This window comes from Callionymus lyra, chromosome 12 (assembly GCF_982586985.1).
Source record: "Callionymus lyra chromosome 12, fCalLyr1.hap1.1, whole genome shotgun sequence".
NCBI classification, from domain to species: Eukaryota; Metazoa; Chordata; class Actinopteri; order Syngnathiformes; family Callionymidae; genus Callionymus; species Callionymus lyra.
The window spans coordinates 27,743,006-28,031,363 of NC_141829.1; the positions used below are offsets into that span (position 1 = coordinate 27,743,006).

The 288,358-nt window shown below is 37.1% G+C and overlaps 9 protein-coding genes and 1 long non-coding RNA gene across 18 annotated transcripts; 3 read left to right on the forward strand and 7 right to left on the reverse strand.

Moving 5' to 3' along the window:
- Window positions 1–60: 60 nt before the first annotated feature.
- On the reverse strand, window positions 61–2,673 carry cdk5r2b (cyclin dependent kinase 5, regulatory subunit 2b (p39)). The gene is made up of 2 exons (XM_087804674.1): window positions 2,594–2,673; window positions 61–2,496 (listed from the first exon to the last, which is right to left on the reverse strand). The coding sequence occupies exon 2, from the start codon at window positions 2,492–2,494 to the stop codon at window positions 1,646–1,648; it is 849 nt and encodes a 282-aa protein (XP_087660800.1). The 5' UTR covers window positions 2,495–2,496; window positions 2,594–2,673; the 3' UTR covers window positions 61–1,645.
- An 8,950-nt stretch (window positions 2,674–11,623) lies between these two features.
- On the reverse strand, window positions 11,624–33,320 carry LOC148068845 (adenylate kinase 7-like). 2 transcript variants are annotated; one of them, XM_087804191.1, is made up of 14 exons: window positions 33,238–33,320; window positions 24,252–24,440; window positions 24,064–24,172; window positions 23,819–23,913; window positions 23,006–23,116; window positions 22,856–22,939; window positions 22,606–22,691; window positions 22,441–22,531; window positions 21,289–21,366; window positions 20,243–20,395; window positions 18,862–18,958; window positions 18,318–18,502; window positions 11,899–12,057; window positions 11,624–11,817 (listed from the first exon to the last, which is right to left on the reverse strand). In XM_087804191.1, the coding sequence occupies exons 1-14, from the start codon at window positions 33,313–33,315 to the stop codon at window positions 11,779–11,781; spliced, it is 1,554 nt and encodes a 517-aa protein (XP_087660317.1). In that variant the 5' UTR covers window positions 33,316–33,320; the 3' UTR covers window positions 11,624–11,778. The 2 variants fall into 2 exon arrangements, with proteins under 2 accessions (XP_087660317.1, XP_087660318.1); XM_087804192.1 differs by having other exon boundaries at window positions 24,252–24,325; window positions 33,238–33,294.
- Window positions 33,321–33,695: 375 nt separating this feature from the next.
- On the forward strand, window positions 33,696–58,061 carry lmln (leishmanolysin-like (metallopeptidase M8 family)). 7 transcript variants are annotated; one of them, XR_015713176.1, is made up of 17 exons: window positions 33,696–34,039; window positions 36,651–36,751; window positions 38,116–38,146; window positions 38,651–38,733; window positions 44,292–44,409; window positions 44,528–44,706; window positions 44,813–44,918; window positions 47,867–47,961; window positions 48,187–48,304; window positions 48,498–48,605; window positions 48,682–48,869; window positions 51,304–51,436; window positions 51,754–51,913; window positions 52,268–52,339; window positions 54,064–54,128; window positions 54,216–54,382; window positions 55,773–55,905. XR_015713176.1 is itself a non-coding variant. In XM_087804029.1 (16 exons), exons 1-16 carry the CDS (start codon window positions 33,920–33,922, stop codon window positions 54,223–54,225), a joined length of 1,746 nt encoding a protein of 581 aa, XP_087660155.1. In that variant the 5' UTR covers window positions 33,698–33,919; the 3' UTR covers window positions 54,226–54,280. The 7 variants fall into 7 exon arrangements, 2 of the variants coding, with proteins under 2 accessions (XP_087660155.1, XP_087660154.1); XR_015713177.1 differs by having other exon boundaries at window positions 54,216–54,404; window positions 55,773–55,880; XR_015713180.1 differs by lacking the exon at window positions 54,064–54,128 and having other exon boundaries at window positions 33,697–34,039.
- Window positions 58,062–58,461: 400 nt separating this feature from the next.
- On the forward strand, window positions 58,462–71,958 carry itgb2 (integrin, beta 2). The gene is made up of 16 exons (XM_087803582.1): window positions 58,462–58,526; window positions 59,909–59,960; window positions 60,167–60,264; window positions 60,971–61,172; window positions 61,235–61,405; window positions 62,063–62,304; window positions 62,380–62,538; window positions 62,822–62,917; window positions 63,000–63,089; window positions 63,165–63,302; window positions 64,099–64,289; window positions 69,392–69,624; window positions 69,782–70,001; window positions 70,070–70,284; window positions 70,958–71,124; window positions 71,651–71,958. The coding sequence occupies exons 2-16, from the start codon at window positions 59,912–59,914 to the stop codon at window positions 71,714–71,716; spliced, it is 2,337 nt and encodes a 778-aa protein (XP_087659708.1). The 5' UTR covers window positions 58,462–58,526; window positions 59,909–59,911; the 3' UTR covers window positions 71,717–71,958.
- Window positions 71,959–85,220: 13,262 nt separating this feature from the next.
- On the reverse strand, window positions 85,221–105,905 carry rab3gap1 (RAB3 GTPase activating protein subunit 1). 2 transcript variants are annotated; one of them, XM_087803782.1, is made up of 24 exons: window positions 105,683–105,905; window positions 105,520–105,575; window positions 103,944–104,022; window positions 103,733–103,862; window positions 101,251–101,329; window positions 100,948–101,067; window positions 100,696–100,861; window positions 100,134–100,233; window positions 99,908–99,989; window positions 99,757–99,825; window positions 99,403–99,476; window positions 98,832–98,924; window positions 98,105–98,277; window positions 96,458–96,559; window positions 96,200–96,372; window positions 96,043–96,097; window positions 93,973–94,278; window positions 92,708–92,845; window positions 92,301–92,528; window positions 92,136–92,232; window positions 91,400–91,503; window positions 91,183–91,316; window positions 90,145–90,247; window positions 85,221–87,213 (listed from the first exon to the last, which is right to left on the reverse strand). In XM_087803782.1, the coding sequence occupies exons 1-24, from the start codon at window positions 105,755–105,757 to the stop codon at window positions 86,986–86,988; spliced, it is 2,964 nt and encodes a 987-aa protein (XP_087659908.1). In that variant the 5' UTR covers window positions 105,758–105,905; the 3' UTR covers window positions 85,221–86,985. The 2 variants fall into 2 exon arrangements, with proteins under 2 accessions (XP_087659908.1, XP_087659907.1); XM_087803781.1 differs by having other exon boundaries at window positions 99,403–99,479.
- Window positions 105,906–109,439: 3,534 nt separating this feature from the next.
- Window positions 109,440–144,164, reverse strand: itgav (integrin, alpha V). The gene is made up of 32 exons (XM_087804163.1): window positions 143,794–144,164; window positions 143,095–143,225; window positions 138,564–138,655; window positions 136,490–136,604; window positions 136,112–136,173; window positions 134,327–134,375; window positions 131,706–131,828; window positions 130,204–130,248; window positions 130,089–130,132; window positions 129,934–129,990; window positions 127,726–127,778; window positions 126,231–126,306; window positions 125,903–126,032; window positions 125,708–125,805; window positions 125,455–125,548; window positions 125,313–125,358; window positions 124,693–124,800; window positions 124,424–124,479; window positions 124,182–124,336; window positions 121,982–122,119; window positions 121,839–121,906; window positions 121,593–121,737; window positions 120,948–121,040; window positions 120,227–120,306; window positions 116,936–117,016; window positions 116,587–116,692; window positions 114,502–114,660; window positions 113,693–113,821; window positions 112,478–112,591; window positions 111,471–111,578; window positions 110,268–110,387; window positions 109,440–110,132 (listed from the first exon to the last, which is right to left on the reverse strand). Exons 1-32 carry the CDS (start codon window positions 143,958–143,960, stop codon window positions 110,052–110,054), a joined length of 3,123 nt encoding a protein of 1,040 aa, XP_087660289.1. The 5' UTR covers window positions 143,961–144,164; the 3' UTR covers window positions 109,440–110,051.
- Window positions 144,165–144,979: 815 nt separating this feature from the next.
- ubxn4 (UBX domain protein 4) lies at window positions 144,980–163,291 on the reverse strand. Its single transcript, XM_087804164.1, has 13 exons — window positions 163,140–163,291; window positions 162,788–162,890; window positions 162,460–162,488; window positions 162,204–162,322; window positions 161,924–162,068; window positions 159,000–159,090; window positions 158,218–158,266; window positions 157,496–157,660; window positions 157,239–157,366; window positions 147,144–147,246; window positions 146,506–146,637; window positions 146,178–146,392; window positions 144,980–145,485 (listed from the first exon to the last, which is right to left on the reverse strand). Exons 1-13 carry the CDS (start codon window positions 163,219–163,221, stop codon window positions 145,347–145,349), a joined length of 1,500 nt encoding a protein of 499 aa, XP_087660290.1. The 5' UTR covers window positions 163,222–163,291; the 3' UTR covers window positions 144,980–145,346.
- A 92-nt stretch (window positions 163,292–163,383) lies between these two features.
- nmi (N-myc (and STAT) interactor) lies at window positions 163,384–183,081 on the forward strand. Its single transcript, XM_087804165.1, has 8 exons — window positions 163,384–163,581; window positions 164,731–164,889; window positions 164,949–165,065; window positions 166,144–166,306; window positions 166,684–166,790; window positions 167,511–167,697; window positions 168,270–168,373; window positions 182,692–183,081. The coding sequence occupies exons 1-8, from the start codon at window positions 163,507–163,509 to the stop codon at window positions 182,866–182,868; spliced, it is 1,089 nt and encodes a 362-aa protein (XP_087660291.1). The 5' UTR covers window positions 163,384–163,506; the 3' UTR covers window positions 182,869–183,081.
- Window positions 183,082–203,199: 20,118 nt separating this feature from the next.
- mmadhcb (metabolism of cobalamin associated Db) lies at window positions 203,200–208,926 on the reverse strand. The gene is made up of 8 exons (XM_087803924.1): window positions 207,680–208,926; window positions 207,263–207,320; window positions 206,737–206,881; window positions 206,366–206,577; window positions 206,023–206,134; window positions 205,795–205,925; window positions 205,647–205,733; window positions 203,200–203,471 (listed from the first exon to the last, which is right to left on the reverse strand). The coding sequence occupies exons 2-8, from the start codon at window positions 207,263–207,265 to the stop codon at window positions 203,247–203,249; spliced, it is 915 nt and encodes a 304-aa protein (XP_087660050.1). The 5' UTR covers window positions 207,266–207,320; window positions 207,680–208,926; the 3' UTR covers window positions 203,200–203,246.
- Window positions 208,927–213,774: 4,848 nt separating this feature from the next.
- LOC148068853 (uncharacterized) lies at window positions 213,775–217,377 on the reverse strand. The gene is made up of 2 exons (XR_015713183.1): window positions 217,234–217,377; window positions 213,775–214,859 (listed from the first exon to the last, which is right to left on the reverse strand). It is a non-coding gene; the product is annotated as an uncharacterized LOC148068853 (long non-coding RNA).
- Between the last annotated feature and the right edge of the window lie 70,981 nt (window positions 217,378–288,358).

Here is a 288,358-nt window from a genome sequence, read left to right on the forward strand (position 1 = left end):
AATCAATCAGATGCTAGAAAATAACATTTGTTGCGACTATGGCAAGCAAGAAAGAAGATGTTTTTATGTTTTAAACATTTATTTCACCTTGCTCACCACAACCAATGAGCCAATTTATTGATATGTATACACAAAACTGTGTGGTATCACTTGGTCCTGATCACACACTAGTTGTACTTGAACATGAAGAAAAAGTGTACAAAAGGTGGACATGTAGAAAAACAATTTTAACAATGAATGCAAACTGAAGCGCTGTTGAACATAACCAGTACATGTCCATTATTGTAAACCTCTGTGCAGAAATATCAACAGTTTGTTCACATGTGCAAAATAAGCAGTTTTACATTCCACTCAAAGCATGGGTTCACGACACAACACAGCCAAAAAACTGATAAGGCCCTATAAGCTTGATTCAATTCAAATAAAAATAAATTTAATCACATGCTCATGTAAACGGTATTACAATAGGCCAAAAAAACCCTGCAATTGTTGGCACTTTAAAGTTTTTCCGAATACTTAATTTAGTAAATGTATATTTCCACAGTACAATGAGTAACAAAGGTTACATTGATATTTGTATTAAGCTTTACATATTTACAACTGAAAGGAATCATTGCGTACGTCACAATAAAGTTCAAATCTAACATATATTGAGCATTAATGAGTGCATTGAATCTCACTGCAAAGCTTAATTAAAAATTCAGAAATTCTGTTAAAATTCATTAGCATTATATTAAAGTCTACTTCTTCCACATATGCAGCTGTGCTGAAATGACCGAGGGTCATATGATGACCACTGTCTTGATCCTTTGAAGTCAATGTGACATTGAATTGTTAAAACATTCCTCAGTGCGTGACAAATTAATGTCAGTTGCATCAATATTGTTATATTTTACCGTAGACTTCAAGTGTGATGCATTTTCCCAACAACTTTAATGGGAAGTCTTCATGTATTTTTCTCTCATATATTTCTAAATTCTACTCTTTTAGACATCGAAAATATATTTATTCTTGTGGCATTGAACATGTGCTTCATTTATTGAAACAAAAATGTATTTATTTGTATAAGCATGAAAAAGCTTTCTTGTTTATTTCTCCATTTTTGTAAAGTGAAGTCACTCATGCTTTACCCCTGCATTCCCCATTCATCTTAAAAGTAGTTATACTTTAACGCGTTCACTTTTTTTGCAATACATAAATAACCGATTGTTCTCTTGTTGTATAATACGTAAGTGTCTCATTTATTTCCAAATGTAATACATGTATATGATGCTTCCTTTAGAAAGCCAAATAATAGAACTTTAAATATAGTGTTCCAAATCCTCATATACGTCTTTGTTTTCCAAATACTGCATTTTAATTAGTAGGTAAGAAACTGGAACAGCAGGCCCAATAGAAAATGGGAGAAATCCACTTCTGTGACGTCGATACACGCTGCATCGGTCAGTACCTTGGATAGCTCCCACACCGCGCACACACTCGCACCATGACTGAAAAGAGGACAATGAATCATCTGCATGCACTTGTGAAATCTCAAGCCGCCCAATTGTTTCTCACAGACACCCTGTTTGGCCTCGTACATTCTGATAAAACACCGTTTGGTGCTTGAAATGACATTTTAAAAGAGCCCACGCTGCCGTAGTGGTCAGCGGTCCAGGTTGTTCTCGCTGGTGTCTCGCTGGTTCTTCAGGTCCTGAAAGACCTCGGTGAAAAAATGCGGGTCTGCATTCAGCTGCAGCATCTTGGTACTCATCCTGCTGATGATGCCGAGGGACGTCTCCCAAAACACCTCCTTGTTCGCCTCGATCATAAAGGGTTTGAGGGGATAGGAGATCTCGTTGCCCATGTAAGAGTACGCCAGGTACAGACAGGTCTGGAAGGTTCCCTGGAGCTCTGCAGAACTGCCGATGCTCTCTTCTATCGTGTCCTCACACAGCAGGTACACGAAGACGACGTTGGCTGGTGTGATGAATCCCTGATCCTGCCAGCCCTGCAGCAGAAGAGTCCGGTCGATGTTCCGGAACCACAGGATGACCTCCCCGCTGTTGAGCTCCTTCAGTTTACAGCACCTGCGACATATGAAATCCCCCAAACACCGCAGCAGCTCCCCGGTGGACGCCTGGATCACGATACGTCGGGGAGACACCAGAGACACGCTGCTCGACTGTTTCTGCACGGAGGACAGACGGGTCTTCTGGGTCGGCACCGTGGGCACCGGGACCGGAATGGGGGCCTTTGGGAGCTTTTTCTCCTCGGTCTTCCTGACGTTCTCATGGTTTAGATGATCCACCTGGCTGGACGGCAGGCTGGGCAGGGGGTTCGGGGTCACCTTTTTGGCGTTCTTTTTGGCCGAACTAGCCACCAGCTTCTTCCAGGAGAGAGACACGAACATAGAATGTCGTTTGAGGCTCTTGTCGTTTTTGGGTGCGCATCCCGCCACCTCCGCCTCTATCGCCTTCTTTGTCGCAGGAGAGATGGAGAGGACGGTGCCCATGTCTGCAGAGGAAAGGGTATCGAACTCAGATGTGATGTAAAAGAAAAAAAGATCTCATTTACGCAGTGGCCACCAGACGCGAAGGAGGACGAGGCTGACCTGTATTCCTGCAGACGCGCTGGCTGGATGCAGTCTCGAAGATTAATGTTGCTGTAAATCCCTTCTCTGAGCGAACCAGCCTGTGACCGACATCCTGTCTGACCAACGAGAGGAGATGGCAGGGATCCAATCAGTAGGCTTCGATTTCGTCAGTCATTGATAACGCGGACCGTAAGGCCCGCCCACATTCCGTTAAACCCCGCTCATTTCTCAGATACTTTGGTACCTGCTGCGGGCTTACCTTCCTTCCCTCTGGGAAAGTTAAGTTACGTAAATCTAGGCCAATAATAACCAACCGACCAGACAAAGCCTTATCCTGTGATAAAAGAGATACTTCACGCACAAACTGTTCAACTACATTTAACTATTAACGTCTTGCCCTTTTCACCTTACTGAGACACTTGGACATGCTTTACTCATACTGTGTAAACACACACACACACACACACACACACACACATATATATATATATATATATATATACACACACATATATATATACATATATATATATTGATTTCATCCCTCTGGACAAGAAATTAGGTAATCTTTTTTTTTTTTTTAAAGGGAAATTTGACTGCATTTGTGACCATGTTACAACAATTCAAGCATGCAAGTGCTTGCATGTAAGAGGGAGCTGGTGTAGTGATCCAATTACCTTCAGATGACCTGGAGCCCTTGTTACACGACAACTATTAACAGGCATGACCCAGTTGGCGCTTTTTGTGGCAATGAATATGCACTTTCGATGGTTAGACAATTTGCTGTCTTGTGAGAAGAGAACAATATAATTGGTATAACATTTTATAGAAATCGAAGGCAAGTGAGCAGACACACAGGAATTGGTGTTTATTCACAGTGTTAAATGTTCCTGGAAATGTTTTTAAATATTTTTTCTTTTTTAAAGTATCATATTTGCACTTTTCTTCCTTATTTCACCACCTTTTTACATACTTTAAAAAAAACAACAAATTACAGTACATGCATCCAACCACTCATCCACAAAAAACAATTTATCTTTTCCAACCTATTTTTAACCCTGAGTGTTATACAGAGGAGGAAATTGGCGTATATGTGGTAAATAGTACCGTACTGTAAATACTGTTGGCATGTCAGAAACAGGAAAATGAATGTCTTATGGCCGCTTCTATTGAAATTCTTTGATTTCCCAAGAGCCTTTTTGATCAGCAGACTGTGATTAGGAGTGTGATCAAATGATTCAAATCTTTTGATCCCAATCAAATATAATTCAGAGGAAATGGTTATTTAAAGGACACCCTTTTGTCAGATAAGAATTCACAATATCAATGACTCACCAGTTTGCATATATATATATATATATATATATATATATATAAACATATATATATATGTTTATTTAATGGGTATTTGTGTAAATATAGCTATCATTGAAGGTATTGTAAAAAAATAAAATAATTGTGGGACAGATATTATACCCCAAGTGGGGACTTTGGCTGTACGAAACTAAAAAGTAATTTGTTTGAAAATCTTTTTTTCATTAATGAGCTTTATTTGTATTCAGCAGTTACTTTAATTAACATTAAATGACGTACGAAATACTACGCTTTAGCAACATTGACATTCACGTTTTGATTTCCATTCTTTAAAAGTAATGCAATTTAAAAACAAACACTCTTGTATCATACGAATGACAGTTGAGTGTTGTTTATTTTGATGTGAACCAAGACAGTACTTTTTTCACAGAAGTTTTTTTTAATTCATTTATTTGTTTGGTGCGTTTTAGTGAATGAATGTGATATGGCAGAGTTGTGTTCTACATACTGTTGGTCCTCGAGTTCATGTCTGCGTAAGCTTATTGTAGTACATTGGTAAAAAGCTTACTATAATATTGAGTCTACAACAATGTTATTTCATGTGTACAATGATGGGTTTTGTGATACCGAAATTCCACCAGATGGCAGTCATGTATTAAAAAAAAATGAAAATGAGCGTTGATAAAGCTTAATATTTCATCATCATCTGCTATTTTTCTAATTGCCAAATAGAAGTTCCCATTAATGAAAAAATTAATTTCAAACAAATTACTAATATAATGTTAATGTCTTTGTTATGTCTCGTGTGTCTTTCCCGGTGTTTCCTGTTTTTATATTGAAACCTGCTCCCTTCTGTGTCTGTGTGACTTTCTTTTCCGGTCCCTTCCCCTGCTGATTAGTTATTGTCTCCACCTGTCTTGTGTTCTCCTGCTCCGTAGAGCGTCTGACTCCGTTGAAATTGTTCAAATCAGGGTGTGGCACAGAGAGAGAACCGTCGAAGAGAGGGGTCAAAGTGAGGCTGTGGTTAAAATAGGAAGACAGGGAGAGGCACTTGGGGGGTGGAACTAGAGGACACAAACAACCCACTTCAGAAATCTGAACCCCTTGTCTTTAATCAAAGAGACTCTCTCAAAATCCTGCCCTCCCCAACTGGTTTCCCCATTTTTAAAAAAAAATTGAAGCAACGCCATTTTGATATTGAAGCGACACCATTTTGAAATAGAAGTGAATTTTAAAGGAAATGAAGAATTTATTGATAACTTCAAACTACTTTAAAACAAGAACCCGAGCAGTCTATTAATTATTTAATAAGAATTGTATAAAGAAGTAAAGCTAATTTGGTAAATCAGCATGAAAATAAGATGAGTGTAACAACTGTTGACATGGTGAGTAGTCCTGTTCAGTTAAAGGTCATTTATAAATTATCAGAGAAATGGGAAAAACAAACAAAAACAATCTGGATCAAAGCTGGCCAAAAGAAGTTTTGATCCAAATATGTGTCAGATCATGGAACTCAGAATTAAGGATCACAAACCTAAAGATCATAGCAGGAAAAATGAACAAAAAAGAGGACTTGAGTTGAACGAAATTATTAAAGAATGAAGAATTAATTACAGAAAGAATATGAGATGGTTGCATTCAAACAAAGGGAAAATGTGAAAATATTAAAAACGGTGACAAAGCAGGATTGTTGGATCGGTAAACATTAATGGTGATCTTTAAGTCAACGAGGAACATTTTGAAAACAAATCCAACTTGGACCAATTCCCACCTGGAAGGGGGAGGGTCCTGATTCCAATACATGAGCCTATAGCCCATAATCTAGATTTAACAGACATTTCAAATAATAACTTGATTAACTGATAATCTTTCATATTTAATTCATATGAAATAATCATTGCCTTGCATTAAAATCCATGTGCTCAGCTATTCTTCAGGCCAGGTCAAGCCTACACTGAGAAAGACAAAACAATCTCTTGATGGTGCCAGCTAGTCTCTGGTCCCAAGGTCAGACATAAGTCAACTGATAAAGAGATTTTCTATAGAAGACATCGACTGCGGTAACTTTCTACAACCACCATGGCCATCTTAGAAGACAATTGTTTAGAGTAGCCAACCTATCATACAAGCGGAAATGACCAGAGGCGTTAACCTGAATATTCATATTGTTGTATTGTACACATTCATTTTGTTAGAACTTTGGCTTGGCACTCAAAGACGTAGCTCGGATAGATCTCTGCTTTGCCAAGGCCCATGATCATGTAAGTTGTGTCTCTGATTTTTGCATATTTCACTAAATGAGCATTTTCCCTAAAACTCATTCCTGTGTCTGTGTCCTTCTTTACCACCACCACGTATCGATGCCGGGGAGGGGTGGGTTCATCGAAACAAAACCCTAACACTACGCTGAATGAAATAAAATCGAAAAAAACAAAAACGTTGGCAACTCACGGCAGTTTAAATCCTGGCCAATATCCAATCTTGATTTAGGGAAATAAGTGTCACTATATTTCATGGCAGACACTCAGTGATGTCCATGAAGAAGCAAGCAAGTGGATAAGGAGTTTTTAAGAAGATCGATCAATATTTACTCATGCTTCAAAAAAGGAGGAAATGAGAAGAAGTTTACAGAATTATGTCATCAAAAACTATAATTCAAGTGTTCTGATTTTACGTGACAAATTACATTTTTTTTCATTCATACATGATTTATCCATGTTTGGTTTGGTTATTCATCTACGTTTTTACACAGTTCTTATTCGGGTTATATTCACAACAAATTAAGGGTATTACAAATTATATATGTATACAAGTGTTGTGAGGTCATTGTACTGTTGACGTTCTTTGTGGATCTCTGTGTGATATTATCTGGTGGGCCTAGTCTCCCAGTTAATAAATCCCAACATCCCAGTGACCTGTTGTGGCCTCACTTCTTTCCAAGTCGACAAACTCCTGCACAACAACCGGAGGGGCGGCTGGAGGCAAACAGCTTCAAAAGGTTACCCCTTTGGATGAAGAATGGTAAGTCCACGTATAAAACAAATGTAATTGTGTAGGGGTGATTTATTCTCACCAAAGAGTCAGTTGTTTCACACTTCCGCTTCCGGTGAGCCTTTGATCGGCTGCTTGAACGTAAGCTCCTGCAATAATTGCCAAAAACAGTCGTTTTAACGACTACTTGTCCGGATTTTATGCTCATATAACTTAAGATATGTATCAAGCATCTCGGATCTATGATCGTGATGCTCTTTTCAACATCAGACAGTCGATGGAGGACTTCACTCGCGACAGTTAACAACGTCCGGTGAACGTGTTTCCGGCTCCGCTTCTCATCGACTCGGACTCTGTGGAATATCGTTTGATCTCTCGGGTACCGGGCGATTTCCACAAGCGATCGAGTCGGGCTGGAGTACAGGTCAGGATGAGACGCGCAGTCGCGATCGCTTGGAACAACTGTGACGTCATCGAACGTCATCGATTCTGTCCAGACCTCAACGAAAGGTGGTAAGATTTTTTCATTTCCTCTCTTTAATTCGGCTTTTACTACCGAGTTGAACTTCAGTGACAGCTGGTACCCACGTGACCGCTGTTCGCTTCAAAAGATCCCGCTCTGCGCGCCTGTCAGTGACGCGGCGTCGTCAGTGACGTCATCGGTGCTGAATGTGGGACTTCTTAATGTTCGCTCCATTACTAATAAATCCTTTATTCTTAATGATCTTTTCACAAGAGTTAATTTGGATTTATTATGTCTTTATGAGACTTGGCAGAGAGAGGAAGAGTTTATTCATCTGAACGAACTCTGTCCAGTAGGGAGCGCTGTCCTGGGGAAGCCTCGCCTCTCTGGTCGTGGAGGAGGTCTTGCTACTGTTTTTAGGGAGAGTTGTTCTTGCAAAGTGATTCAGACACAGGAATTCACTTCTTTTGAATCTCAGATGATCTTGGTTGGTTCTACAAGACCTTTCTATTGTGTGTCAATGTACCGCCCGCCTGGTCCTGCGGCGGTGTTCTTGAAAGACTTTAGTGACTTCTTATCTTCCATTATTCAAATGGAATCTGTTCTTATTCTTGGAGACTTTAATCTTCATGTTGATGACGTCACATCTTGTTCTGCTAAAGAACTTTTAACTTTAACTGAAGCCTTTAATTTTGAGCAACATGTTTCTGAACCCACTCATCAAAAAGGCCACATTTTAGACTTAGTTTTTACTCTTGGCCTGGCCATTTCTAATGTATCTGTACATGATGTCCATCTGAGTGATCATTCTCTTGTCTTGTTTAACCTGGACTTCATCCCTGAACCTAAGCCTTTGAAAGTTAGGTCTCAGAGGCGTGTCATCTCAGCCGATACTGCAGACAGTTTTTCTGCTATGTTTGACGCTCTTTCCTTTGATGACTGCACAGACGTGGACAGTTTGATTCACTGTTTCACTGGTCATTGTGTTGAAATACTGGATCAAGTGGCACCTGTTAAATCGAACTTGAAAATTCAGAAAAAACGGTGCCCTTGGACAAATGAAGATCTCCTGAGTCTGAAGAGACTTTGTCGAAAGACTGAGCGTCTCTGGAAGTCTACTAAGGTAAGGTAAGGTAAGGTAAAACTTTATTGATCCCTCAGGAGGTCTCCTTTGGGAAATTGTTTTTTTACAACTTGAGGTGCACAGACTTCACCTCAGGGATCTGTTGACTTCTTACAATGAGATGGTAGAAACTGCTAGATCTGATTACATCAGAAAACTGGTAGCAGCAAATAGGAAAAACCCCAAAGTTTTGTTTGACACGATTAATTCTCTTGTGTCTCCTGCTCCTCAAATCACGCCTGTCTTCTGTGAAGCTGACAGCAATGCATTGTTGAGATTTTTCATTGACAAAATTAAATTGATCAAAGAGAAAATCTCTCCCCCTTTGTTTGGAACCCCTACTGTCTCTGAGCCCTTCTCCTCCTCTTGGTCCTCCTTCACTGCTGTATCTTTGGGTGATATTTCAGCACTAGTGAACAAGATGAAACCATCCTCTTGCTCAGATGACGTCCTTCCTTGTAGGCTTTTTATCAAAGTATTTGATGTAATTGGCCCCTGGCTTACCAATATGGTGAACCCCTCCCAATGAATTTAAACATGCCATTGTGGAGCCTCTGCTCAAAAAACCAGGCTTAGACGCAACTGACCTCAGTAATTTCAGGCCTATTTCTAAGCTCCCTTTCTTGTCCAAGATCTTGGAGAAGGTTCCTGGATCAGAGCGACATCCATGAGAAGTTTCAGTCTGGCTTCCGTAAACATCACTCTACGGAGACAGCTTTATTGAAAGTGTCCAGTGACATCATGATGTCGGCTGACTCGGGTAAATTCACTGTTCTGGTGCTCTTGGATCTGTCCTCAGCCTTTGACACAGTTGATCACCAGATCCTGCTGAGAAGACTAAGGGATGAAGTGGGACTGTCTGGGTCTGTGTTAGAATGGTTCTCATCTTACCTTTCTGGGCGCAGTTTTAGTGTATCTGCCAATCAAATGAGGTCTGAATTGGCAGATCTGTTGTGTGGAGTCCCTCAAGGTTCTGTTCTGGGTCCTTTATTGTTTTTGCTGTACTTGATTCCCCTCGGTAAAATCATTCAGAGATTTCCAGATGTTTCTTATCACATTTTTGCTGATGACATCCAGCTCTACTGCTCTTTTGACCCAACTGAGCCCCAAAGGCTGAACAGCTTATTCAATTGTTTGCTAGAAATCGAACAATGGCTGAGTGAAAACACTTTACAGCTAAATGTTGACAAAACTGAAACACTGGTGATTGCTCCTGATGATAAGATTCCAGGGTTGAGTCAGTACTTGGGTGACTTAGGTCAGTCTGTCAAACTGAGCCTGAGAAACCTGGGTGTTGTATTTGATAAAGACATGTCTCTTGTTCGACACTGCAGAAAACTGACCAGAAACTGTTTCCTTCAACTGAGAAAAATCTCTAAACTTAGGAAAATGTTGTCGGAACATGATCTGGAGCTTGTAATCCATGCGTTTGTTTCTTCTCGTCTGGACTATTGTAACAGTTTGTTTTCATGTCTTAACAAGAAGGAGCTGTCTCGTCTGCAGTTGATTCAGAACTCTGCAGCGAGAACTCACATTTCTCCGATCCTTAAAACTCTTCACTGGCTTCCAGTTTCTTTCAGGATCAACTTTAAAATTCTGGTTCTTACTTTCAGAGATATTCATGGTCAGGCCCCTCCTTACATCACTGATCTGATCCAGCCTTACACCCCAGCTCGGGCTCTGAGGTCTGTGGATCAGAATCTACTTATGGTTCCACGCACACGGCTCAGGACCAGAGGAGAGAAATCTTTTCAGGCTGTTGCTCCTAAGCTTTGGAACGATCTTCCTCTCTCTTTGCGCTTGATGGAGTTTACTGACTCCTTTAAGAAACACCTTAAGACGTTTCTATTTGTTCAGGCTTTTCCTTGAATTTCTCGAACTCCTGTGTTGTTCTCAGTATTATCTTGATCTTTAAAGTATGTACTTTTTTGAGTATTGTTTTGATTGTCTAAGTGCTTTGTGACCCTGGTCTCGAAAAGCGCTATATAAATAAATATTACTTACTTACTTACTTACTTACTGTCCATCCTCCAAACACATGCCAACAGAACTATTGCACAGGATAAATGCGTCTTACAAACAAAAGGATTACACACACACCATAATATTTAACCATATCACATTCAGCATGGATAGTCCCATTTTATGATCTAATGGTAGAAATATGTTTATTATTTATTGAAGTCCCTAATGTAGATGTGAAAAAGGGTAATCCAAGTGTCAGTATAGTGTGACTACAATAACCTAAATGCGGAAGTTCACCACCACAATTATCTGCTTGTAGATTTGATCTATCATACTAAAGGTATCTGTTATTAATATGAATTGTGTTTTTATAAAAATGTGTTATATTCTTTCCTTTGTGAAATTGAAAAACATTTCATATATCTATGGCATTTGTTTTTTAATAGTTTCTGATACCTTACTATATCATTCTCAGACAAAGTATGTCACTAGAAGATTTTACTAAAAATTTTCTAAAAATCAAAACCCCTGAAGAGGTATTAATGCTTTGTTTGTTGTAAGTGGATTCTGATCTCACTGTATCTAATTAAATAAATGTAGCATATCTGAACATACCATATTCATTTCATTGTAACGTTGGTTCATATTTTTTCCGGATTAACCCCCTTAATTGAGGATTTTATTAGGAACATGTTTTTTTGAGGACAGGGATTGGATATTCGGATTAAAATAAAAAACAAATACTAAAAGATTATATTGATGGATTTTAATTTAACTTAATGTTACGTGTTCATTTTTTTTGGAATGTAGCCAGCAGCCACTAAACTATTCATACTCCTACTTATGACTATCTCACAACCATCATGAAACACAAAGAATATTATTTTTTAATTACCTCTGGTGTGAATTTCCCTCTTGACTGGTGAGGAAACATAAAAGTTGCTGTATGAGATCACGACTCCAAAAGTCAAAACCACTGACTTCTTAAAACCAGGTCTTAACTGCTTTAATTGGTCAGTGTTCCAGCCAATAATCTTAATTGGTTAGATCTGATTATTTTTAACTTTTGAAACGATCAAGACTAGTTTTGGGGCAAAATAATTACATATATTTGGTTTTTTTATGTCAGTATACCTTCATGTTAAAATTGTGGCAACACAGTTGAATCCATCAACAAGAGATTCTATTTACAGCATATTGTAGATGTTTAATATTTCGTTGAAATTCTAAATAAGTAACAGTTTATATTGCTTCGGATATTTCCTCATTTAATAAACAGACTTACACAGCTATGCAGAAATCATCATCAAAATTTGATCTTCAATACTGTTTCTTCTTTTTCGTTTTTCAGTCTGTTACAGGACTATTCTTGATCAGGTACTCTGCCTGTGAAGACAAATAGGTCAAATGTGAACTCATCTCTTAAACTACTTTCTATTTAATGGCTTCTGTGTGAGCAAATTTTACCAGGAAGTCCACTGAATCCACAGGTTGGATGAAAGCACACTCGATCAACCCTTTAGCCAACGTTGGCATCACGTGACGTATTAGGTAATCCTTCAATTGGAAATATTCTGCCTCCAGGAATTCTTCCTCATGTTGTTTGACGGTCCTCAAGGATGTAGTCTGACACACACACACACACACACACACACACACACACACACACACACACACACACACACACACACACACACACACACACACACACACACACACACACACACACACACACACACACACACAGATTAATCTTTTTTATAAAAAGATGCCAGACCATTTAAAGTTTTCAACACAAAATCCACCCACAGAAGAGTCTGAAAAAGTATTTTTCTATCTATAGGACTAGTTCAACTTATGGTTGCCATAACAGATAATACAAATGTAGATATTCAATGCAATTCCCTTTAATTTAAACCTTTCATTCAAGACACATTAAGTGAGACTATATTCTTTTAGGATCAACTTTAAAATTCTGGTTCTTATTTTCAGATCTATTCATGGTCAGGCTCCTCCTTACATCACTGATCTGATCCAGCCTTACACCCCAGCTCGGGCTCTGAGGTCTGTGGATCAGAATCTACTGATGGTTCCTCGCACACGGTTCAGGACCAGAGGAGAGAAATCTTTTCAGGCTGTTGCTCCTAAGCTTTTGGAACGATCTTCCTCTCTCTTTGCGCTTAAAGGAGTCTACTGACTCCTTTAAGAAACATCTTAAGACGTTTCTATTTGTTCGGGCTTTTCCTTGATTTTCTGGAACTCCTGTTGTGTTATCAGTTTTATCTTGATCTTTAAAATATATACTTTATTGAATATTGTTTTGATTGTTTAAGCGCTTTGTGACCCTGGTCTGGAAAAGCACTATACAAATAAAAATGACTTTCTTACTTACTTACTATATAGGAGAAAAGAATAATAGGTCCCAGCAAATCAACAATGAGTAAATCAAAGTGTGAGAGTGGCAAGGAAAAACTTCCCTTAAACAGGCAGAAACCAAAAACAGAACCGGCCTCGGTGTTGATGGAAGGTGGCGACGGAGCCAATATGCGGTAGAATGTAGACTCATCAAATACACATCCAGTGTATAGTTGTAGTCAGAACACAAGCTGCAGAATTCAGAATGAGCTAAAGAGACTTTTGAGAGTCTACTGACCGATTTTTAGGATACACAAAGACCCTTTACAAAAAGGATGAAACACACACACAAACACACACAAAAAGGGTGAAACAAAAACGTACAGAAAAAAAACGAGACTGGCAGGTGCTTTTTGAATAGTGATTTGAATGTCTGGAGTGAGTCGGAGTTCCTGATACGTTTGAGGAAGTGAGTTCAAGCGTTTGGGGGCGGCAGCTGAGAAGGCTCGGTCTCCCAGGGTTCAGCGCTTTGTCGTCAGGAAAGTGAGGAAGTTAGCATAGGAGGATCTAAGGTGGCGGGTGGAACAGTTGAAGTGGAGGAGGTTAGTGAAATATGAGGCGGCCAGATTACTGAGGGACCTGTAGGTGATCAGGAGAACCTTGTTTTGTATGTAATAGGTGTAATAGGTAGCCAGTTTTATATAAATTAAGATGTTGGAACTTCATTTTTAGAAACTCTGTTTGTCTATCAATATATAATTTTATTAATCCCTTTGGAAAATTCCTTTAAATACAAATTAGTCTTCTTTAGGTTAATTAGTCTTCATTTTTGTTGTTTGATTTCCTGTAAGCGACAGTGTCTCGCAGTGTCTCTCTCCCTCGGAGCTGAGCAATCGTTTCTCTTTTTTGTAGGCAGTGCACAGCCATATATCTTAGCAGTAAGTTCTCCTCCAGCAATTCCTGAGCAGCCGGGAAACCAGGGTCGGTGGGTGACTGTTCGTGGGAGGAATAGTTCCAGGCCAAAGCCAACGGAGCATCACCAACCCCTAAGCGTTTTCTGTTTATAGGCGATTCGATACTTCGAAAGGTTAAACTAGCGAAGCCAGCGACGGTAGTCTGTATTCCTGGGGCCAGAGCGGGCGACATTGAATCAAATTTAAAGCTGATGGCTAAAGCTGAATATAAATACAGTAAGAAAATTATTGATGTTGCCAGCATTGACATCCGATTACGCCGTTCGGAGGTCACCAAGATAAATTTTCAGTCGGTGAGTGCATACGCGAAAAAAATGTCGACCTGCTTAGTGTTCTCTGGACCCCTACCCAACATGGCCAATGATGATATGTTTAGTCACTATTCATCATTTAATCGCTCGCTGTCGATGTGTTGCCCCGCAAATGGTGTCGACTTTGTTAACAACTGGAAGACTTTATGGGGAAAACATGGTCTGATTAGGAGCACAGACAAGGAGGCAGAACAGTATAAGAGTTGTTGTAAAATCCAATTCAAATAAATACTTCCACTACTATTGTGCAGGACAGGAGGATTAAGTGTGGATTGTTGAGTATCCAATCCCTGTCCTCAAAAGCTGCACTAATTAATTAACTTATCAGATAAAACCTTTGACTTATTCTGCTTAACCGAAACCTGGCTGTCTATAGATGATTACTTATCTTTAAATGAATCAACACCACCCAGCCACACTAACTTAAATGCCCCTCGACGCTCTGGTTGAGGAGGTGGAGTCGAAACGATCATCAACTCATGTCTGTCAACCTTTACTAGACCACAATCTGATTTCAGCTCTTTTGAAAGTATTATACTTAGCATATCTAATACAACCTTGAGATCAAGTCAGTCACTTATCTTTGCTGGACTCTATCGTCCTCCTGGACAATATTCTGAATTCTTGTCTGAGTTCCCGGAGTTCCGTACCAGTTGTTGGTGACTTTAACATCCATGTGGATATGGTCCATGATAGCTTGGCTAACAGGTTTAACTCTATCCTGGAGTCATTTGGCTTCTCTCAGTATGTACATGAACTGACTCACTCTTTTAAGCACACATTAGATCTTGTCCTAGCATACGGACTTGAAATTAAAAATGTTATTGTCTCTCCTTAGAATTCAGTTCTTTTTGACCTTCAATTAATAACCTTTGATTTTATCTTAAATATCCCAAGTCTACAGAACAGGAGCACTCTCAAAAGATGTCTGTGTGAAAGAGCCATAACCAAGTTTATGGAAAAAATTCCCTCAATGCTTAGTAAAATGCCTAGCCTCAGTGTGTCTCTAAAAGTGAAACTCTACATAACACACTTGACTTAATTGCACCACTAACTCATAAGTCTGTTAACAGAAGTATTCTTGCTCCCTGGTATACTCAGAAAACACATAAATGAAAACAGGATTCTAGACGACTAGAGAAGAAATGGCGTTCATCAAAAAATAATGAATTCTACCTGGACTGGCAAGATAAGTTAAAAATATACAAGGCAGCTCTTCGGAAAGCCAAAGACAGCTATTACTCATCACTTATAAAAGCAAATAAGAATAACCCCAAGTTCTTATTTAGCACTGTAGCCAGGCTGACACAGAGTCATCAGTCCATTGAGCAGTCCATCCCTCCTCATCTCAGTAGCAGTGATTTCATGAACTTTTCTAATGAAAAAATCGTAACTATTAGAAGAAAGATTCAAAACTACTAGATTCTTCTAATACAACCGTTGCAGCTTCACAGGACACAGACACTAAAACTGATATATATTTTGACTCCTTTTTACCAGTGAGTCCTCGACAACTGTACCTGATTGTTTCCTCCTCAAAGTCCACAACATGTCTTCTGGATCCTATTCCCAGATGGCTTCTTAAAAAAGTGTTCCCCTTACTTAGCACTTTCATACTTGCCATTATTAACTTGTCAATGACATCAGGCAATGTGCCTCAGATTTTTAAAGTTGCAGTAATTAAACCTCTGCTCAAAAAACTCTTGATCCAGAGGTTCTCACTAACTATAGGCCTATCTCTAATCATGTATTCATTTAAAAAATTCTGGAGAAAGTGGTAACAAGTCAGCTCTGTGATTATCTCCATGACAATAATCAATTTGAGGTGTTTCAGTCTGGTTTTAGGGAACACCACAGCACAGAGACCGACCAGGTAAAAGTAAGTACCAACCTGCTAATGGCTTCTGATCAGGGCCATGTTTCAGTTCCTGTTCTTCTAGATCTCCGTGCTGCATGTGACACTTTTGTCCACCAAATTCTTCTACAGAGGTTAGAAAACCATATAGGCATACGTGGAGGCATTAACTGCTCTAAACTGGATTACATCCTACCTGTGCACTATGTTCATGTCAACCACCTCTCATCAAAACACTCTAAGGTCAGCTATGGTGTCCCACAAGGTTCTGTTCTTCAATCCTATTCACAATCTATATGCTCCCACTAGGGGACTTGATCAGAAGAAACTCTATAAACTTTCAATGTTATGCTGATGACACCCAACTCTACTTGTCAATGAAGCCAGATGAAAGAAATTAGCTAACACAACTACAGTCCTGTATTACAGATATCAAGTCCTGGATGACCAAAAACTTCCTTTTACTGAACTCGGAAAAAAATGAGGTTCTACTAGTTGGTCCGCAACATCTCAGACAATCATTAACTAATGACTTAGCTTTACATAATGGACTTGCCCCTGCTACTAGCACCACTGTAAAGAATCTGGGTGTCTGCTTTGACGAAGAGTTAAAGATCATTTAACTCGCACATAAAACAAATCATACGGACTGCCTACTTCCACCTTCGTAAAATTTAAAAAATCAGGCTCTAAAGGAAGGATCCTTTAGATGCTGCTGAGAAGCTCATCCATGCTTTTGTTAACTCCAGGTTGGACTATTGTAACTCTCTTCTGTCAGGATGTTCTAAGAAGTCTCTCAGAACTCTTCAGTTTATTCAGAACTCTGCAGCTCGTGTCCTGACTAAGACTAAGAGGCGCAAGCACATTTAAAATATAAAGCCTTACATGGCCTAGCACCAACATACATTAAAGATCTAATCCAAAAGTATCAACCCTCTAGGACCTTACGATCCCTAAACTCAGATATATTAGTTATACCACAAATCTCTAAATGTAGATTTTGAGCCAGAGCTTTCAGTTTTGAAGCCCCTGTGCTGTGGAACCAACTACCGGTTTCAGTCTAGAGGGCAGACACCCTTTGTATGTTTAAAAACAATCTTTAAACCTTACTTTTTGATAATACCTAAAATTTGGACTGACTTGGGCTTTGCCTGAATTTGCCCTTTCTGTTTATCTTAGCTGCTATAGGCTTAGAATGCTGGAGAAGTTTTAGACACCAAGCTCTGTATAGCCTTCTTTTCTGCATTTCATTCATCACCTGTGCAGTTTAAACCCACACTTTTTATTTCTCTCCCGGAGTCCCAGTTCTCCACCTCCAGAGCTGCTGCTTATCCAGGATCTGAATCACGTCATTCTTTCTTACCCGGGAGGCTGTCAACATTGAATCTGGTTCTGCTAGAGGTTTCTGCCTTCTAAAAGGATGTTTTCCTTCGCAAACGCCACAATGTGATTTACTCATTGTTGAATTGCTGGGATCTATTTTTTCTTTCTCAACTTTAGTCTTACTTCAACTGTAAAGTGTCTTGAGATTTAATTGAATTCAGACAGAGGATGAAGACATGCTGGAGCGGTAAAAAAGCATAGGTTTTAGGCACCTTTTCTGAGCCTTCCGTCTCCGGCTTGTATTTGACCTCCTTGGGCATTACTGATATGAAGGCCTCTCTCCAGGAAGGAGGAAGCAAACACTTTTTCAATGTGTGGTTAAATTAGTTTGTAAGAAAAGGAAGTAACTGCATCGATTACCCAATTTCCCCAAGGAGATCTCCAGTGGTAATAAAGTCAATCGACCCGTTCCCAGTAGCATGTCCCAGGCTATATCTTTTGCCCCATCCTCTGAGCTTTCTACACAAGTTTGTGTCTCTGTTGGCCCTTAGGGTAGTGAAACGCTAAAGGTCCATGTTAGCGTCCGGTATCAGTCACTTTTCCATCGATAGATAAATAAGCCACTCTCTCTATAAATCTGCTTGTTGTTGTGCAGACAGCTTGTAAATCTTTTTAGGAGCAGATTAACGTTTCCCATTGTGATCGTGGGGATAAATCGTTTAAATCAGGTCCATTTGTCTATTAGCTTAGCCATTAGTTTAGCACCAGCTTTAAATCTTTAGTATCGCTTCCATCGGAATGTTGTTTCTCTATACAGCCATATCTATTGCCTTTAAGAAAAATATTCCCTCTCTTGAATAAACGTTTCAATTTTTAAAGTGTCCATCTTATTTATTTATAATAATTAAATTTAGAAGTAAAGATGTGGTTCTGCGAAGCCTAGGGAGAGCCTAATGTTTTCTACAGCACATTTGATGATGGTTTTGAGAGTATCAACTACAATTTCATGACTCTGTCAAACTTGCTGGTCAACAACAATAAAGCTCAATTGAGATTGTTTTCACCCACCCTCTGCTCCCAGTTTGATGCCCTCTGGAAGTTATTCCCAGCCTCCATTTGGCCTTCATCTGCTCTCTGTTGACTCTCTTCCCTCTTTTTCTCCTCAGTCTTCTCAAACTTCTCTCCCTCCACTTCCTGGGTGTTGAGGTCATAATTTCCTGGCTCCCCCACTACTTTACTGCCACTGTTGATTTCTAGACAGACAGAAGGAAACCGAGTAAGACAGTCAATGATATTGTCCCCCATCAGAGTGAATCCTTTTATTATTATTATATTTCTCCTCCATATACACATGCCACACAACATTCTGACTCTAGTGGAGAGTTGTTCTACAGTAGATTTGGCGGAAACCAATACTCACAGAAAGTCTGAAAAATAATTAAATAATGTCAAAATGTAACAGTGTGCTGTTGTTAAGTGTCTGTGAAACAATATTTATTGTTAAAAAAAATAAAAATATATTTCTGTGTCTCCATAAACTACAATGAATTACATATGGATGTAGACAGTAACAATGCTTGGTTGTCATTGTCAGCTGTCATGAAACACACACCTCCATTCTGCTCCATATCTTCCTTTAAGTCATTTATAAGCTTTTTATCCACCAGTGCAGCATCATCATCTGATTCAGCATTTTGCACCACATCCTCCTGCAAAGGTACAGTCTCATGTTAACAGCATTGACACGTTCCTTCTTTTGGAGCTGATTTAGTCATTGTATACAAATGTGAAAACTTCACTTCAGTTATCAGAACACTACTTTAAGTTTGGGTTTTTTAGATGGGGAACATACTCTGTGTTTCCCAGTTTGTACTGATCATTCTATAACTTACCTTTTTATGCAATTTTGTATTTTATTAAGGAAAGAAATACAAATGTATGAATACTCATCAATTCAAGAACTTACAGAAAGCACATTACTGCTCGTTCATGAATTAGGAAACTATGCAGGAATCCTGTTCATGGACTACAGCTCTGCCTTTAACACCATCCTCACCTCTCTGCTCCAAGACAGGCTCTACAAGCTTAATGTGTCTCAAATTTAGGAGGTACAGCCCCACCATCGACCCTCACCCTGGCAGACTCCACCACCGTACATCGTGGACTCCTTCCATTTCCTAGGCAACACCATCACTGAGGACCTCAAGTGGGAGCAAACGTTCAGCTCCCTCATCAAGAAGGCCCAGCAGAGGATGTTCCTACAGCAGTGGCATGCCAGCAAGAATAGACTGCGGCGTATCATGCATGCTGCTAAGAAGGTGATCGGCTACAAGACAGGGACAGGCTCACATCTGATCCTTCTTGTCATGGTAACATCATTTTTACACCTCTCCCCTTGGGCAGGAGACTACGGTTAACTGCCCAAGTTTTTTCAAAGTGTTTTCCCTTTGCAATAAATCTGTGTCTAATTGCCAACTTTCCACACTTTCAAGTTTAAATCCGCACTATGTAAATTGTGAAATATTGGTGGCACCCTTCACTGATAATGGCAACAACAATAATTCTGATTCTGATTTTACCTTTTTTTTTGCATTTTAAAGCATGTATTTTAGCTTTATATTGTTTTTGTTTGTTAAAGCGCTTTGTGACCCTGGTCTAGAAAGGCGCTTTACAAATAACCTTTACATTACTTACTTACTTTACTTTTTTGTGCAAGGTGTTTAATGCAGTGAGGTGGGTGGGACACGGTTTATTGCTAGCCTATTTAACTTGTGTCTATCTTAACTCATCTCACAATCAAATGTAAAAAGGGTCAGCCAAATGATTACATTTCATGTGCTACATACAAACTGAAAAATTTGATTCATGACCAGCCCTCCAAGAGCCTCAGAGTTGGTCTCTGTAACTGTAACCTGATGTAGCCCGTATTATTCAGAGATCTGTTTGTGAATTCCACTAGTAGAATACAGAGATGAACACTGACTTGCACTTACCAGAAACTGTCGGGTCTGTCGATACTCCTCCACAACAAACTCTATGTTCTTCACCAGACCAGAGCTGCACGACCACTGTGCACTGTTGAACGAATCTCTGAGCTCAACAGCTTCCATACGCAAGTTGACCTGTAGGGAGTCAATTTCCATCATCTGCAGAAAGAGTATGAAATCATGCCATTAAAATTGACTGTTCAAACCAGTACAAAAGAGAGAGAGAAATAGGGAGAGATAATTTTGAACTGCCGGGGATCTCTTCGGACCCTAGATATAGATAATAGACTTTAAAGTCACGATTTGGGCATCTGAGTAGTACATTGTTGTTGAGTTGCCTTTCAGCGCAAAGCTTATGATGGAGAGAGTATAACTTAATGATTTTAAGTAGTTTACAGTACAGTGGCAAAACTGAATACGGAAGTACTTAAAATGTTAACAATATTAAACTATGTAAGTTGGATTCAGGCAGTACCGCAGTCCACAGGAATTCTGTTTCACTCTGCCCCCGAGCTCTCTCTGTGTTTGGTGGTTAAAGCGTGCAAAGCAATTTGAGCCAGGTGAACTATGCAGTGTAGTTCACCTCTTAAGGACATCCGAACAGACATATAATATTCATATTTTCTATACATTTTATATTAGGACGTCAAAATTATTTGAATTTAATTGAATTTTTATTAGGTCAATGAAAAATAGTCTGCTATATATTATTTGTAACCTCTGGTTGAACAGCATACAGAAAAGATTTGCATACACTTGTTAATGTAACATTTCGTAATCTAATTGGCCCGAGCCTAAGAAGTGGGGCTTTTATTAATTTAATTAACTGAGCTTTTTTATCAATGATGACAAATGATTGAAGACCCTGATGTACGTACGACACCAAAATATACCCCTAACCAGGGAAACATCACTCCGGCAATTTAAATAAGTCACCTTTATAAAATTAACTAAGACTATATTTATCTATGCCTCTTCAGATTTTGATGCAAATCTCCCCAGGAAGAACCATTTGACCAAAACAATGATAAAATATAACAAGTAGTATGTACAGTCAAGTCTTGGTGCAGGTAAATGTCCTCAAAGGGCTTTTGAGTGATGCGCCCAGGTCCAAGTACAGATGCAACCGCCTGTTACAGAGAACAAATACAGGAAAGGTTACACTTCTAGATCCCTAATATTAATCACAAATTATAGGGTCTGTGACAAATATTGAAGTCTTCCTATCCAAGATTCAGCAAGTCCTTCATCATGACAATGTTTTGTATTTATTACTTTATAAAGTTCTCCCTCGTCTAAAATTTTGAGAAACGACAGGTTACTTGAGGGAAGGCACTTAAATCAACACATTAGTTGCCCTTTAAATGAAATACTATGACATTTTGTTTTCTACGTGTTACTGTTCCTTTAAGCCAATGACAGGTAATGAAGGAGAAATTGTTGATGTTGTTGTGCTCTTATTAGGCAAGGTTATGTAAGTAAGTAAGTAAGTAATTTATGTTTATAGAGCGCTTTACCAGACCAGGGTCACAAAGCTCTTAAACAATCAAAACAATACTCAATAAAATATATAATTAAAAGATCAAGATAAAACCGAGAACAACACAGGAGTTCCAGAAAATAAAGGAAAAGCCTGCACGAATAAAAATGTATTAAGATGTTTCTTGAAGGAGTCAGTAGACTCGATCAAACGCAGAGGGAGAGGAAGATCGTTCCAAAGCTTAAGAGCAACAGCCTGGAAGGATTTCTCTCCTCTGGTCCTGATCCTTGTGCGAGGAACCATCAGTAGATTCTGATCCACAGAACTCAGAGCCCGAGCTGGGGTGTAAGGCTGGATCTTCTGCTAGAGCTTTTAAGGTGACAGGGGCAAGGAATTTTGATATTTTTGATTTGCTGAGAACGGTTTTCCTATTCTCTTATAAAGGGTATTTTAAACTATTAAATGTGAAATAACTCAAATGACACGAAAATAAAGTGGAATTTATTCAAATTAGAACATTAAGCTGTTCTTTTCTGATATGTAAGCTGAACTAATGACAACGCATTAAATAGTCAAATGGACTTTCATTGTGGTGCATCTCTATATACTTACAAGTTCATATGAAATTTGTATATAATATGTATTCATAGTTCCAACATAGTGTCACAGACCATATAAGGAAGTTTTTGAAGACATGACTTTATCATATTCAGAATGCAAAAACCTTCAGAATCTGTTCCATTGTGTTGTTGGCAGAGTCCACAGCAAGCAAATAATACTTATGGTGTGGATAAACAATTAGGTTATGGATCACACTGAAAGACAAAAATCGGTCACACCAGTGGTAAAGAACTGTTCATTGTGAAATAGTAACAGTCATATTTCTTACCCTGCCAGAGCATTAATGTGGATCGTGGGCACTATGTTTTTTCCTTCACCAAAGACAGGGATTACTTTTGCTCCTTGCCATGACACCTAACGTTAAAATAAGATGCAACTAGTAAGAAATGACGAACTTGACATACATTTTCTTTAAAAAAAATTACACTTATCATTAAATTAAAAATCATTAAATCTCCACCTATTTCAATAGTCACTTGAAATGATTATGAGTGACATTAAAAAACTTGAACACTGACCTTGAAGAACATATGGAAGATCTGTTCTCCCATCCCGTATTGAAGACCAGATGCCACAACATAGGTTGAAAACATGATTTTATTCTAAAAGAGAATAAAAAGCATCAGTTTCATTTATAATAAAAGAACAATCAAGAATATTTTCCTTGCCGTTTTGCCCAATTTCAACACTTTCTTCTCCAGATGAATGTGTTTCGTAAAGTTAGGATGTGCTCTTCTTGTCCGGAAATTGGCATCAGTAAAAGGAAGGTCCTCATTCTCCTGTTAAAGTAAAAGAGACAACTCAATTTCTATGATAAAATGTGATTTGAAAAGGATTCACTGAAGTAAAACAATCTGTCTGTTTTATTATGTAAATGAATGGTTAGATTCTTCACATTTTCTGAATCCAGTCATGTTGACAACATGTCAGATTAGGGGGTCTAGTTTTTTTGGCAAAGCAAATCTTCCCAGACGCAAGCTTCCCGTCTCCCTCCACATGCATCCCCCTTTTCATGTATCTCTTCTGAAGCCAGTCATCAACAGCCACCTCGGACTCCGACCCCAATGGGCCACCAACACCTTCACTCATCATTGAAGACCTTACTGCATTTCTAGATCTGTGAAATCCTGGACAGTCAGTCTGTCATTCATCGTGGGTCCTCTCCTTATCCAGGACTGTCCAAGACTTGCACAAGAAGTACCCTGATAGACTAATAATGGCACCTGAAGGTGCATCTTATTTAAAAAACAATATTATGTGCTTTGCATGCCATCAAGCATGAAAAAACAGGACTTTCAGTTACTATGCTTAGTTGATTGGGTAGTAGAGAATATTTTCCAAAAATTGCACAAGCCTTTATCCAAGTGAGTTATAAATACAATTTCTAAAAAATTCCCCTGTGGAAGCAATAAAGGAAATTAAATCTATGCACATTTAGAAACTTGGTACTTTTTATAGTAATATCCTGAAGCCACACTTACATGTCTGTCTGAGTTGCTATTAGCCCAGGTCATCACCGTAGAGATGAGAATATACATCTTTGGTTTGACAAAGGCAGCCATGTTGTGATGAAGAGCTACAACCAAATTATTTGACAAGAGCATTATTTTCTTTCTTTTTTTTTTTTTTTTTCAGTTCTTTTTTTGTTCAACTTTATAAAAACTTCAGTCAAATCAAAACTGAATAGGTCAACATTTTTGACTTTGCATGACAAAGTCATTCTCACCTCTAAGAGCCCAGGAAGCGTCATCAACCTCTTGGCAATGCTGAGTGATATTGTAGATGATGATGTCACTTTTCATCAGATTATCAAGAAGTTGCTCCCTGCTCAGTTGCTGCACAAATATACATTTGAAAATAAATGATGAGTACCTTTTTGACAAGGTTCCCTTTTTGACAAAGACTGTTACTTACATAGTACTGCTCCTTCACCCATGTGTTGTCCCCTAACTGGTCACTCACAGTACCAGCAACGTGGTAAGTTTCTGCTGCATCATTGGAAAAACATAGGCTCTCATCATCATCTGTTTCTTCTTTGTTGTTCTTTTCCTCTTCTTCTCCACCATAGTCAGAATTATCTCTCATCACAAGCCCGGAAAGAAACTAGATCAAACGGAGTGATCAAAGACATGGCAGAAAAATATTAAACTACATTCACACATACAACACAAACAAGTTTGATTGCATTTAATTGTGCATAGAGTCAATAAAATTTAGAAAAAATCTTTTGATCTCTACTGTTAACACAATATTGTTTTTACAATCCGCGCTTTCTACAGTTGCAGGTAAATCATTGATTTTGTGACCAGCTGGCCAACCCATTAAACATATTTGAATACTTCAGTGATGGATCCAGCACATCACAAACTATTCAAAAATAACTAAAATTCCAAAAGAAAACATAGCAGTGTATTACTAATAATAACACACTCTTTAGACCAGGGGGTCCACATTTTACTCTGTGGTCCAGTTTAAAGCTAGCATTATATTCAAGGACCAACCTTTGGCTAAAAACAGTAGAAATTAAATGCAGTAAGTCTCTCATCATGACAATGTTTTAAAGTAATTACTTTACAGTACTTCCCTTTCTGAAATCTAGAAAAATTAGAGGTTACAAGAGCTGCCCATTATGATGTAATAATAGCTTCACTCCTCCTGATGCCCCGCTTTGTTTATACAATGAGTCCCAAGGAGGTGGAGACTTCTGGGATTGATAATGCCAGTGATGCATGATCAATCGGAGCAGAGTGGGTGTGGTTATGGCAAATGAGATTGAATCTCCAGAAAAAATGTTTTCAGTGGGCAGGGCTTAGGCACATTTTCCTACGTAAATATTTTAATTAAAATAGAGTTTTGTCAAAACAGACACATACTGATGAGTACAATAGAGCTCCAAGATCAATTCAGCACATGAATTGCCCTTTAAGAGATGTGTTTTACTGATTTTTCCATGACTACTTCTTGACTGAATCATAAAGTGTAACTGGCCAATGTTGCATTGGAGAACATCTGATCTATTTTCAAAAGTATTAATCAATAATAACTGAAATATAAATAATTTACTGTCTGTGCGGCCCGACCGAGGGTTGGTGACCACTGATCTGTACTATAGCTTGCTCACGTACATCACTGTTCTGGTACTTCATTGAAGGTCTTGTGTTTATTGCATTATAAGCATGTTCATACCATATTATAATGCATGCGTAAGGCTTAATGACATTTGACATGACAGGCTTAATGTTAATGGTGAAAGCACAAAATATCAGAATTTATTCTGGCTCCTAACCCCAGCTCATTTAGGCATTCATCTTCATAGAACTCTAGTTAAGGGACCGTCCTCCAATAGATGGATAGTGAAAAAGTCTTGAGTTCTTTTGATATGTCTTTATAACTCCTTAACTTTAAGTCATATTGTCATGATATTTATGTGACTAATGAAGGACCTCCATATTATGTTACTACACTCATTACCTTTTTAAATTCACCTTTGAAATCTTTAAAATGATTATTTTCATGAAATGTTTCATAAACATTTTATAATAACTTTGTAATTACAACTCTGATGGTCACTTATGAAAGACCTTCATATCATGTTACTACACCCATTACTTTTTCAATTTCGACTTTCATTTCTTTTGAATCTAAAAGGAAACTGTTCAGCCACCTCTGAAGGGGACGAAGCGACAACAGTCCTTAAGGGACCACGGTCGCGTCAGCCGTCAGTTTGCCTAGGAGTTGTAGAAACTCCACGTAATGCAACCACCTGTCCCCCCGAAAGAGGGGAAGGAGGCAGAGGATGTCATCCACCGGCTGTGGCGACGGACAGACCTTCGTCCAGATATGGCAGGATCTTCATGCTCTGTGACTGCAGGGGCGAAAGGTCTGCAATAACACACCTGGTGAATACCTGGGGGAAAGGGAGAGGCAGATCGGGAGCACTGAACTAGAAATGTGAACCCCAGAAAGTGTCTGTGGTGTGGTGCTATGGGAACATGAAAGTAAGCATCCTTCAGGTCTATTGATGTAAACCACTGCCCTCTGGCAACCATGCGCAGAACCTCTGCAGGGCTGAGCATATGGAATTTCCGGACCTTCAGGAACCTGTTGAGTCCCCTCAAGTCAAGGATAGGGTAGAGTCAGCCATCTTTATTTGTTACTAGAAAGTAAGTCGAGTAGACCCCCCTGGTTGTAACACGGGATCTACAAGCTCGATTGCACATTTGTCCAGGAGGATGGACAACTCCTGGTTAAGGCCTTGGGCTTTTGCCGGGTCGTCAAAGGCTGAGGGCCAGCATCGGAGCTGAAGTTTGTACCCGTGGGTCAAGGTGGCGAGCACCCAAGGGTCCCTGGTGGAAGCAGCCCAATAGCTGAGCTTCTGCTGGGAAAAACAGCTGTCAGCCGGGTCCCCTGGCCTCAAGAGGCTTTGGGGTTACAGCAGATAGCATGTGAGGCCTGATGTTTCCCAGAGGGCAGCCACTTAGGGGCTGGAAAAAAATCAGTGCCACCTGCTGAGCAGGCTGTGGACGTGGGCGCTGAGACCTGAGGTAGCCACTGGGGTAAGCCTGTAGATGAGAGCGACGCCCGGGGCTACTGAAGAACCCCTGCCAGGAGGAGGCACAGTCCTGCAAAGCCCGGACAACTGCTGTCGAGTCTGTCTGGCTTGGACTGTGCGCTCAAGTGCCTCTAGTTCTGCAGGTCCAAACAGCTCCCTCAGTTCCACTGGAACACTGCGGAGGGTTCTCCTGCACGCAGTGAGCCTGGCTGAGAGTGGACATCAACCACCCCAGCGCTCTAGACATCAGTGCGAATGCGTGCAGGGAAGCATCACGGAAATTATGGACAGGAGCATCTAGTGAAGCCTCTTGTAGAGATGCTGATAAAGCAAGCATCAAGTGGGACATAGAATTGCCTGTGCGTCCCATGCGTGCCGCTGCGTCATAGGCTTTGGAGAGCAGATGATCTGTTACCCGACACTAGGGACGAGGACACCTCACAACCGGTCTCAGAGCCTCATCAAGTGAAACAATTAGCGCAGCTATTGTCGGCTCAATCGCTGGTATGCGGCCCAAGCCAAACTGGGGAGCATCCTGCATGGCTGCCAGGGTCCGGCCATCTGATGTTGCATGAGAGAGGGCTCTAGAGTCCCTCCAGCATGCATGCAACCACCCTCAAATATTCATCAGATGGAGGCACAGTAAAGTTGGTGGGAGGCTACACAATGTGGCACCACATCCTCTCCATATTCAGCGAACTCAGTGGCTGACGTTGCCATGGAGATTACATCTTCCTTCGGCTCAAATATGGCTGCCGAAGGAGTAGGATCACGATAACCCTCAGACCCATGATGCAAAACATAAAGTAAACAATTGAAAGGACATTAAATTAGAAATTGAAAAAATAAATAAAAATAAATAATCAACAAAATGAAATAAATCATCTACAAAATGAAATAATCAAATATTAAACTGTTTATCAACAAAAAACAAAGAACAAAGTTAAGGCACAGGTACTGCAAGCGGAGGTAAGAGTGATGGTGGGCAGGGAGGGAGTTGGGTCTCCTGATGCCTGGTGGAAGAAGCTGTCCTTTAACCTGCTGGTTCTGGCCTGAAGAATGTGCAGTCTCCTCCTTGATGGCAGCAGGCTGAAGAGGCTGTGGGATGGGTGAGTGGGGTCACCAGCAATCCTGATGTCCTTAGTGGTGATGATGTGGTGATGATGTTATAAATGTCCAGGGGGCAGACACCAATGATCCTCTCAGCTGCTCTCAGGATGCGCTGCAGTTTCTTGCGGCAGGACACCGTACCACACGGTGATGCAGCTTGACAAAAGTTCTCGATGATGTTAGCAACAGCACTGTGAGCGAGAGCACTGCCTTCACTAGCAAAGGGTAGGTGCTATGCTACACATAAAAACTGGGACAACTGAGAAGGCATCAATCAATGTAAACAATAGTATGCCGGCCAAAAACGCAGACAAAAGGTGTCAAACTAAGGCGAACAGAGCTTTGTGTTGCATACACAAATTAACTAATATGTACCCAAGTCGGGAGTGGGAGCACACACACTGCCTTCACCAACAAAGTACAACGAGAGGCGGATACACAATGGTGCACCGCAGGGCCGGGTCTGGGCAGGGGCAAGAGGGGGCCTGGCCCCCTCAAATAAATGTTGTGCCCCCTCAAACTAAATCCCCCAAAACATATTAAATTTCATATATTTTTTATTATCTCATGCTTCTCTCCTCCACTCCACTTCTTAATGTCTTAATGTCTTGCTTGCCCCCTCAAATATAAAATATATCAAGTTGTTTCTCATGTCATGTTTCTCACCTCCGCTCCATCTCCCCTTTTCGCTCTGCTCAGTGTATCGGCCTGCTGCCGGTTCACTGTGAGGTATAGCTGTCTGCCCAACTTACAATCACCCTTTAGTATGCAAATGAGCTAGTGTCAGGTTTCTAATAGCAGCTTGCAGCAGTAAACTGAAGCAAAGGAGCTCTGTTAAATTCGGTCATAGTGTTTTGTGTAGTGACATACTTAATTGCTAATAACATAATAAAAACAATAGTTCATATTTTTCTTGAAAATCTTTATTTGCTCAGTCAACAACAACAACCAAAACCACATAACCAAATTCTTGTAGTAGCTAAGCTGTAGCCTATTCTCCTAGATCAGGGTGTGTGGGCCCACAGTCCCTGTCATGTGTCACAGCACGGGGAGAGAGCACTGTCCGCTCCCTGCCACAGACTGAGCACAAATGATCTGTGCGTGCAGACCCCTAAAGAAAGCCCCGCCCCCACCCAACTTCTGCAATCTGGCTGCTATTTTACAATCCCATCTTCACTTTTCCACTCCTGTAAAACTTTCAGCAGACTTGTCCTAACCTTGTGTATCTCATTCTCCTCAGGGACTCAGCCTTGTAAACAAGTGACATACAACACTAGTGTAGAGATTGCTTGCATTCCATTCTGCTGATCATTCTGAGGTTACATATACAATGCATCCGTTTTTCAGAGCTTTTAAAAAACATACTCCTCCTGCCCCTACCAATGGAGATCATGGTGGCAATGCTCTAGCTAGCACCTCAGCAGCTAGCGCTGCACCTACCCCTACCAGTGTTGTAGCTAGCAGCGCATCAGCTAACGTTAGTAGTGGTTCTGCTGCCTGCATCACTCCAGCAGTAGCTAGCATAACACCAGCAAGCACTACTTTTACTCTACCTCCTCCTTTCCCAGCTGTTCTTACAGTTAACCCCAAACTTCCCATTTTACCCAGTGACTTAACCACCATTGCACCATCTCAGCTATTATTAAGTAGCTACCCAAAACGTGCATTTAGCAAAAAACTGAGGTCGTTCAATCCTGCCTGGTACAGCACACGACCATGGCTTGAATACTCTGCTGAACGGGATGCATGTTTCTGCTTTCCCTGTCGCAAATACAGTACTGTGAATGAGAGGGATGTTGTGTTCACTCTGACTGGTTTCAACAACTGGAAAGTTGCACTGGAAAGTGACAAAGAGCTGCAGAGGCATGTGTCCTCCCACAACCATGTGCATGCTTCTACTCTCTGGGCTGAGCACCAGAAGAGAGAGGCTAGTGGGGGAAATGTTGACACATTATTGGTTGGCAAGACACAGGTAGAGAAAAACCGGTACTATGTTAAGAGTGTGGGCAACGCTGTGAAGTTCCTCTGTGTCAATGAGTTGAGTCTACGTGGAACAACGGAACACAGGCGTGATGCTGCTGGTCATGATGATGATGATATTGCTTCTGGGCTTTTTCTTAAGTTAATGGAATATACCCTTGAGAAAGATAAAAAACTAGCCAGCATCGCCAAGGGTATCCCAAGGAATGCATCATATACATCAAATCACATACAAAATGAAATTATTGACACACTGGCAAACATGGTGCTCGGAGAGATAAAAAAAATAAATGAAAATGCTGATGCTGTGGGTTTTTGCCCCAAGAGTGATGGGAGCAGGGACAGGTGTAATGTCGAAAACCTGTCAGTTATGATTAGGTTTGTCAGTGCTTCCCTACCCGAGGAGCATCTCATTGGGTTGCTTGACCTCGACCAACTAGATGCACAGTACATAACCTCTGAGATCCTGAAGTGCCTCTCTGATGCTGGTTACAGTGCTGACAACATTCTGAGCCAGTGTTATGATGGAGCTTCAGTGATGAGTGGGGTGAGAGGAGGTGTTCAAGCTCTGCTCCAACAGAAGCTGGGAAAGTATATACCCTACATTCACTGCTACAACCACCAACTGCACCTGGTAGTTGGGCATGCCATGCAGAGCGAACAATGTAATAAAATATTTTTTGATCCGTCTTCTTCCTTGTACAACTTTTTTCAGCACCACTACATCACTAGAAAATATGATGCTCCTAATCTTAGGAGGCTAATTCAAATCCGATGGACTAGCCACTATGAGGTGACACGTTGCATTACTGAGAATGAAGATCAAATAATCACTGTTCTGTCTGAGGTGGCAACGGATGATGATGCTGCAGTGGATCTGTGCACTGAAGCATCAGGCCTGCTCTGCCAGATTAAGAGGCAGCACTTCTTTAAAATTGGCAAGTTTCTGGTGCAAGTGCTTGGTCTACTGAAACCAGCAAATCCCATACTACAGTCTCAGTCTGTGGATATGTGCAGAGCCTCAAACGAGGTTGGTACAGCACTGGATTCTTTGAGGGCCATGAGGGATCACAGCGATGAGTTGTGACTCAGCTGCCAACGTTGTTTGTTTTTTCTAGGCTAATAGCCTTTGTTTTATTTCTTTAATTTTTATTTAAAAAACTAAACAAAAACATCCTCCTAAGGGTGTTATAAAATAAAAAAATACAAAAAAATACAAAAAAAATACAAAAACATCCTCCTGAGGGATTGCCACCTTATCGTGGTCAGGAGGTTTAGTAAGGCAAGCGGTCATAATGGTAACCGCTAATGCATGTAGTGAAGATATAATCTATCCGGGGTCATCAGGGGTCACAGGTGACTTTGTTGGTATAAACACTCGACCAGCATATGCACAAGATGGATACATTCAGTGCTTGAAGCACCGCCTCTGGCGGTCAATAACAATGAAATAGAACTATAATTTCAAGCAATATTTCATAAAAATGTTGTAATAACTTCATATTTACAACTCTGATGGTCACCAACATCATGTTACTTGAAGGGCCTTCATATCATGTTACTACACTGGTTACCTTTTCAAAATTTCCACTAAACATTTTGTAATAGATAGATAAAGAAACTTTATTGATCCCTTTTGGGGTCTCCTTTAGGAAATTGTTTTCCAGCATACAGAAAGAGAGCCGATAGATTAATAAAACCATAACAAGAACAAGGTGCAATAAAAAGAAAGTGCAAGATGACAAAATCTAAATATAAAGACAAAGAACATAGATCTAAGAAAAAAAAACACAAAGATTAAAGATACAAAGATAGACTTAGAATATAATCATCTTTTCAATCCACTGCCCCCAAACTCAGAATTATACAATCTAATAGCCCGAGGAATGAATGAGTCCCTGAGTCTATTAGAGCTCCATCTGGGGAGGAGCATTCGTGCACTCCTTCTGCTTCTCTGCTCACTGATGATGGTGTTCAGAGGATGACTGTCATTATCCACGATGGACAGTATTTTGTCCAGAGATCTCCTCTTTGCAACCGTCACCAGTGAGTCCAGCTTCATTCATGCCAACCCTCGTGATCAACCTGTCCAACCTGTTGACACTTCTCCTGTTTTTGGTGACAATGTAATACAAAGGTATTACAAAATGTATAGGAAAAATTGCATGAGAAGATTTCTATAAAAGATTTTAGAGACGATTTTTATAAAAACTAATTAGTTTAGTAACATGATATGAAGGTCCTCCATTAGTGACATAAATGTGGTGATCATCAGAGTTGTAATTAAAAAGTAATTATAAAATGTTTATGAAAATTGGCATTAAAATATTGATTAAAAGATTTAAAAGTAATGAGTGTAGTAACATGATATGAAGGGACTCCATAAGTGACATACATTTTGTGACCATCGGAGTTATAATTACAAAGTTATCACAAAACGTTTACGAGAAATGGCATGAAGATATTGATTTCCAAGATTTCAAAGAGAAATTTGAAAAAGTAGGGAGTGTAGTAATATGATATGAAGGTACTCTATAAGTGACATTGATTTGGTGGCCATCGAAGTTGTAATGACGAAGTTATTACACAATGTTCAGGAAAAATTGCAAGTAAATATTGATATAAAAGAATTTAGAGGAAGATTTTAGAAACATATGAGTTTAATAAATGATATAGATGATTGTTGAAAGTGACCTAAATGTGTTGCCCATCAGAGTTGTAACTAGTAGGAGTTATTACAAAATGGGTGATGAATATTGCATGAAAGTATTTCAAATAACTAACAGAAATACACTAAAATGTTAAACGATTGGAGTGACGATATATGAAGGTTAGTTATTTGTGAAATAATTACGTTTGAAACAATTGTTCTAGGTAAAATCAGTCAAGATTTTTCAATATTAATTTTTTTTCATTGTAAGTAATATTGTAGACGCTCCCTAATTTGATGTCGCGGCCGTGGAGGCTCTTTGACACTATTTTTGGTGTTTACGTGAGATCAACACATTTTTCAATACGGTGCAATAACGGTCTTTGTTATTTTCTATTACTCTAATACAAATGTATTAGAGCGCAAAGATCGAATCTGTCAATACCGAACCAACTTAACTTAAGTACCCAACTTTCACGTTGCTTGGTAGCATGCCATGTAAAATGTGATATCTGGCTTCATCGATACTTTTTTGTAAAAAACATACTGAAAATAATATAATATTTTACCCTAAAAAGCTGCCAAAATAAAGGTCGTAATTATTTTACCTTAGAGATGTATTTAGATGAATAGGAATCCACATTGTTTATGAATACTCGTTTTTGTGAATTCCGTTCGTTCCTCATCGTGTTTTTCGAATTGTTTGAATCTTGTTGTCCTGGAAACGAAGAGAACGTTCACAGTGCACAGGCGCAGATTCAATTTTATTTACAAAATGTGGTTCTCATTATTTTTGTGCAATAAAATATAAGCGACAAGATGTAAACCGTTACTCAATTGATATCAAAATAACTCACCTTCTTTTTAACAGGTGTGTTGAATGTTTAGTGTTACAAAGAAATTGATATACGTTAACAATATGACTGCAATATGTACACTTTACATTACATGTTCTAAGTATACGCCAACATGAACGAACAAATGCAAAATATATATTATTTTAATATACAGCATATATATATTTTAATATATATATATATATAGATAGATAGATATAATGCCACTCCAAACCAGTAGGGGGCAGTACCACACAAGGAAGTGATGTCCGACTGCCATGACAACCAAAAAAAGAACATGGCGCTGGGATTTCACCTGGGCCGTGACAGTCTTTAGTTTCGCTCGCTGAGGCACAGGACTGTCCATCTTGCTTGTCATGTCTTAATACCTGCAGCAAGCGATGAATGACCGAAAGCTGAGCAGACCGGCGGTGGTGAAGTTGCCGGCGGGAGAATGGAGGTGCGGCTGAAGAGGAACATCTCGCCCCTGTTGACCTGCTTCATTGTCCTTATCTGGGCTCAGTCAGCGGGTTGCCATGAGACTTGCAAGCATCGTGTTCCTTCCGATGAAGAGGTTAGCCTGGAGATTATGTTATCAGATTGAAGAATAATCATTCATCATCTTTTACAAACATATGCTGTGGAAGCCTGAGGACCCGGTTATGAACGTCGTCTGTCTTCTTGTGATGAAATAAAAGGTTTACATCCGGGGCTTTATAGTAATCCTAATATGACAGCTCACTGGCATGCTGCTACTGTAATTGTTATCGAATTTACAACGTACCATATTAGTTTATAAAAGACATTACAGCCATAGTAGTTTTTAAGAGATGTTTTGATCACGTAAAGATGATGATTCAAGTTTGAAATATCTCATCATCATTGAATAAATGCTGCGCGACACAGTGTCTGTCAATACTAATGTTTTCATTGAGTGTTCCATGCATTAAAACATGTATTTAAAACTGCAATCATGAATGGAAGTCGAACAAAACCGGCTCTGAGCTGGTGTCTGCATTTGTCTGCAGCAGTCCCACACACAAAGACGAAATATTGTTACATTTTTTCAGCTTGTTTAAGTACTTTTTAACATATTGTTGCAATGCATGTTGCAACAATACCACAATAATGATGATAACTGTGATCATTTTGGACACAATAACACATTGCATTCCTATACCGTATTTTTAAACCACAAAAGTGTTCATTTAATTTGGTTCTGTATTGTTTGGTTCACTTAATGTGTTTGAAACCTGCAGGGTTGTCGCCCTTTGTTTTTAATAGTCAATTGTTATACAGGTACTTCATTTTTTACAGCTTACAGGGTATGTTTTCTTGTTTGCTTCTTCTTTTGAATTACAAAATTTATTTTTAAAAAGTGTTTAACTGTTAACCAAAACCAGCATTTTATAATATTTGTTGCCTTCTATTTAAAGCATGACCGGTGCTGTGCAATGATCTGAAACGTTGGACCATTCTTATAAGGAAGGACCGTGAAATATGATTTAGTAAATGTAATTTTATACCTGAACGTACTGTTTCAGTTATGAATGGTATGTAAGTAAGTAAGTAAGTAATATTTTTTTATATAGCGCTTTTCGAGACCAGGGTCACAAAGCGCTTAGACAATCAAAACAATACTCAAAAAAGTACATACTTTAAAGATCAAGATAATACTGAGAACAACACAGGAATTCGAGAAATTCAAGGAAAAGCCTGAACAAATAGAAAGGTCTTAAGATGTTTCTTAAAGGAGACAGTAGACTCCATCAAGCGCAAAGAGAGAGGAAGATCGTTCCAAAGCTTAGGAGCAACAGCCTGAAAATAAAGTAATACAAGTTCTGTCAAAAGTTGACCTGATTAGTTCCACAATATATTTGAAATTTAAATTTGAACAGTCAGTTTAAACTATGCAAAAATGAATGTGACGCTGTTGGATAATATTGTAAATAATATAATGAACAGCAGCTGGTTTCTGCTAATGAAAACTGTAATGGAGGCTATTTTATAGTGAAAATGTATAGTTGGTCTACTTTACTGGAACTAATTGATTAATGTAACGTGAAGAAACAACGTGTTTAAAAGCCATCGAAATTACTATATAATCTGTACATAGATGCAAAGTTACTTACCTGGAGGTTTCCTGAGTCGACAGAGTGATCAATAAGTTGCTTAAGGCAGCAACACCAAACTGAAGTTAAGTAGGAAGGCAACGGTAGTAGTGCGCTGCCTACCAGATGGTTACCTGTGCTCAATGATCAGGAAACATCTCGCACAGAATAAAGATTTTCAATTAACAAATTAACGATCGATAAATGGACCAGAAAACTGGGCCTTTTTATGCTGAATTCAAGATTTTCAAAATAAGACAGACACACTAAACAAGGACACATCAGCTACTATAGGCATGTGTCTAGCTGCAAATATTAAATAAAAATATTTAGATCTCACTGATCTGTGTTAAAGAAACATTTTCAGTATGACCAGAAATGTTGTGATTATTTTTTATACGTCTGTCTGTCTTTCTGTACAACCAAGATACAATAAAGTTGCAGGACTAACAGTTATTATTTGGTTCATGGAGCTGCAAGAAATACTTTACCTACAGAAAAACAAATATAAACGTACCTCTGGACAGTCAAAAAACATAACTCTTCACATTTCAACATTTTTCCTAATTAAAATAGTTGAATTACAGAATCCACACACCAGCAGAAATTCCCAGTGAGTCACTGGACAGATCCAATACACAGCACAGCAGTTCCCTGCCTGAAATAAAAAAAAAAATGCCTATAGTATCCCTATAGTTTTGATAGGCAACCTTTATAAAATTGATTAAAGAACAAGAATTTTAAGTTTAGAAAATAATATAGAATCTGAATTATAGTCAAAATTAAACATGCTAAACACATGCCTTTACTTTATTTTTTAGGTTCTTTTCACCTCTTACAATTGTAGGTCAGCCATGAACCTCATTTATTGTATGTACAATTGTTAAAATATTCCTACTTAGAGAGTCCAAAACTCTGAAGGGTCAGTTATTAACTGGGTTTGAATCGGCCCTTCTATGTTAATGCTGCATTGCTTTGTAAACTAGCAGCATCTAATGCTTTGTTAGGACTAACTACAGTATATATTTTTAACTGTGTTGATTTGTTGTCACCTCTCTTTGATATTTCCATTAGGTTGTCCATCAGGTGTATATAAAGTCTGATCATTTGACCAAAAGAAGCACCGATGAGCAACATCTGAATATTGCGATCATTTACGACTACAGCGTGGATCAGTAAGTATTGTCACAATGGAATACATTTTGAAGCTTTTCTGAATGCTCTTCCAGAAGCTGTGTGTTAAATAATGTGCCAAATAGTAAGGCAAGCTATACTGCAAAAATCTACATGTGACATATAACCCATAAAACTGCTAGACATTTTTTTAACTCATTGTTTGTTATGTTGATCTGAGACAAAACCTTCAGCAACAACTTTAATCAATTAGAAAAAGTTCAAGCTAATAACATTGCATACACTGTTCAATAGATTATTTTAGCATGCCTGGATGAATGAACCTCAAGCACCCTGTCTGGGATGTTCTCACACAGCCAGAGATGTAAACCTGATATTCACCTATCTTTAATATGACTCACAAGAAATAGTATTGACACCAGGGCCGGGTCTAGACAGGCATGTATGAGGGGGCAGCCACAAATCTTGAGGGGGCATTGTGCTGTTACTTACTTACTTACATGTAAGTTTGAGGGGGCACAACATTTATTTGAGGGGGCCAGGCCCCCTCTTGCCCCTGCCTAGACCCGGCCCTGATTGACACACAAAATGAGCAATAAAAAAAGAACTAAGCACCAAGGCAGCCATCTTTGGCTCCATCTTCAATTCCACGTTTAAAAGCTGCTTACTTCAACATTAACAATGATGATGATTTTAGAGGTTTGCTGCAACATTTTTATACCATCGTCATCATTTGAATGGCAGTGAAGGTTTTTCCTACAACTGCCCACCAGTCACTGTGATTTTCTTCTCAAGTTATTATATGCTTTCATTATTTACATAACATAAGACCTCCTGAGGGATCAATCAAGTTCTACCTAACCTAACCTATTTAAACATTATTTAAACTTTACTTTGTGTCAGGGTGCGTGTGATGCAGCATGCTCTGTCATGTTCTTTTGCATGACACTGAAACAAAAAGCTTTTGATTTTTTTCAACTGTTGTATTGAAATTAATTAAAAATCTTTGGTAGAATAGACTCACTGATTATTAGTTTGTTTCTTCAGCACTACTATGATGTGAAGTTTAGTGACTTTTTTCTACTTTGTTTTCATCTTCAGACCCAATTTAAAGCTCTATTTCATATTCATATTTTTTTTTATTTCAATTCCTTGATGGTTAATAAGTACACTTTCAAATTATTTTGTCGCATTTCTGTGTCTATGCTTAATGTATACTGCAGACATTGTTTTAATTTTCATTACAAGTGAAATACAGCAAAAATCCTAAAACAAATGTTCAATTTAATTTTTTTCCATTTTTGTGACCTCAATGTCCCAAAAATGTCTTATACTAAAAGCTTGAATTACATACTTATTGACCATCCAGTCCAAGGATTATTTAAATTATGTTCTTTGTCTTCAGGCTTTCTGCTGTTAAAAGACGACTTGTGAAGGTGAGAAGATTTATTTATTTACTAATCTAGAAATTACAGTTTTCTACTATATATATATATATATATATATATATATATATATATATATATATATATATACAGTATATGAAAAAACTGAAAACATGTCTAGATTCTTTAAAGTAGCAAAAGTCAAAATTAAGTATTAAAATGGTCAGCAAACTTAACGACATGTAATTATACAACAACTCTTGTGTTGCTCCACGCAGCTTGAAATAATCATCAACTTGAATACATTTTTGTTTTTTAGGTTGTGTTTGTGTATTTTGTGTACCAATGGATATTATTGGTTCTGTGTTATTATGCTTGCAGTAAGATGGTAATTACCATTAAATAAAGAAAGAAAGAGTGACCTACTGATCAATATGTTCCCTGAGTTTTAAAACAGCCATATAAACTCTATTCGCCATTCTAAAATGATGTCATAACATCATATTCTGATTTTATTATTTAAAATCATGGTTTGTGATTTTGTTTTTGTCTTAGGACCAGCTGTTTCCTCAGGCCATTGATTTCCTCCAAAAAGCTTTGAGTGTGAGGCGGAGAGTGGGCCCAATATTGCTCAGCAGGTACGTTAAACCTGAACTTTGGGACTCGAACTTAAAGCCCAGAATGATATTCCAAATCCCACATTTGCGGTGCAAGTATAGTATGCGAGAAATCATTGTACACTGTCAAATGGCTAATTAATGAATATAGTTACTTTACCAAATGTTCGGATTATATACTAGATGCATCCACGATATTCACTTAACTTCTACTGCTTATCAGAGGTTGAGTCAGGTGTGCTCTGCCACGTACTTAAAATGTGTACTCACCAAAAAGTGGTGTATCTATATTTCTTATTACTGTAAATTTAACAATCAGAATCAGAATCCCTTTATAGTCCCGCGTGGGGAAATTTGTTTTAACAACAGCAAGAGCAATATACCAGAAAAAAAATAAAACACCCAGAAATAAAATATTAAAAAGAAAAGAAAAAATCTAAATAGAATAGAAAATAAATCTGCACTATATTATATACACAATCATATTTACAAAAATAACTAGAAAGGTGCAGTTAGATAATTATCTGGCTGTGTTCTTGTTGTGGAGTCTGATGGCAGTAGGGAGGAAGGACCTGCGGTACCTCTCCCTCACACACCGGGGATGGAGCATCCTATCACTGATGGAGCTCCTCAATGCCCTCAGTGTGTGCTGGAGAGGGTGAGACAAGTTCCTCCTCATGGAGCCCAGCTTGCTCCGTATCCTCCTCCCAGTCACTTCCTCACAGGATCCAGGGGGCGCCCTAGGACTTAACCGGCCTTCTTAATAAGGCTGTCCAGTTTAGCCCTATCCTTTGCTGTCATGCTGCTCCCCCAGCAGACCACACCGTTGAAGATGGCAGAGGCCACTACTGAGTCATAGAATGACTTCAGGAGTGGCCCCCGGACACCAAACGACCTCAACCTCCGGAGCAGGTAGAGTCTACTCCGCCCTTTTTTAAAAAGAGCAGCAGTGTTATCCACCCAGTCCAGGCGGTTGTTTAGGTGAACACCCAGGAACTTGTAAGACGTGACAATCTCAATGTCCTGTCCCTGGATGTTCAGTGGTGAGGGGGAGATGGAGGGACACCGCCGGAAATCCACAATCAACTCCTTAGTTTTGTTGGAGTTGATCTGGAGGTGGTTTTCCAGGCACCAGTCAACAAAGTCCTGGACAAGTCCCCGGTACGACCCATCATCCCCGTCCTTAATGAGGCCGACGATGGCGGAGTCGTCCGAGAACTTTTGCAGGTGACTGGTGGGAGACAGGTGTTGGAAGTCTGCAGTGTACAGTGAAAAGAGGAACGGTGCCAACACCGTTCCCTGGGGGACCCCTACACTGCACAGTACAGTCTTCGAAACACCATCCCGGGTCCTCACGAACTGTGGACGGTTGGTGAGGTAGTCCACAATCCAGTCCGTGAGGTGAGTGTCCGCTCCAGACAGCTCCAGCTTGTCCCTCAGGATGTTCGACCTGATGGTATTGAAAGCACTGCTTAGATCCAGGAAAAGGATCCTCACAGTGCTTCCAGGCGACTCCAGGTGAGAAAGTGCTCGGTGGAGAAGGAAGATGATGGCGTCCTCCACGCCGATGTCAGGTTGGTAGGCAAACTGCAACGGATCCATGGAGGAGCGCACCAGAGGACTCAGGTAACTAAGGACCAGCCGCTCCAGAGCCTTCATAAGGTGGGATGTCAAGGCCACAGGTCTGGAGCAGCTGGGATCCTTAGGGTGCTGAGTCTTCGGCACCGGTACCACACAGGACGTCTTCCACAGTAGTGGAACTCTTCCCAGGGTCAAGCTCATGTTGAACAGAAGTCCAACAATTTCACTTAACTGGTCAGAGCACGTCCTGAGTACTTTGCCACCGATGCCGTCTGGTCCAGGGGCCTTTGTTGTCCTGGTTCTCCTGAGCTGATTTCTCACCTGGAGAGGTGTGAGGGACAGGCTGGGGTGGGGGGGCATTGTCCCCTGTGGAGTCAGCGGGGGGGCCGAAACAATACAAGCTCGGGGGGGAGGAGAAGGTAAATGAAGAGGTGTGAATGGTGTAGAAGACGGGGGGGGGGGGGGGGAGCCGACACCTCAAACCTTGAAAAATAACCGTTTAAGTTGTCAGCCCAATTCTGATCCCCCGCCGCTACAGAGAGCCTGGTCTGACATCTCTGGTGTTGTTATTGGCCAGACTCTCTTCCATCTTCCTCTTGTACCTCTCCTTTCCCTCCCTGATCTTTATTCTCAGCTCCTTCTGGACTGCCATCAGATCCTCTTTGTTTCCTGACCTAAAGACTCTCCTCTTCTCCTTTAAGAGAGCCTTTATATCAGGCGACATAGCTCAGATGGTAGAGTGGTTGCCTGCAGTCCAAAAGGTTGCAGGTTCAATCCCAGCTCCAGACAAGCTTGTGTCGTTGTGTCCCTGAGCAAGACACTTCACCCTGATTGCTCCTGATGGTGAACTTGGCGCAAGTGTGCATGCCTACTCCCATCAGTATGTGTGAATGGTTGAATTTCCCCTCGCGGGACTAATAAGGGATTCTAAAAAAAAAAAAAATAATAATAATCCAGGGTTTGTTGTTGGAGAAGCATCGTACAGTTTTGGTTGGTACAATGCTCTCCACACAGAAGTTGATGTAGTCCGTGACACATGTAGTTAGACTGTCAATATCCTCCTTGTGGGACTCACTGAAGATGCTCCAGTCCGTGGTCTCAAAGCAGACCTTCAGATCTTCCTCAGCTTCTTCAGACCACTTCTTGACCAAGCGAGTCACTGCTGGTTGCCTGCTCACAAGTGGCTTGTAAACAGGTAGGAGATGGACCAGACAGTGTCAGCTCGTCCCAAAGGAGGAAGGGGGGATGATAAATAAGCGTCTTTAGTGTTCGCATAAAAAAGGTCCAGTGTGTTATTGTCCCTGGTGGCACAAGTGACATACTGCGTGAATTTGGGTAGACAGGAAGAGAGAGATGCGTGATTAAAATCACCGGAGATGATAAAGAGGGCCTGAGGGCTCTGAGTCTGTAACCCGTTCACTACTCCAGTGATGACGTCACATGCTGCCTCCGCGCTCGCCGACGGTGGAATGTACACAAGCACCGCGACAACATGTGAAAACTCCCGTGGCAAGTAGAAGGGTCTCAGACTCAGCGCCAAAAGTTCAATGTCAGGAGAGCAGTGTTGATCCTTTAGAGTGACGTGCCTGGAAAGGCACCACTTCTCATTAACGAACACCGCCAGTCCTCCGCCCTTTCTCTTCCCGCTCATCTCCGTCCGGTCCGCGCGCAATAAACAGAATCCATCCAGCGCAGCAATCGCGTCCGTGTGGTTCTGGTTCAGCCACGTCTCCGTGAGCAAAGATGAAGAGGCAGCGTGCCGTTAACAGACAGCAGAATGAATGAGTTTACAGTAACGTTCATGAGGCATCAATATACTGTAGCTCATATTCCGCTCACGTTCACCTAAAATATGAACTAATTCATGATTTGTGAGGCATTCGACAGTCTTATGAAAGGGAATTCCCAGCATGTCAGAAAGTTGGATCACATTGTTGATAAAACATTTAAAAATGTTACTGCAGATTGTAGCATGAGCTGGTTTCAATCATGTGATTGGATTCTGAAACACCCATTTCTCTTAAAAAAACATGAGTAGTATGTGCCTTCGAACAGAAAAAAAAACTTTTATTCAATCCCTGTATTATGAATACGTGTGTGTGTTGCACCCCAAATGATGTCTTCACATTGTCATTACGATTTAGTGTTTAACGTTACTGATTTACAGTTTTAATTTTTGTTAAACTTCATCTTCAGATGTCTCTAATAAGCCCCTGATTGTCTCTGTATATATTCACACTGTGTTAATAACCCTAATTAGAAAATATGAACATTGACCAGAGCACATCTTCCCTAATTTGTGTGCAGGTGTTCTTGGTGTGTGATCCATAAGACACTAAATCTATTTTGTATTATTATAAGAAAATCTAGATCTATTTTTTATTTTCGGGAATTTGGAAGTTGTGGCTCATGTAAATATGATTTATATATTGAAATGAACGTATGGGAAGGGAAGGGCCAGGTAAAGTATGTAAACATCTTCATTCAATTGCATGTTGATTGGGTTGTATAATGGAAATGTGCTTTGCTTTTTGCTTACACACAGTCTATGTACACTAGTGATAGTGTGCAAGGGATGGCTGGCATCATATATGATGGCAAGTAGTTTGTCCAAGGATCACCCACTCCACCCACAGCAGCTCCAGGGCCTCCTCCTTTCTTCTATGGAACCAAGAAGTAGGCTGCTTCTTACGGTCTTCCACTATCTCAACTTTGAGATAGTGGGAGACCAGCTGGAGACTGGGGAAAGAAATTAAGAAATGCTGGAGCAGTTCCACTAGTTTAGCTGCATAGGTAACTGGTGGAACACCTAGTCTGGGCCTGCCGCTTTCGCATCTGTGGAACGATACAAATATGTAAGATGCAGCTGCATCGGTAGAACCAAGGTGCATCTGATTTAATTTGCTGGAGATTTCACGATGCATCGGCTCTTGTCTTTTTTTTATCAGCAAATGCAATGGTAACATTGATTCCCGAGGCCCCCTAAACGCTGATCAAATCAAATTTGTGGAATTATTTAGTTTTTCAGCATGCAGGCCAACCTGATATGACTTCAAACAATGCCATGAATCAAATATGTTGGCAGCACGACGAACCTGGCCACTCACATGGCATGGATACCTCTGACCCCTTCAGATTAAATCAGTTAATATTTCTGAATAAAACTTGACACTAAGTCACATCAAATAGATCATGCTGTGAAGTAGGCGTGGGAGGAAATAAGTATTGTTTAATTGATCTTCAATTGCAAGTTATTTTGTATTAATACTGTAAGAAGTTTTAAAAGTTTTACATTTACATGTTCGATTTCCAATATTCTTATTTATCTAATATAATTCCAATGTTTCTACTTTAAATTAATTGCATCGTTTCATAGAGTAAAATATAATTGTGCCTTATAATTGCATTGGAAAATCACATATCCAACCCAATTTCCCTTTAATTAAGTCATAATGTGTGCAAATCGTTTTTGAATCGCATCATAATGTGAAGAAAAGCAATTTGTATCGTATCGTCAGGAAATGTCAGTGTATCGCATCGTATCGTCCAGGGATTTTAGTGTATCATATTTTATTGCATCGCTGGCAGTGTATCGAGATGGTATCGAAGCAGCCTTAGTGGTGGAGATATACATCCCTACTCCAAACCTGGATTGAGGAGGGAAGGTTCTTGAGGGAGCAGGAGACAGGGATGCAGTAAGGTTAAGGTGACCTGGTCAAATCTGTTAAAAGTTGAGCTGAACATCTTACCAGAGAGGCGTCTGGGATGCATCCAGGTCAGATGCCCTAACAACCTCATCCGACTTCTGTCAACACAGTGGAGCAGCTGTACTCCGTTTCTATTTTGTATGACCCCCTTATCTGTGAGATTTTGGATAAAATATTGGTTGATTTGCCTTGTTTTAATTATTTAATTTGTTTTCAGATATGCTGTTTCCCATTTTGTATAGTAATGCTTAATGCATTCATTTTATAAAATGTGCCTATGTGTCCTTTCAGGCAATGTGCTACCAACCAGTATTTAAAAAAGAGAGATGATCCTTATCGTTACTGCCAGGAAGGATGCGCAGAAGTCACTCGCTGCGGCCCTGTCACTGTGCCTCAACATCATCTACAGGTCAGTTCTAGGTTTTCACTCTGAAATTGTTTATTTTTCTATGTTATTCATTGCTAAAGATAAAGGTAAATGTTATTACTTAGTCACAAGCGTATTGTTCTTTCCTCTTCCCACTTAGCAATGTAGGATCTGCAAGGAGTCTGGAAAGTCATGTGGGCCCTCTGGCCCGCCAGATGGACCTGGTGTGAAGGGTTCTGACTTTGTGCTTTATGTAAGTGGTATCACCACAGAGCGGTGTGGACAAGAGAACATTGTGGCTTATGCAGCATACTGCCAGTTGGAGGCAGAGCTGGACAGGTAAAGTTGGAAGTCCTTTTTCAATACCCTGACTAAAACAACCTTGAAATTAATTTGTTCAATCCAAGTCTAGTGATGTAAACCATTTTTGTCTATTTTCTTTTAGGCCAATAGCAGGATATGCCAACCTGTGTCCTGCCATGATCACTTCACAACCTCAGGAATTTGATGGGATGCTCTCGACTGTGAAGCATGAGATAATCCATGCTCTGGTTTGTTTCTTTTTGTTTCTTGATAATAATACATTACAATACTATAATACGCAGCAAGACTCACACACAACCTGGGGAGTTGTAAGGCTAGTCTTACCCAAGGTAGTAGATATACCTGGTGCCCTAACTAGAAGCTGCAGTGTTTGACACTGGCACTAAAATAAGATAAGATAAACTTTATCTTTGAATTCTCAAGATGGCGCCACAGATGGCAGCCTCAGCACGACACTCCGTAGGAATTTAGTTTCTTTTGTGCTTTTTCTTTGCTTTTTGCTGTGCAAACCTCGTCACCTTCAGCAGAGATGAACCGGTGAATCAGTGAGTCATCCTCAGACATTTTATCAACGTTCTACACTAATCCTGAAGGTGGAGCGGCCGCTCTGTATGGATCATAGAGGAGACACACGCTGGAGAGCTGGTGAAGGTGGAGCAGCCGCTCTGTATGGATCATAGAGGAGACACACGCTGGAGAGCTGGTGAAGTTACGCCACCGTGGTCACCTGGTGAACGTTCGCTCTCTGCCCAATGAAATGGACAAACTGATCCTTCTCCATGGAAAAAACTCTGACTCTTTACACTCTGCTGCCCTGTGCTTCACTGAAACCTGGCTCAGTGACGCGATCCCGGACTCTTCATCTGCCTGGCTTCTCGCTCACGCACGCAGACCGCAATACAGAGATTCTGGGGAAAGCAAGGGGCGGCTGAGTGTGTTTTTACATTAACGAGGGTACGTGCACATCTGTCACAGTTTTGTCACAACACTGCAGTCCGAACCTGGTCCACATCATCCCGTCCTACAGGCAGAAGCTCATCAAGGCCAAACCTGTAATGAAAACAGTCAGGAAGTACTTCGAGAATGCACGGACTGTTGACTTGAGTGTTTTTGAAGCTGCTAACTTCTGCCAACCCAGACCCACAGGACATACAACAACGACAAGCCTTGGTACTCCACCAAGCTGCGGCCAGCTCCGCAGGATTAAGGAGGATGTGTTCAGGAGTGGGGACCGGTAACACTACAATTAGGCCAGGAACACACTGAACAGAGAAATCCGAGCAGTCAAGAAGCGCTACTCTGTGAAGTTGGAGAACAAATTTGCATCCAACGACCCTGCTTCAGTGTGTAAAGGCCTCAGAGACCTGACCAACTTCAGGAAGTCCACCCCCCACACTAATGCCAACAAAGACCTGGCCAACGTTCCCAGGAAACCCTCCCTCACTGAAATTAATGACTACAGACCGGTGGCCCTGACGTCTGTGGTTGTGAAGTCCTTCAAGAGACTTGTATTGAACCACCTGATGACAGCAACAGGACCCCTGCTGGACCCCCTGCAGTTCACCTATCTTGCCAACAGGTCAGTGTATGACAACCTCACACTGCACCACGTCCTGCAGCACCTTGACAGCCCAGGAAACTATGCCAGGATCCTGTTTGTGGACGTTTGTTTGGCGTTCAACAGCATCATACACGGCATCCTCTCTCACAAACTCTCCCAGCTGAACGTGAACGATTCAATCTGTCAGTGGATCACCAGCTTCCTGACAGGCAGGAGCCAGCAGGTGAAACTGAGAGAAGCCTCCTCCACCAAACTGACAATCAGCACGACCGTCATTGGCCTGATCCAGGACGGCGACGAGTCTGCATATGGTCTTGAGGTCAAGGCGCTGGTTCGGTGGTACAGCACATACAATCTGGAGCTGAACACACTTAAGACTGGATGGAGGCATCCTTCTACCCTATGCCCCCTCACCATCAACAGCAGCCGTGGACTCCTTCAAGTTCCTGGGAACAACAATCTCCCGGGACCTGAAGTGTGAGGCTTACATCACCTGCATTAGAGGATGTTCTTCTTGCTTCAGCTGAGGAGACTTGGCCTGTCGAAGCATCTGTTGATTAACTTCTACAGTGCAGTCAGCCAGTCGGTGCTTTCCTCCTCCATCACTGTGTGGTTCGCAGCGGCCACAAAGCAGGACATGACGAGACCTCACCGGACTGTGAAGACTGCAGAGCGGATCATTGGTGCCCCCCTGCCCTCCGTCCAGGAACTGTACAAGTCCATGAACAGGAAGAGAGCAGGGAACATCATCAAAGACCAGACTCACCCCGGATCCTCCCTCTTCTGCCCCCTCTCCTCAGGCAGGTGCTACAGAGCCCTAAGGACATGACCACCCGCCACAAGAACACTTTCCTCCCCTCATTCATGAACGGTTAATCCCCACCATGCCATTTCATTGCACTGTCGACGTTTGCACTGTTTATTAATATTATTATTATTTGTCCTGTATATTTTTCACATGTTGTTTTGGCCTATTCTAATTTTTCTTACAAATTCCGGAGTCGTCCACAACCACAAAAAATGTCCTGTATGTATACCAATATGTAATGCCAAATAAAACTGCTCTTGGATCTTGAATCTTAAAATATAAACATATAACCATGAGCACAAAATATCCAAAAGGCAAGGCTGATGCTCTGCAACGTACCCAATCCCCTTTAAGCCCATGCATACTGAATGCAACCAGTGCTGGGTAATGCATGAAAAATGGGTGGCATGCCTCAAAAAAATTCAATGATTTCATACATAAGAAAAAGTAGTTACATGATAGGACAACATTAAAAATAATTTCTTAAAAATGATAACTTATTGCGTCAGTATCAACAACACCAATAACAACAAAAACAATAACATAAATTGAGTAGGCAGTTGAATCACTTTGAATATCTTGTTTGATAGCAAGACAAATGTTCAAAAAATGCAAAAAAACATTGTGTATGATTTTATACAAATTACACATTAACTGTAATAGGGTGTATACTGAAATAAATAATAATCAATAATATGAATTCATTTTTAAAATGTATTGCAATGTTTCTGGCATTGTTTTGTTTCTCTATGGTTCACAATGTTACAATGTTTAAAATTTTATGTTGTGTATTCTATCTTATCCAGGGATTTTCAGCAGGTCTGTTTGCCTTCTACCATGATGATGAGGGTAATCCCAGGACACCCCGCTCTGCCAGTGGTCTTCCTTCGTACAATGAAAGGTATAGAACCTCTGCTCTAAAACCTTTCCCAGAAATTTCTTCCCTCCTCCTTTCAAAGTTGTAATACATTTTAGAGAGATCTTGTAACTTGCAAATATCTGTGCTATGTGAGGTGAAATAGACTTCTTCTTTATCCGTTGAAGGGGTTTTTATGTCGGATTGTGTATATATTTTTTAATAGACTTGGATCAATCTTTCGTTTAAAAATGTGTCCATCTCTTTTAGTCTTGGTCTGTACCAGTGGAGTGAGGCGGTCATTCAGCGGGTCAACAGACTGTGGAACATCAGAGGTGGGGTTATGGTGCGACATACAGTCCATGTTCTCGTCACACCACGTGTTGTGGTAGGAAGTCTGTTTTTTTCTCATGTTTTTATTATTTTTCTCTGTCAGTAATGTGTTCAATTCAGAGAACCACTTCAAAGTCATTAATAAACCACTGGGGCCTACCTCTGATTGAAACTTCCTTCAAAAGTCAAATTGTGGAATTAGTTAAATTTTTTTAAATCTTTTCGGTAATTTTTTGACTTGATGACAGGAAGAAGCCAGGAAACATTTCAATTGTCCAATTTTGGAGGGAATGGAATTAGAAAACCAAGGGGGATCAGGAACTGAACTCAACCACTGGGAGAAGAGACTACTTGAGGTTTGCCCAAACTTGTTGACTTTAAACATCAAAGAGTCTTAATTTAATCGTTTCACATTTTGCTGTTCTGCCACAGAATGAAGCCATGACAGGCTCTCACACACAGAATAGAGTGTTTTCTCGTCTGACACTGGCTATTATGGAGGATACTGGCTGGTACCGAGCCAACTACAGCCTTGCCCAAAGGCTGAACTGGGGCAGTGGTCTTGGCTGTGACTTTGTCATGAAGAGCTGCAAATTTTGGATGGATATTCAGAGAGAAAGGTGGGAGCAATGGCATACTGTTTAGCTGTCATATTAAAGAGCTGTGAATGGAAGCAGGATCCGCCCAAGATGACCTTTGTTCCTCTAGACATGTAAGACAAAATTCACCTTTGCCACAATTTTTCATCTAAGACCACGATCAGTGAAACACGAGACATACAAGCACAGATAAAAGATATGGGACCATTTGACTGTATTGGTACTTACATTGTTTTAAACTAATTACTGACGTAAATTAATGTTCTAAGTTCACGTGACTTGTTTCTTTTAAATGAATTGTTTCTTTTAAACTCAGATGTATGCGGTATACTAGATGCTTGAAAGTATGTAGGTTACTAAAGATTGTTTTGGTAAGTTAGCAAAAACATTTAATGAAGATTTGGCACATTACATACTTTATGTACCAAGCATCGTTTTTTTACCTTTCAAAAACTCAGTCCAGCACTGTCAGTTAACCAACACTAATGTACAGTAATGCAAAAGACAACAATTAAATGAAATAACGATCACAGAAAAAATGTACAAAAAAACAAGTCAAGTTACATTAATATTACATGTGTACGTCTTTTCAACAAAAAGCCAAATTGGCTCCCAATTCTTGAAATTTGTATATCTAATTTTCTCCAGTGCTAGATGTTTAATCGGATCCCCAATCCATTGTTTAAAGTTTAAAGATCAAAACTTTCTATTTTATCAAAATAATAATCATGGGCATAATAATAATCAAAAAGAAGTCCCGTCAGTAATGTAGAAAACTTTAAAATAATTTTGGTTGATTTTTTTTTATTGCGTTGCTTCTGTGAGCAAACACCAAATCGAGAATTTTATCTGTGTTCCCAGTGCCTTGGACTAAAACAAAAACTGATTTTAAACTTTAGCAGAACCAAAAAATGTGAAACAACGTGGCCGTGGTTTGCCTGCATTAGTCGCATGTGGGGTTGATTTCAGGTTTAAACATTGATCATTTGTATTTTGACCAGATTAAACTAGATTACAAACTTTCTTTAATAAATAGATGAGTGAACATTATATATAAAAAAATATATCCTTTGAGTTTTCATTAAATTGACCATACAGATCAGCTTTGCATTTAAACATTAAGTGGTTCTGTGTTGTGCGTATTAATTTGCGAGAGTATATCTTTTCAAATGTTTTTTTTCTGTAATCCAGATATCCTAAAAATGTAGCTGATTCTTGGGTAGTAGGGAGGGGAAGCATGTATATGTTGTGGATACTAAATTGTGCAGTTGTAAAAAATCTGAAAAAAATGATTGTTTGCAACATTTTATTTCTTTGAAAATGCTGAAAAGACATATGGTTGTTATTCTCAAACAAGTTCTTGACACATTTTATGCTTATTTATTTTCTGAAACTTGAAAAGATCCGTTAGTTCACTTTTTTCAAGGTTACTAGATGAATGTTGCAGCACCTCATTTTCCCCTCCATATCCAGATTATTTTCTTTTAGGTGTGTGACCTCCTACTCATTTTACACATCTTCACTTATAATGAGTTTAGGTCGTCGTCTTCATCTTCTCCACTTCGGTGCAGATACCCGGGGTGTTGTTGGCTAGCTCTCTTTAGACGACATGTAGCTCCGAACTTATTCTGTCAAACTTCTCTCCGAGTATGGCCCTCATCTCCGACAAAATAATAATTTGGCTCAGTTGCCACCGCTCCTCCATTGAATTTATCTTTCCTCAAGTTGTTCGCCATTTTGGTATGGTAGTAGGAGTAGATATTTTATTCTGTATTCCACTTTGTCCTTTTCTTACACAAATTGAGTGCCAGTTAATATATTTTTAAGTCTTTTTTTGGCTGGAGCTCAAAAAACACGACCTTCTCCATTGCTTGACAGCGCCCATTAAAAAGATTTTTAGTAACATTAAAATCAGAAGCACAGATAAATAATCAGCTTAATAAAGTCCTGACATTGTAGCAACACCTAGAATGTTGTGATGCTTTAAAACAGAGAGCATTGTACCCTTTAACGCACACACCTGAGTGCCTGCCACAAAATAAGAAAATGAAAAAAGTGTAGGTAAAAAAACAAGATTTCAAAAGACAACACAGATTTAAATTATAATGAAATGTGTAACTATTGAAAATAACCAATTTTAACTTGCAAATAAGGGAAAAAATATTCGAACATGTATTATTGGTCACAATCCTGTTTTTCCTTTAAGCTTCAGTGTGGTGATGAAGGTAGTTTTTTCCTTTTAAATTCATCATGAAGGCCTGGGAACCTGGACACATCTTTCAGATCGCATCAAAGTCAAAGATCTCTCTTTGGAATTAAAAGATTAAATTCAAATGAAAATAATACAAAATTAAATAGTCAGGTGGTAGAAAGACCCAGGTCATTATTTTGTAATGACCTCTCTGATAGCAAAATTCTAGCGATGATGATGAAGTTAACTTTTCATGTGTTTAAGGAAACATCCTATGTCTCCGTTCTGCAATACGATCCAAGCCTCACCTTTGCAGCTGACATGCAGGCAGGACCAGCTTGCAGTGGCTGTTTGTAACCTGCAGAAACACACGCAAGAACTCCCTGCAGAGTACCAGGTATCCTTCAAACAGTTAAAGGACATGTCTATTTAAATTCAGTCTCATTGTCACAGACAATTGCAATATCAACTGGAATGTGTGTAGGTCTTTATTTCAATGGAGTGCTTTTTTAGAGATGATTACATTTTTATATATATATATTTATACACTTTTGAGTCCTCTAAGGGCAAGCTAGCTATTCCACACTTTGAAAACCACTGCTCATTGCGTTTTCCCAAAGGAGATAGATGTATGAATAGATGGATAGCTGGATGGATCGGTGTAATAAATGAAATTAATTAACATGGTGAAAGTAAAACTTGTGTGTTTGACAGTATTTTGAGAAGATACCTGGTGTATCAGAGGACCAGCTGGTGTTCTTCGGTGGAGCTGTAGAGATCGCTGACTACTGTCCATTCAGCCAGGAGTTCAGCTGGCACCTAAGTGGTGAATACCAGAGAAACTCCTACTGCCGGGTGTCTGAGAACCAACCAGGTGAGATTTCTCTTTAAAGATGAGGATTTTGTGAAAATGTGTGTAAAAAAGGCCCCCAAAAAACTTTGTACGAGTTCTGAGTGGAGCTGGGTATATGAGCAGTGGTTAGTAATCATTAAAGTGAATGAAGATGCCTTTAAAACTTTCCCTAATTCAGGGAATACATAATAATATATTCAATTACCTAATTCTTGTTTCCTTATCAATGTTTCCTTGTTGGTTGTTGCTTTGGGGTATTTTTAAACATGTATCAAATTCTAAAAAATTACTTTTGCCACTCTGTATTTTTAATAAGATTCGTGGAGGAATTACGGAGCAGAACAGTATGGACCAGATTCTGTGTGTCTCCAACAGAAGTCAGCATTTGTTATGGAGCAGTGCACCAGGAAAATGACGTACCCAGACTGGGGCTCTGGCTGCTACAAGGTGATCTCTTATTCCTTTTTTACTTTTACTTTACTTGTTCAGTGCAATATGATGTAATCCTATGAGTCTGTGCAAATTTTCATTTGTCCGGGTCAAATGAGTATGCTACTGAGGTAAAAAATGATAAGAAACATACAAAAATAATAAAAAATGTAATCATAAAAATGGAACGCTATTCTTTGTTACTGTGTAGAGTTTCTGGTTTTTGTTTTTTGCAGAATAATAATAAGCCAGCGGGGCTTTCAGATGTATGTGGTGTGTCCACCTTAACACTAGAGATGCTAGTAGTGCACTAGATGGAGCTGATGTATAGCGAGAGAGTAGAAGACAAGAGCATAGTAGAAGAAGAGTGTCTCAGTACATGATTGGAACACAGAGAGAAAGCTCATTAGGCCTACAGGATTGCGGCTGCGCATGCACGGGATTTGCTAGAAAACGTTTTGAAACTCTTTACCGTGGAGAGTCAAAGTAATTCAACAATGATTTAAAACATATTTACTCGCTGTAACGAAGTTATCACTTCATGACTATCAAAACGTTGATAACTTAATTTTTATTTTCAAATAGATAAACTACTACTTTCACTCCAATCCTGCCCCAAAACTATTCGTTTTGCATCTGGGTAGGAGCATTCGTCCACTCCATCTGCTTCTCTGCTCACTGATGACAGTGTTCAGAGGATGACTGTCATCATCCATGATGGACAGTAGTTTGTTCAGTGATCTCCTCTCAGCAACTGTCACCAGTGAGTCCAGCTTCATGCCAACCACAGAGCCAGCCCTCCTGATCAGGCTGTCCAACCTGTTGACACTCCTCTTGTACACATTCCCAGAAAATATTCCCAGAAAAGTACAATGTGTTATTGGTTTTAATAATAATAATAATAATTGTTATTATATCGTCAAACATAATGAATACATGAAAAGAGACTTCAAGTGGTGACTTTGACTAAAGGTTCGGTATTAACTAGTAATTTGTTTTATATGAAATGATTAATTCATGTGACTTTATTTATATAGTTAAACTAAAACTAAAATGTAGTGTATGATTGACTTAAATTTATAAATAAGATTATGTCTTTATTCATTACTACTCAATTACTATTTCAGTTAGTAGATTAATGTAAATTACATATTACAGTATGACGTTTAGGAGATTTATCTCTCGTGAATTGTTTGCTCTTGCTATGTCCCTTTTTTTGGGAACCTGAGATAACTTGATTAAGCATTGGAGTTACCTGTTCCCAACTTAACATGGAATATAATTGGCAAATTGTCTTTATTATCACGGCTAACACACTAGAACCAAGACAGTTGTTTATTTACAGAAGTTGTTTTATTTATTAATATTGTGTGTTAATATAAATGTTATTGTGTTCTTGTACACACTGAATATGTCTGTTTTTATGTCTGCATACAGTAATTGTACTGTAGTTGGAATATTCTGTATTACTAAATCTACAACAATTTAATTTATTTAGAATAATTGATGTAGTTATACTAAAAGGCCACTAGATGGTAGAAATGTGTATAAAACATGAACTTAAATGAAAATGAATGAACTACGAGCGTTGATAAAACTTAATATTATATACATCATCAAATGCTACATTAGAAATTACTGAATACTAATGAAGCTAATTATAGGATCCATTTTTTTTTCAAAGGAATTACTTATAGCACAGTTAGTCAAAGTTTATATTTAATTATTCTCTGTCCAAACAGTTATCTATGATACGTTTAATAATTGCGGATCGGATCTTCGCCGCTTGTTTACTTCATTACAGCACGTAAGTATGTTTTAAATCATTGTTGGATTACTTTGACTCTCCACAGTAAAGCGTTTCAAAACTCTGAACAAGCTTTGTCTCTGTTAGAGAACCGTAGTGACGTCAACAAGTTTGCGACGTCACCGCACATGCGCAGCCGCGATACTGTAGGCTGAACAAGCTTTCTGTGTGAGACCCGAAGTGACGTCATCAAGTTTGCGACGTCACCGCACATGCGCAGCCGGGATACTGTAGGCTGCCCCGATCCTGTACTGGTAAAGTGAAGTGATGCTACATGTAATGCTACCTACTAAGTCCTGCCTTTTGATCCTTTATATTCAATAAAGTGAATTAAGTAATCTTACGGCTACTTCTTTATACTACACAACTACATTGCAGATATGATAAACCGATTCATAACTTTGTAATTGAGCCATCGTACGGTTTGGGGTAAATTTGGATCTGTCCAGGGGCTGGTGTAGCGATACACTCACATATTTTAAATCAAAACCGATTTCCGATTCATATGGGTTATTTGTTTCACCCCCAATGCTCTCCCTCTTTTAACTTATAAAAGACAATAAACTAAGTGTTAATTTAATTTAAATCCATGTATTCTTGTTTATGCTGCCTGTGATCACCCAGCGGTTTTTTTGGGGGGGGCAAAGTTATTAAAATTAGTTCCCATTACATATTGTGAATAACATAACAAATATGATATGACAAATTTAGTGTAGTAAAATTACTTCAGCTGGTGTAATGTGTGTGCTTGTTGCTTGTGAAATCAGTTCTTTGCAGTTTCTGCAGCTCACTGTCAAGTTGTGGCTTTGTTTCTGTAGTGCTCCAAGCTTGTGGTGCTGCAATCATTTAAAGGGGACCTTTTAATATGGATGTCTGATGTTTGTTTTACCTATATATCCAAATTATGTTTTTCATTTTTCCTTTTGACTTCATTATAGAGTTTAAGTTAAAGGGGTATTAGGAAGTACAGTACAATGTTCTGGACCCTTCCCCATAGACAGTCCAGGATTATTTAACTTCTATACACAGTAAAATAACTCACTTGCATACAATAAATACAAATACAATACAATAAAGATTTTTTGTTATTGCCACCTAAGAAAAGATGATCTAAGCCCTAATCCCTAGTCCTAAAATTCATAATGTTTCCAGATGAATAGTGATGTACTGTATAAGAATCCCGTGTTTGTTAATTGATCCATTTATTGTTATGAACAGTCTTGAACCGATGCAGTTCTAGTCATTTACATTATGCTTTATTTGAGTCTTGTCCCAGGTGTTGCCTCCTGTGTTCTTTTTAAATTATTGGAAAATTTAAATCAAACATCAGGTGTATATATAAAGTGTTGTCAAAAGACAACACTTTATATTTATTTAACATTTATAGAACATTTATTATTATTATTATTTATTTAAACAATTTCCCAAAGGAGACCTCCTGAGGGATCAATAAAGTTTTACCTTACCTTATTTATTTATATATTTAAATGACTACCTTTGTTCATGTAAAGACAATTGTAAGTGAAGTGTATTTATTGTAAAATGCTGACAGTGGCATTGTTTATTTTATTTTCTGAACCCTTATCCTCCTGAGATCTGTATATCTGAATACCTTTGTCTTCCATTTGTGATGGAATCCTGCAGGTGTTGTGCACTACCATGGGCTTGATGGTCTACGTTCAGAATCAAACCTACTACTGCACACGCCAGGGTCAAGTCCTAAGCGTGAGTGTACAGGTCAATGACTGGGTTTATAACGGAGTGCTGATCTGCCCCGACTGCACCGACTTGTGCAATGACTGTTCACCTCCATATCAGCTACCCCCTTTGAACACTTCCAAAGGTTATACTATAGGTGAGTATTTATAGTCCATGCAGAGCTTTACACACGCTTGTGAAATAAGAAATCGATTATACCAGCGGTAATTAAGAAGTCTGAGGCACTCAAAGGCTGAGGTCCCAGAGGGCCCCAAGTGTCAAGAACCTGAAAAAAGGGTCAACGTCTACAACATTTAGAGTTTTATGAATGTAATCAAATACACAAATGTAATACAATATAAAAATACAATTTAAACAAACATAGAAATTAAATATATCTTCAAATTATATGTTAAGTTCGACAATTTTAAAGATGTGGAAAAGTGTTAAAATACACAAATTTTATTGTTGTCTTTTTGAAAATCCAGTTTGGTGAAAATAAGTTACTCAAGACACAAAAAGAACATGGTAGACAAACATGGTCTTAAGCAGTATTTGTGTTTGTGAGTGGAAAATCTCATGTACTGATCATATGTGTCAATATATTTGTGGCTCATACATTTGTTTTGTTTGACAGACCCCTGTTCTGGTTGTCGTGGTCAGGCCTCTTCATGGCTTCCAGTAATGGCTGCACTGTTGCTGTTTTATCATAGCTAACATCAAGCTGCTCTGACACCATCCACTTGGATTTTATAAAAGAAGTCCACATCTTTTACAACACAATGAACATATCATGAAGATCAAATCAAGAACTGCGATGAAACCTCTGTATATTTCCTTGGAACCAAACCTAATTTATTTCATCATGCTTTTCATCTGTCCACATGTGATTAATGAATGTTCTTTTACAGTTCAACTTTCAATTCTGCTTTTAGTATATACATTTGTATGCAAAAGTTTGGGCACACCTCTAACATTTCATGATAATTTGCTCTAACTTTATAAAAGAAGATCACAGAAATAAGATTTGATTTCCCACATAGATTTTTTTTATTATGATAAAATTAAATGTAACAAATGGTATGTGCAAAAGTTTGGGCACCCTTTTAATCACATTTCATTTCAAGACCTTTAGGGATTTATAGCTGAGGTCGCAGCACAAAATTTCTTTGAATAGCTTGTGAGACCTTCAATTACAAAGACAGTTTCCAATTATGAAAAAGTACAAAATTAAAAACAGTAAAAACTACAAGAACACCTGGCTACTGATAGTGTAGTTGTTCATCGTTCCACAATCCAGCGTACTTTGCACCAGGAAAAGCTGATTGAACGGGTGATGCGCAAAAAGCCTTTTTTGAGTGTTGTCACAAGGAGAGTCGCATTAGGTATGCAAAAGTACATCTGGAGAAGCCAGAAGCATTTTAGAAAAATATACTGTTGTCAGATGAGACTAAGAGTTATTTGGTCAGAACAAAAGGAGGTATGCATTGCGGAAAAAAATCCATGAGAAGAACTTATTGCCTAGTGTAAAATTTTGTGGAGGGTCCATCATGTTGTGGGTAATACAGGGACTGGAAACCTTGTTAAAGTTGAGGGCCAAATGAAATCATCTCTGTATCAGCAGATTCTTGACAAGAATGTTCAAGAATCTGTCACAAAGTTAAAGCTACGTCAGGGTTGTATTTTTTAGCAGGACAATGATCCTAAGCACTGTTCCAAATTCACTAATGAATTCATCCATAAGCACAAGTACAATCTGGAATGGCCATCCCAGTCCCCAGACCTTAACATCATTGATAATGTATGGATTGATTTGAAGCAGGCTGTCTGCGCAAGCCAAGAAACCTGACTGAGCTGGAGGCGTTTTGTTTGGAGGAATGGCCCAAAATCACATCTGCCTGACTTCAGGGACTTGTCTATGGCTATAGGAGGCGTCTACAGGCGGCTCTTGCAGCAAAAGGAGGCTCTACTAAATATTAATGGAATAATTTCTTTGGGGTGCCCAAATGTATGCACATACCTATTTTTGCTTAAATGCACATAAAATGTTTCTGTTGGACCAATAAAAATGGTTTCACTACTGAGATGTTTATTTTTCCATAAGGTTAACATCCCCAAGGATGCCCAAACTTTTGCATACCACTCTATTTGCTCTATGTTAATGCTTTTGATGTATTACACTTTTTAATGACAAAAGAACCTTATAGCAAGTTTGACTAAGAAGTGAAAATAAAAGGAAAAATGTGACTAAAGTGTGTTTGTAATGGTTTTTAAATATTGTTAATAGCTAGTTGCGTTTTCAGTGTGTGTTTGTGCTTTCCAAGTCAATTAATTAATTATGTGCTTAGATTCATGAAAACTTGTAGTAATGCTTTTCACTTGATTGTTAAAGTCTCAAATTACTGAATGTTATTTTTTCTCTTTTGATAGCAAAGGAGAGAACTATAACATTGGGAACTGGAGTGAAAGGTTGCTTCTTTGGGTTAATAATTTCTGGACACCCATATAGCTTAATGCATTCACACCTACCTTTAATTTTCAGTTGCCAACCTATCAGAATGAGTGTTTTTGGACAAAACCTAAAATGGGATGTGTGACACTCTTGAACTTCCTGTCTTGTGGTTTGGGTTTCATCACCCTGATCAAGAATACGTTGAACACTCTACACGGAGACAGGAGCTGCACCGTCTCCTCACTCTTGTAAGCATGTTCTTTATCAGCTTTATTTTGTATTTGTTTTCTTCTCTCAATGGTTTCTATGATGATCTTTTTTTTTTTTTATGAAGACAAATGTTGGGTCTCATGTTGAATCTTTGTATGAAGGAAAAGCTTTTTGCTTCCTTAAAGGGAAATCAACTGAAGTGTATCAGCGACACTATGGCTTGGACTGTTGGTAACACAACCAATGATTCACTCAAACTACTAGCCTATTCACTTATGCATTTGCTTACTATTTGTGTCTTCAACATGACTTGTCTACTGCTACTATTAACTTAACCCCGTTTAACCAGAAGTAACAACATGTTCGTCTTCCGCATATGATCAGCCATTTTCATTGCATGAGTAGAGACATTTTGAGGTCAGTCAACTTGCCCAATGATGATAGCCTTAAGATATAAATGAATCCGAATGTTCTGCTCACAAAATATATTACAATAAATACTCAGAAGTGCAAATCATTAGCTTCACAAAGTGCTCCTGGAGTTGCAACATATACTGAAGAGAGAAAAATAAGATCTTCACTTCTGGTTCTGGACCAGTTGAATGTACCTAATGTACAGTACAGATCTTTACGAACATTGATTCCAAAAATTCACATCATCGGTTGCCTGGTTGACGACAATAGCGACTTGACGGTGTTGTGCAAGAAAAAAAAAATTGCCTTAAAAGAGAGTAAATATCTGGTTACCTAACTACACATGAAAGGCACCTTTGGATAGTTTTTTTTAGGTGGATTTTTAGTAGCTAGTAGCTGAAGTGAAAGTTAACCAGGAAGAATTGTTCTTGCTAAAATCCAGGTGAGCAAAATAATGTGTTGATATTGACAATATTTGATAATTTTCTTCACAGCATTATTTATGCACATTGTTAAGAAGGCAGGGTTGGCCATGATGTACATTGATGATAAGAGTGTCTGACTGACATTGATCTTTTCTTTGTTAACAATTATTCGATATTACAAATTGTTTAAATAGAATGAATATGCTTGATATTTTTATGGCTTCTTAAAGATATTGAAATTTGAAGACAATTGTTAAAAAATGATGTAAAAAAACTTACACAGAACGTATACAGAAAACATACATTTAAAAATCTTAAAAACCTACATGTTAAAACACAAAATATGTTATGTTTTGTATGTTAATACACATATTTTGAAATATATATTAAATAATGTATTAATAACAGATGTTCAAATGTGTATTTAAAATTGGTTAAAAACATAAACATATGTTGAAAAACATTTTATTACTATCACACACTTTGTCAGAACTATCTACCACAGCAGTTCATTGTTGGATGGCTTTTGCTGGTGGTTTTGTTTGGATTGAGGCTAAATAAATTGTCTTCCCTTTTTTTAGGAAATGTATCCACAATGTTTATTCATCCTTGTTCTCCTGGCAGCAAAAAGAGGTAATATCAAATTCAGGGATAAGTAAATGGAAAAATTGGACAATTATTTAAAATATTTAATATGTTATTTTGTCCATTGCATTTTATATATTTTACTTTATATTCCATACTGTCACATCACCTTTCTCAGGCACTTCATCTCATCAATGAAGGGTCTTCACACATCTTCTTTGTCTGTTGTTGCATTTTTTTTTTTACCTTGTCAGGACTGTGTGAACCAGAGAAGGGCTGCATTAAATCTGTCATCAACTCCTGTGATGACTGTGTCATATCTGGTCCATACTGCATGTGGTGCCAGCAGCTGGTAAAAAAAACATTATTTACCAGAAAGCATTTCAACATTTCCAAATTAAAAGTTTAAACATTGCATTTTGTTGCTTCAATCAAAGTTGCTATTCAATAACAACAATAATCTGTGTCAGGACCTATCTCTGGCAACTGAAACGCACGTACACACATACACACACACATGAACGCACACATAAGTGTGAGGTTAAAACACAGCAACTCACAAAAGAGTCTAACTTGGGCAAAAACGAAATGGAAAGATCATAAAACCAAAAAGCAGGTTTGTACTAACAGACTCGTATTGTCTCTAGCAGTTCTGAAACCACCGCACAATCATCTCAGCTGTGCACACCTGCCTCACTCTGGCAAGGTACACAAGAACAAAGAATAAGGGAGACGACTAACAAAATTAAACATGATTCACGGAAAACCATTAATTAAATTAAATAAAACCAACAATTCTCCTTCTTTGAGAGCATGGTTTTTAATTTCAGGATGAACTTTACATACACGAGCAACATCAGTGACTAGAACAAACATTCATTACAATTTCAAATTTAAAAATCAACCAAATGTTGTTGGCTTCGACTTCAACACCACAACTATTGTTTACAACCATATAAGGGCATTACAGCGTTAAAGACACATCAATAATCCTTCAATGTATCAAATTACAATTTTGACTCCTGTTGGGTCACAATCATGCTATCTGCTGTGTCCAGAATTTCACTAAGGCCGGTGAGAAGGAAGCTGTTCGCTGTGACACCCTGAGCGAACTGATCAAAAAAGGTTGTAGAAAAGATGAGATTATTTCCCCAAAAAACAGCATCACCATTGAACAGGAGGACCAATTATCGACATCATTTGATAAGCAAGAGCCAGTCCAGCTGAGTCCACAGAGGATTAACCTCAAACTGCGACCTGGTGAGTTTCATTGAAGAGCATGGTAGGTTACCAGCATTTCAAGTATTTAATTATGTTTGCAGGACTTCCTACTACCTTCACTGTCTCCTTCAAAAGAGTTGAGGGATATCCAGTAGACCTATATTACCTCATGGATCTCTCTTACTCGATGAAGGATGACCTGGAAAATGTAAAAAAATTAGGAAAGGATCTTTTTGCAGCCTTGAAGAGCATCACTGAGTATGGACAGATAGGTATGGTGGTCTCAATCAAACTAACACGTTCACCATTTAGTTAAAATCATTCATCCTTGTGGCTGAATAAAATACCGAATGATAAAGCTATTCTCTGTTTTTGCAACTCTGGTATTTAAGTCTTCTTGAAATATATGAGTAACGATTTTCTTCACCAAAATATTATTTAAAATATTTATGATGATACTGACCACACAATGGCCATCTGATAGCAATGAAGGAAAGGTTGGTTGGAATTTTCTTTTGTACTAAAACGGTTGCTATGAGGTTTTTGTGCACATTAGAATAGGAAATGAATGCTTTTGCACATTTAAATTTAGATTTAAACAATCTCAGATTTTAAAACGGAATTGCAAAGGAACATGTTGTGTTTTTTTTATTATTCAACAACCTCATGGACAGTGAAAAACTGAAGCCAAAATCAATGTACTGCTCAGTCTACTATCTAGCAAAATAAGAATGCAATGAATTTTAAAGCCTTTTCACAAAATCACTATAGCCACTTAACAAGGACAGCTACATATTACATGTTAGTTTGTTTGTAATTTCATGGCCAGTCTGATTTTTATTTTATGTAAATAGCAGATTCATACCATTCTTAGCAAACCTGTTCTGCCAAACACGGGCAATGTGACAATATTTTCTTTAAATATTTAGGTTTCGGTGCATTTGTGGACAAAACAGTCCTCCCTTACACAAACACCAATAAGAAGAAGTTGCAGAAACCGTGCGATGAGAATGATCAAGAGTGCCAGTCAGCTTTTGGCTACCGACATGTCCTGAGCATGACGGGACAAGCGGAGAAGTTCAGCAAAAAGGTGACAGAGCAGTTTATCTCTGGAAACCTGGACCCTCCTGAGGGAAGTCTTGATGCCATGATGCAGGCCACTGTGTGCTGGGTAAGGAACAGTGTTCTAATGCAAACCAGTCATGCATTTAAAGACACCTAATATGTAAGCACCTTTACTGTGAAGGACAAGATTGGCTGGAGGAATAGCAGCACACGGCTGATTGTTCTGACCACTGATGCTGGATTTCACATGGCTGGAGATGGAAAACTGGCGGGCATTCTTGAGCCAAACGATGACCAATGCCACATGGAAAACAACCTTTATGCCAAGAGCAGTGACTTTGTGAGTATAGCAACAAATGGTGGGCTTCAAAAAATCCAGTTCCTGTAAAAAGAGAGATGAAAAACAAACCAGTCTGCCAGAACAGTTAAGTCATCTGCTTTTAATACTACAGAGAGGTTTTGCTGGAAGTATTATGGGCTTCCAATTGGTGAAAGGATTGTAAATTTCATGGGGGTCTTCTGTCCCCCTTTGCTCCCCCTCGCTAATTACAAAATGAGCTGAATTTAATAATATATTATATGATATTAATTATTCATATTATTAATTAGCTGTTTCAATGCAGGACTACCCATCAGTTGGACAGTTGGCTATGCAGATGGAAAAGAGCAACATTCTGCCAATATTTGCAGTGACAAAGGATGTTGAATATGTATACAAGGTAAAATGAAGGACTTTGTAATAATCTAAAAGATAAAAGAAAAAGATAATGTAATTTTCATGAATTTTCTCTCATTTTCCAGGAACTTTCAAAAATGATTCCTAAATCAGAGGTGGGAGTTCTGACCTCAGATTCTGATAACGTTGTCCAGCTGATCACTAATGCCTACAATGTAGGTTCAAAATTATATTTTTATTTGGTTCTTATTTCATGTATATTCTAATTGCATATCAATACATCACCACAGAGATTGTCCTCCAAAGTAACTTTGACCCATGATAATCTACCCAGCCATGTGAGAGTCACATACACCCCAAAATGTCAAGTTGCAGGTTCTAAAGGTGACACGAAAGGGGTTTGCAAAAATGTTCGTGTTGGAGAGAAGGTAAGTTAAGGATGAGAAGTATCTCTTTGTTCTTTTTCCTTAACAATGCTGTCTTCTTAATAAAAGAGTGACTATTTATTTAAACTCAGGAAAAATATGACCATTATTTGCACCTAAAGTCCACACCGAAAAAAGGGGTTGACCTAAACTTAAGCCACATCAACTAAATTTAAAAAGACTTGTTACATATATGTAACATTAAAAAAAAAAGAAAAAATATGTTTTTTTCCAAAAAATGCTTGATATAATGCAGTAAGAGTTGCCTAAAAGCATTTTAATATATTCCCAAAAAGATAGTTAACATTTGGTGTATTCAAACACTGTAAAACACTAATCTTTTAAAAATCCAGTGATTATTTTTTATACTTTTATACATTATTTTGTGATTATCATTCTACAACAGCATACATGTGATTTGTCAAAAGAAAATGCATAAAGGCAACAAGAAGAATAGACTTTATCAAGTGCGTAGTTTATAGCTCTAATTCTCATGTGATTGGAACACCCACTCTGCTTCCCCTATTTTGAAATGAGGAACCTCCATTAGAGACTATGATATACACATTATTTTGAACAATTATGTCAACCAAGATAGCCCAGCAACATCCTCAACCTGTAGCTACAACAAGCCTTTCTCATAAACATCATCCTGCTTTGAATAAATATCTAATGTTTGAGGTCTAAAGTTAATGTTCTATTTGCCATTTTAATGTGATCACTAGAACTTCTATGGAACACATCATCTATTAATAACCGATCATTTGCTGACGCTTATGTGAGTAAATTTCATCCTCAGATTTCCTTTGAGGTTACAGTGACAGCCGACAAGTGTATGGGGCCAACTTCATTCGTTATTAAACCACTTGGTATCCGAGACACTCTAACTGTGACACTGTCTACAAACTGTGAGTGTCAGTGTAACAATACCAGTGAAAATAATCACCCATCTTGTAAAGACAAGGGACGAGTGACGTGTGGGGTTTGCAGGTAGGTTTGCCGTTTGACTGCTTTTTTTTTATCTTGGTAAGTGATTAATGCTTTTAATGCTTTAAGATAAAACTGAAGGGTGAACAAGAAAAATTAATATTAAAGTGTTTGAGGTAATGAATCAAAAGCATTGCTTTCAGCCACCTTTACACAAGAAGAAAAAATAACAATTTTTACTTTTCTTTAGTTTTATTTGTATCTTAAACATTACAATTATAGTACATAGTGCACCTTGTAAGTTAAAAGGTGATCGATTCGGCTGTTGAAGAAAGAAATAGGAGGCTGCACATACAATTTTAAAAGTATCAAATACAAATTTAACAATTGTTTCTCTTTGGGCTGAGCCCACATATGTACATATCATTTATTCTTATTAAATTTAGTTGGTTCGGCTTATATTATGGTACACTCGATAGTCAGAAAATATGATATTTAAAATAGTTTACATAGTCGTATAGTCTGTGACTATTCTCATGGTACACAATAGAAGAGGAAGTGATGCAGGATTTAGATAAAGAACTTCTTGTAATTTGGACAATCCCCGAGAATTATGCAATGAGGCTATTTGTTTTGGCTTTGTCCTTAAAAGGACATCTTCGATCTTACACTGAATTGGTTTTGTGTATGACTGTGTTTTAGTTCCTTTAGTTCCAGATGACATACTTTATTTTGAACCTCAAGGGCAACTGATGTGTTGATTTAAGTGTCTTTTAAATAGATATTGGGCCACATTGTACTCATCAGTATGAGTCTGTTTGACAAAAGTCTCTTTTAATTGAATATTTACATTAGAAAATGTGCCTAAGCCCTGTCCACTGGAAACGCTTTGTCTCTTGTTTCCCAAGGATTCAGACGGGGGAGAACTTTATAAAGTCATAATTTAAAAAAATGATCATGACATTTGATAGATCAATAGATAAACTTTATTGATCCCTCTGGAGGTCTCCTTTGGGAAATAGTTTTTCCAGCCAGCACATGGCAACAAAGACAATAGATTAATAAAACAAGAACAAGAACATAGTGAAATAAAGAGAAAGTGGAAGATAACACAATCTAAGTTTCAAGATAAAGAACATAGATAAAAGAAAAATAACAAAGACAAAGGATACAAAGATTTACATGGAATATCATATTTTTACTCCACTCCTGCCCCCAAACCCAGAATTAAACAGCCTAGTAGCACAATGAATGAATGAGTCCCTGAGTCTATTAGTGTTGCATCTGGGAAAGAGCATTCGTGTACTCTATCTGCTTCTCTGCTCATTGATGAAAGTGTTTAGAGGATGACTGTCATCATCCATGATAGACAGTAGTTTCTCCAGAAATGTCCTCTCTGCAACTGTCACCAGTGAGTAAAACTTCATGCCAACCACAGAACCAGACTTTCTGATCAACTTGTCCAACCTGTTGACACTCCTCTTGGACACATTCCCACCCCAACACACCACAGCATAGAACAGGACACTGGCCACCACAGACTGATAGATCATGCAGAGAAGTTTCCTGCAGATGTTAAATGATCTGAGCCTCCTCAGAAAGTACAGTCTACTCTGAACTTTCTTACTGTATATACAAAAATAAGCATGGTCTCTAAAAGTTGTGTATAAGTATTTGAATTTTTATCAGGATATAATGTAATATCTAATTTCTAGTCTAAAAAACTCGAAAACAAATACTAAGGTAGTCGATTATTCAGATTAAACTTCAGAATACTGCTATAACCCTGAGCTGAGTCTTGCCACTGTTGGATGCATCAGGGAAAACATCGAGGAGGAGTACAGGAGTCTGATACGTGACTTTGTAGACTGAAGTGATTTGTGGACTGAAGTGAGAGGAACCACTAACATCTGAACCAACACAGTCCCAATCCTAAGGCATAATATATTGAGTTTTTTTAGGTGGCCTTGGTGTCTCATCTTGACGCCACGGTTGTCCATTAGCATCGTATTATTACGACACCAGCATCTCCTACCTCTCTCCCTCTGTGCATCTATGTGACGTGCTGGGCAGCACATCTGCAGTCTCTACTGTACTGGTCATACCGGTCACTAATGTAAATGGGTTCTGGTTCATCAGCCCCAATAAATAGCTTAGTTAACACAAAATGAACCCCTTTATTAACTGTTTTTTTTCTTTTTATTTGGCTGCAATTATGAGCGATCTACGTGACATTTGTCAACACTAAACGCGAACCTGCAGAGTAGACCTCCCACACGCTAATAAAAAAGGAGTTCAGGGTGTAAAAGCAAAAAAGTCATGATCCAGTTCTTCATTCAACGTTCACTTATTTAACTTAATGCATTTATATTTCCTTTGTGCCCTCAACATGTACAGGGGAGAGATCTTTGCCTTTCCCCTGTACCTGCAAAAGAAGCACTAGTATGTTTTTGTTGTTTTTTTGCATGGAAGTGACCTGCAAGAACTGCCCAGAACTCCAGACCTGCTTGACATGAAACTCTGTGTTTCATGCCAAAGCCCATGACTTCAAATGTGAAGTAAGCACAGTTCTTGCAGGTCACTTCCATGCAAAAAAACAACAAAAAACATACTAGTGCTTCTTTTGCAGGTACAGGGGATAGGCAAAGATCTCTCCCCTGTACATGTTAAGGGCACAAAGGAGCACTCCATTCCAATCTCTCCTCATCCAGCTTGCTTGCTGATCTATGGGAGGTCTCTCTGGCTGCAGACTAAAATTATGATGTTCAGATTATGATTACTTTTAAATATAAATGAAGATTTTCATTACCTCCTTGCAAAATAACAAACAACATACATGTGTGTGTTGCATTATAATTTAAAAAGCTATTCAGTGTTTCGCCAACTATCTCTCGTGTTAATACACCACAGAAAGTTACATTACAGGTGAAACATTATTTCTGAGTCGACTTAAAACAATATCGTACCTCAATAGACGAGTGACTCTCACCAGTAATGACGTAACACGAAATCAGCTACATGCATGTTTTGATGCTGTGCTGCAATTATGATTATTAATTATGATGACCTTTAATGGGAGTTGTTGTTTCAGAATGTCCTAAAAATCAAAGTTATTTTTATTTTGAAAGAGTAGTGTTGTGTTGAGCACAGCTGTTATGTGGCAAATTAAATGCATTAAGTTAGGTAAATTGAATGTGTGACAAAGAACTGGATCATGACTCAATGTTTGTTTTTACAACCTTAACTCCTTTTTTATTAGCGTGTGTGATGTCACCTCTAGAGTTTCTCATTAGTGTTGACAAATCTTACGTAGATCGCTCGTAATCGCAGCCAAGTAAAAATAAAACACAGTTAATAAAGGGGTTTATTGTGTTGTTATCTGATCTATTTATTGGGGATGGTGAACCAGAATCCACTCATATTAGTGACCGGTATGACCAGTACAGGAGAGGCTGCAGATGTGCTAGCACATCACATAGATGCACAGAGGGAGAGAGGTAGGCGATGCCAGTGTCGTAATAATACGATGCTAATGGACAGCCGTGGCGTAAACATGAGACGCTGAGGGCCACCCAAAAAATGTCAATATATTACGACTTGGGAGTGAGACTGTGGTCTGAACACCTCAAAGACCAAGGAGCTGGTTGGACTTTGGGAGGTCACGGACAAGGTCATGTCCAGTGTCCATCAGAGGTGACAAGGTAGAGATTGTTGACAACTACAAGTACCTTGGTGTGTGGCTGGACAGTAGACTGGAATGGTCCTGCAACACGAACCATTTGTATAAGAAAGTTCAGAGTGGGCTGTACTTTCTGAGGAGGCTCCAATCATTTCACATTTGCAGGAAACTCCTCTGCATGTTTTATCAGTCTGTGGTGGCCAGTGTCCTGTTTTATGCTGTGGTGTGTTGGGGTGGGAATGTGTCCAAGAGGAGTGTGAACAGGTTGGACAGGTTGATCAGAAGGGCTGACTCTGTGGTTGGCATGAAGCTGAACTCACTGGTGACAGTTGCAGAGAGGAGATCTCTGTAAGTAAGAAAGTAAGTAAGTAATGGTTATTTTTAAAGCGCTTTTCCAGACCAGGGTCACAAAGTGCTTTAACAATAAAATACAATACACAGTAAAATATATACTTTAAAAGGCCAAGACAACATAAGACAAACACAGGAGTCCCAGAAAATCAAGGAAAGGCCTGCACAAATAAGAATGTCTTAAGATGTTTCTTGAAGGAGTCAGTAGACCTAACTGCAGAGGAAGAGGAAGATCGTTCCAAAGCTTAGGAAGGATTTCTCTCCTCTTGTCCGGTAGTGTGTGTTCAGGAACCATCAGTAGATTCTCCATAGTAGCTCTGAAAGTCTAGAAATCTATCCATCTATCTATCTATCTATCTATCTATCTATCTATCTATCTATCTATCTATCTATCTATCTATCTATCTATCTATCTATCTATCTATCTATCTATCCATCCATCTATCCATCCATCCATCTATCCATCCATCCATCCATCTAGCCATCTATCTAGCCATCTATCTAGCCATCTATCGTCTAGAATCAAGGATGTAAGAATATAAATATTGTCTAAACAAACGAAAAAAAGTTATTCCTCAAATTTATTTTTTATTATGGCTAATGCCAAAATACATAAATAATAATAATAATAATAATAAATCTTATTGACTTTCATAGGAAATAAACCAAAAATCCTATGTTTTACTTTTTATAGGATAACCCTTGTGCGGCCTCTCAGTCAACAACCAACAATAATATTGGAATAATACAACTTTAACAGTGTGGGTCAAGTGAGAGTCCTGTTTTGTCTTTGCTGTGTAGCTACTTTAAACATTTTATCTATGTTATTAGGTGCGGCTTTTCAGAACATCAGTGGTCTGTGTCATGTGAAGGGTTTAGTTTGACTGACAGCAGTTGTGTTTTGTTATGAGCAATTGGCTAGCAGACAAAAAAAGGAATGTGTTGGTCAAGAATATATCGACTCAAATAGTAATTTAGTTTGATAGGTGATGTCCATGAAGCCTTCGTTTTGCACTAACGGACATCATGTTAACGTCTGTTATCCTGATGGTCCTTGAAAAATCACCTGTATTAGTAGTAGTAGTGTAGTAGTAGTTGACAATTTTATAATAACATGTTATTTATCCCTTGACAGCTGTGGCGAAGGCTTCATTGGCCAATTCTGTGAGTGTTCTGTTGGAAATAAAGATGCAAACTCATTGAGGGCCTTATGTCGGAGAAATAATGGAACAGAGTGCGAAGGTCGTGGGGATTGTGTTTGTGGAAGATGCCAGTGCCACACAACCAGAAATGGTATGAGTTACCATGGGGATTTCTGCGAGTGTGACGATGAACAGTGTGAAAAGTTCCAGAATCAATTATGTGGAGGTATGTGGCCAAGTGCTATGCATTTGCTTGATGTTACTGTTATGCATATTGTATGTCTTACACGTTGGACCTCTAGGAAGAAATCTATAGTTTGCTTACTGTTCAAGTAATGAAAGAACATATCTTAAAATGTATATTCCTGCTATGTCCACTGCAGGAAATGGAAAATGCAACTGCGGCAATTGTGAATGTAACTCTGGCTATGAGGGCTCAGCCTGTCAGTGTGTGGTTTCAAACGATGCCTGTCAGACAGCCGATGGGACTGTGTGCAATGGAAGAGGAAAATGCAAGTGTAACCGTTGTGATTGCTTGCCTGGATACCAGCGTCCCCGCTGCGAGGAGTGTCCAGGCTGCCCTGACACTTGTCAGTCTAAAATGTGAGGAAACCATATTAGTAATGCAAAGTCCTCCATAAAAACGCTAATCAACCTTTGCTTGTCCTCAGGCACTGTATACAATGCCTGGGCTTTGGCTCTGGTCCCTTCCAGAAAAACTGCAGCACAGCATGTACACCATACATTGGCCATCAGATGGTTACGCAGTTTAGCCTTCCAAACAAGCTCTGTCTCCAGAAGGACACAGACAGCTGCTGGATCAGCTTTAAGCTCAAACAGCTAGTTGGAGTGGATAACTACAGGGCTGAAATCTTGGAAATCAGAGGTGAGTTTTAGGCCCTAGTAAGGTATTCTCTTAAATCATTTCCAACCCCTTTAATAAAAGTGCACACGTCATTGTTTTTTCAAATAAAATGAATTTTTGCAGATTTTAAGTCAAGTGTGCCTTAACACATGGGTTACGTTTTCATCCAGAGTCACTCATTTTCTGTCCTAGTAAATAGGAATAATGGAAAATCTAATGGTGTGCGGTGGGCTGGCCCACATTTGAGTCAATGCAATCAGAACATTTAATGGATTTATTCCATCAGGAGCGGTTTTAATAGACAGCTGGCTGATCCATTACAATCTTTTGACTCAACTCTGACAAAGAAAGCAAAGAAGGCCCAATGTATAATTTTCTAACTAGTAGAGGGCTGCCTGATGTGTACAGAGGCTCATCCAACTTTGGTAGTGTAGTTAAGATGGAACAGATTTGGTAAGTAAAATTACAAGTACATTAGACCAAAATAAAACCAAATTCACAAGGAATACACGCAAATGTGAATGCATCTTTAAACAACAAAATCTAAATCAAATATGTAAAAGTACTTCTAAAATACCCCTGGTTTGTGGCCCCAACTCTCCCAGGTAAGTTTGAGACCCCTGGTTTAAACCAAATTAAAGCAGCTTATTATCTCTCCCCACACGTGCTTTTTTATTCTTTTGTCTTTTTTCAGATTGTCCAGAACCGCCTAATGTGGGAGCAATTATCGGAGGCTCGGTAGCAGCAGTTGCTGTTATTGGCATTCTGCTGCTCCTGCTCATCAAATTACTTATTCATTTGAATGACATGAAAGAGTTCCGGAAATTTGAGAACGAAAAGAAGAAATCTAGATGGGCTGAGGTAAGAAGAGCTATTATAATATACAGTACTTTTTGGATTGCCCAGTTTTAAAGGAGCAGTCTGCAGGTTGTAACGACATATAAAGCCTGGCTGAAAAAAAAATCATATTGAAACATGGAATGTGAATGGATTAATACTGTATAAAAAAAAAGATGGGGATGAAACCATGATAGAGAGAACAGTGTAAAGCTTAAAATATATTGAAACCAGCTATGTGACAATCACGCTATCAAGGGTACAAGTTTTTCTATGCATCAAATTCTTTACCAAAGGCAAGGGTCAACAGTTTAGAAAAATATTTCTTTTTGGCCCCTTTATTGTAAAATTATCAATAGCAGCCATATCCAGATTACCAAAATAGCTTTTTCCCCAATTTCTATAGTTTCTATGATATTTTGTCAATAATTAATTTGTGCTTTTATCTATCCTGTAACTGTAGCCGTAAACTGTTCTACTCTAGACAAAAGCTATAATCTTGTGTCTAGTTTCCTGTTTAGTTTCCAATAATTTAAATTCTCTCCAACAGGCAGATAACCCACTCTTTCAAAACGCCACCACGACCATAACCAACCCAACCTTTACTGGAGAATAAGTGCTTCTGCAGGACCTTTTATCCACACTGCTTACGCTTGCATTATTTTAAGTGATAGAATGTAATGGCCACACTTCTTTGATGATGGAATATGTATTCGATGGACTTCAATTCAAGTCAAATGCTGAGAGCACAAGAGAGCACATGCTATTCATACAAGGTGGATACAGTATATGAAAGTACCCTTTTTGCTGGCTGAATATACTCAACATTTGTGTTTTTCAATAAATTCCTCAACAACATCTATTGTTTTTCACTTGTACATTGTCTCAATATTAGGTTATATTAACTTGTATTCATTTAAGCCCACCAGCTGCAAAGTTTTAAATAAGCTTTATATATGAAAAAGGATCCACCAAGTGGCAAAAGACACTACCTCTCTCACTCGCTCCACCTGCACGATAAGCCATGCCCACTAAGATCCAGACTCGCAACGCAGCCTCAGTTCGCTGCCAGCCTCCGGTAGAGAGTAGACGTTATCAGCATATCGACAGACTGAACCTATATTTATTGATGTTGTGGCTTTTTCCTGTGTGCCCAGTTAAACTTTGCCTGTTTAAGTCTATCATAATTGTGAGGATGTTTCTGCCCGGGGTATGTCAGGACATACAGGACAAAAAGTTTAGCGAGTGAGAGAGAACCCTCTATCTCAAAAATGGTCCTTCGAGCATGATAGAATATCTATAGCAGGAAGATGTCTGAACCCACTGGAAAGGAGTCTGGTGCACGAGTCAGGAGGAACTCATCCCTCCCCGTATACCTCAAAGACTACATCTTTCCTGAGATCTCAGGAAAGGCTGCTCTACCAAGGACTGTGTCACGTGTCCAAAGCAGAGGATGACCGCAGCAACACAGACGATAGATTCATAAAAAAAAAATGCAATAAAAAGAAAGTACAAGATTAGTCTAAAGATAAATAACATAGATCAAAGAAAAATAACAAAGACAAAAGATACAAAGATTAACATGGAATGGAATATCATCTTCTCACTCCACTCCTGCCCCAAAATCAGGAATGAACAGCCTTATAGCACGAGAAATGAATGAGTCTCTGAGTCTATTAGTGTTGCTTGTGGGAAGGAGCATTCGTTCACTCTATCTGCTTCTCTGCTCACTGATGACAGTGTTCAGAGGATGACTGTCATCATCCATGATGGACAGTAGTTTGTCGAGTGATCTCCTCTCTGCAACTGTCACCAGTGAGTCCAGATTCATGCCAACCACACTGCCAGCCCTTGTGATCAACCTATCCAACCTGTTGACACTCCTCTTGGATCCAACACACCACAGCATAAAACAGGACACTGGCCACCACAGACTGGTAGAACGTAAATTTCTCAGAGAGGAAAAGGAGCATCTGCTGCAAATAACGTCACAGCTCAGAGTCCAGAACAACGAGCTCAGAGCACAGAAGGAGGAAATTGGAGCAAAAAGGGAGCATCATAAGTCACATTATGGGTATGATGACAGCTCACTATACAGATACCACCACACCTCCTACTCCCCCCACACTGGAATGCCAGCTCGAGCTTCCAAGGGTGAGCAAAAGGCAGTGCTAGATGCACTACTTGGGTATTCAGGCAGCAGACACCACTCACCAGAGACTGGATATAATGCCCACACCACACATTCTCCCGAAAGACAGCTCTATGCAGATGATCACCACCCCAGACAGCCAACTTCAACCCACTCAGGGACCAAGAGCGTACCTACCAGGGACCTATTCCATCAATCCCAGACTTCCTTCACGCCAGCCTGAGGGAGTTTGCTAGGCTGAGGATTGCCCTGGAGAACATTCTCCCCCAAGACGCCACTGAGCGTTTCAAGTATCAGATCTTGACCGATCACTTGAAGCTGAGGAAGCCCTGCTGATCGCAGATTCCTACTGCAACTTGCAGCAGCCTTACACTGACACCATGGCAGCGTTGAACCAGCAGTATGGACTGAGCTGATGGCCCCAGCATAATCAGTGATGACATCAAGGCGTTCAGGGGGTTCGCACTGACAGTCCGGTCATTAGTGAGCATGTTGGGACAGCTTGTGGCCGCGTGGAGCTTGACTGTGGCTCACATGTAGCTCATCGGCTGGCAAAGCTGCCACATAAGCTAATATACATGCAAAAAAAACACTCTGCTTGACAAGTACAGGGAGTGCGGAAATATTAGGCAAGTTGTATTTTTGAGGATTAATTTTATTATTGAACAACAACCATGCTCTTAATTAACCCAAAACACTCATTAATATCAAAGGTGAATATTTTTGGAAGTTGGAGCAGGGCTTTTTTAGTTTTAGCTATTTTAGGAAGATATCTGTGTGTGCAGGTGACTTTTACTGTGCATAATTATTAGGCAACTTAACAAAAAACAAATATATACCCATTATAATTATTTATTTTCACCAGGGAAACCAATATAACAGTTCAACAATCACAAATATACATTTCTGACATTCAAAAACAAAACAAAAACAAATCAGTGACCAATATAGCCACCTTTCTTTGCAAGGACACTCAAAAGCCTGCCATCCATGGATTCTGTCAGTGTTTTGATCTGTTCACGATCAACATTGCGTGCAGCAGCAACCACAGCCTCCCAGACACGGTTCAGAGAGGTTTACTGTTTTCCCTCCTTGTAAATCTGACATTTGATGAGGGACCACAGGTTCTCTATGGGGTTCAGATCAGGTGAACAAGGAGGCCATGTCATTAGTTTTTCTTCTTTTAGACCCTTTCTTGCCAGCAATGATGGAGCATTGTCCTGCATGAAAATCATGTTTTTCTTGAAGGATGCCGACTTCTTCCTGTACCACTGCTTGAAGAAGGTGTCTTCCAGAAACTGGCAGTAGGACTGGGAGTTGAGCTTGACTCCATCCTCAACCCGAAAAGGCCCCACAAGCTCATCTTTGATGATACCAGCCCATACCAGTACCCCACCTCCACCTTGCTGGCGTCTGAGTCGGACTGGAGCTCTCTGCCCTTTACCGATCCAGCCACGGGCCCATCCATCTGGCCCATCAAGACTCACTCTCATTTCATCAGTCCATAAAACCTTAGAAAAATCAGTCTTGAGATATTTCTTGGCCCAGTCTAAAAGTAGACGTTTCTGCTTGTGTGTCTTGTTCAGTGGTGGTCGTTTTTCAGCCTTTCTTACCTTGGCCATGTCTCTGAGTATTGCACACCTTGTGCTTTTTGGCACTCCAGTGATGTTGCAGCTCTGAAATATGGCAAAACTGGTGGCAAGTGGCATCTTGGCAGCTGCATGCTTGACTTTTCTCAGTTCATGGGCAGTTATTTTGCGCCTTGGTTTTTCCACACGCTTTTTGCGACCCTGTTGACTATTTTGAATGAAACGCTTGATTGTTCGATGATCACGCTTCAGAAGCTTGGCAATTTTAAGAGTGCTGCATCCCTCTGCAAGATATCTCACTATTTTTGACTTTTCGGAGCCTGTCAAGTCCCTCTTCTGACCCATTTTGCCAAAGGAAAGGAAGTTGCCTAATAATTATGCACACCTGATATAGGGTGTTGATGTCATTAGACCACACCCCTTCTCATTACAGAGATGCACATCACGTGATATGCGTAATTGGGAGTAGGCTTTCGAGCCTATACAACTTGGAGTAAGACAACATGCATAAAGAGCATGATGTGGTCAAAATACTCATTTGCCTAATAATTCTGCACTCCCTGTATACAAAGAAGGGACGCTAGACCCTCTAGGAAAACCTCTGTGCTGATGGTTGAGACAGGGAGTGCAAAAGAAACTACCAGAGCTGAACCTACCCGGAGCCAGTCCTCAAAGAGGTTCTGCCCATTCTGCGAGAATTACAAATACTCCCTTAATAACTGTACAAACTGAAACGTAACTGGATCCAGGCGAACCACTGCTGCTGGCTCTGTGGAAGAGGTCATCGTTCATCCGAGTGTGACCTGAAGATGCACTGTAAAGAATGTAATAGTCGCCATCTCCTTGCACTGCAAAACGTCAGCTAGAGACGGATATTGAGCCGCCAGAGAGCAGACCAGGTGAGCCCAGATCCAGCCCAGTTTTCACCTGAAAGGACGGGAGAAGAGGTCCTGTATGTAATCGGATGGTTATTTTTAGTTTGTTATTGAGATGATTGTTTACATTCTCTTGGTTAAAGCCCGCCCTCTCATTAACTAATTGGCCTCACCTGCTTATGGAGTTGAGACTATAAAGGGATGTGTCACTCAGTCTTCCCCTCTCCTGTGTCGTGACGGTCGGCTGGTCTGGTTCCTAAGTCGGGCGGACGGCGTTCTGGGACGTGCGCGGTCCTGTTCCCTGCTATTTGGTATGTAATTCCATTCACTCATAAAGTAAGGCACAGCGACCTAAATTAGTTATTGTTTTCTCTTTTCTTCACAATTTGGTTCTTTCTTTTGTTTTAGGGATGTGCAGAAACTATGCCCTGCCTTGCTTCTTTGTGTTTAGTTTGGTTTAGTGATTCTGTTCGCCATAAAGTTATTTAGGTAGTTTTGGTTTGGTTCAACTTTGGTGAGACTTGTATATTGTGTTAATATTGTGTTTATTTCCTGTGGTTCTTTTGTTTAGGTTTAACACTTTGTTTTAGTTTTTCACAGCAGCGATTTTGTTTTCAACTGAAGTAGTGTCTATAATTATTATTTCTGTTACGTCAATGTGTGGTTTTGTTGAGAGTACTAATGTTTTCCCTTTCTGTTATTTTTACTAACTGTGTTGTCGATTTCAATTATGATTATTTATAGACTACGTCAGCTGTAAGTGATTCGCTGCATTGTCTGGCTAATCAATAAATTATATTTTCTGGTACTTGTTTGTGTCTGTATTCATTTGCTGGAGGTTTCTACGCGCAGGGTCGTGGGTTTACATCTTTAGGTGCAAGGCCTAAAGTGGCGTTGTTGGGAACCGATTAACACCAGTCCACATTACTCCCCGGGCCAGTGTTTAGGATTGGTTACATGTACATAGGAAGGCCACCTCAGGGTCAATGGGTTTTTCTTAAGGTTAGGAAAGTAGTTCTCAAACATGGAACTTGATGTCTGGAGGCCTATGCTGTACTGGATGATGGTTCAGAGCGCACCTTGGTGGCACAACTTGGTCACCGCTGTTTTCGCGCGAAAAGTTGTTTCCACTTGCGGCATAGCCTGTGATGGGCTTCTCCTCAAGTCAGCTCCTGCTTTTGGTTTAAAAACTGTTTATGCTGGGGGTTTTTTTTCATTTCACTATGGATATGCTTTAGGCCATACAGATCTAGAATCGTGACTCTCTGATTAGCATCAGAAAGTCGATGGAGGATTTTTACACACGGGACAGTTATGATCCAGCGCTTTCCGCAATATGGGCTGCTCTGTCTGATTATTTTAAGATGCACAATGGGTGCCTGTTTTGAAGGGTCTTCAGAGCATTTCAGGAGCAAAGCAGCATGATGTCACTCTAACCATGACTTCGACCAGAAACTACTACACACAAGTCTTCGCTGAGGATGAGACCATCAATGTTGTGCAGATTCACTCTGACGGTTACTGACTCGTGACATTTGTCGATCTGTGAACAATTGTTTGATATGAAACCTGTAATGAAGCACAATTTGATTTCATTTTGAATAATGGTCCCATAATATTGACCTTCAGTGCAGGTAATGTGTCGTAAAAATGACTTGACTATTTAGAATTTGTAAAAAGTTCTGTTTACCCTAGTTTGAGATCAACAGAGTTCAACATGAACAAAGGCAAAGCATGTTAATGAATCATGAAAGACAAACAAAACCAATAACATCGGTCAAACAACGTAATCAACAATATTTACCCAAAATGTCAAAAGTGAGTAGGATGAATTACTTCTCCACTAAACTATTAACCATCAACACCCAAAGTACAAGTCAACAAAATACAAAAATAAACAAACATTCAGCAAAACACAATGGGGATATTTAAGATATGTGGAGACAAACCACTGCATTCTTGAAATCACCACTCTTGCAAAACTTTTAACTAAACAATTTCCCAAAGGAGACCTGAGGGATCAATAAAGTTCTATTTATCTAACTTTGCATTATAACTTTGGTCAAAACTCATTCACTAATATCTCAACAAAATAGTTGTACAACTAATCTATTGTTGATGAACATGTTTGTTTTTTAAAACCGAACCATCATCATTGTTTAAAGTAGCAACTGAAGAGCTATTTTGTAAGTTAGACTCAAACTATGAAATAAAAGACAACATATCTAAAAGTTGTGACACCCACATTACAGGTTTGAACTTTAAAATATACATGTTATCGATAGGTGACTCAAGACTGCTGTTATACTATCAGAAAACTACACACACCAACAACGAATCCTGAACGACTAACAAGGTTCATAAAATGATTGTTTGTAGTGGCCTGTGCTACATTAAAGGGTTAACTGTCTAACTTCAAGAGGCTGGCCTGAAGGCCCTTGTAAAGCTAGCAGGCTGATATTTATGATACATACATGATACAGTCTCCTGCTATCGGTGTGAGACGTTTGGTGTCCATCGGTGCTAAAATGAGGGAGAGGTTGTCATTCTTCTAACCTAACCTTAGTCGGTCTCTGAGTGTAACTGAATAACAAGACTTGATCTTCCAGAAATGGACATAAGCAACTTGTTTTCTACTTGGACCTCATAGCTGATATTTGAATGTTTGTCAGGATGCGGAAGGAAACCCAGGAGCAGAAAGTGTCTGATTGTCAAACTTGACTGATTTATTTGGAGCAGGCAGAGGGATCGTCACAGGTAGTCCAGGAATAAACAGCAAACTGGTACGATATCCAGAAAAACAGGTCAAGGGCACAGGCAGGCAGAAAAACGAGAAAACGTACCAGGGTCAAAACCGGGAAGGCAAAACAATCTCGAATTGGAAGTTTGAAACGTGAAACACGAACTAGACGAATACGGGACAACAAGTGTGACGAACCGACAAAGACTGAGGGAGAGTAAGCAGAATATGAAGGCTGCCAGCAATCACTGGCAGCTGCAGAACACAAGACAGGTGGAGAGAATAACAATCAGCAGGGGGAGGGACCGGAAAGGAAACTCACAGACACAGAAGGGAGCAGGTTTCAAAATAAAAACAGGAAACACCAAGAAAGAAACACGAGACATAACAATGTTATTCTAGACTCCATTTCGAACTGAACTGTGGTGTTTCATGTTCTACGACCTTTCTGAGCACCATGGCAGCATGGGAAAAGTAGAGAAATCTTGAAGTTGACGCTCCATAACTCGACCATTATCGTTTTAAATTATCTGAAACTTTTGGAGGTTCTTCAGATTTCATCAATACACAATTGTTTATGAGGGTGTTTCTCTAGATGCCTCCGGAAACTACTTCTAGTTTGGGAGGGGCTATTATTATGGTTCCACCAGCAAATGATTTTAGAGAGGAAGTGTATTCATCTTAATGAACTCTGTCCTGCTGGGTGCTCTGTTGAAGGGAAGCCCCGTCCCTGTCATGGGGGTGGTTTAGCTGTTGTTTATCAGAATCAGCATCAGAATCCTTTATTTGTCCCACGAGGGGAAATTCGGTTTAAACAACAGCAGAGCAATATACAACAAATAAAAAACCCAGAAATAAAATAATAAAATGAAAAAAATCTAAATAGAATAAAATAGAAATCTGCACCATATTATATATACACAACATATTTACAAAAATAACAAGAAGAGGTGCTGTTAAATATTTATCTTGCTATGTTCTTGTTGTGGATTCTGATGGCAGGAGGGAGGAAGGACCTGCGGTACCTCTCCCTCACACACCTGGGATGGAGCATCCTATCACTGATGGAGCTCCTCAATGCCCTCAGTGTGTGCTGGAGAGGGTGAGATAAGTTCTTCCTCATGGAGGCCAGCTTGCTCTGTATCCTCCTCCCAGACACTTCCCCCACAGGATCCAGGGGGCGCCCTAGGACGTAACTGGCATTCTTAATAAGGCTGTCCAGTTTAGCCCTATCCTTAGCTGTCATGCTGCTCCCCCAGCAGACCACACCGTTGAAGATGGCAGAGGCCACTACTGAGTCATAGAATGACTTCAGGAGCGGCCCCTGGACACCAAATGACCTCAACCTCCGGAGCAGGTAGAGTCTACTCCGCCCTTTTTTATAAAAAGCAGCAGTGCTATCCACCCAGTCCAGGCGGTTGTTGAGGTGAACACCCAGGAACTTGTAAGACGTGACAATCTCAATGTCCTGTCCCCGGATGTTCAGTGGTGAGGGGGAGATGGAGGGACACCGCCGGAAATCCACAATCAACTCCTTAGTTTTGCTGGAGTTGATCTGGAGGTGGTTTTCCAGGCACCAGTCAACAAAGTCCTGGACAAGTCCCCTGTACGACCCGTCATCCCCGTCCTTAATGAGGCCGACGATGGCGGAGTCGTCCGAGAACTTTTGCAGGTGACTGGTGGGAGACAGGTGTTGGAAGTCTGCAGTGTACAGTGAAAAGAGGAACGGTGCCAACACTGTTCCCTGGGGGACCCCTACACTGCACAGTACAGTCTTCGAAACACCATCCCGGGTCCTCACGAACTGTGGACGGTTGGTGAGGTAGTCCACAATCCAGACAGCTCCAGCTTTTCCCTCAGGATGTCTGACCTGATGGTATTGAAAACACTGCTTAGATCCAGGAAAATAATCCTCACAGTGCTTCCAGGGGACTCCAGGTGAGAAAGTGCTTGGTGGAGAAGGAAGATGATGGCGTCCTCCACGCCGATGTCAGCTTGGTAGGCAAACTGCAACGGATCCATGGAGGAGCGCACCAGAGGACTCAGGTAACTAAGGACCAGCCGTTCCAGAGCCTTCATAAGGTGGGATGTCAAGGCCACAGGTCTGTAGCAGCTGGGATCCTTAGGGTGCTGAGTCTTCGGCACCGGTACCACACAGGACGTCTTCCACAGTAGTGGAACTCTTCCCAGGGTCAAGTTCATGTTGAACAGAAGTCCAACAATGTGTGTGAATGGTGGAGGAGCAGGGGGGAGGGCAGACACATCAAACCTTGGAAAAATTACTGTTTAAGTTGTCAGCCCAATTTTGATCCCCCGCCGCTACAGAGAGCCTGGTCTGATGTCCGGATATGGATTTTAAACCTCTCCAGACATCTCTGGTTTTGTTATTGGCCAGACTCTCTTCCATCTTATTCCTGTACCACTCCTTTCCCTCCCTGATCTTTCTTCTCACCTCCTTCTGAACTGCCCTCAGATCCTCTTTGTTTCCTGACCTAAAGACTCTCTTCTTCTCCTTTAAGAGAGCCTTTATATCAGGATTAATCCAGGGTTTGTTGTTGGAGAAGCATCGTACAGTTCTGGTTGGCACAATGCTCTCCACACAGAAGTTAATGTAGTCCGTGACACATGTGGTTAGACCGTCAATATCCTCCTTGTGGGACTCACTGAAAATGCTCCAGTCTGTTGTCTCAAAGCAGACCTTCAGAGCTTCCTCAGCTTCTTCAGACCACTTCTTGACCGAGCGAGTCACTGCTGGTTGCCTGCTCACAAGTGGCTTGTAAACAGGTAGGAGATGGACCAGACAGTGGTCAGCTCGTCCCAAAGGAGGAAGGGGGGATGATAAATAAGCGTATTTTGTGTTCGCATAAAAAAACGTCCAGTGTGTTATTGTCCCTGGTGGCTCAAGTGACGAACTGCATGAATTTGGGCAGACAGGAAGAAAAAGATGCGTGATTAAAATTACCGGAGATGATAAAGAGGGCCTGAGGGCTCTGAGTCTGTAATCCGTTCACTACTCCAGTGATGACGTCACATGCTGCCTCCGCGCTCGCCGACGGTGGGATGTACACAAGCACCGTGACAACATGTGAAAACTCCCGTGGCAAGTAGAAGGGTCTCAGACTCAGCGCCAAAAGTTCAATGTCAGGAGAGCAGTGTTGATCCTTTAGAGTGACGTGCCTGGGAAGGCACCACTTCTCGTTAACGAACACCGCCAGTCCTCCGCCCTTTCTCTTCCCGCTCATCTCCGTCCGGTCCGCGCGTAATAAACAGAATCCATCCAGCGCAGCAATCGCGTGGTTCTGGTTCAGCCACGTCTCCGTAAGCATCCGCATACTGCACCGTCGATATTGCGGGTCGTATCTGGCGCGTAATAAACAGAATCCATCCAGCGCAGCAATCGTGTGGTTCTGGTTCAGCCACGTCTCCGTAAGCATCAGCATACTGCACCGTCGATATTGCGGGTCGTACCTGGTCGCCGCCGCGAGTTCGTCCATCTTGTTTGGGAGAGATCTTACGTTGCCCATGACGACGGACGGGAGCGCCGGTCGATAAGCTCTCCTCAGGTCCCGGCGTTTAACTCCGGCGCGGCATCCCCGGCTCCTCTTCATAATATCCCGGGGGATGATGGGTCGCTCCTCCGGCCGCACCGCAGAGAAACGCAGAGAAACGCAGCGCCAGCAGCTGATCCCGACTGTAGACAATGGCCATTATGCGCGCAGGACACCCGTTGCGCACCAGAAAAAGCGATGAAAAACTTTCCTTTTTCACTTTAACTTTCCAATTCTTGTAGAAAACTGTCCGCGAGTCTTAAAGAGACAGTGTGATGAAAAGAAAAGTTTGAAAAGACGGAGGCAATCCTCGGAGAAAAGTGAATAAACCCAAAAAAGCACTCAGAGCTGCTGTTAAGGCTGCCGTCCTGTCGGCGCCATCATGTAGAAGATAGGGATATGATATATAGAGATAGTTGTTCATGCAAAGTGATTAAGAACCAGGAATTTACATCTTTCGAGTCTCAGATGATCTTGGTCGGTTGTACAAGACCTTTCTATTGTGTTTCTACCGTCTCTTCTGTCCACCTGGTCCTGTGGCAATGTTCTCAAAGGACTTTAGTGACTTTTTATCTTCCATTATTCAAATAGAATCTGTTCTTATTCATGGAGACTTTAATCTTTATGTTGATGAAATCACATCTTGCTCTGCTAAAGAGCTTTTAACCATGACTGAAGCCTTACATTTTGAGCATCATGATTCTGAACCCACTCACCAAAAAGGCCACATTTTAGACTTAGTTTTTACTCTTGGCTTGGACATTTCTAATGTATCTGAACATGATGTCCATCTGAGGGATCATTCTCTTGTTTTGTTTAACCTGGACTTCATCCCTGAACCTAAACCTTTGAAAGTTAGGTAAAGTCACGTGTTATCTCTGCCGAAACTGCAGTATAGACAGTTTTTCTGCTATGTTTGACCCTTGTTCCTTCGATGACCGACTTAACGTGGACAGTTTGACTCACTGTTTTACTAATCATTGTGTTGAAATTCTGGATCAAGTGGCAACATTTGAATTTGGTTTGTTTTATTCAATTATTTATTTTATTTGTCATGTGCTATGCGCCTCAATCGACCGTGAAGTGGTGTTAGTGGGCAGCAGTTGACATTTTTAAACGGCAACGGCCAGGGCGGGGACACTCTGTCAGGCGTCTGATTGGGCAGCTGAGTAGGGGTCCTAAACAGTTCCAAAGATCGGCGCGTTGAGTGTGTGCTTAGAAATTTCTTCTGTTGTTACAAGTGAGTAACTGTAGAGTAAAAGGGGTGCATTGAGAGTGAAAATGCAGATGTTGAATGTGTGCGCTTTGTGAAAGCGCAAAGAAAGTGTGCAGTTGTTAATCATAACATTCTATCACTCTGTGTAGTGCTCCCGCCTGCCTGCACCTGGTTCTCCTGAGCGCAAAGACAGCGCATGGTTGTCAATCATATCGTTCTATCGATCTGTGTAGCAGTTCCGCCTGCCCGTCACACCGGCTTGCCTACCGCATCCGCCAGTCCTCCGCACCCACCGGTTCTCCACACCCAACATTTGAATATTATTTATTTTATTTTTCATGTGTGAAGCTCCTCGATAGACCGTGAAGCGGTGTTAGTGGGCAGCAGTTTACTTTTTTTTTTGGGCAATGGCCGGGCAGTGACACTATGGCAGGCTTCTGATTGGGCAGGTGAGTCGGGGTCCTGATCAGTTCCAAGGTTCGGCTACAAGTGTTTACTGAGGAATGTCTAGTGCGTGCGTATTGACGAGCACATGATGGAAACTCGTGCCCGCAAGTGAGAGAGAGCCACCTTAAGAGAGTGAGAGTTGCCGTCTACATGACGTGTTGAGTTTGTAAATGAAAACAAGTGTGGATCAGTTCTAAAGATCGATGCTGAAAAACGTCTTCTGTTATCACAGAATAAAGTTATGAAACTACCACTCAGACTCATCTTTGTGTGCAACATATTGTTCTATCAATCTGTGTAGTCCTTCTCAAGAACAATTACATCGATACTTCAGTGCAGAAGGGGGGAGTGCCCGGAGTTCCCGGCTGCCTGGAGCACAACGGTGTATTCACACAGCTCATCAGGGATGCCCATAAAAGTAGAGAAGTTTCTGTGTTGTGGCTGGACCTCACTAACGCCTACAGGTCCATCCCACACAAGCTAGTGGAGCTTGCACACCATGTTCCCAGCAAGATCAAGGACTTTATCCTAGATTATTATGATAATTTCAGGCTTAGGGTCACTTCTAGGTCGGTAACCTCAGACTGGCATCTCCTTGAGAAAGGGATAATAACAGGATGTACCATCTCCGTTGCCCTGTTTGCTCTGGCAATGAACATGGTGGTGAAGTCTGCCGATGTGGAATGCAAAGGGCCTTTATCCAGATCAGGTGTTCGACAGCCCCCTATTAGAGCCTACGTGGACGACTCATACCAAGGAGGTCCGGAGGGCTGACCCCACTGTGTCCTGTATAAAGTCAATGTGAATCCTGTAAAATGATGATGATGCTGATGATCGTAAGGATTGCTTTGTGAATTACCTGCTGGGCTTCGACCCACAGTTAATAAAATCCCTCATCCCGTTGAACTGGTCTGGGATCACTAATTTCCAGTCGACAACCCCTTGGTTCCTTCTTCTATACCGACAACTAAGCGTGTTGGCTTAACAGGCCCCCAGCCTCATCCTCTGTATGATGGTCCATTTAGGGTGTTAGAGACAGGTGCTAAGACTTGACTCGACTATGGTGGGCACAGGGAACGGGTTTCCTTGGACCGACTGAAGTCAGCTTTGTTGGCTGACGAGGTCAAGTTCCCAGTCTGGGTCGTCCCCCTTAGAAGCTTTCTTTTGTAAGTTCTTCTCCAGTGCCTTCTGTTAATGATGTCCCCTCTTCCTGTCACACTCTCAGACCGAGTTTTGAATAGCCGTTGTGGCAGATGGGTTAAGCCTCCAAGGAGGTATTTGTGTCACCTAAGTATATATAAATTTCATGTTTAGAGCATTTGTGCTTGCTCTGTTCTGGCCCCCCAAAAAAACTGTGAACCGTTCCTCGTCAGGCAGTATCACAGATTCAGCAACGATGAATGACAACTCCAGTCTGGTCCACAGATCCTTCTGTCAGCACAACGCAGACCGGGTCATGGCACCAGTGTAACCATGTGACTCTTTGCAGATACGGGCTAGTCCAAATACAGATTGAACTCTGCGTTGTGTTATATTTATTGTACACCAGAGGGTCTTTGGAATGTTTTCTTTATTCCTGCTCATGGAAATATAAAACTTCAGGACAGGAAGTAGTTCCTCCGCAGCACACCTCTACACAATACTACAATACAATAATTAACATTTAATGTGTTTTAACATTTAGAACACAGATTTGTAAAGAGAATAGTCCCACCTTTCAAACGTTGTGTGTCGTCTGACGACAACATGCAAAAGCTTCTTATAAAGGGCCTCTCTATAGAGGGCACTCGAACACAAACATAATAAAGGTGGGAAATGTTGTTAGAGTCGAATACAATACATCATTGTATCTGTTATAGAGACATATTCTTCTTCTATCTCGAACATGTTCACATCGGGGTCACCCAGAGGAGGAAAGAGTTGTGAGTTGATTAACCGTTTATTTACAGGCTGCTGCATCAGAGAGCACATGTCATACACAGCACAAACATTTACAACATTCAGTGGGCAACTGCCCATCATCCACTAGGTGGGACACCACACCCCCATGTACCCGCTTCAATATCCACATTTATACCAATACTTTTGAATTTGAAAAAAACTCATCCGCAGTGGGCCGCATCAGAGGGCGGAAAGAGCCGCATGCAGCTCCAGAGCCGCGGGTTGCCGACCCCTGACATACACGTTCAGATCATCTTTACCTCATCATAACTATTTAGCGCTTTAAATAATTGAATGCAGTTATATTCTCGTTAAACTTCATCTTAAAAGAAGCAACTAAAAGTGTTTATTTTACGTGTCTCTCAAAATGATCTTGGACCTCTATTGTGTGTATATTTTCACAAAACTCTCTTAATTAAATATTTACTTTATAAAATATGCTTAAGCCCCACGCACTGAATACGCATTATTTTCTCAAGACGAAATCTCGTTTACCAAAAAGACACCTAATCTGCCGATATCTGTCAAATGTAGGTTTGTCAGCGCACTTCATTAATCCCTAAAGTCTCCACCTCTAAGAGACTTGTGTTATAAACACCTCATCTCTCGTTAGCTGGGATTTCAGACGGGGGAAACTTAATAAAGTAATAATGGAGCATTGTCATAATACAGAACTTACTGCATCTTGGAAAGAAAGAGTTCAACATTTAAAACTTGTAACTCAAGAAAGTTGGGCTTTGACATTAGTTTCCCTTTAAGATCTTTCCAACATGCCTTATTCTGCAAGTCAAATATTTGTGTTAATAGAACCATTTATAAAATAGTTTTAAAAATATTCACCATAGCATTTCTGAACTAATTTACAAGTTACTAATGCAAAAGTTTCTTAGAGGTCAATTTAAGGGTTCTTCAAAATACTTAATTTAATACTATGGATTGTGGCCCTCAATTAAAGTACCTCACCTGCCATAAGAATAAAAAGTGGGCTTAGGTGTAGGGATGAGTAGTGAAAGAAAATCGTTTTCAGTTATTAAAATTGTAAATCTGAATGTAGAGGAGCTGGTGCCTAACCCGCCATGAACGTCACCACGTTACAGTAAAGTGTCCACTTGTGTGCCACACTCAACTTCTCAAACACATGCTCTAAATGAGGTTGGCCATTTATTTTAATAAAAGATCATGAACACACAAAACATTATTAAATTAACTTCAGTTCCATATAGAATTCCATGGTAGGTCAATTCCACGACTGTCTTCTAGTCCGGTATCTGTAAGGTTTACCGGTGAAAGAAAACAGGTGTAGGATTAAATGGTTTCAATAGAATAACTTCTGGAGAATAGAACGCATACCACCGAGTCCATGTTAACATAAGCGTTTTAAAAGAAGCATGTATCTGAGGAGAAGGCTCCTACAAGGCGAAATTCATCCCTAAGCAACACACAAAAGAGTCTCTGTGGGAGAGCTTTGGAGTATGGTGCTGGTCGAGGGACACACATACGCAGCAGGAATTCTCTCCCTGTGGGAGGAGGGAAATCAGGAATGCTATCGTTTCCTCCACTCAGCTTTTCTTCTGTATCTCGATCTGTTGGTGCCAGTAGTGCAGCCTGGGGGGAGTAAAACATAATTAGAGTAATGTTTTCAGCTTAGAGGTACAGGATCATCTGGATCATCAAGAGTAAGAGAGCCAACAATACCACTCCTTTGCTAAATTTTTTTATCATCTTGATTTTTTGAATATACAATATTAATCATTTAGCACTATAGTCTTTAAAAGTAATTGCCTACACTCGCTAGTGTTGGTCGGATTGTTACTTCAGATAACACCTTTGATAACAGTATTTCCATTAAGATCCTAATTCTTAACAGCATTTGATGTGAAAATGCTGAGATATTATTATTTTATCATACATTTATAACCACTATTATTATAATTGGATCCCAGCTGGTGTTTTTATTTATGTCAGAGATGGGAAAGGAATGTGGGGAGATGAAATGACTCTGCATAGTTATTGTACACTCACATTTTTAAAATTTGCCGTTCAAAGGCCCTAGCCAAGATGTGCTCGCCAGATTCGTGTCCATTCTAATCACCTCCGTCCTGCTTTGTTTGTTTGACTAACAACACATGTGTTGGGAGGCTTGATCAATAAAGAAGAGGATTCAAAGAAGATCGACTAATTCAGGATGATTTCCATACCGAGTACTGAGTGTAAAAGAAAAGTTCTCCAGTGTTGTAGCAAGGCTGTCTGAATTCCTTGCCAATAACAACTACATAGACACATCATTGAAGAAAGGAGGGATATCCAGGCCTTATGTACAAAGAACTTTGATGAACTTCTACTCAATACGGTCGGACACTCGAAAAGAGACACTAGAAAAGCAGGCACATACAAAAATACACAGATGTATGAATCTGTATGCACAAATAAAAGCTCTTTTACTTTGTACATCACAATCAACGTAGAATTTATAGCAGCCTGTTCATCCCTTTTCCACACCCTCATTTACATATTTAAATCATATTTAAATAGTAAGTAAGTAAATACTTAATAGGTCAAGACAAACACAAGAATCTCAGAAAATCAAGGAAAAGACTGCAGAAATTATAATGTCTTAAGATGTTTCTTAAAGGAGTCAGTAGACTCCATCAAGCGCAAAGAGAGAGGAAGATCATTCCAAAGCTTAGGAGCAACAGCCTGAAAAGATTTCTCTCCTCTGGTCCTGAACCGTGTGTGTGGAACCATCAGTAGGTTCTGATCCACAGATGTTAGAGCCCGAGCTGGGGTGTAAGGCTGGATCAGATCAGTGATGTAAAGGTGGAGTCTCACCTTGAATAGTTCTGAAAGTAAGAATCAGAATTTTAAAGTTGATCCTGAAGGAAACACATTTCTCCGGTTCTTAAATCTCTTCACTGACTGCCAGAGTTCTGTATCAACTGCAGGTGAGAAAGCTCCTTCTTGTTAAGACATGAAAACAAACTGTGGCAATAATCCACACTAGAAGACACAAATGCATGGATTACAAGCTCCAGATCATGCTGTGACAACACTCACCTAAGATGAGAGATTTTTCTCAGTTGAAGGAAACAGTTTCCGGTCAGTTTTCTGCAGTGTTGTACTAGAGACATGTCTTTTTCTCGGTGTCTCGGGCTCAGTTTTAGCAGAAAAAATGTCCGCAGTATAGGCTGAGATGACACGCCTCCGAGACACACAAATTAACTAATCATGTGACGGTGTATTATACAAGTGTGTTTTTCAAGGAGATCGCTCCGATCACGTGATCATGAGGGAATCTTTAGCTGCTTTCATTCCAAATAAATACGTTTGAGAATAATTTAATAGCCACTCGTGTAACTGCAACACTTGTGTGTGACACTTTTTGATCAATATCGATCATTAATGTTACTCTGATGTGAACATCTCAAGGTGACTAGTGAGCAGCTGATCCGTACTTATGCGACCTACAAACGTGTCGGGAATTCCAACCTTTTTAACACCCTTTTCCTTAGTGATACATATGGACTTTGTAGTGGAAAGGTAGGTCTCCGCGGTTTCAGGTGCGAATGCCCCAGGAGTGCCTGGGATGTCTAGCACAAGCTGGAGTGTTGACCCAGCTTATCAGGGAATCCCAGGAGAACAAGGGTGACCTAACAGTCCTGTGACCTAGCCAAACGCATATGGTGCCATCCCCCACAAGCTGGTAGAGACCACCATACAGACCAGAACTCCTGGATAATTATGACCAGTTCAGGTTGAGGGTCTTAGCAGGAGCCATAACATCCGATTGGCATACGCTGAAGGTAGGAAAAATAACAAGCCTTTACGGATGACCCGACAGTCCCCACAAGTAGCAGCAGGGCCCTATGGATTTACAGTTGCCCTTGAAATTTCTGTAAAAATAGTTAAAAGTCAAACAGACACGAGGTGCTGATGAACAGAGACACAACAGACCCAAAGGTTGACTCAGAGTCAACTAGAGTCAGACTAGAGTGATGGTGAAGACAGGAAAGTAGTGGAGCGACAAGGCTGCTGTTTTCAATGCGTAGTCCAGGCAGTGGAAACAATATCTAGTGTGCATGCTGGCTAATGGCAGAGAAGGCTTGGGGATGGTTCCAACACTTTGGAACAGAGGTTGTAAGTGAAAAGACAGGAAAAGGATAGCAATTGATGAGGAAAGAACAAGCATAGATGTTGGTCTGAGGCAACAAGTGGCCTGGACAAGGTGGGAGCAGGCAATTGAATGTACAATGTCCTGCCTAGCAGGGAAAACCTCTTCATCAGGGGAAAAGTAAACCCCGAAACCCACGATGTGCAGCAAGATGGAGCAGATCCTGAGCTCTGCCACAACCAGGTGTTGATGGCTGGCTCTTTGGTTGGCATGAAGCTGGACTAACTGGTGGTATCCATCTATCCATCCACCAATCTATCTCATATTCAGCTGCAGTCTAGCACGGAAGTTTTGACCACTGTAGTTTTTCCTTTGAATGTGCAAAGAATTGTGTAAATTGCAAATGTGACATGACACTTGATTCATACCGTCTGAGCATTAACAAAGAGGTTGTGGATGATGCAGCCAACTCGTCCTTGACCACCACCAACAACGACCACTTCAGGTTCTTCAAGCAAACAGCTTACAAACCTGGGGGTGCATATAGGAATAAAGACTTAATGAAAATAAGTCAAGTTATTGATTTCCACAAAACATGTTAAAAGGCTCAATTGCCTCAAACTTTGAATCATATTACTTACCGTATTTTCCACACTATAAGGCGCACTTAAAAGACTTTAATTTTCTCAAAAAACATCAGTGCGCCTTATAATCCGGAGCTCTTTATATATGAACATTACCTGGTGGGTGACTTGTTTACAAACACTTTCATGACTCTGCGGCAACTGAGCCGACACGTCGTGGGTGGGATTACGTCATTGAGTCATCACAGGTTGGGATTTACGACCCAAGTCACATCATGGCGGACGGCTATGGCGTGACATTACTGCCACCGCTTTCAACATGTCATACACGCGTGCTCTAGCTCTCATACACATGCTCAACTTCACTGCTGCTCGCCTAACATTTTTCTGCTCACAACAGTCGTCTCGCTCGCTAGCTGCTGCTTGAAGTTCTTTAAACATTATTTGAACATCGTTACCGTGGGAGTGAACGGAGTTGTCAGAATGCTTAATAAAGTTTGACTTTATCTGACTGTTTTGTTGACATTCCCTTTAGCACAGCTTTTATCTAGTGGATGCATAACGCAGCTCCAGTCAAACGTTTGACTGTATCTTTTATTCTATGCACCTTATAATCCGGTGCCCCCTATTTATGAAAACTGCTCTAAAATAGGCCATTCATTGAGGGTGAGCCTTATAATCCGATGCGCCTAATAGTGCAGAAAAGAACACATTCCTCTGCTGAATTAATTAACAAGACTCTTTTCACAATCTTTGGATGGCCAAATCAGTAGCAACTGCTTTTGGGTGTGACATCACAATGCATCAGCCACCAAACCTGACTGCTTTTAGCCCAAGTCCTGGGTTATTCTAGCAGTGATTAAGGTAATGTGGGAGACTTACTTCTTAACCTGTAAAGTGTCTTCGCTCTCCTTGTCCTCTTCACCTGATCCACTCTCTGCAAGACCAAATTTTGTCTTGAGAGACCGGGATCTGGTAATGATCGTCTCCATGGTAATCAATTGATTAAGGCACTCCTATTAGAAGAGAAAATGTTTTTGTGTCTTGTCTGAAGTAATTAACATGCATTTCTTATGGTCATCAAACTGATGCTACTGACCTCAAGCTTTTTAATATCATAAGTATGATGATGTAGAATTTTGCTTGCTTGTGAGATAGTTTGCTGAAGGCTCTTTTTCACGGAGGGGATATCTTCTACTGCCTCTGCAAACAGACCAACATTAAATTAAGAAACAAAAGGTGCAGAAATATCCATTTCTACTGACGATTCACACCAAAGTTGTATGTGAGCAATTGATGAATGATTGAACACTTTAGGACAAATTAGGTCAATGAATCCAACATAAAAGAATAATGCAATTCCCACACAAGCTACATGTTATAGAATGAGATTGGGTTGACACCATTTTTACCACTAGGCAGAGGGAGAGGCTTGGAAGTGGTCCTCTGTAGTTTCAGTTCCAGAGGGGTTTTTTCTACGATGTCTACCCAAGTAGCGCTTACTAAAAAACTATGTGATCTGCATTCACAATTAACCCCTTTCATAGATTATTACAAAACTCTCACTGGTGGCATGTAGTTATGCGGTCTGTAGAGGCATTTAGCAAGTAGCATTCATTGTAACCATAATCGATGATAAGCTATCATGGACGATTGGCTTCATTGATCGGCAGCATCAAAAGTGATCAAAGCATTCCTAACTTTAACAAGTGTTTTTTTTTTAATAGGGGTACGAAATATTTTCAAAAGAGACTGAATAGGGCCAATTTAACACTGTAAGATATAAGGGTGTACATTTTTGAAAACATATGTCAAACCCACACATGCACACTTACCTTCTTCTGTCACTAAATGAATTGATGCCTGGAGGAGACAAGGAAGAAGGTGCACTGCAAGGTCTGAAGGTTTCTGAATAGCCAAATAGTGCAAAACCTGAAAAGATATCAAGTTTAGTTCTGCCCATCAAAATTTACCAGGTTTATTTGAAGAAAATAACTTGCCTTTTCTGCCTCTTTAGTGTCATCGAATAGTCTTCTTTGGCGGTGAGCAGGGGTAGTCCTCGCAGTCTCCCACGTTTCCACCCACATGTTGCCCGGGATTTTCATTCTGGCACTGAGCTTTCCTCTCAATATTGTAATACCATTCTCATCCAACACCTCCTCTTCTACATAGTCTCTCGGGGAATACCAGTGTACAAAGTCCTCTAAAACACTTCCAGGATTTGCTGCCTAAGAGTAAAAGAGTTGAGAAATCTCATACATGACAGAATAGAAATCGATCAATATACATTTTGATTTGTTAAATAGGCAGAAAACATAAATCTCTAAGCTTAGGTATGCAATTTGAAATTCAATTGTATAATTAACTTTATGGTGTGTATGGTGGTGGTAAGCTGTGAATAACAGACCTTGAAAGACTCCATATCAGAGAGCAAAGATGCGCTTTGCATCCGAGCACGGAGGTGGGCTCCTTCAGCACTTGTGCCCAGTTTAGCAAGTACCTCTGACTGTTCTTCCAAAATGTCCTCTGTCACTGGTGCTGGTTCCTGAAACCATGTTATGTTAAGCACATTGACATGATTGGTCTACAACAATGATCAAATCAGTGTTGGTCGTTTGAACATTTGAATCATATTTTTACTTATAGAGCCGAGATACCATTTTGGCACAAACATCATGCTGTAAATATGCACACATTGAGTTATCAACAAAATTGTTAAAAAATAAGTTTTCAAATGGCTAAAAAAAAGAAAAGATAATGAAATGAAGGTTCAGGTGCGAATGTCAGCTTTAATAGGCTTGAGTAGGTTTGCATTTAATACTTAAATGTTTCAGATCACACTCATTTATATTAGTCAACCACAACACAAGTGGAACACAATTATTGTTTATTAAGGTTTTAATGTTAAGTGGAAAAAAACCCCATTAGGTTTTGCGCTCTAAATCTTATTCCAGTTTCCCACGCACAGTAACACTATTCATAAAGTTAATGTATTCAGCAAAGTCCTTTGATAAGATATTGAATCCTGGCGTCACTACTGGTTATTTTTAACAATTGAACCTGCAGCTTTTGGTGAGGTGCACTTAGCAGCCTGGAAATTAGGGAAATCTTGTTTTTCTTCAGCCATTGAGGTCACGAAAAGATGGGTGACATTCTCCTTGAGTATTGTTCGGTAGACAGCAGAATTCGTGGTTTTATATATGAAGCAGCAAATTTTGTGCATTTTGTGTTCACTTATGTCGTCTTTGACTTGTATTCAAATGTGTTTTTAGATCTAAAACTTTTAAGCGCAACCAACAGAAATCAGGAAGGGAAAACAACTTTTTAGATCATTTTATGTTAAAATAGTTTCTCTTTTTAATGCCATGTATTCCGGAAATGTTTAGAATGTGATATGTTTGGCTCATGATTCATCTGACAATCTCTCAATCTCTAACTAAATAATTCTGCAGATGAAATTGATTATAAAATGTGACATGGAAATCTAACAAAAGGTACATTCGGTGCCAAGCTTTGATTTAAGCAATTTACATTATGAAGCAGGCAGTAAAATGTCTCCTACATCATTTCCTAATGTTGCAAAGCCCCAGTCGTATTGTTATTGTTTGAGTTGATATCTCAACATGGTCTACAAAGGTAACATTTGCATACTTGTAATTAAGTCAAGCTTACCTGTGTCAGAGGAACATAGATAGGCTCGTTCTTCTTTAGTAATGTGGCATTGTTGAAAGGATGCATTCGTCCCTCTGGTTTTATTCTAATACTGTCTCTCCCCCTCTCAGAGGGCAGAGTATCACCGTCGCCCTGATCACTTAGACACTCATAGAACTCCTCCTCACTGTCACTGACTGACTCCCAAGACTTAACTGGTGACTCTCTGGTTAACCTAGATGTTACACCATCTTTCTCTAGGCTTCCATCAGGCAGCTTCTGCACTTCATTCCTGGCTCTTTTCCTCTCAATGCAGCAGTTGAGCATCTGCAGAGAAAAAATTAGCTGGGGTTTAAAAAAAAGAACACAACAACTAATCTTAAAACAAAACAAACAAGAGCAGACTCTTAGCTTTATTTAATATATGTGGCTGCCACTTTTTAAGGAACCGAAAGTATTGGGAAACATCATCAAGAATTAATCAAACTTTCACTCTTTAATATTTGTAATACCCTTTGCAGTTGATTAAAATCTGATGTCTGGAAAACATCACAAAATGCTTGATTTCATCCCTGGCTCTTATTGTCATTTGTCTTTAGTTCCTGCAGGTCAGGTGAATGATCTATTCTAGCCAACGCAAAATTATTCAAATTGTTTTCCTTCTTAAAAACTATTTTCCTTGGCAAATCATGCGATACGAAGGATTTTTGGCAGAATATGAGCAGGCACTATGGCTCAAAACACTTAAGAATTCATCAAGCCACTTTTCTCAAAAGTTTGCATTCTGCGTTGAATTCTGTTTTTCACTATAAGGACTTCTTCACTTGATTGATCATTGGTTTGCCAGAGCTCACCAATCTGTTCTTACTTTTAATAATGTTGTAATTAGTTAATTTGGCTAGAATGTTTTCACTTTCTCATTGATGGGTTTGTTTTGATTTTCCAGTCTAATAATGGTCTGCTTCACTAATGATGGTCAGGTTTCCCAGATTCATTACGAACCTTTTAAAGGGATTGTTCACCCAAAATTCAAATTTCAGTCATTTTCTACTTATCCTCGTATACTAAGGGTCGTAAATTATTTTAAGAGTAATCTGTACTTCTTTCGGGCTCAAGAAGAGCTTTCACCAAGAAGGAATTGTAAGATGACCCACTCTTAAAATACTTCTTAGTGACAAAATGCTCCATCTTTTCAAATAATAAACATAATGCTCAATGAAGACTAAGATGGAATCTGCTTCAATATAAAAGTAAGTTTTTGTTTAATACTGGTTGAATAAAGGCTAACAGTTCTGTGTGTCAGGTCAGTGGATGCTAAAATTTCAGGCCGATCAATGATTACACAAAAATACATTTAGTTAAGTTATAACACCATTAAACGCTGTACTTACTTTTAAATCGTGTTGATCACAGATCAAATTATGATCTAAGTTTGAGGATCGTGACCATCATCATCAATATAAATCCAGCACACCACAATATATGTCAATATCAATGTAATTATTGGTTGTTTGCTGTGTCAGAATTGTGTTTAAAACCACGATCATGAACAAACGTTCTCCAGACCTCCTCTGTGCCCTCAGGTTCCTCAGAAGTACATATGCACCCTTTGTGAATGAGATTTATACTCTGTTATTGGATTCGTTAACATATTTGACATGTTCTAATATAAGATTTTATTTGATGTGCTTCCTTAATTAACATGTATTCACAAAAGCTTAATAGTTTTGAAGATAGATTTCATTCGACTAGTTTATTTTACAAAAGTGTTTCAAGATTAAGAAATAAGAAATTGTTCCAATATTAATGGACTCGACAGACTGGATTAAATACAAAGGGTGTTTGTGAGTTTTCCTTTATGTATTTTACAAAAAAAATTCAGGCAATTATGGAGGAGACAAGACCAAAATAAAACACTGTACAGACCTAAAATAAAAGATGCAATGTGTTTTTTACTGTGGGATAACAAAGGTAGAAACTGAATAAATGTGTTGTAACTTATGGATAAACAGTGTACTTTGTAACCATTCATTCTCTTAAAATTATGTTTTCACATTTATATTCCCATATCAAAAAGTACAGATGGCTTACCTGAAATTTCTGGTGCAATAGACAACAGCGGAGATCAGGGGGTCCACTCTTCAGTCTGACGAAGACACATTTTCATTGTTCAACATCTTTGCATCCACAGGAGTCTAATTTTGCACCATTTAGTTATTCATACTTTTTGGCTTATTGGCTCACTCACCCAGTTATTAAGGAATTGTTTTCCCACCGGTAGCGCAGCTCTAGGACAAATTCCTGCCAGATGTGGGCAACAGCCCTTAACCCACCATGGTAGAAGTTGACTGTTGCTAAACAAAGGGCTAGACGATAGGTCAGGCTGTCATTAGGTGCTGATTTTAACAGCAAGCAAAAGTCCTAATCAAAACAGAGAAAAGAAGCAATAAGGGATAATCGTTTCCTGTGATGGTTATACATTCACAATTAGGACAGACAAGCATACTTCAGAATTATTTTCTGCGGTCCCTCCTTCAGCATCCATGTCTTGGGGAACATTTGTTTTGGTCACATCAGAATACTTTTCCTCATTATCTGGGAAGAGAAACTAAAACACATACAAGGAAATTAAATAAAAAAATATTTCATACATCATTGAATCGATTGAATAACATTTTTTGGCATTGAAAACTACACTTCAAACGCCCAATCCTGCATTTAATATTTTTTATACATGTTGGAACACATACAAATAAGAATTGAATCCAAAAATGCTGCTCTGCCGTGAAACTAATTCCAAAGGGCATACACTCTCTCTATTAAGGAGTAGTCTTAAAAATGTTATTTAAAGCCATTAGTGTACTGAGGTCGTAACACCTGGGTGAATGAGATTCTTCATGGACAGATGGCATGGATACCTCTGCCCCACTTCGGGCATAATAGATGCGTTAGGAAATGAATATTGTTTAATTTTTCTTAAATTGAAAGTGTTTTTAAGTTATTTTGTTTATACTGTGAGAAGTTTTAAAAGGTTTGAAAATGTTTACATTGACATGTTCGATTTCCAATTTTCTTATACAATTTCATTGTTTCTTCGGTAGATAAATTTAAGAACTCTGTCTTAGCTAAAATATGTTTTATTTTTTTATTTGATTATTATTATTTGTTTTGCTCTATTGAAAACAACCATTCAGGGAACCGTGGATACATGCCTCAAATTGTTACAGAGAACAAAACAGAATTTTGCTTTTAAGGTAAGCAAGCCGACTATCAAACCTTAAATAATTGTATTGAATAATAATAACCCAATTTCCCTTTAATTAAGTCATATTGAGAGCAAATAGTTCTTAAATCGCATCGCATTGTAAAGAGGTGCGGTTTGTATCGCATGCCATCATCCAGGATTTCAGTGTATCGTATAGTATCATATCACTGGAAGTGTTTCGAGATGCGCATCGAATTGGCCTTAGTGGTGGAGATATACATCCCTACACAAAACTGATCCCTCCCAGTCTCTCCAACCCCCTCTTCTTTCTTTTACATTGCAGCTGGTCAGTGTAGCAGTCTGGTTCTGCCCAAGCTTTCTTCCTGTTAAGGGAGTTTTTAATCAGCACTGTCCCTCATTGGGAATCACTGCGAACCATTTTATCTTCTCTCCGATTTAGTATTCTTTAAATTGTGTTCTCATGAGTTGACTCTGTTATAATTTGACAATTTAAATAAAATGTAATTTAATTTTTCTCTTGATAGACATGATATTTAAGTGCCGAATAAAGATCCATCGTGAGTTGTTTTTTTCTGCTATTGTTTGATATAAGAGCCCTCACAGGACCATTTTTTAAATGTCAAAGCCTCCAAATTTGATTAGCGTCATCTTTAAAAACAATTCTTGAGAAAATCACATACGTGTTATGCTGTGATTACCTGCACGACCTTAATATATAATTTTAATGGTACAGTTTATCATGAAATAACTGTAATTAAAAAAAATGTTGTTAGAAATGGCCATGTAAATAAATTATTTAACCTCCCAAAAAATTAAATTATTTACTGCCTCAGCATAGTGGATATGAATAGAGTAGGTTCAACATTTCGGATAATGTTTAAAGATCTACAACAAATATTTGCAATTCAAACAAACATGTAATTCTACCAAAAGAATGGAGTTGAGCATATCAGAGTTGAGTGGCGATTCATCAATATGGCGATGGCGTCTGATGCGTTTTCGAGCACTGTGCACCATGTTTGACACAGACAGTTTGGAGATCGGCACAGTTGTTGCTGGCTCTGTCAACTTTGACAAAGCTGAGCTGAGATCACTGTTTTCTGAAAAGAAAAGAGAAGAACATGCTTTATACTATAAACCTTAGAGAAGGGTCTGTTATGTTTTGTGGTTGTATGGGGTTGTCCTTGAAAAAAGGAGGAAGCACACATGGATTCAGCTTAATATCAACAGATTCTAGAGGAAAATAGGAGGATTAGAATGGAATGATGAGTAGACATGCTACTTTAGGGGCTTTGTGGCAAAATCATAAAGCTATTAAAAAAATCTGAAATCAAAAGGCAGGTCTAACAGACAGGAAATTAAAGAATTTGACAGTGTTAAGAACAGCCTCGGACACGGGGTGCAATATGATAAGACCCTATTAAGTTAGGTTGCACAACTCACCGCTATCAAGGATTCTGACATAACTAACTCAGTCACCCATCTCAACCCTATCAAAGTCACTCTCAATAAACCCAATTCTTTTTGTACATGTTGGAACATATAAACACTCTTTTTACATGCATTATCAGAATCAGAAACTTTTATTGCCAGTGATGTAAACCCAATTTAGGATTGCAACTGCAATATAGCTATGGCTATCAAAAATTCTCACCTTTACCCTCTTCGTCCATAACTCCCCTTCCAAGGATCTCATCTGTGGAATCTTTTCTGCTGCTGAGTTTAAAAAACTCGGTAAGAAAATCCCCTGTTGGAAAGAAATGACATCCTTTTACACCTCTGTGCATCTCTGGAAAAGAATACTTTTCCTTTTTATCTCAAGTACAATGTCCTAATATGATTTGCAATTTAAGAAATTAAACGTTATCCAAAATCCAATATAATAAGTTTTCACACTGCAGACAATACATCAATATATGGCTGTATGTTACATTTAAGACATAACAACACAACTATTTTCCCTTAAAACAAAGCTGTATTCCTGATTATGAAATAGGGAAAGTTATACAACAATCATGTGTTTATTGTCATTGCCAATATTTCAATTGCTTGATAATTCATTGTATGTGACTTAAATAAAAAATAACGAAAATATATTTGCCAGCCATGTTTGGGATTTCTTACAACAGAAATCTTTTGAATTTCCAAAAAGGATGCAAACCTAGTCAAACAGTTGTTTAACAGTTAATTTGTTAAGGAATTGAATACAAAGAATGCAATCATACCCATTAAACACTGTGGGTTCTCCACTATTCGAACTCGGGCTGTCCAGTGAGGAGCTCGAAGAGGGTCAAGATCACTGCTAGGTCAAAGACAAATTCCACCGATTATGACACTTTCAACATTTTTAAATGGTTGATAAAAAAGAAAATAGAAGCATTTATAGAATGTGCTGCAAGATCTGAATAAGATTGGAATGGGCAAAAAAGCTCTTGTCTGCAGCAAGGACTTCAATGTAAAATTAACTAAACAGCGTGTTTCGCTGATGTCCTCTGATACATCAATAATAAAAAACGAGTAAAAGCTGTCAACATCATGACTTAATTGAGCAAACTGAAAATTTAAAAAAAGACCCTTACCTGTAGACATCATTATCCACAATGATTCCTTCTGTCAGGTGTGGCCAGGTAGTTGCGAGATGAAGCTCACTATATTAATCAGAATAATTAAAACTCGTAAAGAGAGACATTCAGGTATTGAACATGAGCCAAAGCAGATTGGCAAGTTAACCTGACGGTTTCTTCACAGGCTCCAAATGGAAGTTTTCCAAACTCAACCCCTCCAATTTCCCCACCAAGTAGGGCATCAAAGTCTAAAAAAGAAATCAACTCTTTAAATCAGCTTAATACATTTTTAATTTTTTTGGAACTTCGCAAATAAATATGGATATTAAATAAAATAATGTTAAAATAAACTACATATGCCCAATATGAAAATATATCTTGAACAACCAAACCTGGAGGTTGCTGTGGCCAAGTGTACTGCTGCCAGTCCTGGAGAATGTAGGTAAAACGGATGGCTATATTGATCATAGGAAAAGAAGAGAGGTTGCACCCCTGGAAGGAAGCAAAAACAAATTTTCGAAACAGTTTCAATGTTCTTTATCATTGTGCATATAATTGTAGTCATTTGTCAGGCTCCAGCTCCTTTTTCCATCGGATGGTCTGATGCACCTCATCATTAGTTCTATTTGTCAAGAAAAAATGTCAACCTATCTTCGATACAATCCAAATGCTCCAAGACTAAAAAAACAAGTATCAAGATATAAAACAAAGAGAACTCTATTGCTAAATAAAAAATATTATCACTTAAGGACACAAATGTTCATCTCTATTCTATTTTGACTAAGCTACTCATTTATTATCATACGTTTTAACTTTCCGATTATGATACATTGAATTGAAACCTTTTCTTGTGTATAAAATTATGGATTATATCAGCATCCAAATTAATACTATTACGTGTTAAATCAATCAACAAATGTTTAAGCAGTTTCGCCACAGTTTCACAATGCTTACAGTTTTGGATTTAAAGATATCCAGCAGGCCTGAAAGATGGTTGTACTGGCTTGGCACCTTACGGAGGTGTACCATCTCAAAATCTGTGCGTACCCCAGGTCCTTGGCACTCGCCAGCATATATCCTCCTCCACTTTTGCTGGGTTTGCACAAAAATTGGTACCTGACTGTATGAATGAAAAATAGATTTAGGATAAGAACCTATGCATTTAAGAATGTTTGTGCAGAATATTGTTTGATGGCAACGTCTTACCAGCCACTGTTGGACAAAGCAACGGAGACAGAGCTCAGAAGAATGTTACATTTTGACTCACTGATGACTGCCTCACAGCTTGTCCCCGGTGATATGACCAAAAATCTTCTTAAACCATACCTGATGGGAAACGTACAATTGTTTAGAATGTTATATTACTGTTAAAAGTTGAAAATTATATGATTTTATGTAAATGGTGCATAACAAAACTAAATTGTATGATGAAGCTATGCTTTCTTTGCATAAAAGTCAGGTCACATGTAATGTGTGACTATCCGGTAGTATGAAATCTCGGAAACTTACCATCTCACCAGACAATGTGCTCGTGGAGGAAAGTCATTGTTGGTGCAAAGGAGATCCTGCATTGCCGGTGGAAATGAATCTATAAGAAAAAAAAAAATTGGAAGAGATTTGTCATTCTGTTTTATAAATTTTTTTTTATATAAAGGTGAGGGTTTATAGGAAATAAGGATGTTAGGACAAAGGGACATAGAAATAGTTACATGCAAAGTAAATTGGAACGTTGAGTTAGCTATCGGCAGTGATGTTTCTTGAGGTCATTCTGCGATTTAGGTCTCACTAACATTAGATATAGAATTTGGAGTTATGTGAAAAAATGTAGCCCCTCCATTTGCACATCGAAAACACTGAGGGGCGTCAGGCTTCAATGGGTGACCCAGTCCCTTACTGTAGACAGTATAGTATTTAAACATGCCGTTATAAAGAGCAGAAGACTCTCGAAAGGCTACGGATTTCTCTGCTACCCATTATATTATTCCATGAAAACAGGGTGTGTGTAACCTTGCAGTTCAGTTACAGTTCTTAGGATCATTTGTACGCCACAAGGTAAAATCTTGCATGGAGAACCAGGTCGAGGGAGTTTGTCATGTTTTGTATTTATTTAATTCTCTATTGCTCCAACAGTTTCTCTTTTCAACAAGCTCTAGGTTGGGGGGACAATACCAGAGGTCAGGGAGGAGTTGGTGGCGTCAGTGATGAGTGGTGCGAGACAGGTGTTAGAGGCTTTGACGAGTTGAGAGGAGATGGGGTCAGGGAGGCAGTGGTGGATTTAATGGTGGAGAGTATTTTGAAGAGGTCAGGTGCGGATATGGGGTAGACGATGGAGAGCCAATGGTCACAGGTTGTAGGAAGTGTGGGTTTAGGGACTCGGGTGAAGGGAGAGGAGGTTGCCAGCCGGTTGTGGGTGTTTTCTATCTTGGATGAAATGAGGTTGTTGCCCTTTTCCGAGTTTATGGTATTTTATGGTAGAAAAAAGGGTGCGTCGGTTGGAGGATCTGAAGTGAATGATGCCAGAGTAGTAGACAGAACGGAATTGGTTTAGTGCTTATTTGTAGAGGTGTATGTGTTTTTTGTATGCAAGGGCATATAATGTTGTGAAAAGTGATTGTGCGCTCCGGTTTGGGTTTGGAGGCTGAAGTATCAACGACAAGTCTGATGGCCAGGTGGTCAGATATAGAAAGGTGGATGCTGGAGATATTGTGGATGTGGAGGCCAGTTGGGCAAACCAGGGCTAAGATTTTCCCACATCCTAAGGAAAGTGGATGTGTAAGGTCGAGCAAGTCTGTGGCATTTTTAGTTTGGGGAGTCATTTGGACATTGAAATTACAGAGGAGTAAAACAGATGGTTAGATTAAGTTGAAATAATGGGTTGGGTTTGGGGGGGTTGATAAATACAATGATGAGAGGTTAAGGTCTGGGTAATTTAAAAGCCAGGTGGTCAAACGATGGACCAGCAGGGATGGAGAGTGGGCGAGGCTAGGAGGTCTTGTTGGTAGATGGCATAAATGCCCCTCCTCTACCCTCCGGGCATGGGTTTTCCAGGTAGGAATATCCAGCAGGGGAGGTTTGGTTAGGTTAAAAGTAATCCAGAGGTCTTTGTCATGTTTCATTAAGGCATGGAAGGTAAAGCTTTGAAGGTTGATGTTGAATTCATTGAGAATGAGACCTTTTTTCCTGAAGGATCTTGTTGAGGGTGATTTTTAGGTTATTTGTTTTTAAATTGATGGAGTGGAAATAGGAATTTAACAGAGGATGAAGGTCTTCACTCTCGGATGAGTGTCGATGACATGTGTTGTTTTGATCACGCGGACAGGAAGTGTGGGAGCCGGTGGGTTAGCTGCGGTCAGACCACAAGGCTCAGTTAACCTTTTTTTTGGTGGATCTGTACAAAAACGCTGGAGGTATTTGGAGGTTTTTTAGTGCATCATTTTGTAAGAAGATTAAGATTAACTAAAAAAAATTACCCTTAAAAGACATGTAGGTGAGTAGGAAATGATTGAAATTGAAATTTGGGTTAACTATCACTTAAAGGACTTCAGAAGTATCTTCAAAAGGGTTTCGGCTCAGAAGGAGTGCTAAGATATTGGTGTTTCCAAAAAAAGCTCTTAAACTCTAAGTTGGAGCTGTCTGATTACCCACCTCTTTATTAACCAATAAGTCACACACAGCGCACATGCAAACTTTGACGCATTTATAGAGAGTAGTAGTTGCAAACTCTCCATGTTCAACTTCATCTGTTTCATTGATTTCTATAAAATGACACAGGGTTGTTGATGTTTTTATATGAAGCGCAGATAATTTGCTTAAATTATTGATTTGCTTTTCTCCCCACCAATCATATGTTGTTTGAGTGTGTAAGCCAATCATAGCCCCAGATGACGAAGGGGGGACTTTTGTATGCCGTCACTCAAGTGAAGAGTTTCTGTGACACGGCTTGATCACCGAGATTAAGAGTGGGTGAACTCGATCCTTCATTTCTTCCTACCTTCCTCATGCTCCACAGTCCCATGTTCCTTGGAATCTTGCTGAAGGAAGTGATGTGTAATGCAAAACTTAAAGTCAGCAAAATTGATCTCCTCTGTCACCTCTTCCCATCTGCCACTGGTGTATTCACCCTGCATTGACACAAAACTAGTAGTTACAAGCAGAAGCATATTCTGTGTAAATATTCAAAATAACATTTATAAGCAGAACACCTTCTCCACTGTCCAACTTTCTGTTGAGGGACCTGTTAATTTCCAGTCATTCAGCACCTCTTCCACTCTGGAGATAAACCTTTGAAAAGAATGATCAACAAATATCTAAATTAAATCATTTTTATTAAAAAAAAATTATGACACACATGTAACAAATTTTAAATTTAAGTAATAAAAAAACTTTAATCTCACTCGTGCAAATGACATTATTAAAGGGTTACTAATGTGCTAATTTGATCGACCTTAATTAATCTTGGACTTCTATTGTACTCATCAATATGTGTTTGATGCACAAACCGTCTTAAGTGAAATATTTGCAGTAGAAAATGTGTTTAAGCCCCACCGACTGAAAACACAGTTTTTCTAGAGATAAAATCTTGTTTACTATAACTAATCTGCTGTGATTGGTCAAGCATGGTTGTCAGCAGCATCATCAATCATGGATGTCTCCACCTGCAAGGGAATGTGTATAAAGAAATAAACAGGGCGTTCTTCACTGCTACAGGAGGAGCTCAGCCCATTATAACTTCATAATGGGATCAGTTCTTGTAACCTCTTGTTACCTGGGATTTTTACAGAGGAGAACTTTATAAACTAATAACTTCACAACGGAGCATCGTCATGGTGACAGACTTACTGCTTCAACATTTGAAATTGTGAGTTAGGCAGGAGAGTTGGGTTTGAGTTTTCACATTAGTTGCCTTTAGGTTCCCTGAAAATTATAAGATATAATGCACAAGATCCGTTTGCAGGGAGGTAAATAACATTAATGCAAATCATAAGAGCACCCACATGAAGTCTGTCTTATCATTTCCAGGAATACAATGCTACATTGCTAATATGAAATAGAATCGAGTTCTGAGTAAGTAAGTAAGTTATTTATATTTGTAGAGCACTTTCCCAGACCATTGTCAAGACAATACCGAGACAAACACAGGAGTCTCAAAAAATCAAAGAAAAGCCTGCCCGAATAAAATGTCTTAAGCTGTTTCTTGAAGGAGTCAGTAGACTCTATTAAACACACAGAGAGAGAGGAATATATACCAGAACTCGCCGTCAAGTTACAGTTGAGAGGATATTTCATGTCTTATCAGTCAAAAGTTTGGGGATTTGGGATCTTTGCTTAAACAGCCTATAATAAGGTTTTTGTTTAATGTGTGATTATTTTTGATTCTCCAGTTGTGTTGTCATACTGATGCCATTATCAGGTGTATTTTAAGTATGATAACACTAGCAGGGCTGAAATGCAAGACCCGCAAGTGGATTATATCAATTATATAACAAATAAACTACATAACAGGTTGTACAGAAATACCTGGATGTGTCAAAATTACACAAAGCTGCGGGCAACATACACCATTGGATCATACAAATCATTTTGACAACATTACAGCATTGTTATCATTAAGATTTGAATTTGGAAATGCAAACACTTAAATGCAAATAAAATACATTTGACATACATACATTACATTTTGTTGAATAGATTATGATTTAATTATTTTGATCATAATGAGTAGTGGTAGTTAGACTGCGTAACTTTGATGATTGTGGCCAACTAGCGGAGCTAGCTTACCTTTCCCACTCTGAGGCGGTGGTGAAGTCCGTGATTTCGAACACTTCCAATTCAGGCTGAAATGAAAAATCTATTAATATTCCACCGCATTGCATGTTCTACATACGGCCTCTTTTGCTGCTGTTAAATTGATGGACAAATAGATTTTTTGGGAAAAACTCACATCACTGTCTGCCATGTTTGTTGTGTCTTCTTCAACTTCTTCTACTTCTTCAACGCCTGTTTGCTTACGCAACATCAAGATCAGCGCCCCCGTCTGGAGAGTATTTAGTAAGTTAGAAATAAAATTATAAAATGTATATTTATACAGCGCTTTTCTAGACCAGGGTCACAAAGCGCTTAAAAGATCAAGATAACGCCGAGAAAAACACGACGTTGTTTTTGTATTGATGACGCGCTTCACAGCCACGTAGCACTTTGGATCTCAACGGTAGAGATGTTGTTCTGGTCTTCAACACACATTTGAGCCGAACTAAAAACTAGAGTGCTCATTCTCGCTTAACTTTACTGTAAAATCCCCAATGTTACTCAGAAGTGGCAAATAAAAGTTCGGCTTTCAAAATAAGAGACGCACATCAGCGTCATATTCGCGACTGTTTAAAAGGCACATTTTTTAATGAATGAATAATTACTATTACTTTTTTCTTGTTGGTCATTATTTTGTTAAAACAAATTGAGATGTTAACCTTTTTAAATGGGGTTCAGATCATTTATTAGGATTGCATTGTCAAATATGACAGCTTTGATAGAACGTAAATCAAATAAAACCCAAGTTCCAATCAAGATGTCTTTTAGACTCTATTGTTCCAGTTGTGGTAGGAGTCAATGAGTTAAAATGGGTCATGTTCTGTGCCTCAATTGTTTAGGCAGCTGATTGGAGCTGTCACATTAAAAACTGACATTAATTAATTCCTTATTAACTTTAATTCAACAAAACAGGAGTTGTGGCTGTAAAGTGACCAGTCCTGGTGGTAATCCCAGAACGCAGTGGTGGACCCCAATGGTGAAGGTTTCTGTCTAGCTGAAGAAGACATATCGGGCATTTTTGGCTTGTGGGTCTCTTGAAGAGCCTGGCAGCCTAAGTGTGCTGCAGCTTTGGCGGTAGCTGAGGCAAAAACATGCTCAGGGCAGGGCCGGGTCTAGACAGGCATGTATGAGGGGGCAGCCACAAATCTTGAGGGGGCATTGTGCTGTTACTTACTTACTTACATGTAAGTTTGAGGGGGCACAACATTTATTTGAGGGGGCCAGGCCCCCTCTTGCCCCTGCCTAGACCCGGCCCTGGCTCAGGGTGTGGAAGGGGTTTGGTGAGGCCATGAAGAATAACTGTCAACACTGTTAATTAGCGATGGCAGGCTGCTGACCTCTTCTCGCAATGTTGTTGATCGTTGGAAAGAATACTTCGATGGTCTCCTTATTCCCACCAAAATGTTTTCCAAAGAGGAATGGTCAGGGGATTCTGACGTGGGCTTCTCCATCTCTGTGGTGAAGGTTGCAGAGGTGGTTAGAAAGCTCCTTGGTGGCAAGGCCGTGGGAGTGGATGAGATCAGCGCAGAGTTTCTCAAGGCCTTGGATGTGACGGATTGTCTTGGCTGATACACTTCTGCAACATCTCAATGCTGTCTGGATTGGCAGACTTGGGTGTTGGTTCCTCTTTTTAAGAAGGAGGATCGGAGGGTGTGTTCTAACTACAGAGGGGATCCTACTCCTTAGCCTTTCTGGCAAGGTCTATTCAGGGGCCCTAGAAAGGAGGGTCCATCGGAGAGTCCAGCCTCGTATTCAGGAGGAGCAAGTTGGTTTATGTGCAGGTTGTGGAACTGTGGATCAGCACTACACCCGCCACAAGATTCTTAAGGGTGCATGGGAGTTTGCCCAAATCTTTCCACATGTGTTTTGTGGATCTGAAGGGCATTCAACCCTATCCCTCACAGCCAGGACGTTGAGGAAGTCCTGTTTGGTGGCCTTGGGATTGGGTCACTACTTTTCGTGGATGACATGGTCTTGATGGCCTCATCAGACTTTCTGCTCTCACTGGAAAGGTTAGCTACAGTGTATGAAGCAGCAGGGATGACATACAGAACCTCCAAATCCAAGTCCATGGTTCTCAGTTGGAACAAGATAGGGATACTTATCTGGGCTGTGGATGAGATCCTGTCCCAAGGGGAGGAATTTTAGTTTCTTGGGGTCTCCTTGGGCAGATTCGAGTGCGAGATTGACAGACGGATTGGGGCGGCAGCTGCATCTATGCAAACAATTTTGATATTTTATACGATAGTAATCTACATCCCTTAGAAGACATCTATTGCAGTCATTGATTGGAACCATGATTATTTGAATATATCTTTACATTTACACATTCAAATACACACATTAAAATGTCCAGATAAAAAAATTATAGAATAGTAGTCCTAGTCTTTAAGAAGACATACAGTTTATGGTAATCGTTGACTGGAACTGTATTTATTCATTGATTTTCAGCCCATCAAACCTGTCATACCTGTCCTCGTACATTACCTGAACCCTAATAAACGGTTAACATCTAAATCTGTTTTAAACAATCAGTACTTATGTTACAAAATAATGACCAACAATAAAAAAGCAATAGTAATTCATTCATTCATAACAAACTTGCCTTTTAAACGGTACTGTATATGACCGTGAAGGATTAGAAGGCAAACGAGGCGCTGATGCGCTGATCCTATTTTGAAAGACGGAGGTTAGTTTCTTGCTTTTGAACGGCCTTAAAGTTTGCGAGAAGGGACACTTCAGTTTTAAGAGCGGTTCATTTGACAGCAGTCAGGCGTAACATTATTGTACAATACTGGTAGAACTGTAACCATTGCTTAAGTTTTATTGGATTGCTGTGGTTGTAGACGTTGACTGTTTAGTTTTCACTCGTTTTAGCTTTTTTGCATTCATTTATATATTAGGGAAGGAAAATCTCATAATACATTAATATACAAGACAATCTCTTTTATTGATGTTTTGAAGGCTCTTCAATAACTGCAAGCATTCTCAAGGCGTTTTAAAAATAACCATTACTTACTTACTTACTTTCTTGCCTCTCACATTTCTTCCACGTACAATCAACATTTTTGCGTGTACGCTTCATGAAACATCTCATGACCAAATAAGGCCATAACTGAAATGCATAACTGCGCTGACCCCTTCTTCCAGCCTGCTCCATTACACATCCAGAGAAACTTTTTGGTTTTAGCACTCCACATACACCGTCAGTCATTCATAGCTTTTATATTTAGTAATTTGGTGCTTAACGTAGATATATAGTCATAACAAAATATTTTATTTTAGTTAAATGACACAATCCAAATGTACCTTACAAAGTATAAGTTACATATTCATGTACAATGGCCCACTTTCCCAGATTGGTTAAGAATCTCTTGAGTGCTACCATCTTCCTAAAGGCCACCTTAAGAATGGTTCCTAGATTCACTTTTAGCTTAAGAATATATTTTCCTAAGAAGAAAATCAATTGACCCACTCTTAACTCTTCACTCTTCTTAGCCATCAAATGCTCAGTGATCAAGCCGCATCAGGGTAATGTACTTGTAAAAGCTGATCATGCAACGTGTAACTCATTAAAACGTTTCTTTCTTCAGTGAATATTAATTTATAATTTGGAAAAAAAAAAAAATTTTGGAAGATATACATTTCCTTGTGGTCTCTTGATCACTGAGATTTTACCTAATTCAAAGAAGCAAAATAAAGGCAATAAAAAAACAATAGCAGTAAAACTTTTTTATTTAAAGAAGCTAAGGTCCAACATTTAATCAGAGAAAGTAATTCCTTAGTTGTCAAGCAAGTGGCAGGAATTAAAGCCCAGGTTAACCCAAATTAATTGCATTTGTCTAAGACGTTTAAGCTTCAGCCCTGATACAAAAATCCACATTGATGACAGATGAATGTTAAGAAAACTATGGTTTATTGTTTTAATTGCTAATAAGATTAACAAATAAAATTCGGAAGATCAATACATCACAAGTGAGTGATACAAAGTTAAGTCATTAGAGCATTTATAGTAGTACACAGTGAAGGGTTATTTATGTTGGACATACAAAAGTTTAATTATACATAATTATACAGATAGACTAATACAACCAAATCAAACCATTGTAATGCACTCTTTAGAAAGTAAGACAAGGCCAAATTGAAAGATGTAACAAATTATGAAAAAAATTATGAAAAACATCTTCAAATCATAGTGGTAAATATTTCATATTGTCCTTTTCAATTCCTCCTTAAAATATACGCTCTGCAATACACAAAACACTGTACAGACAGCAGTTTATTAACCATACAGTGCATGTTTTTTTTTTTAACCCTATTCAACATTAAAAAAAACAAAAACAATTTAAATATTTGTTTAACTTAATAATCAACTTGTTACTGGATTAACTAGTAAAATCTATAAATTGGTTTTGGCACAAAAAAAGTTCTCTTTACTCAAAATAGGTACTTTTGCAAACAGCCCGTTCAATCCATTTTCACTGCTAAACAGCAGGACAATAAACTCAAGCATTCTCCTCTGGCTGAAGTTGCTCCTTCTCAGTACAGTCTTCTTGAGGGGGGCGCACACGATTGAAAAACCCCAACTGAGAAAGAAAAATCCAGTTAGCTTTCCCCATTTCTCATGACAAAATTCATCCAGCCTTTTTTTTTTTTTAAATTGAATAATGTGTAAACTGATACCGAATATGGACGAAAATATTGTGTGTCTATTGTGTCACCTTGTACATGACGAGGATGAGCAGAGCTAGCAGCAACAGTCCTGCAAGGACAGCAAGGGCAATAACCCAACCTGGTATAGGCGGAGGAAATTCGTCCACCCACAGCACAGACACACTCACCTAAAATCACATTTCAGTAAACATGAAACACTGATATTTGGTTACATTTCAGGAAATCTTTCATTATTTTGATGATGATTTTGACCAATGTGTTAACTTGCAAGTAGTAGCATCATATTTATAATATCTAAATACCATTATTTGTACTGTGTTTTATCATATATAACCCGTAAGTACTGTAGATGCACTTGAGTGCGACATCATACAAGAATCAAAGTGAATCTGACTTTTCTGGTAGTTTTAGACTCTCCAGACAGCTTAAATTTGGGGTGGTGATTTAGGAAAACGACTTGAACAAACAAGCTCAATTTTGAATCAAATACCATAGTTAAAAACAATATCTACAGAATCTCCATTAAAAATCTTTGTATTAGGTAAGGAAAAACTTGATCAAAAGAAAATGCTTGATCAAAAATATTCTTCTCTTTTATGTCACTATTTATCATAAATTGTAAGTTAGACACCTGTGGTTTAAATGCATGATCTAATTATTAGTAGCAGTGCTTAGTAAGAATAGCTTAGGGTTCAGAGTGGGATGGGTTGCAACAAATGGCCATTAGATACCATAGCCTCATCACCATACTATCATTTTATGAATGGGTTACGCTTTAGTTAATTGGAATAAAATTTCAAAATATATGAAATTGTGTTTAGTACGAACTAATAATTTATGCCAACATCTGGCCATTATTCCTTTTTTGTTTCTTTGCCTTTGTTAAATGTGTTAATTTCATTCAATGAGGTGATTTTTAATCTGTAACTCACAAAAATGTATTAAAACATCCACACCCTCAGCAGTGATCAATTAATTGACTCACGAAAAAAGATTTACTTCACACAAACAGCATGTGAATAAAAACCTAAATGCCTGCTACTGGGAAACTGTTTTAATCTAAAATATAGTTAAATCAGACCACCACTGTATGGATGCTTTGACAAAAGTGGGCATGTGTGGTAGATATCAAGGTTTATTTCTAGCAAATGTTAAACACGATTCTGAATTTGAATGGTTCTAAATACCACAAAAAGTCAGTAAATATCTGACAATATTATGAAAAACTGATATATATATTGGTTTCTTACTGATGTGTTGTTCGATGGCAGTTCATATACTAGGTTCTTGTATGGCATCTCAATGACACTAACAGCTGCCGAAGAGTGAACCACATATGAGCGGTTTTGGTTCTCCGCCTGAAAGAAAACACATTATTAACAGTTCAATCACTTCAAATGATTGTGTGCTTTAATGAGAAAAAAAAAACATGACTGAAATTAGACTTCGAACAGCTCATATAAATAGATAATGACTAGATTGACTAACTGATAAATTAAATGACCACTCAATTTTACTGATAGGTATTGTATAGGTTTTATCTGATACTGGTTCTGAATCTGTACATTTGAACCACTAACTTTCTGGAATAAGGGAATATTAGGTGGAAAATGAATGAATAAACTTTAATAATATTGATCTTCCAAAAAAGTTGCTTTGCTGGGTTGTGCCGTCAGAACCAGTGCAATTATGGCATCAGCACCAATCCCTATTTATTTATCATAACCAGCATAACGATCTTGTTGTATATAAGGTAAGGTAAAAGGTAAGGTAAAACTTTATTGATCCCTCAGGAGGTCTCCTTCGGGAAATTGTTTTTTTTCCAATAGCCACAGAAAATACAGCAATTTTTCATTAAAAAAAAAAAAATAAATAAAAATAATCAAAATAAAAAAATAGATAATAAAAAATAATAATAATAAAAAAAAAAAAAAAATGTTATAATAATAATAATAATAATAATAATAATAATAATGTTTATGGACATAACAGAATAAATATAAAGTAAATTAGTAGAAGCTGGCCAGAATACACGCATATATAAATGAGTAGGTTGCGCGATGAAGAACTAAGTTGTAATAGTTCCTGAATAACAATAGATGCAATTATAAGTGGTAAATTATTTAGTACTGGACAGAGATCAAAACTTGATATCAACTTAAAACAAGGATGGCAGAAGTGTTTATACTAAATTACAGGGCGATTTAAAATGTATTCTTTATGCAGTAGTTGAAAAAATATGAAATGACCAGGTTACCTTTAGGAAACTGTTGACAACCAGTCTTGAGAAGATGAAAAGAATTGCATTCTTGTTCCTCTCCAGTCGACCAACCTGACATTTGAACTGTAAACACTCAGCTGTACTGCAGTCCTACATGCACGCACGCACACACGCACACGCACACGCACACACACACACACACACACACACACACACACACACACACACACACACACACACACACACACACACACACACACACACACACACACACACACACACACACACACGCACACGCACAGATGTTAAGGTCAAACCTTTTATATTTTAAATCATCTTTCACTGGTTGAGTGTTTGAGAGGACTATCGTTTTCATTTGCAACTACTTTTTGCAACTACTTTTTACTCATCAACTGATATTCGGTTATCAGCTTTGAAGTAAATAGTGTATTGTGTTGTATACAATCATTTCATAAAACATGAACAAACAGATCTATTTTAATTCTTAGTCTTCTCATATCCCACTTCTGATAGACCAATAATCGGTCGGACCGATTATCGGCGGTGATATTCAGCGTTTTGATGCATATCGGCATCGGCCTTTTTGATAATTCGGCGGGCGATACAAGATCAATTTATAACTGGTTTATTTTGGCTAAGATGCAGCGGTGCCTCTCTGACTCGGTCTCTAACTTTGCCACATGCCTCTATAATGTTTAATAAAAATATGCTTAAAGTAGGGCTGCATGATTAATCGTTAAACAATCACAATCTCATTTCCAAGTGACGACGATTATTAAAAAAAAAAATTGTACTGCATTTTGATCAGGGACGTCACCTGCATAAAAACAAGCGCTCCCTTTTCTCCCTCAACAAGTTATATCGGCGGAGATAACGAGAGCAGTTGAGAGTGTGAAGAGAAATGAAGGAGAAAAGTTGTGTAATTTACTTTAAACACATTTACTTCCTGAAATAGGTTCGTAAATTGAATTGAGGAGCAGGTCTGCTGGAGTGTCCGCGTGCGCGCGCATCTGGCGTCTCGGCATGTGCGTGTTGCTTGCATATTTGTGTGTGTGTTATGTCAAAGTTTGTTATCATTACCAATCATATTATTCTAATAGTATAAATGAAAATATATTGATGTGTATGACAGAGGATGCACAGATGACAGAGTAACAAGTAATAATCTAAAAAAACATCGGTCTATATCTACATCAAACCCTATTTTTCTTTCAAGACAATGCAACTTACTAGGACATGTAGGTCATTTTGTAAGTCTCGGGTCTCCAGGTCTCTCTTCCTTACATGGTTTTGGTTTCTTCCTTCAATTTCTCTGTCGCTGGGTGACATACCAGTCAAGTTTTTTCCTAAAGTAAGAAGCTTAGGCACAAAAAGGGAATTGGTGTGAAAACAGTGTGTATATATACCCAAATGATTAAATTAATACTGTATTAATGGAATCTTAAATAATTTCATGTAAAGAAGCTTGCCATAATACATGGAAGTTGGTGGGCTTGTTACCTTTTTTTTGGATCGATTATTTTTGTGAATGCACAAATACAAATCTGAGGAGGATCATTTATCTTAATAATGATCTTAAGTCCTTCAGTTCCAAACAAAATGACAACTAATTGATTTGTTTGGATATAATATTGTTTACTATATACAATTTTGCTTATATACAGTAACAATATACAACTAAAAACTTAATTGTATCTAACAAAACTTGCCTAAACGGTGTTAATATTTTACAGTGCTCTTGACGTCATCCTATAATGTAGCATAATTTCATTTCTGAATCCAAACTAAATAATAACGACATTAAGTTATTACATTTTTAAAAAAGAAAATGAAGTATTTAACTTTCTTTTACACTTTTGTCACTTGATGCATGTTGGATTTACAAATTTAAATTACCGCCAAAATATTGTTTTAGTATATTAAAACTTTATTATAAAAATAATATTCAAACAATTTTCCAAATACCTATGGTTGACAGAGTTACATCCAAATAACTTTCATGTTTAATGCAGGTTTAGTTTAGTTAAAAGAAATCTCACCGAAATGTTGAGTGGGTTGATCTCCACATCTGTACTGCAATTGACAGGTCCCTCTGTCTCAAAACTGGTTACATAGAGCAGAGAGTTGTTGCCCAACTGGTACGGCAATTTTACTTCAAGTGCCGCCTTACTGAAGGTACTGGGCCCACTGTTCAGGAGCTAGCGAAAAGTGTCATAGTTAAGCTCATATAGAATAACCAATCATCTGCCCCAAAAACCTGTTTTGTAAAATGATTTGGCAAAGATATGACAGTGGCAATTTAATAAACCACAAAATAGTATTCCAAAATGAAGTTGCAATGCAGGATACAGCAGACAGTGTTCCTATCCAGGTCAACATAGAAAACATCACAAAATGTATGTTGGTTATTTTTGAGTCAATTTCCACTTCTCGTTTTCACACTTCCTCTTTCCACTGATTTGGAATAGCCTCATAAGGAGAAAACAGACGGATACTTAACCGTCCCTTTGCCCTTCATTTACTGCGATACCACAGTTTCTTTGCGTCGGGTCAAAATTGACCATGCAGAGTACGGGAGTGCCCCACCACTGAATATGTATTTATTACAGCCAGGGAGGTCGTTCACCTTGACACAGAGGCAACACAAGGGATAACTCAAACAGTTGTTTTGGGCCACCGGGTCAGCAACACTAAAGTTAAAATATTCGAGGCTGTAACTGCTGTAAAAGACACAGTCACTGGATATCAGTAATGAAAGCTTTTGTTTAATACTTTGTGATCTCTCGCCATAATGCAGTTCATCTTTTGTGACTGCTGTTTTGAAGATTTATTTTGCGTACTTAAATATATTTTAATCCTACATCTATGATTGTATGCCTAACCTACCATTTGAATCCCCTAGTTTTGTAAAAATCAGAGCGCTGTATTTTGTGTATCGATTGCCCAAAGGGACTGCATTGTATTAAAAAGGAGGAAAATTATTTTCTTTTGTGTTGGCCAAGGAGATTTGAGTTTTGAGTTTTTAGAAACATCTCACACCCAGAATCTCTATAGAAGGCAATGGAATTAACAACATCTTTATAAATACTTGTTTTAATCAACAACATTGCCCCTTTTTCTCTTCTCAAAGGTGAATGGCTATGGGATACAGACCAAGCCTGAAATTAATTTATGCATAAGGTCTTTACCTAGGTTTTTCCATAAAGTATTTGAGAGTGGAACATATTCAGAATAGAAATAGTACTTACAATGGATGGATATCGTTTGAGCTTTTTTTCACACAAGTGTGAAATTATACTATTGATAATACAAAGTTTTTGTTTTTGCGAAATAAAAGTGACAGTTCTACAATTTAGACATACAACATTGTGCATTGAACTGTTCCTTCAGTGGCAGGCTCAGGCACCCCCAGTGTAGGACGGAGCGTTATAGAAGGTCCTTCATCCCAACTGGTGTCAGGATATTTAACTCTCTACTTTAAATATCCTGATGCTAATCCGTAGTGTGTTTTTCTTCTCGTGTTTTTTTTTTTTTTTCTCCGTTTTTATTTCTATTTTATTTTATTTTTATTCTATTTTATTTTGTTAATAGTGTTAAATTTCTAATTTTTGTAAATAATTGTATATTCTTAAGATCGTTTTTATTTTATTTTGTATTATCGCTTTTATTATTTCTTTTTCCTTGCACTTTATTTTTTTAAACTGCGCTGTTGTGAAAGTGTGTTTCCCCTCTGGGGATGAATAAAGCTTTTCTATTCTATTCTATTCTATTCTATTGATTACAATAGAGGGAGTGGGTGCTGATTTTGATTCAGACACATTTATATTATTATTTATATAATTGTATTTTTAAAATACATCTTTAATGTTTTGTAAACAACCAGTTAGCTAATGTAAATAGGAATAAATATGTACGGGCTTTCCCCCTATTCAGCTTGAGTAGAAGGACTTTGTCTAAATCAAAACGCAAAAGAGACAACTGCTATGAAGGCGTCAAAGAGCCTAGGACATTCTCATAAAACTGGAGTTACACCAAGCTAGTCTCATATATATATAAAAAAGAAATAATTAACTCATATCGTTCTGTGAAAAATGTAGAATTATAGTGAGTCAACAGCAATTTACCTCAAACACATGCAGTATTTGTGGTCCAAGGTCCTCTTTTGAGACAGGAGGCACAATAGGTTTCCAGTTTGTAATTGGTAATAGAACCTGACCAGGAGATGAAGAACTGACACAGAAAGCAAATTAGATATACGCTGACTAACCTTAGCAAAGCAAATTCTCGATTGAAAAAAGAAACATATATGCCCAAGATTAGGATGCAGTACCTCCTTTGCCTCTTTCTTCTTATTTCTATCATAAGCTAACACAATGAGTGCAGGTGCATTTTGACTGTTCTTTTGCTTCTTGACTACAAAATAATGCATCACTCAAAGTCATAAGCAGATATATACAAAAATGAATACTTTACCCTCGGATCTGAACTCTGGAGAGAACAGCAAGTTTGGTGACACTTGACACTTTAGGACTGGTATTGTCAAATTGGTTGGAGCTAGAGAGAAAAGACAAAATTAGTTCAATGTACACAACTGAGCTGCAGTCTGATAAAAAAAAAAAGTAAAGTTTGTAATACAGATTGTTCCCACACTTATATATTGGCCACTTAAGATGCCAAACTAAACTGGACAAAAAAAATGTGTTTTAGTTCTCTGAAGTACAGCGGTGGTTGGAAGCAGCAGCATAATTGCAATCAAGTGCTGGATTTTATTTTTTTTAAAAGAAAAAAAAGATGCATGTTATGTTTGAATAAAAACTAACTGAAGTCCAATGAAGACAAGAAGAAAAATTAACACTGATAAACAATGGTTTTGTGATCGTCATTCTGAAGGCTGCATTAAAGTAGCTGTTCATAGTCAGGAGGCAGTAGTCTGACTGAGATTCTGAAACCAACACTCAATCTCAAGATGAAAAAAAGCTGTTGGTTAGCCTTCCTGACCAGGAAGTATATGATAGGTGAGGTCATTGCTGATGTGAATGCCAAGATATATGGGGCTAAACAGACTTCCACAGCTGCTACTCCAAAGTAACTGTTGGTTAGCCTTCCAGACCAGGCAGTATATAAGATGAGTATGTAAATAGTTTTTATATATTTATTTATATTCCATTAAAAAACCTACCAAAAAGTGTCTGAAAGTTGGCCGCAACACATGCGCGTATACCATTATATTTATAGATTTTTTTTTTTTGTTCACTAATAGTCATGTCAGTTTTTTTTCATACAAGTTTGATTTTTGAAGCAGATAGGTCTAATCAGGTGATCATATGATGGGATGTTGTTTCACATTAACGTCTTTGACTCTGGTAGATAACACTTGGTGCGCTCAGACGCAGATCACTTTGTTTCTTTTTATTATCAAAACAAGCTTTCCTTCACATTATTTCTGAGTTGCGTGAAGAAAGAAAGGCAGCTAAACGGTTGTCTGGCTTGACTTTGCGAACGCATATGGGTCTATTCGCCACAACTTGATCCAAGTGGCTTTGGACTACTACCACATCCCACATGACATCCAGGGCATGATCACCAGCTACTTGAGAGAGATCAAGCTAAGATTCCAGTCTGCCAAGTTAACAACAAGGTGGCAGCCAGTAGAGAAAGGTATAGTGACATGATGCACAATCTCTCCCATTTTGTTCATCATGAGAATGAAGCTTATCATCTCAGCAGTGAGTGTAAAGGCAAGAGGGCCAAAGACCGCTGCAGGGTGTCAACAGCCGGTGATAAGGGCATTCATGGATGACCTTACCGTGATAACACCAACTCACGTGCAGGCAAGATGGGTCCTGGCAGAACTGGATCGTATGGCCACATGGGCAAAGATGGTCTTCAAGCCCAAGAAATCAAGGAGCCTGGTGATCCACGACTGGAAGGTTTGAGCTACTTGTTCAAGGGGAAGTGATCCCTAACATCCAGGGAAACCCAATCAAATGCCTTGGAAAGTGGTATGATGATTCCCTGTCAGATAAGAACAGCATCTCCAGCACCGTAAAACAAGTTGAGGATTGGCTGTATAAGATTGATAAGTCTGGCCCGCCAGGAAAGTCCAATGCTGGATATACCAACATGGCCTACTCCTGAGACTCATGTGGCTTCTCACCGTTTACGAGGTGCCCCTGTCATCTGTTGAAGCAATGGAGAGGAAGTTCAACAAATACCTTCGTAGATGGTTAGGAATACCCCCAACCTTTACAGCTGTGGGGCTCTACATAAGGTCGGGCCAGCTCCAGCTTCCCTTGTCATCTGTGGTGAAGGAGTTCAAAGTTGCCAAGTGCAGACTGTCCCTGTTATACGGGGACTCTCAAGATCAACTCACCAGGGAAGCAAGAGTCAGAACAAGATCTGGCCGCAAGTGGGGCGCCAGCACAACGATTACACAGGCAGAATGTTCTCTAAGGACCAAAGACATCATTGGGAACCCTTGGACGGGGGCTAGGTTCATCACATTTTTAGCAGTGGTCAAAGACCAATCCTGAGGTAGAATGGAGAAGAGCAAAATCCATCGAGCTTGCAACTCAAGGAGCCTGGACGAGGAGGAGCCTCCCCAAGAGATCCATCACATGGAGTGAACTGTGGCGGTTGGAGCCCTTCCGGATATCCTTTCTACTCCGAGCAGTGTACGACACCTTACCGACCCCAGTACATTTGCACAGGTGGGGGATGAGGGAGGACTCACTGTGCAGATTGTCTGGCAGTAAAGGACCAATGGCACACATTCTATCTGGGTGCAAGACCGCTTTATGCTGCCATCTTGACTGCACTAGCAGATTCTACTTATACAAGTCAGCCTTTTTATGTAGATTTTTAAATACACACAACCTTCAGAACTGATTATCAGTCCATTTACTTGTGGGCACCCATGCTCTACTGCAATGACTCAATTAACTCTACACATGCCATTAATGTTGATCAGACATGCATAATGGTAAAACTCAGAAACTCTTTTCCTTAATTAAAAACACTGGTTGTCGTCTGGTATGCATACAACGCTAAGTTCTACATTTCAGCCAAACCCACCTCACACCTTTCTCTTAGCTCCCACTGTGATTGCCTTCAAGAAATTAACTACTTTCCTTCAAACCTTCTAAATCTCAATAATAGCAAGAAGTTATTTTCATTGGCTCAAAATCCACCCTTGCAATAGTTACTAGTCCCATCTTCACCAACAATTACTCCATTTCCCACTTACCACATGTTATAAACTTAGATGTCTGGACATCACCCCGTCTTTCCATGCCCTCATCAATTACCTTTGAACACTTCCACAACATTAAACGCCTCCGTTCTTCACTAAGCTTGCCCATCTTTCCATCACCCTGCTTAAAGTTTTGCAGGGGATAAAAAGGACGGCATCTTATAAAAAAAAAATTCAGAATAGAGAGACGTTGATGTATGACCAAAGTCCCAGCGTAGTACAAGTTGTTGACTCTGCCTCAGTATTTCCTGAAAGGCCTTAAGTCATGGTCCCATCTGTGAGCTTGCTTGCTTGCCATCCCCTCTTTGTTCTTATCACTCTCTTTTAATTCACGAGTACACAAGTGCAGAGCCATTTCAAACTGAATTGAATTCAATAAAAGGAATCTACGAACCAATATTCAGATGCCTCTTTCTGTGTCTTAATTATGTCTTTAAATGATGATATCACACAGTAAGTTTTTTATCCATTTGCTTGCAAACACATTATACAAATGGGCAAAAAGACCTTACCTGACCATCTGTAGGTCAAACTTAATTGATGTGTCCTCCTCAGACAACTGGTGCACACTAAAGCGCAACTCGGCCAGAACCTGCAAAAAGTCGTAAGTAAGGAACCAAATTTTGCTTTGTCATTTTATTAACACCATATACATGTATACCAAGTATTAGGTTTCTATGTAAATGTCCTTAATCCACGGGTTTTCATTTGATACAAACGTATTTGCTGACGTTGTTTCTGCTTAAATAAATGTGCTATATACTGGATCGATAAACTTTATAAACCTGAACACAATTTCCACCCTTAGTTTTACATTAACCCAATAGCTTTTACTGACTACCATATGCAATAATTTGTTAATAGAGGATGCACAACCTAACCATGGTCCAGCACTCTAAAGTTGATAAGAATGCTGTTTAACATTTGTCTTCATTAAAATAGTATTTTAGGGGAAATGATAATTATGTATTTTAATATCTATTATATGGAAAAAAAGAAATTCCTAAATGCTAGCACTTGTTACTAGATTTTCATGTAGAAAAGTTGTGGACATAGCTTTGACAATTTCATTATACATTAATAATATTTGCAACAATAAAAAACTGAACAACCAACTAAAATGTACTATTATATAGACAGACCCGAAGAAAGTGTTTATATATGTACATGACAATTAAAACAATTGTAATTTTATACATTAAACATGTACAGGCATCTTTGGTTTCAACTGACCTTTGTCCCTCCTTTCATTGGATTTCCTAGGTCACAAACCACGATCTTGGTCTGGTTTTCTTTTTTGTAAGCACAGGAAAGCCTGGTAAGTGCCTGTGGAATGTGCCATGAGTCCATCAATCATGTCTCTGCATGGCACTATGATATCGTGGACAATAGTATCTTAATATCCATTACAAAACGTAGTATGACAGAGAGAACTAAATTAACAGAAACAAAATACTGTATTTTATTATATATATTTTTTCTGATCTTTTTCTTCCTTATAACTTCCAATGACAACTTCAGCATGTGAATATTATTACTCAGAGTTACTGTATCCAAACAATCCATCTAAGGCAATATTAAAAGCAGGTTTTTACAAATGTCTTGTTGAAGGCTTTTCCTTGATTTTCTGGAACTCCTGTGTTGTTCTCAGTATTATCTTGACCTTTAAAGTATACATTTTATTGAATATTGATTGTTTAAGCGCTTTGTGACCCTGATCTGGAAAAGCGTTATATAAATACAAATTACTAACTTACTTACTAACTATAGCTGCATCTCAGAGTGAGAAAAGCTAACATTATATTAAAATATATTTTTTCAAAATATGAAATATTCAAACTGTTTTTATGAGGGAGTTGCTGAATGAATGGGACTTACCGGACCACGCACAACCTCTGTGAAGTCAGCTTGGTGTGGGGGATAAACATGAAGCTCTGCCTCATAGGCTCCCTCACCCAGGTTCTCAGCAGTAATCTTCAATGTCAGAGAATTATCATCTCCAATAAAGATCTGCTGCTGATTGCTATAATTCAGAGAACAAAGTCAACAGGGAAATCCAGAACACAGAACCAACAATATTAATGAGGCCGTCATATGTACATTTTAAGATCAACGAGTTCTTACCTCTTTACTGTCAACTTTAAATCAGGTTTACATATGTTGTCTTTCCCACAGTCCAACAGGATGTGACACTTAGGAAGTAATAAAGTAAAATTATTATTTCGAATTTCCTTTTGAAAAAAAAACATAACATGATCCTATTTTACCTGCTTAGTTATGTTGGATGGGGCTGACATATCCACGATAGGTAATAGTCCTGTTTGGTCTGCAGCAAGTTGATAGTCTAAACTGTACTCCATTACTACAGAGATAGGTGTGATCTTATCTCGAAATTCACGATCATCCTGAGATACAAATAAAACAGTATTGAGTCATTATCTGGAAGAGTATGAAGGACAATATATGACTTAAATATAAATAAATAAATAAATGTATACATTTCTAAATACATAACTAAATGTATAAATAAATAAATGTGGACCCAGAATTCCTGCTTCGATCCCGTTACTTATCATTTAATCATCATTTAACGCATTTTTCTTTTTTTAATCTTATTGTGATGCAGCTATTTATACATTTTGACATAAGCAACAATATGAGACATTGTTATGAGGAATAACTTAATATTGAATAATATGCTTACTCTCTTATTCTTTTTGTTTAAAATTGTTTATATTCTCAAATAATCTACACCAGAGAGTTTAGTCTGAAAGATGTACTACCTGAGAATGTATACGATTTGTATTATTAGAGATATTATGGTTGGCTCAAAAAGCTGTCCAGGAAATTAATATCTTATGTACTCTGATCACAAGAACAATGTAGCAGGACACAAATTTAAATGCAATACAACCAAATACATTCTACAAAAAATTTGCTGGATTTCTATCTAATCTAATTCCACATCTCTATGTGAACTTTAAGATAAAGCCAACAAAGCTATTTAAGAAGCTCTTGATGGGAGCTGTCCACCGTGGTGGTTCTGAAACTGAATCAATCTTTGCTAGGCCAGTCAATTACCCACCTGATTAACAGCCCCAAGTCAAACAAACAAGGCATTCACAGACTTTGGAAACGTCTTAAAGAGTAACAGGTAGAGCCTCTTTGAGTTAAATTAAATACTTTTCATTTATGTCTTTGAAATGCCACAGGTTTGTTTGTTGATTTTTTATTTTTAGTGTAAATAATTTGGTAAATAATTGTATTGTTTTCCTCTCCAGCCACTTTGAGTGTGTGCAGATGTTTGTGTAAAACTTAAACCTGTAATTCAATAAAAGGCTGTTTTTTTTCTTCATTTAGCATCGTTTTATTTGGAAAAGTGGAGGATCACAATTTCCCTGAAACGGCTTGATCACTAAGCACTTGTTTCGCCGAAAACCCTTCTTTCTAAGCGAAATATGTTCTTAAAACAAGAGCAAACAACCTTCTATTAAAGCTATCTCAAGGGTAAATCCTGAGAAGATCATAGAATTTAAGAGCTTCTTAATCGAATCTGGAAAACCAGGCCCTTGTCAGGTTCAGGCTTCTGCTTTCATGAACACTAAAATAGTTGGTATCTTTTAGGATTGAGTCAGTTATTTACTCATCTGTCATTATTGCCAGCTAGAGGCCAAGTTTACCTGCAGCAACTCTTTTTCCTTCTTCAACAGCAAGGTGAATCACCTTTATTTTAAAAGCTGCATCATTTGTATTTCTCTGTGTGTTTTCTATCATATGTGTGTGTGCATGATGTACAAAATCGAACTATCATTTTCTTGTTCTTGTTTAATGGTGGTTGACATCAGATATATTGCATCTGACCATTGAAATAAATCCAACTTTACATATGAGCCCTAATGCTGATTGCCTTTAATAGTACTAACACACATGTAAAATCATTATAGTTATATCCAGACACTTGCAGTTTCACCTGCTGTCAAAGGATGCTCTCATTTGCAAACTACAGGCCTATTTCAGACCCCCCCTTTCTAAAGATACACAGTTGCCACACAGCTCCAGGACTATCTCAAACATATATTTTGAAATAATTCAGTCAGATCCCAAAACCTCACATCCCTAGCATCAGGCTCTCCACCATGGGAGACTAAGCCTTCTACACGGCTGCAACACGAACTATGCAACAGCCTCCCAACCCAGCTGAGGGCTATTCAGGGCCCGGCTCTTTCATACAAAAAGCCATGATTGTTTATATGATTTTTAAACTTTGTCTTTTTGTTTTATTGTGTATGTTCTGTCTTGTTTTAGTGTTTTTAACGATCCAACACTGTAGCACTCGGAGACCTTGCTGATGAAAAGTTAATTACAAATAAAATGTATTATTACCAATAAAATTTATTATTATTATCATGTATCTATTATCTAAAACTACTGAGCTTATTATTTTTTTTATTTCATCATCAAACTTACCCTCAAAAACACCAACTGCTCTTCACAAGCTGGGGTTTTACCATTTGACACGGTCATGTTCTTTCCATATTGAAAAGTTTTGTTGTAAAGGAACAGGACACGTTTAGTTGTGTCCTTTTGCTTAAGACGGTCCAACATTAGGCTCACACGGAAGTCTGAAAAGGAAATCACTCAATGACTGTGGAGTAGTGATTGAGGGGCATGGTGCTATCTTACACCACTGACAGCAAGGCACGACTTACTTAGAAGCTCTGGAGCTTGAGTTCCAGTGGCCTTTATACAGTACTTAATCTTAAAGCTACAAAACAAGAAAAGGAAATTAATTTTTTAAACATGTTTGAAAAAAACTTGGTGGCTTTTCCAAAATAAAAGGAGAAACATCTGTCAATAATTACACATTTTTTGTGTGTTAATACATTTATTGAACATGATTATTTTTTTTAAAATCTCAGCTAAATGAGCAAAGGAAGCATAGGGATACGAGAGCTTGAGAGTTGATCATTGAACTTACCATGACACAGGCGTGTTTGAAACAGAAAGTTGGCATTTCTTTTCCTCTGGGTTGATAATCTGAGGAGTGATGTCTAATGTTGCGTTGACGCTAATAACAGGACGGGCTCTGAGACAAACCAAAAACACATTGCTCGCTTAGAAATTGTCAACTATATCAATAGGTGCTACGACAATATATTATTTTAAGTAAAGCTATTTTTATTAATTAACTTGAAATGTTTTATCATATCAAAATTGATCAGCTTCCACACAACAATTAAATGCAACAAATAAAAAATGAAATATGGGTTACTGTAAATAAAACAGAAGAATTACAGCTGAACACACCGCTAAGCCTTATTTCTATACTTTTAAACACAGCACTTTCACTAGACTACAATTAGATAGTATATGTGCCCGGCCAAATCAACAGGAGTGCTTTTTAGGCATACAAACCACTACTCCACGTCAACGGTGAGATAGATCCTATAAACTTCTATAAAGTCAGTAGGCGAAAAGTCAATTAAAGCAGAAAGGCTTTGATATCTGGGGAGGTCTTGCTCATTAAACTCCTCAGTCTTTGTGAGCAGGTTCAGAGATGCACATGCAACAAAAACATCACTAGCAGAATAAGTGTACCTGTATAGAACTGCTTTGTCTGCTCCAAATGCTCCCACTATTAAATCTGTTTAATAATAAAAAAATAAAAGTCAATACATTGATAAATGAATTAGACCAGACTGATGTCATACTACTAAGGACTATACTTTAATGCCTGTACCTGGATATCCATTCTGATCTATATCAGTATTTCCAGTCATAGCATATCCAAAGCTTGCAGGCATGTGGCTGGACGCCCACTTACCCTGAAGAACCTAGTTGAAAAAAGAAAAACAAATTTGTAGGTGTTAACCTTTCAAAATACATTTTTGCCATTCATTGTTAATTATTTTTTAAAACTTGATGTTTCATTGGTAACAGGGCAGATGTTCTTGCATTCCATCAAAAATGTAATGGTATTTTAAGTTATTAACCTGTGAAGGAGAAGTGCTGGGTCCATTTGGTCTGCCATTATGAATATAGACCAAGCCATTGTTTTCAGGTCCTCCATATGGAGCAGAAATGGCAACATCTAAAACAGATATAAATAAATATAGGAGTAAATATACAAGTGTCATGAAAGTAATTGGAATAAGAAGAAGCAAAGGATATATTTGCGACTGCGATACCGTTGTAGCCATCCATGTCCAAATCCCCAAGAGCAGCAATAGCAGAGCCATATCTAGCATATACCTCCGACCCTGTGAGTATCTGCGCTGGGTTAAAGGAAAATCCACCTTTTCCAAGATACACAAACACCTAAACGTGGAATAACACATGAACAGACAATGTAAAACTATACATTGAGCAAAATTAGCTCATTTTGTCCTATATTAACCTTCAAGTCATCAAACATGCTTACCAATGTAAATTATGGTTAGAAAATTTGAATTCATCATTTTATTTCATTCAAGTTTGTGAATATATGTCACGCTGGGGAAAAAAAACAGCTCATACCTCTCCCACCTCCCTCAATTTTCCATCAGAACCTCTGTCCATGAATAGTGGGGCACCAACCAGCAAATCTATCATTCTGTAAAGTATAAACAAGAACTAGATTTACCGATTGGCAGAAAGAACCCTTTACTTCATTTTAAAACGTTGTTACAATCAAACAGGAAGGAGTAACATTTTTTGCTGAAATGTATGTCCATTTGATTGTCGCGAACCATGCTCAGTTTTCTTTCTTTTAAGATTACTGATTAATGCACAATGACAAATACAAAGCAATAACCTGCATATAAAGGCAGATCATGAAGCATCCAAGGAGTTACAAAAATGATATAGTTACGATTGTATTTTATTTAATGATACTTAGTTTTGGAACGATCTTCTGTTCCCTCTGCGTTTGATGTCTACTGACTCCTTCAGAAGAAGAAGAATCTCAAGACCGTTTTAGTTTTACAGGCATTTTTTGCCATGTTTGTTGCCGTCTTGTCTTGGCCTAGTATTTATTAACTGGGTAATGTTTTGTTGTTTAAGAACCTTGTGATCCTGGTCTGTGCAAGGCGCTTTACAAATAATAATTACTTACTTACTCACTTAAACTAAAGGACTTTAGGGCACTTTGTACCACACATACATAATTCATATTAAAAGATGATGTTAATCTGATTTTGTCATTGTAATTGGTGTGTGGCTGGACAGTAAACTGGACTGGTCCTGCAACACAGACCATGTGGTGAAGAAACTTCAGAGTAGACTGTACTTTCTGAGGTGGCTACAACCATTCAACATCTGCAGGAAACTAAATGTTCTACTAGTCTGTGGTGGCCAGTGTCCCAGTTTCCATGCCCTTTATACTTAGATTTTGTAATCCTTGCAACCTTGTTCTTTTTATTGCTCTTGTTTTTATGAATCTATCGTCTGCTATGAACTAGAAAACCAACTTCCTGACACAGATCTCCAGAGGTATTATTAAAGTTTATCCATCCATCCATCCATCCTTCTATATAGATCGGTATAGACAAGTACAGCATGCACTGCAGAAGACGGAGTATTTGTATAAATATGTATAGGTATACCAGCTACTCAAACACTGAACTTTATTCAACGTGATAAAACATACCTACATCATATGTAGGTAGAGTACGTGTTGAAGTAAAGTAACTGTCAAAAAGACAAACAAAATAACAAAATAGAACAGACAGATGATCGAGAGATGGACAGATAAAAACTTTATTGATTTCAGAGATAGATGTAGCTATAAACAAATGGCTTGTAACAAAATGTGCATGGCGGTATGAAAAGAATCCACTGTGTGGAACTTGCACTATGGTAATGCAAAACCCTAATAAACGTTGACAAATTGCTTTGCACACAGATAGTCAAGCACTTAAGAAATGTTGCCAATTATTGAATATATATTTTTGTAGCAACCAATTTTTGTATTGCTACCTCATAAGCAATCCTCCCTACTATAATAATTAATGTCTGAAAATCAAAGACTCACCCATCTCTATTCACATCAGTAGCAGCTACTGAATGTCCAAAGTATGCAGCCATCTAAAAAACAAAAGCAGACAAATAATGAATGTTTCACAATGTTGGTCGTGTGGGGGTAGCAAAATCTCCACAGCCACATCATCCAGCTCTTTACAAGGCCCCAAAGCAGGCCAGCTGAGAGAGACAAACAGCAACCTCTGTAATTTTTGGCATACATTGTAAAGATATGTTCTGTAGCTTTTAAGAAAACAATTTGGAAGAAACAAATTCCCAACAAAGAAAGTATATTACCTCATATCATATGTGCCAAAATGATTGGGATCCCTTTTGTTAATAATTTGTACACCCCCCTTTGTACAAGTCCCTAATGTTCTCCTATAATGCTTCACAGGATGGAAGAATACAGAAAGAGGGATCTTTCCCTCTCCTCGGACAATCACTTAATCACCAAGCAACCTTGGTTCAGATCACTCCACAAGTTCTCAAAGGGGTTGAGGTCTGGGGACTGGGATGGCAATGGGAGGAGCTTGATTCTGTGACTGGTGAACCGTTTCTGTATAGATTTGGCCACATATTTAGGGTCATAATCTTGCTGAAAGACCCAGTAATGACCCATCTTCAAATTTCAGACAGAGGCTACAATATTTTGATTCAAAATGTCCTAGTATTTCAAAGTGCTCATGATTCCATGAACCCTTACAAGGTTTTAAGGGCCTTTGGAAGAGAATAAGACCCACAGCATCACCTCTCCCATACTCGACAATGGGCATTAGGGTTGTTCAGAAAAGCTCAATCTTGGCCTCATCTGACAAAAGCACACCGTCCCAGATGAAGTCCTTGTACCGCTTAGCAAACTCCAGATGTTTGTATCTATGATTGTGAGTGAAGACTTATTTTTTTCTGTGGATGCCTCACAAACAGCTCGTTGGCGTGTAGATAGCAACCCAAAATTCTACCATTGGTTGGGATACTTTAACATTGAGCATTGGATAACTTTTTATTTCTCTTAGCAGCGTCCTCACTGTGCATGGTGTCAACATAATCCTTTGTCCTCAACCAGGCTTGTTTACGACTGTTCCAGTCGTTTTAATCATAACTTAAAAATAAAGCAAAAATATATACAAATAAAACATCACTTAATTATCCCTTTGAGAGTAGATATGGGCAGATACAGGCAAGTCTGACTTGTGAAGGTTGACGCATGTCTGCCTTAACTTGAATGGTGTTTTCCTTTGACTTTCCCATGGTGAAGAGTGGATAAGAAAAATGGTCTCTGCATCACGTTCTCCAAAGGGAATCAGGATGTGGTTAATTACTTAAAAAATGTAAGAATTGCATGGATGTCCTACTAAAAATGGGAATACACTTAAAAACTAGAAAATGAATATACAAAAATATTCAGATGAATCTGTGCGTTCGCAAAAAGGCAAGCAGTTTCCCTTGTACATCCAAATCAACATGGAATTCACAAATACTTTATTTACAGAGGCGATCTGTGGTTAATTTAAAACATATTAAGATGAAGTTTAACAGGAATAACGACAAATCAGTAACTTAAAGTGCTTAGTAGTGATGATGACGGTGAAGATTGTCTGATTGTCTCCAAGCTTCAAGCATGGAGCTCTGAGCATTAGAATTTGTGGCTAACCTGTACAAAACACATTTCAAGAACATCTGTGACTAATTTTGTTTGTTACAACAGTGTTGAACCAAGGTACACTTTTTTCATTAAAATGTGATACGGTGTTTTAGTTGTAGTGATTAACGTTTGGCTTTAAATTTCACATGTTCTTGAATGCACCATAGTAATCCAATTGTCATTGAATGCATCATTGATGTCAAAGAGGTGCAAAGAAAATAAACTGACATCGTGTTCCTTACAGCCAATCTAATCCACACATTAATTGTTGATTAATTAAAAAAATATATACAATAATAAAATAAATGTCTATTCAACAATTTTATTAATAAAAGTAGCCTCGTGTTAAGAGTAAAAAAATGAAAAAAAAATCTGCCAATTGATTGAGCGATTGATTGACCGTCAATGTTGCATATGAGATTATGTTGCTCTGCTAAGGACGAAGCCTGAAGTAACTAGTAAAGAACCCATATCTATGACAGTTAAAAAATAAACTTTTTATGGTTTTGGACAAATTAATTAGTTACAGCAGTCATAACCACAGCTATGACGCAATTACTCCTGATATAAACTAACCTGAGTTCCTGTGAAGTTGACCATAGACTCCATGTTGTGGCCATTGAAGATGTTAACCTAAATGTGAAAAAACAGAGCACATTAGTTAAATAGGAGAAACAATTTAAAAATCAAATACTTGGCAAAGAAAAACATTGTCTTTTTCTGCTACTTACATAACCCAGGGCTTTCTCGCCACGTGGAACTCCAGTCACATAATCTTAAAGAAAACACCACTGAGTCAACACAAAAAAATTGCATTAGGTATAGAAAAGCAAACATCCCCCTTACCATCCTTTCCATCATCATTAAAGTCACCCACTGTCACAGAATAACCTGTAAAAAAGGCATTGACAAATTAAGTGTTGGACAAGAGAGGTGCTATAAAATCATGCCAGTACAATAATGTACTACAATGACTGCAATTTGTTTAATGTAATCATGATAATGAAATATACATGCATATACAAATGATGATGAAAAATGGTGATTTGTTAGTTAAAATCATTCAATGAATTCCCTTAAAAGAGGAAACTAGAGGAGGTTGTGTACTGACAATAAAGTTGTGTCAAGGAGCTTCAATCTCCACTGGGAAGTGAGCTGGTTATTTACAATAGTTAACACAAGCATATGAATTTTGGATGATACTTAAAAGCGACTTGTTACACATTAAAGATTTTGATAATTCCTCTTTAGGGTTGTGAGCACTAGACCTCAGCTCTGATGAATAACTGTCATATTAGAAATAAGAGATGATGCAAGTTAATTTTCACATGTTGCATATCTCATAAGCATAACGGGTGCTGGAGTTAGCTATAGCCACTCCGACATAGAAATGTTTCAATAATTATTTAACCATATTAATGGAGTATAAAAATAGTGAGAGCAGGAGTAAATGACAATCCTTTTCAGCATTAAGCAACACTAAACTTAACTCGGTTGTACAAAAACTGTTCTTGGTATTCGATAACATTCATTTATTACAACTACAAACTATTGATCAAAGTTTTGAATAGGTCTTTTGATATTTCTTCACCCTTGGGTTAACCCATAACCATGTCTATTTTTGTCAGAACAGAGGGCGTACTTAAGAAACATCTTTGAAAATTCACCAAAGTATTCCCGAATAATAATACCAAATATTCTGTACATTTCCATCATATCAACCCAAAAAAATATATTTATTTTTTTTTACCAACAAGTGAACCAAAAAGTAGGCCGGAGAAAAGTTACTTCACCGGCACTGAAAGCTTTGATGAAGCATCCAGGGATGTTGCCAAACCAGAAAAGGAATGCAATATCTAACAGGGTCATAGGTCTCAAATGGCTTCCTTGAAAAAACTCAAAAGTGACACAATAACCAGTTGATGAAACCGCCTTATTTACAACTTTCATAAAAAATGGATTGATTCACAGTTCTAGAGAAGGGAGGGGTGAAAATGTTAACTTGGCTTCATCATGATAGTCAGAAGTTCTTGCCTACTGTAGGTGATGATTAAGATTCAAGAGTCAGACAGCATTCAGTCACATGCCAAAGTGAAGAAGACAGAATTCTACCATAGTCAAAAAGCACTGCTCGGTGTCATTAAACCTGGTAATAGTTTTGAACAATATTATTTATCATTTATTTATTATTATCTGCTTGTTTTTTTACATTTATAAAACATTAGCTTTTCAAAAACACAACGTAGGTCTCATGAAAGAATAGGATATGAATTCATAGTTAAGAGTTTTACGAATATTATTTTAATGATGTTATTTAAAGGAAAGGGATGAATAAATGAGCAAGATACCAAGGTAACTGTCATCATACTGGGCACCGGCGGACTTTGTTGACAGGGTATTTCCGTATGGAGTGATGTAATCATCGTTGTATCTGGCAAATATCTCGGTGACATCATCGGAAATAAGCTGGCCTAAAAAAGAAGAAGAAAAAAACTAGATCAGAACATAAAGACATTAAAACCTCTTTAACAACATGTTTTTATCAAGGTCAAACTTAATATTAAGTTCAAAAACATTCAACAGAGTCACAGCAAGAAGGTTTTGAGTAAGATCCCAGCTTAAGGCAACTATCTAATAGCCGTTTATAACAACAGAGTTGTATTGTGCATTCAAGAAATTGTTAAGATAAAGAGAGTATGCAGTCGATGCAGTCCTTATTTTTACAGTACTAAACTTAAGGTTAACCAAATGCTTTGTCCCGATTCCAGAAAAAAATAATTACATTCACTATTATACTAGTTTGATATTTAACTTAGCACTTGACTGGACTACAGATATTACTCACGTGCCTCATATGAGGGGACAGAATTACTCCGAATTGGAGTGGAATAACTTCTTTACCAGATAATGTGCAAAGAAGGCTTTGATGTTGTTTGCAGTCAATTGGTGCATCATGAACCCACCCTTATATTGGAAACCATTATGCAACTTTTAAATGCAACCATGATAAGTAAGTAAGTGAGTCATTTTTATTTATATAGCGCTTTTCCAGACCAGGGTCACAAAGCGCTTAAACAGTCAAAGGGAATAATCAGAATCAGAATTATTTTTCAGTGCAAAACCACCAAATAGGAATGTATCTTGGTATTGTGTGCAACAATATACTTGAAATAAATAAAACAGTAAAACTATTTACATAGAGCAGATTAAGAGATTTAGAGTGTGTTTTTACAAGTTGTCGTGAGAGGTTCTGGTCCCAATTGTCTCGGAAGGGTCGGCTTTGATCTGACCTGCATGTCCCGGGGTTCTGAAGACATACAGGTCTTGAAGAGATGCTAGTCTACAGCCAGCTTCTCAGCAGCAGGCAAAATGGGCTGCAGTCTGTTCCTGTCCCTGGTGATGGCGCTGGATTACCAGACATAGATGAATGAGGTGAGGATGGACTGGATGATTGCCGTTTAGCGCTGCAACAGCATCTCAGTCGGCAGACTGTTCCTTCATCTGCCGTAAGAAGAACATCCTCTTTTGGGCCTTCTCGACAAGAGAGCTGATGGTTTGCTTCCACTTGAGGTCTTTTGTGATGGTGGTGCCCAGAAAACGAAAGGGGTCCACAATGGAAAAGGGAGTGGGGGAGTCTGCCAGGGTGAGGGGCGATGGCGGGGCTGTGACTCGCCTGAAGTTGACGATCATCTCCCATGTTTTCTGGGCGTTGCGCTCCAGGTTGTTGTTGCTACACCAGGACATGAGTCGATCCATCTCGCTCCTGAAGGCAGAGATGGAGGTGAAGCAGTTGGTGTACACAGAGAAGACCCAGGGGGAACACAGCCCTTTCCTCGTTGAGGATCCGAGAGTCCAAGACAGTTGTCCCCAGCCTCACGTGCTGCCACCGTCAGGTTAATGATCCACCTTCAAAGGGAGTTGGGCACGTTCTGGGGAGTCCAGATGCTTCACAACAAAGCGGAGGGCCAGGTTAACCGTGTGATCTAAGGACCTGTTCACCCTGTAGGTGAATTGCAGTGGGTCCAGGAGGAGGGCAGTGAGTGTTTTGAGGTGCTGCAGTACCAGGCGCTCAAAGGACTTCATGACTACAGCCTGGAGCCATTCAGTCCGGTCATCCTGGGTTTCATGGGTACAGGAATGATGATTGAGGATTTAAAGCAGTGACGGGACTTGACAGGACTCCAGGGACGTTTTAAAGATGTCAATGAAGGCCACAATGAATGATGCAAACTCATGCGGATAGTAAAGAAAGAAAGAAAGAAAGCTAAAGCTAAAGAAAGAGGCCTACCAGGCCTTTTTGGCCAGGGTGTGGGAGGAGTTTCGTGTACTATGAAGAACGACTTCCATGCGGCATCAAAGAAGTTCTGGACGGTCATAAGGTGTCTCAGGAGGGGGAGGCAGTGTACTGTTGATACTGACCTCTTCTCGACCTTTTTGATCGTTGGAAAGTATACTTTAAAGTGAGTGGATGTGTGGATCAGCTCTATACCTTTGGTGTCACTCCGGGAGTTCAGTCGGGGGTGCTCTGGGAATATCGGGTATCAGATACCTTTGTTAAGGGTTAGCCGTTCTCTGTAGGAACGGAGTCAGAGACTAGTTCATTTCAACTGAGGGTTGGACTCTGTCAGGGCTGCCCTTTGTCACAGATTTTGTTCATAACGTTTATGGACATAATTTTCAATGAGGGGCTCCGTTTTTTTTGCAGATGGTGGAGGTGGCTTGGGCATCTGATTAGGGTGCCTCCAGGACACCTCACTGGTAAGGTGTTCACCAGTTGGAGATCAAGGGGCAGACCCAGGACGCGCTGGAGAGACCGTCTCCCAGATGGTCTGGGAACGCCTTGGGGTTCACCAGGAAGAGCCAGATGATGTTGCCGGGGCAAAGAAAGTCCGGGCCTCCCTGCAGAAGCTGCTGCCTCCCCAACCCGAACCCAGAAAAGCGGAGGTCAACGAAACAAATCAAAACTCACCCTGCCAGTAGAAGCTTCCAGGTCCCCCAACCACAACTCTGTTGTTCTTCTACCAAACAAAAAAAAATGCATCACTCAGCTTCATTCTCATTGACAAACAACACAGCCACAATCCAAAACTGGCTGCAGCTCGACACTGTGGTCTTGTCACAGTCAATATCTTATTTCACACAACTAAAAATATCTATCCATCTATCTATCTATCTATCTATCTATATATATACACACACACTTTATATATAATATTTGAGGATATTTATATTACGAAATACCACATCCAACATGTAAATATCCTATCTAATCTTGTCTTCATTTTTAAAGAATCTGGAGAAAGTGGTTGTGAGTCAGCTCTGTGATTACCTCCATGAAAACGATCAATTTGAATGTGTCAGTATAGTTTTTAGGGAACACCACCGCACAGAGACTCGCCTAGTAAAAGTTAGAAATGACCTGTAATTGCCTCGGACCATGGCCTTGTTTCAGTTCTTGTTCTTCTAGACCTGTGACCAGTGTTGCATTTGACACTGTTGACAACAAAGTTCTACTGAAGTGACTAGAAAAGCAAATATGCATAAGTGGAACTGATCTAAACTAGTTTAATCTTATCCATCAGACAGAAAGCATTATGTACACGTCAACCAGCTCTCATAAACACACACTAAGGTCAGCTATGGTGTGCAGAAGGTTCTGTTCTTGTCAAATCCAATCCACAACCTATATGCTTCCACTAGGGAACTTGATATTAGACACTAAATAAACTTTCACAGTTATGCTGATGACACTTACCTGGTTTTGACAACAAAGCCAGATGAAAGGAATCAGCTAATACAGCTACAATCCTGCATTACAGAAATCAAGTCCTGGATAACCCAAAACTTCCTTTTACTGAAATCGGACAAAACTGAGGTTCTAGTTGGTCCACATCTCAGAAAATTCATAACTTATGATCTAGCTTTCCTAAATGGACGTGTTCCTCTTGCTAGCGCCACTGTAAAGAATCTTGGTGTTTGCTTTGACGAGGAATTTATAATCTAACTTAACCTTTCGATGCTGCAGAGAAACTCATCCATTCTTTTGTTACCTCCAGACTGGACTATTGTAACTCTCTTCTGTCAGGATGTTTAAAAAAAAGTCTCTCAGAAGTCTCATTCAGAACTCTGCAGCTCCGGTCTAAGACTAAAAGGCACGATCACATTTCTCCTGTGCCGTCGACTTTATATTGGCTTCAAGTAGAATTCTGAATACAAAACACAAATCCTTCATTTAACCAACAAAGCTTTACGTGGTCTAGCACCAACATAAATCACAGATTTAATCCAAACTTATCAACCTTCTAGGGCGCTACGATCCTTTAACTCACATCTATTAATTATTAATTATTATCATTATTCAAACCCACATTTTTCTTCTCTCCCAGAGCTCCAGGGCTCGACCTTGAGAGCTGCTGCTGGATCCAGGATCTCCACAATGTCAATGATCCAGATTTCTCTCCAGCACCATCCATTGGCCCCAACTATACATTCTCCTCTTTTCTCTCACTGTATCCGCCCTCACTCCCTTTTCTCTATCCGTCATAATCTTTCTCATCATGATGGCTGATGGGGAACCTCTCACTTACCCCTTGACTGCATGTAACTAATCCAAACACCTTTGAAGGTTACATGATATTATCTTAATGACATTATTCATGAACACATGTCAAATGTAACTAAATGAGAGACAAACCAATCTTCTTATCAAATACTTATACAATACTTAATACAATACTTTGTATATGACACAAACCTTGAGAAAATTGGCACTGAATCCTGCTTGGCAAAAGCCCTGGCCCTCTGGAGAGTTTGCATCTGGGTGGAAATATATTACAACATTTGTGTCAGAAAATATACGTAGAATTTTGAAAGAATAGCAACTTCAAAAAGACCAAAAATATTTCATATTTTTCTGCTGAAACTTAAAACGAAGTTTAAAAAAGCAATCATTATGAAAATTAAGATTTAATTAGCATTTTCTTTTTAAAGCATCATGAAATCAGGATTCTTTAAATTTTAGCCAACAATACTTTTTAATTCTCAATCATGATGGTCCGATTTTACATTCAATAAACTGAGTAAATTAAAGCTTATTTTTCTTCACTAAATATTTGATCAGATATGAACAGACTTGATCTGCAAGGTGAGTATTCCACAGTTTTTTCTCCCTTCTTCAGAAAACAAGTTCCTACTGGCTCTCTCTCAGAAATGCCAAAGGTTGACCACTGGTACAGAGGGGCACAGGCCTGTGGAAAAAACATAGAGAATTTTATTTCAACATTTAAAAAAATGTAATGAAATAATGCTGTTCACAATTGAAACAATAGTTTATTAGATGCTGATAATTTTACTATTTGCTTTAAGGGTTTTAAGTTTGTGGGATCTTTTAAAATTTTGCATTCCAGGGGCTTAAAGTTGAATCACTGTTAAGGTTTTAAGAGATACAGACGTTTTAAAAACAATGCGGGTCCAAACATGAAACTAACCAGAACAAAAAAAATAATATGCATGTCATCAACACTGTATGGTTTCATTCATGTCTTTATCGATTTCAACCTACATGATGGTTAGTACTAGCACTACTTTGATAGCTTTGGATGAAAAGCACGTGCTCAATAATCTATCGTCAAATGGAATGTTGCCCAACTCTGTTATGAAAACATCTCTAATGATGCTTATGCCTAGCATAATCTGAAAAGCCGACTAAAATAGACATCGGAACTGACTACACACCCAGTTTAGCACAGAAGCATTAAAGTCTAACTAGTGTCCGATTCGCACGGGATAAGTATTACGTGGGGACCTCTGGTAATTTGTAATAATTGGGAGAATGTCTGAGTTTTAATCCCGTGTGAATGCGCCTGGTCTCTGATTTGTAACGTAATAATTCCGCCGCAAATTACCTACTGTAATTCGCCAAACAAAGACGTCGGGTGATAATACTAATCCTGTGTGAATCTGAATGTCAGCGTTTGTTATTCTGAATGCCGCATGCCACTTTAACGGACTTCTAGGCACTCGCCATTATGATAATATTTACTTACGCCGTTTTATTTTGAAGGGGTTGAAAAGGAAGAAGACCGAGTTCGTTGTTGTTGTGGGCGTCTTCCACATGACGAAAATAGAGAATACGTGCGTGCTGCACAGCCACAAACTAAGTTCCAGCCTCACTGTTCCCCAGACGAATACACTCGGTTACACTAAAGTATCAGACTGTGTCTCTTCTGTAAGAATAATTTTGGGGCAAATTAATGGGGCAGCGCTATTACTGTTGAGCGGCTGCACAAGTTGGCGAGAGAAACGAAAAAAAATAAAAGGTTGTCCACTTATCTTCTCTAAACGAAGAACGCTTGGTTACACTTACTTTCTAATTGTGCTTCTTTTTTAGATCTGTATCTCTAGGTAATGTCAGTAAAAATAACTATTTTACAGACGTCGCGTATCCCGTGTGAATGCACTTAAAATAACACAGAGGAGTGGGGGTAATTTACAAAACACCGAGGTCCCCAGCTATTACTTATCCCGTGCGAATAGGGCTTATGACTGAATCATCGGTGCGCAAATACATGCATGAACGTAAGCCCACACACTCAATCACATACACAAAATCAATTATGTAGTTCAACTTAAGGGTCAACAAAGACTTTTATTGTAAGTAAGTAAGTCACATGCAAGCTTACACACACATGCACTACACTAGGTCAGTTACTAACAATATTGCAATTGATAATTTAATACTTTATCAGAGTTGATGGCTGTTATGGCCCAATATTTTTCTTAACAATTAAGCATTAGCCTAGAATTAATACTTTGATATAATCATACCATCAAAAAAAAGATATGTTAGTTTTATGTCTGTGAGATTTTAGCAAATTTGGCATATAGTTGAGTCACTGACTACATTGATTTAGTTTTTGGAAAAAAAGTGTACCAGTGTCTCTGAATTGCTCAAAAGCACAACTGTAATGACTCACAGGACACTATAGTCATTGCAGTCTGAACACTTTAATATGAATGTTTTGTACCACCACATGGGAAAAAAAACAAAACAATTTTCCTAGATGAATAAAATTGTTTTAATTATTAACATATTTTACAAATATTACTATGGTTATAATTTTCATCATACCCATTATTATTTTTATACACCTTTATCTGTAATTAATAATACAATTAACGATGACTGACATTTCTTCTGATCTTACCAGAATGTGTTCTCCATTTGATCGAACTGATGCACCAAACCACTGTTTGGATTTAAATTCCATTTGATCTCCATTAGCATTCTTGCGATCTCCTTCAAAAGAAACAGAAAAGGAACAATTTATTTTAAGAAAAGAGTTTTATAAATGAATAGAGGAGAAACCAGCAATATAAATAGTTTTTCTAATGTATAATAGCATTGTGTCCATCCTGTGGTGAGGTACCAAACAACATTGTTTTATTAAGAGGAAGTTCAAGCTTATTTGTTGTTGTTGTTGTTCTGGTACATATGTATTAGACCTGATAGAACCACAGCTACAAAGCCTTCATTTTTGTGAGTAATCTTCGTAACATTTAGAAAGATATATTTTTTGATTCTTGTTTGAATAATACAGTTTTAACTTGCTCTTTATTACCAGTCCAGCTCTAGTCCCCTGCCAAGGGGTTGCGATAACATCACTGTGGCAGTAAAACATTCTCTTGGAGACAGAACCTTGAAAGGACAAGGCTCCAGGCGTGTGCTTATGCATGCGAGTGTGTGCGTGTGTGAGAGAGCACACAGTACAGTAGTGTTAGCTGTTAGCTGTACCCATTTGAAGAAGGGGTAAGAGGGAACCCCCAGCCACCCCCAACCAAGCCAGAGGGCCCAAGCCCAGTCAGCAGGATTCAGGCGCAGTAGCGGCCATAGCCTGCAGGAGTCCTGGACCTGGCAGGCAGATAACCATTGGCGCCCGCCATGAACCTTAACCCCTACGAAAAAGCAGGCCAAACCCAGGCAGCCCTGGCGGTAAACATAGGCTAGGAGCAGCTAGCAGATGACAGAGGAAGCGAAGAGGGTAGGCACCAGGGGCAGGCGCCAGAGTGCGAACCTGCCCAGGACAGCCAGCAAACCAGTCAGAGGACAGAATACCTGGGTATGCCGCATCCCCTGCCCACAATAGAGGACCATAAAAAAAAAGACTGTTTGTTTACAACTGTAATTAAAGTAACTAAATGAACCCTCTCTGTTCATTTCAAAGTACCGGTATGCTAAATTTGCCTTTATCCTAATAGTGGCTTTATAACTTTATCGTAACAATCACAAAGAAAATGCATTTTACTGTAAAGTTTATTATTTTTTGTACTGGAGAAAAATGCAGTCTGAGTTGGTGCTCATCCCATTTGGAGGTTGGCAGCAGGTATTTTAAAGAGAAGTTAAAACTGTGTCGATGGTGATCAATAAACTCTTTGGTCCCAATAGGTGAACAAACAAAAATTGCAATAAGTATGTCATCAACAGTGTATGGTTTCATTCAGGTTGTTCTTGGTTTCAACCTACTGTACATGATAGTTAGTGCACTAAGGTAGCTTTGGATGAAAAGTATTTGCTCATAATCTGTTGTGAAATGAAATGTTGCCCAAATCTGTTATGAAAAACAAACATAATCTGATAATTCACCCAGCCCACTATAATAGACATTGGAACAGACTACACACCCAAGTTAACACAGAAGCACTAGCATTAAAGTCTGACTAGGACTGAATCATCGGTGCGCAAATACACACACAAACGTACGCCCACACACAAAATAATTTATGAAGTTGAACAAAGGCTGTTATTGTCCCATTCAAGCTAACACACACATGCACTACAATATGTCAATTACTCACACTATTGACATTGATAATATAATATTTTATTAAAGAGAGTGTGTTGCCATTATGGTCCAGTGTTTTTTAGCGTTTTTAATATATCGCACATAACCCTTGAATTAATACCATTATATAACCTACCAATACAACCATGAATATATGTCTACAATCAAAACATTTCTGTTCTTATTTTATTTTGTATGATGACTTTGAACAATAATGTAAATATGACAACTAACTTGTCAACCAACCATTAAAAACATTTTTACAGCCTGTAATTTTGATGACACGGTTCATGCAAAATGTCCAACGTAAATAGTTGAAACAATTTCAATAAAAAAAACTATTCTATTCCTTCATTTACAACAAGTACCTGCAATACTCAGCAAACATGTCCTCGCATGCCCCTCACACCAAACATTCCACAGAGTGAGCCAACAAGAGCAATCAGCAGTTAATAATAAATAATTCATTCAACAGTAAAATGTATTTATTTGTTATTGTCAAGATAAAGTTATAAAGTCATTTTTAAGATAAAGGCAAATTAAACATCCATTGAAATAAACAGATAAAGGGTGTATTTACTTACTAATTACAGTTGTAAACAAGCATAATATATCTACTGCAAATACTTTGAAAACTCCTGCAAAAACGTGGTAAAAGGTGTATATAAACATATGTCTTTCTTGCTTGTTCTGCTCGGCATTAAAAAGTCACGAGAATATTTGAAAAATCAAATGAATAGAAAATCAAATCAAATCGCAACCACTGTAATATAAAAATCGCATTTTTTTTAATATCCAAAATGCGATTAATCTTTCAGCTCTACTTTGAGCGCATGTTCTCCTGATGGTCTGAGTAAAATCACCTTTTAGTCTGTGATTCTCTCAGTTTTGTTCCAGACAGCTTGTTGTCTGAAGCTAACATTAACACGGTAAGAAGCCAAGTGGGTTCTGATTGAGTTTTAGTCACGTTGGCCATTGTGCTTGAATGCTATAAGGGCTTGGGAATTTCAACATGAACTAAGCGCGCCGCTGCTCCGTGACGTCAAATAATGGATTTTATGCTCTAATAATTGATATTGCAAAAGTTTTAGGAAATCAATTCATAATAAATCAAGTCCTAGTGTCATACTTAATAAACATAACCTTTCCAGCAATAACCTCTGCTAACAGTTCCAGTCAAATTTTAGTTCTCATCACAGCATTCCTGTGTAGACAGTAGACAGGGAGCGCTTGCAATATTTACTCGTAGTACTTCCAGTCTGTTTAGCATTTTAGCCTGCTACAAACAAGCAACCAATTCCCCTTGTCATTGTATAACAGGAGGAACATCACAGATGAGCAGCATGGACTTATTTGGAGGTTCTTAAGTGTGTCTATTTGGACCATTCCCTGCAGTTTTTCCATCCATCCATCCATCTATTAAAATCGATACACATTTGCCTTTATCTCCAAAATGATACAAATTTGATGGACAAATGTTGACCTTAAGTATGCTTTTCAAATGTAATTAACCACATATAAGTAAGTAAGTAAGTAATATTTGTAGAGCGCTTTTCTCTATAACAGTATTATGATCTTATCACTGCTCGTGTTTCCTCACCGCTTGTGTAGAATTAAACAGAGATGTCTCAGTGCCAGGTACTACTAGACCGTAGAGTAAACCACCTTTGACCTTGATGGTAAAACATTTGTCCGGAGCATATTATAGTTGGGGAACCTTTGGAGGAGGCAAATTAACAGCTTGTGTAACTGGAATGGCGCTATAACAACAACCTCACAGTCCCCATATCCTAAGGTTAATCTGGGTGTCAATCTATTTCCTCTTTGCTCAAATCAATCAAATAACCAGTGTTGTCCTACCCTGGCTCCTGGGCCCCTATCAAATGAACAATACATTAACCATCTTGATTTTTAAAGCTCTGCACCTTATCCTTGCCCCATCTACCTTACATCGTCAAGGCAGGTGGGGCATAAACGGTCGGGAATGTAATTAATCTTCCTCCATCAACCTTATCATCTCTCCTGCCCATATGGCCACTGTGGAGTCCAGAGATTTCAGCTGCTTTGCCACTGCCCCTGGAACTCCCTCCAACCATAACACCGACATACTGTCCCAGTTTTAAATATGATCTCATAAACCAATATTTCTAAAGAGGCCTTTTCGCTTTGATTCATGGGGTGATGGAAAATGTATATGTTTAATGTATCCAAGAGGTTCAAAAGCGAGTCAACTGGACTGTGTAGCATTTCTAGAAAGACGTTTCCCAGCTCATCCAAGCTGCTTCTTCTGTTCCAAATGAACTGGGGTTAGGAGCCAGTATACATCCTGCTAAGGGGGCGAGCAGAGAACAACAGGGAGGGGTTACCCTCACTGTCCAGCAAGGTGTGACGGCTCGGATAACCATGACCTTGATGAATGAGAACCTTCAGCGACAGAACGTTTAATGTATTTTATGTCTGGTAACCTTTAAACATATGTCTTACTGTTGTTTTTTACTGTTGCTTTTAAATCTGTCTTGTGCTGTGAAAGGCACCTTAAAAAAAAGGAAGTATTATTATTAAATGAACTGAATTATAAACTCCTCATATAAAAAGTCTTTTCATGAGTTCCTTTTTTTGTATTTGTGTTTGTACTCTTCCAGTGTGTAATTACAAGTAATCAAGGCATCATTGTCATGTTTTTATATATAGAATCCATTTACTCTATAGAAGTGCAATAAAAAAAAATACCACATGGGACAGGTAATGTGAAAAAACGTTGGTTACCTGGTTACAACCCACAATAAACCTATTAAAGCAATACTTTTATGGATCCTTTAGGAAAGATTTTAAGATTATTTGCTATATTTGCTTTTGTTAAATTTGATTTGAATGACTTGTTTGAAAAAAAGGTTACCTGAGATGTCAAACTGCATCTGCTCACAAGACGTTTTGCTTTTCCAAGGACAATTGTATACAGCTCCTCTCTCCACAATGTCAGTGGTATATGAAGCATTGGCCCTGGGTGCACCGATCAAAATGTCTGCTCTGAGAATGAAATGGGAAACCAAGGAAAGGTATGAAGATATCAGATAGACAAGATATTTTTCCTTTATTCTTTTAACAGTTGGGATGTTTTAGGATGGACTGGCATCAGACTATCAAAACAATATCAAGTAAACAATTTAATATTATACCATTTAAACCAGTCATAATGCTATAGATTTATATAACAACAATTTGTTACTCCATTGATAGTGTGCACAACATACTAACAACACTAAGAAAAACAGGTCCTGTTCTGTTTGGCAAATGGGACTGATGGGTTAGTTATGATCAGAGCCAGTACAACTCAAATGTAAAATCTAGTGTTGAATCATAAGCCCTTACTGGTAGCACAATCACAAATGTATGATTTTACACGTAACCATAGTCATTATAGTCATATGTAGTGATTTTGTGTAATTCAAATTGAGGTCAACAGTTTCCCAACTGACTTGCAAATTACTTCTGTGTTAGTTTGAAAAAACAACGTTTACAAGTATATGGTTTTTAACGTGGCCTACACACAACTTTATGTAGTGTACATGATTAGCAATGAAGATCGAGAGCATACCTTTTGTTATTGGCAGTTTTGAAGAAATCTACAGAGAAACCGAAGTAGCTTCCATCGGGCCCCGAATAGACGGATGGGTTAGTTACATCCAAATTGAAAGAGTTCAACAACTGGAAATGGAAACTTGTCAGACAGCAGACGATGAGCGCAGCCCATCCTAGTGCCATGGTGGACCCACTTCAGCGAAGCTTACGTTTTGAGGTTAGCCGGAATGTTTAGCTAAGCTAACTTCTCGTTCTAAAACGGCATCAACCGCCCTGGATGTTGCTCTGTGCTACCGCGTTAAGCCGTTGCGAAAATAGATTTCACTTCTTGCAACTACTCCATCCGACTTCTCCAACAAAAAGAGAGAAGTAAACGGGCCAGAGTCCACCCCTACCGGTAATTTCCCTGTAAGTACTACTGCGCATGCGCTGGATACTAGTTCGTAAGGCAAATACTATTCGACAACCTTTACTTTTTTTTGGTACTTTAATTATTTTACAACACATATGTTTGTATGATTTGCTTGTAGGGCACAATTATTTTTTTTAAATACATCTATAATAAAGTAAAGAAAATATAGATAGATGTTATACGTTTTAAATATGGCATTAACGCAGCAATATTACGAAGCCCCAGACATAAGGTAAAATATAGCTATGTAGCTATGTAGCTTGACCACGAAATACGATTTTTTTTTTGCCCCGCACAGATGTTGACATAAGAAACTAAGTGCATACAGATACAAGTATAAATAATAATTTACAGAGTACATTTTAGTGGCACAAGGGAACAAATGAGTCCTTTTCTATTCACTTATGACAGTGTGCATGGGATGGCTGGTATTATACATAATGGCCAGTAGTTTGTCCAATGATTTTATTTTGAGTCCAGCTTCCTACCAACCACAGAAAAAGTTTTCCCTATCAGCTTGTCCAGCATGTTGGGAGTTTCTTAATGACACATCACCACAGCTTAAAAAAAACACTTGAGTTTCCTTCAGATGTTAAATAATCGCAGAGGACATACTTGTGGTCTGGAACACCAAAAGTCAACGAGCAGTTCCTTGATAGGTTGAGCTTTAGTTTTTTTCCCCCACTCTGGTCCACGAAGTCAGTTAACCCCAAAAAAATCATAGCTATAATGTATTGAGAACATTTGGTGTCGAATGTACATGCAAACACTGATAAAAACTGCCATCACATTACATTTTGTATCTTTATTTTTTTTTGTATAACGTTGACATCACAGTCATCTTCACTTGATCACCATTCTAGCCTTAAAAAAACAAAAACAATATGATCCCTTTGAAACAAAGAAGAAAACTTTTTAACTTATTTTTTCATTAGAATTTTTGAAAAGGTATTTTGTGAGTAGATGTTTTTGTTTTTAAATATTGTTCTTGTGGATGCGTGTTTGCAATCACAACTAAATTTGTTGTTAATAGAGTTTGTAGATAATGGTAGGTCTGTAATTTAAGAGTTAAACAATATTATTTAGATTTGTTCATGCAAGTCAAGTATTAACAGAGGGGTTGGCAGAATCCAGATCCCAGCATGGTAGATATTCTGCTACAGTTGCTGAGTAGAGTTTCCGTTCCAGGTGTTGTTCTCATCCTCGGTATCCTCCTGCGTCCTGAGGCGACACACTTTTCCATCCTTTTTGAAGTCCTTTGATGGCTGCCCCCGAGTGTTTTTACTGAACTGATCTCTGAAAATAGAAATTATCATGAATTTATTTAAATTGAAGGTCTTACTTGAAGTATGCGGTTTATTCAATTATAGATGACACAAGGGTTAAATGTATTTTTCTTGTATTGACACTAAACAGAGTAACCTCAGAGAGAGCAGGAACTGCTACAATAAATGGCCACTCTTGCGGTGCCTTATTGACAAAAATAATATAAACTTATTTTTAGTTGCTTCTCTGGACGAGATTTTACTGTTGTAATCAGAACATATAAAATGTAAGGGTTATAGTCGTTCACCACTATAACCGTTTTAGTTTTCATTTTATTTTGGTGGATGGAGGAGGATGACGACAGGAGGACCGAATGTCCAGGTTGGTGATGGTCGGGTGGTGTCATCGTTCATGCGACTGAGCAAAGACGGTGTCATGACAGCCAGTCAGTGTCGATCGGAAATCAGTTTTGATTTAAAAGCTGTGAGTGCATCGATACGAAAGCCCCTGGACCGATCTAGATGTACGATTCCATTATGTTGAGGCTTCAATAAAAGATGATTACAGACAAGCACCATGGAGGTATTTAGATGATTTGGAAAATGAGTGAAATTTAAATTTTGAGTTAACTATCACTTAACTGAATTATGGCGACAACCATTTTGGTCTACTTTAGAAGACCGGAGGTTTTTTCTTTTTTTTTTTGAAATGTCTCTTCTTACCCATTTCGTTTGTTAGAAGCAAATGATAAGCCCGTGTAAGAATTAGACTGTTGGGGAGAGTTGTTGGAAGAACCTCCCGGAGGAGACTGGTTTCCAACAATGTAGGAGCTGAGAAACCTCCACACAGCCAGCAGTGGGTAGAAAAGTGAACCTAGGAGGGTCCAAAGTCCACCTCCTGAGGGTTGAACTACAGAGTGGGTAGATGAGCCAGAATTCTGTGAAAGAACATACATAATTACCAAAGAGCTGAAGCCTCAAATGAGATTGACAAAATATTAAAGATGCTCTTTAGGTAATTATAACTGGAGCACCAGTGATCTTAACTCACAGGGAGAAGGACAATGGAAGCACTTGGAGCCAATTCCAACTCCAGCAGCGTCTTGTCCAAATCTTCATTGGTAAACTCCCTTCGTGGAAACATGGTGGCAAGGGTGAAGTTACCGTAACGATTCCCAACCTCCTGGCGAAAGGAAAAAGGCCATTAACTCAGACAAAATAATTAAAGGTGTTAAAGTGAAATGATAAACATGTGACAGCTTCCAAAATAATTACGGTTACATTCATGGTTTCAGCTTTTTCCGCTATGATAAATGCTATCATTCAACAGGAAGCCAGAGAGGGGAAGATAAATACACACAGCTCTGCAATGTCTAAGCCCTTTTTTCAGCTTAAAAGTGGCTATTTTTTAAAGATAGAAACCAAGAAAATATATCTATTTTTAAATACAACAAAGGAAAACAAATCCTCTTAGAAAAAAAAAAACGATATCCGATACCAGTATTGCATCGGTGCTTCCCTATTTAAAAACGTTATAAATGTTTGTTATTTACAGTTCATTCAGTTTCATGTTCGATTTACTGGTTTACATTGAAAAGCACTGGTCGTATTACAGTAGTGAATTATCTTTTTTTGGATCGTCTTTGATATTAGTCGAATAATAACAAGAAGATGAGTATCTTGACTGACCTCAGCAACAAAGTGTCGAGCCTCCAGGAGTTTACTCTTTGACAGGAACCGATTGGTAAGAGAAGAGCCATCTGGTAGACGAAACTGGATCCTAGCATGTACACTAGGCATACATAAAAATAATGTTATTAAATCTCATTATCACATTTATTTGCAGTTGTAATAGTGGAAAATCAGTAACCATACATGCATTTAAGATTGGTCATATTATTTGGGTTAGAAGACTAAGATCAATCTGTCAACATCACAAAAATACAATTCATCATATACCGTGACTATCGTATAAGGTGACTGCAAAGCACAATTTAAGAAAGTTTCATAAGCCTTTAGTTGACAGAGTTTGGTTTATATCTGAACTGCTACAGCCTTTAGATCAGCAGTTTTATCATTATGGCAGTTGTTCTCAAATAGTAAGTAAGAAAGTAAGTAAGTAAGTAATTTTTAGAACAGGGTCACAAAGCACTTCAACAATCAAAACAATATCCAAAAAAATATATGCTTAAAAGGTCAAGACACCACTGAGACAAACACAGCAGTCTCAGAGAATCAAGGAAAAGCCTGCACGAATAAAAGTGTCTTAGGATGTTTCTTGAAGGAGTCAGTAGATTCCAGTGCAGAGAGAGAGGAAGATCGTTCCAAAGCTTAAGAGCAACAGCCTGAAAGGATCTCTCCTCTGGTCCTGAACCGTGTGCAAGGAACCATAAGCAGGATTTTGATCCACAGACCTCAGAGCCCGAGCTGGGGTGTAAGGCTGGATCAGATCAGTGATGTAAGGATGAGCCTGACCATGAATAGCTCTGAAAGTAAGAACCCACATTTTAGTTGATCCTGAAAGAAACTGGCAGCCATGAAAACTAACTGTTGCAATAGTCCAGACGAGGAGACACAAACGCATGGATTATAAGCTCCAGATCATGCTGTGACAACATTTTCCTAGAGCTTTTTCTCAGTTGAAGAAATCAGTTTCTGGTCAGTTTTCTGCAGTGTTGAACTAGAGACATGTCTTTGTCAAATACAACACCCAGATTTATAAGGCTCAGTTGACAGACTGACCCAAGTCACCCAAGTATTGACTCAACCCTGTAATGTTATCATCAGAAGCGATAACCAAAGTTTCAGTTTTGTACACATTTAGCTGCAAAGTTTTTTCACTCAACCATTGTTTGATTTCTAGCAAACAATTGGATAAGCTGCTCAGCCTCTGGGGCTCAGTTGGATCAAAAAAGCAGTGGAGATGGATGTCATCAGCAAAGATGTGGTAAGAAACATAAGGACATCTCTGAATGATTTTACCCAGGGGAATCAAGTAAAGCAAAACAATTAAGGACCCAGAACAGAACCTTGTGGGACTCCATACAACAGATCCGCCGATTCAGACCTCATTTGATTGGTGATCAACTGTGTCAAAGGCTGAGGACAGATCCAAGAGAACCAGGACAGTGAATTTACCCGAATCAGCTGACATCATGATGTCACTGGACACTTTCAGTAATGTCGTCTCTGTAGAGGGATGTTTGCGGAAGCCAGATTGAAACTTCTCATGGATGTCGCTTTGATCCAGTAACAGTCTGCTCAGACACCACCTTCTCCAAGATATTGGACAAGAAAGGGAGCTTAGAAATAGGCCTGAAATTACTGAGGTCAGTCGGCTCCAAGTCTGGCTTTTTGAGCTTTTTGAGCAAAGGCTCCACAATGACAATGATGTTTAAGTGCATTTGGAAAAACCCCTGTGGAAAGGGAGAGGTTAACCATTTTGGTAATCCAGGGCCCAATTACACAACACTTTGATAAAGAGCCTACAAGAAAGGACGTCGGACAAGCAACAGGAGGGTTTCATCTTGCTCACTAGTGCTGAAGTATCACCCAGAGATACAGCACTGAAGGAAGACCATGAGGAGGAGACAGGCTCAGGGACAGCAGGGGTTCCACACAAAGGGGGAGGGATTTTCTCTTTGATCAAATCAATATAATTTTAATCAATGAAAAATCTCAACAATGTATTGCTGTCAGCTTCACAGAAGACAGATGTGATTTGAGGAGCAGGAGACATGAGAGAATTGATAGTGTGACAACAACACTTTGGGGTTTCTCTTGTTTGCTGCTACCAGTTTCTGGATGTAATCAGATCTGGTAGTTTCTACCATCTCAATGTATGAGGACATCAGATCCCTTAGGTGAAGACTGTGCACCTCAAGTTAATTGGACATCCAGAGACGCTAAGTCTTTTGACAAAGTCTCTTTATTTTTCCAAGGGCACTGTTTTTTTCTGAATGATCTTGTTCGATTTAACGTGGTGCCACTTGATCCAGTATTTTAACACAATGATTACTGAAACAGTGAATCAAATTGTCCACGTTTAGGCAGTCATTGAAGGAAAGAGGGTCAAACATAGCAGAAAAACTGTCTATACTGCAGTATCGGGTGAGATGACACGCCTCTAAGACCCAACCTTTGAGGGCTTAGGTTCAGGGATGAAGTCCAGGTTAAACAAGACAAGAGAATGGGGGCGCTGTTGAGCGTGTAGGATGTAAGACGCGTTTTGAGAGAGCTCCCGGGGATACAACTTTTTTCAATATTTATACGCCTCAAACTTCAGAAAACTGGACATTACACTCAATGCAAGTTGTTTTCTTCGCCTGAGTCAACTTTTGAAAGAATATGGCATATGGCCCGGAGCCCGAGAGCAAGCTAACGGATAAAGCTATGCTAGGTAGCATCAAGGCCATGATGGACGAGATGCGAACCTAAATAATTTCCAGCCTGGAAACGGTCATAGCGGACACTGTCAAAAAAGAAGTTGCCTCACTTTTAAAGCCACTGCAGGAGAAAGTGAGTAAAATTAATGGCAACATGCTTGAACTGGAGCAGTGCGCTAACGAGCACGACGAACGGATCGCTAGCCTGGAGAGCACCGTTCTGAAGCTAACGGCTACCGTGGAGTTGCTGAATAAGCAGTGTGAGGACTTGGAGGCTCGCTCCCGGAGGAACAACATCCGAATCGTGCGCCTGCCGGAGGGCTCAGAGGGTGGCCGCCCGGTGGAATACATGGCATCATTTTTACAAACATTGCTGGGCTTGGATACAAAGCCGGTTCTGGACCGGGCCCACCGCCTCTGGCGAGCTAAACCAAAGGATGGAGAGCGTCCTCGCCCTGTCATCGCCCGGGGACACTTGTTCCAGACCAAGAACTCAATTCTACGAGCCGCCGGAAACTTGTCGCCGCTGATGTACGAGGGAAAAAGGATTTCTATTTTCCCTGACTTTCCCAAGGAGGTAGCGAGGAAACGAGCTGCGTTCGGGAAAGTGAAGAAGGAGCTGCACTCGTGCTCAGGAGTCAGGTTTGTCATCCGTTACCCAGAAACACTACACATCACTCCTGATGGAGAGCGGACCAGGAGCTTCGAGGACTCAGACGAGGCGATGGACTTTGTGACAAACAAGTTGAAAAAACCAGGAGACCATTGATCAGGTTCACTATTTTCACGTTCACACTAAGAGGTTCAAGAGTTTAAAGAGTCTGTTCTGAGACTTCCTAGGTTTTTCTTCTTTTTTTTAATATATGTATATAATATATATATGTATATGGGATATATATATCATACATTATTATTCTCTTTGTAAGATATATTTTTTGTTACAATATCTATTTTATAGAGATATTTTGAGGGTGCAATGTATGTGGTGTGTAGAGTTTTATTGGTATATATATTTTTTCTATTCCTTTTTTCTCCTTTTCATATTTTATTCATAAAAATGTTCAGTTGGAAATAATTGTGCAAACTTAATAATTTGTTAGGCACTGGGGTTTAAACAAATCTTATATTTTATTATTCCCTGAGGTTGTCATGCTACAAGAGACAACACAGGTTAGTTTTTCTGTAAGGGGGGTCGGGCATGCACTACATTTTGTGGTGCTTCTGCCAAATGTGGGAAGGGAAAGGGGTTTTTATGTTTTATTTTCTTTTTGTGGAGGGGGTGTGGTACATGTCGTTTATATGTTCATTGTAGTTCAAACATCATTGCACAGTTACTTTTATTCCGTTTCTTCTTCATGGTACGGGTCAGTTCATCAGTGATAGAAGGTGACTTAAAACTTACTAGTCTCAATTGTAAGGGTCTGAACAACCCGATTAAACGAAGTAAGATTTTACATTATGTTCACAATCTGGGCGCACATATCACCTTTTTGCAGGAAACCCACTTGAAAAAGAATGATGTTGCTCGTCTTAAAAAGAGCTGGATAGGCCAGATCTACCTTTCCTCTTTCGATAGAAGCTCAAGAGGAGTTGGCATTCTTTTTCACAAATCTATCCCATTTGTTCACTCAAAAAACATCTCTGACTCTTCCGGCAGATTTCTTATCATTGTTGGACAGGTTTATAACACCAGAATAGTGCTAGCAAACATCTATGCACCAAACTGGGACAATGACTAATTTTTTGGAGCATTATTTTCCAAGATACCAGACTTGTCAAAACACATGCTAATAATGGGAGGGGATTTTAACTGTTGGATGGACCCTAGACTAGATAGATCATCAACCACTCCAGTCTCCTTGTCAAAGTCTGCTAAAACCCTCAAACACCTCATATCAGAATATAATATATGTGATCCCTGGAGAGCCCAAAACCCAAACTCAAAAACATATTCCTTTTTCTCCCCTGTTCATCACTCATTTACTCGGATTGATTTATTCTTAATTGACATTAGACTGCTTTCCTCAATCACAACTTGCAATTATGATCCAATCCTGGTCTCAGATCATGCTTCCACTTCAATAACTATCCACTTCCAGGACTGTGTAAAAGAGCGACCACTCTGGCGTCTTAATTCAGCCTTACTTTTTGAGGAGGACTTTGTTAAACTAATTTCTGACCAAATCAACTTTTTTGTAGAAACTAACAAAACACCAGAGATCTCAGCATCTATTTTATGGGAATCAATGAAAGCCTATATTAGAGGAGTGATTATCTCTTACAACAATTTTAGAAACCAAAACATGAAAACAGAGCTTTCCAAATTGGCTCACAACATTTCAAAATTAGATGAACAATATGCCATCTCAAAAACCTCTGAGGTTTATCAAGAACGCATAACATTACAGGCCAAATATGACGTCATACTCACAAAATATACAGCAGATCTACTTCTTAAATCTCATTCCGCATTTTATGAACAAGGGGACAAAACAAGTAAGTTGTTGGCTCATCAGCTGCGACAGAGATCATCCTCTCAGATCATTTCGCAAATCAAAACGACAAATAGCATAACATCAGACCCTGTTAAAATAAATGACACTTAGAGGAACCAATCACTCTTTTAGAAATTGAGACTACAATCAGATCACTACAAAAAGGTAAAAGCCCTGGTCCAGATGGCTTCCCAACTAAATTTTTTAAAACTTTCTGGAAAGAATTGGCTCCACTACTACTTGATTTATACAAAGAGGCCATCAATGTAGGCAATCTCCCTCCAACTTTGAATCAGGCTTCCATCATTGTTCTCCTAAAGAAAGGGAAAGCTCCGTTATTATGCAGCTCATACTGTCCCATAAGTCTGCTAAATGTAGATTTTAAAATAATATCTAAATTATTGGCCCGTCGTTTAGAAATCATCCTGCCCTCAATTATTTCAGCAGACCAAACAGGCTTTATCCTAGGCAGGCATTCTTTTTTTAACCTTAGACAAATATTTAATGTGCTTTATAGTTCAAAATCCTCTAAATTCCCAGAGGCCCTGCTCTCGCTAGATGCCTTAAAGGCGTTTGACAGAGTTGAGTGGGAATATCTTTTCTTTACCCTGAAGAAATTTGGATTCGGGAGTAACTTCTTGTCATGGATCAAGTTAATTTACAAATCACCACAGGCATCAATTAGAACTAATGGCCTAAACTCAAAATATTTTAATCTCCACCGCTCTACACGGCAAGGATGTCAACTGAGTCCCCTTTTATTCGCAATCGCAATGGAACCACTTTCAATAGCCTTAGAAATGACACACGATTTTCCGGTATATCTCGAATGGGGGTAGAAGTAAAAGTTTCTTTATATGCAGACAACCTTCTTTTGTTCATTTCAAACTTGACTCTATCCCAACTATATTATCAATTTTAAAATCATTTCAGCGGCATTTCTGGCTATAAACTTAATTTAAGTGAGAGCGAACTATTACCTGTCAATGACTTGGCAAAGCAATACCCACTGGATACACTGCCATTTAAAACTGCAAGGATGGGGTTCATGTACCTTGGCGTTTTTGTCACACAGATTAAAGAAAATCTCTTTGGGAAAAATTTCCAACCTCTATAAGGGAAAATTAAACAAGACATTGAAAGATGGTCATTGATGAATTTATCCACTGTTGCCAGAGTCAACACAATTAAGATGAATGTTTTCCCTAGATTTTGTTATCTCTTTCAATGCATCCCCATTTTTATTCCCCTTGCATTTTTTCGAAAAATTGATAGTTTAATAATTGCATTTATTTGGAATAAAAAAAAAAACAAGATTGGGAAAAAAAATTCTACAGATGCCTAAACTGTCCGGAGGTATGGCTCTCCCAAATATGTTGTACTACTACTGGGCTGCAAATATCAGGAATCTAAATTTTTGGATCACTTATAAAGACCAAGAGACACCACCTGCCTGGTTAAAAATGGAAGCCAACTCAGTTCGCCCCACATCGCTAGTTGCTGTCCTACATGCACCACTGCTCTCCACAACTTCTTCTTATATAAAAAGTGGTGTAGTGGCTGACTCTTATAAAGTTTGGAAGCAATTTAGGCGACACTTTGGGTTTCAGTCAATGGCCACAAGTGCACCTTTGGATTCTAACCATCTTTTTGTACCATCTCTGGCTGATGGTACATTTACCTTATGGGCTGGTCTAGGGCTACGAATGGTGAAGGATTTGTATTCAAATGGCGTATTTGCAACATTTCAAGAGCTCAGTAATAAATTCTCCCTACCCAAGAGTCACTTTTTTAGATACCTCCAGGTCCGCAACTTCGTTTGTAATTATTTTTCTCATTTTCCTCTTTGTCCAGCAGAAACTAGCTTAAAAGTGTTTTTAGAACCACGCCCTTGTATAAAAGGCGTCATCTCTGCCATTTATTCAAACATCTCTGAAATTGATGCCGACTCCACTCATACAGTCAAACATATGTGGGAAATAGATCTTGGTGAGCAGATCACAAATGTTCGCTGGGCAGAGATCTTGGAAAGGGTCCACAAATCCTCAATATGTGCCAGACATGGTTTTATTCAATGCAAAATCCTACACAGGGTTCATTATACAAAGGTTCGCCTGGCTAAAATGTATGATGGTGTCTCTGACGTGTGTGAACGATGCAAACAACACCCAGCAAACTACATTCATATGTTTTGGCTCTGTCCTTCTCTGGAGAAATATTGGAGAGACATATTTGAGTTTCTCACCAATATCTTGGACTGTAACATATCTCCCAATCCTTGGTCTGCCCTCTTTGGAATAACACCATCAAATGTCAACCTTTCTACAATGAAGAAGAACGTCATTGCCTTTTCCACTTTACTTGCAAGAAGACTTATTCTTTTAAAATGGAAATCCTCTTCACCGCCGACACAGCTGCACTGGATCAGGGATGTTTTGTACCACTTGAAACTCGAAAAACTGAGGCTAACATTTTTGGGAGCCGCCGAGAAATTTGAGGCAATGTGGAATCGCTTCATAGAACACACTCAAGAAATCTCATTTGACGTAGTACCCGATTAACAACCATTTCAATTTTTCTTGGTCTCTCATTGTAATTGCTCTGTTTGTTTGTTTTTCATGACCAAGTACTGATTTGCTTTGTCTTTCTTTTTACCACCTTTTGATTCATGTTTGATAGAAGTGATGTATGTTTTTATATATTTGTAGATGTGCAAAAATGTTAACTGTATTTTGGGAAGACATGTACCACAGGGGTGGGGGGAGGGGGAAGGGTTTGATTTGTTGTATGTTTGCCTGTCATTCGTTTAAAAAATGTGTGTTTATATTTTGAAAATTCAATAAAAAGATGTTTAAAAAAAAAAAAAACAAGACAAGAGAATGATCACTCAGATGGAAATCATGTACAGATACATTAGAAATGTCCAAGCCAAGAGTAAAAACTAAGTCTAAAATATGGCCTTTTTGATGAGTGGGTACAGAAACATGATGCTCAAAATTAAAAGCTTCTGTTAAAGTTAAAAGTTATTTAGCAGAGCAAGATGTGACTAATGAACTTGAGTTATGAACTAGAGTCCATGGTTTTTCGCTCCACGATCAGAAAAAAAAATGAAAACATTAATTTACACTGGATTACTTACATCATATATAGCCTTGTAACCCATAAAATTACTGTAATTCTTTATTCTCTCACTCTCCTTTTTATTTCAGTGTTCACAGATCCTCCTCTGCAGCAAAGTGATCATTCCCTCACCCCCCTCTCCCTTGTGTAACTACAGCTAGAAGTATATCAATCAATTTATAAAAGTACTAGTCATACTAATCATACACACATCATCCTGGATTGACAATAAACTAATCGCGATTAAATATGCCATTTTTTTTTCACTCTCCCCATTAATGCAATTTTTCTCTAATACAATAAATAATTTACTTTACAGTAAAATGCATTTCTTCGTGATTGTTAAGATAAAGTTATAAAGCCAGTTTTAAGATAAGGCAAATTGAGTGTACATTGAAATAAATGTTTATTTAGTTACTTTCAATTCACTTAGAAACAGAACAGAATATTTTCACTGAAAATACTTTAAAAGGTGTGGCGTTACCATTTATATCTATTGATACAAAATAGATAAGATTCCAATTTATCAGTTTTGATTGTGTGACTGTACAAGGCAATAAACTTTTGAGTGCACACACACAAATAGACACAAACAAAAAAATGTGCATGCACACAGACATGCCAGCAGCACACGTCTTAATTAAAATTTACGAATTGATGTCAGGATGTAAATTCGTTGAAAGCCCTTTAGTCTGGTTCTTTCATTCATCTGAGCCACCACCATCATCATATTAGATTAGTTCTTCATGCGTTATAAACACGGTACTCCGTGTATTATTATATTCCTGGCGCCTGACCGTGGTGTTAACCTCTTCGACGTCTCGGCCATCTTCTTGCTGCTAGCCTATGTGTGCCGCTAGGGGTTGCCTGGGTTTGGCCTTCTTTTTCGATGTTTATCCGTCTGCGGGTTTGGCTGCTACTACGCCTGAATCCTGCCGTGCTGGGCTTAGGCCATCTGGCTTGGTTGGGGGTGGCATAGCTTCTACATGCATTTTTTTTATTTTTTTTAAATCGCGATTATATCAAAAAATGCAATTAATTGTCATTCTGCAAAATTGTAGGTCGTTTAATTTTACTTTACTTACTCAATCTACAAATCGCAGACAGGCACTTCAAACACTGCTTCAGGGATCATTCACAACAGTTTCCAGCATTATCACCAGGTGCATGCTAAATGGTATTAGGCATTTCAGCACACAGCAGTTATGTTGAAACATTTTGCCCAGGTCGCACTTATTGTTAACCTGAAATAAAACTTTTAGCTATAAGCCTTACTTATACTTGGATTTTGTCATCCCTTGCATTTTGTTCTTTTTTTATGAATCTATCGTCCGTGTCTGCTGTGAACTGGAACAGCAATTTCACGAAGGAGATCTCCAGAAGGATTAATAAAGTATATCCATCGAACTGTCCACCCATCCATCTATCCATCTATCTATAAGCCAGCAAGTTCAGTAACTTAGGGTTGTCCCTGACTCTGTGAGAATAAAGTTTCATCTCTCATATGCGGAGAAACACAAGGCGTAACATATTGACTGTTTATAAAAGCTGCATGGAAAACTGACATCAGCATTGGGACTGATATCATTGCCTCCCTTAAAGGTGTTGATTAATGGTTTTCTGCCATCGACCCCAGAAGACACAAAAAGGGGGAGTTATATTAACAAAACCATGCAATTTAGACTAGGCTCTCGAACAGTGTAAATGTTGGATGCTCAAATTGCAATGTATAAAAAATGTTGTAGGTTGGAACATCATTGTAGCTGCATCAATGAATGTGTTACCTTCTTTCTCTGACAGACATCTCCCTCCTGGATTTCTCATCTTCCTGTCGGGCCAGTAGTTGCGCCTGCTTAGCTGCATGCTCTTCTTCCTTGTTTCTTGAAAAGCGGGCTGCTCTTTCAGCTCTGTCCTGCAGGACAAATATAACGATCTGACTTTTAGTAAATCGTCCTTCTTATGTTCACCATGATCATATGCAAGGTCGAGCCCATTTAATGTGTAATAGATGCAGTTTTAAGTTGATGTTCAGATAATTTACCAGTTCAATCTGTTGTTTGACACGCTCCCTTGCAGCCTTTTCTTCTGCTTTCTCCTTTTGTCTTTCCTCAAGAAGCTGTTTTGTCTTCATCTCTTCTTGCTTTCTTTTAAAATCCTGGATATCACTCCCCATCTTCCGCCTTTCCTTTTCTTTCTCCGTCTGATTCTGAAAGATATAAAGGTCCCATCAACAGGCCAATGACTTGTTCTGAAATTATATTATCTCCCAAGTTCCTAAAGAAATACCATACATTTTCACCCCTTAAAAAACAACAAAACCAACTATTGTTGGTTTCTATCAACAGAAGATACCATTTAAAAAAAACATTTATCCTGTGCCCAATGAGAATGCAATTTTGTATTTTGTAAAGAACAATTTGATTATTTCAAAGTAGAAACTAATTTAGAATTGTGCCTGTGTGTTGGATGGAATGAGCATCAAAACTTGTTCTGTGTGATTCTGTAGAGATCCCCCCCTAGTCTAAAATCCAGTAATTGTACAGTACATCTAAATGTAAAATTGATAATGTTCTCTGGTTAAGGCAGGATATGCTCATTTAAGTCATTTATTTGCTACTTAAGTAGTCCCCCTTTATGTTTTCAACATATTCAATGATGATTTTATGAATAAGAATAAAACATTTTTTTTTTTTTATTAAAAAGGTAAGCAAGTCAAACTTCCACCAACAAATTCCAAATTAATGATGGGAAAATTGTCTGAACCTCTTGCTTGTTTTTTTTCTCCTGTCGCTCTTCCAGTGTTTTTGTTAATCTGTAACAGAAGAAAAATTAAATTTTAAATTTTAATATGTCTATCTTTACAATAAGCACGGCAAAGTATTTTTCTATATTTTAAGAACAATTTAATAACATTCATAGTGATAAAGCGAGAAAACATCTAGCATGGACTTATAAGCTTTTCCGTGTGTCAGTATATCTACTCTGTTAAAGCAGAACCAAATCTGCCAGCACAGAAACTGTTGCAGTATTAAGGGATCACAAATGTTTGCATAATTGCAAAAATTTAAGAAAACTTGTGTTGGAGGCAATCTTTTATCCCGTGTTAATAATTTATTACACAGGTGCAAGAATTAGGGTTACAAGAAGTGTTCCGTAGTGCCGTTTTAAATAGCTATATTAAATCGATAGATGGAAAGATAGATCAATTCACCCCCCCAACCCCCCCCCCTTCATGTTACAATGATATAAAAAGGATCCTTTTTTAGATTTCTCTTAATTTAGTTGCAGAATATTAATTCAAAAATCATAGTATTTACTCATAGTGTTCTCAAATTAAATATGTCACAATTGATGTTGTGAATGTGCACAAAAATGAAGGATAAGCAGAGAATGGGTTTCACTTTGACCATATTAAAACAATTATTTGACAGAGACCTTCACTTTTTTTTTACTATGACCTGTTATAAAAGACTGCAGATATGTTTAAATGTGTTTAATATTATTAATTAACAATTCGATGCATTTATGATTTGCAGGTGCCCTACCTCTCAACTTTAGTATCCATCTGTTCTTGAGTCTGGTCACATGCACCAGCAATACCTTCACCTGCATATCCACCTCCAGAAATGATTATATCTGAAATAGCAAGAGAAATACTTTAGATACTGTATTTCTTAGAAAAGAGGCATACACAATATACTTACAGAATATATACCAGTTAATAATGACTGTTCCTTAAAGGAACATATCGATTCGAGTGTCTCTTAAACAGATCTTGGACCTCTATTGCACTCATTAGTATGTGTAAGTTTGCACAGAACTCTTTTAATATAAATATTTACATTAGAAAATGTGCTTAGGCCCCGCCCACTGAAAACGCTTAGTTTTTCTGAGGATTCAATTTTATTCACGATAATCACGCCCACCCTACTGTGATTGGTCAAACATCAGAATTTGTCACGCAGCAAAGCCTATTATGATGTCATAATGGACGCCGCTATTGTTTCTCAAGATTTCAGACGGGGGAGATTCCAGCTGGAAATGAACAGGATGGCGCTGGGATAAGGACAGGATGGCGCCGCGCCACTGCGTCATCCTGCAGGGAAAACACTGAGATATAGCAAATGATCTTGTCTTATCAGTTAAGAGTACGACAGTGATAAGAAAAGAATACAAGGCAGAAAGAACGTTGTGCTGATACTCTTATTTTGAAAGCAAGAAGTTTATTTCCTTGTTCCGACAGTGTTTGGGGACTTAAGCATAAAGTTTAGCGATAACTTTCCAAATTAAATGTGGCTCATGACAGGGTGTTCTTATACACATTTTCTACTAAAAAAGGACTGTATCATGTTTTTTTCCCCATTTGCAGACACGGGTAAAAGCATGACCCCTTCAAAGTATGACGGCAGTAGTAAGTTAAAGATTAGAATGATAATGGTTGCAGCTAAAATAGAATTTGCATAATCAGTGCAGTTAACCATCTTTATCATCCACGTTATTTACAGGAACAGGAAGGATTTAATAGTCAATAATAAATTACACAAACTTCAGTCCAGAATAAAGAAAAGGGCAAACACTGGTCGCTCATCCTTTTCATACTGCACATTTTTACACATTAATATATTGTAATTTACACTTTTTGAATCATGTGTTTGTACAAGGTAATTTATGGATTAGCACACATATCTTAAGACACTTTTATTTGTGCAGGCTTTTCCTTGATTTTCTGAGACTCCAATGTTTCTCTCGGTGTTGTCTTGACCTTTAGGGCATATATTTTATTGAGTATTGTTTTGATTGTTTAAGCGCTTTGTGACCCTGATCTGGAAAAGCGCTCTTCAAATATAAATTACTTACTTACACACTCAAAAACATGCGCGCACGAGCAGACACGCCGGCAGCGCGAGCACACGCAGACACGCCAGCAGACAGACATCTCAATTCAAATTTATGAACCAATGTCAGGGTGTAAACATGTTGAAAACACTGGAGTTTCTTTCATTCATCCAAGCTTCGATCGTCATATTAGACGACTGTTCACTACTCCATGTGTTGTTTCAAGTTTCTGTCATGCGGAGGTTTGAAGAGTTTGTCAGTTTGTTGTTTGTCAGTCTGATACTACATGTTGTTCCATGTTGTTGAGACACTGGTAGCATTTCATCCACCCAGTTGTCATGTACTGCTGCTCTTCAGATTCTGTACTAATTTGTACATGGAGCATGTTTATGTATTGAATTGTTGTCCTATTCACATGCAACCTTTCATGTGAGTCACTTTCTTCTCAACACATTATCACCGTGTCTGATCGACAGTCAATTTGTGCTAATAATGATACAGAAGAACAATATTGTTGACATGATTTCAATGATCATTCTGGATAATCAAAATTATTTCCCTATATCTTGCTCGACACATACGGAAAGCCCTCCGAGCTGATGCTTTGAATTCCAGGCGTTTTTTCTGCAACGTCTTTCTTCCACAACAAGAAAACCAAGGGCTGACAATGCCACTTAATTTTCGTGTCGTTATCCATTGTATTTTTATTTTATCTTTCATTCAACAGGTGAAAAAACCGACCGTTCTTGACTAGTGTCAGAGCATTTCTGGTTTTCAATACTCTGACGTCCCATGCTGCAGCGTCACCCGCTGTTACACATGCGAAGAACGTACACTTTTGCTGACAGTCTCTTTGGTGTGTACAAGGCATTTTTTCAGAGACAGGGCAAGACTACGTCAGAACACACAGGACTGCCCGACTGCGTCAGACGCCCGACAGTAGGCCGCGGTGTGCCCAGGCATTAAAGTTACTTGACTAAATGACAGCCCGAAAATGAAATTAAAATAAAATAGCAACCTTTGGGATATAATAATCGCATTTTTTGCTCGACAGCATTTGCAGAAGGTAGTTGTTGGTATACGTCCTTGGTGTGCAGCAGTGAAATGGGTCCCCCGCTGAAACACTTTCCCGCCAGACCTTGTTTAGGCTATTCACCAGTATAGAGGTATATGAAAAATTCATATCATAAGGAAAATAAAGACCAATTCCAGGCAGAATTCCACTAAGTAGCGGATATCTGGAATCCATTATTTTTTTAAAGTAAGAACTTCAAAATGGAGCATCGCCCTGATGAGGGATTTACTGTATCTTGGGGAGCAAGACTTAAACATTTAAAAAATGCTAGTGAGTGGGTCGTCACATTAGTTAGCTTTAAGGGTTTGGTAACCAACCAGCGTTGACAAGAAGCAGTAACTCAATATAACGTATACAAATAAAGTAGGAGTAAAATATAAGCAATCATGGTCCTTTGATAACCTGTACTTATTAAACAATGTTTAAAGTATCAAAGCTTTAAAAGATACATTAAGATTGCATTTAAGATAAATTCTGTGTCCGTCATCTTTAATATGGTAACCTACACTTAATTTAATTCAATAAAATACATTAAATTATTTATTGTTGGCTACTCACCATTCTCTGCTGCAGATGCTCCTAAAGAGAGATCTGTGGTTGTCGGTGGAACAGTGGATTCTGTACGACATAGGACAGCTGTAGGAGCAGCAGCTTGACCATCATTTTGATTGACTTCCATTTTTCCAAACTGTTGAGTATGAATCTAAGAAAAAATGAAGAACAAAAATAGCCATTAGAATGATTGGGCATGCAAATAATATTTAAAATAACCGTAGAAGTAAAAATCTACAAAATTCTTTCATCCACATTTAAACAAATGTGTTCAGATCCGTCATACCACTTTCACTTTGTTGATTCTTGTAATCAGTTCCTCTGCAGTCAAAGTGCCAGCAATGACTTCCAGAGGTATTCCATTCTCCCCAATAAAGAAGCAGGAGGGTATGCACACCACCGGATCTTTACAAAAGAAATGTTAAAGAACAACCCACTATTGTTGAAAAACATGTTTTTCTTTTTTTTTTTAAATATGATGAATTGAACTCATTGAATAGATTGTTTTGAGCAACATTTTGATGAAACACTAAAAAGGATACAGATTTGTGAAAACTGCAAGCAAGTTTCACTGTGGAAAATTGAAAAAAGTGACAAATAATACATCAACAAACAATGTCGAATAACAAGATCCTATGTAATATGTAATTTTTTTTAGAAGGGGCACAAAAAGTTTTAGTTGAGAATAATTTGCCATTAAAACAGTTTAATAGTCTAATTTAGTTGTAAGCATTAAGTTGTAAGTGTGTGAAGTATAAAACACATATATTCAAAAGCATTTAACAGGGTTTAAGACAATTATATCCATTTGAAACAACGTAGCCACTTCGTTATAGGTATGGCGCTAATAAATTATTTGCATTTTATAACCTTCTGGCGTCCACTTTGATGGCCACACAACAGCTCCGTGCTGCGTCCGCAACTGTGGCGTCATCCCAACTGGTACTGAGCTGTGTTGACAGTTCGTCCTCTCCTGAATAAGTAGTGGCATATTGATCATACATAACAAAATTATTATTTTTTCACATCGGACCGTCGTCTGTAAACATTATTCGGACAAGATTACACCAAGCAATTTATGTTAAAACTAAATACATTCAAGCAAAACCGAAAAAACAAAAGCATTAGCTAGGTGACGTATAGCTTGCTAAGCTAACGACATCGTCTAACTAAATGCAAATGCGGGTCATTATCTTCAGATATTTTAAGTAGACACTCGCACCTGTAATGACAACGACGAAGATATAACCCTTCTGCTTAGCCGAATAAATGGCGTCTGGAATAGAACCATTAAACCAATGCATGATTTCCCCTTTTCGGTAATACGACGTCGGCAGTCGGATGAAGTTGCCTCTTCTTCTGTTTATTTAATCTTCTTCCTCCTGTTCACTGCTTCATTCCGGTCGGGTTTGTTGCGCACAGTGCCACCTACTGTGTTGGTGCCATTGAAAGGTCTTGTGACGTTATACGCCTATGTGGCTTTCACTTTCACTCTGACGTTAATGTTAGCTTGTCTGCCCTTCTGATCGACATTTGATAGAACAAATATCTGCTCTATTGTCTTTTTTAGAGAACATCACATTCGCACAATGGATCAAACTAACAACTCCGATAAAACCGAAGCTGGACTTGATCAATTCAAGGAGGAACTGATCACCTTGAAGGTATAGTATTTACTTTTTGACAAAAATTCACAACTATTCATTTTGGGGCTTCTAGTTTTTTTTATTACATTTCTGTGTACACAATTGTACGGTGACAAAGAGGTGTAAAACAAAATTAACCAATTCAGAGAACAAAACAATTAAAAAAACAATCACTATTACAAATTCAAGAGACAACATACACAATTGCTGAAACAATTCAACCCAATCACAAAACAAAACACACAATTGCTGAAACAACTCAACCAATTCAAATAACAGAATACACAATCACTGAAATGACTGAACCAATTCACAGAACTAAACACACGTTCACAAAAACATTAACTCAAAGGGACTACAAGTGTTTGTGTGATGTCATATAAATGTACATGATGAAATTAAACATTTCTTAATTATCTAATAATTTCAGTCAAATAACCATCAACTCTCTTGTGACTGGTTCTTGTTGGTGTTCAATCTTTACCTGCGTCAAGTTAATTCATTGGGCTTTAAACCAGCATCACATCTTCCCTTTGGTCAACCTCTGTTGACCACAGGGACGTGCACAGATGAATATTGGATATTTAGACTACATAGCTTAGATTCAGATTCTGATGAAGGAAACTTGTGGCAGCAACAACACAGTAAGCTTGCTGTTATCACTGTAGTACAACATGACAGCTTTGAGTTTGAATTTGACAAATGTAATTGATAAGCTGATAGTCTATTTGTTTCAAGGTTTACATAAGGTTTACTATGCATGTCCATCACCAGCAAAGTTCAATATTTTACTGATCCTTCAATTCAACATTATATAGCTTTTTCAGAGACTTTTAAACCCACTTCAAACGTGAATCAAAACTTCATTCATCATGTTCACACTCTCTCTCTTAGTAATCTCATAAATCGACATGACACTAAAATCTTGCTCTCCCACTGTCATTTTTCTGAAAGCAGCCCTTTGAATTGACAGTCATACTCAAATCCTCCCCCAACAGTGCACTTCTAAAAAGGTCTTTAAAAAGGGCTTCTGCATAAATTATTGAAATGTGCTATCTTTTTAGAGTAAGTCCAACCAGAGGGACAGTGGGCAAATATGGGACTAACTATATATTAAATTATTTCTGTTTTTCTGTATTGCCAATAATGAGGTCTAACTTTTTTTAGAAAATGGTTGATAAGGCAGATAATCGAAAGGGAAAAATGCTGTTGGAAAAAATTGATGGAGAAGATGCAAAAGCCAATGCCCAGCAAGGGATTCTTGCAATCGTCAAAGAACAAAAAGACTGCAAGGAAGCATTTGCAGAGGAAATGAAAACCATTCAGGTAAAATGTTTTCAGGTTTTTCTGGTTTCTTGAATTCAAAATAACTTTCCTTTTTGTAGGAGCAAATTGGGACTTTGAGTAGTGTCAAACTGGATATGCACAATGATTCAAAGAGATGGCAAAATGAGCTGGAAGCCAAGAAAGCAGAGGCTACCAAACTGAAGCAGAAATTTCAGGTACATAGCTTTTTTTTATATAAATATAAACCATTGCAATAATTACAGACCGGAAGTTATGACTGACACTATTAATTCATTTGAAAGTGAATATGCAGAATATGAGTTCCGGAAGTGCCATTTATTATTTTAAAGTTCAGGTAGGAAGAAAGGTAGATAAGCATAGAGACATGGGAAACCTAGGCAGCAAAGAAGCTTGATAAATTGTGACCCATTCACAATAATTAAGCCCAGAAGTGCATCGTACCTTTAGTGGCCATTAGATAAATGCACCAAACTTCCAAAGATGATTGCATTTTAATTTAACAATTACCCACTCAAATGTCGTTTTCACTATAGACATAGGTTGTTCAGCATAGAGGATCATTTGGCAGCAATTTTACTTTCTTTTTTTACTTTTAGAATCAGAATCATATACTTTTATTGCCAGTATTGTAAATACAACATAGTATTTTTGTGTGTCGTCAGTACAGAATAGAATAATGAATAAAGATAATAGCCATTCTGCGGCACCCACAGAATGTCTTTACATGTCACTGACCTAAAGCAGAACATTTACTTTTCTTCGTGTTTCTTGTAATGACTGGTTGCATTTTGAACAGTCTCGACGTGCTCAATAGAACCCTCTGACTATAATTCTAATTCCTCACTGCATAATTTAGACCAGGCAACCAGACCTGGCATCGAGTGGACCACTATATTGCTTTACAGCAGTGGGCGGAAAAACGGCATTTGCATTACTTTCTATCATGGCTGAAGTACTTTGATACAATTAACTGGTCTGGACAAAGACAAAGAAGCCTTAAATTGTCCTTATTCATATAAATTGTCCATAATCGTAATCTGATATGGTCTTTCTTTCAAGTGTCTGCAGAAGCTCCTTCCAAAAATAATAAGCTCAATTCAATGTTTTAACAATTGTTGAGAACATGTTCAAATAATTGAAAGACTGTGTGTTTGAATGTGTCCCTTAAACAAACCATTTTTTATAGTACAGAGTGATACATTGTTTTTGGATCAGAGCGACATCCACGGACTTTATTTACTCAATTATGTTTTTATTTTCCTCCATATACAGGTTGATGCTCAGATTCCACATGTAGAGGTAAAATTCACTGCACGTAATTTGGAAGAGAGTGCTGATAATTTCAAATCTGTCAGAGAAGTGTTTGAAATTATCCAGAAACCAACACTGCTGCTCAGAGGAGGACATGCAATTATAGCTTTTGAAGAACAGAAAGGTACCAATGTCATAGTCTTGCTTCCTTTACGCATTTTCTTCCATACTAATGTACAGTATGTTGTGAACGTGTGCATGGTCACAGGTATAGATATATGTGGTTTCTCTTAAATTTACTGTTGGTGTTTTTATTGTTTTATTTGTTTATCTTTTTTGGGGGTTTTAGTGTATTCATTTATGTTGTAAATTATGTGATAAATATTATATATAGTAAGCGTTTAAAAATAAATGATTGGTAACTTTTTCGTTTATCTATCGTACATTATAAAATACCTGCATAGTGCTTATGTTTTTAAACTTTTTTGCATGAAGCTTTTAAATCCCATGCTTGCTTATTTGGAATGGATATGAATAAATGGGAATATTTTCTCTCAATAGTTGCTACTCAAATCATGAAGCTTCCCAAATGCTCAGTGCCCTATGAGTTGTCTGAATTGTCTGTGAAGCCAAGGAGAATAACCATGGAACCCATGGTTCAGTTTGAGGTATGAACAAACCCTAACTTTCTTTTATTTGTTCATAGTTTGATAATTATATTTAAGTTGTTTTCATTTGTAATTAGTAGTGCGAATATTTTGAATTCATTTTTTTGTCTTCATATATTTTCAGAAATTATTTGTTTAATTTTGAAAAGTCATGACCTTCACAGTATAACACAGTTAGTAGCTTTACCAGTCACCACTTGATTCCTGATTCATGGTAGTGTGTCAAATTGCAGTTCACTACTTTTTAAAGGTAGCATGTAACCAACTCCCCAAAAAATGTTGGTAACAAATGCACATACAGGTTGTTTGTGGAGTAGTCTGGAAACCCTTCAGTTTTCACAATAGCCTTCAGTCTTGCGAGGAGTAGTCTTGACATAAAATTAGGATAAGACATAATCTTAAACAAATGTTTAGTGAAAATGTGATTTTTTTGTTGTGGGGTTTTTCTGGCTTAATATTCAATATTTATTTTTTATATGTATAAGGCAGAGCAAAAGGAAAAAAACACGAAGCGAGAGATGGCAGGCTTAAAATAAATACTAGAGATTGGGCACAATGAGGTGAGCAGTAAATCAAATTTAACTGGAAAGTGCTATGTGGGTTTGACTCTGCAGAAGGGATATATACGCATATGGGAGTCACCTGTAAATATTTTCATCGAAAGATGCATTTTAATAATTTACGATATTCAAATCACCAAATAAAATCTGTGTGCTCTAGATTCATCTTGATGTTCCAAAAAAGAAGCTGAAGATCACCAACATCCCTGCAGTCATGCCTGAAGAGAGAATCAAGGACAGACTAGAGCTTTGTTTCGGCAGAAAGAGCACTGGAGGAGGAGAAGTGGAGAGTGTGGAGTACGATGTGAAAGCTGGGACTGCAGTCATCACCTTTCTGCACACATCTGGTACAAACTTACCTGATACTTGAATCAAATAGCTTGTTGTAAAGATGTGCATGTTAATATATTGGATATTGATCAACTGCATTTTAGAAGTGCTATGCAATATAAAATCTTGTTTCTTGTTTTACATAGATAGCAAATGTGTAATGTACAAAGACATACAATATACTATTCAATATAACTTAATATAACTTGACACATTTTAAAACACAGTTCAAGGTCTATTATCAATCTACACATGAACAATCTCTTGTACACTGGAATTGCAATGGGTGAGAGGAGCAGAGACATTTTAGTGACCCTTAACCCTTGATACTTTCAACCCTGTATACTAATACAATGTCTAAGGTGTAGTTGAAACAGTGCCAGTGCGAAGCCATTTGTTTCCTGACCTTGCATTAGCAGTAGAAGACAAATGGATGCATTTGTGTACAGATATGTGACTAATGTATTGCTGAAAGTGCATCAGTAATGTAAAAGAGAGAGTAGTCCATCGGGTTTTTTAATAATTTGACGACAATGTGGGTTTGTTTCTTTGATTGGAAAAGGGTGTGGTCAACATTCTAATTTTATAGTTTCAGAGGATCTTGCCAAGAGAGGAAAATACCATGTGGGTCTCTGCAAAAAAGAGATGGTGAAGGTTGAGCCCATGTACAACTACCAACTGCTCCAGTTTCAGGTGAGTTTCCTATAGGTTTTGATACACGATTAAAATTCTCAATGGCCATACAACACCTGGGGCCTCATGTACTAAGAACACTCAGAATTGCTTTTCAACGTCAAAGTCCATATGTATCAATAAGAAAAAGAGTGTTAAAAAGGTCGGACTTCCCAACACATTTGTATGTCGTGTACGTCCTTTTATACTGTTCAGATGTATGTCAGCCTCACTAGTCACGTTGAGACTCTTACATCAGAGTTACATTAACGATCAATACTGATGAAAAATAAACACACACATACACACATGTTTTTAGTTACATGAGTGGATATTCAATTATGCACAAACCTATAATTATGTTCTCATTCACCAAATGGATGATCTTTATTTATCAAGACAACATTGATCGTTTTGTACTGAATATTTGAATCCGCTATTTCACGCTATTCAGAACCTTTTTTAAGGAACTAAGAGCTTGTTTTTATAGTATAACAAACTAAATGATCAGCTTCTGATCACTTCAAGTCTTTCTCTACAAGAGTCACAGACGTTGTTGTGGAACATCACATCCATTTGATCAAACTGAAGCTGCAGCTAAATTTTCCCTGATGTGATCACATGATCGGCGCCATCTCCTTGAAAAACACACTTGTATAAATACACCGTCACAATACGATTTGTTCATTTGTGATTTGTAAACAAAACACTTTTATTTCATAAATGTAATAAGAATTTGTGGGTTTGTTGCGCAGCTGCGCCACACATTCATATGAAGCTCGGACGATCAGACCATCTTCATCTTCATCATCACTACTCAGCGCACCAAGTTACAGATTTACAGTTTTATTCTTGTTAAACTCCATTTTAAGATGTTTCAAACAAGCCCCTGATTGTGTCTTTTAATAAAGTATTCGCATTAATAATGAATGTAAAATATAAAAATGTACACCGAAGCTTGTCTGCAATAATTTAAATTTAAGTATGTGATTCTTGTCAGAAATGTTTTAAATGAACGAATATAAACTATTAATCCAGTTTAACTTCATGTTTTTATTAGTTTATTCTCTTCGCGTAGAGAAAAATCACGGACTCTGGTTAATTTAAATATGATTTAAATATCGCGATCGACCGGTCGATTGGTTGACAATTTGATTGACATGCACAGCAGCCAATCAGAGCTTCTGCCTCTTCCACTGAACGCTCGGCAAAGTTCATATGAATCGAGAATAAAAAGAGCAAAACGTGCGACAGTCATTTTACGCAGTTCAGAAAAACGATATAGAATTATAAGCCTGTTTTTAAAAAAAATAATATATCGAACAAAATAATGCGCGTTTGATCGCTTGAGGTCTTCTCTACTAGCAGGGCCGAGTCTAGGCAGGGGCAAGAGGGGGCCTGGCCCCCTCAAATAAATGTTGTGCCCCCTCAAACCAGGGCTGGGTCTAGGCAGGGGCAAGAGGGGGCCTGGCACAATGCCCCCTCAAGATTTGTGGCTGCCCCCTCAGCTCCCGGAGTTAAACGCCGGGAGCTGAGGAGAGCTTATCGACCGGCGCTGCCGTCCGTCGTCATGGGCAACGTGAGATCTCTGCCAAACAAGATGGACGAACTCGCGGCGGCGACCAGGTTCGACCCGGAATATCGACGGTGCAGCATGCTGATGCTCACGGAGACGTGGCTGAACCAGAACCACACAGGGGCGCGATTGCTGCGCTGGATGGATTCTGCTTATTACGCGCGGACCGGACGGAGATGAGCGGGAAGAGAAAGGGCGGAGGACTGGCAGTGTTCATCAACGAGAAGTGGTGCCTTCCCAGGCACGTCACTTTAAAGGATCAACACTGCTGTCCTGACTTTGAACTTTTGGCGCTGAGTCTGAGACCCTTCTACTTGCCACGGGAGTTTTCACATGTTGTCGCGGTGCTTGTGTACATTCCACCGTCGGCGAGCGTGGAGGCAGCATGTGACGTCATCACTGGAGTAGTGAACAGGTTACAGACTCACAGCCCTCAGGCCCTCTTTATCATCTCCGGTGATTTTAATCACGCATCGCTTTCCTCCTGTCTGCCCAAATTCACGCAGTACGTCACTTGTGCCACCAGAGACAATAACACACTGGACCTTTTTTATGCGAACACTAAAGACGCTTATTTATCATCCCCCCTTCCTCCTTTGGGACGAGCTGACCACTGTCTGGTCCATCTCCTACCTGTTTACAAGCCACTTGTGAGCAGGCAACCAGCAGTGACTTGCTCAGTCAAGAAGTGGTCTGAAGAAGCTGAGGAAGCTCTGCAGGTCTGCTTTGAGACCACGGACTGGAGCATCTTCAGTGAGTCCCACAAGGAGGATATTGACGGACTAACTTCATGTGTCACGGACTACATAAACTTCTGTGTGGAGAGCATTGTACCAACCAGAACTGTACGATGCTTCTCCAACAACAAACCCTGGATTAATCCTGATATAAAGGCTCTCTTAAAGGAGAAGAAGAGAGTCTTTACGTCAGGAAACAAAGAGGATCTGATGGCAGTCCAGAAGGAGCTGAGAAGAAAGATCAGGGAGGGAAAGGGGAGGTACAGGAGGAGGATGGAAGAGAGTCTGGCCAACAACAACACCAGAGATGTCTGGAGAGGTTTGAAATCCATATCCGGACATCAGACCAGGCTCTCTGTAGCAGCGGGGGATAAAAATTGGGCCGACAACTTAAACAGTTATTTTTCAAGGTTTGAGGTGTCGGCTTCCCCCCCTGCTCTTCCACCATTCTCACCTCTACACTTACCTTCTCCTCTCCCCCGAGCTTGTATTGTTTCAGCCCCCCCGCTGACTCCACAGGGGACAATGCCCCCCCACCCCAGCCTGTCCCTCACACCTCTCCAGGTGAGAAATCATCTTAGGAGAACCAAGACAACAAAGGCCCCTGGACCAGACGGCATCGGTGGCAAAGTACTCAGGACGTGCTCTGACCAGTTAAGTGAAATTGTTGGACTTCTGTTCAACATGAGCTTGACCCTGGGAAGAGTTCCACTACTGTGGAAGACGTCCTGTGTGGTACCGGTGTCGAAGACTCAGCACCCTAAGGATCCCAGCTGCTACAAACCTGTGGCCTTGACATCCCACCTTATGAAGGCTCTGGAGCGGCTGGTCCTTAGTTACCTGAGTCCTCAGTCCTCTGGTGCGCTCCTCCATGGATCCGTTGCAGTTTGCCTACCAACCTGACATCGGCGTGGAGGACGCCATCATCTTCCTTCTCTACCGAGCACTTTCTCACCTGGAGTCGCCTGGAAGCACTGTGAGGATCCTTTTCCTGGATCTAAGCAGTGCTTTCATATGTCCGCTTCCGGTGAGCCTTTGATCGGCTGCTTGAAACGTGAGCTCCTGCAATAATTGCCAAAAACAGTCGTTTTAACGACTACTTGTCCGGATATTATGCTCATATCACTTAAGATATGTCTCAAGCATCTCGGATCTATGATCGTGATGCTCTTCTCAACATCAGAGAGTCGATGGAGGACTTCACTCGCGACAGTTACCAACATCCGGTGAACGTGTTTCCGGCTCCGCTTCTCATCGACTCGGACTCTGTGGAATATCTTCTGATCTCTCGAGTACCGGGCGATTTCCACAAGGGATCGAGTCGGGCTGGAGTTCAGGTCAGGATGAGACGTGCAGTTGCGATCGCTCGGAACAACTCTGACGTCATCGAACGTCATCGATGTTTGATCGACATTCCTCTCACTGTGAGTGACGACACATCAGCGCTGCCGTCTGTCCAGACCTCAACGAAAGGTGGTAAGATTTTTTCATTTCCTCTCTTTAATTCGACTTTTACAACCGAGTTGAACTTCAGTGACAGCTGGTACCCACGTGACCGCTGTTCGCTTCAAAAGATCCCGCTCTGCGCGCCTGTCAGTGACGCGGCGTCGTCAGTGACGTCATCGGTGCTGAATGTGGGACTTCTTAATGTTCGCTCCATTACTAATAAATCCTTTATTCTTAATGATCTTTTCACAAGAGTTAATTTGGATTTATTATGTCTTTCTGAGACTTGGCAGAGAGAGGAAGAGTTTATTCATCTGAACGAACTCTGTCCAGTAGGGAGCGCTGTCCTGGGGAAGCCTCGCCTCTCTGGTCGTGGAGGAGGTCTTGCTACTGTTTTTAGGGAGAGTTGTTCTTGCAAAGTGATTCAGACACAGGAATTCACTTCTTTTGAGTCTCAGATGATCTTGGTTGGTTCTACAAGACCTTTCTATTGTGTGTCAATCTACCGTCCGCCTGGTCCTGCGGCGGTGTTCTTGAAAGACTTTAGTGACTTCTTATCTTCCATTATTCAGATGGAATCTGTTCTTATTCTTGGAGACTTTAATCTTCATGTTGATGACGTCACATCTTGTTCTGCTAAAGAACTTTTAACTTTAACTGAAGCCTTTAATTTTGAGCAACATGTTTCTGAACCCACTCATCAAAAAGGCCACATTTTAGACTTAGTTTTTACTCTTGGCCTGGACATTTCTAATGTATCTGTACATGATGTCCATCTGAGTGATCATTCTCTTGTCTTGTTCAACCTGGACTTCATCCCTGAACCTAAGCCTTTGAAAGTTAGGTCTCAGAGGCGTGTCATCTCAGCCGATACTGCAGACAGTTTTTCTGCTATGTTTGACCGTCTTTCCTTTGATGACTGTCCAGACGTGGACAGTTTGATTCACTGTTTCACTGGTCATTGTGTTGAAATACTGGATCAAGTGGCACCTGTTAAATCGAACTTGAAAATTCAGAAAAAACGGTGCCCTTGGACAAATGAAGATCTCCTGAGTCTGAAGAGACTTTGTCGAAAGACTGAGCGTCTCTGGAAGTCTACTAAACTTGAGGTGCACAGACTTCACCTCAGGGATCTGTTGACTTCTTACAATGAGATGGTAGAAACTGCTAGATCTGATTACATCAGAAAACTGGTAGCAGCAAATAGGAAAAACCCCAAAGTTTTGTTTGACACGATTAATTCTCTCGTGTCTCCTGCTCCTCAATTCACGCCGGTCTTCTGTGAAGCTGACAGCAATGCATTGTTGAGATTTTTCATTGACAAAATTAAATTGATCAAAGAGAAAATCTCTCCCCCTTTGTTGGGAACCCCTACTGTCTCTGAGCCCATCTCCTCCTCTTGGTCATCCTTCACTGCTGTATCTTTGGGTGATATTTCAGCACTAGTGAACAAGATGAAACCCTCCTCTTGCTCAGATGACGTCCTTCCTTGTAGGCTTTTTATCAAAGTATTTGATGTAATTGGCCCCTGGGTTACCAATATGGTGAACCTCTCCCTTTCCACAGGGGTTTTTCCCAATGTATTTAAACATGCCATTGTGGAGCCTCTGCTCAAAAAACCAGGCTTAGACCCAACTGACCTCAGTAATTTCAGGCCTATTTCTAAGCTCCCTTTCTTGTCCAAGATCTTGGAGAAGGTGGTGTCTGAGCAGCTGTCTTTGTTCCTGGATCAGAGCGACATCCATGAGAAGTTTCAGTCTGGCTTCCGTAAACATCACTCTACGGAGACAGCTTTATTGAAAGTGTCCAGTGACATCATGATGTCGGCTGACTCTGGTAAATTCACTGTTCTGGTTCTCTTGGATCTGTCGTCAGCCTTTGACACAGTTGATCACCAGATCCTGCTGAGAAGACTAAGGGATGAAGTGGGACTGTCTGGGTCTGTGTAAGAATGGTTCTCATCTTACCTTTCTGGGCGCAGTTTTAGTGTATCTGCCAATCAAATGAGGTCTGAATCGGCAGATCTGTTGTGAGGAGTCCCTCAAGGTTCTGTTCTGGGTCCTTTATTGTTTTTGCTGTACTTGATTCCCCTTGGTAAAATCATTCAGAGATTTCCAGATGTTTCTTCAAACAATTTCCCAAAGGAGACCTCCTGAGGGATCAATAAAGTTTTACCTTACCTTACCTTATCACATTTTTGTTGATGACGTCCAGCTCTACTGCTCTTTTGACCCAACTGAGCCCCAAAGGCTGAACAGCTTAGTCAATTGTTTGCTAGAAATCAAACAATGGCTGAGTGAAAACACTTTACAGCTTAATGTGGACAAAACTGAAACTCTGGTGATTGCTCCTGATGATAAGATTCCAGGGTTGAGTCAGTACTTGGGTGACTTAGGTCAGTCTGTCAAACTGAGCCTGAGAAACCTGGGTGTTGTATTTTATAAAGACATGTCTCTTGTTCAACACTGCAGAAAACTGACCAGAAACTGTTTCCTTCAACTGAGAAAAATCTCTAAACTTAGGAAAATGTTGTCACAACATGATCTGGAGCTTGTAATCCATGCGTTTGTTTCTTCTCGTCTGGACTATTGTAACAGTTTGTTTTCATGTCTTAACAAGAAGGAGCTGTCTCGTCTGCAGTTGATTCAGAACTCTGCAGCAAGAATTCTGACCCGCTCAAGTAGGAGAACTCACATTTCTCCGATCCTTAAAACTCTTCACTGGCTTCCAGTTTCTTTCAGGATCAACTTTAAAATTCTGGTTCTTACTTTCAGAGCTATTCATGGTCAGGATCCTCCTTACATCACTGATCTGATCCAGCCTTACACCCCAGCTCGGTCTCTGAGGTCTGTGGATCAGAATCTACTTATGGTTCCACGCACACGGCTCAGGACCAGAGGAGAGAAATTTTTCAGGTTGTTGCTCCTAAGCTTTGGAACAATCTTCCTCTCTCTTTGTGCTTGATGGAGTCTACTGACTCCTTTAAGAAACATCTTAAGACGTTTCTATTTGTTCAGGCTTTTCCTTGAATTTCTCGAACTCCTGTGTTGTTCTCGGTGTTGTCTTGATCTTTGAAGTATGTACTGTTTTGAGTATTGTTTTGTTTGTTAAAGCGCTTTGTGACCCTGGTCTCGAAAAGCGCTATATAAATAAATATTACTTACTTACTTACTTACTTTCAATACCATCAGGTCAAACATCCTGAGGAACAAGCTGGAGCTGTCTGGAGCGGACACTCACCTCACGGACTGGATTGTGGACTACCTCACCAACCGTCCACAGTTCGTGAGGACCCGGGATGGTGTTTCGAAGACTGTACTGTGCAGTGTAGGGGTCCCCCAGGGAACAGTGATAGCACCGTTCCTCTTTTCACTGTACACTGCAGACTTCCAACACCTGTCTCCCACCAGTCACCTGCAGAAGTTCTCGGACGACTCCGCCATCGTCGGCCTCATTAGGGACGGAGATGACGGGCCGTACCGGGGACTTGTCCAGGACTTTGTTGACTGGTGCCTGGAAAACCACCTTCAGATCAACTCCAGCAAAACTAAGGAGTTGATTGTGGATTTCCGGCGGTGTCCCTCCATCTCCCCCTCACCACTGAACATCCAGGGACAGGACATTGAGATTGTCACGACTTACAAGTTCCTGGGTGTTCACCTCAACAACCGCCTGGACTGGGTGGATAACACTGCTGCTCTTTATAAAAAAGGGCGGAGTAGAATCTACCTGCTCAGGAGGTTGAGGTCGTTTGGTGTCCGGGGGCCACTCCTGAAGTCATTCTATGACTCAGCAGTGGCCTCTGCCATCTTCAACGGTGTGGTCTGCTGGGGGAGCAGCATGACAGCAAAGGATAGGGCTAAACTGGACAGCCTTATTAAGAAGGCCGGTTACGTCCTAGGGCGCCCCCTGGATCCTGTGGAGGAAGTGACTGGAGGGAGGATGCGGAGCAAGCTGGGCTCCATGAGGAGGAACTTGTCTCACCCTCTCCAGCACACACTGAGGGCATTGAGGAGCTCCATCAGTGATAGGATGCTCCATCCCCGGTGTGTGAGGGAGAGGTACCGCAGGTCTTTCCTCCCTGCTGCCATCAGACTACACACCAAGATAACTATGTAACTGCACCTCTTGTTATTTATGTAAATATGATTGTGTATATAATATATAGCGCAGATTTATCTTTTATTCTATTTAGATTTTCTTTCTCGTTTTTATTTCTGGGTGTTTTTATTTCTCTTGCTGTTGTTAAACCGAATTTCCCCTCGCGGGACTAATAAAGGTTTTCTGATTCTGATTCTGATTCTGATGCCTGTCTAGACCCGGCCCTTTCTATGAGAGTCACAGATACATGACGTCAGTTCCATCAAAGTTAAGCTGCAGGTTCCAATGAAAGCAACAAATGCTGGTTTTCCTTTTGTGATCGCGTCCTTAAAACACACTTGCATTAATACACCACCACATGATGACTATTTGTAAATTACCTTTATCTCACCGATATAATAAGAATACGCTGAAACCCAAACACGTTAAACAGGTGCAGGTGAGACACAAATTCTAATGACGTCAGAGACGATCAGACAAAGCAATGATGATGTGAAGTTACTGGTTAACAGTTTTATTCTCGTTAAACTTCATCTGAAGATGTTTTAAATTTTAAATAATCCACTTGTGTGATTCATATCAGACATTTTAAAATAAACAAATATAAACTGTTAGTTTGAATTCATGTTTTCATTTGTTTTTGTTTTTTCATGATCACAGAAATGGAGAAATTCAAGTCTTCATTTAAATATGATCAACATATTGAAATGGAGGCATTGAAAGGGATGAACCCGTCTGAATTCTTTTTTGATTTTGATGAACAAAGGAAAAAGGCTTGAATTTGTGTCAAGCACAGATTCTTACACATGAATATTTTTTGTGCACCATTTGGGTTCGAATGAACGACCATTTTTAGTAGGAAATCAATGCAATTCTTAGTGCATATGAGTCTGAAAGTGGAGGATGAGATTTAACACAGGCTGATACTGAGCTTAAGACCAGGTCTCATGGATCTCATGGACATATTTGGAAGTTACTCTCAGAGGAAAAGTATCTTCTTATGAGGAAATATGCACCTCACGGACTGCACTATTCGAATCTAGTTATTTATGTAAGTCAGTATTTATATGAAGATGATTAAATCCACACATCCTTCCATCATGACTGATCATCATTCACTTCATTCAGTGCAAGTCATCTGAGTAGAGTATGTTCTCACTTACGTTGAGCAAATTTGATGAAGGTAGATCTTTTGAACTTGACAATTATAAAAGTAGCTCGCGAACCGAAAAAGTGTGAGCACCCCTGGTTTAAGCGCTTTGTGACCCTGGTCTGGAAAAGCGCTATATAAATAAAAATTACTTACTTACTTACTTACTAAATCCCTTTATCTTAGGGATCACAAATAAAGTCTTTGAGGTGCCTTGGAGTATGTCTTCGTCTCCTAGGCCTCCTTGGAGTTGGTGTTTACTACTATGGGCTGGGTCCAATCGTCTGATGAACCATAGGTGAGATAGGGGGAAGAGATGGAGAAGAAGGGAGCGGAATCACTTCTTAATACTGTTATTTTGCTGTCTTGCTGCTCTGAGATTGCCTTGTAAGTCTATTGTGCAGTAAAACCTCGCATCTCTTCTGTATGGCACTAATCAATACCTGTGAAGGGCCGCACATGGGGACAATTGAACCTCGTACACAACTTCCCCCAGTCTTTCTAACACTTCACATGGGCCCACACAGTGGGAGTCTAGCTTTGGAGAATGTCCCTTTTTCCTCCTTGAATTATAAACCCAAACCAAGTTGCTGACCTCCGGCCTTGACATCATAATTCCTTTTCTGTCCAACTCCCGTTTTTTGCAGCTGGTCATGTGCAAAAGCATGAGCTGACTCCATGCGGTCCTGTAGCCTGCGTGCGTACTCTGGGCCTGGTGCTGTAGTCAGTGTCTCAGGAGGTCTACCAATCATAATTTCTGCCGGCATCCTGAGTTCACGTCCCAGCATAAGCATGGCTGGCGTGGACAGCTGATCTGTAGGCCATCAAGATGAGGGGGGTCTGCAAACCCCAGTCCTTCTGTTGCTCTGCTGTGACAATGGCCATCAGTTTTGCCATTGTTCTGTGGAATCTTTAAACCAGCCTGTACAGTTTACTGTATGGCAAGTCGATCACACATGGCACCAAAAGAACCATGAGAAGTTGACAGCACTGCCTGCTTAGGAGCCCTAAGAACCACTATCTGCCACCTTTCTTCTCCTGTGGTTGGCTCTTTTCAGGCATGCTTGGGGACTCCATCATTGACCTTTAAAGCCTCAAATTTAGAAAACAGTCCTTTGTAGCAGGCAAGCAGGCTGCAATATCATCCCAGGGCTCCACCAACCGCATTACTGGTTCCAAGTCATTGTCTTGGCTCTGTTGGAGTATGTACTCTTCTGGATAAATATACTACTTCTCTGTAAGTTGTTCCTTCTCCACCCTGACAGCAGCCCCTCTCCTCAGAGGGTTCAACCTGACGAGCCTCCCTCTTTAACAGTACTGGTAAGCCATCCGTTGTACAAGGTCGATGAGACATGGCATTTGTGTGCCTTGTTCCTGCTCGGTGTTCCACCTTAAAGATATAAAGGGCAAGCTCTTCCAGCCAACGTGAAATCTGGCCTTCAGGTTCCTTAAAAAAGACAGTAGCAATGTGAGTGCCGATTGGTCTGTATGCACAACTCCTGGCCGCACAGGTAGTACCTGAAGTTACCTTTGGCCTTAACAATGGTGAGGAGTTCCCTGCTTGTCATACAGTACCTTCTTAAAACTATTACTAAAATAAGCAACCACTTTTTCCTCCTCTGGTCCCACTTGACTCAGCACTACCCCCATCCCGACATCGCTGGCGTCTGTGTCCAACACGTAAGGTAGATCCTCTCGGGGTGGTGCGAGGATCGGAGACTCCGTTAGGGCTTCCTTCAATGAGTTAAAGGCCTGCTCGCACTCAGCAGTCCAAACAACGTCTTGGCCATTTTGTTGCAGGCAGAAAAGTGGGGCAGCTACGCAGGAGAACCCCCGTACAAACCTCTGGTAGTGGGATGCAAGTCCAATGAAGCTCTTCAGTTCCTTTAAATTCACAGGGGTCGGCCAGTCCTTCACTGCATAAACATTCTCTTCCAAGGTGCTGATACCTTATCTTCCCACTCGATGTCCAAGGAACAGTTCTGTCCTCATAAAACAACACTGGGTTTAGCTTTAGCCCTACTGACTTAATGCACTGGAAAACATGCCTGAGGGCTCCCAAGGCTGCCTGGAAAGAGGCCCCATGAACTGAGATGTCATCAAGGTAAACCAGACACTCCTGATGGGGTACATCAGCCAGCACTCTTTCCATAAGCCATTCACATGACGCTCAGGCATTGCACAGGCCGAACGGAATAACCAGGAACTGCCAAAGACCTCTCCCGGTGCAAAAAACAGTTTAAGGCCTGGCCTCTGGGCTGAGAGGCACCTGCCAATACCCACTGCACAGACAAGAGTGGGAACCATTTGGAGCCAGATATCAGATATAGTGACTTATAAAAAGCTGGCACAAGAGTCGAGAACTGAAATCAAAGCTAGTGAAAGAGTAGGGGGGAGAAAACAATTATTAAGACATTCATTAAACATTTCTAACAGCATTGGTGCACATTTATCAGAAAAGGTTTTTATAAAACTCAGATGGGAAACCATCAAGACTGGGACATTTCCCATTTTGTAATTTTAATGAGGCTTTCTTAATTTCAATGAGGGTTATCGGCTTCTCCAATTCCTCCACAATAGATTTTGCCAATAGAGGAAAATTGATTTTATCAAAAAGTGATCATAATCTGAAAGAGGGGGGTCAAGATCTTATAAATAAAGGGATACATAAATTCCCTTGAATTCATGGTTTATTTTTATTGGATCTGATGTGAGACCTGAAGGTGTGTGGATCTTGATCTCTGCTGTAACTGATGGGCTATCAGTTACATGCTTTGTCCCCGTGTTCAAACATTTGAGAATTAAGAATATAAAAATTCAGCTTGCAGTGTGAGGCGTTGTTTGTATAAGTCTGGGCATCGGTATGTGGCATAATCATCAATTTGAGAGATGCGGTTTGTCAGATAAGATACTTTTCCCTTCTCAGATTTCTTTCACGCCCTTTAAAGGATATAATCTTGCCTCTAATGAATGCCTTAAGTCTCCCATAAAAGGGAAGTAGAAATACCCAGAGCTAACAAATTCTCCATTTCTTTCCACAATATAACTCACAAAATCTTCCTTTAAGAGTAGCCTTGAGCTGAGACGCCACAGTGGACGAGTAGTGTATGAAGGCTTTAGTTGTAATGACATGGAGATTGGTGCATGAGCTGAAATAACTATCGCATTGTACATACACGAGGAAACTTCAGAAAAGAGTCTGTCGTCTGTCAAAAATAGATTCTTATTCTCTCTTAGAGGGGTCAAAGAAGCGCCAGACATTTGAGATGCCTGTATCTGACATGAAAAATTCGGTTAATTTAGCAGAGCGTGAAAGGTTGACACGGTTGAGGGAAGAGCGGTCTAGGTGAGGATCAAGCCAACAGTTGAAGCCAATAATTAAATGGTGAGATGGTAAACTAGGGAGATTGTTAAATAAACGTTTGAAGAAGGAGTCATCATCACAATTGGGAGCATACATGTTTAACAAAATAAAAGGTACATTGTTGATGTGGCCCACTACTACAATAAACCTCCCATTGGGGTCCGAAATGGTATTAGAATGTATAAAAGTAATAGATTTATGAAATAATATGGCAATGCCTTATGCTGTGAAATATCTGTCCAAAACAACCCTTCTTCAATCAGAGGTGATCACTGAATTTGAGATGCCTCTCTTGTAAAAAAGTAACCTCTGCTTCTAGATAGCCTAGGTGATGAAGGATATTGCTGTGTTTTATAGGATTATTAAGTCCTTTACAAGTGTGACTTATACATTTAGTGTACCCCAGTGCTATTTTACCTGTTAAATTAGGTTATATAATAATCAGGTATTAAGGTGGATGAAAATGATGCAGAGGCCCGAGGAAAACTGTTAAAGAAAAGTTTACTGGTGTAAAATGACAGAGGAACAAAAAAAGAAAACACACATCTGAAATAGAAAAACACCCCCCCCTTCCAACCACCTCATTCTAACTAGCATAAGCATCCGTAAATAGGATGCGCGCTAACCCCCTTGAAAAACCTTCAAACTTTGCATAAATATACATATATGCATACACATCTCACACATACATTACTATAGACATATACAAATAAGAACTATGAAAAGCAACACACAATGGAGAAAAAACAAGTCTCAACTTGAAATAACTTGAAATAATGTTCAGCAGCATGTTAACGATTTAACAGTTCTTCATTTTGAATAAAACACACACACACATCCATCTGGATCCCATCAGTCTGTTAAATGAGACATTAATCAGAAAGGCATACCTGCGAATGAAGTCTGAACTGTGAACATAGCTGCTAACATAGCTGCTAACTAGCATGTTAGCTTGTCAGAATAACTCACATTTCCCTGATCCTTAAAACTCTTCACTGGTTGCCAGTTTCTTTTAGGATCAATTTTAAAATTCTGGTTCTTACTTTCAGAGCTATTCATGGTCAGGCTCCTCCTGACATCAGTGATCTGATCCAGCCTTACACCCCAGCTCGGGCTCTAAGGTCTGTGGATCAGAATCTACTGATGGTTCCTCGCACACACTTCCAGACCAGAGGAGAGAAATCCTTCCAGGCTGTTGCTCCTAATCTTTGGAACGATCTTCCTCTCCCTCTTTGTTTGATGGAGTCTACCGACTCCTTCAAGAAACATCTTCTATTTGACATTCTTATTTGTTCAAGCTTTTCCCTGATTTTCTGGGACTCCTGTGTTTGTCTTATGTGTCTTGGCCTTTGAAGTATATATTTTAACCGTGTATTGTTTTTGATTGTTAAAGCGCTTTACAAATAACCTTTCCTTACTTACTTTTAAAATTTCACCCAAGACCATGCATTAGTGTGTGAAGAATGCTGTCGAGATATTAAATAACAAGTACACAATTGAATAAGTTACCCTTTTGGATTTATATACTTGTTAAACTGACACTATAGGAGATAGCGCCTCATCAACCATGAAACTCACTGCACATCACCGATTACCACAATGTGACAACAGTGCTTTAGAAACATTTTTGTACAGTCAGCCAATTAAAAAAAAAAAAAAGGTAAAAACCAGAATAGTTTCAAGTTATGACGACAGGATAGGTGACTTTTAATAGATGGACAGTAGTTCACAAACCTTTTTGACTATATGTCTTGAAGTTTGTTCATTGTGTCCTCCTCCTTTTTTGCAACACCAGACTATTGCATTGACAATGATGAAAGAAAATAAATAGATTCATTGACTGTTAGACTGTTCATTTGTTCGCAGGTATACTTATTAAGATTGTGTGTCTAAATAACTAAATTATTAAATGATTTGTTAAACCTTCTAACGCATAGCCTTGTTTGTTTCTTTGAATTGTCTCAGACCTTCTGTGGGACTCCAAAGCAAGCGATACTGATTGAAGTCATGGAAGGCAATAAAGAGGATGATCTTCTGGAACACATCATGATCCACTTTCAAAAGCCCAGCAACTATGGTGGTGAGATTGAATGCATCAAGTACGTCCAAAGTCAGATGGCTCAATTGGCTTTTTTCAAATGAGCATCATGGCGATCAAAAACCAAATCTATGAGTGAACACAACAAAATCAAGGAAACCTGTCACTTAATATGTTTTTATTGTTGGTTTTAATTCAAACTATAAAAGTACTTTTTCTCTTTCTATTCTCTTTACAAATTATACTCTCGAAACAACCATTGCTCGTTCGCTCATGAAATGATGTACGTTTTTCCACAATAAAGAGTTTGACCATCATTTTGCTGCTGAAATAACTACATAGATTTCAAATGTGATTCAATGTCAGCTTCTCTGTCCCCAAGAGTATGGTTTATTACATAACACATACTGTATAACTTCACGCACACAGCTCTTCTTTTTTGAAGGTAGTTGTATATTTGGTTGTTACAGCTTGTATTTGCCACTAACAACTGGTAAAAGGGGACCAGTTATAGTCCGTATGGTGATGGACAAACAAAGATGGAAAGCAACTTGCTTGCTTTTTGCCATAGTTTAACAGGTCATAAAAAAATTGTGATCAGACGGAATAATTTGCTGCCCAAAACATGTGAATCGTCAAATATAATCACAAACAAAGGGTAACTTGTTGTAATCGTAATACAATTATGATTAAAGGGGGAATTGTTAGAATGCTCCAACATGTCTCAACATCAGAGTGTAAAAGGTCATGGACAGTGTGTGAATGAGGACGAGAAAGGGGAGAAACCTTACTCCTACATTTGGAAGGAGCAAGACAATGGCTGAAGCTGCATCCTGCTTTGACTCTATATAAAGGAAATGATCATATTTGAGGTCAGCCTTCCATTAGCATGCACCGACTTCTGACATACCAACATGACTTGACGTTGACTACAAGACATTTTGTTTGTTTAGAAATCTGAATGGCTATTTTGTGTGTCTATGCAAGAGTCAGCATGAGTCATATTGGAATAAGCACATATATATTCATATGTAATCAAATGCACATATAATCAGACTTAGTAATTAATAACATGTATTGCTTGTAAGCATAATAAAACACTTAGAGATCCACAGAGTTCAGGAGACGAGTGCGGAGTTGTGCAAAGAATTGCAGGAGACAGACAAAGAAAGACGGCACGCACAAGAGTGAGCGTTGGCAGCGACGGCGCTTCAACACGTCTGGCAGGTAAAGCAAGTACTACACGACCCTCCACAGCCTCTGGTGGTGAACTTGGTTAAAGGTCCCAGGTTTACGAGCCTTTATCCAATGCTGCCAAGTGGATCCGGTGAAGGTGACGCCCTGGCGGACCCGAAACCGTCAGCTCCGCCTCCATATGAGAACAGAGAGGTAAGGAAACTGGGAAATAATGACTTTATGGCTCCAGTTTTCATGGGGATTGGTGATATCCAGGCATAAGAAGTAACACCACATAACTTAAAAACCGACAAGGAGAGGCAATGGCTAGCATTGTTAGAGCTGCCAGAACCACGATAATATACCAGGAAGGAAACGAGGTGGATGCAAGGCATCCACAGGGGAGCGATATGTCACTGACAGATATAGAATCACCCGGTACAGAGGAAATTGAAGTGCGTTTCGGGCTCGTGGTCGAGGATGTGACAGCGTGAACATGAACCGCGAGAAAACCAACGACAAAAACAGGTAACCCTCGAAATTCTTTCAAAATGTCTCCAAATATAGGTAGAAGATGTGCAAAGGGCACAGGGCAGCTGAGATCCAATGACAACCCAATACCCGCGCTGCGACCGGCAACGACAGTGAAAGCGAGGACGAGTTGTCAAATGAACAAAAAATTCAGATCAGTGACACTTTAACTTCGGGACAAGCGCGGAAATTGGTAAATAAAGCTGCTAGTATGTCTAGAGAACATAGAACAGGATCAAAAACGGAAGTTAAAATAGCGAAACCAAAGAAATACGACGAGTACATTGGTAATTACCCGCTTCGTATTGGTGGTCTTTTGGGAGGCCGCCGATACGAAGAATTTTCTTTTAAAGATCTTGATACAATTGCAGAAAAACAACCGACTCTGACACAAGTGGCAATAATTGGATCGAGGCGCTGATAAAATCAACCGATGGCATGGTCCTGGCATGTGGAGACGTGATAAGGATCATCAGAGCCTGTGGTAGTCCGCATATTTTCAATGAAAATTTCGAGAGAACAGGTATGTCGTACATGGCACCGGAAGTTATGTTTGCTCCATTTGCCAAGGACTTGTTTGGAGTCCTACAATACCAACACTTTCGAAATTCAGGCCAAATCTAGATCCCAGCTCCTTCATTGACTCATGTTAGACCCTGTGGATTGAAAGTACTGGCTCTCACCCCACAAAGTCTGCCTTACCTGAGTCAGTCCAGATCAAATTAAGAGAGAATCCTGATTTATTAGTGAGTGGTAACGGTTATTTTGGTGATATCCAGATTTCATTCCTTATTTCAAGAGACATGCGATTCATCACCTGAAATATATCACATTGAAAAAGAGGAAAAGGAGGATAAAAGTGTAATTGAAACAATGCAGGAACATCTCTCAAATTACAGCTGGCGGAAGCCAGGAAAAAGATCAGTGACACCAAGAGTGAGGGTAAGAAAAAGGATAAAGATAAAACTGATAACCAAACGTGGAATACACAGGGTCTTCCGGCGATGAGGGGGAGGAGAGTGAGTCGTGAAAGGGGGACTGCAGGAACTGACAGGGTTTGCAGGGTAGTGATGGGATCGACAGTTCTTTTGACTGTACTGAATCACTAGAATCAGTTCATTAAAATAATTTTTTCAAAAGATTTGTTCAGTTCGTTCGTTCATATCGCTAATCGGTGCTTATGGAGCCCTGACTGCAATTTCGCCTAATTCCTGAACGCAGCCAAACAATCCGTTACTAGGTTTAATGATTCAGACCCGAGGTTAACATTCACTGAACTTGAGGGACAATGCAAAAAAAAAAAAAGGTTCACAGACAAGGACCAGTACACAGACACTCGTGAGCAATTCAGTAAATAGAGAAGATCTTGAGGTGTGTTCACAGCCGAACATGAATCCTTGTTCACTGAATGAATCTGTGTCTCGTGAATCACCGGATGTGAATCCTCGTTCACTGAACGAATCTGTCTCGCGAATTCCCAGATGTGAATCCTCGTTCACTGAACGAATCCGTGTCTCGCGAATCACCGGATATGAATCCTCGTTCACTGAACGAATCTGTGTCTTGAGAATCACCGGATATGAATCCTCGTTTTAAACTCAAGCAACGACTCTTGTGTGTAGAAGTTCACAAACAAACATTGCAGCTGGAGTAGAGATTCTATTACTTGGATTCTCATTGGATTAAAAGGCGCCGACGAGGACGGCTGCCTCTTCCAGTAGCTCCGCAGCAATTTCTATAATTTTCTGTTTTTTATTAATTTTTTTACTATAATTTTTGAAATGGATACTTTTGAACATGGGGAGAATCGTCTTGTTTACTCAAGAGAGGATCTACTGTCGCTGAAGTCAATGGCACGGGCTGGAGATCGCCACGAGATCCAGATCGAACTTCAGCGCCGTTACAGAGGCTGTCGGGCAGGGAAGAGGCTAAAGGCTAAGCTAACGGACAATCAGAGACGTCACAGACCAACGATCACGATGGGGAACGTCAATTCACTGACGAATAAGATCGACAAGCTGTCTGCCCTCAACAACCAGCGGATCTACAGAGAGTAAGTAAGTAAGTAATATTTATTTATATAGCGCTTTTCGAGACCAGGGTCACAAAGCACTTTAACAATCAAAACAATACTCAAAACAGTACATACTTCAAAGATCAAGACAACACCGAGAACAACACAGGAGTTCGAGAAATTCAAGGAAAAGCCTGAACAAATAGAAACGTCTTAAGATGTTTCTTAAAGAGGTCAGTAGACTCCATCAAGCGCAAAGAGAGAGGAAGATTGTTCCAAAGCTTAGGAGCAACAGCCTGAAAAGATTTCTCTCCTCTGGTCCTGAGCCGTGTGCGTGGAACCATAAGTAGATTCTGATCCACAGACCTCAGAGACCGAGCTGGGGTGTAAGGCTGGATCAGATCAGTGATGTAAGGAGGATCCTGACCATGAATAGCTCTGAAAGTAAGAACCAGAATTTTAAAGTTGATCCTGAAAGAAACTGGAAGCCAGTGAAGAGTTTTAAGGATCGGAGAAAATGTGAGTTCTCCTACTAGAGCGGGTCAGAATTCTCGCTGCAGAGTTCTGAATCAACTGCAGACGAGACAGCTCCTTCTTGTTAAGACATGAAAACAAACTGTTACAATAGTCCAGACGAGAAGAAACAAACGCATGGATTACAAGCTCCAGATCATGTTGTGACAACATTTTCCTAAGTTTAGAGATTTTTCTCAGTTGAAGGAAACAGTTTCTGGTCAGTTTTCTGCAGTGTTGAACAAGAGACATGTCTTTATCAAATACAACACCCAGGTTTCTCAGGCTCAGTTTGACAGACTGACCTAAGTCACCCAAGTACTGACTCAACCCTGGAATCTTATCATCAGGAGCAATCACCAGAGTTTCAGTTTTGTCCACATTAAGCTGTAAAGTGTTTTCACTCAGCCATTGTTTGATTTCTAGCAAACAATTGACTAAGCTGTTCAGCCTTTGGGGCTCAGTTGGGTCAAAAGAGCAGTAGAGCTGGATGTCATCAGCAAAAATGTGATAAGAAACATCTGGAAATCTCTGAATGATTTTACCAAGGGGAATCAAGTACAGCAAAAACAATAAAGGACCCAGAACAGAACCTTGAGGGACTCCACACAGCAGATCTGCCGATTCAGACCTCATTTGATTGGCAGATACACTAAAACTGCGCCCAGAAAGGTAAGATGAGAACCATTCTAACAGACCCAGACAGTCCCACTTCATCCCTTAGTCTTCTCAGCAGGATCTGGTGATCAATTGTGTCAAAGGCTGACGACAGATCCAAGAGAACCAGAACAGTGAATTTACCAGAGTCAGCCGACATCATGATGTCACTGGACACTTTCAATAAAGCTGTCTCCGTAGAGTGATGTTTACGGAAGCCAGACTGAAACTTCTCATGGATGTCGCTCTGATCCAGGAACAAAGACAGCTGCTCAGACACCACCTTCTCCAAGATCTTGGACAAGAAAGGGAGCTTAGAAATAGGCCTGAAATTACTGAGGTCAGTTGGGTCTAAGCCTGGTTTTTTGAGCAGAGGCTCCACAATGGCATGTTTAAATGCATTGGGAAAAACCCCTGTGGAAAGGGAGAGGTTTACCATATTGGTAACCCAGGGGCCAATTACATCAAATACTTTGATAAAAAGCCTACAAGGAAGGACGTCATCTGAGCAAGAGGAGGGTTTCATCTTGTTCACTAGTGCTGAAATATCACCCAAAGATACAGCAGTGAAGGATGACCAAGAGGAGGAGATGGGCTCAGAGACAGTAGGGGTTCCCAACAAAGGGGGAGAGATTTTCTCTTTGATCAATTTAATTTTGTCAATGAAAAATCTCAACAATGCATTGCTGTCAGCTTCACAGAAGACCGGCGTGATTTGAGGAGCAGGAGACACGAGAGAATTAATCGTGTCAAACAAAACTTTGGGGTTTTTCCTATTTGCTGCTACCAGTTTTCTGATGTAATCAGATCTAGCAGTTTCTACCATCTCATTGTAAGAAGTCAACAGATCCCTGAGGTGAAGTCTGTGCACCTCAAGTTTAGTAGACTTCCAGAGACGCTCAGTCTTTCGACAAAGTCTCTACAGACTCAGGAGATCTTCATTTGTCCAAGGGCACCGTTTTTTCTGAATTTTCAAGTTCGATTTAACAGGTGCCACTTGATCCAGTATTTCAACACAATGATCAGTGTAACAGTGAATCAAACTGTCCACGTCTGGGCAGTCATCAAAGGAAAGACGGTCAAACATAGCAGAAAAACTGTCTGCAGTATCGGCTGAGATGACACGCCTCTGAGACCTAACTTTCAAAGGCTTAGGTTCAGGGATAAAGTCCAGGTTGAACAAGACAAGAGAATGATCACTCAGATGGACATCATGTACAGATACATTAGAAATGTTCAGGCCAAGAGTAAAAACTAAGTCTAAAATGTGGCCTTTTTGATGAGTGGGTTCAGAAACATGTTGCTCAAAATTAAAGGCTTCAGTTAAAGTTAAAAGTTCTTTAGCAGAACAAGATGTGACGTCATCAACATGAAGATTAAAGTCTCCAAGAATAAGAACAGATTCCATCTGAATAATGGAAGATAAGAAGTCGCTAAAGTCTTTCAAGAACACCGCCGCAGGACCAGGCGGACGGTAGATTGACACACAATAGAAAGGTCTTGTAGAACCAACCAAGATCATCTGAGACTCAAAAGAAGTGAATTCCTGTGTCTGAATCACTTTGCAAGAACAACTCTCCCTAAAAACAGTAGCAAGACCTCCTCCACGACCAGAGAGGCGAGGCTTCCCCAGGACAGCGCTCCCTACTGGACAGAGTTCGTTCAGATGAATAAACTCTTCCTCTCTCTGCCAAGTCTCAGAAAGACATAATAAATCCAAATTAACTCTTGTGAAAAGATCATTAAGAATAAAGGATTTATTAGTAATGGAGCGAACATTAAGAAGTCCCACATTCAGCACCGATGACGTCACTGACGACGCCGCGTCACTGACAGGCGCGCAGAGCGGGATCTTTTGAAGCGAACAGCGGTCACGTGGGTACCAGCTGTCACTGAAGTTCAACTCGGTTGTAAAAGTCAAATTAAAGAGAGGAAATGAAAAAATCTTACCACCTTTCGTTGAGGTCTGGACAGACGGCAGCGCTGATGTATCGTCACACACAGTGAGAGGAATGTCGATCAAACATCGATGACGTTCGATGACGTCAGAGTTGTTCCGAGCGATCGCAACTGGACGTCTCATCCTGACCTGTACTCCAGCCCGACTCGATCCCTTGTGGAAATCGCCCGGTACTCGAGAGATCAAACGATATTCCACAGAGTCCGAGTCGATGAGAAGCGGAGCCGGAAACACGTTCACCGGACGTTGGTAACTGTCGCGAGTGAAGTCCTCCATCGACTCTCTGATGTTGAGAAGAGCATCACGATCATAGATCCGAGATGCTTGAGACATATCTTAAGTGATATGAGCATAATATCCGGACAAGTAGTCGTTAAAACGACTGTTTTTGGCAATTATTGCAGGAGCTTACGTTTCAAGCAGCCGATCAAAGGCTCACCGGAAGCGGAAGAGAGCAGCTTGTTGATCTTCACGGAGACGTGGCTCACTCAGCTGACTCCGGACTCACACATGGAGCTGCCTGGTTTCAGCACCGTCAGAGCGGAAAGAGACGCGCGCGCGTGTGGGAAGCGCAGAGGAGGAGGTCTGATCATGTACGTGAATAAACGCTGGTGTAGCCCGGGACACGTTACTGTGAAGAAAGTCTTGTGTTGTCAAGATCTAGAACTGTTGGCTGTCAGCATGCGTCCGTATTATCTACCGCGTGAGTTCAGTCACGTGATCGCGCTGTGTGTTTACATTTCTCCGAGCGCTGCGGCTGCATCTGCCTGTGAGAAGATCCACACAATGACAGCTCGACCTCAGAATCAACATCCTGACGCGTTTATCATCATCTCTGGAGACTTTAATCATGCCAACCTGGACTCTACTCTGCCTACTTTCCATCAGGCTGTGGATTGTCCCACCAGGAATAACAGGACAATTGACCTTCTTTATTCCAACTTGAAGGACACCTACAGAGCCAAACCTCTTCCTCCACTTGGAAGGTCCGATCACAACCTGGTCCACCTTCAGTCACAGTACATTCCTCTGGTGCAGAGACAGACTGTGACCACAACAATCAGAAAGTGGACACCAGCTGTGGAGGATGCCATTAGAGACTGCTTTGAAACAACAGACTGGGATGTGCTGCTGAGGTCTCATGGTGAGGACATCGAGGGACAGACACACTGTCTAACAGATTATTTAAATTTCTGCTTGGACGTTGTCGCCCCTACTAAGACTGTCCGCTGTTACCCTAATAATAAACCGTGGGTAACAAAGGAGGTCAAGGATGTCCTTAACAGGAAGAAAGTGGCATTCAGGAGCAGGGACAGGGACGCCATGAGATCAGCTCAGCAGGAGGTGAAGCGATGCTTAAAGGAGGCAAAGGACACCTACAGGAGGAGGTTGGAGGAGAAGCTGAGCCGAGAAGAAATAAGAGAGGTCTGGGATGGTGTTAAAACCATCACTGGACACAAGACCAAGGCCTCTCTGACTGCAGTGGACACGGTGGAGGAGGCAAATGGTCTGAACAACTTTTTCAACAGGTTTGAGCAGGTCACCTCACCCTCACTGCTGCCCGCCTCAGGACCTGCCCCACCTTCTTGTGCCCCCCTCAGCTCCACACAACCACTTCCCAGCTTCACCTCACTCCAGGATGTACTTCGGAGGATTCGTCCAGGGAAGGCTGCTGGTCCTGATAAGGTGTCTGCTCGACTGCTAAAGACCTGCGCTGCTGAACTAGCTGAGCCACTCCAGCATGTCATTTTATTTTTGGACCAACATCCTTCGAAGTCGAATCGGGCCAATACAAGTCTGGAAAACTTCCCGGTGAGCGTATTCGTCAAACTTTCCCCTCACTATGTCTCCCTCTCCCTCTCCCTCCCCTGTTCTTTCCTGCTCGGTGTGTCAGATGTTTAGTTACGCTTCGACCTCCTTTAGAGATAGCATTAGTTGTGTAAAGTGTAGCCTGTTAGCTAGACTGGAGGTGAAGCTCATTGAACTAGAGAGCCGGTTGTGCGCTGTCGAAGCTAAACCTATAGCTAGCCAGTGTCAGGTAGACAGTGCACAGCCACATAGCCTAGCAGGTAGTCCTCCAGCAATTCCCGAGCAGCCGGGAAACCAGGGTCGGTGGGTGACTGTTCGAGGGAGGAATAGTTCCCGGCCAAAGTCAACGGAGCACCACCAACCCCTTAGCGTTTCGAACAGATTTTCTCCACTTGACAAGTCACCGGTCGAGGAACCTGCTCTGTTCATAGGCGATTCCATTCTTCGGAACGTTAAACTAGCGAAGCCAGCGAGAGTAGTCTGCATTCCTGGGGCCAGAGCGGGCGACATTGAATCAAATTTAAAGCTGCTGGCTAAAGCTAAACGTAAATACAGTAAGATAATTATTCATGTCGGCAGCAACGACATCCGATTACGTTGCTCGGAGGTCACCAAGGTAAACGTTCAGTCGGTGTGTGCATTTGCACGAACAATGTCGGACTCCGTAGTGTTCTCTGGACCCCTTCCCAATATGGCCAATGATGATATGTTTACTCGCTATTCATCATTTAATCGCTGGTTGTCAGAGTGGTGCCCCGCAAACGGGGTTGGCTTTGTTAACAACTGGAAAACCTTCTGGGGAAAACCTGGTCTGCTTAGGAGAGACTGCATCCATCCCACGTTGGAAGGAGCATCTCTCTTGTCTAGCAGTGTTGACAGTTTTAGTGTAACGTGACTCAGAGCACAGATCAGAAGGCAGAACTGCAGTCTTGCACACTCTTCTGCCCTTCTCCCACAACAGCCACCCACCTCTAACCACATAGAGAGGGTCAATCTGACCCGCTTAATAAAACCAAGTAAAAATGTCAGTAGAAGAGCTATTAAAGATAATCTAATTCAAATAAATCTAAATCAAATAAATACTACCATTGTAGAGGACAGGAGAATTAAGTGTGGATTGTTGAATATCCGATCCCTGTCCTCAAAAGCTGCACTAATTAATGAACTTATATCAGATAAAACCATTGACTTATTATTATTAACCGAAACTTGGCTGTCTATAGATGATTACGTATCTTTAAATTAATCAACACCACCCAGCCACACTAACTTTAACGCCCCTCGACGCTCTGGTCGAGGAGGTGGAGTCGCAGCCATCATCAACTCATGTCTGTCAACCTTTACTAGACCACAATGTGATTTCAACTCTTTTGAAAGTATTATACTTAGCGTATCTAATACAACCTTGAGATCAGGTCAGTCACTTCTCTTTGTTGGAGTCTATCGTCCCCCTGGACCTTATTCTGAATTTTTGTCTGAGTTCCCTGAGTTCTTGACCAGCCTGGTGCTTAAATCAGATAAAGTGATTATTGTTGGTGACTTTAACATCCATGTTGATATGGTCCATGATAGCTTAGCTAACAGGTTTAACTCTATCCTGGAGTCATTTGGTTTCTCTCAGTATGTACATGAACCAACTCACTGCTTTAAGCACACATTAGACCTTGTCCTAGCATACGGACTTGAAATTAAAAATGTTATTGTCTCTCCTCAAAATTCAGTTCTTTCCGACCATCAATTAATAACCTTTGACTTCATTTTAAATGAGCCAAGTCTACGGAACAGGAACACTCTCAAAAGATGTCTGTCTGAAAGTGTCGTTACCAAGTTTATGGAAATAATTCCCTCTGTGCTCAGTAAAACGCCTAGCCTCAGTGTGTCAAGAAACTCTACCCATAGTCACCCAGACATTGATAACTTTGTGGGCAGTTTTACAGACTCGTTGCACAATAGGCTTGACTTAATCGCACCACTAACAAAAAAGGCTGTTAACAGAAGTAGTCTTGCTCCCTGGTATACTCAGGAAACACGTAAATTAAAACAGGTTTGTAGACGACTAGAGAAGAAATGGCGTTCATCAAAACATAATGAATTCTACCAGGACTGGCAGGATAAGTTAAAAATATACAAGGCATCTCTTCGGAAAGCCAGAGCCAGCTACTACTCATCACTTATAGAAGCAAATAAGAATAACCCCAAGTTCTTATTCAGTACTGTAGCCAGGCTGACACGGAGCCATCAGTCCATTGAGCAGTCCATCCCTCCTCATCTCAGTAGCAATGACTTTATGAACTTTTTTAATGAAAAAATTGTAACTATTAGAGGAAAGATTCAAGACCTCCTAGATTCGTCTAATTCAACCAGTGAAGCCTCACCAGTCACAGACACTATGACTGATACATACTTTGACTCCTTTCTACCAGTGAGTCCTCGACAGCTGTCCCAGGTTGTTTCCTCCTCAAAGTCCACAACATGTCTTCTCGATCCTATTCCCACATGGCTACTTAAAGAACTGTTCCCCTTACTTTCATACTTGACATTATTAACCTGTCAATAACATCCGGCTATGTGCCTCAGATTTTTAAAGTTGCAGTAATTAAACCTCTGCTTAAAAAACCCACTCTCGATCCAGAGGTCCTCACTAACTACAGGCCTATCTCTAATCTAGTGTTCATTTCAAAACTTCTGGAGAAAGTGGTAACGAGTCAGCTCTGTGATTATCTCCAGGACAATGATCAATTTGAGGTGTTTCAGTCTGGTTTTAGGGAACACCACAGCACAGAGACCGCCCTGGTAAAAGTAAGTAACGACCTACTGATGGCCTCTGATCAGGGCCATGTTTCAGTTCTTGTTCTTCTAGATCTCAGTGCTGCATTTGACACTGTCGACCACCAAATCCTTCTACAGAGGCTAGAAAACCATTTAGGCATTCGTGGAACTGCTCTTAACTGGTTTAAATCTTACCTGTCGGATAGAACGCACTATGTACATGTCAACCACCTCTCATCGACACACACTAAGGTCAGCTATGGTGTCCCACAAGGTTCTGTTCTTGGTCCAATACTATTCACAATCTATATGCTCCCACTAGGGGACTTGATTAGAAGACACTCTATACATTTTCACTGTTATGCTGATGACACCCAACTTTACCTGTCCATGAAGCCAGATGAAAGAATTCAGCTAACACAATTACAGTCCTGTATCACAGATATCAAGTCATGGATGACCAAGAACTTCCTCCTACTGAACTCGGAAAAGACTGAGGTTTTACTAGTTGGTCCGCAACATCTCAGACAATTATTAACTAATGATCTAGCTTTACAAAATGAACTTGCTCCTGCTACTAGCACCACTGTAAAGAATCTGGGTGTATGCTTTGACGAGGACTTCATCCTCGTTCCTCATCATTTAACTCACACATAAAACAAATCTCACGGACTGCTTATTTCCACCTTCGTAACATTTCAAATATTAGGCATTTCCTTCCTTTAGATGCTGCTGAGAAGCTCATCCATGCTTTTGTTACCTCCAGGCTGGACTATTGTAACTCTCTTCTGTCAGGCTGTTCTAAAAAGTCTCTCAGAACTCTTCAGCTCATTCAGAACTCTGCAGCTCGTGTCCTGACTAAGACTAAGAGGCGCGAACACATTTCCCCTGTACTGTCTTCCCTACATTGGCTTCCTGTAGAATATAGAATACAATTTAAAATCCTTCTCCTAACCTATAAAGCCTTACATGGTCTAGCACCAACATACATTAAAGATTTAATCCAAACTTACCAACCCTCAAGGACCTTACGATCCCTAAACTCTGATCTACTAGTTATACCACAAATCTCTAAATGTAGATTCGGAGCCAGGGCCTTTAGTTTTCAAGCCCCTCTACTGTGGAACAAACTACCGGCTTCAGTCCGGAGGGCAGACACCCTCTCTATGTTTAAAAATAATCTTAAAACCTTACTTTTCGATAAAGCCTATAATTAACTTGACTTTTTATCTCTAGCTGTCATAACTAACAAAACTGTTTATCTTAGCTGCTATAGGCTGAGAATGCTGGAGGAGTTTTAGTTTTAGTTTTAGACACCGAGCTCTGTATATCCTTCTTTTCTCGCCGGGCCGTTCTGGCTTGGCTGGTTCGGGTGTGGGGGTCCGGCGGGTGGGGCCTGTGGGTGCCTTGGGCCTGGTGGTGGTCACCGCTGGTGCCGCGATGGCCCCGTGCGCCGGCGGGGGGGTGGCCCGCTCCCGGGGGGTTTTTGATGGTGCGTGGGGGCGGGTGCTGGCGGGGGTGGCTGGGGTGGTGGATGGGGTGTTGCGCTGGGGGCGGTGCTGGGGCTGGGGGGTTGCTGGTCCCGCCGACCCCGTCGGGGGTGGGGCTGGGGCTGGCCGGGTGTTCTGGATGGCCTTCCGGCCCCGATGGCTTCGCCTGGTCTGTGGTGGGGGGCCTGTCTTGGGGTGGGTGTCTGCTGCGGCGGTGGCTGTGGTCCTCTACCCGCCCTGTGTGGCATGTGCCGTGGTCGGGGGGTTTGTCGCCCTTGGTCCTGGGGGTTCGTGGCCGGGCTGGTCGGTCTTCCGGGGGCTTCCCGGGTGGGGGGGGGCCGCATTGGACCCATGTTACCGTAGTGACCATGTAAGTAAGTAAGTAAGTAAGTAATATTTATTTATATAGCGCTTTTCGAGACCAGGGTCACAAAGCGCTTTAACAATCAAAACAATACTCAAAACAGTACATACTTCAAAGATCAAGACAACACCGAGAACAACACAGGAGTTCGAGAAATTCAAGGAAAAGCCTGAACAAATAGAAACGTCTTAAGATGTTTCTTAAAGGAGTCAGTAGACTTAGAGAGAGGAAGATTGTTCCAAAGCTTAGGAGCAACAGCCTGAAAAGATTTCTCTCCTCTGGTCCTGAGCCGTGTGCGTGGAACCATAAGTAGATTCTGATCCACAGACCTCAGAGACCGAGCTGGGGTGTAAGGCTGGATCAGATCAGTGATGTAAGGAGGAGCCTGACCATGAATAGCTCTGAAAGTAAGAACCAGAATTTTAAAGTTGATCCTGAAAGAAACTGGAAGCCAGTGAAGAGTTTTAAGGATCGGAGAAATGTGAGTTCTCCTACTTGAGCGGGTCAGAATTCTCGCTGCAGAGTTCTGAATCAACTGCAGACGAGACAGCTCCTTCTTGTTAAGACATGAAAACAAACTGTTACAATAGTCCAGACGAGAAGAAACAAACGCATGGATTACAAGCTCCAGATCATGTTGTGACAACATTTTCCTAAATGTACCGCCCATGCAAGTGCTGCTGTCCCCCTGGGTGGTGCATGGTGGGTGGGGGCGGTGGCTGGGGGTCAGTATGTGTGATGGGCGGGGCCTCGGCACCTTAGAGACCGTGGACTGCCCATCGAATACTGCTGGCCCCCCAAACTTCCCTCATGGGGAGGTGGGCTGCGGCTGTTGGGGACGGTCTACAGTTCAAAGACTGGGGGCCGTTCCCGGACGGCTGCGGCCCCACTGCCCCCGCCCTGCCCGCACAACCGTGGCCCCCCTGTGACCCGGGGGACCTGGGCCGGTGCCTGGCCATTGCTCCCCCGGGCTCATGCGGTGGCACTCAACCCGGCTACTGGCCGTGTCCGCAGGGTATTGGGGGGGTTCCGCCGCCGCTGCTGTGGTGGGTCCCCATCTCCTTGACTCGGTCCCCTGCTATGGACTTGTTGGCGGCCTGACGGTCTGGGGGTCCTCCGTCGCCCGGCCTGGCCCCGGGGCCCTATCCCCTGACTGGTTCTTCTGGCTGCCCCTCTGCCCCGGTGCCTGCGCCTGGTGCCTCCCCCTCTCTGCTTCCTCGGTCGTCCTCGCCTGTGCCCGCCCTCTCGCGCCCCCGGTGGTGGTCCGCCTTCTCGCTGGTGTTTGGGGTCGGCTCTGGTGGTTATCTCGCCTGCCGGGTCCTGGTCTCCCGCGGGTTCCTGCCGCGGCTTGGGTCCCTGTGTCTGGATCTGCTGTGCTAGGTATGTGCCCTCTGGCCTGGCTATTTCAACCCCCCCCCCCCTCTCCCCTCTATATATCTTCACCCGCCACTGGAGTCTGTATACCTGTGTATTGTCTACATTTGTCCCAAACCCACACCTTTTTATTTCTCTCCCGGAGCCCCAGGGATCCACCTCCAGAGCTGCTGCTGATCCAGGGGTCCACCTCCAGAGCTGTTGCTGATCCAGGGATCCACCTCCAGAGCAGCTGCTGATCCAGGATCTTCACCACGTCATCAGATCCCGAGTTCTCTCCAGCACCCCCATGGACCCTCCTACACTCTCCTCTTTTCTCTCACTATATCCTCCCTCACTCCTCTCCTTATCCATCTGTCTACCCCCCCATCCTTCCTCCCAGCCGGTCAAAGCGGCAGGCCGTCAACAATGAGTCGGGTTCCGCTCGAGGTTTCTGCCTTCTAAAAGGAAGTTTTTCCTCGCCATTGCTCACTGTACAGTGTTTTGTTTCTTGCTCTTTGTTGAATTGCTGGGATCTATTTTTCCTTAATCAACTGTAGTCTTATTTCAACTGTATAGTGTCTTGAGATAACTTTGTTATGATATGACACTTTAAATAAAATTGAATTGAATTGAATTGAAAATTGAATGTCTTCAACCTCAGTCTACGGCTGGGGAAAGTACCAACTCTGTGGAAGACTTCCTGTATCGTTCCAGTCCCTAAAAAGACCCGACCGAGTGTGCTGAACGATTACAGACTGGTGGAACTGACTTCGCAGCTGATGAAGACACTGGAGCAGCTGGTCCTCAAACATCTCAGGCCACAAGTCCAGCACCGCGCAAGACCCCCTGCCGTTTGCCTACCAGCCAGCAGTTGGTGTGGAAGATGCCATCCTTCACCTCCTGCATCGGACCTACTCCCACTTGGATAAAGGAAGCGGTTCAGTGAGAATCCTGTTCCTGGACTTTTCTAGTGCCTTCAACACTATCCAACCCACTCTGCTGCAGGACAAACTGACTAAGATGCATTCGGACCCTGGTCTGGTCTCCTGGATTACGGACTATCTTACTGATCGACCACAGTATGTCAGGCTGAAGGACATCAAGTCTGACACTGTGGTGTGCAGTACAGGAGCACCTCAGGGGACGGTACTGGCTCCTCTCCTCTTCACCATCTACACTTCGGACTTCTGCTACAACTCAGAGCTGAGTCTCGTCCAGAAGTATGCTTACGACACTGCCATTGTTGGATGCGTCAGGGACAACAGCGAAGACGAGTACAGGAGTCTGATACTTGACTTTGTGGACTGGAGTGAGAGGAACCACTTGCAGCTGAACACCTCAAAGACCAAGGAGCTGGTCTTGGACTTCGGGAGGTACAGGACAAAGCCACATCCAGTGTCCATCAGAGGCGACGAGGTGGAGATAGTGGACAACTATAGGTACCTCGGTGTGTGGATGGACAGTAAACTGGACTGGTCCTGCAACACAGACCATGTATATAAGAAGGTTCAGAGTAGACTGTACTTTCTGAGGAGGCTTCGATCATTTAACATCTGCAAGAAGCTCCTCTGCATGTTCTACCAGTCTGTGGTGGCCAGTGTCATGTTCTATGCTGTGGTGTGTTGGGGTGGAAATGTGTCCAAGAGGAGTGTCAACAGGTTGGACAGGTTGATCAGGAGGGCTGGCTCTGTGGTTGGAATGAAGCTGGACTCACTGGTGACAGTTGCTGAGAGGAGATCATTGAACAAACTACTGTCCATCATGGATGATGACAGTCATCCTCTGAACACTGTCATCAGTGAGCAGAGAAGCAGAATGAGTGCACGAATGCTCCTACCCAGGTGCAAAACAAATAGACTCAGGGACTCATTCATCCCTCGGGCTATTAAATTGTACAATTCTGAGTTCGGGGGCAGGAGTGCAGTGAGAGTATCTGGATGTTCTGTTCTATGATAGTCTTTGTATCCTTTGTCTTTGTTGTTTTTCTTTCCTTGACCTATGTTCTTTGTCTTTGTCTTTAGACTTAGATTGTGTCATCTTGTTCTTCCTCTTTATGTTCTTCTTCTTATTTTATTTTTTATGTATTATTTTTTATTGTTTATGAAAAATTGCTGGCTATTGGTAAAAAACAATTTCAATAAAGTTTTACCTTACTTTTAAAAACACTGTGTGTGTTTCCAGCCTGTCAAACATTCAAGTGGAACACAGTGGTAGATTTAGCAAACGCCTTCTTTTGCATTCCACTTGCGGAAGAATATAGACACATTTTTTCATTTACATATCAGGGTCATAAGATACAATACACTAGAACGCCACAAGGCTGGAAACTAAGTCCTGGTATTTTCAAACATCACCTGACAAACTGTCTCCTTTGGTTTTACCCGAAGGGACTTTGCTAGTGCAGTATGTTGATGACTTGCTAATTGCAGAGTTACAGTATACTTAGAAGTCACTAGGATGCTGCTGGAGAAACTGTGTGAACTTGGCTTTAAGGTTTCAAAGAAGAAATTACAATGCTGCAGACGGCAGGTTTCCTTCCTGGGAAGATTGGTCTCATCAAAGGGATCAACCTTGAGCTCCGAACATCGTCCGGATCTTGAAGCATCCACGGCCTAAGACGGTGAGAGACATGCTCTCCTTTCTTGGGTTGTATGGTTACTCTCGTAAATTCCTCCCTGAATTTGTAGAAAGGACACAAAGTTTGAGGGCATTAGTAAAAGAAAAGGGAATAAGAGATTTGACTAAACTAGTTTGGAGTGCCTCAACTGAAACTTGTTTTACCCGTCTGAAACAGGATCTTGTATTGGCTACTTGTCTAGCCCAACCAGACTATGACACGTCCTTTCATCTTGATGTTTCTGTCAGTTCTGAAGTTGCTAATGGTGTTCTCTTTCAGAAGCAGGGAGGGCAGAGATCTATACTGATGTACATAAGCATTCCCTTGCCCTTGGACAAGAGATAAGGCAGGCAATCGAGGTGCACAGCGTATGCCGCGGCTGTGACTGCGTGTGTTTCCAAATCAGCTCATTTAGTTATGGGACACCAGCTTTTCATGTTGACGCTTCATAGTGGGAATTGAAAGGCCGGACCTGAGCTAACAGCCACACCATTGGAAGATGGAGAAGTATTTTTTACGGATGGTTGTTGTTCGAGAGAAGTGTCTGGACCTCTGAGAGCAGGAGCAGCGGTAGTGCAGTTGAGCGAAGGAAGAGAGGAAGAATTTGTGATGGTTTGGAGTCGGAATTTCAGAAAATTTCAACAAAGGCAGCTGAATTACTAGCTATGTGCGTAGCGTTAGAGAAGGTAAAGAGAAAAAGCGTTACTTTGTATTCTGATTCTGCCTATGTTGTGAATTGTCTGTTTGTAGATTTGGCAGCCTGGAAGAGGCAAGGATTCAAGACGGCGCCTGTTGCTCCAGGGGCACACTTCGATTTAGTCATGAGACTGATCGATGCGGTGAACCTCCCAGCCAGAGTGGCTGTTGTGAAGTGTTTGGGGCACGCAAAGACAAAGAGACTTCTGTAATTTGTGTAAAATCTGTCAAGACTATAGGATTTCTCCAACGAAGAAAAGGGAACCGGGTTCCTCCGAGATCGGCCAGTTGCTGAATGACGTCATTGTAATGGACTACAACGATATGATTAACACTGTGTCTGGAAAAAGTACCTCCTAGTTATTGTCAACACTTTTACCGTCTTGCCAGAAGCTTACCCATGTGCAAAGGAAGATGCCCTATTGGTCATCAAAGCATTGATTAATCATTACATTCCGACCCATGGATTCCCAAATGTCATCAGATCTGACAATGGTACTCATTTTACAGCAAAGGCCTTAGAAAAGGTGGAACAATCTTAGGATTGACTCACAAGTTTGGTTCGGTTTATCACCCACAGTCCAGGGCCATGTGGAGCGAATTAACCGCACATTAAAACAATGATTGGCTAAGACCTGTGGCCATACTGGTATGAATTGGGTGCAGGCCTTACCATTGACGTTGCAAACAGGCAGTCAATAAACTGTTGTACAGGATTCACACCTTTTGAACTCCTGACCTGTCGCCTGATCCCCGGTCCTCACTCGACGTTGATCCAGTCGGACATGGACACAATACCTAGGGGTTGTAATCCTATTGGGATCAGCTTTCTTCCCTTGTCTCCTCTTTTTGTGCACAGGACAGAACCACGGTGGACGGGACCGTTCACCGTCATGGAAAGGACTTTGCACGCAGTTCGCTGGAAAGGAAAAGGGGACAAGTGGTATCACATCTCTCAGACAAGACTGGCAAAAGGAGCAATATTGGACTTAAATCTTGGACTCTGTGTCTCGTGAGACTGTTTAGAATTTTTCATTATTATTAGGCTTGCTTTGCTTTGCTTTAAAAGCATTTGATTATTATTACGCTTGCTTTGCTTTGCTATAAAAGCATTTGAAGGGGACTATGTGGGGGGTCAATATTTGTTGATTAACAGGTATCCGGAGTATGGAAGACGTGCGTCAACAGGGTTCCAGTGGCGGTGATATGAGGAGAACCCTGTGGATATATCCTTCTGATATGCCATAAATATCCTTTTGAAAGTATTGATATTGTCGATTAATCATCTGTATTAATGTTTTATTTTATCAAACAGTTTATTTTTTTGTATTGATTCCATTTATGGTTGATCTTTTATAAAAGATCTAAAAGGGGGACTATTGGAATAAGCACATATATATTCATATGTAATCAAATGCAGATATAATTAGACATTGTATTTAATAACATGTATTGCTTGTAAGCCTAATAAAACTAATTGAGATCCAGAGTTCAGGAGACACAACTGCAAATGGAAGAATGTGGATCACGTGTGAGTGTGAAATAAAGCACGAGTGTACGTGTGTACGGAAGATCTACGTGTACACATCATCCGAGTGCCTGGAGATCATCCTTGGGGACCTACGAGGATAAAATTAAAAACCGAGATAACCTCACCCTCCAAGGCAGTATCCGTGATTGTGGTCCAGAAGTGCGTCGGATGACCCTGCTCATCATCTGAGATTGTACCCGAGATGACAACAGGATTCTCTGACATCTGCCCCGTGACCAGAGAGGCCCCTTATCCGAAGAGGAGACGTTGCGGTTGTCCAATCGGAAGCAAGATCCTCCCTATTCTGTCTATAAAATGGGTCGATAGAAACCAAATATGCATCGTCTTCTCTGCGTCTACCGGGCGGTCCAGGCTAAATGATAGATGCAGACAAACGACCCAGAGCGCTGCTGTGAATGCTAGCTTTTCCTCTGTCGATTCAATAAATGGAAAAGAATAATACTGTTGTTTGAGTTTAAAAGTGTGTGTAAAACACACTGAAAGCAGGAGAATATATTCTTAAATAAACTTGTATGTGCATGTCAGTTAATTTCTAAAATCATTGTTATGGGTGTAAGAGAAGTGAAGCTTGTAAGTGTGAAGATTGTGATTAAATTGTTGTGCACTTTTCAGCAAGTCAAAATGTTGATGATTATTTTACTCACTAATGTTGTTTGTTCCTAATGACAAAGCTTATATTCTCCAGGAACAGAACTTTCTAAATACCATCATTTTCCACATGTCAAAAGATCCATGTATATTCCATCCAGTCAGCATCAAGCCTCGTCACGACAGATACACGCCCAATATCCTGCTTTTTTTTTGTAAATGTGCCATCTCAAAATTTAAAAAACAATGATAATTGATGGGTACACTTGAAGAACCATGATGGTCATTGTAGTAGATTGTGATCTGCAGCATAAATGTGAAGAGTCAAACCATGAGTCGCTCATTGTACTTAAGCTTTAATGTTCTGGTGGCAAAGCTTGGTTACAACCGTCAGTTAGAATGAACAACTTTTTCAGAGCTACCCCTTCCCTGTAGCCCCTTCATGATCGCTGAATTGGTTGGAGCTTCTGTGAATATTGTTCCCACAAAAACATGAGAAGCCCACAAAGGGTGTCGTATCACTCTGCAACAGCCCAAGTCTTCAATTTGAAAGCCCAAGTGATGGTAACGCTCATCTGTCTCAAAAAGTGTGTTGTTGGTGTAGGAGCCAAAGAACTAGAGGAAAATAAAAGATCCATTAAACATTCAGAAAGGTATTTTCACACTTGAGACACAACCAGGTTAAACATGCTGCCTCTATCGATCAACTTTAGGATCCCATTTTGTTTTACAATTCCAAAATCTAATAAAAGGTCATTTTATTTTATAAGCAAAACTACATAATCCAACAAAATACATCAATGCCTTTTCTCTTTTAATATGTGTAAAAGTGTTGACTTTTCTTAAAATTTAATAATTTTTTTCCTCAGTCCAGAACGGTATTATAACATTGGTATTTCACATTGATTGTGGTATTTTCAAGGAAAATCTATTCACAGTTGCCAACTTTTGAAACTTATGAAATGCCCATTTACATTTGTTTCATTTACATATTATGTTATTGATGCTAATTGTTGAATTTTTAATGGCCTCCGGGAGAAAACGCCAGGTAGAAGAGTTAATGCACTCTATGATAGTTTCTGAAAAAAGAGGTGACAAAATATGCATTCTGAACATACATTTGGCCTCAATGAATGATGGTGAGAGGTTGATAAACAACAGCATCATAAAGAACACAATGTAAAATACAACAAAAATGTTTAGAAAATAAAGGGAACACTGACATTCCATATTGCAACTTCAATTCAATCACACTTTAGTGAAATCAAACTGACCACTTGGAAGCAACACTGAGTGACAATCAAGGTTTTTTTATTTTATTTTTTAGGTGTTATTATTAATTGATAAATTAATTTATTTCTGAATCTATTTTATGTGTAAATTTACATTCTAATTTATTGGATTTGATCTGTTTATTTTTTTTCATTTTCAATGTATGGGTTGAATGGATAAGGGGGGCTCAATATTATTTTATTTGTGTTATGCCTTAGAAACGATAACTTATCTCTAGTTGAAAGAATGTTTATTCATTTGTACATTGTATGAAGTTTTTGTATAAATATGTAAGATATTTTCCTTTTTTATTTTTCCATTTAGTCATGTCTTAGGTATCATATATTCGGATATCATCATTATCATGGACCAAATACTGTCACAGAATCAAACTGTGAGTTACCCGTAACGTCCCAACCCTTGTCATAATGAACAAGAATGATCAAAATGGAAAAGAAACACAAGTGTGTAAATGCTTTAATATCGACACATGTAATTGCAAACTTTTGAATGTGTCTCTAATGTGCACTTCTCAACATGACCCAGGGCGTAAAGTCACACTCACTCTACATCCAAACCTTTTTAGCAGTGGGAAGTTATAACATTTTTTCATTTGAAATAGTCATTTGATAGTGTCTCGTACGAAAATTATTTATATTATTACTAAAAATTCTGCCACTAAATAATAAAATAAAAAGGAAACATACACCATGTGCACATTTATTAGGGTTTTTTAAGATTAATTTTGTTATTGAACAATTATATCAAAAATATAACTAAGCGCTCACACAAAGTTTTAAGAAGTCAATATCTTCATCTGTTGAGAATCAACTTTTTGTGCAGTTTCAACCACAGCCTCCCAGACACTGTACAAAGTGATGTACTGCTATCGTAAAAGGGGACAAAGGTTCTCAATCCGGTTTAAGCCAGGTTAAGTTGGGGCCATGTAATGATTCTAACATCTTTAAGGCCTTTACTCGCCAGCCAAGCAATAGATTATTTGAATACCTTAGATTTCCTCTTCTTGAGAGATGCAGACTTTTTCCTGTACCACTGCTCAAAGAAAGTGTCTTCTAAAAACTGACAGTAGTTTGGGGTGTTTATTTTGAGTCAATTTTAAAAGCAAAAAGGTCAGACTACCTCATATCTAATAATACCAGCACATACCAGTAGCCCACCACAACCTTGCTGGTGTCTAAGTCAAAGTGAACCTCTGCCCATCATTAATCAGCCACGTGTTGGTGCCCTGAGGCCACAGCATCTTTCATTGGAAAAATACACATCATCTAAAATGCTTAATTCCAAGGGGAATTCAAGTTGATACAGCTTGGAGTTGGAAAATTTAAATATGCACAAAATACTATTACTGCCTAATAATTGTGCACACAGTGTATATAGGCAAACATGTATACAGACATATGGCATACAGAAACATTTTTAGATTGAAGATGTATTTTTTTTAATTCATTAATGACAAGTTATTTTGCGGATTTAATTTGCATGGGTGATTGAACATACCGCCAGTCCTGAAGATGGATCAATAAAGTCAGCCCAGAAACCTTCCCTCTGCAATGTATAACAGATCTCCTTTGCTCCCTCCACAAACTGCAAAATGTAGTCAATATTAATTGAACATTTACATGAGAGGTTAAATACATTAACTGACCTTTTCTAGCATTTCTTCTCTCTCCTGCTCCACTTTAGCAGACCAAGTGGTCATATCATATTGGGTTTTCTGTGTCACAGTCACAACAACCATACTAGAGTTTGGAGCATCAGGGAACATGGTTTTCACATCTGATTTTACAATAGAAAACACACATTAGAGAAAGTATAGTCGTTATAAAAGGGAGGAATATGAAAAAGAAGAGTAGACTCCACGTGATAAGTGTACCTTCCTTTAGTAGTTCAGGGCACAACTGGACGACACACTCCACACAAGGATTGTCAAAATATTGCTCTGCGTGCACAACATCATTCTTGTACCTTGGCTCATCAATCTTGTTCTATATAAACAATAAAAACATGTTGTTTTACAAAATACTGACATCAAACACGACACTTTATGCATGGCTGGACTGGTTATGTTATTTAACAGGCAATGCCGAGTGTGCCCACTTACAATTAACCATTGTGAATTAAATAAAGACAATAATTGTGCTCCAGATATTAACAGGATAAAATTACCAGCAGGCATGATAACAAAAAGAGAATGTCTTTATAAAGCAATGAATTACCTCAAACTCTGTTACAAACTGGGCCTGTATCAACTTGTGTCTCTCACTTTTGGTTAAAGACAGCTGAGGTAATGTTGCCTTCACTAGCCTCTGGTTCTCCTCCACAGTGGCATCCAGGTTTCCTTTAAAGTCCATGTTACCTAGGAGCTGAAAGTGCATGTCCTGTGGTCCAAAAGGACCTATGCCATCAGAAGACGGCAGAGTATAGGAATCTGAGAAAATGAGAAAACTACAACTTTCAGACATAACGACTGAATCACTGTACAATATGAGATGTAAAATCGCCTATTTTAATAAAATGGGTTAGTTAAAATCACAAATGAGTATAGTTTCAAAGTGGCAATACGACAAACTGAGTCGCCAGCTTGTACCTGTGTCAGCTGAGCCCACAAATACGTTGGCTCCATTATCGCCAGAGGATCCAGTAGCATAGAAACCCCGTGTTCTGGCTACATGAGCAACTAAAACATGAATTCCAGGGAGGTAAGAAACGAGTCTAGATCTGCTACACAGTGCCTGAAAAAAAGATAAGTTTGAATTAAAAAAGATAAAAATAAAACCGGGAAAAACATAGAAAGATGAATATCTCTGCAACAGTCGCATAAACGTGCGCTCGACGTGTCTTGTGTTTTTCTGGTGAGTTTCAATAAGTTACATTGCCTCTCGCTGTTTACACGTCCAAGTCGTTTTATAAGGCGTTTAAACTAAAGTAAACACATGTTCGAAGCAGGCAAATGATTCAAGGTCGGACCAGACAAAGACGCTTAAATAGATTCGGTGTTAGATCTGTCTGGACTGAAACGGAACATCAACTATTACGTCTCGGTCAGTAAACAATTGAAACGTCTAAAGAATGTGTAATGCATAAAACAAAACAAAAATTACATGTATACGTACCATTTCGGCCCCGCCTGCGACTTCTGTCTTGGCGCTTCCTGCGCGATGACGTCAGACGCTACGAAACAAAGCTGTTTGTGAGTGAGCGAAACTTCAACTAGGCTATTAAATATAACATATATCGGAAACCGATGCCACTTATTACACTTAGAAGTAATCAATATATTTTGAGAATTTTCGTTTTATTATTTGAAGACATATTTATTGGTAATCCCCCTTAGTAACTTGAATGTTTATATTGCATTGCACAGTTAAGAGTAAAGGAAGTGACGGACGGACGAATGTTTGGAAAATGTGTTATCGTATATGTTTAATGTGTAAAACAAAGTGTCCTAACATGGCACAATTCGATTTCTGTTCACTCATAAAAAGTTTTTAAAAATACTTTCGTGTTGTCACGCAGGAAATTGTACCTACACCGGAATGTAAAGGCGGACCGAAAGGGTACAGGATCGGGGCAGCCTACAGTCCCGGCTGCGCATGTGCGGTGACGCTGAACACTTGATGACGCCACTACGGTTCTCTCACAGAGACAAAGCTCGTTCAGCCTACAGTATCGCTGCGTTTTGAAACTCTTTACCAAGTCAAAGTATTCAAACAATGATTTAAAACATATTTACGTGCTGTAATGAAGTAAACACGTGACAAAGATCCGATCTTTGTTTACTTCATTGGTAATTATTCACATCGCTATTATTAAACGGATCATAGATAAATGTTAGGACAGAGAATAATTGAATCTAAATATAAACTTGACTAACTGTGCGATATAAAAAAAATAATGTGTTAAAAATAATTGATTATAAAATTACTGATCCAATAATTACCTTCATTAATTAGTTAGTTCTAAAGTAGCATTTGATGATGTACAAAATAGTTTTATCAACGCTCGTAGGTAATTCATTTTAATTTAAGTTCATTTTATACACATTATTACCATCTAGTGGCCTTTTAGCATAACTACATCGATTATTCTAACTAATTAAATTGTTGTAGATTTAATAATACAGAATCTTCCAACTAGGGTACAAATACTGTATGCAGACATAAAAACAGACATAAAGTGTGTACAAGAAAACAATCACATTTATTAATATTAACACACCATAATAATAAATAAAACAACTTCTGTAAGTAAACAACTGTCTTGGTTCTAATGTTTTGCAACATTGGATCCTCCAATTATCCATGGGTAGGAAGACGAGTGGTGAGAGACTTTGATGCCCAGTGTCGATGCTTAACAGAAGAGTGGATAATATGCTTATAATTAGACAATAACAAAACAAACAAAGTATTATTGCGACTAACACAAATACTTTTTTATAGGTGCAAAAGGCATGGCAAAATCCTGGATGTGGGTCATAAGAATACATTTCCCACAACTCTCTTTGTTTTCCTTTCCCCACGTATCCTGTACGTAAGTCTTCATATTTCTAAAATTATTTTGTCTGTCTAATTAATTTTCAGATTATATTCCATGTTAAATTGGTAACAGGTAACTCCAATGCTCACTCAAGTTATCTCAGGTTCCCAAAAAAGGGACGAAGCAAGAGCAATCAATTCACGAGAGATCAATCTCCTAAACGTCATACTGAAATATGAAATTTGAAATTTACATGTATCTACTAACCGAAATAGTAACTGAGTAGTAATGAATAAAAACAGATTTTTTTTTATAAATTAAATTAAATCATACATCTTTATTTTTAACTATAATCTTTTATGTGTATAACTGCATAACTTGAGAGTAGGAAATAAAATAATAAGAGTGTTGATACAGCAAAATATTTTATACATCACCAATGTGTTACTTTAGTAACTGCTGAATACAAATAAGTTACATTAATTAATCATTCCATATAAAAAAAATACTTGTTAATACTAAACCCTTAGTCAAAGTCACAACTTGAAGTCTATTATTATGTATTCATTATGTTTGACGATAATAATAATAATATAATAATTATTATTATAAAACCAATAACACATCGTCCTAAAAAATACAAATTAAGTTAACAAGGTTTTGATAGTCATCAAGTGTCATCAAGTTGTTACTTCATTACAAAACGTACTTACTAACGTAGAACTTCTAATGACAATTATGTTTTGCTCCTGATTGTTTATAGTCGATTTAGATACTTTTGTTTAAGCTAATTTAAGCTTTCAGTATGCCTTTTGTTTACACTTAGAACCGAATGGTTAAGCACTTACTTTAATAATTCTGAAAACTTTGTTTGAAAAGCAAGTTATATTTTAATTTTATTCAAGAATTCTTGACATTTATTTAAATATGTATTGAATATTTATTTATTTATTGAAAATTATTGAATATCTTTATTGAAATTAGGCTGAAGGCCATCACGTCTGACACTGTGGTGTGCACGTCTGACACTGTGGTGTGCAGTACAGGAGCACCAGGCCAGTGTCCTGTTTTATGCTGTTGGGGGTGGGAATGTGTCCAGGAGTAGTCAACAGGTTGGACAGACTGATCAGGAGGGCTGGCTCTGTGGATCATGGGTGATGGCAGTAGTTTGTCTAAACACTGTAATCAGTGAGCAGAAACGCAGATGGAGTGAATGAATGCTCCTTCCCAGATGCAAAACTAATAGACTCAGGGACTCATTAATCCTCGGGCTATTACATAGTTTAATTCTGAGTTTGGGGGCAGGAGTGGAGCTAAAGTATCATGACATTCTGTTCTATGTTAATCTTTGTATCCTTTGTCTTTGTTATTTGTCTTTGAGCTATGATTTTTATCTTTAGACTTAGATTGTGTCATCTTGTCCTCTGTTTTTATAGAATCTTTGTTCTTGTTCTTCTTTTTTTTAATTTTTTTTTATGAATAATCTTTATTGCTGTGTTCTAATGGGAAAACAATTTCCTGAAGGAGACCTCCTGAGGAATCAATAAAGTTCTATCTAATCTAATCTAATCTAAATGTATTGAGACTAATACATGTTTTTGTTTTAAAGGTTAACAACCTATTCTATCCTGACTATTATATTGTGAACTGAAATATTGAGAGTTGTGGTCCAGAACCTGGCAATCAGAGATGCCTGTGATTGATACCAATGAATGCTTAAAAAATTAAAATAAAGTTTTTATGATAACAGTGCATATATTTTATTATGACAGGGTGATAAAAAGCAGCTCATGTACAATATTCATATTGTATGAAGCCTGATGTCTTTACGAAGGACACATGAATCAAGCCACATAGAAAGTTGATAAATGTTAGGACAGAGAATAATTGAATCTAAATATAAACTTGACTAACTGTGCGATATAAAAAAAATAATGTGTTAAAAATAATTGATTATAAAATTACTGATCCAATAATTACCTTCATTAATTAGTTAGTTCTAAAGTAGCATTTGATGATGTACAAAATAGTTTTATCAACGCTCGTAGGTAATTCATTTTAATTTAAGTTCATTGTATACACATTATTACCATCTAGTGGCCTTTTAGCATAACTACATCGATTATTCTAACTAATTAAATTGTTGTAGATTTAATAATACAGAATCTTCCAACTAGGGTACAAATACTGTATGCAGACATAAAAACAGACATAAAGTGTGTACAAGAAAACAATCACATTTATTAATATTAACACACCATAATAATAAATAAAACAACTTCTGTAAGTAAACAACTGTCTTGGTTCTAATGTTTTGCAACATTGGATCCTCCAATTATCCATGGGTAGGAAGACGAGTGGTGAGAGACTTTGATGCCCAGTGTCGATGCTTAACAGAAGAGTGGATAATATGCTTAGAATTAGACAATAACAAAACAAACAAAGTATTATTGCGACTAACACAAATACTTTTTTATAGGTGCAAAAGGCATGGCAAAATCCTGGATGTGGGTCATAAGAATACATTTCCCACAACTCTCTTTGTTTTCCTTTCCCCACGTATCCTGTACGTAAGTCTTCATATTTCTAAAATTATTTTGTCTGTCTAATTAATTTTCAGATTATATTCCATGTTAAATTGGTAACAGGTAACTCCAATGCTCACTCAAGTTATCTCAGGTTCCCAAAAAAGGGACGAAGCAAGAGCAATCAATTCACGAGAGATCAATCTCCTAAACGTCATACTGAAATATAAAATTTGAAATTTACATGTATCTACTAACCGAAATAGTAACTGAGTAGTAATGAATAAAAACAGATTTTTTTTAATAAATTAAATTAAATCATACATCTTTATTTTTAACTATAATCTTTTATGTGTATAACTGCATAACTTGAGAGTAGGAAATAAAATAATAAGAGTGTTGATACAGCAAAATATTTTATACATCACCAATGTGTTACTTTAGTAACTGCTGAATACAAATAAGTTACATTAATTAATCATTCCATATAAAAAATAATACTTGTTAATACTAAACCCTTAGTCAAAGTCACAACTTGAAGTCTATTATTATGTATTCATTATGTTTGACGATAATAATAATAATAATAATATAATAATTATTATTATAAAACCAATAACACATCGTCCTAAAATATACAAATTAAGTTAACAAGGTTTTGATAGTCATCAAGTGTCATCAAGTTGTTACTTCATTACAAAACGTACTTACTAACGTAGAACTTCTAATGACAATTATGTTTTGCTCCTGATTGTTTATAGTCGATTTAGATACTTTTGTTTAAGCTAATTTAAGCTTTCAGTATGCCTTTTGTTTACACTTAGAACCGAATGGTTAAGCACTTACTTTAATAATTCTGAAAACTTTGTTTGAAAAGCAAGTTATATTTTAATTTTATTCAAGAATTCTTGACATTTATTTAAATATGTATTGAATATTTATTTATTTATTGAAAATTATTGAATATCTTTATTGAAATTAGGCTGAAGGCCATCACGTCTGACACTGTGGTGTGCACGTCTGACACTGTGGTGTGCAGTACAGGAGCACCAGGCCAGTGTCCTGTTTTATGCTGTTGGGGGTGGGAATGTGTCCAGGAGTAGTCAACAGGTTGGACAGACTGATCAGGAGGGCTGGCTCTGTGGATCATGGGTGATGGCAGTAGTTTGTCTAAACACTGTAATCAGTGAGCAGAAACGCAGATGGAGTGAATGAATGCTCCTTCCCAGATGCAAAACTAATAGACTCAGGGACTCATTAATCCTCGGGCTATTACATAGTTTAATTCTGAGTTTGGGGGCAGGAGTGGAGCTAAAGTATCATGACATTCTGTTCTATGTTAATCTTTGTATCCTTTGTCTTTGTTATTTGTCTTTGAGCTATGATTTTTATCTTTAGACTTAGATTGTGTCATCTTGTCCTCTGTTTTTATAGAATCTTTGTTCTTGTTCTTCTTTTTTTAATTTTTTTTTATGAATAATCTTTATTGCTGTGTTCTAATGGGAAAACAATTTCCTGAAGGAGACCTCCTGAGGAATCAATAAAGTTCTATCTAATCTAATCTAATCTAAATGTATTGAGACTAATACATCCGTTTCTGTCGCTCCAACACGACGTCACATCCGGGTCTTAATACTTTGCTTTATGGAGATAAAAGGTCAAAATGCAGAGTGTACGGGTCGTTTATTCGCCGCTACAAGTCAAACAAAGATATAACTTTACGATCGAAAGGACTCGATCTTTGCCGGCAGCTGTACAGGTCGATAGCTCCGGGAAAGACGGTCCTGGGTTATGGGTCCCCTCTATATTTAAGGGAAAGTTTCTGTCCAGGTGGGCGTATTTTCCAGGGCAGTGGTTCTTTGATGTTAGTTCCTGTCTCGAGTCACCTGGAGAGCAACATCCCTGCCTCTCTGCCGTGTGGGCCAGTTTCTTTGTCTTCCAGCCCCCCTTTTTTGAGTGTGTTCTTTCTTGCTCTTTTGTTTCACGCTCACAGGTGTGAACAGAGCAGACAGTCTGTCCTTCATTAAGTCGCTGAATAATCTCTAGTCTGTTTCAAGCTACCCTTGAGACAGTGTATATCAGTATGAAAGTGAAATGTTGGTTGTGAATATGTATTTAAACGTTTAAGCTCTTAGATGAGGCTAGTAATTTATACTCTATATTTTTATTATCTTTTTAGCATTAATTTAACTTATGGCGTATACGTATAGTGTAGAATAATTTTCAATCTAACAACTCCCCCTGTTGACGTGGCCTTTACAGGTCACGTCATAAACAAAAAGTTTAATTCTTTCTTCAAAAGTTCAAATCAATTTTCTAAATCAATGGGTGTTCCGCAGCAACATTTTATAGTTTTTTTTATCTAATATTATCATTTTCCCAACAACATATTATTATCATGTACCTGCACACGCTATATGTATAACCGAAAATATAATCATCTCTCTGTAATATTAATATTATTTTTTAACAAAGTTTGGCCTCATTCAGAAATGGTCTTTCATCATTCTTTCATGTTTCTCAGCAGTCCAGTCCATCAGCATTATCGTCTATAGCAGTCGGTCTGTTCGTTCTTCATCTTCCATAGTCGGTGTGGGTAGAGAGACAGAGTCCGGTCCGTGAAGTCAGGCAAAAAGGTTTATTAAGAAGTTACACAAGATGTATAACAACGAGAGGTGCGCAGAGCTCTGAGTTACGAGTGTGAAAAAACGCACATATATTCTTACAAGGCCGTTATCTTACAAGGCCGTTGTCTGTCTACTGTTGCACACAAGTCCTTATAAGGTAACATTCAGTTGGTGTTATGTCTGACTAATGGGGTGAAAGTTACAGACAGAAGTTATTGACACGTTTCCTGAGTGTTCGGGCTTGACCTTTATTGAATAGAACACTCAGTGCGTGTCACCCGAACAAATACAGGTGATAAGGTTATGCAAACAGATTGACAGAAATATAATGAGGCTTCAACTTCCCCTTTTGGCCTCTGAAGGAGGACAACAACCAAGAGATAAAAACGGATAAAAAACGGAATACAAAATTGCTACAAATTTTAAAACCCTTTAAAATTATCGCCTGAGAAACATGCAAGCGTATTACATGTCGAGGAATACTGGTAGCCATGGGTAATACTAAGTGTGCAACAGCTAAATTATTAAAAATGCGAGAGAACGTAACAAAACTCAAAGAGTGCAAAATGAAACACCGGATTCAAGGAGGTCTTGCACCTTTTCTTGATCAGGACAGTGTTCAGTGCTCAGTGTGTGGGCAAAAACCTGCGGCAGTTGTTGATGCAGGGAAAATTCCTCACACGACTCTTGGTGCCATGCCAAGCAGTCAGACGTTAGACAGTGATGACGGGGGTGATGAAGGATTGTCCAGGTTGACGGGGACGACGTTGGTGGGGGACAGGGTTGTAGATGGGGTGTGGGGGACGACGTTGGTGGGGGGCAGGGTTGTAGATGGGGTGTGGGCGTTGACGTTGAGGAGGGGTTTGTCACAGCTCTCGGGGTCAGCTGCACACTGCGTCAGGTGGAACCAGGTGTCTCCTTTGCCTTCCAGCCGGAGGGCGTGAGACGTCCTTTCCAGTACACGATGAGGACCAGTCCAGCGTGGTTCCGTCCACTTTCGCTTGAGCACCTTCAGGTAGACACACGGGGTGACCTGCAGTGGGACGGGTTGCTTGGGGTCCTCTTCAGTCTGCTTGGAGAACCTGGAGCCAAGAAACTGTACAGTTGAGACAAATGGCGTGTGTGTTGTCTTACCCTTTAGGTTAGATATTGGTAATGGAGCGTGGGGTCCTGGAAAACAGCGACCTGTGTGGAGTTCGAAAGGAGAGTAGCCCGTCCGGGTATTAACAGACATTCGAACACTAATCAGTGCCATTGGTAGTGCCGCGAGCCAGTTGACTCCGGTACTTATCATGACTCGGTTGAGGTTGTCCTTCAACGTCCTGTTCATTTTCTCCACCTGTGCCTGTGACTGGGGGTGGTAAACAGAACCAAACTTGTGTTTGAGGCCCAATTGGCGCTCCACCTGTTGTAAGTGGGTGTTCTTGAAATGCGTGCCATTGTCACTTTTCAGACAATGGGGAAAACCATGAGTTGGAATTTAATGGTTAACCAAATGTTTAGAGACGCTTTTTGCATCTTCTTTCCGGCAAGGATATGCTTCTGGCCATCCTGAGTAGGCGTCCACCATCACCAACAGGTACCTGTATCCAGAAACTGGGACCAACATGTCAGTATAGTCGATAACAACCATTTGTCCTGGAAAGAAAACTGAAGGGTGTGTTAGTCCTGGTAATGGTTTGAGAGTAGGCCTAATTGTAGCTTGATTGCAAACATTACACGAGATTAGTGCTTGTTTCACCATTTGGTTTTTAAATGGATGCCACCAATTGTCCAATCTTCGAATTGTTTCTTCTCTGCCTACATGTGTAGGACCATGTGCCTCAAGGATTAGAGATTTCAGATAGGCTACTGGTGCAGCCGGGCGTCAACCTTTTACACCAGACACCTTCTTCTGTTTTCCCTGAGCCTTGATTTATCCACATTGAAATTTCTTCAGGTGATGCTTGAGATTGAATGTGAAGAATTTTTGACCAAGATGACTGCTCATCCATTTCTTCAGCTGGAACCACCATCATTTGCCCTTGTGGCTGATAACCCGCGGTTTGTTTTGCCAATGCATCTGCCGCGCGATTACCTTTTGATATTTTGTCAAGTCCGATTGAATGTCCTTTTAAATATATAACACCACTATGTTCCTTCTTTTAGCATTAAGTAAAGTCTTATTAGTTTGAGGGAAGTTGTATTTATCTTAAATCATGATTTCTTGTGTTTGGTAATTTACACATCTTAACTATATCACCACATGTCCAAAGAGTAGTTTCCTAAACTACATTTAAACTTGCTAGTCAAGTTTTAGCTTTACTCATGCTGGCTCATGTTTCTTGTTTACCTTCTATGATATATTTAAGTCTGCAGTGGACAGTGGCTTCTTATTTCTCCCTCTCTGTAGGGCTTCTCAACACCACCTCTAACAGGATAAGAATGATCAGAAGTTATGAGAAGGTCAGTTTTGAATCTATTCAGGTGATGATGAGGATATTGTGTGTGTGTCACGAGTTGTGTATTCATAACTTTGATCTGTGGATGTCTGTTAAAGTTTGTCATGTGTTTTTTTTTTTTTTAATAAACCTTGAAGTTAGCAGAGAGTTCAAATTATCAGTATGTTTTGACTTCATGGTGAAGAGAGAAACCGAGGCGGAGGTTCGAGGGAATTCTTTCTTCTCTCACACACACAGGGAGCAGGTCGTAGCAGAGACACCTCTTTAACTTATTCAATTTAAATGGAAAACATCATGTGTTTGTTTGTTTATCTCTGAGCTCAGTGTTATTTGTAATATCTATGTGAATGTCCGAGAGTATTGTGTGAGTTCAAATGTGTTTTATGAATGTAATGGTTAATTAGATCAGGTGTCATAGCTCTTTAATTATTTACCCACAACAGAAATACAGTATCTATTCTAGATTACTCTTTTGCTTATCTTAACTAGTTTCAAATATTCACTTCAAGGAGATTTCCTATTAGTCTATAGTTATTTGGTTTATTCTTCTAGAGAGAAGAATGTCATATTTATATTTCTCAGTGTTTCTTTTAATTTATCTCTTAATCTATTATTTTTTTTCTTTGACCTTTCCTCCTACAGTATTTTAGTCTCTATAGTCTAGTCTCTGGAGGTGACAAGTCAGCAGCTCTAGACAGAGTCACTTTTAATTAGTTTAAATAAAATTCTGCATCAGTCGACCACACAAGTTTTTGTTTAGTTTTCTTATGGCTGCTTTCTTCATAGCTCTGAGTGGAGCAATCAGAGTATGTTATTCTGGGATTTACTTTTTTACTGTTACATTTTAGACTCAGGAAGATATGTCTCTTACAGGCTAGATTTTTCTACTTTTTCGTCAAATCACAAACAACTTTGCATTTCTTAATCATTTATCTCAGGGCCCTAGCTTCTCCACCAGCAACCACAGCAAGAGCAACACGAGGGACAGAAGTGTCAGAGAGAGGATAGAGAACACCTTGTTCGTTTGTTAGTTCAGCAGCCACACCATCAGGACCCACAAAAATGTCACGCAGACAAGAGTCAAGTTCATGTTTGCGACCAGATCGTGCCATTTGTCTTCATAATCACGTTCATCATCATCCCAGATATAGTTCTTAGTGCAGCGTGGGGGGTCCAAAGGTGGATCATAGGAATGAAGTATCAAAAGTCTTTTCAAGATCAGAGAAATCAGATGTTCAATCACGTTGAACCAGTACAGCTACTCCCTCTCTGGAGCAGAAGTTCATTCTTGGTGGAGAGTTGTTGAGGTTGAGTTCTTGTTTGTTCAGCTCAGAAAGATTGCTTCAACTGTAGGTGTCATCAATAGGGAACTGGACCAAAGTTCCTGGACTAAAAGCCAAAAATGCGCCATTGTTGAACAAAATTCTTTGTTTGTTTCCATACCCTCGTCCTCTTCTCCTGCCACACCCATGCACTCCAGCCAGTGGCCAATAGGTAGCTATGATAGGACCCTAGAACTATCATCAACTATCATCTCTCTATTTTTAGAGAAGCTCTTTTAAGTCTTTAAGTTGAATCCTAATTAGCTGTATCTGGCTAGCTCAAGAGCTCAATAAGGGCACTTTGTGTAATTAATTACCATTAAGTTTAAACAGAGTTTAAAGTTTCTTATTTTTCTTCCCTGTCAGGAGCTTTAACTTGTCACCTGTAGTAATAGTTACTTTTGTCTTGTCAATAAATGAATAGAACAAATTAATAATAATATTAATGATATTAATAATAATGCTAAAAATAATAATAATAATAATAAGTAAAGAAGCGATTATCAAAAAATAATTAAATGAAAATATAAAAGAGGAAGAATTTAAAAATCTAAATTAAGAACCAAAACTTCAATTAACTAATTAAAATCCATTATAAAATCCGAGATAATAATAAAAATAAAACAAATAGTAAGCTAAGATATTAATAATAAAAAAATAAATAAAAATAAAATAAAATGGAACAATTTGAAAATAATAAATGCAATTAGTTCTAATAACATATATACTAATTAATTAAAATGATTCAAGTCAAAACAATTGTCAATTAACAGCTTAGTATTTATTTTTTATTATTTATTTAACTTCCTAATTAGTTGCATATATATATAGCACAATTGACAAAGAGGAATAAGAGTGACCGTCTAAAGACCAAATACAACATCTAACTTAATATTCCTCCAATAATTAAAAGATAAAAATCCAATCCTTAATTTACTAAAAATAGTAAATTTATGACTAATTGTTAAAATAATAAAATTGATTTAAAGTAATAATTGAAAAATTAAGAAAACAGAATAAACTGCAATTGATTAAATTAATTAGTAATTAAATAATTACACCAATTGCGTCAGAACAGAAGTCAATTAAGAAGTAAACAAAGAGCAAACCATCAGGGGGCAGCATAGCAAATACAACACCAAAGATCAGAAATTGAGAGAAGAAGAGAAAACAGGAACTAGATATCAACAAACGTACACACGTGCAAGCAGTCAGTGACACACTTGTTTTAGATAAGCAGTATTAGCTTTAGACAAAACACAAAAGTTACACGCAATGTGACCAATTGTGAGTTGATCAGTTGACGATGTAGCAGAAGGAGAAAATTGAAATGTGAGTTGGTTTGTTTTTCTTCTTAAACCCATTATACCACTAATTAACTGTATATTCATATATACCATAATTAAGTAATCAAACCCAATAGTGAATAGAATTCAAGATGACGTAAGAATGTGTGTGCGTCTAGAGAACACATGAATACAACGGGAGGGTCGGTGAGGAAAAGAAGGAAGTCTTAGAAGTTCAACCTCCAAGCGAAACCACTCCCACCAACAAGGAAAAAACTCTTTTGGAGCTCATTCGAACTTGAAGCAGCTGACAAGTAACAACGTCTGCCAAGAAGCAGTGTTCTTATCAGCAAGAGATAGTGTCCAAAGACACACGAACCTGGACTCTCAGCTGAGTCACAGAAAGTCAGAGATCTCACACAAATGAATGCTAATTTTTACAAGTATCGCAGCGAGAAAAATATTCGAAAGATACAAACATACAGACACAGACAATTTAAACAAACAACACGACGACAACAGTATTTTACCAAAACAGGCCAGAGAGACAAACTATGCTACGTGGAACGAGACTCTAGTCCTGCCTGTCGTGTCTAAAGTGTTGAAGTCATAATGGCAGGAGAACCCCTCGACCGCTCAATTAGCTTCCAAACACCCTGGATAGGAGACTCCTCAACTCATCCATTCTATTTCAACCCCCGTTGAACTAACTCTAAACTAATCACCAATGAGAATTTATCGATCACCGTGATGGTTCGGAAAAATTAACTAGCCCTAACTATACTGCCAAATTTTTGTGGAGACCCCTCAACACCGAACACAATGATATCTAACTGGCCTACACACCGGCTGGCAGAGTCTTCAGAACAGGATATTGGGAGAGACCCCTCCATCACCACATATCCCCCAATTTATGATAGCTACTTGGCTTACTGAAAAAGTACGTCTACCATAATCACCCATTGGCCAAGCATCCTAACTAGTTTAGGAATCTGGAAAAACGTCAGATGCCCTGTAGAGGGAGCCAGCTACACTCCACCCCTACTCAGAATTCCCCAGGGTTACCCGGTCGTGTAACCGTCTCCTCTGCCCATCAATTCAACTTAAAATCTAATCAACGTTTTTTTTTTTCCTTTTTTCAATGATGCTTCTTCTTCCCGGGACACGATAATGTCGTCTACACTTAATACAACAACAAACAACACTGACCATGCAATACCCCAAAAAACGAGCATCAGCTTGAGAAAACACTATTGAAAAATATAATCTAAATTTGTGACAGAATCAGAGACTTACGTTTATTCTTCCAGGCAACCAAAACTAATATAAAATATATATGTAATATTTTCCTAACCAAATATAAACTTAATTTTAGATTATAAATCTATGAGGAAAATAAGATAAAATCTTTCTCACCTGATTCTTGAAGTAAGGTATAGTGGGATCCCTGGTTGCCTGGAGAACAATCAGCTCAGAGTTCGTCTCGGAATCGAAAAGGCCTTGTTTCAACTTTCCTTTCCAATCTTCCCCCGCCTCTTTCTCAGAGGGCGGGATTGACTCCACCCCTTTGATACCAGCAGCTGTACTTCCTGTAACTGATTTAGTCACAAGCAGAGCAGTGGACAGATGCAACCATCTTACCAAACATTTTGTGTCTTGAAGATTTTTCACTCTTCCTGCTCTATTTCTCCCTTTCAATGTTTTTCGAATTTCGAAGTGCCTTCCGCCTCCATTTCGTTTATTCTTCCGATAAGCTTGTGTTCTACTCTATTCAACACATCAGTTAGAAGATGAATGGAACTGTTTTGAGGAAGGTAACCTGCATTTTGAGTCTCTGTAAACCATTTCACCATTTTTGCTTTTTTTTCATCTCGTTCATTTGGCGCAAAATTTCCACTATAGACCTGAACTGCGGCCTGTAACTGATCTGACAAAGAAATTTTTTGAGGATGCGGGACACATCTCGACCAATCAATCCAATTTGTAGAAAGATTAAATTCTTTCTGTAATTTACTCGACCAATGAGACCAGTATTTCCGGAGTACGCCCTAGTTCCTGTTTTTTTTTTATGTTCAAAATTGTATATTTATCCTACAATTATTTTCACATACAACAATACAATATTTAAAAACCTTTTATTTATCAATTTGTCCCCCGACCACGACGGTATTCAACACGAGAATATGGGACCAGTTAACTTTTCCTCCGAGCACGACGGAATTAAAACGGATAAAACCGGAGTCCGTTACCGTCGCTCCAACACGACGTCACCTCCGGGTCTTAATACTTTGCTTTATGGAGAAAAAAGGATCAATTCAGAGTGTACGGTCGTTTATTCACCGCTTCAAAACAAACAAACATACAAACTTTTACGATCGATCGGACTCGCTCTTTGCCGGCAGCTGTACAGGTCAATAGCTCCGGGAAAGACGGTCTCTGGTTATGGGTTGTCTCTACATTTAAGGGAAAGTTTCCTGTCCAGGGGGTCGCCTATTCCGGGGCAGTGGTTCTTTTATGTTAACTTCTGTTTCGAGTCACCTGGAGAGTAACTTCCTTCCTTGCCTGTTGTGTGGGCAAGTTCCTTTGTCTTCCAGCCCCCCTCTTTTGGGTGTGTTCCGTGTTGCCCTTTTGTTTCACGTCCACAGGTGTGAACAGAGCAGACAGACAGTCCTTCATTAAATCGCTGAATAATCTCTAGTCTGTTTCAAGCTACCCTTGACACAGTGTATATCAGTATGCAAGTGAAATGTTGGTTGTGAATGTGTATTTAAACGTTTAAGCTCTTAGATGAGGCTAGTATTTTATACTCTATATTTTGATCATCTTTTTAGCATTAATTTAACTTATGGCGTATACGTATAGTGTAGAATAATTTCCAATCTAACAACTCCCCCTGTTGACGTGGCCTTTACAGGTCACGTCATAAACAAAAAGGTCCAATTTTCTAAGTAAATGGTTGTTCCGCAGCAATATTTTATCATTACTTTATTATTATATTATCTAATATTATCATTTTCCCAATAACATATTATTATCATGTACCTGCACATGCTATATGTATAACGGAAAATATAATCATCTGTCTGTTATGCTTAAAACATTTTAAAACGGTGACACAAGGTTTGGCCTTATTTAGAGGTGGTCTTTCATTGTTCTTTCATGTTTCTCAGTAGTCCAGTCCATCAGCATTATCGTTGTCATCATCATAATTTGCTGTTGGTCCGATTGTTCCTCTTCGGTTGTTGGTATGATTGTTCTTCACCAGTCGGTCCGACTGTTCTTCCTCGTAGTCTAGCTGGTCTTCTTCGTCCATGATCCGATTCCAGGCGTGTAGAGGAAAAAACGATCCCAGAAATCTGTCTTCTTCAATCTCTTCCGAGTCCATTCTTTCATCTGCACAAAAACAACTTTTAGCACCAATATCCAACAAAAGTTGTTTTTCTATATCCTGATTTCCATTGAGAACTCCACTTCCCACCTTAGAGACAGCATTATCAATACAGCGGATTATTAGTGCTCTAGCACATGGTACCAGACAGCATCCACAGCTTGCTAAAATGCCTACACATATACCTACTGGAACTAGCAATTGAATAATCAAATAAGTCCATTTACCAAATAATTTATTCAGCCACCTAGTAATGATATTCTCACCAACCCCAGTATAAGATTTTGCCTCTATTGCAAGTGCTCTAAGTCCTCTGAGTGCCCTTGTCAGCCTTCCGTCTAAAGCCGTGTTGTTGGGTATGAAAGTACAACACACGTCTCCAAACATAGAGCATACCCCACCTTTCTCCAGCATGAGTGCATCAAGGGCTTTTCTGTTTTGATATGCCATCAGGGATGTTGCAGAGAGTTGTTCATGCACTGCCTCAGTTACCACTAGCGTAAAGTTTAACAATCTTTGATAGTTATAATGGATGTAATTGATTCTATCAACATTTTTATTTGGTGTTATCCAAAGAAATATGGATTCAAAACCATTAGCAATTGGGTCCGCCAATTTGTATTCATCCGGAACCCCTCTCACCATATTTATGGCATCCATATAAAGGGGGGATTTCCCCATATACTCATCCACAGTTTTCTTTGGTTGGGGAAATATAGATGATGATACTTCTCTTTTTACAAGTCATCCAGTGGTCCAAGTGGGGAAGCCCTGAATTTTCATAACCTGTTCTTCAATATCTTCCATCGACATTGGCATCACCCTGGTTGGAGAGAGAAGAGATACGAGACCACAGACCCCCTTCCAGTTGTCTGGCAGGTTTTGAGATAGTCTGTGTCCTCCACAATACCACCATATATCTGCTCTTTTCACATTCATTTTGTTATCTGGGTCTATTGAGATTGTTTTCATACAATATTTGGGTTCCAACTTTCCCATGTAAGGGCCATGTCCGATTCCTTTTATGCATGTCACTTCTTGCGTTAGTATACCTTTAAATATTGGAGGGATTGTTGGTTTACCGATGGCAAACGTTATTTGGGGAAAAGGTTTATTCCAGAATGTACAGTTTATAGAGTGAGTTGGTAACTTGGAGGTATCGGTTGTATTCATTAAATGGGGAATGCAGCTACCATTGTTTTCTTCATCAATACTAGTTCTAATAATCCTGAGAGATGGGCTTAATTCATTACATACTACGCAATCTCCATTTGGAATAATTTCGTGGGCAGTTTCCCTGGCTTCTTCCAACCACAAATTTTTTTCAGAGTATCCTGTTTCCAGTGTTAGCTGGGTTTCTGCCGTCATTCGTTTTTCATTAATAGCCATTAAATTGTCGTTAATCCGTTTTAGAGGACTGTTTTTATCTTTTAGGTTACTTGCTTTTTCCATATTTGTAGCTACTTTTTTAATATAGGGATATATGCAAATTTTAATTAATCCCGCTGGATCTTTTCCTGATGCATAAATGGCGAGAGTTAAGTAGAAACATCTTAAATTGTTTGGATCCTGTTTGTAGCTTAAAGGTCTATCACATTTTTTGTTGATTGTAATGAGTATCGGATTATATTTTTGTTTAATTTCTTCCTCTGGTAAAATGCTGTTTCCTCTATTTATTGATATTCCAGCCTGGCTATTTGGGTAATTTTTGAAACCAGGTCCTATACCCCATCCAGTCAAATACCATCCTCTGCAGTTAACTCTTTGGATTTGCCCATCATGTATACACATATATAACCCATTTTCTCTCCATGTCATTCCGTTATACCCGTAACTCTCCCAACAGTCAATGGCATCGCATAAATCAAATCTGTAAGTTATTGTCTCACCCGCGGTATGGTTGATGGTCAGTTTTGCCCCCAAGTAATCAGCTGCGACAATTGGTTTTTTCTCCTGAACTCTCTTGATCCTGTACATCTGTGTTTTGTTAGCGTTTACCTCATTTTTTGATGTAGTTTCATCCATGTGGTCTGGGTATGTCTGGAACCAGATGGTTCCCCCCACACCGATCATTAGTGCTGTGAACACCATCATGCGCCATCCAATCCTCTTGGTCCATTCTGTTAGCATAAGGAATTTGATTTGTTGTGTGTGCATTACCTTATGTTGGAGCATTCTGGTCATCCTTCAACTCCCCCTGTTTTATCCACCGGGTCTTCTCCGGAGTCCTCTTTATCAAGTCCTGTTAGATCTTTCAGGTGTTCTTTTATTTCACGCAAGGTTCTCTCTGTTGGCGGTGCAACCTTTCTGCACTGTCTTTTGTGCCACCACCTGCTTGGTCCTTTTCCCGGTATCTCCACCTTAACACTATAATCAGAGGTTAAGATTACCAGAAAGGGACCCATCCACCTTGGTTCATTCCACAGCCTGCTGTGGATCCTTCTCACCACCCATTCGCCCACTTCCACGACCGGTGGCGGTGTGGAAGGTGGTTTTGGAAGCAAACACTCCTGTACTCCTTCAGAAAGACACTGTACAGCTGACTTTAGGCGTTTCATATACTCACCCATCTCCTTGGAAAAATCTTCCAAATGTGTGCCAACATCCGGGCCGCAAGATTGAGGCGTACGCATACGTCTTCCAGTCAGTACTTCATGAGGTGAGAGGCCATGACAGGCCGCCTCCCCAGATCGCATGCCCAACAATACAATTGGAATAGCATCCACCCATTTCAAACCTGTATCTTCCATGATCTTTGCAAGGCCCGTCTTCAGGCTTCTGTTGGCTCTTTCAACAATACCCTGTGAAGAGGGACTATAAACACTTCCAAAATGATGCTGTAAACCAAAGTATTCTTCAACTTTTTTCAATTTATCAGCAGTGAAGTGGGTGCCGTTATCTGACCTGACCATTCTGGGCATGCCGAACCGCGGTATTAGTTCCTTCACCATCCAGTTAATGACCACATCTGCAGTTTCCCGTTTACATGGGACAACCTCGATCCATCTGCTGAAAACATCCACTGCCACAAGCATATATCTCATTCCCTTTGTTTTGTTTTCAATACCCATATCAGTGAAATCAATCACTATCTCTTCCCAAGGGTACTGTGGAACTGGGAAACCTCCTTGTCCCATTTTCATTGCTGATCGTGCGTTGAATTTCATACAAATCGTACATGTCTGTACAAAATACTTACAGATATCTTCCAAAAACGGATGCCACCATAATGTTTTCATTTCATTATATAGACGTTTGCCTGAGCCATGACCTCTAAAATGAGTTTCTTGACACATGTTAGACAATAAGGATGCAGGAGCAACTACTCTCCCATCGAAACTACGCCAGATCCCTGACGTTTTGTCTTTAATTGCTCCACCCTCCAACCAAGATTGTTTTTCAGTAGGAGCTGCATTAGTCTGAATTTCAATAATGTCGTCTATTCCTCGTCTTGAGCTAATTTTTGAGTTGCTTCTGACAATCATTTCTGGCTTTCCACATTCTGGTGGAGGCACATAACCTGCGACTGTTTTAGCCGTCTTATCTGCAAAGTTATTTCCGTAAGCAATTTTGTTATTACCTTTTGAGTGTCCAGGCACTTTAATAACTGCAACTTTGTTTGGTGATTTTAATGCCTCTGATAGGCGTCTTACTTCAATAGCATGTTTTACTTCTGCTCCTGTAGTAGTTTTAAAACCCGTTCTACGCCAACTAATTACATCAGTGCAACAGGCTCTTACAACATAAGCAGAGTCAGTAAAAATGTTTATGCGCAGGTTTTTACAAAGTTCACAGGCTCTAATTACCCCCATCAGTTCTGCCAATTGTGCACTACCCTTTGGTAGACATTTAGCTTCCATTACCTTAAATTCTTCATTTTCAATTTCCATCACAACTGAATAGGCAGCAATAGTCTTTCCTCTGACAGGATCCCAATGACTATGTCCATCAGTAAAAATGTTGACTATATTTCCAGTAAGGGTGGTCGTAGTCGCTCTTCCTAAGTCTGTGTTATCCTCCATGGTAGTCACTTCCTCACATTCATGAGGTGTCCCTTCTCCTGTGTCCATTTTGTCAGCCATGTTGGTGATACCATAGTAGAAGTGAATACTGTCATTACACAACAATTCAAGTAATTTACTTTTTCTATTACATGAGAGAGCAAATTTTTTGCTTGACAGGAAGCTGACCACTGAGTGTCGAGTATTGATATTAACATCACAGTCAACAGCAATGTGTGATACTCCATGCAGTGCCATGGCTATAGCACAAATGATCCTTCCACATTGGTTAAGTCCCAGTTCAACACCATCCAGTCGAGCACTATAGTAACATAGGACTTTCCTTCCCAAGCTTGCTTTCTGCCATAAAACTGAATTCACAAAACCTTGTGATTCTGACACATCTAGAAAAAATTCAGATGAATAATTTGATTTTGCCAGATCTACAGCTTCCAAGAGTCCCTTTTTAACAGCAATGAAGGCCTTTTCTCCTTCTGTAGTCCATTCGAGTGTTGCTTTATAGTCTGTAGACCCTGCCATCTTAATCATATCCCTGAGAGGGTATGTTATTTCTGCAAAGTGTGCAATATAGTTTCTGCTGTAATTAACCAATCCAAGAAAACTCATCATACCTCGTACTGTTGTAGGCTTCGGGTGTGATGCAATGCTGTCTTTCTGAGTCGGAGTCATTTCGAATCCTTTGTGCGTCACCACTTTGCCTAAGAAAACAACTCTTTTCCTGCACAATTGCATTTTGTCTTTGCTCACCTTCAGACCTTTTTCACCCAACCATTTCAGCAACTTGATTGTCACATCTGCCACCTCTGTCTCAAATTCTCCAGCCAACAATAGATCATCCACATACTGTAAAAGACAACAAGTTTCAGGTATTATAGGTTCAAACTCACGCAGTTTTTTTAACAACATATTATTGAATATTGCTGGGCTTTCACTCAAACTCTGAGGTAGTCTCGTGTAGGCGTACTGAGTTCCCTTGTGAGTGAATGCAAACTTTTCACCGGTCTCTTGTGTTACTGGAATACAGAAAAAAGCATTAGCAAGATCAATAACACTAAACCATTTGAATCTGTTCTCAATGTTAGCACAAATTGTGAATGGATTTGGTGTGTCAAGTTTGCAATGTATCAGTGCATCATTTACTGCTCTTAGGTCATGTACAAGTCTATAAACATCCTTTCCAGGCTTCTTAACTGGACTGATTGGAGTGTTGTTATTGGAGGCACATGGTCTTAGTACTCCTCCTTCAATTAGTTGATTAATCACAGGTTCAATTCCATCCGATTGTTCTTTTGATATTTTATACTGATCTTTCCATACATACTTTATCTCTTGCTTCCATTTAATGGATATAGGTGTTACTTCTTTCATGAGTCCGACATCGGCTCCCCCGCTGGACCATATTTCATGTGGGATATCGTTCAGTTTACTGGATACCAGCGGGGAGTCCGTGCCTTCCCGCCCGTGCTGTCTATCCAATACCACCTTCTCCAGCTTCTGTGCCGCATTGCAGTTTTCAAGTGTGATTCGATACATCTCCAGCTTCCTGCAATAAAACAACCTCACACATCCAATAACTGTCTGCCATGCATTATCAGTATTCTGACCCGTTTTTACCATTGGTCCAAGATTTTTAGCCTCTCCTCCTGCACCTATCAATAATGTAATGTGGGGTGAGGACTCAGTTAATGTATACATTTCTTCCATTTTACCATTCAATTTTACCTCGACAGCTACTCCTTCTTTACCAACGTACATGCATCCAGTAGTCAGCCATGGGGTCCCATCATTGTTGCAAACATTTACCCATTTCTGCCATGCATGTTCATACAAGTCAATATCATCATCTGATTCTGGAAAACGGAGATAATTATAAGTACAATGTAAAACATCTGGATTTTTAGAATATTTTCTCAAGCTTTTTATCCAAGGCATCCATTCCTTTGCAGCTTCTACAATGGATGAGTCTTCCTGTTGTATTAGCCTACCCCACCACACAACAGCCGTTGGTTCCTGATCGGTACCTTCTCTGAGTAACATTTCTCTCTGTTGATGTCCCATATTGCCACATTTTATAACAGTGCCATTAGGCAATTTTATGTGTGTGTATGTGGGTCCGCACACAATGACAGCACGCAAAATACCAAGTAAATCGCGTCCTAGAAGGTTAATGGGGCATTGTCGATTTTTCAAAAATGTGTGTACGAAATCCACTCCAGCCACAGTGCCTGAAAGGGGGTATGTTAATGGACACTGTTCAATCTTACCGGTAAACCCAACTACACTGACTGTCTCAGAAGAGGCAGGAATATTCCAGGTGCAGACACTGTAGCGAGCTCCAGTATCAACCATAAATGGTTTTACCTCATCTTCAATGGTTACATTGACGATGGGTTCAGGAAATAAATGTTCACTGTCTCCTACTCCCTTAGTTGTGTTCCGGCCCCTCTATTGCTGTTGAGGCAAAATGCGTGCATTTGGTGCATCATGTTGCTCTTGGCCCTGCTGGTCCCCTGGATTTCCTCTGTTAGGAACTGGGTAAGCATCATGTTGGGGCAGATATGGACCACTGTGCCCTCTGTAGTGATTATTATTTCCACGGGACCGTGTTCTTGTGTAATTCCCACGTCCCCCTCTTAATTTAGGCTGTGGGTAAAACAATGGGTTCTGGGGGTAGAAAGGACATTCATTTCTCCAGTGGTCTGGTTGCCCACATGAATAACAGCAGTTGTCATGTAGTGTGAAGTACTGTTGGGCTGCAGCCATTGATGGCCGCTGTAACATTTGATGTAGAGTTGTCTCAGTTCCTTCTTTCTTTGTGTTATTTGCCTGTTGACGAAACTCAGTGAGTTTTTTTTTATTCAATTGTCTTATGTCATTTTTGTCACATTCGTCTTGTTCTTTTAATTCTTTGTTATGCATCTTAACATAGTGGTTTACATATTCTTCCCACTCTACTGTAGTTTTTTTATCCAATCCTACCACAGTTTCTAAACGTTTTCTTACAGAAATGGGGCATCCCTTTACAATTGCCCCCCTGAGAAGTGCAAGGTGACTGTCAGTTAGTGGACCCCCCAGTTGTTCCTCCCACTTTGTCCTATAGCGTGTTACATATTCACTACCAGTTTCTCCATCATTGTACATGCATGACGTTAGTTCATTCACATCCACCTTTGTAGGGAACGCCTCCCTCATGGCCAGCCATATATGTCTTGAATGATGAGAGAATGGTGTTTGATGAGGCTCGCATTCTGTTCCTGCTTCTTCTTCTATTTTTGACACTTTATCAGCACCCACACATGCTGTAACAATTTGTCTCCAATCTCCAATAGCAAATACAATTCCTGTCATATTGTTGCAAAAAACATTAATCCACGGACCTGTTCCTCTTTCCAACGGAGGAAGTTTTTCTTTCAGACATTGTACATCCATCATACTTGCTGAGACATAATCAGTATAATCCCTCCTTCTTCCACTTTTCACCACTAAAGGAAATTGTCCAGAAAGGCTTGTTCCCAATCCATCTGATCTCCCTTTTAGTGTCCCTTTCTCACCTTTTCTAGTTTTTACTGTATGTTTAGAAGGTTTCAATGGTGTGCCTGGTTCAAGTTTATACTTGCAATACTTGTCCTGTTCCTCATCTTCGCTGCTGCTTTCTCCCTCACAGTACTTTTTCTTTTTCAATTTTTCTGCTTTGTTCTTTGTTTTTTAACGCAACTGCTCTATAGTCTCTAGTGCACTTGTCAGGGCTGCACTCGCATCTGCATCTTCTTTATTTTGTCCTTGTCTTATTGCCATTTCAACTGATCTGCTAAGTGTTTTTTCTGCTGTGGCTAACAGATCTCTTGTGAGAATTTCTTGCCTGTGTGTTATTATTGCTACATTATCCACAATCTCTTTTAAATTCATCATTTTTGTTTTGTCTATTTCATTACCATCTTGATCCATCATCAGCTGCCCTCCTGTAACATTGAACACTGGAGCCTGGGTGTTCATTTTCTCTTTCATTACCATTTTTTTCAATCTATCAGACAACATTTGTGAGTTTACATTTTGGTTTCCATCTTCTAGGTAAGGTGGTGGTGAATCAGTTTTAGTTTTTTCTAACAAAGCCAGTCTGTATTTATCACTAAACAACATGCTTGTTTTTCTCCTCCTAATGACTTCAAGTTCAAGATTAATATTTTTCACATTTTCACCAAGAATATCTTCTTCAGGCATACGCATGCCCCAATCAGGCAGATTTCCAACCTTTCTTTGCTTTTTAGCCCATTTATACCAGTTTTTTACAACATTTTCCCGATCCAACGGAGCAATTTTTTCCACATACAAACTTACAGAGCGAAACAATACAGCACCACATGATCCTATTCCACAAGACTGCCATTTTACCCGCAGTTCAGATAAATCCATTTCTTATTTTTATTTATTTTATTTTTTCCTTTATTTTTAATTTTTATTTTATTTATTTTTACACCAATTGTTCGTCTCCCTCTCTATAAGAGAACTGTCACGCTTGAATACCTATTTTATAATCCCAAACTTTATTATGACATGACAATCAAATAAAGTTAATTTTACCATTTTAAAAAAAACTCATAGAACTTACAAGAAAAAACTCTTTTTTAAACCAATAGAAACTGAAGAATTTCTTTTCACAAAACTTGAAAAACATGTATTAGCATTAACGTCGCATTTAGTCAAGAAAGTCGTTATTTTTTTTATCACAATATAGGTACTCACTATGCAACCAACGTAACATAAGAAACAACAAGAGTATTTGAATTCGTAAAACTTGCGGCGCAATAAATGCTTTTTTCCCCAAAAATATTATATACTATATATATATATATATAATATATAACACGCTTGAATACTTATTTTATAATTACCAAAAATTTGTATAAAAAAACTTGCAACATGAAATTCACAAGCAAAAAACGCTTTTTTCAACCAATAGAAGTCCACGGCAGTTGACCGTGAAAATATATTTTATAAATATAGTAAGCCGTTTTTTCCCTCTTTTAAAAATAAACTCGCAGCATAAAACTTACAAAAAAAGATCTTTTTTAGCCAATAGAAATTTAAGAAAGCTATAAATTTCTTTATTTAAAACTTGAAAAACACACATTAGCGTTAACGTTGCATTAATCAAGAAAGTTGGTTTTTGTTTTTTATCATAACGTAAGTATTCATAAGGCAGCGTAACCTATAAAAAGCTCTATTTTTTCCCATTCACACGCCGTTCGTACTCAAGGGGATTAAGCCTCTCTAAAAGGGTGAATTAAATGCCTTTAAAGCGTGCTAAATAGAGATATATTTGTCACTCGATAGAACCCCCGGCTAATTATGTTCTATCTGTGATTACTTTAGGTGCCAAGAGTCGTAACGGAAAATAAAACCAAAACAAGAAGTTATATGTTTGCTTGCCTTACAAGCGGAATCAACGCACAACCCATCCACTCATACGGCTTCTAAATCGATTAACTCAGCCAGACGAAACTAAATGCAGAAATTAAATAAAAGGTTTTCTGCTTACCATATTTTGGGCCCGTTCGTCTGACTGGCCTCAGTCGCCGTCTTTCGTCCAAGAATCTCCAAACAAATCCGGGTCAAGGCACCATTTAAAATGATTAAAACTAGTCCGTTTCTGTTGCTCCAACACGACGTCACATCCGGGTCTTAATACTTTGCTCTATGGAGATAAAAGGTCAAAATGCAGAGTGTACGGGTCGTTTATTCGCCGCTACAAGTCAAACAAAGATATAACTTTACGATCGAAAGGACTCGATCTTTGCCGGCAGCTGTACAGGTCGATAGCTCCGGGAAAGACGGTCCTGGGTTATGGGTCCCCTCTATATTTAAGGGAAAGTTTCTGTCCAGGGGGGCGTATTTTCCAGGGCAGTTGTTCTTTGATGTTAGTTCTTGTCTCGAGTCACCTGGAGAGCAACATCCCTGCCTCCCCACCGTGTGGGCCAGTTTCTTTGTCTTCCAGCACCCCTTTTTTGGGTGTGTTCTTTCTTGCTCTTTTGTTTCACGCTCACAGGTGTGAACAGAGCAGACAGTCTGTCCTTCATTAAGTCGCTGAATAATCTCTAGTCTGTTTCAAGCTACCCTTGAGACAGTGTATATCAGTATGAAAGTGAAATGTTGGTTGTGAATGTGTATTTAAACGTTTAAGCTCTTAGATGAGGCTAGTAATTTATACTCTATATTTTTATTATCTTTTTAGCATTCATTTAACTTATGGCGTATACGTATAGTGTAGAATAATTTTCAGTCTAACAATATATATATATATAGATATATATATGTACACACAGGTACATCTCAAAAAATAAGAATATCATGGAAAAGTTCAATTTTTTTGTCTCTCATTTCAGAATGTGAAACCTATATGGGTTTCACATTCTGAAATGATATTCAAATTTTTTGAGATGTACCTGTGTATATATAATAATTAAACATTGACATTTATAAGAAAAATGCATTCAAACAATGAAATAAACTTACGTATAAAAGTTCATTATTTTGCAAAATGTTTTCCCAACAGCCTGTAATTGGTCGCCCTTCCTTTTTTTACCCTTTACTTGCTCAGCATTTTTAAAGTTCGCAGTCTGACCAAAATTCACTGGACACCTTACCGCCTTCGAGACGCTGACGTAACGAGTGCATCACTTGGAACTGCTCGGCTGTTTTCGTCGTCAGTTTAACTTTGACCCAAGCTTCGTAAATAGCTGCGCCCGTGTTGTTTACCTTTTACCGTTAGATATTGAACATTTAAACATTTCAAATATCTCAACAGTTTTACATTCCATTATCATTGTGTCTGATTCATGGCCATTTTGTGCTCATAATGAAACAGAAGGACAATATTGTTGACATGACTTTAATAATGATTCTAGATAATCACAATTATTTCCCTATATCTTGCTTGACACATACGGAAAAGACTTCCGAGCTGCCGCTGTGAGATCCACACTTCACCCAATGCGTTCTTTCTGCGACGTCTTTCTTCCACAACAAGAAGACCGAGGGCTGACAATGCTAGTCGCTTCATTTTCGTGTTGTTATCCATCGTATTTTTATTTTGTCTTTCGTTCAAAGGGTGAAAACACCGACCGTTCTCAACTATTCTCAAAGCTTTTCCCGTTTCCACTTCTCTCAGACGTCAACACAGATGAGCACTGCTGCAGCGTGAGGCTGTCACACATGTGCAGAACGTACACTTCTGCGGATGTGCGACAATCTCTTGTTCCGAGGCATTTTCGACAAGATGGCGCCGCACGAGCAGCAGCTGGTTACAACAGCTCCCTCTTTCTTCTTACTTTTTATTACACTTTTTCCATTTTTTTGGCGTCTTTTTAATTTTTTCTTTAGAGTGGTCGGATCTTGTTGCCGTTGTGCACAAAACGAGACCACTTTTACAACTTTTGCATACGGTTTTCTGCTATTTTCGTCACTTTTGGGAACTCCGTCGGCAGACACGCTCAGCGGGTCTATTGTTTACACAAGGGATCAGCTGTTGGGGTTGCTCAACACCGCTCTCTCTCTCAGCGCGGTATGGACGATTCCCGTGGAAATCAAGAGAAAAAGACGCGGATGCAGAGCAGGTCGGATGAAACAAGAGAAGGATCGTAGGTTCTGTCCCTTTATTCCATCGATCATCATGGGAAATGTACGTTCGATCGTGAATAAAACGGACGAGCTTGCTGCGCTGACCCGGCATCAGAGAGATTTCCGGGAGAGCAGCCTTCTATGTTTCACGGAGACCTGGCTGACGGAGAAGATCCCAGACTCTGTTGTTTCCCTGGAGGGGTTCAAGATGGTTCGTGCGGACCGGGACATGGATGGAAAGAGGAGAGGAGGAGGAGTGGCGGTGTTTATTAATGAGAGACGGAGCGATCCCGCGCATGTCTCAATTAAAGAACAAGTGTGCACTAAGGACATAGAGTTTGTTGCGGTGGGCATCCGCCCGTATTACATCCCGAGGGAGTTCTCACATGTGATTGTGTTCACTGTTTACATTCCTCCCTCTGCGGACGCAGCCGCAGCGAGCGAAAGGCTGAGCGCCTCAGTGTCGGACCTGCAGCTCAAACACCCGAACTCTCTCCTGCTCATTAACGGGGATTTTAACCATGCCTCACTTTCCTCCATTCTTCCCACCTTCACACAATACGTGAAGTGCCACACCCGGGAGGACAAGACTCTGGACCTTTTGTATGCAAATGTAAAAGGTGCCTACACCTCCACCGCCCTGCCCCCCCTCGGCCGCTCTGATCACAACCTGATACGTCTGCGACCTGTATCCACTCCCATGGTGAGGAGACAGCCTGCACAGAAAAGAACTGTTAAGATGTGGAATGATGAAGCCAAGGAGAGGCTGAGAGACTGCTTTGAGTCTACAGACTGGAGCATGTTCTCTCATGGTGATGACATCGACACCTTCAATGACAATTCCACGGATTACATAAAGTTCTGTGAGGGCAACGTCACGCCGACCCGCAAGGTGCGGTGCTTTGCCAACACCAAGCCATGGGTGACCCCTCAACTTCAAGTTCTGCTGAACAAGAAGAAGAGGGTGTTTGCTTCAGGGAGCAGAGAGGAGCTTAAAGAGGTCCAGCGAGAGCTCAAGAAGGCGATCAGGATGGCCAAGGAGGAATACAAGAGGAAATTGGAGGAGCAACTGGCGCAGGGCAACACAAGGGATGTGTGGAAAGGCCTGAAGAACATCTCAGGTCATGGCCAGAGTGGAGCCAGAGCCACAGCAGGGGGAGACCAAAGATGGGCCACTGAACTTAACCAGTATTTCAACCGGTTTGATCAGGGCCCCCCTCCCCCCTCCATCTCTGCACCCCACTCTTCACAAAGCTGTTTTTCCCCTGCTTCAGCCCCCTCCCCCCAACTGTTCTCACCTCCAAGCCACCTTTCTCCCCCCCAACACGCCCTACTTCAGCTGCCCAACCCCCCACAGCCACCTCTCTCTGTTACACCTGAACAGGTGAGGAGAGAATTAAGGCGACTGAAGATCAGGAAAGCTGCTGGACCAGATGGACTCAGCCCCAGACTGCTCAGGGACTGTGCTGATCAACTTTGTGAGTTGGTCACACACATCTTCAACCTGAGCCTCAAACTGGAGAAGGTCCCAGTCCAGTGGAAGACCTCCTGTGTGGTTCCGGTTCCCAAGGCGGTGCACGCGAAGGAACCAAGCCACTTCAGACCAGTCGCCCTGACCTCCCATCTGATGAAGACCTTGGAGAGGCTGGTACTCCGCGAGCTACGCACGACGGTGCAGGTCAGTCATCAAGGACTTTGTTGACTGGTGTGAGAGCAACTACCTTTGCTTAAACACCGGTAAGACAAGGGAGATGGTGATTGACTTCAGGAAAAAGTCCCCACCACATCAACCGGTGAGCATCCAGGGCTCAGACATTGAGCTAGTGGACAGCTTCAAATACCTGGGTGTTCACCTCAACAATAAACTGAACTGGTCCACACACATCAACGCTGTGTACAAGAAGGGCCGAAGTCGCCTCCACCTCCTGGGGAGACTGAGGTCCTTCGGAGTGTGCAGACCACTTTTAAGGACCTTTTATGACTCCGTGGTAGCCTCTGCTATCCACTACGCTGTGGTCTGCTGGGGAGTAGGCAGCACGGACCGGGACAGGAAGAGACTGAACAGGCTGGTCACGAGGGCTGGCTCTGTCCTGGGCCGCTCGCTGGACTCGGTGGAGGAGGTGGGAGAGAGGAGGACACTCTCCAGACTATCCTCCATCAGGGACAACACTCTCCACCCACTGCACCTGACCGTGGAGGAGCTGGCCAGCTCCTTCAGTGGCAGGCTCAGGCACCCCCAGTGTAGGACGGAGCGTTATAGAAGGTCCTTCATCCCAACTGGTGTCAGGATATTTAACTCTCTACTTTAAATATCCTGATGCTAATCCGTAGTGTGTTTTTCCTCTCGTGTGTTTTATTATATTTTTTACTTTTTTTGTTTTTATTTTTATTTTATTTTTTTCTATTGTATTTTGTTAATAGTGTTAAATTTCAAATTTTGTAAATAATTGTATATTTTTAAGATCTTTTTTATTTTATTTTGTATTATCTCTCTTATTTTTATTTTTTTCCTTGTACACTATTTTTTTAAACTGCGCTGTTGTAAAAGTGTGTTTCCCCTCTGGGGATGAATAAAGCTTTTCTATTCTATTCTATTCTATTCTATTTTTCCGAGAGACTGGGGCATACAACCCTTAGACCACACAGGACTGTCGGTGCGGTGTGCCTAGGCCTTAAGGCATCAGAGCAGCCGAATGAGGCCAGGAGCCGCAAAACAAAACCCTCACAGGACAACGGGTGAAAACGATCTTGACCCGGGTCCAAGTGGGGCGGGGTCGGAAGGCCTGCAGCGTGTGAGTTGCTGCCCGGAAGGAGGAGTTGAGAACGCTGGGTTCGGACGCAATGACACTGATGGGCTTGATACAAAAGGAAAGACACTAATGGGGCGAGCACAAAGCTCTCTCGCTCTCTTAGTGGATTTCAGGACTAGACTATGCCACACTTTGAGAGGCAGACCCAGCAGTCAGACGGTCTGCCGTCAGAGTCCCCTCTGCCCGGGAAGTACGGTGCCACCACTATTAACCTCGGACTCTCCTGCTTCGCTCCCCGAATCAAGGGGAGGAGGAGTCGCGGAGGAGGGAAGGCGAACCAATAGTCGGCCGGCGAAGTCAAGTGAGCCAAAGCATCCTAGAAACAAATGAAAGTTATGAATTGATTTAAGCAGTAATAACTGACTACCCAAGCAAGTATACTTGATCATGCATTCAGAGATAAGCTCTCCATGTTTCATTCATCCATTGTTTTTATGGTGTTTCCCATCTGGTTTACCTCTTGTTACTCTGTTGGAATTTAAAGTACTTTTCATTATAATTATTATTATTTTTTTCATTTAAAGAAGACAACAATAGATCAAATCCCTCATCCAAAATGGTTAAAATAAACTCCCTGATAACATAGGTTAAATATATTATCTGTATTAATATGTAGAAGTGATAAATGAAATCAAAATCTTGAATATTAATAAAATAAATTACTACCAGGACCTTTTAAAATAACAAACAAAATACGTGTGTGAGTTGCACTTTAATTAAAAAAGCTATTCATGTATGTTTTTTAGCGAACTAGCTGTCACGGGTGGAACTCGGCAGGAGACCCAGAAGCGGAAGTGGACAAATATCCTCAGAGCAAATGTTCGAACAAAAGTCTTTTAATATTCCAAACGGTCGGAAAAGACCGAAACAAAAACAAATCAGGAACTCGGGACGAAGGCAGGACGCGGCTGGAGATCGGGATCTCAGATCCGGAACTAAAACAAAAGAGGAAAAAGACTCACGTGAGCAAAACAAGGCGCTGACAACGTCAGGGGTCTTCAGGGAAAAGTACATAGGTAACACGAGCAAGGAGAATCTACGAATGCCAACCTAGTCTGGAAACTCAATTCTCTGGCGAGTTCTTCAGGTCCGCGACGCTCCTTTTCTGTGGGAAGAACCCGCCATTCAATCACCCCCAGCCGCGCACCTGCCAGCGTCTGTCAAGAAACAAAACAAAACACGAACCAAAACAGGAAACAGACTACAAAATAAAACAGGAAAGCACCAAAACATGACACTAGCTCTTGTGTTAACGCACCACAGAAAGTTTCATTACAGGTAATGAAACATTATCTTCTGAGTAGACTTAAAACAATAATCATATCTTACCTCAATAGACGAGTGAGCACAAAATCTGACTAAATTCGACTTGACTTGACAAAACGGTTGTTCTGAGACAACGCGTGTCAACAAGTGTGACGTCAAATCCAGGGGTTTGGAGGATGTTGCGTGTTAAATGCCGAAGTTTGAAGACTTTTTAGCTGATGCTGAAACTACAAAACTGAACTCGTTCTTTATACAAGCACACATCTACAATTGTAGTCAATGGCGCTTTTAAACAAACAAGCACAAAATCTAATGTTGTTCCTGTGGTGTGACGGGTCTACATTCAGTGCACAGCGGAGGGATACAGTAATGACGTGACCTAATAGAAATCAGCTATACGCATGTTTCGATCCAATTCTATGTCTGAGGTGTGTACATATACAGAATACTCCCAGACGTCGGATTAAAAAGAACCAGGTAACATTTGACGCCTCGCCCAACTCTTCGTTGCCATGGTAACGCGACGTGCCGTGTCGCTGTTGTCATTTGGCTACCTTAATTCTAAAACTATGAAGCACACTTGAAATGTTTAATGTCGACAGTGTGATTCTACCCCCGATTGTGCTAACCCACCTCGAACCACTTTGAGGTGGTACACGGCGAACATAAATCGGGAAAAAATGCTTAATTTGTATTTTTTGAAGCTTGGATTGTTTTGCCTTTCATTGAGATTGCGTTTATGGATATATGTTTTCTTTTTATTTAGCTGCGATTATGAGCTATCTACGTGACTTTTGTCAACAGTAATCGTGATCCTGCAGAGGTGACGTCACACACGCTAATAAATGGGAGTTCAGAAAAACACACATTGACAGTAATGACAGTAAGTAATGATCCAGTTCCTAATAAATGTTCCTTGTTTATTAAACTTGAAAAATGCGCATTTAATCTGTATTTGACCTCAATTTTTTTACACAGCTCAGACGTAGAATCTGACCGTGCACAGTATGACGACCCGTCACACTACAGGAATTAAATGAGATATTGTGCTTGTTTGATTAAAAGCGCCATGGAATACAATTGCAGATGTGTGCTTGTATAAAGACCGAGTTAAGTTTTGTAGTTTCAGCGTCAGCTAAAAAGTTTTCAAACTGCCGCAAACGCAACTTCCTCCAAACCTCCGAATGTTGACGTCACTTGTTGTTACTCGTCCCAGAACAAGCGTTTATATTGCTCACATTTCTGCAGTAACTTGACGGAACAAGGTGCAGGTCACTCGTCTATTGAGGTAAGATATAATTATTTCTTTAAGTCGACTCAGAAATAATGTTTCATTGCCTGTAATGTAACTTTCTGTGGTGCGTTAACACGAGAGCTAGTTCGCTAAAACACTGAATGGCTTTTTAAATTATAATGGAACTCACACACATATTGTGTTTGTTATTTTGAAAGGACGAACATATATTTATATTCTTATAAAAAAGTTTGCTATATTGGTAGGTCATGGTAGGTGATTTATTTTATTAATATTCAAGATATTGATTTCATTTACTTCACTTCTGCATATTAATACAGATAACATATTTAACGTATTTAAGTATATAAGTATACGTTTATTTAAACCCTTTTGGATGAGGGATTTGATCTATTGTTGTTTTCTTTAAATGAAAGAATATATATAAAAATAATAATGAAAAGTTTTTTAAATTCCAGCATAAAAAGATAAACCAGATGGGAAACACCACAAAACAATGGATGAAGGAAACATGGAGAACTTATATCTGAATGCATGATCAAGTAAGCTTGCTTTTATTTATTTATTATATTTAAAAGGGAGCACTAGTATGTTTTTGTTTTGTTTTTGCATGGAAGTGACCTGCAAGAACTGCCCAGAACTCCAGACCTGCTTGACATGAAACCTTTCTCTCTGTGGTTCATGCCAAATGATTCCAAATGTGAAGTAAGTGAGTAATATTTGTAACATAGTGAACACAAACTTGTAAACCTACAGCACATCCCATCATGGAAATAATCTTAAGTGCAATTCTATGTTCTTTTCTAGGTGAGATGGAGTGCTGCATATCAGACAGCTGCTGGACTAACCATCGGAGGTGGAAGGGGTCAATGTCATGTCAAAAGCAGGTGAGGTGGTTACATCATACACACTTTGTTCATTAAAATAGTCATGTTTGGTAATAATTATAAATAACTTTCTGAAGCAGGACGCACTGACATGCTGACGCTTATGGCCAAGGTTTTCTGGCTTCTGTTGCTGGAAACACTTGGTCATGCCCATCAAGATTTTACACTTAAAATGATCAGAATCATACGACTTCATTAATACAATGTTTTCCAGGTTCTGTTGACCGCCTGGCCCTTTTCTATTTAGGTCACTTTTGTGAGTTTTCTACCCACAGACCAGGCCCCCAAATGCCGCCGCCTGGTCGGTGAACATGCCGCCTGGCCTGGTTCTATTTTAAGTCACTTTCTTCATTTTTCTACCCACAAATCAAGCCCCCCAAGCCCGCCGCCTGCCCTCAAACAGGTCCGCAGGTCCCGGTTCTATTTTAGGTCACTTGTGTGAGTTTTCTACCCACAAACCAGAACCCCAAATGCCGCCGCCTGGTGGGGGAACATGTCGCCTGGCCCGGATCTATTTTAGCTCACTTTTGTGATTTTTCTACCCACAATACAGGCCCCCAAATGCCGCCGCCTGGTGGGGGAATATGCCGCCTGGCACGGTTCTATATTAGGTCCCTCGTGTGAGTTTTCTACCCACAAATCAAGCCCCCCATGGCCGCCGCCTGGTGGGGCAACATGCCGCCTGGCCCGGTTCTATTTTAGGTCACTTTTGTGAGTTTTCAACCCACAAACCAGGCCCCCAAATGCCGATGCCTGGTTGGGGAACATGCAGCCTGGCCCGGTTCTATTTTAGGTCACTTTTGTGCGTATTCTACCCACAAACCAGGCCCCCAAATGCAGCTGCCTGGTGGGGGAACATGCCGCCTGGCCTGGTTCTATTTTAGGTCACTTTCTTCATTTTTCTACCCACAAATCAAGCCCCCCAAACCCGCAGCCTGCCCTCAAACAGGTCAGCGGGTACCGGTTCTATTTTAGGTCACTTTTGTGAGTTTTCTACCCACAATACAGGCCCCCCAAGGCCGCCGCCTGATGGGGGAACATGCCGCCGGGCCCGGTTCTATTTTAGGTCACTTTTGTGAGTTTTCTACCCACAATACAGGCCCCCCAAGGGCGCCGCCTGGTGGGGGAACATGCCGCCTGGCCCGGTTCTATTTTAGGTCACTTTTGTGAGTTTTTTACCCCAAATACAGGCCCCCAAGGCCGCCGCCTGGTGGGGGAAAATGCCGCCTGGCCCGGTTCTATTTTAGGCGACTTTTGTGAGTTTTCTACCCACAATACAGGCCCCCCAAGGCCTCCGCCTGGTGGGGGAACATGCCGCCTGGCCCAGTTCTATTTTAGGTAGCTTTTGTGAGTTTTCTACCCACAATACAGGCCCCCCAAGGCAGCTGCCTGGTGGGGGAACATGCCGCCTGGCCCGGTTCTATTTAAGGTCACTTTTGTGAGTTTTCTACCTACAATACAGGCCCTCCAAGGCCGCCGCCTGGTGGGGGAACATGCCGCATGGCCCGGTTCTATTTTTGGTCACTTTTGTGAGTTTTCTACCCACAAACCAGGCCCCCAAATGCTGCCGCCTGGTGAGGGAACATGCCGTCTGGCCCAAAAAAAATGTTGGAGTTTTGAAGAGGTAAAAAAAAAAAATGTTGGAGTTTTGAAGAGGTAAAAAAAAATGTTGGAGTTTTGAAGAGGTAAAAAAAAATGTTGGAGTTTTGAAGAGGTAAAAAAAGGAAAAAAAAAATCAATGTTGGAGTTTTGAAGAGGTAAAAAAAAAATAAAAAAATGTTGGAGTTTTGAAGAGGTAAAAAAAAAATGTTGGAGTTTTGAAGAGGTAAAAAGAAAAAAAAAATATTTTTGAGTTTTGAAGAGGTTAAAAAAAATAAAATGTTGGAGTTTTTTAAGAGGTAAAAAAAGGAAAAAAAAAATCAATGTTGGAGTTTTAAAGAGGTAAAAAAAAAAAAAATGTTGGAGTTTTGAAGAGGTAAAAAAAGGAACAAAAAATCGATGTTGGAGTTTTGAAGAGGTTAAAAAAAATGGAGTTTTGAAGAGGTAAAAAGAAAAAAAAAAAAAAATTCGGAGTTTTGAAGAGGTAAAAAAAAAAAAAAAAATGTTGGAGTTTTGAAGAGGTAAAAAAAAAAATGTTGGAGTTTTGAAGAGGTAAAAAAAGGAACAAAAAATCAATGTTGGAGTTTTGAAGAGGTAAAAAAAAAAGTTGGAGTTTTGAAGAGGTAAAAAGAAAAAAAAAAAAAATTCGGAGTTTTGAAGAGGTAAAAAAAAAAATGTTGGAGTTTTGAAGAGGTAAAAAAAGGAACAAAAAATCAATGTTGGAGTTTTGAAGAGGTAAAAAAAATAATAAAAAATGTTGGAGTTTTGAAGAGGTTAAAAAGAAAAAAAAATGTTGGAGTTTTGAAGAGGTAAAAAAGAAAGAATTATTTTAATGTTGGAGTTTTGAAGAGGTAAAAAAAAAAAATGTTGGAGTTTTGGAGAGGTAAAAAAGAAAGAATTATTTTAATGTTGGAGTTTTGAAGAGGTTAAAAAAAAAAAAATTGGAGTTTTGAAGAGGTTAAAAAGAAAAAAAATGTTGGAGTTTTGAAGAGGTAAAAAAAGGAAAAAAAAATCAATGTTGGAGTTTTGAAGAGGTAAAAAAAAATAAAAAATGTTGGAGTTTTGAAGAGGTAAAAAAAAAAATGTTGGAGTTTTGAAGAGGTAAAAAAAAAAAAAAAAAAATGTTGGAGTTTTGAAGAGGTAAAAAAAGGAACAAAAAATCAATGTTGGAGTTTTGAAGAGGTTAAAAAGAAAAAAAAATGTTGGAGTTTTGAAGAGGTAAAAAAAAAATAAAAAATGTTGGAGTTTTGAAGAGGTAAAAAAAGGAAATAAAAATCAATGTTGGAGTTTTGAAGAGGTAAAAAAAAAAAAAAGAATGTTGGAGTTTTGAAGAGGTAAAAAAATAAATAATTTTTTTTGAGTTTTGAAGAGGTTAAAAAAAAAAAAAAAATTTGGAGTTTTGAAGATGTAAAAAAAAAAAAAAAATGTTGGAGTTTTGAAGAGGTAAAAAAAAAATGTTGGGGTTTTGAAGAGGTAAAAAGAAAAAAAAAATATTTTTGAGTTTTGAAGAGGTTAAAAAAAAAAAATGTTGGAGTTTTTTAAGAGGTAAAAAAGGAAAAAAAAATCAATGTTGGAGTTTTTAAGAGGTAAAAAAAAAAAAATGTTGGAGTTTTGAAGAGGTTAAAAGAAAAAAAAAAAAATGTTGGAGTTTTGAAGAGGTAAAAAAAGGAACAAAAAATCAATGTTGGAGTTTTGAAGAGGAAAAAAAAGGAACAAAAAATCAATGTTGGAGTTTTGAAGAGGTAAAAAAATAAATAAAAAATGTTGGAGTTTTGAAGAGGTAAAAAAAAATCAATGTTGGAGTTTTGAAGAGGTAAGAAAAAAAAAATGTTGGAGTTTTGAAGAGGTAAAAAATAAAGAATTATTTTAATGTTGGAGTTTTGAAGAGGTTAAAAATAAAAATAAAAATTTGGAGTTTTGAAGAGGTTAAAAAGAAAAAAAAATGTTGGAGTTTTGAAGAGGTAAAAAAAGGAAAAAAAAAATCAATGTTGGAGATTTGAAGAGGAAAAAATAAAAAATAAAAAATAATTGAGTTTTGAAGAGGTTACAAAAAAAAAAAATGGAGTTTTGAAGAGGTAAAAAAAGGAAAAAAAAATCAATGTTGGAGTTTTGAAGAGGTAAAAAAAAAAAAAAAAAATTTGGAGTTTTGAAGAGGTAAAAAAAAGAAGAAAATGTTGGAGTTTTGAAGAGGTAAAAAAAGAAGAAAATGTTGGAGTTTTGAAGAGGTAAAAAAAGAAGAAAATGTTGGAGTTTTGAAGAGGTCAAAAAAAAAATAATGGAGTTTTGAAGAGGTAAAAAAGAAAGAATTATTTTAATGTTGGAGTTTTGAAGAGGTTAAAAAAGAAAGAATTATTTTAATGTTGGAGTTTTGAAGAGGTAAAAAAAGGAAAAAAAAAAAATCAATGTTGGAGTTTTGAAGAGGTAAAAAAAAAAAAAAAATGTTGGAGTTTTGAAGAGGTAAAAAAAAAATGTTGGAGATTTGAAGAGGTAAAAAGAAAAAAAAATTATTTTTGAGTTTTGAAGAGGTTAAAAAAAAAAAAAATGTTGGAGTTTTTTAAGAGGTAAAAAAAGGAAAAAAAAAAATCAATGTTGGAGTTTTAAAGAGGTAAAAAAAAAAAAATGTTGGAGTTTTGTAGAGGTAAAAAAAGGAACAAAAAATCAATGTTGGAGTTTTGAAGAGGTAAAAAAAAATGGAGTTTTGAAGAGGTAAAAAGAAAAAAAAAAAAAATTCGGAGTTTTGAAGAGGTAAAAAAAAAAAAAAAATGTTGGAGTTTTGAAGAGGTAAAAAAAAAAATGTTGGAGTTTTGAAGAGGTAAAAAAAGGAACAAAAAATCAATGTTGGAGTTTTGAAGAGGTAAAAAAAAAAGTTGGAGTTTTGAAGAGGTAAAAAGAAAAAAAAAAAAAATTTCGGAGTTTTGAAGAGGTAAAAAAAAAAATGTTGGAGTTTTGAAGAGGTAAAAAAAGGAACAAAAATTCAATGTTGGAGTTTTGAAGAGGTAAAAAAAAAAAAAAAAAATGTTGGAGTTTTGAAGAGGTTAAAAAGAAAAAAAAATGTTGGAGTTTTGAAGAGGTAAAAAAAAATCAATGTTGGAGTTTTGAAGAGGTAAAAAAAGGAACAAAAAATCAATGTTGGAGTTTTGAAGAGGTAAAAAAAAAAAAAAAAAATGTTGGAGTTTTGAAGAGGTAAAAAAAAAAAAATGTTGGAGTTTTGAAGAGGTAAAAAAAAAAAATGTTGGAGTTTTGAAGAGGTAAAAAAGGAACAAAAAATCAATGTTGGAGTTTTGAAGAGGTAAAAAAAAAAGTTGGAGTTTTGAAGAGGTAAAAAGAAAAAAAAATTTTTTTTCGGAGTTTTGAAGAGGTAAAAAAAAAATGTTGGAGTTTTGAAGAGGTAAAAAAAGGAACAAAAAATCAATGTTGGAGTTTTGAAGAGGTAAAAAAAAAAGTTGGAGTTTTGAAGAGGTAAAAAGAAAAAAAAAAAAAAATTCGGAGTTTTGAAGAGGTAAAAAAAAAAATGTTGGAGTTTTGAAGAGGTAAAAAAAGGAACAAAAAATCAATGTTGGAGTTTTGAAGAGGTAAAAAAAAAAAAAAAAAATGTTGGAGTTTTGAAGAGGTTAAAAAGAAAAAAAAATGTTGGAATTTTGAAGAGGTAAAAAAAGGAAAAAAAAAAAATCAATGTTGGAGTTTTGAAGAGGTAAAAAAAAAAAAAATGGAGTTTTGAAGAGGTTAAAAAAAAAAAAATGGAGTTTTGAAGAGGTAAAAAAGAAAGAATTATTTTAATGTTGGAGTTTTGAAGAGGTAAAAAAAAAAAATGTTGGAGTTTTGAAGAGGTAAAAAAGAAAGAATTATTTTAATGTTGGAGTTTTGAAGAGGTTAAAAAAAAAAAAAAATTTGGCGTTTTGAAGAGGTTAAAAAGAAAAAAAATGTTGGAGTTTTGAAGAGGTAAAAAAAGGAAAAAAAAAAATCAATGTTGGAGTTTTGAAGAGGTAAAAAAAAATAAAAAATGTTGGAGTTTTGAAGAGGTAAAAAAAAAAAATGGAGTTTTGAAGAGGTAAAAAAAGGAACAAAAAATCAATGTTGGAGTTTTGAAGAGGTAAAAAAAGGAAATAAAAATCAATGTTGGAGTTTTGAAGAGGTAAAAAAAAAAAAAAAATGTTGGAGTTTTGAAGAGGTAAAAAAAAAAAAAAAATTGGAGTTTTGAAGAGGTTAAAAAGAAAAAGAAATGTTGGAGTTTTGAAGAGGTAAAAAAAGGAAAAAAAATCAATGTTGGAGTTTTGAAGAGGTAAAAAAAAAAAAAAAAATGTTGGAGTTTTGAATAGGTAAAAAAAAAAATGTTGGAGTTTTGAAGAGGTAAAAAAAGGAAAAAAAAAATCAATGTTGGAATTTTGAAGAGGTAAAAAAAAAAAATATATATTTTTGAGTTTTGAAGAGGTTAAAAAAAAAAAAAATGTTGGAGTTTTTTAAGAGGTAAAAAAAGGAAAAAAAAATCAATGTTGGAGTTTTGAAGAGGTAAAAAAAAAATGTTGGAGTTTTGAAGAGGTAAAAAGAAAAAAAAAATATTTTTGAGTTTTGAAGAGGTTAAAAAAAAAAAAAAATGTTGGAGTTTTTTAAGAGGTAAAAAAAGGAAAAAAAAAATGAATGTTGGAGTTTTAAAGAGGTAAAAAAAAAAAAATGTTGGAGTTTTGAAGAGGTAAAAAAAGGAACAAAAATCAATGTTGGAGTTTTGAAGAGGTAAAAAAAAATGGAGTTTTGAAGAGGTAAAAAGAAAAAAAAAATATTTTTGAGTTTTGAAGAGGTTAAAAAAAAAAAAAATGTTGGAGTTTTTTAAGAGGTAAAAAAAGGAGAAAAAAAATCAATGTTGGAGTTTTAAAGAGGTAAAAAAAAAAAAATGTTGGAGTTTTGAAGAGGTAAAAAAAGGAAAAAAAATCAATGTTGGAGTTTTGAAGAGGTAAAAAAAAATGGAATTTTGAAGAGGTAAAAAGAAAAAAAAAACAATCCGGAGTTTTGAAGAGGTAAAAAAAAAAAAAAAATGTTGGAGTTTTGAAGAGGTAAAAAAAAAAAACGTTGGAGTTTTGAAGAGGTAAAAAAAGGAACAAAAAATCAATGTTGGAGTTTTGAAGAGGTAAAAAAAAAAGTTGGAGTTTTGAAGAGGTAAAAAGAAAAAAAAAAAAAATTCGGAGTTTTGAAGAGGTAAAAAAAAAAATGGAGTTTTGAAGAGGTAAAAAAAGGAACAAAAAATCAATGTTGGAGTTTTGAAGAGGTAAAAAAAAAAAAAAAAAATGTTGGAGTTTTGAAGAGGTTAAAAAGAAAAAAAAATGTTGGAGTTTTGAAGAGGTAAAAAAAAATCAATGTTGGAGTTTTGAAGAGGTAAAAAAGAAAGAATTATTTTAATGTTGGAGTTTTGAAGAGGTTAAAAAAAAAAAAAAAATTTGAAGTTTTGAAGAGGTTAAAAAGAAAAAAAAATGTTGGAATTTTGAAGAGGTAAAAAAAGGAAAAAAAAAATCAATGTTGGAGTTTTGAAGAGGTAAAAAAAAAAAAAAAATGTTGGAGTTTTGAAGAGGTAAAAAAAAAAAAAATGGAGTTTTGAAGAGGTAAAAAAGAAAGAATTATTTTAATGTTGGAGTTTTGAAGAGGTAAAAAAAAAAATGTTGGAGTTTTGAAGAGGTAAAAAAGAAAGAATTATTTTAATGTTGGAGTTTTGAAGAGGTTAAAAAAAAAAGAAAATTTGGAGTTTTGAAGAGGTTAAAAAGAAAAAAAAATGTTGGAGTTTTGAAGAGGTAAAAAAAGGAAAAAAAAAAATCAATGTTGGAGTTTTGAAGAGGTAAAAAAAAATAAAAAATGTTGGAGTTTTGAAGAGGTAAAAAAAAAAAATGGAGTTTTGAAGAGGTAAAAAAAGGAACAAAAAATCAATGTTGGAGTTTTGAAGAGGTTAAAAAGAAAAAAAAATGTTGGAGATTTGAAGAGGTAAAAAAAAAAAAAAAAATGTTGGAGTTTTGAAGAGGTAAAAAAAGGAAATAAAAATCAATGTTGGAGTTTTGAAGAGGTAAAAAAAAAAAAAAATGTTGGAGTTTTGAAGAGGTAAAAAAAAAAAAAAAAATTGGAGTTTTGAAGAGGTTAAAAAGAAAAAGAAATGTTGGAGTTTTGAAGAGGTAAAAAAAGGAAAAAAAAAATCAATGTTGGAGTTTTGAAGAGGTAAAAAAAAAAAAAAAATGTTGGAGTTTTGAATAGGTAAAAAAAAAAAATGTTGGAGTTTTGAAGAGGTAAAAAAAAATGTTGGAGTTTTGAAGAGGTAAAAAAAGGAAAAAAAAAAATCAATGTTGGAATTTTGAAGAGGTAAAAAAAAATAAATATATATTTTTGAGTTTTGAAGAGGTTAAAAAAAAAAAAAAATGTTGGAGTTTTTTAAGAGGTAAAAAAAGGAAAAAAAAAATCAATGTTGGAGTTTTGAAGAGGTAAAAAAAAAATGTTGGAGTTTTGAAGAGGTAAAAAGAAAAAATATATATTTTTGAGTTTTGAAGAGGTTAAAAAAAAAAAAAATGTTGGAGTTTTTTAAGAGGTAAAAAAAGGAAAAAAAAAAATCAATGTTGGAGTTTTAAAGAGGTAAAAAAAAAAAAATGTTGGAGTTTTGAAGAGGTAAAAAAAGGAACAAAAATCAATGTTGGAGTTTTGAAGAGGTAAAAAAAAATGGAGTTTTGAAGAGGTAAAAAGAAAAAAAAAAAAAATTTGGAGTTTTGAAGAGGTAAAAAAAAATTTTTTTGGAGTTTTGAAGAGGTAAAAAAAGGAACAAAAAATCAATGTTGGAGTTTTGAAGAGGTAAAAAAAGGAAATAAAAATCAATGTTGGCGTTTTGAAGAGGTAAAAAAAAAAAAAAAAATTGGAGTTTTGAAGAGGTTAAAAAGAAAGAATTATTTTAATGTTGGAGTTTTGAAGAGGTTAAAAAAAAAAAAAATTTGGAGTTTTGAAGAGGTTAAAAAGAAAAAAAAATGTTGGAGTTTTGAAGAGGTATAAAAAGGAAAAAAAAAATCAATGTTGGAGTTTTGAAGAGGTAAAAAAAAATAAAAAATGTTGGAGTTTTGAAGAGGTAAAAAAAAAAAATGGAGTTTTGAAGAGGTAAAAAAAATCAATGTTGGAGTTTTGAAGAGGTAAAAAAAAGAAAAAAAAATGTTGGAGTTTTGAAGAGGTAAAAAAAGGAACAAAAAATCAATGTTGGAGTTTTGAAGAGGTAAAAAAAGGAAATAAAAATCAATGTTGGCGTTTTGAAGAGGTAAAAAAAAAAAAAAAAATTGGAGTTTTGAAGAGGTTAAAAAGAAAGAATTATTTTAATGTTGGAGTTTTGAAGAGGTTAAAAAAAAAAAAAAATTGGAGTTTTGAAGAGGTTAAAAAGAAAAAAAAATGTTGGAGTTTTGAAGAGGTAAAAAAAGGAAAAAAAAATCAATGTTGGAGTTTTGAAGAGGTAAAAAAAATAAAAAATGTTGGAGTTTTGAAGAGGTAAAAAAAAAAAATGGAGTTTTGAAGAGGTAAAAAAAATCAATGTTGGAGTTTTGAAGAGGTAAAAAAAAGAAAAAAAAATGTTGGAGTTTTGAAGAGGTAAAAAAAGGAACAAAAAATCAATGTTGGAGTTTTGAAGAGGTTAAAAAGAAAAAAAAATGTTGGAGTTTTGAAGAGGTAAAAAAAAAAAAATGTTGGAGTTTTGAAGAGGTAAAAAAAGGAAATAAAAATCAATGTTGGCGTTTTGAAGAGGTAAAAAAAAAAAAAAATGTTGGAGTTTTGAAGAGGTAAAAAAAAAAAAAAATTGGAGTTTTGAAGAGGTTTAAAAGAAAAAAGAATTTTGGAGTTTTGAAGAGGTAAAAAAAGGAACAAAAAAAATCAATGTTGGAGTTTTGAAGATGTAAAAAAAAAAAAAAAAATGTTGGAGTTTTGAAGAGGTAAAAAAAAAATGTTGGGGTTTTGAAGAGGTTAAAAAAAAAAAATATTTTTGAGTTTTGAAGAGGTAAAAAAAGGAAAAAAAAATCAATGTTGGAGTTTTTAAGAGGTAAAAAAAAAAAAATGTTGGAGTTTCGAAGAGGTAAAAAAAGGAACAAAAAATTAATGTTGGAGTTTTGAAGAGGTAAAAAAAAATGTTGGAGTTTTGAAGAGGTAAAAAGAAAAAAAAAAAAAAATCGGAGTTTTGAAGAGGTAAAAAAAAAAATGTTGGAGTTTTGAAGAGGTAAAAAGAAAAATGTTGGAGTTTTGAAGAGCTAAAAAAAGGAACAAAAAATCAATGTTGGAGTTTTGAAGAGGTAAAAAAATAAATAAAAAATGTTGGAGTTTTGAAGAGGTTAAAAAGAAAAAAAAATGTTGGAGTTTTGAAGAGGTAAAAAAAAAATCAATGTTGGAGTTTTGAAGAGGTAAGAAAAAAAAAAAATGTTGGAGTTTTGAAGAGGTAAAAAATAAATAATTATTTTAATGTTGGAGTTTTGAAGAGGTAAAAAAAGAAGAAAATGTTGGAGTTTTGAAGAGGTAAAAAAAGAAGAAAATGTTGGAGTTTTGAAGAGGTCAAAAAAAAAAAAATGGAGTTTTGAAGAGGTAAAAAAGAAAGAATTATTTTAATGTTGGAGTTTTGAAGAGGTTAAAAAAGAAAGAATTATTTTAATGTTGGAGTTTTGAAGAGGTAAAAAAAGGAAAAAAAAATCAATGTTGGAGTTTTTAAGAGGTAAAAAAAAAAAAATGTTGGAGTTTCGAAGAGGTAAAAAAAGGAACAAAAAATTAATGTTGGAGTTTTGAAGAGGTAAAAAAAAATGTTGGAGTTTTGAAGAGGTAAAAAGAAAAAAAAAAAAAAATCGGAGTTTTGAAGAGGTAAAAAAAAAAATGTTGGAGTTTTGAAGAGGTAAAAAGAAAAATGTTGGAGTTTTGAAGAGCTAAAAAAAGGAACAAAAAATCAATGTTGGAGTTTTGAAGAGGTAAAAAAATAAATAAAAAATGTTGGAGTTTTGAAGAGGTTAAAAAGAAAAAAAAATGTTGGAGTTTTGAAGAGGTAAAAAAAAAATCAATGTTGGAGTTTTGAAGAGGTAAGAAAAAAAAAAAATGTTGGAGTTTTGAAGAGGTAAAAAATAAATAATTATTTTAATGTTGGAGTTTTGAAGAGGTAAAAAAAGAAGAAAATGTTGGAGTTTTGAAGAGGTAAAAAAAGAAGAAAATGTTGGAGTTTTGAAGAGGTCAAAAAAAAAATAATGGAGTTTTGAAGAGGTAAAAAAGAAAGAATTATTTTAATGTTGGAGTTTTGAAGAGGTTAAAAAAGAAAGAATTATTTTAATGTTGGAGTTTTGAAGAGGTAAAAAAAGGAAAAAAAAAAATCAATGTTGGAGTTTTGAAGAGGTAAAAAAAAAAAAAAAATGTTGGAGTTTTGAAGAGGTAAAAAAAAAATGTTGGAGATTTGAAGAGGTAAAAAGAAAAAAAAAATATTTTTGAGTTTTGAAGAGGTTAAAAAAAAAAAAAAAGTTGGAGTTTTTTAAGAGGTAAAAAAAGGAAAAAAAAAATCAATGTTGGAGTTTTAAAGAGGTTAAAAAAAAAAAAAATGTTGGAGTTTTGAAGAGGTAAAAAAAGGAACAAAAAATCAATGTTGGAGTTTTGAAGAGGTAAAAAAAAAAGTTGCAGTTTTGAAGAGGTAAAAAGAAAAAAAAAAAAAAATTCGGAGTTTTGAAGAGGTAAAAAAAAAAAAAAAATGTTGGAGTTTTGAAGAGGTAAAAAAAAAAGTTGGAGTTTTGAAGAGGTAAAAAGAAAAAAAAAAAAAAATTCGGAGTTTTGAAGAGGTAAAAAAAAAAAAAAAAAATTTGGAGTTTTGAAGAGGTAAAAAAAGGAACACAAAATCAATGTTGGAGTTTTGAAGAGGTAAAAAAAAAAAAATGTTGGAGTTTTGAAGAGGTAAAAAAAGGAACAAAAAATCAATGTTGGAGTTTTGAAGAGGTAAAAAAAAAAAAAAATGTTGGAGTTTTGAAGAGGTAAAAAAAAAAAAAAAGAAAATTTAGGAGTTTTGAAGAGGTAGAAAAAAAAAAAAAAGTTGGAGTTTTGAAGAGGTAAAAAAATAATAATAATAATAATTTAGGAGTTTTGAAGAGGTAAAAAAAAAATTAAAAAAAGTTGGAGTTTTGAAGAGGTAAAAAAAGGAACAAAAAATCAATGTTGGAGTTTTGAAGAGGTAAAAAAAAAAAAAATGTTGGAGTTTTGAAGAGGTAAAAAAAAAAAAAAAAAGAAAATTTAGGAGTTTTGAAGAGGTAAAAAAAAAAAAAAAAAAAGTTGGAGTTTTGAAGAGGTAAAAAAAAAAAAAGTTGGAGTTTTGAAGAGGTAAAAAAAAATTGGAGTTTTGAAGAGGTAAAAAAAGGAACAAAAAATCAATGTTGGAGTTTTGAAGAGGTAAAAAAAACAAAAAAAACAAAAAAAATTGGAGTTTTGAAGAGGTAAAAAAAAAATAAAACAAAAGCTGGAGTTTTGAAGAGGTAAAAAAATAAAAATAAAATTGAGTTTTGAAGAGGTAAAAAAAAAAAAAAAAACAGTTGGAGTTTTGAAGAGGTAAAAAAAAAAAAAAAAAAAGTTGGAGTTTTGAAGAGGTAAAAAAAGGAACAAAAAATCAATGTTGGAGTTTTGAAGAGGTAAAAAAAAAAAAAAATGTTGGAGTTTTGAAGAGGTAAAAAAAAAAAAAAAAAAGTTGGAGTTTTGAAGAGGTAAAAAAAAAATAAAAAAATTTGGAGTTTTGAAGAGGTAAAAAAAGGAACACAAAATCAATGTTGGAGTTTTGAAGAGGTAAAAAAAAAAAAAAATGTTGGAGTTTTGAAGAGGTAAAAAAAAAAAAAAAAAATTCGAGTTTTGAAGAGGTAAAAAAAGGAACACAAAATCAATGTTGGAGTTTTGAAGAGGTAAAAAAAAAAAAAAAAAAAAATTTAGTTTTGAAGAGGTAAAAAAAAAAAAAATTGGAGTTTTGAAGAGGTAAAAAAAGGAACAAAAAATCAATGTTGGAGTTTTGAAGAGGTAAAAAAAAAAAAAAATGTTGGAGTTTTGAAGAGGTAAAAAAAAAAAAAAAAAAGTTGGAGTTTTGAAGAGGTAAAAAAAAAAAAAAAAAAGTTGGAGTTTTGAAGAGGTAAAAAAAGGAACACAAAATCAATGTTGGAGTTTTGAAGAGGTAAAAAAAAAAAAAAATGTTGGAGTTTTGAAGAGGTAAAAAAAAAAAAAAAAAAGTTGGAGTTTTGAAGAGGTAAAAAACAAATAAAAAAATTTGGAGTTTTGAAGAGGTAAAAAAAGGAACACAAAATCAATGTTGGAGTTTTGAAGAGGTAAAAAAAAAAAAAATGTTGGAGTTTTTAAGAGGTAAAAAAAGGAACAAAAAATCAATGTTGGAGTTTTGAAGAGGTAAAAAAAGGAACACAAAATCAATGTTGGAGTTTTGAAGAGGTAAAAAAAAAAAAAATGTTGGAGTTTTGAAGAGGTAAAAAAAAAAAAAAAAAAAAATTTAAGAGTTTTGAAGAGGTAAAAAAAAAAAGAAAAAAAGTTGGAGTTTTGAAGAGGTAAAAAAAAAATAATAATAATAATTTAGGAGTTTTGAAGAGGTAAAAAAAGGAACAAAAAATCAATGTTGGAGTTTTGAAGAGGTAAAAAAAAAAAGAAATGTTGGAGTTTTGAAGAGGTAAAAAAAAAAAAAAAAGAAAATTTAGGAGTTTTGAAGAGGTAGAAAAAAAAAAAAAAGTTGGAGTTTTGAAGAGGTAAAAAAATAATAATAATAATAATTTAGGAGTTTTGAAGAGGTAAAAATTTTTTTTAAAAAAGTTGGAGTTTTGAAGAGGTAAAAAAAGGAACAAAAAATCAATGTTGGAGTTTTGAAGAGGTAAAAAAAAAAAAAATGTTGGAGTTTTGAAGAGGTAAAAAAAGGAACAAAAAATCAATGTTGGAGTTTTGAAGAGGTAAAAAAAAAAGTTGGAGTTTTGAAGAGGTAAAAAGAAAAAAAAAAAAAAAATCGGAGTTTTGAAGAGGTAAAAAAAAAAATGTTGGAGTTTTGAAGAGGTAAAAAAAGGAACAAAAAATCAATGTTGGAGTTTTGAAGAGGTAAAAAAAAAAAAAAAAAATGTTGGAGTTTTGAAGAGGTTAAAAAGAAAAAAAAATGTTGGAGTTTTGAAGAGGTAAAAAAAATCAATGTTGGAGTTTTGAAGAGGTAAAAAAAGGAACAAAAAATCAATGTTGGAGTTTTGAAGAGGTAAAAAAAAAAAAAAAAAATGTTGGAGTTTTGAAGAGGTTAAAAAGAAAAAAAAATGTTGGAGTTTTGAAGAGGTAAAAAAAAAAAATGTTGGAGTTTTGAAGAGGTAAAAAAAGGAACAAAAAATCAATGTTGGAGTTTTGAAGAGGTAAAAAAAAAAGTTGGAGTTTTGAAGAGGTAAAAAGAAAAAAAAATTTTTTTTCGGAGTTTTGAAGAGGTAAAAAAAAAAATGTTGGAGTTTTGAAGAGGTAAAAAAAGGAACAAAAAATCAATGTTGGAGTTTTGAAGAGGTAAAAAAAAAATTTGGAGTTTTGAAGAGGTAAAAAGAAAAAAAAAAAAAATTTCGGAGTTTTGAAGAGGTAAAAAAAAAAATGTTGGAGTTTTGAAGAGGTAAAAAAAGGAACAAAAAATCAATGTTGGAGTTTTGAAGAGGTAAAAAAAAAAAAATGTTGGAGTTTTGAAGAGGTTAAAAAGAAAAAAAAATGTTGGAATTTTGAAGAGGTAAAAAAAGGAAAAAAAAAATCAATGTTGGAGTTTTGAAGAGGTAAAAAAAAAAAATGTTGGAGTTTTGAAGAGGTAAAAAAGAAAGAATTATTTTAATGTTGGAGTTTTGAAGAGGTTAAAAAAAAAAAAAAATTTGGCGTTTTGAAGAGGTTAAAAAGAAAAAAAAATGTTGGAGTTTTGAAGAGGTAAAAAAAGGAAAAAAAAAATCAATGTTGGAGTTTTGAAGAGGTAAAAAAAAAAAAAAATGTTGGAGTTTTGAAGAGGTAAAAAAAAAAATGTTGGAGTTTTGAAGAGGTAAAAAAAGGAAAAAAAAAAATCAATGTTGGAATTTTGAAGAGGTAAAAAAAAAAAATAATATTTTTGAGTTTTGAAGAGGTTAAAAAAAAAAAAATGTTGGAGTTTTTTAAGAGGTAAAAAAAGGAAAAAAAAAATCAATGTTGGAGTTTTGAAGAGGTAAAAAAAAAATGTTGGAGTTTTGAAGAGGTAAAAAGAAAAAAAAAATATTTTTGAGTTTTGAAGAGGTTAAAAAAAAAAAAAAATGTTGGAGTTTTTTAAGAGGTAAAAAAAGGAAAAAAAATGAATGTTGGAGTTTTAAAGAGGTAAAAAAAAAAAAAATGTTGGAGTTTTGAAGAGGTAAAAAAAGGAACAAAAATCAATGTTGGAGTTTTGAAGAGGTAAAAAAAAATGGAGTTTTGAAGAGGTAAAAAGAAAAAAAAAAATATTTTTGAGTTTTGAAGAGGTTAAAAAAAAAAAAAATGTTGGAGTTTTTTAAGAGGTAAAAAAAGGAAAAAAAAAAATCAATGTTGGAGTTTTAAAGAGGTAAAAAAAAAAAAAATGTTGGAGTTTTGAAGAGGTAAAAAAAGGAACAAAAAATCAATGTTGGAGTTTTGAAGAGGTAAAAAAAAATGGAGTTTTGAAGAGGTAAAAAGAAAAAATGTTGGAGTTTTGAAGAGGTAAAAAAAGGAACAAAAAATCAATGTTGGAGTTTTGAAGAGGTAAAAAAAAAAGTTGTAGTTTTGAAGAGGTAAAAAGAAAAAAAAAAAAAATTCGGAGTTTTGAAGAGGTAAAAAAAAAAATGGAGTTTTGAAGAGGTAAAAAAAGGAACAAAAAATCAATGTTGGAGTTTTGAAGAGGTAAAAAAAAAAAAAAAAAATGTTGGAGTTTTGAAGAGGTTAAAAAGAAAAAAAAATGTTGGAGTTTTGAAGAGGTAAAAAAAAATCAATGTTGGAGTTTTGAAGAGGTAAAAAAGAAAGAATTATTTTAATGTTGGAGTTTTGAAGAGGTTAAAAAGAAAAAAAAATGTTGGAATTTTGAAGAGGTAAAAAAAGGAAAAAAAATATCAATGTTGGAGTTTTGAAGAGGTAAAAAAAAATAAAAAAATGTTGGAGTTTTGAAGAGGTAAAAAAAAAAAAATGGAGTTTTGAAGAGGTAAAAAAGAAAGAATTATTTTAATGTTGGAGTTTTGAAGAGGTAAAAAAAAAAAATGTTGGAGTTTTGAAGAGGTAAAAAAGAAAGAATTATTTTAATGTTGGAGTTTTGAAGAGGTTAAAAAAAAAAAAAAAATTGGAGTTTTGAAGAGGTTAAAAAGAAAAAAAAATGTTGGAGTTTTGAAGAGGTAAAAAAAGGAAAAAAAAAAATCAATGTTGGAGTTTTGAAGAGGTAAAAAAAAATAAAAAATGTTGGAGTTTTGAAGAGGTAAAAAAAAAAGTTGTAGTTTTGAAGAGGTAAAAAGAAAAAAAAAAAAAAATTCGGAGTTTTGAAGAGGTAAAAAAAAAAATGGAGTTTTGAAGAGGTAAAAAAAGGAACAAAAAATCAATGTTGGAGTTTTGAAGAGGTAAAAAAAAATAAAAAATGTTGGAGTTTTGAAGAGGTAAAAAAAAAAAAAATGGAGTTTTGAAGAGGTAAAAAAGAAAGAATTATTTTAATGTTGGAGTTTTGAAGAGGTAAAAAAAAAAATGTTGGAGTTTTGAAGAGGTAAAAAAGAAAGAATTATTTTAATGTTGGAGTTTTGAAGAGGTTAAAAAAAAAAAAAAAATTGGAGTTTTGAAGAGGTTAAAAAGAAAAAAAAATGTTGGAGTTTTGAAGAGGTAAAAAAAGGAAAAAAAAAATCAATGTTGGAGTTTTGAAGAGGTAAAAAAAAATAAAAAATGTTGGAGTTTTGAAGAGGTAAAAAAAAAAATGGAGTTTTGAAGAGGTAAAAAAAGGAACAAAAAATCAATGTTGGAGTTTTGAAGAGGTAAAAAAAGGGAATAAAAATCAATGTTGGAGTTTTGAAGAGGTAAAAAAAAAAAAAAATGTTGGAGTTTTGAAGAGGTAAAAAAAAAAAAAAAATTGGAGTTTTGAAGAGGTTAAAAAGAAAAAGAAATGTTGGAGTTTTGAAGAGGTAAAAAAAGGAAAAAAAAAATCAATGTTGGAGTTTTGAAGAGGTAAAAAAAAAAAAAAAATATGTTGGAGTTTTGAATAGGTAAAAAAAAAAATGTTGGAGTTTTGAAGAGGTAAAAAAAAATGTTGGAGTTTTGAAGAGGTAAAAAAAGGAAAAAAAAAATCAATGTTGGAATTTTGAAGAGGTAAAAAAAAATAAATATATATTTTTGAGTTTTGAAGAGGTTAAAAAAAAAAAAAAATGTTGGAGTTTTTTAAGAGGTAAAAAAAGGAAAAAAAATCAATGTTGGAGTTTTGAAGAGGTAAAAAAAAAATGTTGGAGTTTTGAAGAGGCAAAAAGAAAAAAAATATATTTTTGAGTTTTGAAGAGGTTAAAAAAAAAAAAATGTTGGAGTTTTTTAAGAGGTAAAAAAAAGGGAAAAAAAAATCAATGTTGGAGTTTTGAAGAGGTAAAAAAAAAATGTTGGAGTTTTGAAGAGGTAAAAAGAAAAAAAAAATATTTTTGAGTTTTGAAGAGGTTAAAAAAAAAAGAAAATGTTGGAGTTTTTTAAGAGGTAAAAAAAGGAAAAAAAAATGAATGTTGGAATTTTGAAGAGGTAAAAAAAAAAAAATATATATTTTTGAGTTTTGAAGAGGTTAAAAAAAAAAAAAAATGTTGGAGTTTTTTAAGAGGTAAAAAAAGGAAAAAAAATCAATGTTGGAGTTTTTAAGAGGTAAAAAAAAAAAAAGTTGGAGTTTTGAAGAGGTAAAAAAAGGAAAAAAAATCAATGTTGGAGTTTTTAAGAGGTAAAAAAAAAAAAAGTTGGAGTTTTGAAGAGGTAAAAAAAGGAACAAAAATCAATGTTGGAGTTTTGAAGAGGTAAAAAAAAAAAATGTTGGAGTTTTGAAGAGGTAAAAAAAGGAACAAAAAATCAATGTTGGAGTTTTGAAGAGGTAAAAAAAATGGAGTTTTGAAGAGGTAAAAAGAAAAAAAAAAAAAAATTCAGAGTTTTGAAGAGGTAAAAAAAAAATTTTTTGGAGTTTTGAAGAGGTAAAAAAAGGAACAAAAAATCAATGTTGGAGTTTTGAAGAGGTAAAAAAAATAATAAAAAATGTTGGAGTTTTGAAGAGGTTAAAAAGAAAGAATTATTTTAATGTTGGAGTTTTGAAGAGGTTAAAAAAAAAAAAAATTGGAGTTTTGAAGAGGTTAAAAAGAAAAAAAAATGTTGGAGTTTTGAAGAGGTAAAAAAAGGAAAAAAAAAATCAATGTTGGAGTTTTGAAGAGGTAAAAAAAAAAAATGGAGTTTTGAAGAGGTAAAAAAAATCAATGTTGGAGTTTTGAAGAGGTAAAAAAAAGAAAAAAAAATGTTGGAGTTTTGAAGAGGTAAAAAAAGGAACAAAAAATCAATGTTGGAGTTTTGAAGAGGTTAAAAAGAAAAAAAAATGTTGGAGTTTTGAAGAGGTAAAAAAAAAAAAATGTTGGAGTTTTGAAGAGGTAAAAAAAGGAAATAAAAATCAATGTTGGCGTTTTGAAGAGGTAAAAAAAAAAAAAAAATGTTGGAGTTTTGAAGAGGTAAAAAAAAAAAAAAATTGGAGTTTTGAAGAGGTTAAAAAGAAAAAAGAATTTTGGAGTTTTGAAGAGGTAAAAAAAGGAACAAAATAAATCAATGTTGGAGTTTTGAAGATGTAAAAAAAAAAAAAAAAATGTTGGAGTTTTGAAGAGGTAAAAAAAAAATGTTGGGGTTTTGAAGAGGTAAAAAGAAAAAAAAAATATTTTTGAGTTTTGAAGAGGTTAAAAAAAAAAAAATTTTGGAGTTTTTTAAGAGGTAAAAAAAGGAAAAAAAAAATCAATGTTGGAGTTTTTAAGAGGTAAAAAAAAAAAAATGTTGGAGTTTCGAAGAGGTAAAAAAATGAACAAAAAATTAATGTTGGAGTTTTGAAGAGGTAAAAAAAAATGTTGGAGTTTTGAAGAGGTAAAAAAAAAAAAAAAAAAAATTCGGAGTTTTGAAGAGGTAAAAAAAAAAATGTTGGAGTTTTGAAGAGGTAAAAAGAAAAATGTTGGAGTTTTGAAGAGGTAAAAAAAGGAACAAAAAATCAATGTTGGAGTTTTGAAGAGGTAAAAAAATAAATAAAAAATGTTGGAGTTTTGAAGAGGTTAAAAAGAAAAAAAAATGTTGGAGTTTTGAAGAGGTAAAAAAAAAATCAATGTTGGAGTTTTGAAGAGGTAAGAAAAAAAAAAATGTTGGAGTTTTGAAGAGGTAAAAAATAAATAATTATTTTAATGTTGGAGTTTAGAAGAGGTTAAAAATAAAAATAAAAATTTGGAGTTTTGAAGAGGTTAAAAAGAAAAAAAAATGTTGGAGATTTGAAGAGGAAAAAAGAAAAAAAAAAAAATTGAGTTTTGAAGAGGTTACAAAAAAAAAATGGAGTTTTGAAGAGGTAAAAAAAGGAAAAAAAAAAAATCAATGTTGGAGTTTTGAAGAGGTAAAAAAAGGAACAAAAATCAATGTTGGAGTTTTGAAGAGGTAAAAAAAAATGGAGTTTTGAAGAGGTAAAAAGAAAAAAAAAAAAAATTCGGAGTTTTGAAGAGGTAAAAAAAAAAAATGTTGGAGTTTTGAAGAGGTAAAAAAAGGAACAAAAAATCAATGTTGGAGTTTTGAAGAGGTAAAAAAAATGGAGTTTTGAAGAGGTAAAAAGAAAAAAAAAAAAAAATTCGGAGTTTTGAAGAGGTAAAAAAAAAAATTTTTGGAGTTTTGAAGAGGTAAAAAAAGGAACAAAAAATCAATGTTGGAGTTTTGAAGAGGTAAAAAAAATAATAAAAAATGTTGGAGTTTTGAAGAGGTTAAAAAGAAAGAATTATTTTAATGTTGGAGTTTTGAAGAGGTTAAAAAAAAAAAAAATTGGAGTTTTGAAGAGGTTAAAAAGAAAAAAAAATGTTGGAGTTTTGAAGAGGTAAAAAAAGGAAAAAAAAAAATCAATGTTGGAGTTTTGAAGAGGTAAAAAAAAATAAAAAATGTTGGAGTTTTGAAGAGGTAAAAAAAAAAAATGGAGTTTTGAAGAGGTAAAAAAAATCAATGTTGGAGTTTTGAAGAGGTAAAAAAAAGAAAAAAAAATGTTGGAGTTTTGAAGAGGTAAAAAAAGGAACAAAAAATCAATGTTGGAGTTTTGAAGAGGTTAAAAAGAAAAAAAAATGTTGGAGTTTTGAAGAGGTAAAAAAAAAAAAAATGTTGGAGTTTTGAAGAGGTAAAAAAAGGAAATAAAAATCAATGTTGGCGTTTTGAAGAGGTAAAAAAAAAAAAAAAATGTTGGAGTTTTGAAGAGGTAAAAAAAAAAAAAAATTGGGGTTTTGAAGAGGTTAAAAAGAAAAAAGAATTTTGGAGTTTTGAAGAGGTAAAAAAAGGAACAAAAAAAATCAATGTTGGAGTTTTGAAGATGTAAAAAAAAAAAAAAAAATGTTGGAGTTTTGAAGAGGTAAAAAAAAAATGTTGGGGTTTTGAAGAGGTAAAAAGAAAAAAAAAATATTTTTGAGTTTTGAAGAGGTTAAAAAAAAAAAATTTTTGGAGTTTTTTAAGAGGTAAAAAAAGGAAAAAAAAAATCAATGTTGGAGTTTTTAAGAGGTAAAAAAAAAAATGTTGGAGTTTCGAAGAGGTAAAAAAAGGAACAAAAAATTAATGTTGGAGTTTTGAAGAGGTAAAAAAAAATGTTGGAGTTTTGAAGAGGTAAAAAGAAAAAAAAAAAAAATTCGGAGTTTTGAAGAGGTAAAAAAAAAAATGGAGTTTTGAAGAGGTAAAAAGAAAAATGTTGGAGTTTTGAAGAGGTAAAAAAAGGAACAAAAAATCAATGTTGGAGTTTTGAAGAGGTAAAAAAATAAATAAAAAATGTTGGAGTTTTGAAGAGGTTAAAAAGAAAAAAAAATGTTGGAGTTTTGAAGAGGTAAAAAAAAAATCAATGTTGGAGTTTTGAAGAGGTAAGAAAAAAAAAAAATGTTGGAGTTTTGAAGAGGTAAAAAATAAATAATTATTTTAATGTTGGAGTTTAGAAGAGGTTAAAAATAAAAATAAAAAATTGGAGTTTTGAAGAGGTTAAAAAGAAAAAAAAATGTTGGAGATTTGAAGAGGAAAAAAGAAAAAAAAAAAAATTGAGTTTTGAAGAGGTTACAAAAAAAAAAATGGAGTTTTGAAGAGGTAAAAAAAGGAAAAAAAAAATCAATGTTGGAGTTTTGAAGAGGTAAAAAAAGGAACAAAAATCAATGTTGGAGTTTTGAAGAGGTAAAAAAAAATGGAGTTTTGAAGAGGTAAAAAGAAAAAAAAAAAAAATTCGGAGTTTTGAAGAGGTAAAAAAAAAAAATGTTGGAGTTTTGAAGAGGTAAAAAAAGGAACAAAAAATCAATGTTGGAGTTTTGAAGAGGTAAAAAAAATGGAGTTTTGAAGAGGTAAAAAGAAAAAAAAAAAAAATTCGGAGTTTTGAAGAGGTAAAAAAAAAATTTTTTGGAGTTTTGAAGAGGTAAAAAAAGGAACAAAAAATCAATGTTGGAGTTTTGAAGAGGTAAAAAAAATAATAAAAAATGTTGGAGTTTTGAAGAGGTTAAAAAGAAAGAATTATTTTAATGTTGGAGTTTTGAAGAGGTTAAAAAAAAAAAAATTGGAGTTTTGAAGAGGTTAAAAAAAATAAAAAATGTTGGAGTTTTGAAGAGGTAAAAAAAAAAAATGGAGTTTTGAAGAGGTAAAAAAAATCAATGTTGGAGTTTTGAAGAGGTAAAAAAAAGAAAAAAAAATGTTGGAGTTTTGAAGAGGTAAAAAAAGGAACAAAAAATCAATGTTGGAGTTTTGAAGAGGTTAAAAAGAAAAAAAAAAGTTGGAGTTTTGAAGAGGTAAAAAAAAAAAAAATGTTGGAGTTTTGAAGAGGTAAAAAAAGGAAATTAAAATCAATGTTGGCGTTTTGAAGAGGTAAAAAAAAAAAAAAAATGTTGGAGTTTTGAAGAGGTAAAAAAAAAAAAAATTGGAGTTTTGAAGAGGTTAAAAAGAAAAAAAATTTTGGAGTTTTGAAGAGGTAAAAAAAGGAACAAAAAAAAACAATGTTGGAGTTTTGAAGAGGTAAAAAAAAAATGTTGGGGTTTTGAAGAGGTAAAAAGAAAAAAAAAATATTTTTGAGTTTTGAAGAGGTTAAAAAAAAAAAATTTTGGAGTTTTTTAAGAGGTAAAAAAAGGAAAAAAAAAATCAATGTTGGAGTTTTTAAGAGGTAAAAAAAAAAAAATGTTGGAGTTTCGAAGAGGTAAAAAAAGGAACAAAAAATTAATGTTGGAGTTTTGAAGAGGTAAAAAAAAAAGTTGGAGTTTTGAAGAGGTAAAAAAAAAATAAAAAAATTTGGAGTTTTGAAGAGGTAAAAAAAGGAACACAAAATCAATGTTGGAGTTTTGAAGAGGTAAAAAAAAAAAAATGGAGTTTTGAAGAGGTAAAAAAAAAAAAAAAAAGTTGGAGTTTTGAAGAGGTAAAAAAAAAATAATAATAATAATTTAGGAGTTTTGAAGAGGTAAAAAAAGGAACAAAAAATCAATGTTGGAGTTTTGAAGAGGTAAAAAAAAAAAAATGTTGGAGTTTTGAAGAGGTAAAAAAAAAAAAAAAAAAAATTTGGAGTTTTGAAGAGGTAAAAAAAAAAAAAAAAAAAGTTGGAGTTTTGAAGAGGTAAAAAAAGGAACAAAAAATCAATGTTGGAGTTTTGAAGAGGTTAAAAAAAAAAAAAATGTTGGAGTTTTGAAGAGGTAAAAAAAAAATAAAAAAATTTGGAGTTTTGAAGAGGTAAAAAAAAAATAAAAAAAAGCTGGAGTTTTGAAGAGGTAAAAAAATAAAATAAAATTGAGTTTTGAAGAGGTAAAAAATAAATAAATAACAGTTGGAGTTTTGAAGAGGTAAAAAAAAAAAAAAAAAAAGTTGGAGTTTTGAAGAGGTAAAAAAAGGAACACAAAATCAATGTTGGAGTTTTGAAGAGGTAAAAAAAAAAAAAAATGTTGGAGTTTTGAAGAGGTAAAAAAAAAAAAAAAAAAAAATTTAGGAGTTTTGAAGAGGTAAAAAAAAAAAAAAAAAGTTGGAGTTTTGAAGAGGTAAAAAAAGGAAAAAAAAAAAATCAATGTTGGAGCTTTGAAGAGGTAAAAAAAAAAAAAAAATGTTGGAGTTTTGAAGAGGTAAAAAAAAAAATGTTGGAGTTTTGAAGAGGAAAAAAGAAAAAAAAAAAAAAATTTGGAGTTTTGAAGAGGTAAAAAAAGGAAAAAAAAAATGTTGGAGTTTTGAAGAGGTAAAAAAAAAAAAAAAAATTTTGAGTTTTGAAGAGGTAAAAAAAGGAAAAAAAAATCAATGTTGGAGTTTTGAAGAGGTAAAAAAAAAAAAAAAAAAAAAAAATTGGAGTTTTGAAGAGGTAAAAAAAAAATAAAAAAAAAGGTGGAGTTTTGAAGAGGTAAAAAAATAAAAATAAAATTGAGTTTTGAAGAGGTAAAAAAAAAATAAAAAACAGTTGGAGTTTTGAAGAGGTAAAAAAATAAAAATAAAATTGAGTTTTGAAGAGGTAAAAAAAGGAACAAAAAATCAATGTTGGAGTTTTGAAGAGGTAAAAAAAAAAAAAATGTTGGAGTTTTGAAGAGGTAAAAAAAAAAAAAAAAAAGTTGGAGTTTTGAAGAGGTAAAAAAAAAATAAAAAAATTTGGAGTTTTGAAGAGGTAAAAAAAGGAACACAAAATCAATGTTGGAGTTTTGAAGAGGTAAAAAAAAAAAAAATGTTGGAGATTTGAAGAGGTAAAAAAAAAAATGTTGGAGTTTTGAAGAGGAAAAAAGAAAAAAAAAAAAAATTTGGAGTTTTGAAGAGGTAAAAAAAAAAAAAAAAATGTTGAGTTTTGAAGAGGTAAAAAAAGGAAAAAAAATCAATGTTGGAGTTTTGAAGAGGTAAAAAAAAAAAAAAAAAAAAAAAATTGGAGTTTTGAAGAGGTAAAAAAAAAATTAAAAAAAAGCTGGAGTTTTGAAGAGGTAAAAAAATAAAAATAAAATTGAGTTTTGAAGAGGTAAAAAAAAAATAAAAAACAGTTGGAGTTTTGAAGAGGTAAAAAAAGGAACAAAAAATCAATGTTGGAGTTTTGAAGAGGTAAAAAAAAAAAGAAATGTTGGAGTTTTGAAGAGGTAAAAAAAAAAAAAAAAGAAAATTTAGGAGTTTTGAAGAGGTAAAAAAAAAAAAAAAAAAAGTTGGAGTTTCGAAGAGGTAAAAAAAAAAAAAGTTGGAGTTTTCAAGAGGTAAAAAAAAATTGGAGTTTTGAAGAGGTAAAAAAAGGAACAAAAAATCAATGTTGGAGTTTTGAAGAGGTAAAAAAAAAAAAAAAAAAAAAAAATTGAGTTTTGAAGAGGTAAAAAAAAAAAAAAAATTTGGAGTTTTGAAGAGGAAAAAAAAAAAAAAAATTGTGGAATTTTGAAGAGGTAAAAAAAAATAAAAAAAAGTTGGAGTTTTGAAGAGGTAAAAAAAAAAAAAAATTTGGAGTTTTGAAGAGGTAAAAAAAGGAACAAAAAATCAATGTTGGAGTTTTGAAGAGGTAAAAAAAAAAAAAAAAAAAAAAAAATTGGAGTTTTGAAGAGGTAAAAAAAAAATAAAACAAAAGCTGGAGTTTTGAAGAGGTAAAAAAATAAAAATAAAATTGAGTTTTGAAGAGGTAAAAAAAACAAAAAAACAGTTGGAGTTTTGAAGAGGTAAAAAAAAAAAAAAAAAAAGTTGGAGTTTTGAAGAGGTAAAAAAAGGAACAAAAAATCAATGTTGGAGTTTTGAAGAGGTAAAAAAAAAAAAAAATGTTGGAGTTTTGAAGAGGTAAAAAAAAAAAAAAAAAAGTTGGAGTTTTGAAGAGGTAAAAAAAAAATAAAAAAATTTGGAGTTTTGAAGAGGTAAAAAAAGGAACACAAAATCAATGTTGGAGTTTTGAAGAGGTAAAAAAAAAAAAAATGTTGGAGTTTTGAAGAGGTAAAAAAAGGAACAAAAAATCAATGTTGGAGTTTTGAAGAGGTAAAAAAAAAAAAAATGTTGGAGTTTTGAAGAGGTAAAAAAAAATAAAAAAAATTCGAGTTTTGAAGAGGTAAAAAAAGGAACACAAAATCAATGTTGGAGTTTTGAAGAGGTAAAAAAAAAAAAAAAAAATTTGGAGTTTTGAAGAGGTAAAAAAAGGAACACAAAATCAATGTTGGAGTTTTGAAGAGGTAAAAAAAAAAAAATGTTGGAGTTTTGAAGAGGTAAAAAAAAAAAAAAAAATTTGGAGTTTTGAAGAGGTAAAAAAAAATAAAAAAATTGGAGTTTTGAAGAGGTAAAAAAAGGAACAAAAAATCAATGTTGGAGTTTTGAAGAGGTAAAAAAAAAAAAAAATGTTGGAGTTTTGAAGAGGTAAAAAAAAAAAAAAAAAAAAGTTGGAGTTTTGAAGAGGTAAAAAAAAAAAAAAAAAAGTTGGAGTTTTGAAGAGGTAAAAAAAGGAACACAAAATCAATGTTGGAGTTTTGAAGAGGTAAAAAAAAAAAAAAAAGTTGGAGTTTTGAAGAGGTAAAAAAAAAAAAAAAAAAGTTGGAGTTTTGAAGAGGTAAAAAACAAATAAAAAAATTTGGAGTTTTGAAGAGGTAAAAAAAGGAACACAAAATCAATGTTGGAGTTTTGAAGAGGTAAAAAAAAAAAAATGTTGGAGTTTTGAAGAGGTAAAAAAAAAATAATAATAATAATTTAGGAGTTTTGAAGAGGTAAAAAAAGGAACAAAAAATCAATGTTGGAGTTTTGAAGAGGTAAAAAAAAAAAAATGTTGGAGTTTTGAAGAGGTAAAAAAAAAATGAAAAAATTTGGAGTTTTGAAGGGGTAAAAAAAGGAACACAAAATCAATGTTGGAGTTTTGAAGAGGTAAAAAAAAAAAAAAGTTGGAGTTTTGAAGAGGTAAAAAAAAAAAAAAAAAAAAATTTGGAGTTTTGAAGAGGTAAAAAAAAAAAAAAAATGTTGGAGTTTTGAAGAGGTAAAAAAAAAAAAAAAAAGTTGGAGTTTTGAAGAGGTAAAAAAAAAAAAATAATAATAATTTAGGAGTTTTGAAGAGGTAAAAAAAAAAAAAAAAAAGTTGGAGTTTTGAAGAGGTAAAAAAAAAAAAAAAAAATTTGGAGTTTTGAAGAGGTAAAAAAAGGAACACAAAATCAATGTTGGAGTTTTGAAGAGGTAAAAAAAAAAAAAATGTTGGAGTTTTGAAGAGGTAAAAAAAGGAACAAAAAATCAATGTTGGAGTTTTGAAGAGGTAAAAAAAAAAAAAATGTTGGAGTTTTGAAGAGGTAAAAAAAAAAAAAAAAAATTCGAGTTTTGAAGAGGTAAAAAAAGGAACACAAAATCAATGTTGGAGTTTTGAAGAGGTAAAAAAAAAATAAAAAATTTGGAGTTTTGAAGAGGTAAAAAAAGGAACACAAAATCAATGTTGGAGTTTTGAAGAGGTAAAAAAAAAAAAATGTTGGAGTTTTGAAGAGGTAAAAAAAAAAAAAAAAATTGGAGTTTTGAAGAGGTAAAAAAAAAAAAAAAAATTGTGGAATTTTGAAGAGGTAAAAAAAAATAAAAAAAAGTTGGAGTTTTGAAGAGGTAAAAAAAAAAAAAAAAATTGGAGTTTTGAAGAGGTAAAAAAAGGAACAAAAAATCAATGTTGGAGTTTTGAAGAGGTAAAAAAAAAAAAAAATGTTGGAGTTTTGAAGAGGTAAAAAAAAAAAAAAAAAAAGTTGGAGTTTTGAAGAGGTAAAAAAAAAAAAAAAAAAAGTTGGAGTTTTGAAGAGGTAAAAAAAGGAACACAAAATCAATGTTGGAGTTTTGAAGAGGTAAAAAAAAAAAAAAAAGTTGGAGTTTTGAAGAGGTAAAAAAAAAAAAAAAAAAGTTGGAGTTTTGAAGAGGTAAAAAACAAATAAAAAAATTTGGAGTTTTGAAGAGGTAAAAAAAGGAACACAAAATCAATGTTGGAGTTTTGAAGAGGTAAAAAAAAAAAAATGTTGGAGTTTTGAAGAGGTAAAAAAAAAATAATAATAATAATTTAGGAGTTTTGAAGAGGTAAAAAAAGGAACAAAAAATCAATGTTGGAGTTTTGAAGAGGTAAAAAAAAAAAAATGTTGGAGTTTTGAAGAGGTAAAAAAAAAATGAAAAAATTTGGAGTTTTGAAGGGGTAAAAAAAGGAACACAAAATCAATGTTGGAGTTTTGAAGAGGTAAAAAAAAAAAAATGTTGGAGTTTTGAAGAGGTAAAAAAAAAAAAAAAAAAAAAATTTGGAGTTTTGAAGAGGTAAAAAAAAAAAAAAATGTTGGAGTTTTGAAGAGGTAAAAAAAAAAAAAAAAAGTTGGAGTTTTGAAGAGGTAAAAAAAAAATAATAATAATAATTTAGGAGTTTTGAAGAGGTAAAAAAAGGAACAAAAAATCAATGTTGGAGTTTTGAAGAGGTAAAAAAAAAAAAATGTTGGAGTTTTGAAGAGGTAAAAAAAAAAAAAAAAAAAATTTAGGAGTTTTGAAGAGGTAAAAAAAAAAAAAAAAAAAGTTGGAGTTTTGAAGAGGTAAAAAAAAAAAAAGTTGGAGTTTTGAAGAGGTAAAAAAAATTTGGAGTTTTGAAGAGGTAAAAAAAGGAACAAAAAATCAATGTTGGAGTTTTGAAGAGGTAAAAAAAAAAAAAAAAAAAGTTGGAGTTTTGAAGAGGTAAAAAAAAAAAAAAAAAAGTTGGAGTTTTGAAGAGGTAAAAAAAGGAACACAAAATCAATGTTGGAGTTTTGAAGAGGTAAAAAAAAAAAAAAATGTTGGAGTTTTGAAGAGGTAAAAAAAAAAAAAAAAAAGTTGGAGTTTTGAAGAGGTAAAAAAAATTTGGAGTTTTGAAGAGGTAAAAAAAGGAATAAAAAATCAATGTTGGAGTTTTGAAGAGGTAAAAAAAAAAAAAAAAAAAGTTGGAGTTTTGAAGAGGTAAAAAAAAAAAAAAAAAAGTTGGAGTTTTGAAGAGGTAAAAAAAGGAACACAAAATCAATGTTGGAGTTTTGAAGAGGTAAAAAAAGGAATAAAAAATCAATGTTGGAGTTTTGAAGAGGTAAAAAAAAAAAAAAAAAAAGTTGGAGTTTTGAAGAGGTAAAAAAAAAAAAAAAAAAGTTGGAGTTTTGAAGAGGTAAAAAACAAATAAAAAAATTTGGAGTTTTGAAGAGGTAAAAAAAGGAACACAAAATCAATGTTGGAGTTTTGAAGAGGTAAAAAAAAAAAAAATGTTGGAGTTTTGAAGAGGTAAAAAAAGGAACAAAAAATCAATGTTGGAGTTTTGAAGAGGTAAAAAAAGGAACACAAAATCAATGTTGGAGTTTTGAAGAGGTAAAAAAAAAAAAAATGTTGGAGTTTTGAAGAGGTAAAAAAAAAAAAAAAAAAAATTTAAGAGTTTTGAAGAGGTAAAAAAAAAAAAAAAAAGTTGGAGTTTTGAAGAGGTAAAAAAAAAATAATAATAATAATTTAGGAGTTTTGAAGAGGTAAAAAAAGGAACAAAAAATCAATGTTGGAGTTTTGAAGAGGTAAAAAAAAAAAAATGTTGGAGTTTTGAAGAGGTAAAAAAAAAAAAAAAAAAGAAAATTTAGGAGTTTTGAAGAGGTAAAAAAAAAAAAAAAAAAAGTTGGAGTTTTGAAGAGGTAAAAAAAAAAAAAGTTGGAGTTTTGAAGAGGTAAAAAAAATTTGGAGTTTTGAAGAGGTAAAAAAAGGAACAAAAAATCAATGTTGGAGTTTTGAAGAGGTAAAAAAAAAAATTAGTTTTGAAGAGGTAAAAAAAAAAAAAAAATTTTTGAGTTTTGAAGAGGTAAAAAAAGGAACAAAAAATCAATGTTGGAGTTTTGAAGAGGTAAAAAAAAAAAAAAAAAAAAAAAATTGGAGTTTTGAAGAGGTAAAAAAAAAATTAAAAAAAAGCTGGAGTTTTGAAGAGGTAAAAAAATAAAAATAAAATTGAGTTTTGAAGAGGTAAAAAAAAAATAAAAAACAGTTGGAGTTTTGAAGAGGTAAAAAAAAAAAAAAAAAAAAGTTGGAGTTTTGAAGAGGTAAAAAAAGGAACAAAAAATCAATGTTGGAGATTTGAAGAGGTAAAAAAAAAAAAAAAAAAGTTGGAGTTTTGAAGAGGTAAAAAAAAAAAAAAAAAATTTGGAGTTTTGAAGAGGTAAAAAAAGGAACACAAAATCAATGTTGGAGTTTTGAAGAGGTAAAAAAAAAAAAATGTTGGAGTTTTGAAGAGGTAAAAAAAGGAACAAAAAATCAATGTTGGAGTTTTGAAGAGGTAAAAAAAAAAAAAAATGTTGGAGTTTTGAAGAGGTAAAAAAAAAAAAAAAAGAAAATTTAGGAGTTTTGAAGAGGTAGAAAAAAAAAAAAAAGTTGGAGTTTTGAAGAGGTAAAAAAATAATAATAATAATAATTTAGGAGTTTTGAAGAGGTAAAAAAAAAATTAAAAAAAGTTGGAGTTTTGAAGAGGTAAAAAAAGGAACAAAAAATCAATGTTGGAGTTTTGAAGAGGTAAAAAAAAAAAAAAATGTTGGAGTTTTGAAGAGGTAAAAAAAAAAAAAAAAAAAGTTGGAGTTTTGAAGAGGTAAAAAAAAAAAAAAGTTGGAGTTTTGAAGAGGTAAAAAAAAATTGGAGTTTTGAAGAGGTAAAAAAAGGAACAAAAAATCAATGTTGGAGTTTTGAAGAGGTAAAAAAAAAAAAAAAAAAAAAATAGAGTTTTGAAGAGGTAAAAAAAAAAAAAAAAATTTGGAGTTTTGAAGAGGTAAAAAAAAAAAAATTGTGGAATTTTGAAGAGGTAAAAAAAAATAAAAAAAAGTTGGAGTTTTGAAGAGGTAAAAAAAAAAAAAAAAGTTGGAGTTTTGAAGAGGTAAAAAAAGGAACAAAAAATCAATGTTGGAGTTTTGAAGAGGTAAAAAAAACAAAAAAAACAAAAAAAATTGGAGTTTTGAAGAGGTAAAAAAAAAAAAAAAAAAGTTGGAGTTTTGAAGAGGTAAAAAAAAAATTAAAAAATTTGGAGTTTTGAAGAGGTAAAAAAAGGAACACAAAATCAATGTTGGAGTTTTGAAGAGGTAAAAAAAAATAAAAATGTTGGAGTTTTGAAGAGGTAAAAAAAAAAAAAAAAAAATTCGAGTTTTGAAGAGGTAAAAAAAGGAACACAAAATCAATGTTGGAGTTTTGAAGAGGTAAAAAAAAAAAAAAAAAATTTGGAGTTTTGAAGAGGTAAAAAAAGGAACACAAAATCAATGTTGGAGTTTTGAAGAGGTAAAAAAAAAAAAATGTTGGAGTTTTGAAGAGGTAAAAAAAAAAAAAAAAAAAAAAATTGGAGTTTTGAAGAGGTAAAAAAAAAAAAAAAATGTTGGAGTTTTGAAGAGGTAAAAAAAAAAAAAAAAGTTGGAGTTTTGAAGAGGTAAAAAAAAAATAATAATAATAATTTAGGAGTTTTGAAGAGGTAAAAAAAGGAATAAAAAATCAATGTTGGAGTTTTGAAGAGGTAAAAAAAAAAAAATGTTGGAGTTTTGAAGAGGTAAAAAAAAAAAAAAAAAAAAATTTAGGAGTTTTGAAGAGGTAAAAAAAAAAAAAAAAAAGTTGGAGTTTTGAAGAGGTAAAAAAAAAGAAAGTTGGAGTTTTGAAGAGGTAAAAAAAATTTGGAGTTTTGAAGAGGTAAAAAAAGGAACAAAAAATCAATGTTGGAGTTTTGAAGAGGTAAAAAAAAAAAAAAAAAAAATTAAGTTTTGAAGAGGTAAAAAAAAAAAAAAAAATGTTGGAGTTTTGAAGAGGTAAAAAAAGGAACAAAAAATCAATGTTGGAGTTTTGAAGAGGTAAAAAAAAAAAAAATGTTGGAGTTTTGAAGAGGTAAAAAAAAAATAAAAAAATTTGGAGTTTTGAAGAGGTAAAAAAAGGAACACAAAATCAATGTTGGAGTTTTGAAGAGGTAAAAAAAAGAAAATGTTGGAGTTTTGAAGAGTTAAAAAAAAAAAAAAAAATTAAATTTGGAGTTTTGAAGAGGTAAAAAAAAAAAAAAAATGTTGGAGTTTTGAAGAGGTAAAAAAAAAAAAAAAAAGTTGGAGTTTTGAAGAGGTAAAAAAAAAATAATAATAATAATATAGGAGTTTTGAAGAGGTAAAAAAAGGAACAAAAAATCAATGTTGGAGTTTTGAAGAGGTAAAAAAAAAAAAAGTTGGAGTTTTGAAGAGGTAAAAAAAAAAAAGTTGGAGTTTTGAAGAGGTAAAAAAAATTTGGAGTTTTGAAGAGGTAAAAAAAGGAACAAAAAATCAATGTTGGAGATTTGAAGAGGTAAAAAAAAAAAAAAAAAAAAATTTAGTTTTGAAGAGGTAAAAAAAAAAAAAAAATTGTGGAATTTTGAAGAGGTAAAAAAAAATAAAAAAAAGTTGGAGTTTTGAAGAGGTAAAAAAAAAAAAAAATTGGAGTTTTGAAGAGGTAAAAAAAGGAACAAAAAATCAATGTTGGAGTTTTGAAGAGGTAAAAAAAAAAAAAAATGTTGGAGTTTTGAAGAGGTAAAAAAAAAATAAAAAAATTTGGAGTTTTGAAGAGGTAAAAAAAGGAACACAAAATCAATGTTGGAGTTTTGAAGAGGTAAAAAAAAAAAAATGTTGGAGTTTTAAAGAGGTAAAAAAAAAATAAAAAAATTTGGAGTTTTGAAGAGGTAAAAAAAGGAACACAAAATCAATGTTGGAGTTTTGAAGAGGTAAAAAAAAAAAAATGTTGGAGTTTTGAAGAGGTAAAAAAAAAAAAAAAAAAATTAAATTTGGAGTTTTGAAGAGGTAAAAAAAAAAAAAAAAATGTTGGAGTTTTGAAGAGGTAAAAAAAAAAAAAAAAAGTTGGAGTTTTGAAGAGGTAAAAAAAAAATAATAATAATAATATAGGAGTTTTGAAGAGGTAAAAAAAGGAACAAAAAATCAATGTTGGAGTTTTGAAGAGGTAAAAAAAAAAAAATGTTGGAGTTTTGAAGAGGTAAAAAAAAAAAAAAAAAAAAATTCAGGAGTTTTGAAGAGGTAAAAAAAAAAAAAAAAAAGTTGGAGTTTTGAAGAGGTAAAAAAAAAAAAAGTTGGAGTTTTGAAGAGGTAAAAAAAATTTGGAGTTTTGAAGAGGTAAAAAAAGGAACAAAAAATCAATGTTGGAGTTTTGAAGAGGTAAAAAAAAAAAAAAAAAAAAAATTTAGTTTTGAAGAGGTAAAAAAAAAAAAAAATTTGGAGTTTTGAAGAGGTAAAAAAAAAAAAAAAATTGTGGAATTTTGAAGAGGTAAAAAAAAATAAAAAAAAGTTGGAGTTTTGAAGAGGTAAAAAAAAAAAAAAATTGGAGTTTTGAAGAGGTAAAAAAAGGAACAAAAAATCAATGTTGGAGTTTTGAAGAGGTAAAAAAAAAAAAAAATGTTGGAGTTTTGAAGAGGTAAAAAAAAAAAAAAAAAAGTTGGAGTTTTGAAGAGGTAAAAAAAAAAAAAAAAGTTGGAGTTTTGAAGAGGTAAAAAAAGGAACACAAAATCAATGTTGGAGTTTTGAAGAGGTAAAAAAAAAAAAAAATGTTGGAGTTTTGAAGAGGTAAAAAAAAAAAAAAAAAAGTTGGAGTTTTGAAGAGGTAAAAAACAAATAAAAAAATTTGGAGTTTTGAAGAGGTAAAAAAAGGAACACAAAATCAATGTTGGAGTTTTGAAGAGGTAAAAAAAAAAAAAGTGTTGGAGTTTTTAAGAGGTAAAAAAAGGAACAAAAAATCAATGTTGGAGTTTTGAAGAGGTAAAAAAAGGAACACAAAATCAATGTTGGAGTTTTGAAGAGGTAAAAAAAAAAAAAATGTTGGAGTTTTGAAGAGGTAAAAAAAAAAAAAAAAAAAAATTTAAGAGTTTTGAAGAGGTAAAAAAAAAAAGAAAAAAAGTTGGAGTTTTGAAGAGGTAAAAAAAAAATAATAATAATAATTTAGGAGTTTTGAAGAGGTAAAAAAAGGAACAAAAAATCAATGTTGGAGTTTTGAAGAGGTAAAAAAAAAAAGAAATGTTGGAGTTTTGAAGAGGTAAAAAAAAAAAAAAAAGAAAATTTAGGAGTTTTGAAGAGGTAGAAAAAAAAAAAAAAAGTTGGAGTTTTGAAGAGGTAAAAAAATAATAATAATAATAATTTAGGAGTTTTGAAGAGGTAAAAAAAAAATTAAAAAAAGTTGGAGTTTTGAAGAGGTAAAAAAAGGAACAAAAAATCAATGTTGGAGTTTTGAAGAGGTAAAAAAAAAAAAAATGTTGGAGTTTTGAAGAGGTAAAAAAAGGAACAAAAAATCAATGTTGGAGTTTTGAAGAGGTAAAAAAAGGAACACAAAATCAATGTTGGAGTTTTGAAGAGGTAAAAAAAAAAAAAATGTTGGAGTTTTGAAGAGGTAAAAAAAAAAAAAAAAAAAATTTAAGAGTTTTGAAGAGGTAAAAAAAAAAAGAAAAAAAGTTGGAGTTTTGAAGAGGTAAAAAAAAAATAATAATAATAATTTAGGAGTTTTGAAGAGGTAAAAAAAGGAACAAAAAATCAATGTTGGAGTTTTGAAGAGGTAAAAAAAAAAAGAAATGTTGGAGTTTTGAAGAGGTAAAAAAAAAAAAAAAGAAAATTTAGGAGTTTTGAAGAGGTAGAAAAAAAAAAAAAAAAGTTGGAGTTTTGAAGAGGTAAAAAAATAATAATAATAATAATTTAGGAGTTTTGAAGAGGTAAAAAAAAAATTAAAAAAAGTTGGAGTTTTGAAGAGGTAAAAAAGGAACAAAAAATCAATGTTGGAGTTTTGAAGAGGTAAAAAAAAAAAGAAATGTTGGAGTTTTGAAGAGGTAAAAAAAAAAAAAAAATTGTGGAATTTTGAAGAGGTAAAAAAAAAAAAAAAAAAGTTGGAGTTTTGAAGAGGTAAAAAAAAAAAAAAATTGGAGTTTTGAAGAGGTAAAAAAAGGAACAAAAAATCAATGTTGGAGATTTGAAGAGGTAAAAAAAAAAAAAATGTTGGAGTTTTGAAGAGGTAAAAAAAAAAAAAAAAAAGTTGGAGTTTTGAAGAGGTAAAAAAAAAAAAAAAAAGTTGGAGTTTTGAAGAGGTAAAAAAAGGAACACAAAATCAATGTTGGAGTTTTGAAGAGGTAAAAAAAAAAAAAAATGTTGGAGTTTTGAAGAGGTAAAAAAAAAAAAAAAAAGTTGGAGTTTTGAAGAGGTAAAAAACAAATAAAAAAATTTGGAGTTTTGAAGAGGTAAAAAAAGGAACACAAAATCAATGTTGGAGTTTTGAAGAGGTAAAAAAAAAAAAAATGTTGGAGTTTTTAAGAGGTAAAAAAAGGAACAAAAAATCAATGTTGGAGTTTTGAAGAGGTAAAAAAAGGAACACAAAATCAATGTTGGAGTTTTGAAGAGGTAAAAAAAAAAAAAATGTTGGAGTTTTGAAGAGGTAAAAAAAAAAAAAAAAAAAATTTAAGAGTTTTGAAGAGGTAAAAAAAAAAAGAAAAAAAGTTGGAGTTTTGAAGAGGTAAAAAAATAATAATAATAATAATTTAGGAGTTTTGAAGAGGTAAAAAAAGGAACAAAAAATCAATGTTGGAGTTTTGAAGAGGTAAAAAAAAAAAGAAATGTTGGAGTTTTGAAGAGGTAAAAAAAAAAAAAAAAGAAAATTTAGGAGTTTTGAAGAGGTAGAAAAAAAAAAAAAAAGTTGGAGTTTTGAAGAGGTAAAAAAATAATAATAATAATAATTTAGGAGTTTTGAAGAGGTAAAAAAAAAATTAAAAAAAGTTGGAGTTTTGAAGAGGTAAAAAAAGGAACAAAAAATCAATGTTGGAGTTTTGAAGAGGTAAAAAAAAAAAAAATGTTGGAGTTTTGAAGAGGTAAAAAAAGGAACAAAAAATCAATGTTGGAGTTTTGAAGAGGTAAAAAAAGGAACACAAAATCAATGTTGGAGTTTTGAAGAGGTAAAAAAAAAAAAAATGTTGGAGTTTTGAAGAGGTAAAAAAAAAAAAAAAAAAATTTAAGAGTTTTGAAGAGGTAAAAAAAAAAAGAAAAAAAGTTGGAGTTTTGAAGAGGTAAAAAAAAAATAATAATAATAATTTAGGAGTTTTGAAGAGGTAAAAAAAGGAACAAAAAATCAATGTTGGAGTTTTGAAGAGGTAAAAAAAAAAAGAAATGTTGGAGTTTTGAAGAGGTAAAAAAAAAAAAAAAAGAAAATTTAGGAGTTTTGAAGAGGTAGAAAAAAAAAAAAAAAGTTGGAGTTTTGAAGAGGTAAAAAAATAATAATAATAATAATTTAGGAGTTTTGAAGAGGTAAAAAAAAAATTAAAAAAAGTTGGAGTTTTGAAGAGGTAAAAAAAGGAACAAAAAATCAATGTTGGAGTTTTGAAGAGGTAAAAAAAAAAAAAATGTTGGAGTTTTGAAGAGGTAAAAAAAGGAACAAAAAATCAATGTTGGAGTTTTGAAGAGGTAAAAAAAGGAACACAAAATCAATGTTGGAGTTTTGAAGAGGTAAAAAAAAAAAAAATGTTGGAGTTTTGAAGAGGTAAAAAAAAAAAAAAAAAAATTTAAGAGTTTTGAAGAGGTAAAAAAAAAAAGAAAAAAAGTTGGAGTTTTGAAGAGGTAAAAAAAAAATAATAATAATAATTTAGGAGTTTTGAAGAGGTAAAAAAAGGAACAAAAAATCAATGTTGGAGTTTTGAAGAGGTAAAAAAAAAAAGAAATGTTGGAGTTTTGAAGAGGTAAAAAAAAAAAAAAAAAAAAATTTAGGAGTTTTGAAGAGGTAGAAAAAAAAAAAAAAAAGTTGGAGTTTTGAAGAGGTAAAAAAATAATAATAATAATAATTTAGGAGTTTTGAAGAGGTAAAAAAAAAATTAAAAAAAGTTGGAGTTTTGAAGAGGTAAAAAAAGGAACAAAAAATCAATGTTGGAGTTTTGAAGAGGTAAAAAAAAAAAGAAATGTTGGAGTTTTGAAGAGGTAAAAAAAAAAAAAAAAAGAAAATTTAGGAGTTTTGAAGAGGTAAAAAAAAAAAAAAAAAAGTTGGAGTTTTGAAGAGGTAAAAAAAAAAAAAAGTTGGAGTTTTCAAGAGGTAAAAAAAAAAAAAAATTTGGAGTTTTGAAGAGGTAAAAAAAGGAACAAAAAATCAACGTTGGAGTTTTGAAGAGGTAAAAAAAACAAAAAAAACAAAAAAAATTGGAGTTTTGAAGAGGTAAAAAAAAAATAAAACAAAAGCTGGAGTTTTGAAGAGGTAAAAAAATAAAAATAAAATTGAGTTTTGAAGAGGTAAAAAAAAAATAAAAAACAGTTGGAGTTTTGAAGAGGTAAAAAAAAAAAAAAAAAAAAAGTTGGAGTTTTGAAGAGGTAAAAAAAAAAAAAAAAAAGTTGGAGTTTTGAAGAGGTAAAAAAAAAATAAAAAAAATTGGAGTTTTGAAGAGGTAAAAAAAGGAACACAAAATCAATGTTGGAGTTTTGAAGAGGTAAAAAAAAAAAAATGTTGGAGTTTTGAAGAGGTAAAAAAAGGAACAAAAAATCAATGTTGGAGTTTTGAAGAGGTAAAAAAAAAAAAAATGTTGGAGTTTTGAAGAGGTAAAAAAAAAAAAAAAAAATTTGGAGTTTTGAAGAGGTAAAAAAAGGAACACAAAATCAATGTTGGAGTTTTGAAGAGGTAAAAAAAAAAAAATGTTGGAGTTTTGAAGAGGTAAAAAAAAAAAAAAAAAATTAAATTTGGAGTTTTGAAGAGGTAAAAAAAAAAAAAAATGTTGGAGTTTTGAAGAGGTAAAAAAAAAAAAAAAAAGTTGGAGTTTTGAAGAGGTAAAAAAAAAAAAAAAATAATAATATAGGAGTTTTGAAGAGGTAAAAAAAGGAACAAAAAATCAATGTTGGAGTTTTGAAGAGGTAAAAAAAAAAAAATGTTGGAGTTTTGAAGAGGTAAAAAAAAAAAAAAAAAAATTCAGGAGTTTTGAAGAGGTAAAAAAAAAAAAAAAAAAGTTGGAGTTTTGAAGAGGTAAAAAAAAAAAAAGTTGGAGTTTTGAAGAGGTAAAAAAAATTTGGAGTTTTGAAGAGGTAAAAAAAGGAACAAAAAATCAATGTTGGAGTTTTGAAGAGGTAAAAAAAAAAAAAAAAAAAATTTAGTTTTGAAGAGGTAAAAAAAAAAAAATTTGGAGTTTTGAAGAGGTAAAAAAAAAAAAAAAATTGTGGAATTTTGAAGAGGTAAAAAAAAATAAAAAAAAGTTGGAGTTTTGAAGAGGTAAAAAAAAAAAAAAATTGGAGTTTTGAAGAGGTAAAAAAAGGAACAAAAAATCAATGTTGGAGTTTTGAAGAGGTAAAAAAAAAAAAAAATGTTGGAGTTTTGAAGAGGTAAAAAAAAAAAAAAAAAAAGTTGGAGTTTTGAAGAGGTAAAAAAAAAAAAAAAAAAGTTGGAGTTTTGAAGAGGTAAAAAAAGGAACACAAAATCAATGTTGGAGTTTTGAAGAGGTAAAAAAAAAAAAAAATGTTGGAGTTTTGAAGAGGTAAAAAAAAAAAAAAAAAGTTGGAGTTTTGAAGAGGTAAAAAACAAATAAAAAAATTTGGAGTTTTGAAGAGGTAAAAAAAGGAACACAAAATCAATGTTGGAGTTTTGAAGAGGTAAAAAAAAAAAAAATGTTGGAGTTTTTAAGAGGTAAAAAAAGGAACAAAAAATCAATGTTGGAGTTTTGAAGAGGTAAAAAAAGGAACAAAAAATCAATGTTGGAGTTTTGAAGAGGTAAAAAAAAAAAAAAAAAAAAATTTAAGAGTTTTGAAGAGGTAAAAAAAAAAAGAAAAAAAGTTGGAGTTTTGAAGAGGTAAAAAAAAAATAATAATAATAATTTAGGAGTTTTGAAGAGGTAAAAAAAGGAACAAAAAATCAATGTTGGAGTTTTGAAGAGGTAAAAAAAAAAAGAAATGTTGGAGTTTTGAAGAGGTAAAAAAAAAAAAAAAAGAAAATTTAGGAGTTTTGAAGAGGTAGAAAAAAAAAAAAAAAGTTGGAGTTTTGAAGAGGTAAAAAAATAATAATAATAATAATTTAGGAGTTTTGAAGAGGTAAAAAAAAAATTAAAAAAAGTTGGAGTTTTGAAGAGGTAAAAAAAGGAACAAAAAATCAATGTTGGAGTTTTGAAGAGGTAAAAAAAAAAAAAATGTTGGAGTTTTGAAGAGGTAAAAAAAGGAACAAAAAATCAATGTTGGAGTTTTGAAGAGGTAAAAAAAGGAACACAAAATCAATGTTGGAGTTTTGAAGAGGTAAAAAAAAAAAAAATGTTGGAGTTTTGAAGAGGTAAAAAAAAAAAAAAAAAAAATTTAAGAGTTTTGAAGAGGTAAAAAAAAAAAGAAAAAAAGTTGGAGTTTTGAAGAGGTAAAAAAAAAATAATAATAATAATTTAGGAGTTTTGAAGAGGTAAAAAAAGGAACAAAAAATCAATGTTGGAGTTTTGAAGAGGTAAAAAAAAAAAGAAATGTTGGAGTTTTGAAGAGGTAAAAAAAAAAAAAAAAAGAAAATTTAGGAGTTTTGAAGAGGTAGAAAAAAAAAAAAAAAAGTTGGAGTTTTGAAGAGGTAAAATAATAATAATAATAATAATTTAGGAGTTTTGAAGAGGTAAAAAAAAAATTAAAAAAAGTTGGAGTTTTGAAGAGGTAAAAAAAGGAACAAAAAATCAATGTTGGAGTTTTGAAGAGGTAAAAAAAAAAAGAAATGTTGGAGTTTTGAAGAGGTAAAAAAAAAAAAAAAAAGAAAATTTAGGAGTTTTGAAGAGGTAAAAAAAAAAAAAAAAAAGTTGGAGTTTTGAGGAGGTAAAAAAAAAAAAAAGTTGGAGTTTTCAAGAGGTAAAAAAAAATTGGAGTTTTGAAGAGGTAAAAAAAGGAACAAAAAATCAATGTTGGAGTTTTGAAGAGGTAAAAAAAAAAAAAAAAAAAAATTTAGGAGTTTTGAAGAGGTAGAAAAAAAAAAAAAAAGTTGGAGTTTTGAAGAGGTAAAAAAATAATAATAATAATAATTTAGGAGTTTTGAAGAGGTAAAAAAAAAATTAAAAAAAGTTGGAGTTTTGAAGAGGTAAAAAAAGGAACAAAAAATCAATGTTGGAGTTTTGAAGAGGTAAAAAAAAAAAGAAATGTTGGAGTTTTGAAGAGGTAAAAAAAAAAAAAAAAAGAAAATTTAGGAGTTTTGAAGAGGTAAAAAAAAAAAAAAAAAAAGAAAATTTAGGAGTTTTGAAGAGGTAAAAAAAAAAAAAAAAAAGTTGGAGTTTTGAAGAGGTAAAAAAAAAAAAAAGTTGGAGTTTTCAAGAGGTAAAAAAAAATTGGAGTTTTGAAGAGGTAAAAAAAGGAACAAAAAATCAATGTTGGAGTTTTGAAGAGGTAAAAAAAAAAAAAAAAAAAAAAATTGAGTTTTGAAGAGGTAAAAAAAAAAAAAAAATTTGGAGTTTTGAAGAGGAAAAAAAAAAAAAATTGTGGAATTTTGAAGAGGTAAAAAAAAATAAAAAAAAGTTGGAGTTTTGAAGAGGTAAAAAAAAAAAAAAATTTGGAGTTTTGAAGAGGTAAAAAAAGGAACAAAAAATCAATGTTGGAGTTTTGAAGAGGTAAAAAAAAAAAAAAAAAAAAAAAAATTGGAGTTTTGAAGAGGTAAAAAAAAAATAAAACAAAAGCTGGAGTTTTGAAGAGGTAAAAAAATAAAAATAAAATTGAGTTTTGAAGAGGTAAAAAAAAAAAAAAAACAGTTGGAGTTTTGAAGAGGTAAAAAAAAAAAAAAAAAAAGTTGGAGTTTTGAAGAGGTAAAAAAAGGAACAAAAAATCAATGTTGGAGTTTTGAAGAGGTAAAAAAAAAAAAAAATGTTGGAGTTTTGAAGAGGTAAAAAAAAAAAAAAAAAAGTTGGAGTTTTGAAGAGGTAAAAAAAAAATAAAAAAATTTGGAGTTTTGAAGAGGTAAAAAAAGGAACACAAAATCAATGTTGGAGTTTTGAAGAGGTAAAAAAAAAAAAAATGTTGGAGTTTTGAAGAGGTAAAAAAAGGAACAAAAAATCAATGTTGGAGTTTTGAAGAGGTAAAAAAAAAAAAAAATGTTGGAGTTTTGAAGAGGTAAAAAAAAAAAAAAAAAAATTCGAGTTTTGAAGAGGTAAAAAAAGGAACACAAAATCAATGTTGGAGTTTTGAAGAGGTAAAAAAAAAAAAAAAAAATTTGGAGTTTTGAAGAGGTAAAAAAAGGAACACAAAATCAATGTTGGAGTTTTGAAGAGGTAAAAAAAAAAAAATGTTGGAGTTTTGAAGAGGTAAAAAAAAAAAAAAAAAAAAAATTTGGAGTTTTGAAGAGGTAAAAAAAAAAAAAAATGTTGGAGTTTTGAAGAGGTAAAAAAAAAAAAAAAGTTGGAGTTTTGAAGAGGTAAAAAAAAAATAATAATAATAATTTAGGAGTTTTGAAGAGGTAAAAAAAGGAATAAAAAATCAATGTTGGAGTTTTGAAGAGATAAAAAAAAAAAAATGTTGGAGTTTTGAAGAGGTAAAAAAAAAAAAAAAAAAAATTTAGGAGTTTTGAAGAGGTAAAAAAAAAAAAAAAAAAAGTTGGAGTTTTGAAGAGGTAAAAAAAAAAAAAGTTGGAGTTTTGAAGAGGTAAAAAAAATTTGGAGTTTTGAAGAGGTAAAAAAAGGAACAAAAAATCAATGTTGGAGTTTTGAAGAGGTAAAAAAAAAAAAAAAAAAAATTAAGTTTTGAAGAGGTAAAAAAAAAAAAAAAAATTTGGAGTTTTGAAGAGGTAAAAAAAAAAAAAAAAATTGTGGAATTTTGAAGAGGTAAAAAAAAATAAAAAAAAGTTGGAGTTTTGAAGAGGTAAAAAAAAAAAAAAAAATTGGAGTTTTGAAGAGGTAAAAAAAGGAACAAAAAATCAATGTTGGAGTTTTGAAGAGGTAAAAAAAAAAAAAAATGTTGGAGTTTTGAAGAGGTAAAAAAAAAAAAAAAAAAGTTGGAGTTTTGAAGAGGTAAAAAAAGGAACACAAAATCAATGTTGGAGTTTTGAAGAGGTAAAAAAAAAAAAAAAAGTTGGAGTTTTGAAGAGGTAAAAAAAAAAAAAAAAAAGTTGGAGTTTTGAAGAGGTAAAAAACAAATGAAAAAATTTGGAGTTTTGAAGAGGTAAAAAAAGGAACACAAAATCAATGTTGGAGTTTTGAAGAGGTAAAAAAAAAAAAATGTTGGAGTTTTGAAGAGGTAAAAAAAAAATAATAATAATAATTTAGGAGTTTTGAAGAGGTAAAAAAAGGAACAAAAAATCAATGTTGGAGTTTTGAAGAGGTAAAAAAAAAAAAATGTTGGAGTTTTGAAGAGGTAAAAAAAAATGAAAAAATTTGGAGTTTTGAAGGGGTAAAAAAAGGAACACAAAATCAATGTTGGAGTTTTGAAGAGGTAAAAAAAAAAAAATGTTGGAGTTTTGAAGAGGTAAAAAAAAAAAAAAAAAAAAAATTTGGAGTTTTGAAGAGGTAAAAAAAAAAAAAAAATGTTGGAGTTTTGAAGAGGTAAAAAAAAAAAAAAAAAGTTGGAGTTTTGAAGAGGTAAAAAAAAAATAATAATAATTTAGGAGTTTTGAAGAGGTAAAAAAAGGAACAAAAAATCAATGTTGGAGTTTTGAAGAGGTAAAAAAAAAAAAATGTTGGAGTTTTGAAGAGGTAAAAAAAAAAAAAAAAAAAATTTAGGAGTTTTGAAGAGGTAAAAAAAAAAAAAAAAAAAGTTGGAGTTTTGAAGAGGTAAAAAAAAAAAAAGTTGGAGTTTTGAAGAGGTAAAAAAAATTTGGAGTTTTGAAGAGGTAAAAAAAGGAACAAAAAATCAATGTTGGAGTTTTGAAGAGGTAAAAAAAAAAAAAAAAAAAGTTGGAGTTTTTAAGAGGTAAAAAAAAAAAAAAAAAAGTTGGAGTTTTGAAGAGGTAAAAAAAGGAACACAAAATCAATGTTGGAGTTTTGAAGAGGTAAAAAAAAAAAAAAATGTTGGAGTTTTGAAGAGGTAAAAAAAAAAAAAAAAAGTTGGAGTTTTGAAGAGGTAAAAAAAATTTGGAGTTTTGAAGAGGTAAAAAAAGGAATAAAAAATCAATGTTGGAGTTTTGAAGAGGTAAAAAAAAAAAAAAAAAAAGTTGGAGTTTTGAAGAGGTAAAAAAAAAAAAAAAAAAGTTGGAGTTTTGAAGAGGTAAAAAAAGGAACACAAAATCAATGTTGGAGTTTTGAAGAGGTAAAAAAAAAAAAAAATGTTGGAGTTTTGAAGAGGTAAAAAAAAAAAAAAAAAAGTTGGAGTTTTGAAGAGGTAAAAAACAAATAAAAAAATTTGGAGTTTTGAAGAGGTAAAAAAAGGAACACAAAATCAATGTTGGAGTTTTGAAGAGGTAAAAAAAAAAAAAATGTTGGAGTTTTGAAGAGGTAAAAAAAGGAACAAAAAATCAATGTTGGAGTTTTGAAGAGGTAAAAAAAGGAACACAAAATCAATGTTGGAGTTTTGAAGAGGTAAAAAAAAAAAAAATGTTGGAGTTTTGAAGAGGTAAAAAAAAAAAAAAAAAAAAAATTTAAGAGTTTTGAAGAGGTAAAAAAAAAAAAAAAAAAGTTGGAGTTTTGAAGAGGTAAAAAAAAAATAATAATAATAATTTAGGAGTTTTGAAGAGGTAAAAAAAGGAACAAAAAATCAATGTTGGAGTTTTGAAGAGGTAAAAAAAAAAAAATGTTGGAGTTTTGAAGAGGTAAAAAAAAAAAAAAAAAAGAACATTTAGGAGTTTTGAAGAGGTAAAAAAAAAAAAAAAAAAAGTTGGAGTTTTGAAGAGGTAAAAAAAAAAAAAGTTGGAGTTTTGAAGAGGTAAAAAAAATTTGGAGTTTTGAAGAGGTAAAAAAAGGAACAAAAAATCAATGTTGGAGTTTTGAAGAGGTAAAAAAAAAAAAAAAAAAAAAAATTAGTTTTGAAGAGGTAAAAAAAAAAAAAAAAATTTGGAGTTTTGAAGAGGTAAAAAAAGGAACAAAAAATCAATGTTGGAGTTTTGAAGAGGTAAAAAAAAAAAAAAAAAAAAAAATTGGAGTTTTGAAGAGGTAAAAAAAAAATTAAAAAAAAGCTGGAGTTTTGAAGAGGTAAAAAAATAAAAATAAAATTGAGTTTTGAAGAGGTAAAAAAAAAATAAAAAACAGTTGGAGTTTTGAAGAGGTAAAAAAAAAAAAAAAAAAAGTTGGAGTTTTGAAGAGGTAAAAAAAGGAACAAAAAATCAATGTTGGAGATTTGAAGAGGTAAAAAAAAAAAAAAAAAAGTTGGAGTTTTGAAGAGGTAAAAAAAAAAAAAAAAAATTTGGAGTTTTGAAGAGGTAAAAAAAGGAACACAAAATCAATGTTGGAGTTTTGAAGAGGTAAAAAAAAAAAAAATGTTGGAGTTTTGAAGAGGTAAAAAAAGGAACAAAAAATCAATGTTGGAGTTTTGAAGAGGTAAAAAAAAAAAAAATGTTGGAGTTTTGAAGAGGTAAAAAAAAAAAAAAAAGAAAATTTAGGAGTTTTGAAGAGGTAGAAAAAAAAAAAAAAAGTTGGAGTTTTGAAGAGGTAAAAAAATAATAATAATAATAATTTAGGAGTTTTGAAGAGGTAAAAAAAAAATTAAAAAAAGTTGGAGTTTTGAAGAGGTAAAAAAAGGAACAAAAAATCAATGTTGGAGTTTTGAAGAGGTAAAAAAAAAAAAAATGTTGGAGTTTTGAAGAGGTAAAAAAAAAAAAAAAAAGAAAATTTAGGAGTTTTGAAGAGGTAAAAAAAAAAAAAAAAAAAGTTGGAGTTTTGAAGAGGTAAAAAAAAAAAAAAGTTGGAGTTTTCAAGAGGTAAAAAAAAATTGGAGTTTTGAAGAGGTAAAAAAAGGAACAAAAAATCAATGTTGGAGTTTTGAAGAGGTAAAAAAAAAAAAAAAAATTTGGAGTTTTGAAGAGGTAAAAAAAAAAAAATTGTGGAATTTTGAAGAGGTAAAAAAAAATAAAAAAAAGTTGGAGTTTTGAAGAGGTAAAAAAAAAAAAAAATTTGGAGTTTTGAAGAGGTAAAAAAAGGAACAAAAAATCAACGTTGGAGTTTTGAAGAGGTAAAAAAAACAAAAAAAACAAAAAAAATTGGAGTTTTGAAGAGGTAAAAAAAAAATAAAACAAAAGCTGGAGTTTTGAAGAGGTAAAAAAATAAAAATAAAATTGAGTTTTGAAGAGGTAAAAAAAAAATAAAAAACAGTTGGAGTTTTGAAGAGGTAAAAAAAAAAAAAAAAAAGTTGGAGTTTTGAAGAGGTAAAAAAAAAATAAAAAAATTTGGAGTTTTGAAGAGGTAAAAAAAGGAACACAAAATCAATGTTGGAGTTTTGAAGAGGTAAAAAAAAAAAATGTTGGAGTTTTGAAGAGGTAAAAAAAGGAACAAAAAATCAATGTTGGAGTTTTGAAGAGGTAAAAAAAAAAAAAATGTTGGAGTTTTGAAGAGGTAAAAAAAAAATAATAATAATAATTTAGGAGTTTTGAAGAGGTAAAAAAAGGAACAAAAAATCAATGTTGGAGTTTTGAAGAGGTAAAAAAAAAAAAATGTTGGAGTTTTGAAGAGGTAAAAAAAAAAAAAAAAAAAATTTAGGAGTTTTGAAGAGGTAAAAAAAAAAAAAAAAAAAGTTGGAGTTTTGAAGAGGTAAAAAAAAAAAAGTTGGAGTTTTGAAGAGGTAAAAAAAATTTGGAGTTTTGAAGAGGTAAAAAAAGGAACAAAAAATCAATGTTGGAGTTTTGAAGAGGTAAAAAAAAAAAAAAAAAAAGTTGGAGTTTTGAAGAGGTAAAAAAAAAAAAAAAAAAGTTGGAGTTTTGAAGAGGTAAAAAAAGGAACACAAAATCAATGTTGGAGTTTTGAAGAGGTAAAAAAAAAAAAAAAAAAAGTTGGAGTTTTGAAGAGGTAAAAAAAAAAAAAAAAAAGTTGGAGTTTTGAAGAGGTAAAAAAAGGAACACAAAATCAATGTTGGAGTTTTGAAGAGGTAAAAAAAAAAAAAAAAAAAGTTGGAGTTTTGAAGAGGTAAAAAAAAAAAAAAAAAAGTTGGAGTTTTGAAGAGGTAAAAAAAGGAACACAAAATCAATGTTGGAGTTTTGAAGAGGTAAAAAAAAAAAAAAATGTTGGAGTTTTGAAGAGGTAAAAAAAAAAAAAAAAAAGTTGGAGTTTTGAAGAGGTAAAAAACAAATAAAAAAATTTGGAGTTTTGAAGAGGTAAAAAAAGGAACACAAAATCAATGTTGGAGTTTTGAAGAGGTAAAAAAAAAAAAATGTTGGAGTTTTGAAGAGGTAAAAAAAAAAAAAAAAAAAATTTAAGAGTTTTGAAGAGGTAAAAAAAAAAAAAAAAAAGTTGGAGTTTTGAAGAGGTAAAAAAAAAATAATAATAATAATTTAGGAGTTTTGAAGAGGTAAAAAAAGGAACAAAAAATCAATGTTGGAGTTTTGAAGAGGTAAAAAAAAAAAAATGTTGGAGTTTTGAAGAGGTAAAAAAAAAAAAAAAAAAGAAAATTTAGGAGTTTTGAAGAGGTAAAAAAAAAAAAAAAAAAAGTTGGAGTTTTGAAGAGGTAAAAAAAAAAAAAGTTGGAGTTTTGAAGAGGTAAAAAAAATTTGGAGTTTTGAAGAGGTAAAAAAAGGAACAAAAAATCAATGTTGGAGTTTTGAAGAGGTAAAAAAAAAAAAAAAAAAAAAATTAGTTTTGAAGAGGTAAAAAAAAAAAAAAAATTTTGGAGTTTTGAAGAGGTAAAAAAAGGAACAAAAAATCAATGTTGGAGTTTTGAAGAGGTAAAAAAAAAAAAAAAAAAAAAAATTGGAGTTTTGAAGAGGTAAAAAAAAAATTAAAAAAAGCTGGAGTTTTGAAGAGGTAAAAAAATAAAAATAAAATTGAGTTTTGAAGAGGTAAAAAAAAAATAAAAAACAGTTGGAGTTTTGAAGAGGTAAAAAAAAAAAAAAAAAAAGTTGGAGTTTTGAAGAGGTAAAAAAAGGAACAAAAAATCAATGTTGGAGATTTGAAGAGGTAAAAAAAAAAAAAAAAAGTTGGAGTTTTGAAGAGGTAAAAAAAAAAAAAAAAAATTTGGAGTTTTGAAGAGGTAAAAAAAGGAACACAAAATCAATGTTGGAGTTTTGAAGAGGTAAAAAAAAAAAAAATGTTGGAGTTTTGAAGAGGTAAAAAAAGGAACAAAAAATCAATGTTGGAGTTTTGAAGAGGTAAAAAAAAAAAAAATGTTGGAGTTTTGAAGAGGTAAAAAAAAAAAAAAAAGAAAATTTAGGAGTTTTGAAGAGGTAGAAAAAAAAAAAAAAAGTTGGAGTTTTGAAGAGGTAAAAAAATAATAATAATAATAATTTAGGAGTTTTGAAGAGGTAAAAAAAAAATTAAAAAAAGTTGGAGTTTTGAAGAGGTAAAAAAAGGAACAAAAAATCAATGTTGGAGTTTTGAAGAGGTAAAAAAAAAAAAATGTTGGAGTTTTGAAGAGGTAAAAAAAAAAAAAAAAAAAGAAAATTTAGGAGTTTTGAAGAGGTAAAAAAAAAAAAAAAAAAAGTTGGAGTTTTGAAGAGGTAAAAAAAAAAAAAGTTGGAGTTTTGAAGAGGTAAAAAAAATTTGGAGTTTTGAAGAGGTAAAAAAAGGAACAAAAAATCAATGTTGGAGTTTTGAAGAGGTAAAAAAAAAAAAAAAAAAAAAATTAGTTTTGAAGAGGTAAAAAAAAAAAAAAAATTTTGGAGTTTTGAAGAGGTAAAAAAAGGAACAAAAAATCAATGTTGGAGTTTTGAAGAGGTAAAAAAAAAAAAAAAAAAAAAAAATTGGAGTTTTGAAGAGGTAAAAAAAAAATTAAAAAAAAGCTGGAGTTTTGAAGAGGTAAAAAAATAAAAATAAAATTGAGTTTTGAAGAGGTAAAAAAAAAATAAAAAACAGTTGGAGTTTTGAAGAGGTAAAAAAAAAAAAAAAAAAGTTGGAGTTTTGAAGAGGTAAAAAAAGGAACAAAAAATCAATGTTGGAGATTTGAAGAGGTAAAAAAAAAAAAAAAAAAGTTGGAGTTTTGAAGAGGTAAAAAAAAAAAAAAAAAATTTGGAGTTTTGAAGAGGTAAAAAAAGGAACACAAAATCAATGTTGGAGTTTTGAAGAGGTAAAAAAAAAAAAAATGTTGGAGTTTTGAAGAGGTAAAAAAAGGAACAAAAAATCAATGTTGGAGTTTTGAAGAGGTAAAAAAAAAAAAAATGTTGGAGTTTTGAAGAGGTAAAAAAAAAAAAAAAAGAAAATTTAGGAGTTTTGAAGAGGTAGAAAAAAAAAAAAAAAGTTGGAGTTTTGAAGAGGTAAAAAAATAATAATAATAATAATTTAGGAGTTTTGAAGAGGTAAAAAAAAAATTAAAAAAAGTTGGAGTTTTGAAGAGGTAAAAAAAGGAACAAAAAATCAATGTTGGAGTTTTGAAGAGGTAAAAAAAAAAAAAATGTTGGAGTTTTGAAGAGGTAAAAAAAAAAAAAAAAAGAAAATTTAGGAGTTTTGAAGAGGTAAAAAAAAAAAAAAAAAAAGTTGGAGTTTTGAAGAGGTAAAAAAAAAAAAAAGTTGGAGTTTTCAAGAGGTAAAAAAAAATTGGAGTTTTGAAGAGGTAAAAAAAGGAACAAAAAATCAATGTTGGAGTTTTGAAGAGGTAAAAAAAAAAAAAAAAATTTGGAGTTTTGAAGAGGTAAAAAAAAAAAAAATTGTGGAATTTTGAAGAGGTAAAAAAAAATAAAAAAAAGTTGGAGTTTTGAAGAGGTAAAAAAAAAAAAAAATTTGGAGTTTTGAAGAGGTAAAAAAAGGAACAAAAAATCAACGTTGGAGTTTTGAAGAGGTAAAAAAAACAAAAAAAACAAAAAAAATTGGAGTTTTGAAGAGGTAAAAAAAAAATAAAACAAAAGCTGGAGTTTTGAAGAGGTAAAAAAATAAAAATAAAATTGAGTTTTGAAGAGGTAAAAAAAAAATAAAAAACAGTTGGAGTTTTGAAGAGGTAAAAAAAAAAAAAAAAAAGTTGGAGTTTTGAAGAGGTAAAAAAAAAATAAAAAAATTTGGAGTTTTGAAGAGGTAAAAAAAGGAACACAAAATCAATGTTGGAGTTTTGAAGAGGTAAAAAAAAAAAAAAAAAGAAAATTTAGGAGTTTTGAAGAGGTAAAAAAAAAAAAAAAAAAAGTTGGAGTTTTGAAGAGGTAAAAAAAAAAAAAGTTGGAGTTTTGAAGAGGTAAAAAAAAATTGGAGTTTTGAAGAGGTAAAAAAAGGAACAAAAAATCAATGTTGGAGTTTTGAAGAGGTAAAAAAAAAAAAAAAAAAAAAATAGAGTTTTGAAGAGGTAAAAAAAAAAAAAAAAATTTGGAGTTTTGAAGAGGTAAAAAAAAAAAATTGTGGAATTTTGAAGAGGTAAAAAAAAATAAAAAAAAGTTGGAGTTTTGAAGAGGTAAAAAAAAAAAAAAATTTGGAGTTTTGAAGAGGTAAAAAAAGGAACAAAAAATCAACGTTGGAGTTTTGAAGAGGTAAAAAAAACAAAAAAAACAAAAAAAATTGGAGTTTTGAAGAGGTAAAAAAAAAATAAAACAAAAGCTGGAGTTTTGAAGAGGTAAAAAAATAAAAATAAAATTGAGTTTTGAAGAGGTAAAAAAAAAATAAAAAACAGTTGGAGTTTTGAAGAGGTAAAAAAAAAAAAAAA

Coding starts and splice junctions, on each gene's coding strand:
- LOC148068845 (XM_087804191.1), bottom strand. CDS start 33,315: ATGAGGAACGAACGGAATTCACAAAAACGAGTATTCATAAACAATGTG. Junction 23,117..23,818: donor ATAGCAACTCAGACAGACAT/GTAAGTGTGGCT, acceptor TTACTTTAACAG/GAGAATGAGGACCTTCCTTT. Junction 20,396..21,288: donor ACCTGCACCAAGACTTGACT/GTACATACTACT, acceptor CTCTTTCTGCAG/ATGATGGAAATTGACTCCCT.
- mmadhcb (XM_087803924.1), bottom strand. Junction 206,135..206,365: donor AGTTTGTAACAGAGTTTGAG/GTAATTCATTGC, acceptor TTGTTTATATAG/AACAAGATTGATGAGCCAAG. Junction 205,734..205,794: donor GAGAAGAAATGCTAGAAAAG/GTCAGTTAATGT, acceptor TACATTTTGCAG/TTTGTGGAGGGAGCAAAGGA.
- itgav (XM_087804163.1), bottom strand. CDS start 143,960: ATGGCACTAGGATGGGCTGCGCTCATCGTCTGCTGTCTGACAAGTTTC. Junction 127,779..129,933: donor TCAACTTCACAGGAACTCAG/GTTAGTTTATAT, acceptor TTTGTTTTTTAG/ATGGCTGCATACTTTGGACA. Junction 113,822..114,501: donor TCAACCCACTCAACATTTCG/GTGAGATTTCTT, acceptor TTTGTGCCTAAG/CTTCTTACTTTAGGAAAAAA.
- lmln (XM_087804028.1), top strand. CDS start 33,920: ATGGAGGTGCGGCTGAAGAGGAACATCTCGCCCCTGTTGACCTGCTTC. Junction 34,040..36,650: donor GTGTTCCTTCCGATGAAGAG/GTTAGCCTGGAG, acceptor TATTTCCATTAG/GTTGTCCATCAGGTGTATAT. Junction 51,914..52,208: donor GGTGTCTGAGAACCAACCAG/GTGAGATTTCTC, acceptor ATTTTTAATAAG/ATTCGTGGAGGAATTACGGA.
- rab3gap1 (XM_087803781.1), bottom strand. CDS start 105,757: ATGTTGCGTAAGCAAACAGGCGTTGAAGAAGTAGAAGAAGTTGAAGAA. Junction 99,826..99,907: donor GCCTGTGAAGAAACCGTCAG/GTTAACTTGCCA, acceptor TGATTAATATAG/TGAGCTTCATCTCGCAACTA. Junction 87,214..90,144: donor TCTTTGTTAATGCTCAGACG/GTATGAATCAAG, acceptor TACTCCCCCCAG/GCTGCACTACTGGCACCAAC.
- ubxn4 (XM_087804164.1), bottom strand. CDS start 163,221: ATGCATTGGTTTAATGGTTCTATTCCAGACGCCATTTATTCGGCTAAG. Junction 162,891..163,139: donor CTTCGTCGTTGTCATTACAG/GTGCGAGTGTCT, acceptor CTACTTATTCAG/GAGAGGACGAACTGTCAACA. Junction 157,661..158,217: donor AGAAAAAAAACAAGCAAGAG/GTTCAGACAATT, acceptor TATATCTTTCAG/AATCAGACGGAGAAAGAAAA.
- nmi (XM_087804165.1), top strand. CDS start 163,507: ATGGATCAAACTAACAACTCCGATAAAACCGAAGCTGGACTTGATCAA. Junction 164,890..164,948: donor AGGAAATGAAAACCATTCAG/GTAAAATGTTTT, acceptor TCCTTTTTGTAG/GAGCAAATTGGGACTTTGAG. Junction 165,066..166,143: donor AACTGAAGCAGAAATTTCAG/GTACATAGCTTT, acceptor CTCCATATACAG/GTTGATGCTCAGATTCCACA.
- cdk5r2b (XM_087804674.1), bottom strand. CDS start 2,494: ATGGGCACCGTCCTCTCCATCTCTCCTGCGACAAAGAAGGCGATAGAG.
- itgb2 (XM_087803582.1), top strand. CDS start 59,912: ATGTATCCACAATGTTTATTCATCCTTGTTCTCCTGGCAGCAAAAAGA. Junction 59,961..60,166: donor TCTCCTGGCAGCAAAAAGAG/GTAATATCAAAT, acceptor TTACCTTGTCAG/GACTGTGTGAACCAGAGAAG. Junction 70,002..70,069: donor GACACTTGTCAGTCTAAAAT/GTGAGGAAACCA, acceptor GCTTGTCCTCAG/GCACTGTATACAATGCCTGG.